This window comes from Lathamus discolor, chromosome 9 (genome assembly GCF_037157495.1).
Source record: "Lathamus discolor isolate bLatDis1 chromosome 9, bLatDis1.hap1, whole genome shotgun sequence".
NCBI lineage: Eukaryota > Metazoa > Chordata > Aves > Psittaciformes > Psittacidae > Lathamus > Lathamus discolor.
Genome location: NC_088892.1, coordinates 21,958,811 through 22,178,418, shown reverse-complemented (window position 1 = coordinate 22,178,418; position 219,608 = coordinate 21,958,811). Strand labels below are relative to the sequence as shown.

The window sequence follows — 219,608 nt, the reverse complement described above, 5'->3', positions numbered from 1 at the left end:
CAAACCAGGCTGGGGTTCTGTGATTTTGATGTGATTGAAATAAAAGCCTTTTTTCCCCACCTAAAACTTTGACCACCATCAGTGTATTCAAGCAGTGCACTGCACTTTCAACAAAATTGCTCCTCCGACATCCCCAAACAGCTATTTTCAGGATTTGCTCCTCAGTGACACCCATTTTCCTCGGGGAGAGGGCAGGAGCAGGCAGGAGCAGGCAGGAGCCTGGGGATTGGTTTTTCCATAGCTCCCTCTAGTGTGTACAGTCCAGAGTATGATTTAACACTCACATTGAACTTCATGCACCGAACTGATGCAGGCTAAAATAGATTGAGTAATAGAGCAGGCACTTAAAACTTCCAGGGAAAATGTAGGAATTCTCTTCTTTTGCACAGCACGGGTGCTGCACGCTCGGCTGCTGCATTCTGCATCCTCACAGTCTCATTTCCCTTGCTTCTGAATCAAAACTTAACTTAAAGGGTCAGGAAGACTCTTCTGTAATAGCAGCTCTGGCCTATTTTTCACCTATGATTTTTTCATTTATCCATCTCTTCCACAGGGACTGAGCTACCCATTAGAATAATAAGGTTATTTTCTGAGTCTAATATAAGAAAATAGATTAAAAAGTCTAAACTTTTCATTAGGTCTGAGAGAGAAGGAATTTCTCGGTCAAGGACAGCTGAGACACTCAAAACATTATTAATGGTAAATCTCCATCCCCACAGGCATAGGGAGCAGGCAACCTCCACAAGCAGAAGGCTGCCTGCAAACCGATGCGTAAGTAAAGAGCTCTTTTAGTGGTCTAAGTAGTCGCAGAGTCAAGGAGCTCGCATTTGCAAGCAGCCGTGAAGCAAGAGAATAGAAAAGCTATTAAACCCCAGAGAAAGTGATTTGCATTATATCACCTCAATTAAAGCCTAAATTGTCACGGATGTTAAACATCAAGGTTCTTAATTTCTCCCCTGTTGGTTCTGAATACCAAGCAGAATTGGCCCAGCACATCTGAATCCTTTCAATATCTCTTTTTTTCCCCTTGTAGTTTGGTTTGGTTTAAATCTTTGCATCTATTCGAAGGCCAAAAGCATGACTGTGCTGGGAAGTCAAGGGCTTCAAGTCAGTGATGTGAGAGCTCCCCCTCTCCACCGCCTGCAGCCATGAGGTCCTTTCCAACCCAAACCAGTCTACGATTCTATGACCCGTGACTATTCAGAACTTGCTTTAACAGCAAGACCTTAGGATCATGCCACAACTGTTAAGGGTGGCTGAGATGCTCAGATCGTCTCCACTGGCCCCCTGCACATGGTGGGCTCCCACTGTAGTTCAGCCGGTCGCACTTGCACTGAGTACCTCAACTTTGCCTGTCAAAAGCATCCCTGGCAGAGCAGTAGCCAACCTCTCTCTGGGGACAGCAGGGACTGGAGGGTGTCCTGCTTCCCTTGGTGGCTTGTTCCAGAAGGCAACCACCCCTGCTCAGAAACCTGGGTAGGAACCAGTAATGTAAACTTGACGGTTTCTTTCTTCTCCTTCTTGGCAGCCTGCTTGAGCTGCTTGTTCTAGTGACAGTAGTGATGCAATACTCTGAAACACACTGTACTTCCCTTTGCAGCATTAACAGCTGAGCGTACGGATACAGGGATTGTATTTATCCTCAAGGAGAGGCTGTTGTGCAGCCTGCAGAGGGTGACAGAATGACTCACCTTAAATCTGTGTGACATGCAGTGTGTGACAATGCAATGTGTGTGACACGCAGTGTGTGTGACACGTCAGGCAGACTCCAGCTAACATGCCTAAATGGAAAGAAGACCCCTGGGGTTTGTAAAGCTCTTGCTCTGCATCTGGGTCTCCACCAACAAGGAGACACATGTCTCCTACACTCACAGATCTCTTTGTTCTCTTGTCAGTTTGATGTCAAAAGAACCAGGGCCTCGACGGGGCTCTCCCAAGGGCGGCCGCCAGTTTCCGTGGCAGGACCCAGTTAAGGGTGTCCCTCTTTGAAGAGCAGGACCAGGAAGAAGATGGCCACCGTCAGCACGACGAGGAACACACAAAGCCTCCTGTGGGATGAGAGAGCGCTCAGGCAGAGCAGAGGCCAAACTGGACTCAGCTTTTTCCTACCACCCTCTTTAAACAGCCCGTGGCGACGGTGGATCTGTTGTATGTGTGTGCCTTCAGGGTTTGTTTCCAGCGTCACCCTTACAGATTGCTTCTGGTTTGCTCACAACAGATTCCAGCTAAGACTGTCTGAATGCACTGAATGCTATTACACGTTTCAGAAGATCCAGTTTGGCTGCAACTGATTTCCACTGATGAGAGGGAAGACCAAGAGGCTGCTGCAGGTGGTGGAGGAGGCTGAAGAGGAGGTGCTCAGTTATTCCCCACTTGCACCTTTGGGGCAGGAAAGGGCGACTCCGCTCCCAGCACTCATCCCAGTCATCCCAGTTTTCTGCCACGTGCCCGTCCTCACCGTCCCATTAAAGCACTTTTGGGCTCATCGGTGTTCAGGGGAGCTCACTGGGGCAGGCTCTGGCTGACAGTTGGCCTTTGTGCTGGATGTAACACATTCCCATGCGCCCGGGCCCTCCCCGGACATTTGAAGCTCTTTATTCCCTTGAGCTCTCCTCCACCTTTGGGAAGAGGAGGAAAACGAAGGAGCACAGCCATAAACTCTCTCTGGTTTGCAGAGCCTCGGCAGCCCCAGGAAGCAGCGCCGTGTTCTGCCACCCCAGAGCGCAGCAGCAGAGCAGCAGAACCGGCGCCGGGCTCCGGAGCAGCCCCGTGGCGGCGGTGACGGGAGCGGATTCCCCTGCCCGGAGCGCCCAAGGGGACTTGGATTTAGGTGCCTCTGGAAACGGCTGATTTGGGCTCAAATGGGAACTTCCCGAGCGGGGAGGCGCAGCTCAGGGTCCCCCTCGGCCTTCCTGCACCTTTACACCCAGCTTCCACCCCAGCCGTGTGCTTTGTTTAAACACCGACCTGCCCAAATCCCACCGAATCAGAAACTCGGGAGCTTGGCTTGGGGTGGGGCTGGAATTGCCAAGAGGAGTCACAAATCCCCGCGTGTTTTCCAACTTCCAGGGCGTTCAACACCGCTCAGGGCAGGAACTCCCACATGAAGATCCATCACCCTAAGCAGAACCAACCACTCTCAGGCTGAGCTCCACCACGCTGCTGTTCTTGTTGTGGTTGTTAGTAGCAGTATTTCATTACAGAAGGAATAGAATTACCTTGTCCTTCAGTTATTATCATTAGTAGTAGTATTATGCTGTGCTTTAGAGGTTAGTAGTAGTACTAGTATTCTGCTGCATACTAGTGTTGTATACGTTGTATATGTGTATATGTATGTTGTACTTTAAATATTATTACGCTGGCCTCTAGTTATTGTTATTAGTAGTATTCCATTGTACGTTTTGTATTGCTATTCGTATACTCCATCATACACTTATTTATTAGGAGTAGCATTCTTTTGTACTTCTTAAATGTTCTTTTCCTAACCCTCTGGGTTTCCCACTCTTCCCATTCTCCTCCCATCCCACCCACAGAATCTGAAAAAGGCCACGACACAGCAGCAGGAGGGGCACGTGCTGGCCAGGAGAAGTGGCCCCCACGGGGTGCCCTGTGCCCCACTCCAGGCAGCAGCTGGGATGTGCCGGATGCCTGCTCCATCTGGCCTGGCTCACAAGCCCAGGCTGCTGGTGTGCGCTGCGGCCCGGCTCTGAGCTCTGCAGCTGCGCAGGGACCAGCCTCAGTGCTCCCCAGGATTGAGGAGTCTCGTGCCCCACCTTGCCCAAGGGAGCAATGAGAAACTGTTTGGGGGCAGCCTGTGGGGCTCACGGAACAGCCCCTCCAGCCCAGAGGAGACCTGGGGCTGGCAGCATCCACCCCGTCCTGCCTTGCATCACTCTTCTGCCCCACAGGGCTCTTGGTCAGCCTGGAGCTGGCTGTCGGCTTCTCTCTGGTTGCTGCCGTCCTCCACGGCTCCCAGTATGAACTCAAGTTCTACCGCCTGCTGTGACGTGGCCTTCCTGAGCAGACCTGCACCAACCCTGCGTATGTGCTGGAAGTGTTTGCCCTATGGTCAGTGAGGGGCTGCTGCCCTTTTGATATCCCCTGCACCCCCAAATAAAGCAGCAGGACTGTGACATGCAAACCAGCTCCTCTTGGCTGGGGTGTCCCATGAACGGGGCGGCCTGCAGGAACCGGACAAAACGTGCCCGTGGCTTTGGAGAGCAGCCGCTGGCCCTGGAGAACTCCAGGCCGGGCAGTGGAGACCGCAGGACACTCACAACGCCAACCCAGTCACCAGCTCCTCCACCAGCCAGCGGCTGGCCAGGCTCTGAAAGCCCCGGGGGTGTAGCCAGTGTCCACCAGTGTCCAGCAACTCCAGTGCAGGCAGGTCCCTGCGGATGGGGCCAGCCCACAGCTTGCCTCACAGCACAGCAGCAAAGCGGATGGCCACGGTGGCGCAGTGTGGCACCACGGAACAGACCGGACCCGGCCCTTCGGCTGTGCTGACCACGGGCCAAGGGCGCAGGAGAGGAGCCAGGACCGGCCGAGGCCCGGCCTGGAGCAGAGGCAGCGCAGCCATGGCCGCGGACAGCAGCCGCCGGCTCCCCTCAGCCTCCAGCTCTGCAGCCCCCCCGCCCGTCCCGGCCCCTCAGGAGGCTCCAAGCCCCGCCCCCGCTCCTCCGCCCCCGCGCGCCAGCCAATCAGCTCGCGGCTTCCCCGCGCGGGGCACGCCGGCCGTTACAGCCGTGGCTCCGGCGCATGCGCAGCGGGGGCTGTGGCCCCGTCACCGGAACAGGAACGGGAGCTTGGCTTGGGGGGGCTGGAACTGCCCCGGGGAGTCGCAGGTGCCCGCGTGTTTCCCGGCCTCCAGGGCGGTCAGCCCCGCTCAGGGCAGGAGCTCCCGTACAGAGACCCACTGCTGCCGGCGGAAACTGGCGTGCGGAGGAAGGACTTCACGCCCAACCGGGCAGTAAGGCTGTCAGCAGGGGTGTTTATCCACCGATGGCGGCCCGGCACCACCCCACCGAAGCGGTGCGCGCCGCAGCCGCCCGTCCCCCACACATATATAGCATTGTGGTTACATATTCATGAGAGCTGCTATACATATTCATAACCTGTCCCCGCTTCGTATGATAATTAGTACCTCCATAAACTCCTCCCACTGCGCATGCGCAGTGCTTTTTGGTAGTGGTCGTCGAGGCTCGTGGGGATGAAGGTTAGCAGCTCCTCTTCGTCACCGCAAGTAACCCTTGGGTCTGGCGCAGGCTCAGTTGCTCCTTGGATGGTGTCCAAGCCGCAAAGCTGGCCTGCACCGGTTCTCCTCTGCGCCGGCTCAGTCTCCCCTTGGGCTGGCTGATCTTATCCCAAAGGGGCGAATGCAGCTAACTTCGCACAGGTGTTAAGTCCCGCGCTCCCTTAACCCTTAGGTTGCACCATCAATGCGACTAAGCTACATATCACTAATTACATTAACAATGCCAACTAATTACCCAACCAGCAACAAGCTTTAAATCTTAGGGCTCCCCTGTGTCAAAACAACCGCCCTCCGGCTGAGCTCCACCACCCAGAACTGCGAGAGCACCAGGATGCAGCAGCCCTGTTGCAGTTTTAGATTCCCTCCCACTGTTATTTCCCTCGCTGTTGTCGTTGCTGTTGAAGTCTTTGCTGTTATTGTTAGTATTAGATTGGAGGAGGAGGAGTATTATGTTGTGCTTTACTTAGTACTCGTATTCTGTTGTTATGAGCAGTGCTAGTATTCCACTGTACATTAGTAGGTAGTAGCGGTATTACTTTACTTTAGCTATTATTGTTATTACTATTACTAGTTGTATTCCAGTGACCTTCCATTATTATTAGTAGCATTCCATTCTATGTTATTTATAATTCTATTATTAGTATTTTTAGTATTGCATTGTACTTTATTAAACGGCTATTATTATCACCGTTATTACTATTAGTAGCAGCAGCATTCTGCTGCACTTCAGTTATGAAACCGTTCTCTCCCAACCATTTGTGTTTCCCACTCTTCCCATTCTCCTCCCATCCCTCCTGCCGGGCGCAGGGGCTGAGCGAGCGGCTCCGCGCTCCCCGGTGCCCAGCTGGGTTCAGCCCCGACCCGGCTCGGGCGCAGGTTCCCTCCTGCCTCCCGAGGGGCTCCCCACCAGAGGCTCAGGATCCAGAGCGCCTCTTCCCGGGGCAGCCAGAGGGAAATCCCCTGGGCCTCGGGCGCTGCCCATCCGCTCAGGAGCTGTCCCGCTGCGGTCTGATCCTGCCCGGCACAGACAGGGGCGGGCATGGCCAGGCTCCGGCATCAGGCGCATCCCATAGGACTGAGCAGGGCGAGAAATTCCTGGGCGAGGGGCCGAGCCTGGGGCTTTGTTGACAGCCCCGGGTTGATTGGATTGGACTGGATTGGCCGAGATGTTCCCTTTGGACCTGGGGGGACCTTGCCAGGGTTGAGTTTGGGGTCGCTGATGCTGCTGAGGGTGCTGCAGCCATTCCGACAGCTCCATTCATTAGCAATTAGGCAGGCCTTGTCTGGCATCTAGATTAATCCCACTTTTAATTATTTTGAAACTGTGTGAGATTTCTCAGGCATTAAAGATTATGAACGCACTTGCTGATTCCACAGCAATTATTCTAATGTAATGATGTCTATTAATACGCTTCCCAGCTTGCCGTGCCCAGAGGGGATATTCCCAGTTTCCCCCTGTGGAGCACACATCTCCTGCATGCTGCTACCCCCCTATCCACCTGCTTATATCACACAAAATAATACTTCCTATGTGCTTCACCTAATAACATTACAGAGCTGTTGCTGTTCCAAGCACCAGGCATCGACTGCAATGGGGGAAGAGAGGCCCCTTGAGGCTCCTGCTGTGAGGACGGCAGTGGAAACCCGGCTTCAAAAGGCAGGAGCATCCTTCCTTCCCTGGGAAACTGGCCTAAATCATTTGCCTCTATATCCCTTTTCATTACAGCTCTCATCATTCCCAAACTTCACTTACGAGAAAATATACTTGTCAGCGGCAAATTTGAAGCTGTGCCACTGGCCACCAAACATGTGCCATGCTGGGACCCTGGGCTCGAGTGAATGTTGTGCCAGCAATGGTTTGCAGCCCTTGATCCATGAATGCCCACCAGAAAAACCTCTGTACTTTATACAGTTTATATAGAGGTTTATATCAACTTGCAAGTGGAAACCTTATTGCAGTCATACAAAGAAGACACAAATTCCACAAGCTGGGAATACCAAGGGATGGCAGCCGTTCTGCAAATGAACACTCAGTCCCCTGCAAGTATTATAACTGCTTTGCATATATATTGTTTCAGCTCTTCATTGCTCCCCAAACGAGCAGCGATAGAACCTCACCTGCCTGGCCTAATGCAGCCTCACAGAGCTCAACCCCATGACAGCGTTCCTGGGGTAATCTGGCTGATGGATCCTCTGGAAGCTTAGACCCAAATTCGATTTCAGCTCTGAACGCGTCACTCGGTCTCTAGAGGCAGCAGAGCAGCAATATCAGCACGATGGCGTTGAGTTGACTCTGAACTCCAGGAACGGTTTAAAGGAGATTACACTCTTCCCTGATGAGCCTGGAACAGACATTGCTTGAGGAAATCCAGAACCGAATTCCATAGGGAAGCGCTCAGCTGTTGTGCCATTTGCTCAGGAAGGGTTTGTGCAGGCACAGAGCCTCCTGCATCCCACCTTTCCTGGGATCACAACTTGGTTTGTCATTGCTCCATCCACTTTGTCAATGAACTTTGCAACCTCTTTACATAGCATGGTGTTAGTAATGCTGTAACATGTGTTTGCTTCCAATTATGTTATTTTTGGGTAAAAAAACAACTAATGGACTTTTTGATGTCATCTTTCTAATTCACACATTATGCAAAGTGATCAGAGCCTGGATAAGATGTGACAGGTACTGGTGCAATTGCTGTTTCAGCAGTCACTGAGGGAAGGAGTAGGCAAGCTGATACATCTCCTCTCTTACATTTCAGCCAGGAATACCAGGTAATTGAGGCTCAGGGGGGACCTGATCGCTCCCTGCAACTGCCTGCCAGGAGGATGGAGCCAGGAGGGGCTGGGCTCTGCTCCCAAGAAACAAGGGATGGGACAAGAGGAACCGGCCTCAAGCTGCACCAGGGCAGGTTCAGATGGAGCTGAGGAACAATTCCTGCCCCAGAGGGTGCTCAGCATTGGAACAGGCTGCCCAGGGCAGGGCTGCAGGCACCGGCCCTGCAAGTGCTCACACACCGTGGGGACGAGGCCTCAGTGCCATGGGGCAGGGGTGGCCTTGGCAGGGCTGGGAACGGTTGGACTGGAGGAGCTGAAAGGGCTTTTCCACCCTGGTTGCTTCTATGATTCTATGTTGTCAGATAAGGAAATAATCACATGAAAATCACGAGTCTGTAGTTAAATTTTATTTATCAGTTCTATTGTTAAATTACACAATCAAAGTCAGTGGATCGGCCTGTAAATCTACACAATAAGACAGCATCTACAGTGGAAATCAGTAGAATCTGATATGGTTCTGACAAAATGGTATCCTTATATTTATACATCCCCTATATACAATAAACAGTATACACAAAGAAAATGCAACTAGTCTCTGTAAACCATGCACACCACAGCGTAAAACCAAAATGCACCTTCTGCAACAGGCCCTCCAGCTTGTTCATCCCGTTTACAGCAGTGCCTTTCCGTTTGAACAGCGATTTGTTTCCCCCCTTTGAAAACCAAAGTACAACCCAGACATCATATTGGCAACTGCAGTTCTCACCTAAGAAAAAAATTAAATAGAAATTGCTGTACATGAAGTTATTTCTCTTTTCCAAGCTGCTCACGCAGGGTATTGGTTTGCTGCTGCTTTGCTCTTCGCTTGCCCCCGGCAGCATCGCTGCCTCCCAGGTCACAACGCAACATCAGATATGAAACCGCTGCCAGATAACTGAGCCGTGGAGCCGTGAAGGTGTTTTTAAAGCCTTCTGCCTCATTTTATGCCCCCCCATCCCTCTTGGTGTATAGGATATTACAGGCAAAAGGCAATAGTGCAAGTGAGCCTTGTAAGCATCGTGTGCGTCGGGATGAGGAGTGCCCTGATGGGTGTCTCCATCCCCATGTGCCCGCACCGAGATAGCCAGTTAGTGCCAAGCTGAGGAGCTTTGCAGGCTACTACAGAACGTCTGAACTTGCTGAATGCAGAGCACAAGCCTCACAGAGGTTTTCTTCCTTGTGTTTTTTGCATAGAGATTTATAGGAGCCCCTCATACCTCCAGCCCCTTCTCCTCTCCCGCTCCGTCTTGGTGAGGCTGAAGGGCTGCGGGTCCAGCTCCAGCTCTGCACCCTGTGCCCCAAGCAAAGCCTGCTCAGGGGTAGGAAGCTGCTGCATCCCCGTGCAACCTTCTCACCCTCTCTGATTATGGCTATGGTAAAACTGGTTTCCATCATTTTTAGTCATCACTCGCCTCTCATCGCTAAGAAGGGCTTAAGAGCGTAGGGAGAAAAAGAAAAAGCCCTGTTCTTATCCGGTGTAGCAAAGATTTACTGGAAGTAAATCCTAATTCAAGTGTAAATCTACTTCCCTCATTGAGCAGTTCTCTTCGGAATATTGCTGGGATTGGAGAGGTTTATGACTTTTTAGAGACACTACACAAATAGCCGCAACATAATTTCATCTAGTTTATACCACCAATTATTAAGGAACGAGAAATTCAGCATTATGTATTCTAATGGGTAAGAAAGACTTGAAATGAGACACTGCCATAAGGTTCGAATTTGGAAGAGGCTTTATGAAACGAACATGAAAATATGCTGTAACTTTCCCAGAATGGTTAAAATCAAACTGCCCTGAAAGCTGCTGGGCACAGTGTCTTTAACATTGGCATTGAGTTCCAAAAAGCATGTATGTCTTCATTGTTATTAATAGGAGATAGACCAAGCTTAAAACTCTAAACAGCAGTAGGTAGAAAAAGTTTAAAATTCCCAATATTTATATAACTAGAGAAATTACTTCTATTCCTTTTAAAAGCCAATATTATACAGAAAACTAGTCAATATTTTCTCTAGACCATTACTGTCCCCTTCACTGTCCATTCATTAACTTGGTAAATATGAGAAGCAGTTGGTGCCCTTGAAAGCACATTATTCAAACAAATGAAGATAAAATCAAAGGGAACAGCTTTTGCTCATATACTGTATTGTGAGAGTATGCTAAATGCTCGCTATTAGGAAATGAGTTTGCTTTCCAGAGAGATTTCAGCCGAGCATCACACACATTTTTCCAGCATCCCATTTTGTACCCATAACTCACGTCAGGATTTCCTTTTCATTCCCTTTTCTTTTAAATAAACGTCCAAGCAACCATTTCCGATGAGCCTGCTTGGCTCCTGCCACCGAAACCTAAAAAGGACAGTTCAGTTACACACTAAGATCAAGTGTTCCACGTACAGTACAACAAAGGCAACTGCAAAGGCAACGTTTTTAACCTTCTTTTTTGCTTCAAACCCTCGAGAAGCATCACTGTCGTGTCCCACGTGCGGGCCGGGGTGGGTTCTGCTTCATTTCCAGTGCCTGGCGTGTGCCCCCCAACTACCGCCGCCACCGCTCCACATTCCCAATGTAGTCAGTGCTGGAGCTGTTCTCGCCCTGCTCCCTCAGGAGCGCTTGCTTGGCCCGCAGGATCTTGCGCTGCTCCTGGCGTTTCCGCCGCGCTTCCTGGTGCTCCTTCTGCCGCATGTACTGGTACCGCTGCAAAAACAGGTCTTTTGCATAGTCGTACAATTCCATGTCTAAAAAATTGAGAGCCTCGATGCGCCGCTGAGTCTGCTCGTCTATCTCCACGCTGGAGGCCCTTGTGCTATTGTACTGCGTGAACGGCGAGATGAAGTTCATGTTGAAAGTCTTCTCAAAGAGATACTGAGTCTTGCGCTGAAACTCCGTCAGGCCGAAGAAGGCCATGCGCTTCAGGTTCTCCTTGGCACTGTCCAGCAGAACCTTGTTTCTCTGCTCCTCGGGCATCACTGACAGGTTGTAGCATCCCACCAGGCTGAGGTCGGAGAGCATGCGGACCTGGCGGTTGTTCGCGAGGTTGTAAGGGCAATCCATGAACTCCTGCAGGGAGCAGCCCGACCAGTCGTCGCCTGTGTAGCAGCTGGGCAGCTCCTCGGTGGTGGGGGACCGGCCGTCGCACACGTGCAGGGACGCCTTCCACGTGGCTCCTCGCTGGACGTGGCGCCACTCGCTCAGGTACCGGGAGACCGGGTCACGCAGGATGGTGATGTAGTAGAAATTCCTGCCGCGGGGAGAGGAAAGCAGAGCGGTTATTCCCATGTGTCTCCAGCGCACAGGGCATTAACATTCAGAATCAGTAGAAACCTGGAGATGAACTTAAGAGGCTTGCAGGAGCCCTGCTGCAGTGTGCTCACCGCTGCAGGGGGAAGGATGGCAGAACAAACTGCCTGGGGGGAGTGGGAAGGGTTTACCTACCTGCACACATCTGTGCCTGCTTAAGGGGCTTTGCCTCTACAGAACAGAACCTGAGGGAGGTGAACCAGCTCCGTGCTGGGCTGCCCATGCTCCTGCCTATGCCTCAACTGATGCTCTCCCCAGACCTTAGGAAAATGATCCCAGGATATAAGCCCCAGCACAAGCAGGGCATGGATAGCTCTGCCCTGTTATTCTCCTTGTACAACAGAGCTGCGCTGACAAGTTTATGCAGTCTGCAAAAGGCTGCTCATGCTCCAGTGAGCAGCCGTGGGTCTCAGCAGCATGAGCCCCAGAGCAGCACTTGCACCCAGGAGGAAGACATTTCCTACAAGACATTTCCTTTTGCAGGCCAGAGAAATGGGATGTGCCCCAAAGCCCCAGCCCTCTTGCACTGAAATGAGGGTCTTGGAAAAGCCCTGGAAAATCCCATTTTACCCGCCTGCCTTCACCTGGCATAGGGACTGCACCAACGAGAGAGGAGAGATTAGTGGCTAACAGGATATTAAGGGATGTGTTATGGCATCTTGTTAGAGAAAACATTTCAAAGGGAAATGCTGGCTTTTGGAGCAACAGTAAAATGGCCCTTGCTGCTGCAGGGAAGCCCATCAGGCACTGCAGCTGGAAAAGCTGCAAGCTCAACCTTACAGCATTAAGAGATCCCTCTGCGTGGCACGTTAATATAAACCATCAAACACTGTATTGTCCACCACTGGGTGGGACTAAAGCCATACCCACTGAGCATCGTTTCTGCACCTCCTTTAATATGACCACGACCTCAGTGATGATGCTGGATATAATGATGGCAGGATACCAGCCATCTGCTCAATAAGCAAATTGTCCTGCCAGGAAAGGCCGATGAGGATCTCAGGAGCCCCGAGCCCCTAGGGTGGTACTGCCACATCCTTGGCGCTGTGTGAGGAGGAGAAGGGACATTCATTTGCTTTCCCGAGTGGCATCACAACCAGCCACCCTGCAGCCAGGCTTTTGTTCCCTCTCGTTTCCTTTAGCAGAAAAGCCACTAGATGTCAATGTTTTACAGAAAATTGTCTCTGGGTGGACTAAAAGGAGAATCACGAGCACCAAATGCATCCAGCAGCACAGGAGAAAGGGAGGCTGGAGAGCGGCCATTCCTCTTCCCATTTAGAGCATCCAAGCTCATAAATAATTAAACAAGTAGAAAGTACAATAAACTTGCAAGACCAAACAAAGCCAAGGAGCTCAGTACAGTGCCAGCAGCCGGACACAACGGCTCCTCCTGCTTGGAGAGCTTGGATACTGCAGTCAGCACTATCCTTGTCCCTGCGCCCACCCAGGCGCTGCTGCCACTGCATCCGCCTGGCTCCAAGGGCTTTGGCCACAGATCCATCCAGGAAACGGGAGCCAAAGCCCCGCCATGACCCACAGGAAGGTTCTTTTTCCCATAAGTGCCACTAAATGATTTCACATTGAGAACTGGGGTTGAGAGAGAGCAAGGACAAAGCTCGCTTTCACATCATACGTACGATTGGCAGCTGCCGACCTCACACTGTCCCTTGCAGAGATGGGAAGGGTTTTGCTTTGCCTCATCGCAGCAGTGTTGGAGAACCCAACCTGGCAAAGGGTTCCACAAGCACCATCACCCCAACCGGTTGTCCCTGGTCATGCTTGTGTAGCAGGCTCTTTTGATGCAGCAACGACACAGCCTCGTCGGGACCCCCAACATGGGGAAACAGAGCATCTCCAAAGCAAACCCAAGCCCCTTCTTGAACTCCTGCCAGGACTCCTCACCCTTGGATCTAGTTTATTGGGATACTGCACTAAAATAATGACCCAACCCTGAAGCTATAACAAGTTAATGCCATACAGCACCAAGCTCTATACTCACTACAGCAACTAACAGGTATCAACAAACCTCTGAAAACCAAGGAGACAAAAGCAAAGCTCTGCTTACCCCACAGCACCTGGTACAACCTGGCCCATCAGCAGTTTGGGGAGGCTGGGAGGGAAGTGGGATGCAGGCATGCGAACGCTGCTGGCTGAGGGAGAAGGCCAACCAGACCACAGGCTCTAAGGTCATCACAGAAATCAATGGGGACTTAATGCAAGAAGGGAAACAAATCCTGAGCCAAGATCGATACAGTGAGCATTTTATTATAGCTCAGACTCTTCAGCCACCGTGCCTTTGTGCACACCGGTCACAGGCAGTGACAAAGCGCCTCCCTTGGCTGCTGCTGTAAAAACTAAAGGATGACTAAAAACTTGTGTGCTGGCAGAAGGAACTGCGTGGTAATGGATCACCATCACCCCAGGTGGCCGGCGGCCTCAGCCAGGCAGAAATCTCCATCAGAGCCTGCCAGGGACGAAAGCTGTGGTCGAGGGAGAGGAGCCTGAGTAAAGATGCTCACTGGACCCTGCAGTGAGCACGGAGGTGCCTGGGCTCCCCGGAGCACCCCACGCTCAGGAAGCCAGGCCATCAGCAGAGATGCTTATGGGATGCCTCAGACTGGATGGAACCCAGATCCCAGGCACAGCTACAGACTGGGCAAAGAAGAGATTCAGAGCGGCCCTGCAGAGAAGGACTTGGGGGTGCTGGTCGATGAGAAAATGAACATGAGCCGGCTGCAGTGTGCGCTCGCAGCCCAGAAACCAACCGTATCCTGGGCTGCATCAAAAGGAGCGTGACCAGCAGGGCGAAGGAGGTGATCCTGCCCCTCTGCTCTGCTCTTGTGAGACCTCACCTGGAGCATTGTGTGCAGTTCTGGTGTCCTCAACATAAAAAGGACACGGAACTGCTGGAACAAGTCCAGAGGAGGCCACGAGGATGCTCAGGGGCTGGAGCACCTCCTGTATGAAGACAGGCTGAGGAAGTTGGGGCTGTTCAGCCTGGAGAAGAGAAGGCTGCGTGGAGACCTCAGAGCAGCCTTCCAGTACCTGAAGGGGGCCTATAGGGATGCTGGGGAGGGACTCTTCATCAGGGACTGCAGTGACAGGACAAGGGGTAACGGGTTCAAACTGAAACAGGGGAAGTTTAGATTGGATCTAAGGAGGAAATTCTTTCCTGTTAGGGTGCTGAGGCACTGGAATGGGTTGCCCAGGGAGGTTGTGAGTGCTCCATCCCTGGCAGTGTTCAAGGCCAGGTTGGATGAAGCCTTGTGTGGGATGGTTTAGTGTGAGGTGTCCTGCCCATGGCAGGGGGGTTGGAACTGGATGATCTTGAGGTCCTTTCCAACCCCAACAATTCTATGATTCTATGATTCAGAGTGGCTGGAGCACGGCTCCCTGCAAACAGGCTTGTGGCTGTGATTTATACCATGCCATTTCCCCCCACATGAATCCTGCTTTCAAGACATGACTTACAAAGAGATGGTTTCTCACTGCTGGGCCAGTCTCAGCTCTTTTGTGTCCACTTCTCCCCTTCTTCAGTCGCCCTGTTAAAATGCTACCAAAGAAGGAGCCATCCCTTTTGAGAACATCACCTTTTGGGTTTGCCCCAAGATGCTCTCATCCAAGTCAGAAATCAGGGTGGCTCCAGGAAAGCAGCCGCACTGCTCTGTGGTTATCTGAACTAAGCTTCAGAAAGTCACCAAAGCTTTAATGCATCATCCAGTCAGAGCTGTGCCAGTGATGGATTCGGCCATCGGCACTTAGAGCATCCTCCTGCTGCAACTGGGAGGAAGACTCAAAGCTTTGCAATTATTTTTAGCTCTGTAGCTAACAGCTTGTTCTTTCTGCTGTCTTAACAAGGGGGTGTTGAGCTCTTGCCCATGCCTTGAAGCTGGCGCTTCAGAGCCCGAAACATGTTTGCAGGTAGCACTCAAACTTGACTGTGAATCATCCCTCCAACTTAAAGAGCTGCACTTACCAGAAACACGGGTTCTCCAATAAAGTGCCTGTGAAGCAGAGAACAAAAGGAGCTCGGGGGCAGCTCAGAAAGCAGGCTGACCCTGGAGCCGTGCGAGCTGGTGTGACAAGCGCTCGCTTTGGTATCTCCCTGTGCGCAGCTATTCCCCGAGGAAGGTGTGAACCAAGCAGTCCCACAGCGCGGAGCCTGCTCCCCACGCTGCATCCTCCCATGCTGCTGCATCACCCGCTCCATTTATCGCCTCACTGCAAGGTTGCAGCCAGAGCGTTGCTGGAGCTGTGAATTATCTGTGCACGATCCATGACCACTGGGGAGCTCAGGAAAGGTCAGAAGCTCCCCTCAGATAACCACCAAACTAACGGCTCACGTCATCTGCTGGGGTGTGAGAGCTCCGCTCTCTTCATGCTTTCCCATGGCAGGGGGGAAAATCATCCAACTGGATGATCTTGAGGTCCTTTCCAACCCTGACTATGCTATGATTCTATTCTATGATGCTACTACCCATGGGTGGGAGACAGGAAATGGCAGGGACAGGCAGGGTGATGTGCTACAAGCTAGGGATGGAGAGAGGAGAGACGTCCTTGGCCTCCCTATAGCTGTGGCAATGCCAGCCCTCATACTGCATCCTCCTGGCCCACCAGCACCATCAGGAAAGCCGCGTTTCACCCAGCTCCCTCTGACTCACCCAGCACAGGCACCATCTCTGGGCTGGTGCTGCTGCCACGTGAGTGCCCCGCAGCTGGTCCCAGGGCATTTCATACCCAATGCGGTCATAAAGATGCTCTACCCTCTTCCTCCCGCACAAGCGGTGCTGCCCCGTGGCAGCATCCACAGACCTCACATGGGAGCAGCACGCACTGGGCTGGGGGGACAGCACAAGGCCCCTGCCTGACATTTTTGCCATGAGATGACTTTTGCTAAGATAAGATGGCTTTTGTTGAAAGGGACCAAGAAACGTGCGGCTGTCAGCGGCCGGACCTGCTTTCCCCTGCCCAGTGCCTCAGCCCAGAGAGGTCCCTTCTCTCCCTCCTGCTCAGCCCATAGAGGACCCATGAAGCAAACTGGAACCTCAAAGTCCTTTGTGCATTTCTCTGAGGGGTTTATTCACCCTGAGCCATCCGCTCGCTTTGAAGGGTAACTCCGTGGTCACACAGTGCATCCCTGCCAGCCCCGGCCCCGGGCCCGGCCCCCACTCGAAGCTTTTCTTCAAGTTCAATGATTTTTTTCTAAAAGCATCCTTGTAGCAAGCTTCTAAACCAGCACCATGAAGGAAAACAAAACACATGAACCGCAGTCGAAGGGAGGCAGTGTGAGACCCCAGGGCATGGCAGCACGGAGTAAAGGCAGAGACTTCAGAGCCCAGAGAAGCTGCCAGGAAGGGATGCGCAGCTACCCATGTGGGTGCTCAGGAGGCCCATTGGGTGCTGAAATGAGGGGACCTTGCTTAGGCACCAGAATGGGTCAGAACCTCTCAAGGTACAAACACATCTCATCCCAACCCAACTGCCCCGGCTGTGCAAAGCAGGACTGCAAAGCAGCAACAACCCTGAGCACGGCCAGGGATGGGGCAGCCACAGCTTCTCTGGGCAATCCCCCAGGCCTGAGAGCCATGGGCTGCATGCCGGTGGCAACGGGCTCAGCACGGAACTCTTGTCTGGTGGCTTTAACTCTTGTGTGTGCGCCCAGAGCGCCTTAACCCCCATGGAGGGGCTCCAAGCACTGGCTGTGGGGTTCAAACAGGTACCATTCCCTTGAACACCACAGCTGGGGCTGGCTTCAGCTCAGCACGGAGCCCCTTCGGTTCCCAGCTCCTGCTGAGGCCGAGCAGTATTGATCCCTGCCAGGGGACAGAGGCTGGAGGTCAGAGCCTGCCATGCCTTCAGCCTGGAAACCTGAGCCTGGCTTGATGGAGCTAGGAGGTAAGGAGCTGACAGCTGAGCATCCTCTCACCATCACATCCATTAGCGTATGGATCAGGAGGTGAGGGACTGAGGGACCTCTTCCCATCCCTACTGAGAAATGAGCTCTAGCAAGAAGGGCTTTTGAGGCTACAGGGGGTGAGAATCCTCCAGCACAGGAGCACCGCAGCCACTGGAACATCCCAACCTCCATCCCCAAACCAACCCGAATCAGAGCTTTGGGAAAACACAGGGATGTGACCTTCAGGGAACACACTGGAGCAGTCCTCCTCACACAGCAAAGTTAAGGCTACCCATTCAGCTGGCTTGTAGCTAGGTGAAGCCCATCCAGATGGCAAGCCTGGCTAGCATGGTCTGTGTCACAGACAGGCTTGGGCAGTGAATGGGAAGCAATTTTACGCAAGTGTCCCCATCTCTCTGGGTGGAAATGGGGAAATGTTTCCTATTCGGGGGGCTTCCCCCCTACCCCAGTCCATGGACTCTGGTACATTAACAGGGCAATTACATTACATTAACTCTGTGAAACCAAGTTATGCTCCCGGTGAAGATGGACATTTGGAAAGGAAGGTTCTCTCCGAGGAGGCAGGGGCAAAGGCACAGGTCAGATATGTACCACATCCAGCAGAAGAGCCAACAAAAGGAGCTGCACAGCTGCAGCAGAGATTCCGCATGGGATGCAAAGGATTAAGGATGGAGCTATGAAAAACTGAAAAGTAATCACAGGGTTGGTGCTTCAGCACCAGAACCAAGGCACCGGAACCAGCGAGCGGCACAAGGACTTCCTTGTGTTCCAAGGCTGTGTCCTTCCCACCCTGCCCGTAAACCACTCAGGCCACTGAATAAACCCCCACTGGGTTCATTTAGAATCATAGAATGGGTTGGTTAGAAAGGACCTTAAGATCATTGATTTCTAACCCCCTGCCACAGGCGGGGCGCTCATAAAGGAGCAGTCAGAGTCATTCTTTCAGAAGCTGAGCAATCTGTGGGGTTTTTGGGACTTCTCTCACAAGCTCATCGACCACAGGATGCTCTCCCTACACAACGGTCCCGTGCCCATGTCCTGGATCTCATCCCTTCCTCCTGCACCACTCCAGCACTGAACCGAACCTCTGCTGCAGGCAGGCTCCTGCATCCCACACTGCTCACGGAACGTCCCCGCTCTGTGTACTTTGACAGCAAAGCCATGGACAATCATGGAAGGTCGGGAACACGGAGGGCACGAATCGCATTTCTTGCTCTGCTCTTAGAACCCCCCTCCACACGGCTCTAAAGCTGCCCATGAGCTTTAACCTCAGGCGGAGGGTTCTCCCTGCCGATCCACCATGCCCACCGCATCCCTATGAGAAGCCAAACTCAGCTGCACCACACTGGGTGCTGGGAGGCCCCGCTCCCAGTAGCTGAGGTTAGATCCCATCAAGAGTGGCCCACTGAGAATATGATTTTCTAATACCACAAATTGTTCCTCCACGAGAAACACCCCTGCTGCCTCATTTGCTGGAGGCAGGCATCTGTTTGGAGATGGCTCAGAGAGTGGCAAAGTGCTCATTTAAATCCTGTGACTCACCCTGATTCTTAATGAACTTTGTCACCTAGAGACACAATTAAAAGGACAGGGATGAGCATCTTGTGGCAGCCTCTCCAGCCTCAACCCTGCACGCTTGGAAACCCCCCTGAAATGGGAATACATCTTCCCTGCCGAGAGCGGCTCCCGCAGCACAGCTCACAGAGAGGAGGCCAAAATATCTGGCAAGCTCAGTGATGCAGTGCTGGGAATCGAGTGCTTGCATCTCCTCCAGATCGGCCCCAGATGCTGCGCAGCAGTGATGTGTATGGCACCAGCAGCAGCTGAGAAGCATCACCCATGGGCTTCCCCCTGCCCCGGGCAGGGACCCCTTCCACTGGAGCAGCTTGCTCCAAGCCCCTGTGTCCAACCTGGCCTTGAGCACTGCCAGGGATGGGGCAGCCACAGCTTCTCTGGGCACCCTGTGCCAGCGCCTCAGCACCCTCACAGGGAAGAGCTCCTGCCTAATGTCTCATCTAAGTCATGCATTAGCTCCATACAAGGGCCTGGGAGAAGTATTTCAGAACTGTGAATTAAAGTCGTTGGCAAACGTAAATTTACATTTCCTCTAAGTAATCATTATGTTTTCACTTCCATCAGCACCCAATGAATCACAGAGATGTTTTGTCTAGAAACACTAATGGTGGGGGTAGGAAGCCAGCAGCCTACCCATAGTAACGGCAGCAGGAGAAAAGTGCCAGGGGAACCTATAAAAAGGAGCTGGATTGTTCAAGAATGGCAATTTCCCCAGCCCATCATTGCCCATGAAACAATCAAATAGGAAAGATGTGCAGAAAAAGCAGCATTTCTCAGGCACAGAGGATGGCAACGCTGCGATTCCGCAGCTCGAGGTACACGTTCATGTATGTGCAGGCAGGGCACAAGCACACAAAGATGATGGAAACAAGGCTTTAAACAAGTACCAACCCTGCAAGGCTCACACAGGCAGATGCTCCCAGCTACCCTCACACCCAAACTAATTGTCCACAGCAGTGCCTGCAGAGGGGAAAGCTGCCCTGCAGCTTCGCCAGAGTGGCATTAATTTCATAATTGCCTGTATTATTAAGATCTCTGCAGGATGCTCCTGCTCAAAACCAATTCAGCAGAACAGTGCCCTTTTCACTTACTGGGGTTTTTTTAGTGGTGCATAAAAAGAGAAGCAAGTTTCCATTTTTAGACTCAGCAAACAGAAGTGACTCAGCCCCTGAAGCCAGTTCCCAATCCGCCGCCTCCAGCCTGGAGTCTGGGATGGGAAGGGGTGGCAGTGCTGGGCAGAGGGGTCCGGACCCATCCCACCCACCCAGCCTGCTGGGACTAGGACTGAACTGCCCTTTGGAAACATCTGTCTCCCACCATAACCTACCCAGAGCAGCAAAGCTTCCCACTTCATTAGGATAGAGGTAGCCGGATGGAGGCTACTGAATGAGCTGCACACGGGAGGTAAAAGCCAAGGACAGGAGAGAGAAGGTGGCAGAGAAGCATAAGAGCACGTTAGGTTTCCATACTGCTAGATAATGAGCTGATGCTGGATTTGTGATGCTGGCCTCAGCAGCATGCAAGGTAATGGCTTTGAAAAGTCCTTTTCCTGCTAAAGGGCAATTATCCCCTAGCAAGACTGCTCTAAGGTCTCAGGGGAGACCCTATTAACAGTCTTCTAGTGCCTAAAGGGGGCCTGGAAAAAACCTGAAGAGGGGCTTTGGGCAAGGGCCTGTAGGGCCAGGCCAAGGGGAATGGCTTGAACCTGCCCGAGGGGAGACTGAGCTGAGCTCTTAGGCAGAAGCTCTTCCCTGTGAGGGTGCTGAGGCGCTGGCACAGGGTGCCCAGAGAAGCTGTGGCTGCCCCATCCCTGGCAGTGCTCAAGGCCAGGTTGGACACAGGGGCTTGGAGCAAGCTGCTCCAGTGGAAGGGGTCCTTGCCCGTGGCAGGGGTTGGAGCTGGAGGGGCTTTGGGGTCCCTTCCAACACAAACCAGGCTGGGGTTCCACGAAGCGTCTCCATCCTTGGCACAGGACAGCACCTCCCCTTTTGCAGAGCTCTTATGGATTCATTACAAAGCAGGGCAGACCTCCCAAAGCTCAAAGGAGGCCACTGCAGAAGAGCCGGTGAATAACCACAGGACGTTGCTATACATCAGATATTTACAGCAGTATTTACCCTAGCTAAACGCCATTGCAGGAATTGGTTTCAACTTGTAACTGATACTTCTGTGGCAGAGAAGAGAGAGGTTTGCAAAGCCTACACTCCATAAGCAGCGGTTTACAGAGAGGGAATAGTGGCAGTTTTTCATTTTCCAGAGTCCACTCACCCTTCCAAGAATCTTAATGCCTCATTGATTCATAATACAGTACATAAAGATTTCATTTTTCCCTGCACACAGTGATATATTATAGAGGCAATCTATTTTGCCACTGAAAAGTTTGCTTAGTAGAAAAATTTGGAGTTTTGACATTCAGGAAATTACAGTCATCTGTAAAGCACGATTGATATGCCAAGGCTAACATTTTCATTGCACTTATGGAGCCAGAATAACTATGCTAAAATATTTATTTTATATATATATATATATGTAAAATTAAAAAACCCAGGGTCCTGTTTATAAACCCATATATTTAGGGTTAAAGAAAAAAAGCTTTCTCCTTCTGCCCAAGTATATTTTAGCTATGGCTTAAATGAGCTGAGCCACGTACCCTTTGACCGGCCGAAAATGCTTTACTAATGCAATGAACCCAATCCTTCAGACAGGCTCCGCGTGCCCTGAGCACGCGAGCAGAGCCCACGAGCTGATGCACGGCCACGGGGAGCAGTGTGGAACAGCAACGTGGGGCTGGGGCTGCTGCACCCACCCTGCCCCATGCCCCTGGGGCTGGGGACCAGCAGCCACCCAAGGGGTGCGCAAGAAGCGGATTGCTGAACCCGGTGCACGTCACCGGCAAGTTCTGTTGTTACCAGGATGTAGAAGCACAGGGGTGAGGAGGGCTCCCGGCTCTGTGTGACGCACACATTTGTCTGTTGTATGAAGGCAGGAATGCGTGTTTAGGAGTTGATTTACTGCGCTTCATGAGCACTCCTTGCGATTTCCTAATGGCTGCTTGAACTGCAGGAACACCCCTCCCAGCTCCTTCACATAAGAAAGTGTGTTCTATTGAACATCCCACCTTGGTGCTGGAGAAATCAGATGATCAGCTCCAAGGGCTCTGCATCATGGAATTAACTCCAGAGAGGTCTTTCTGAAGTCACTTGTTACTATATCAGAGCTCAATCAATTCTCTTCCATAATACATAAAAGGAGGAGGTTTGGCTCACCTGAAAACATGTGATGTTAATTCCTTCACAAGCTTTCTGCAGATAATCTCCCATATGCAGGTTAATATATCCCACGATAGGCTGCACAAAAGTGCTTTCAGAAGCTGAGGCGAGGATATACAGCATACAAAAAAGGCACATTAATGCAACTTCTATTTTGCTTATCACAGTCATTGGGCACACAGAAACCCGAGGAAGATCCTTCCCAGGCTTGCTAAGAGTTTGTCAAAGGGAGGCAGCATCTGTTGAAAACGCCTTTGAGATGCAATGAATGAACTGATACTAAAACCTTCTCAGCGGCTGCTAAAAGAGGGACCGAGGAGCAGGCACCATATTTACAGCTGCAACTTGGTGCAATTTTCATTTCAAGCTTTCATTGATTTCATTCAGCACCATGAGACTGTATAATGAAGAAATCTGTATCAATTGAAAACACCAAGTGCGCTCCGGCCCCACCAGGGCACTTCAGTAATATCACGTAATGGTAGGGGATTCTCATTTAATTGAATTGGAAATGAAACACATTAGCTAAGAAAACTTAATCAGTGCAATAATATTAAAATGGGCCACTCAGACAAACTCTACTGATTAAGTCACTCGCAAACATTCCCGTAATCATCACTGAGACTCGTGGCGCTCATGATTTAAACTCGCTTTTCTACTCCAGGGAACAAAACTGCAATTCCAGAGCAGACAATCAGAGTATTTCAAACCCTCCCTCCCACATCACAACGCAGCCTCCTGGCAGAAGCACAGGACCTGGCCCTGTCACGACGTGCCTCGAGCTCTCCGGTACAAGAAGGTCTGCGTGGATGGGGGATGCCCGTAAATGTTTGATTTAGGGCAGGAGGCAGCTCAGAAAGCACTCACTGAAGTTTCTCAAGTGCTCGCTGCAGTTCCTCCACAGATCTCATCTTTAATCTTGACTGATGGCACACACTGATGCGCCGTAAAGCTGCGAGCTTCAAATGTCTCCCAGCAGACCAGGGCTTTAAAAACCTCATTCGCACGCAGTTGACATAACTGGATTTAAAGTGCTCACGGAATAGCACAGAGCATTCCCAATAAAACCCTGTAGATGCATTTGTTGTGTCAAAACTCAGCTGGGAGGGGGTTTACATCAGGTAAGCAAGCCAGGCTTTGCAAACATTAAAGATAGGCCAAACCTCCCGTTTCCCATGTCCAGTAGTGCCTCCTCATCCCAAAAGCATGGGTTACTTACTCCGAATTTGTTAGGTTGATGCCCTTAGAAAGCCACACTTATGGAAAAATGACACTTTCGCCTCTTACACAACCCTGAACCAATGCAGGGATGCATCCATTGCATTGAGCTTGGAGGACCATTTACACAGTCCAAGCATGTGATGTGCCAGAACCAGAACCAGAGACTGAGCTGCCAAAACCTCACTGCATGCTTTCCTGGGGGTGAGTGACGACGCACTCAGCACAGGTATCAGCTAGGACATAATATGTGTTTATGGATTTCAAGCCAAAGCTAACCTGCCACTGCCATAAGGAATCCAGGAGAGGCACCACCAGCCCAGCCCCAGCATGACCAACCTAAAGCAAAATTAACCACATTATATCCAGGGTTGTTCTCTGAGATTCACAGCTCCTTCCAAAGTCTCCCATTGCTCCATCACTGTAACCTCCTCCTCAGAATCAGGAATGACTCTAAAAAGAAGCAAAACTTTCCGATGAGCATCGAGAGATGCTTCAAAACATCATCGCTCCTATCTGTGAGCATCTCCTGAATGATTTTCAGGAGACACAGTTCTCCTCCTCCATGGCTTATTCTGGCTAAAAATGTGTGTGACATTTTAATTATCAAGTACAAATGTTACTGCAAGCAAGCAATGAAACAGATGGTGTCCTGAATTTTACAGTACAGCCACATTTTCCAGCTCAAATTTACAGTTCAGCGATCAGCAAGTCCTGCCTCTACCGCATCTCCCCATCCCATCGGAACCGCTGCAAGCTGCGCAGCTCTGGGAGGAGAAACGCAGTGCAAGTTATCCCCCAAGCAAACGCAGAGCGAACAAACCAGAGCTCAACTTACACACCCCAAAAGCAGGGCAGATACGAGGTAGGAAAGCACCAGCCTTGGAAAAAGGATGAAAGGTGGATGAGGAGGAACTGCCCGACTTGAGGGAGCAAAGAGGTGACCTTGCTCCATCTCAGCGAAGGATTTATCACTGTCTTCCCCAGCAAATCCCACTCTTATCAGCTATAACTCCCCAGATTTCCTCCTCTTCCCCTCTGGTACATTCGGCACTGTCGTGGTTTAACCCAGATGGTAGCTCGGCACCGGCAGCCACTCGCTCAGCTTCCCCCTTCCTTGAGCAGGATAGGGAGAGAATCAAAGGGGTGTAAACCCCTCAGGTTGATATAAGAACAGCTTAATAACTAAAGTACAATATGATACTACCAATAATAATGATAAAGGAAATAAGGGGAGAGAATATAAAACTAAAAGGGGAAAGGAAAACAGACACTGACCAGCCGTGATGCCCAATACAACTGCTCCGCACCCGCTGACTGATTCCCAGCCCGACCCGAGCAGCGATCGGTCCCTTCAGGGTGACTCAGCTGCAGCGGCATCCCTGGAGTTCCAGCAGTGAACATGGCGAGCTGTGGGCTGACATCCTGCTGTGCGTGGCCACGTCAGGCTGAGGAGCACACGGTGCCCCCAGTGAACAGGCTTCTGAGTTAACAGGCTATGGCCAAACTGAGCCGCGGGGAGCTTTGCTGATGCTCTGCTCCATTCATCTCCAGCACGGCAAAGGGGAGCCGCTGCCGGGGCTTACGGCATCAGTGCTGTAATTACTGCAAGGAAATGCTTTCTGGGAAGGTGTCCCAGAGTGTAATAGACTGAACGTTGCCTCTCACCGCTCGTAGTACTGAGTAATAACCCTCTCCTCCAGCGTCAGCACCAGGCTGGCTTCCAGCGAGGGCTGTGAGGACAGGCACCCCCTCATCGTGCCCCATGCGGGCGCAGTGCTGGTAACACCAGCTCAGCTCTCACGATTCACCCTTGTGCAGACACCCCTGGGATGTCACATCACAGAACCCCAGCCTGGTTTGGGCTGAAGGGACCTTAAAGCCCATCCAGTTCCAACCCCTGCCACGGGCAGGGACCCCTTCCACTGGAGCAGCTTGCTCCAAGCCCCTGTGTCCAACCTGGCCTCGAGCACTGCCAGGGATGGGGCAGCCACAGCTTCTCTGGGCACCCTGTGCCAGCGCCTCAGCACCCTCACAGGGAAGAGCTTCTTCTTCATGTCTAATCTAAATTTCCACTCTGGGAGCTTGAAGCCATTCCCCCTTGTCCAGTCATTGCCATATAGATGATCACATGTCACTACATGTCAAAGTATTCCTGCAAAGACAGACAAGGGAAGATGCTGCAAGGGCCAAGGCACAGCCCCTTTGGACCCCAAACTTTTCCCACTTTGCTTTGAAACGTGCCCAGGAGTCAAGCATCAGAGGTGGAGGGGCTGTCACCAGCTTGCAGACAACCAGTGATGCTTGGCTCGCCTTGCTGGCCAGACAAGCTTTTGCCACATGGGCTTTGGCTCTTGCATGCAGATTTGCTTGCTGTCACTCAATCCAGCGACACGCTGGCATCCAGAGGTGAAGATGGTGAGACCTATGGTGGTCCTCTGAGCCCACCCGGGGAACCTCCTCCTACAGGGAGCCAAACTGGGGGCTTGTAGAGCTGGCGGGGCCCAAGGGCAGAACTTGCCTTGGAGAGCATGGGTGCCTTCACAAACCCTTTCCAGGAAGCCCCTGAACACACAGGGCAGCCTACCTGGGTATTTGGATACCAGGGAGAGAAGCCAAAGCACCGGCCCGCTGCTGGGGTACGCAGCCTGGTTTGTGGCAGATCAATGCTCTCTCATTTGAGCTCAGCAAAGGGGTGCTCCAGAGCATGAAGTGCACTGCAGCGGCGCAGGCTCTGCTCTCAGTTACACCAGCAGCTGGATTGCTGCGATAAATAAGCCTGAAAATCAACTGAGTGACAGCAGCCGCCTCCTCAGTGTCCATCCCTGGAGGGGTTAATCTAAACCAATCTAATTCCTCTCCAGATTGCACGAAATCCAATCAAACCCAGGCAGCGGTGCCTCTTCCCATTGAGCGCATTAAGATACTATGCTCTACCCAATTTATCTGACCAATTCATTCCCATGAAATTACACTGGGTGTTGAACCTGAGCTTGATCTACTCTATTGTATCTGCAGGCTGAGCCATCCACCAAGGGGCCAGATTAACACACAGCCAAATGCCACCTGAGCAGGGTCTCCTGGCACCACATCCAAGCAGGGACGGGGACAGGAGCAGCGTGGGCTTCCAACAGCGGTGATCTGGGCTAGGGCTCGGGCACAGCAGCAGCATCTTTAGCTGCATCTCTGCCATCCTGTCATTAAAACAGCAGCACCCCCATCAATCATTTCAACATATTGAGACTGGGCGTCTCTTCCCATGACTTTCAGCAAAATGATACTGTCTCTGGACGCTTAAATGCATCCTGGTCTCATCACACCAATGGAGGAAGCATATTTTTTCTGTTTGTGTGAAAGATGATATTGGATGCATCATACACTGAAATCGGTTACTGGCTTCCTCTCTCAAATAAAGGGAAAGAAAGTCAGAGAATATAGATTTTAAAGATATATGTCTATATATGCATGCCCATTTTCTAACCTAGAATATTATTGAATTCTTCCATATATTCATGTGAGAACTGGAAAAGACACTAGGAGAGATGCTATCACTCACACTTTCCCAGAGCGAGGACCAGGGAGCTTTTCTTCTTAATAAAAGCTATGTGCTTAAATACTATCTGTCGAGTATGTAGTGTCTTCATTAGTACTGGCCAACAGAGGTCGGTTGTACAGCTCACATCCCTGCTATGTGCAATGGACTTGCCTGCAGGTCCAAACCAGTCAAGGCAAGACTGAGCAAGAGATACCTTATGGTTGTCAGGGCTTTGACTTTTTTATAGCTATTCAATGTATTTCAATTTCTGCAGTTTCTACAGGTCTGAGCATCCTCTACCAAAAATACATCCCCATCCAGGCCTTGGAGAGCTGGACCCAGGTGAGCCCTGTCTGAGCTACCTAAAGGTGCTGCAGAAATCCTCTGGTTTGCAGCTGATGCTAAATTAATCTAAACAGCTTTATATCTGAGTGATGTTACATCCCGCTTCTTGGAGAGACAGCTCTGCCACTAGAATTGCCTCTTCCTGCCTGCAGGAACTGTAAGTCCGCATCACCATTACCCAGTTATTTCAAAGGCATTATTTAGATAGCTCTATGGTAATGTGTACGTGCGCCAACCCCAGCCCTGTGGAATTTGCATAGCAGAAGTTTTTATCATGCTTCCTAAAGATTAATAATTTAAAGCAAGTTGTAACTGTGCTAAGATTTAGTCTTATGTTTTCATCACTGCTTTATATTCTCATAAATATCCAGCATTCCCAAGTATATGGGAATCTGAGCCGGTGTTCAGGAAGAAGAACTGCAACCAGTATATCTTCCATTTATAGAATCGACTCTAAGATCATATTCAAAGTGCTGCATTTACTGTCTGATTTTGAATACATAAAATCTACAGCCATTACAAATTCACCTTTCATTGCAAAGCTTTGTTCCTGTAGTGACATAACTGATCGCCAGATTAGAGCCCTAAGTACAGCGAGGCCATTTTTCATCTTCCCCATTCCCACAAACACAACTGGGAGAGACGGGTCACGCTCTCTATCAAAGTTGTGCTCACCACATAGCGATATTGCAACACGTCCCATTAGAGTTATGTCTGCTGAGACTGTGAGCACAGACTTGGCTGCAGGCACCTCCTAATGGAATTACATAATTGGAGGCATGTCATCTAAATCTGAACAAATTGGATTCCCTTGTCATGCACTATTGAATCAAAACGGAAAGAACATTCCATGCTGTTATCTATGGTAAACCAATGGCAGCAAATCCCGTGTCACTACTGCTTTGATAATGTGATGCTTCTTAATAATGGGGGAGGAAGAAAACCAAGAAAAGGAGAAAAGTTTCATGTGAGGTGTGCCAGAACCACGCTGCATGCAAAGCTGAGCTCACCTTGCGTTTCGGACTAGGAACTGTGTTAATGGTTTATGATGGCTGAGCTATGAAGATGATGTAACAGCACAAATACATGGGGCTCGGTGCCTGCAGCAGCCAGGGAAGTGGAGATGTCTTCAGACAGGCTCTTCCACCCGCCCTGCACGTAGAAGTGACACCCACCAACGTGTTCTCTCTGCTGCCAGTGCCTCCCTGCCCAGCCTGCGGTGGTTGGGCTGCATTAACATTCACATCCTGCAAGCAAATTCCCCAGCCCCTGCAATTCATAAGCATGCCCTGCTTTTCGTTTACAAGGATATCAACTTTAATTTGGAATTACTGCAGGAATCCTAACTAGGGAGCAATAACTTTGAGCTCACTGAACTGCACATTCAGGGCAGATTTTCACTCAGCGCTCGGCTCGACCTCCAGCTCTGCATGTATGAAAGAACAGAGGCATTAATTACATTAGGAGAATCACTAATCAGCCCAGTGCATCTTTACATTTCATCAGCTAAATGCTACTGCAAAATTAGAGGCTTTTTTTCCCCCCTTAATGCAGCTCTTCAAGCCTCATCAGGGTATTTCCATGTGCACACAGAATCACAGAATCCCGGCCTGGTTTTTAGCAGCCCCATCCCTGTTCACCCACACACCATTAAAACCAGTATTTCACCTCCAGATTGTATGAGGCATCCAGTGCATTCATTACCAGGCAGGCAACACACCTCTCCAGCGCACCCAGCAATTCACAAAACCCTACTCACCCACAAACAGAGAGCTTATGAAGCTCATTCTTGCACTCAGCCTCCTTTATAAGTATCAGCTTGTAATTAATACAACCCATTCATATCACTAATTAATGAACTGGAGCAAGGGCAAGGAGCTAGAAAAGCACTGGGTTTGGTAACTCTGAGATGCACTAACAAGAGCCAGCTGGGAAATGACAGCTCTCTTTGAGGTGCTTTTGCTGGTTTGATTTTCAAGCAAAAAAGCTCTTATGAATAGTTAAAGAAAAAATATTATAAGGATAGTGTGAAAAACCTCCTGTCCAGTGTCCCCGGTGTCCCCCATCCTTCTGACACTGTCAGCTTTACTGGACACGAAGGGGACCACATGGGAGAGGGATGGCACGTGCTTCAGTTAGTGCTCCTCTCTTTAAAACCAACTGGCAAGACATAACTCCCCCCGGAAGCAGGTCCTGCTGCTGACCATGGGGATGGTTTACCTGGAAAGGCTCCATGCACTGGTGTGATGCTCAGCTGGGAAAGGAAACCCTGGGACCTCATTTCCCCTTTCACAGCCAGGGCAGCCTTGGTGCATTCCCTTAGGTGCTACGCTGGTGGTGCCGCTCACTCAGTCCATAGTGATCCATAGCTGGAAGCACACCCGGAACCCAGACCTGAGCCGGGCTGGGGTGGGGATGTTACACAGCAATAACAGCTGGCTGGAATAATAAATTAGCACCTAATTAACAGGAGTGTTGGCTGCAAACCACTGAGTTAATGGAATAGAAAAAAGGAAGGCAAAGAGCTGCTGCTGTGAACCAGGGAGGGGGCTTTAGAAGCATCCTGCATCAAGGATGCCTCTTGGATATCAAGGGTTTAAAAGCTGAAGGAATAAAAGTGCTTTTCTGGGGGGAAATTTCCCCAGCCCTCACCCAAGGTCAGGCACGTGCTAGCAGCGCCAGCTGGTGACTGAAGCCCTAAGCTCCCTCTTAGGCAGAAGAAGGTGCTGTGGTGTCCTGACGTTACATGCCAAAGGACAAGGTAAGCATTTGGGATGCAGATAATACAGTCAGGACAAATATTTATTGGGTCAGTAGCTGCTGGTGAGAAAGAGAAGCTATAAAGAGGAGATAACAAGGAATAAGGCTGCCACAATGTGAAACTGCACTAATGACTTAACAGCTCTTTGCACCTCTCCATAAAAACCTCCTAAGGGAAAACTCTTAGTGCAGAGGAAACAGCAGTGTAAATCTCTCCGCTACATCTGACCCCCTCACGCTCAGCAGTTGCCAGACCAGCTCCCTCCTTGGCTTTCTACCCTGGTTTCGCCTCCCTTCTCCAAGCAAGCAAATGCTCTCCCCCAGCTCCACGGCAGGTTCCAATGGAGCAGGGCAGTAGGAGAGGATCCCCCATCACCACTCTTTAGTGAGCACTGCTCCATTAACACTACCCCAAACCCATGGGACCATGCAAGGCAAACACCGAATAAGGAGACACTAAGGACATGGTTCATGAGAGAAAAACCATTTAGCTGTCTTTAATTAATATTCCAAACTACGTCTAAGCCTTTAACACACAGCAGGATCCCGGTGAAAGATTTATGAGGTTGGTTCACCTTCTGCGAGTGCTGCCTTGGGTCATCGGCACAAAGGCAGCATCAGCCCAGGTACCACTGGCGCGCTGGAGAGCGAGGGGCAGGGGAACATCTGCACGCAGCTGCTGTGACCTGCTTCTGCAGTGACTTGAATGCCTACCTTGAGCAAGAAAACCCGCCCTCTAAAAACTGAAGGGAGAATTATAAATCAAGGCATGACAGCAAACAAGTGATTTGTGAAGTCGCGCTGTCGACTCCGTGCAAACAAGAGATTCATCAAATAATAAAATACTACTTTAACCGAAAACAAGCACAATTATTTCATAATTACGCCTGCTCCTGCCTTCGGAGGGCAGGAAACCTTCCTACCTCTGTGGAATCCTAATCAAGCCTCATCGAAGCCCTGTAAAGGCAAATCAATACCTGCTCTTGGCAGGACGAGTTAATACCAGAGCGCTCTTCTGCACGCCCGCCCGGCTGCCAGGCTGAGGGGGTAGGCACAGCTCTTCCTCAGTGCTCCACCCAAAGCACCCAGCAGCACTGTGGTACAGGTGACAGAGGATGCTGTGTCCCTGCGTGGCTGGAGCTGTGGTCACCGTGAGCTCTGCTCCTCTTTGTAAAGGACACAGGCATCCAGGCATTTAAAACCAGTAAATGCATTCATAGAACAGAACCCCAGCCTGGTTTGGGTTGGAAGGGACCTCAAAGCTCCTCCAGCTCCAACCCCTGCCACGGGCAGGGACCCCTTCCACTGGAGCAGCTTGCTCCAAGCCCCTGTGTCCAACCTGGCCTTGAGCACTGCCAGGGATGGGGCAGCCACAGCTTCTCTGGGCACCCTGTGCCAGTGCCTCAGCACCCTCACAGGGAAGAGCTTCTGCCTAAGAGCTCAGCTCAGTCTCCCCTTGGGCAGGTTCAAGCCATTGACTGGCTCCACACTTCCCCAGACCGTGATCTCCATCAATCAGGAGGCCGAGGCAGCACCACACAGCTGATTTTGGAGTTTAGCACCCCATATACAGAGAAATCAAAGCCACGGCTTTTTCCCCACTTCCCACTGCACTTGCAGAGCTGGTCCCCAGTTACTGTGGTCATCTGAGGTGCTGTGGGTCCCACATCACCCCCGGCGTGGATTGGTATGAGACCACTGACTCGCCCTGCCAGCAGTGGTGGGTCACTACTTCGCTAGAGGCTTTGGAGATGCCGTTTCAAATCCTAGCAGAGCACAGGCTTTCCTCTCTCCGCAGCAGGCTCCCGGCAGCCCCGTGCCATTCTGCACGCCTCTCCTTGCTTTTTCCCATCATTTGAGGGGTGCAAAACACAGCTGCCTGTCCGCAGAGGGCCTGGAGCAGGGACCAGACCACTGATGCTGGGAGAAGCAGGTTTTCCCTCACCCAGTTAGCACAGCCTTCACCTGTGCCAGTGTTTTACTAAGAAGATGGGGAGAGATTGCAGGCTATTAAGTATCCACAGGGCTCAGTGGTATTAAGATCCATTGCTGGAGTTGAGGGAAATGGCTGGGTAAACAGGCTCTTAGCCCGATGCCGCTGGCTCCATTAGCCAGTGCTGCTATCAGCAGGGAGCAGAGTGGAGAGCGATCCATATGGATGCTCTTAAGAGCCAGCTCTCAGTTCAGCAATGGGGCCACATCTCTGCCCCAGCAGCTGTGTGGGCAAAGCGGACGGTTGGGAAAGGCTCCCTGGGAAGAGGCTTTGCCATCAAAACCCCCTATCCCTTTCCTTCCCCAGCCCACTTCCCTCAGGGAGCAGACAAGGACAGGCACTTTGCATACTCAGAGGCTGGTTTCAGCTCTCTTTTATCCCCTTCCCTGCCATTCCTTGGGTTTTGTTCTGTTCTGGGATTTAAGTGAAAAAAACATTGGCACACACTCATCCTCAGCCTTTCTACTCTTCAAAGGGGGTTCAACAACACAGCCAGCACGGCTCCCTGCTACTTCTGGCTGAGGGATGCAGCAGACATCACCACACCATTTAGCATCTGTTGTGGACTTGGATTCAAACACTTCTTTGGCCGATCTGGCCATGAACTCCTATTATTCAAGAGAGGGAAACCTTCTAAGGAGTGTGGCAGAGCCCTGGTGAATTTGGTGACAAAGAGCCAAGCACCCCGGTGCAGAGCAGGTTAACCCATTGTGTGCTGTCTGCTGCCTCAAAGAAACCTCTCCATGATGCCCTGCACCCAGCCAGGGGGTCTGGATACAGCCCTGAACCCTGCTGGGGTGAGCAGAGGGGCCTCCCTGCAGGTACCTGCACCCTGTGGGCTCAGGGCTTGCTTCAGAAGATGCTCTGTGCATCCCTGGCTCTGTGGTGCTCCAGGAGCAGAAAGGCTGCCCCAGTGCAGCTCCACTGTGGTAAACAGAAACCTCCAGCCTCCTCCAGGTCAATGCATACAGAGATACCCATTCATTTCAAAACCAGATTGTGCCTGAGTCTACAGAGCAAAGGCAGCATCTTCCGCTTTCTGGGCATCTTCCTTGACTTTGCTTTGGAGAGCAACAGTTAAAGCAAGCTGGAGAGAAGGAAAGGCATGGAGTAAGCACGCGTCCAGCAAAGACGTCCCGTGCCAAGACCCTGCAGCAGATCCATGCCCTGCAAAACTGCATTCACACTGCAGGAAATGGTCTGATTTTAAGACACAGCTTCTTGTACTTCGCATACGGAGCTGCCTTGGTGCATCCAAAGACCAGACTTTGTATTCTTGCTGCTTTGGGCAACATATTTCTCAACAGCCAAAACACTCCTCCAAAGACTTTCTTTTCCCCAGCATCAAGTGCTCCTGACACTGTGGAAAGAGGCTGTGAGAATGGGAAATGCCACAGACATTCATCTTCAGCACGGCTCATCTTTCCTGTGGATTTGGCAATTGCCGCAAAGAACACAGGAAGGGCTCGACAGTAGGTGAGTGAAAAATGGGCTCTGACAGCCCTAATTGAGCCTGAAGTCCCATTTACTGCAATGATCTGGCGTAATTAAAACCTCACAACTGGAGAGCAGTGGTGAGCACCAGCCAGGATGGGTTCCCTGCGCTGCTCCAGGAAACACACGCTCACCAGGCTTTGGACTTGCAGCCAGAACCGCATGAGCCACATTGATGGGGTCATTGGAGAGGAGCAACTCGGGATTGCAGGCAAGGAGGGAGATGACCCCTCGTGTCCAGCAGCCACCCCCCATCACGGCAAGAGGGAGGGAAATCCCATCACAAACTCGTACCAAGCACAGGGTTCCAAACATTCCCTCTGCTTCCAGGACTCCTCCAGATGCAGTTTGCTGCCATGCCTGCCCCTTTGGGATACTCTCTCTGCTGCCACGCTAAGGCAGTAACAGCCCAGAGACTGTTTTGCCATTTTATTTCAAGCTTTTCCTGTTATCTCAGTATAAAGCAAAGGACAAACGTTCTTGCAAGCACTGATGGGAGCAGCTCTGCATGCTCAAGGGCTCTCCCAAACCTCTGCCCTGTGCCACGCCAGCCGCTAACGCACCACGTCCCCGCTACCCCAGCAGCTCCTCTGCAATTGCTCTCTCCTTATTAACGTAATTGGGATTTAATTCCAGCACACCATTTGCAAGCTTCACTTAGCCTGAGACAACTTCGGGGAACGCAATGGGAAACATCTTAGCTTCTGCTGCTAAAGAGCCACCAAGTAAACGTAATATTTGAATAAACACACACCAGTCAACAGGACAGGGTGTGGGATGCTCATCCAGCTGCAGTGTGATTGTAGGGAAATAAACGCCTCAATAAGCAAAGCACATTCTGTTCTGCACATAAACATAACAAACCCCAGCTCAATAAAAGCCTTACATCATTTGGAGTAAGACATAACTTGCCATTTATAAGCGCTTTTCAGGAACAACCCTCAAAGAGGAGATTTAACCGAGCTGAGCGCAGAGGGTGCTAATCAAACGCTCCACTGCTGTATCTTACTCGATAGGCAGGATGCCGGAGGGAGGAAAGGAATCATTACTTAATCATTAGTATTTTGGAAAGCCAACGTGTCCACAGTGGTGACTGCATTATATAGACTAGTATACTGATCCTCCCACCCTAAACCTAAAGCTGCGATGGATATAACACTCCATTCCGGCCTCCTTCCGAGCAGGGTTTTGTCTTGGGGTGTTGTTCCCCCCCCCCCCCCTTCTCCCCGTCAGCTGCTGAGAACTGGCCAAACCACCCAAACTTCCGCTAAATCACAGCGCAGCGGCGCATGAAACCCTTCCCTTCCGAGGGCAGCAAGGCGGCACCGCAGCGACGGTCAGCGCTGCAGCACCGCTCTTCCCAGGCACGTCACCTGTGCTGCAATCCCAAAATAGCCCAGCCCAAAATAGGTCCTCGAGGCAGGAGAGGGACCCGAGCTGCACACGCAGGCGTTTCCAACAGGTAACGCGAAGCCTCCTGCGTGCCCAGCCGGCAGGAACACCAACCCCAAACTGCTGGTTAATTCTGCAGCGCATATGGACCTTCCCGAGCCCTGCTGCGACGCTGATTTGAGCATCGAGGTGTGAGATGAGCATTTATGCACCGAGAAGCCCATCTGCTGCCAGAGAAGAGCCCGCAGCACTGCACATCTTGCCACCAGCCCATGCTGCGGTGGGGCCATGGCTGGACCTGGCACTGCTCCATGTGCGGCTGTGGCAGAGACTGGCCCACAGAAGAGGGCTCCGCCATGGTGAGGAACAGCAGAGCATCCCCAAGGTCCAACGCTCAGCTTAGGCTCAGTCCAGCTGTGGAACACCAGGACTCAGCTTTACCCCCCATTTAACCCATTAATTTAATGATTCTATCATTCTAAGCTTTCAGAAAAGGAAAACCAACTCATTTCTAATCCCATCTTCCACTGCACTCCCATCCTCATTTGCTTAGATATCGATGTTTGGGTTCATCAAGATACTACCAGTGATGCTTGCTGCCTCCCTCAGGGAAGGGACCACATCACCTTGGCCAACCCACACTGGCCTTTGCAAGGGCTCAATCCATGAAGGAATCGATTTCTCCTTCAGAAATCCCAACACAGGGACCTCCTCGATCGGGCACCTGCCCACTTCGCTGTATTTCCACTCTCTGCACATCGCCTCAGCTGATAAATGGGGGCATTAGGTCTTGGGACTTGCCCAGTGACAGTCTCCACATGCAACGCTTCCATCTTCAGAACAATCAAAGCTTTTCTACTGCAACATCCTTGCCAAAGACATCATGGTATAAATTACATCAAGGGAAGCTTCGTCTCTGGTTGCCCAGAGAGGTGCTGGATGCCCCATCCTGGAGACATTGCAGGCCAGGCTGGATGTGGTTCTGAGCAACCCGGGCTGGTGGAAGATGTCCCTGCTCATTGCAGGGTTGGACTGGATGACCTTTGAAGGTCCCTTCCAACCCAAACTGTTCTATGATTCTGACCAAGGACAATTGCAGTGGGTTCAGCTTCCCTGACGGCACCGAAGCATCAAATAGGGGTTTTAAACCCCCACCCCAATTCGAAGCCTCCCTAACACACAAACCAACGCATGCTTCTTTTGGGGTCTTTTTTGGCATCACCACCTAAGGGCAGCCCAAGCCAGAGAGGCAAGTTGAAAAGAAAGGAGCAGGTTTCCCATCCTCCAAGGGCCTGTGAAAGGATTTAAAAGGAAGTCGCGGTCTGTTAAAAAGCACCGAATTCTCAGGGATTCCACCCATTCCTGGGGCTCTCTGTGGGCTCTGCAAACACAGGAGAACCAGAAGCATCTCTGCCTGCCAGGTCTGCAAATCCTGACCTAGCCCATCATAGAATCCCAGCCTGGTTTGTGTTGGAAGGGACCTTAAAGCTCATCCAGTCCTAACCCCCTCCCAGGGGACACCTTCCACTGGAGCAGCTTGCTCCAAACCCTGGCCAACCATACTCAAACTGCCTAAGTCCAGCAGTGAATAAAGCACACGGCAATCCAGAAGACCCAAAAGGTTGAAATCTGGAGGAAAACATTAAACCCAGCACAAACTCTTCTCCCTCTGCTCTTTCCAACTACAGAATTCATTACATTCGCTGCTGCCTTGTTGATTTTCTGGCATAACCTTCGGGCCACTGGAACAGGCTGGTTTGCACAGCATTTGCTATTACCAAGAGACTGCAGTCTGCAGGCTTGCACACACAGTTTACTGCTCATACTCCTTTCCCTGGACAAACCCCCTTAAGCTTTACACAGAAAGCATTTGCAGCAAGCCTGCTTTGATGCTGTCTCTGCTGTGGGCACAGGATGATCTCTAACCCCTGCTCCCCAACCAGTGGCCCTTGGGAGGCTTCTGTTTTTTCCTAACTTGATTAAAAAAGGGGTGTCCAAAGCTGCAACCCCCCCCCAAAATCTCCTCCTGACCTAGGTTACAACTGCCCTTTGCCAAGCTTTCACGTTGTCCTTTAAGGTGCCAGCAGATGTTGATGGCAAAATATTCTCCTGGGATCACGCTCAAGCCTGTCCTCATAAATCACTGGCAAAGGATGCTTCTAAGTTTGCCCGGGAAGCATCTTGCCTCAAACAAATCCATATTTATAGGCTCCAGATATATTTTTCAGCTTGGGTTTATTTATTACAGCCAAGGCCAATAAAGCAAGGAAATTCAGCCCTACGCGTGCACTGGATTCAATGAGGAGAGAGGAATTTGCATCACTTTGAAGTATAATCTTGCACAGCAACAACTAATCTGGCCCTGATTATCTTCCTCTTTGCTTATCACTGCCTCTGCTGATGGGGAGATGGAACAGGACAGCACCGCATTAGCAGAGGGGAAGCCACGCCAGAGCTCAGATAATCTGGAGCTAGGGCAGGTATCCATGTGTTCGTTGTTAGTTAGGCTAACTAGGAGTTATCCTGTCTCATAAATACCTGGCCTTCCCCAGGCTGCTGGATCCTACAGCATTTTCCAGCCTCAGCGGAGTCCCCAGGGTGCTGGTTCCGCTGCCAAGCCATCAACTTTCTATCTATGAAACATCTGAAACGAGCTCGAACCTGGCGAGCGGCCACTTCGCGAGCCCACGGAATAACAAGCTCATTGTAAGTCCTTTTAGCATGGATTAATTGGTGCAGCGTGAAGAGGGCAGAACAACAAGCACCCCTCGGGAAGGCGGAAAGCTCATCGGATTTCGCTTGCTCCGGATACGGGGAGAGTAAAGACTTCCGTGCTACCCGAGCAGGCACAAGCTGTCCGTGAGCCTGGCTTCACATGTGCATCGCCCCGTTCCTCTGCTGCTATTTTAACGTTTCCTGCCATTCCAGGGGTTGTCTGGGAGAGGAAATGGATTTTAAAAGCATCTGGAAACGCTGCAGCTATCATCAAGGTAATTAAATGAAGGGAAAACAGCCCAAAGTGCATCCGTAAAGAAAGGAAACCAGAAACACAAAGTTCTGCTCCCGCTGGCGCTGGCCAAGCCCTGGGGCTCTGCATTCTCCATGTCCCTCATGTTAAAAAGGAGCATTAATAGTGCCTTAACGCACTGCAGGGTCACAGGGAAGAGGTTTAGTTAACATAAGGTCAGAGTGCTATCACCAAGAGATGTTTTAAATATTCGCATGGGGTTCTGGCTGTCACTAATCCATTGGGAATACCACTGGTGCCAAGTTAAACATCGGCATTCCGTTCTTCTGCAAACCCACCTCCTCCCTCTTGCTGTCTTTCAGCCTGGGTTTGGCCATGCGAGTACCTGGACTCAGGAGACCCATCCACTCAGCCCTGCCTAAACCTGGCAGAGGGTTGGGCCACACATCTCTGGATGCCCCAAAGACCCCAGGGTGTTGGTAGGAGCAGCCTACAGCATGCGTGATGCCACGTGTCAGAGAGGAGAAGGAGCTGCAATGAGAAACAGGATGAACATTTTGACATCCCCAGATGCATTCTCCCTGACAGTTCACCGGGCAAAGGACAGTCAAAGGATTGTGTTGTCTAATGGATCAATACTTTTCGGAGAGAATTCCATTAGCTGTGACACCTCTTCCTGATACAGGGATAACTGGAAGTCATTCAAGTCATCGGTCCCCAGGACAGTACCTGCATACTGATGGAGTGCTAATTGCATTGGGGACATTAAAAGGTCATAAATCAAACTGGTGTCTCCCTGGGCCTACAATAACTGGATTCATACACACAGGACTTTGAAATTTAAACTCCTGATCAAGCAGCGAACTACATTTATTAACATTTCTTCCACTGTGTTTCAACACCTCAGTCAAGTGGCTGAATTGTCCAAACGGGCTTAAAACTACAGTTAATCAATATTGAATGTGTTATTAAGCAGCATGTGGCCAGAAAACTGCCTGCTGCTTTGTGTCAGCCCATTCTTCTTCCAAAGACCAAATGATAGAAGCAGTCCCTTTATTCCAAGTAGGTGCCTGCAAAGACTCAGCACCAAACCTCAGCTGATTTTACACCTCTGACTGCCTTAACATTTCTCTGCTGGTAGCAACTAAAAGCCTTGCTGTAAACCACACAGACCTACAGAGCTTGTGGTGCCAGCAGGAGGGAGCTGCTGGTGGCCACCTTCCCATCCAGAAGGCATTGCTCCAGAACCAACATGTGCCATTCATAAACTAACTCAATAGAAAATGTACTTTTACTTTGCCCAGATGACAATTTGAGTAGTAAATGCAAGGAAAATAGAGGAGACAATCTTGAATGCTGAATGGGTCACATCGTGCAGGCTTGGGTGCTGCTCTGTAGTACAAAATCATCGACTCACAGACTGGTTTGGGTTGGAAGGGACCTTAGAACTCATCCAGTTCCATCCCCTGCCATGGGGGCAACCTTCCACTAGACCTGGTTGCTCCAAGCCCCATCGTGGGATAAATTAACATCATCATCAAAAAATTAGCCAAGTTAATGTCAAAGAATGTGAGTTTGGCAGTAATACATAGTCACAGTGAAACCAACCTTAGCTCTGAGTGCCAAAACTGTACTGCCACTTCAGAGGGAAACAGGGAGCAGTGGGAATAACCCTGTACTCTGATCACTCAGGCATTTTGCAGTCAGACTGTGACTTAGTGCTCTGCTCACCGACCAGGGACCACTAACAGAAGTGAGCTTTAAGCAAAGCCAGCCCACTGCAGTAAGCTGCTGTGATGCTCCGAGCAGGAGCAGCACCACCTTTCTGAGCAGGAGCATCACCACCTCTCTGAGCAGGAGCATCACCACCCCTCTGAGCAGGAGCATCACCACATCTCCGAGCAGGAGCATCACCACCTCTCTGAGCAGGAGCATCACCACCTCTCTGAGCAGGAGCACCACCACCTCTCTGAGCAGGAGCATCACCCCCCCTCAGAGCAGGAGCATCACCACCTCTCCGAGAAGGGTGCACCTATGCCTTCACTCACACAGCATCGAATGATGTCTGTGGGCAGGTGCACTGATGGACAACAAACAGTGATGGAGGAAGAACTTCTGCCCTTTGAAGTTATCTCTTAGTATGTCAAGAGGACAGGAAGAAAGTCAGGTCCCTAAGCAAGGCAGATGCAGTTTTGAAATAGAGCAAAAACTGGGCATAAGGCAGGTTTTTTAGGCTGCAAATTCTCGTTGCTCCCGTGCTTTGGAAAGACCCTCCTGCCGAACAAACAGCGAGTCCTGGTAATTGGCTTTTGCACAGCACCAGCTCCGCAGTCGCTCGCTCCCCTGTAGGGTGTCTGCATCGTCAGCAACCAGCGCTCACCCAGGACTATTTGTAACAGCAATCAGAGCAGGATGTACAAGGATTCACACTGCATGCTTGGCTGGCCCATTCGGGCTGAATCAGCTGTCATACGCTGTCTGTATCACAGATGAGTGCCTTCCCTTGCCTCTCACAGCAACCTCTTTTGCACTATGCCGAGCAGCAAATATGGCCCTAAATACAGCCCCATAAAGGTCCCCTGATCCTCATTTTGGCTTACAAATCCAAAGGAAAATGCCCACGCTGTGACGACAGCTCGTGCAGTTCACCCTGCTGCAGTCTGCTGAGCAGGACGGAATTAACTCTTCTGGGGTTACATCGATGAGGCCCTCAATGACATAGGCTAGTGGTGGACTTGGCACTCCTGGGGGAAAGGCTGGACTTGAGATGTCTGCGTTTCTTCGGCTCAGCCTCATTTGGTGAGCAAGGGGAGGACACAGAGGACACGAAGCCGGGAAGAGGAGCTGTGTCCGGAAAGGCAAACGCACAGAGCTGAGCCCAGCGCGTCCCCGAGCCTTTGAAAGCTCTTATCTGCACACTTAGGGCATGGTGCAGCCATGACAAGAGGAATGCAATGCATGGAAAGCCGACACTCCTGCCGCCATCCACAGGGGTGCCTGGGCACCCACTGGGGACCCTTCCCCATGGGGACATGCCATCGAGGACCCCACAGCCAACAAGCATTCCAACACACATACTCTGACCCAAAGAAACAAAACCCCCATTCTGATATATATAACTATATAGCTATATATAGCTATGTCTATATATATATATATATATATAGCTATGTCTAGATTATACTAAAGGCTCTGATAACCATTTTCCGCTGGCTGTTTTTATGCCAAATTCCAGGTAGCTTTTTTCCCCCCATCTCTTTGTCTTTTCACTTAAAGCAAACTCACGCAATCTAATCTATGAAATAACATAATTAACACTTTTACAAACGACTACATCTTGATGTCAATCTGTGCAACAACAACAACCCCCTACAAGAATACAGTTTGGGTATTCCCGAGCTATCCCTCCCCCTTTGTAATGGCCAGAGGAGGAAGCAGAGCATGAAATTATTATTTAAATGGGATCTAAACGTGCAGGTGTTCGTTTGAAAACTGATCAGATGGAGGGCGGAGAAGCAGCAGGTACACTTATTTAAGTGGCTCACTTCCAGCTTCTCTCTCTGTTTGGGAACTGCATCCTGTGGAAGCAAGCAGGCACAGCCTCTGTGCTGGAGGACACCTCCACACACACCTCATACACAGCGGGTAAGCACAGGTCAGGGTGGGCTTGAACGCACCTCTTCCTACCAGGACTTGATGATCTTAAAGGTCTTTTCCCACCTAGGTGATTCTATGATTCCATATCCAGGATGCACCGCACAAGGAGCATCGCTTGCAGTGGGGTCACTCAGCCGCTGTTGTCTTGCACTTCCTACCGCACACCCTGCACACTGGTATTCCACTGCCTTATCCCTCCCTGATCCCCAGATCCCATGAGATCAAAGCACCACCCAACATCGATGAGCTCCAAGACTCTAAGCTCACACGACACCTTCGGCATCTTTAGACCCATCAGCTTAAAGAGGAAGTGGTTGGGGTTTATTTGGGAGAGTTCTGCTGAGATGAGGCACTGCCTTATGAGGCTCATTACGATCCTGCCGCAGCAGTGACCTTCAGCACGCGGCAAAGGGAAGCAGGATTTAGTGTTCGTGTCAACAGCACAATGAAACAACTCCGAGGAAGGCCTGCTCAGCCCCAACTTTCATCCTGCTCAAGAGCCTGCAAATCCGCGCCAGCGAGAGGGAGTTGGCAGACAAAAATAGAAGGAAGCCTTCAGCCTTTTCATCCCAGGCTCCCGCGTTACGGAAGGAGTCATAAATAAGGCAACACAACGATTTGCTGGATAAAAAGCCCATTAGAGGAAGCAATTCTCAGCTTTTCATCCGGAGTTTTCCCGGCAGCAGCCGTTTGGATGCGATCGGTCTCTGCAGGGAACGGGCTTTTCGGAAACCCACACCGAGGCTGGCTTCCCAAAACCGGCTTCCATCTACGCTTGCAGAGAGGAGCACTTGTATAGGTGGATATCACCACTCTGGGGCTAATACCTTAGGCACCTGCATGGTTTCCGACAGCACAGAGTACCCCATGGCTCATTCATACCTGCCCCACAACCTTGTGAACAGCCTCTTGTACGGCAACATTCGGGAAGGGCAGGTCCAGACTGGCCCCCTTTGGATGCTGTAAGCTCATCCTCCCCTGGGACATAGAATCATAGAATAGTTAGGGTTGGAAAGGACCTCAAGATCATCCAGTTCCAACCCCCCTGCCATGGGCAGGGACACCTCACACTAAACCATCCCACCCAAGGCTTCATCCAACCTGGCCTTGAACACTGCCAGGGATGGAGCACTCACAACCTCCTTGGGCAACCCATTCCAGTGCCTCACCACCCTAACAGGAAAGAATTTCCTCCTTAGATCCAATCTAAACTTCCCCTGTTTAAGTTTTAACCCGTTACCCCTTGTCCTGTCATCCACAGTCCCATTTTATGTCCCCCTTCTTCCTTCAGCTACATCAACAGAACTTGTATCCAGCACTATGCACCCCTCAGACACACCTAAAACTGCAGCAGGGCCTTTAGTTCCTCCCTCATCAAACCGAACACATCCACATCGCCAGGAACACGCCAACAAGCGACCCGCAGCCGCGCTCCCCCAGAGACAAGGGAGAGCCACAACTTCAGACCCGCTCCACAGCTCAGCAGCCTCCGCTCCTGGCGAACACTGTGTGATGAGCCAAAGGGCATCCGAGAGCCCTTCCCAGCCCTCGCATGCCACACGTGTCACCTGGCTCTGCTGGAGGGGCCCAACTGTCAGTCATTTACTTTCCATGCGATTCAGCCAGCCTGCAATTAGAGGTTAGACCGACTTACTGGAAATCCCATAAGACCACCTATACCAACCGGAAAGTCACCCGCTTAGACTTCAAATTAGTACCCAAATTAATCAATCTTTACACAGTGATTTCACTAATTTGATGAATTACCATCAACACTGCCTTGTGGATAAACCCAGGCTTTGATACTTGACAACCATATTGCTTTGTTGCTTATTTTGCATGGAGCTGCTGCGAGGGCTGGAGCAGCTCTGCTCTGGAGCCAGGCTGGGCGAGCTGGGCTGGGGCAGCCTGGAGAACAGAAGGCTCCTGAAGGGGAGACCTGAGAGCAGCTCCAGTGCCTAAAGGGGCTGCAGGAGACCTGGAGAGGGGGACATCTTGCACCAGGACCAGAGTTATGGGAATGATGCTCTCGTCAGCCTTCAGCTCCTCCTGGATGGGGCGGAATGAGGCCAGCCTAGGAACGGTCTGCTGAGAAATGATGGTATTTTCTTCAGTTCCTCACTCAGGTAGGTCCGTTAATGACCGGATCATTCAGAGCTGAGCAGCAGAACAAGAAGAGGCAGGAGATGACAGCTTTTGCTCTCCTGTCAGCTTATGAATAAAAGTAAGATGTGAGAAGATGGAAATTGCTTGCTCATCTTGAAGGATGGGGTGACCAGAGCTCACCACGTCTGACCAGAACTGTGGGTATTTCATTTCCCTGTCAATGCTGAATGCAAGCAAAAATGTGCCAAGAAACTTGCTGGTTTTCCTACATATCACCTACCTTTGAGTTCCTTTAGTCAATTATCACCACATTCCAATACATTACTTCCTAGAATGCTTCTTTCAACCCAGCTGCAACGCAAGGCAAACTGTGATCAAAAATAAACCCTAGCAATTAGCTGCAAAGGTAACACGAGGGGTCCCAGGGCAGCAAGCGGTACCGAACAATCAGAGCCAACCTCCCTTTGGGGCGACAACCAGCACATGGAAACAGGACAAGAAAATGGAACATTGATCGGTTAAAGCCTCGGTGCTGCTTGGCAATGCAAATCACAGTTACAGTCAGGAACTTAACCACTTTCAATAGAAGACCAGTTCATTTGGGTGGATGATTAATGGCTGTTTACCTGGGGGGTGGTTGCACTGGGGGAAATCAAGCTGCAGCTCAATCCCTCTGCTGTGGCTCTGAGGGATGCACTCCACGTGCTGGGGAGCGGGATGTCCCATAGCACATCAAGGCCTACATCAGGTTTAGCAATCAGGAAGGATTTCTGAGCACGTGCCAAAGTCACAGCAGCAAAGCTGCACCCAAACAGTGACCCAAGCAGTGTTTTCCAATGATACAGTCTAAATCTCAAGTAGTTTTAAACGCTTGCCTTGGCTGTTTCTGCTTTCGCATGAGAATCTGCCACTGAAATGGCAAATAGTTCACTGATACCCACCCCAGCAAACAAACACTGCTGTGCTCGAGCAGCTGGTGACAACTGTGCAGCCGACAGGCTTCCCCGAGGACAGAAAGACGTCCAGAAGAGAAGCCTAATAGGCAAAGCAACATCTTTATCATCTCATCCGTGGTCCTTCATCCTAGAGCAAGACCCATCGGTCTTTTGACATCTTTAGTTCCACGCAAAACTGGACTTTGAACCTACGAGCCCCATTTCATAAACCTGCGATGCTGGCACATGCGTGAGGATGCCCATGCGTTCGGCAGGCTTGGCTTCGTGTTTCTGCCTGATGCATTTTCCTGCAGAGAGAGAAAAAGCCATCCATCCAAGGAGAGACCCAGGAAAAAACGCTTCTAAACGCAGGAAAGCTGACGGGCAGGCTCCAGGATTTTCCTCTAAATCAAGATTTGTTTTTGCATCTCATGTTTAAGGAGCCCAACCAATCTGAATCCTCACCCGGTCTGATGAACTCCGGTCTCTGGAGGCTGCTGGGCCAACGCACAGGAAGGTTTGGGATCACGGGGGGATCCCGCATCTCACCAGTAATTCCCACATGCACAGAGCCGCAAAGCAACTTGCAAGGCATTGCTGGTTTGACTCGTGTGCCCCCAGGCATCACCAAACAGGTCCTTGTCTTTGCACAAGGCTCCGAGTGCTTCTTTAGCAGACGTGACAATCCACTTAATGTTCCCTTTCAGTTTGATTAACGTGCTTTAATGCAATCCAATTAACAAAGTATTATGGTTTCTAACATCACAGCTTTTATATCCTTTTCTAACCAGGAAAAATCCATGCCATATGATACAGCCATTAGAAAGGAACAGATAGCTTTCCCTCTAAAGGCTCCCTATCGCCTGATCCAAAGCCAGATAGGGTCAGCAGAAAGCCATTTGCTGACTACAGCAGGTCACGGATCAGGCCCTAGAGAGTGAATTCTATAAACGCCCTTTCACGGGGGATGGCACATTACTGAAGTCCATGAATTATGTGGGGAGCAAAAAAGCCCAGCTCAGACCTGCAGTATTTACAGCACTGCCTCAGCCACAGAAAGCTTTCCTGGGAATCGGAGGCAGGGGAGCAGCGACTGCAAATGACTTTGTGAGAATTACGATCAGATGGATTAGCAGAGCATCACCAGGCCAAAGCTGTTCCGAAACATCAGACAAGGAGCACTTGAAAGCCAGCACGAAGTCTTTCCAGGATTAAGTCCTTCCACTGTTCTTCCTTTCAAGAGTAAAAACAAGGCAAGATGAATTCCTTGTCAAGCCCGCGAAGAACAGACTCCAGCACAGAAACAAACACAAATTGAATTTACTCTGGTGGCTCACATCAAGCCAGAACTAATGCAGTACTGACCTGCTCTTACTCTAGACTACATAACAAAGCAGCAAACAACACTGCAGGTGCTGCAAATTCACTTCTGTTAGCATCACCTGGGCAGCAAAGTTAGCCTGGGATAGAGGCTGCATTCAGTAGGCACCTATCCGTCAGTGGGAAGCAGGACAAATGCTGGAAGTTGGATGCTGAGGTGCCACGTGAGAGATGAACACCCATGTTCCTCCCTGCAGCCCTTTTGCAGTAGTCTGCACGTAGTCTGCTGCCCACTGGACCAGCCACACCATTGCTCTTACCAGTAACGCCCCTAAGACTCCACTAGTCAAGGTGAAGAGGCAGCGACCTGCCCTCTAAACCCACACTGCAGGCACTCGGTGCGCATTCTGAAAGCACACAAAGCTGCCAAGCTTTGAGGAGCGCAGCCCCCATAAGAAAGCCCCCACCCTCTGCCCATCAGATCAGGGCATTCGCCTCTCCTCGCTGCAGTTAGTTATCGTCAGCCACGTAACAGAATGGAAACCAGTGTGAAAAGCACAACGCACCAGTGAACACGGCCATTGTGAGAGCCGCAACGTGCCCATGGCATTGTGGACTTCAGATTGATGCTTACAAACTCATTTCTGCCAGCTTTAACCCCATCAGGCTGTCCCCAGGACCGCGGGTCACCCCCCTTCCTTAATGCAATCTTGGGAACCAAAGAGTTACTCCCACAACTTCTTCCCAACCACAGCCGCTTCCAATGGGAGCTGCACGATGCATCAAAGGGCAAAATAAATGAAACCCGCTTGGGCAAATAAGGGAGAGGTAAGACCAAGGGTGCACGTTAGTAAGAAGTTTCCCTCAGAACGCTTTTGAGGGAAAACTGGGGTTTTGACAAAGCTATTTGTCATGTAGGGCTTCTTTTCCTCAGGGAGCTGCTGCGGATCGGGAAGGTGAACACTTGAGACAGAAAGCTCGGAAAGCTTCCAGCCACGGTAAGAAGCGATGCTGCCATCTCCTAGAGCTGCCTCCTCCCTGCATTTCCCTCTTTCTAGACAAATGACCCTGGTTCGGAAGTCATTTCTCACCAGCCACTGCAGCAGCTGAGCACGAGGGGCCACACAGACACACTGGGAGAGCGATTCTGCTGGGACCCGAGGGGCAAACAGTGCAGGACTAAATACGCTCCTGTTTCAGTGCAAAGAGGATGCAAAACCTCGTTGCAGTTCCTAGCTTTTACTTCCTCCTCGATAAAAGCTAAGTTTTCCAGCAGGAAATGCACAATCATTTCCTACCTGCCCCAGCTATCGCTATCCTGGGATGCTAGAGGTGCTCATTTCTTCCCTTTCCTGAGCTGAAAATATCCAGTTGGAAACAGGGAGCACTCCAATAATAACTTTCATGTTGTTCTTACTCAACGTGCAACCCCCTGTCCCTCCTTGAGTAAGCACATCTGCTTGGGGAGCCAAGCTTGTAGGAGAAAATGGTCCATGAAAGAGAGAAAAGTCAGGACTAAAACCATTCAGCCTTGCACAAGAGCCCTGAGGATGTCTTCCCTTTTCCCACCCATCATTTATGCCCAACTGTTCCAATGGATGGGGCTTGGAGCAAGCTGCTCCAGTGGAAGGCATCCCTGGCTGTGGCAGGGGTTGGAGCTGGAGGAGCTTTGAGGTCCCTTCAACCCAAACCAGGCTGGGGTCCTGTGAGCACGTATTACTTATATTACCTGATGGCTCAGGAAGGGCTGGAGGGACAGATGAGTGCAAGGGAGACTGGAAACCATCAGCAGTAAGTATCTCCATGCCTTCTCTCCCCTTCACAAGCAGTTTGACATTTCCAGCTGAGCAGAGAAACACCAACTGTGCCCTAACCCACCCGTTTCAACCCATGCAGTCAAAGCCGGACCTTGCTTCAGAAGCGATGGTGGTGCAAATGCTCCAGAAGAGCTTCCTCGCAGCCAGGCAGAAGCCCTGCCTGATGAACTAACTAAATGCCTTGCTCAGTTGCTGATCAGCATTGCAAATAAGCACAGCCCGGGCTCCAGGAACCGCGAGGGACCCGCTCACACTTCATGCCTCTAAGCAAGCGTTATTTATAGCCTCACACTCAACCTCAATAAATGGGAATCAGATTAAAACCCCCTTAATAGTTCATATTTATTAGCAGTGCACGGAAGATCCTCATAAAAATAAGTTAATTACTTGGGTGCAAACCTGCACATTCACTTCTTTAAACGAGATTTTGGGTTCACTGCATATTAAATCATTTGGCTCTAGGATTACACATCATCTTGCTTCAAGCAAGTTCTCTTAAGACTCTCTTCTGCCCTTTCAGACAGCATGCATTAGGGCCATGAAGAGCACTCTCAACCCCATACCTTGGGCCTCATGATCTCGCTGGCGTGTGTTTCAGAGCTTCCCTAGCAGCGGTGCGTCTTTTGGTATAGACACGGTAAACGTTTGCCACCACATGACCCACGTTCCACAAGCAAGTTACTGTGCTCCAGCATTCTCCACCCGCATCCGGCTCTGAGGTGGCAGCACAAGAGGGACATGGAGCTGCTGGAGGGAATCCAGAGGAGGCCATGGAGATGCTGCGAGGGCTGGAGCAGCTCTGCTCTGGAGCCAGGCTGAGAGAGCTGGGCTGGGGCAGCCTGGACAAGAGAAGGCTCCTGAAGGGGAGACCTGAGAGCAGCTCCAGTGCCTAAAGGGGCTGCAGGGAACCTGGAGAGGGGCTTGGGACAAGGGCCTGTAGGGACAGGCCAAGGGGAATGGCTTGAACCTGCCCGAGGGGAGACTGAGCTGAGCTCTTAGGCAGAAGCTCTTCCCTGTGAGGGTGCTGAGGCGCTGGCACAGGGTGCCCAGAGAAGCTGTGGCTGCCCCATCCCTGGCAGTGCTCAAGGCCAGGTTGGACACAGGGGCTTGGAGCAAGCTGCTCCAGTGGAAGGGGTCCCTGCCCGGGACAGGGGCTGGAGGAGCTCTGAGGTCCCTTCAACACAAACTGTTCTATGATTCTATGGTTATGAATGGGGTCAGTCTGCTCCTTCACACAGGCAAGACCAACGTCGCGCCCAGTGTTCCAAAAATGAAACCCACACATGCAAAGTCCCTCTTCCAAAGATGTATTTTCTCTCCAGGAGTGTAAGAGCAGACGAACAGCCAGACAGCAAAGGCAGCTCTCATCCCCTGGCACTCTCTAGGGATGCTCCAGCGAAGAGCAGGGACCTGGAGTATCACTGGTACCTTGGCTGAGCCCTCGCTTCATGTGACAACAGCAGATACAAGGATCCATTGTTGGGAGGCTGAAACACAGCCCTGACTGCAAACATTTACATACGTTTCCCCACTTAGACAGGAGCTTGGGAAAAGACAAGACTATCGCAAACGCTACACTGTGAGCACAACAAATATAATCTGGTTACAACCGACTGCAGAGCTTATGATACCGCTGGCTATGGGGAGAGAGAGCAGCACTCTGAGAATTAATGTTCTTCCAGTCTATAGAGAAACAAATGAGTTTCTGGTGCTGAACAATTAGCACTCCTGTTAATTATGCGTGCGGGTTAGAAATAACACCAAGCATTTGGGACTGCTTCCATTTTGATTGTTTTCTTTCTGCACTGGATAACAAAAATATATTCAGACAGCTAAATAAATCCTTCATAACACTGATGGGACTTCTTGTTCACAGCAAGCAGTTATGCAAATTGCTAATTATGAGGCAGAGATAATCATAATCTAGCACATTTATGCAACCACATGTACAACAGGGATAGTTGAAGCAAGAGTTGCCTTACTGTCCTCAGTGCATTTGTTCAAGTCAGGCCGATGGGCTGGCTCACTGCACGGTGCCGCAGCCTGGTGCTGCAGCCCAGGAGCAGCCACAGGGGATGCAGGGAGGCCACGGAACAGAAGGTTTAATGTACTGGAAAATAACACAGTCACAGAATAAAAGGTCCGGGTACCCCTTAGGGAAATAAATGGGAGAGGGGTGTCAAAGCATCCCCACTGGATTGAAGTCATCCCTTGAAAGCCAAGTTCATGTAGGTGCTCAGCCACTTCTCCATGGTGGTAGGCTTCAAACCCTGGCCGACTGGGGCACGACAGGACCACTGGGTCAAGTCCCACCTGAAATCCTCACCCAATGTGTTTTGGACACCAGTGAAAGAGATGGCTGGCATTCCCAGTGTCCACTTTCTGGGATGAACTCCATGGGGTTAAAAGACTAAAAGCTACCCAAAATGATGATCCTCCTACCACTAACAAAGTAAAACATGTGAAATCTGAACTGCAATGCTCATCCTAAGCCTCATTTCATAAAAACTATCAGCTTTTTGACACTCTTTTGCTTTAGACACCAAACACTCACCACAAAAATAAGCCCAAAACCAGAGATAAGGAAGATTGCATCACAAACCTTCCTCACCCATAGCAGTTCCTGCTCATGTGGTCTCAGCCACCACAAAGAGCAGAAGAATCACAGCAAGTACAACCTCAATTCCTAGAGAAGAGCCATTAAACCCCCCCCATCAATGCCAACAGGTGATCCTCAGTGCTGTCAACGTTTGGCAGGTTCCTGAGTGCGTTATACTGTGTTTGACTGTAACATGGCACACCAAGTTCAGTGCTGCCCTGTCTGATGAGCATTTTGCAGCACTGATCCCTAATCCTTGGTGACAGAATGGAATAGACCATAGACTGATCGGCTCCAACTGCTGGCAGTTTCCTCACAGAAATGTGATGTAAAACCTCAGCTAGACCAATGATACAGATCTATGTACTTGCAATAAACATGGCCTTACCTTCAAGTAGGAATTTCCCAAAGAGTTGTGATGAAGAATGGAAAATGCCCAATATGCAGTATCCAGCCATTTCAAGCGTTGCCAAATCGTTGCAGGTAGAAAGCATTAGGAGAGAAACAGAAAGACACGGATTAGCATAACAAATGCAGTGTTTTCAACATGTATTTTCAGCCTTCTTAAGGGCACCCCCAGTTCAAGTAGGCACCAAGAATCCCCATCCCAGTGTTCTTGTACGGATGTGCTTGTATTTGAGGCTGGGCTCCATCACACACGCAAAGCTCCTACAACAGCAGACAAGGGACTGCAGACAAGACAAGGAAAAGCTCTGCAAAGCTTAGCCTGAAGGTCTTGGTCCCCCAGCCAAGAGAAAACAACCCCCCCTCCCAACAAAGACCCAGCAAGGGGACAGCTGTGATTCCTACCCTGCAGCGAACAACTTTCAATTCAGCCTTTGCTCTGCTTTTTAATAAGACTTCTATCTGCAGCTGGAAGGCGCATTTCCAATTCATTCTTTTTCCTTGTGGAAATCAAAACAAAGCCATAAGAACTTCATTTCAGCACCAGCCGGTTTGCTGCCCATATAAGTTTATGTGATCGAGCCTCCTGTAACTGTCATAAAAGAACTCTGTAAAACATGGGTTTGTAATACTTGAGCACAAATCTCAGCAGCTGAGCAGCTCCTCCAACCTCAGTGGGGAATTCTGCTTTCCATCTACCCCAGCCACTGCAAATTCCAGGGGGCTTTTTGCTCCTTGGGAGCGAGTCTCATCTGAGCAGGGAGAAGGATCTCCCTTTTCCCTAAGGAATCACCCTTAGGAAAGGACAGACTGGATGTCGCTACCCAGAAATTTGTATTTTTTGTGGTTGTCTTTTTGTAGGTTTTGTGTTGGTTTTTTAATCCTCCTCCTCCTTTCAAAATTAAGGAAAATAAGGGAAGTGATACTTCCAAGATAAAAGAAATATAGGACAGCATATTATTCCTTAAGGACAGTTCCTTACAGCATTCCCAACTCTTTACATTCAATTATGCACCAAACAACCTCAGTTCCTGGGCTGCTGTGAAATCAGAACCCGAGCTGTCGTAAAGAACACATCGATGAGTTCTGCTCCCTGCTTACTAGGAAAAGCTTGAAACGGGATTCTGACAGGCTTGGTACAAGCAAATAAAGAAACCCCAAGGTTGGCTCTGATCCTGCAAAGCACTTAAGCACATGCTTAGCTTTGCACAATCAATGGGACTTTGTGAGCTCCTAGAGAACTCCAAGCACACGAGAGATTTGTGGGATCGAAGCAGGGAAAAAACCTTAAGGTCTTAAGCCTTCCCCTAATGGCATTTCAGCTTCTCGAAAGCCTGGCTCCCGAGTTTTAATTTAAACACTGAGGACTGAGCTTAATGTGTTTGCATTCAAATATTTACTCAGCAGCTTTCAGAAAGGGGAAAAGGTCTTTGCGGAGCTCCAGTGGGCGAAGGGATCTAAGAGAGCAGCTATTGACCACCACCACCCGCCATGTCCCAGGGTGGGAGGCTGGAAGGGCAGGACATAGTGTAACAGACAACCCCCAAACTGCCATTTGCCTCTGTTTTCATTACGTTTCTCAGTGCCTTCAACATCGCTTCCACGCCTGTGCTGCTTCAAATCCGCATGGCTTAAAACGGGAAAAACCCTATGCAACTGCTATTGCGCTTCACCCCAACCCATCACAGCCTCAGCTTCAACCTTGAAAAGCAAAAGAACATCAGGAACCATCTGCATTTTAAAGCTTTTTGGGGAAGAAGTTTAAAAATGAAAAGGATTTTGCTCAAATGTCTACCAGACACTGAACAGCCCAATGAGGCTTCAACCAACCTGTTGGCTCATATCAGCTAAGAAGACAAAGCGACTATTAGCGAGATGTCAGAATTAGCTTAACATGGCTTTGTCTTAGTTTTTCCCCCTCATCAAATCATACACTTCTCAGAACTGACACGCTTCAGATGTGAATTCACTGGGTCAGCACCTCCCCAAGGGCCCCTGCAAGCGGATACCGACAACAGGAAAATCAATGCCGCACTCAGCACCACCACCTTCTTCCACTGCTTCTTGTTTCTAATGAGGCTGAATTGTCGATCAGGGGGAGCTGCCCAATGCCAGCGAACCGCCCAGCAGGATGGCAAAGGGAAAGGCAACACTCCTCTCCCACCCGAAGCAGCCATCATTCCACAATGGCTTTTCCCAAAGACCCAACAAGACATCTCAGTGGACCAAATGGAAGCTGATACAGCTCAAGAAAAACAAGGACACAGTGACTGCACAGAATGAAAGCGGGGGGAGAGGAAGAAAAACTGAACCACTGAATCAAAATAAAGGTTGTATTGTAAAGCAAGTTAAGTGCTTTCCAGCCAGTAATGAAGCAGACTAAACCTCTGGTAGCCCCTTCTTTTAAACCTGCTTATTTGCAACCAAACACCAGGTAGAGAAGACATTTGAGAGCCATTAACAATCTACATTTCGAATTATTCCTTCACAGAAGCTGTTAAACTATAAACACGCATTCTGCTAACGCTCGTGTGTCATGTTTGCCCCCAAATGTTGTTTTTACTGCTGGATTGCACTGATAAACACCAGCGGCTCCGATATTTCTTCCACTTGCTTTGAGAAGGAAGGCACATTTCCCCAGCAATGCATTCACCAGGGCACCAATCACATTTGTTAAAGTAAGTGGATTTGATGATGAGAACTGCTGAACAAATCTTCAGCAAATGGTGTTTATTGCCTATGTGAATGTTAACCATGCCACGCCAGCTGATATACAGGTCCTTAAAGCACTCAGCTCCCAGTATTTATAGGCATAGCTCTCCTGCTCCAGAACGGGAATTAGCTGAGCAGAGCCTGGCCATTTCCATCGCCTCCCGCCAGCCGCCACGATTTGCATTGCAGACATCCGAGCGCACCGTCCCTGTGAAACGCATTCCTGACTGAAGCTTTGCCAAGATTAAGGAGTCTTGTGCGCTGCAGCTGGTTTTCCTTAAGTGCCTCCTGACTACCTTAGAAAGGGACCTCTCAAAGCAGAAGGGTTAATTTCTGTCCGATGATGGTTAAGTGACGAGCGAGGTGTCCAAGCATGGGATGCCCATGTGCACATGTGGATTTTCCCCCAAAAGCAATTCCTGAAGGCCACTTGATTTGACTTCGAAGCTGGCGCTGCTGCAAGCAAAGAGTTACCACTGAACCATAGAATGGTTTGGGTTGGACCTTAAAGCTTCTCCAGCTCCAACCCCTGCCACGGGCAGGGACCCCTTCCACTGGAGCAGCTTGCTCCAAGCCCCTGTGTCCAACCTGGCCTTGAAAAGGCCCCTGTTACAAGGCCAGAGAGCATTTCCAATCTACCCCAGCCTCCAACTCCGTGCTGATGCTGATGCATGAGCACAGCCCACGCCAGCCTGCAGAAGCCACAGCAGTGTGCAATCCTCTGCCCGTGCAGCATAATGGCACCAGACAAAGGCAGCTGCAAGCACCCACCATAAGCAGTGTGACATTCCCATTTCAGAGGCAGGCTCCTCCAACACAGCCCATTTATTTTGCCATCTCCGCAGCCTCTGTGGAAAGCCACATCCTGGCACAGACCCTGAGGCTAAACAGCTCTGGAATCGCCCATCACTCTTGCTTTGGGCATGGGGCAGAGCTTGTGCTACAGAGCTTTCCCCTGCAAAATCAGCTTCTCCAGAAGCACAAACTGCATTTGACAAGGCAGGGGGGAAAAGAATATTCAGAGCAAATGTGAATATCAACAATTTAAGGTATTCACTGAAGACTGTTGCCTAAACTCATCTCTAATAGCCTGAATCCTTTCCACGTTGACCGATTTCTCCCAGCCAAGAGCCTGCGCTCGCAGCATCTTGAGAGCGCAGAGGAATTGTGCACGCAGTAAAGCAGAGCAAGTCAAGGACAAAGCCACAACCTCGCTGCTGATGTAGATTCCGCAAGATTCCTCGGGACAGTTTTTTCAGTCAAACTGATTAATGCTACTTTAATGTCCCATATTTTGTGTTTAATAACCCCGGCCTTGCTTCTGAAAGGAGGGAAGGGTTTTACGGTCCAGCATTTCACAGGCAGCTTTTGCAAAGGGTTACCACTAGATTGTGTCCATAATTTTTTATGCTCCAACCGCTTCCCTGGAACTGTGGTGGTTTGGGGCGAAGGAGGACAAAATGGGCTGCAAAAAGAAGAAACGCAAAAAAGCAAAGCAAAGCAGCATCCTTTGGCCAGGACTGCTACAAAGAATTACCTGAGCAGGTATTGCTATCAGAAGCTGTGGCTGCCCCATCCCTGGCAGTGCTCAAGGCCAGGTTGGACACAGGGGCTTGGAGCGAGCTGCTCCAGTGGAAGGGGTCCCTGCCCGTGGCAGGGGTTGGAGCTGGAGGAGCTTTAAAGTCCCCTCCAACCCAAACCAGGCTGGGATTCTGTGATCTTTCCTAACCCCTGTTAGACATCATATTCTTTTCCAACACTGGCTGTTATTTGCAGGAGGGTTATAGTCCTGGTTCAGCAGGTGGGTGCCTGACTGTGTACCAGCAGCTACACATCCAGGATTTGGGCATTCGCATGGCATCCTGCTGCTGCCTGCCCCACACGGAGCTCAACCGGAGCCCCGAGGTGAGGAAAGCCCACAATTCCTGCTGGGAATTGTCCTCATCAGCTCGTTTCTCACAAGCCTCCGAGCTAGCAGTTTGAACCCGCTGTAGCTGAGCAAACCTCAGCGGCGCAGAGAGGTGGGAGTGTTGATTTTACATGGATTTTTACTGACATTCCCTCCCGGACTGTGGCTCAGCATCAGCATTGAGCTCAATGACCCCGGGAGTGTAACCCCCAGTCCTTTCCCCTAGAGCTGGGTATCGTTAGCTTGCTGGCTGCAGCTTGTGTTGACACAAGCCAGGGTGGGAGCAGTTGGGATCATGCTGGCGACTTGACATTAGCTGGCCTGGAAAACGTGGAACCATTGGGTTTTCAAGGCAGGAAGCTCTGAAGTTTGAGGTCTGGTTTTTAGGGGCCCTTGCTTCCTCCTTAGAGGGCCAAGTGTAATTTCAGGTCTGCTTTGCTTGACCTTTCAGCTCGGAGAAAGGCAACCTTTATACATGATGCATGAGCAGAGTTCTTTGAAACCTGCAAGAAATGGTTTGTTCATTGAACACACAAACAAATTACTTGCTCTGGCCTGGAATTTAAGCTGACATTAAGTTCAGAGAACACCTATATTTAATTATGTATAAGGGCCAGAGAACAATTTATAACCTTAAAATGGTGTAATTAAAAGTGAAGCCCTTCCTATGGAAGGAATTTATCCTATAAAAGCCTAGCTCTTTGCTCCCTGGAAAAGCAAAGAGGCGTTAAGTAAAGCCAAGCATTTTTAGCACAACGGGTTTCTTGGTTGTGTTTTAGGACTGGCTTTGGGGCTCATCATAACCATCTGCAGGAGGCGGTGTGGAAGTGCAGCAGGAATTGGCTGTGTGCCTTGTGTGGGGTTTTTGCCCTAGGGAGCACCCATGGTCAGTACGTGGTGTATCTCCTGGGACAGCTCCTGCCTCCAGCTCCTCCAGGGAACCCAGGCAGGAGACTGACCCCGAATGTTTTCCTTCACTGTTCTTTGCATCCTGCTTTTATCAGTGCAAATCGTCTCAGGCTGGGATGGGCACTGACTGGGGGAGGAGAGGAACGGTTTCCTTTTGTCCTGTTTGAGGAGTTCAGAGGGATGGAGACTTCTGAAGTCATAGAACCCCGGCCTGGTTTGTGTTGGAAGGGACCTTAAAGCTCCAACCCCTGCCACGGGCAGGGACCCCTTCCACTGGAGCAGCTTGCTCCAAGCCCCTGTGTCCAACCTGGCCTTGAGCACTGCCAGGGATGGGGCAGCCACAGCTTCTCCGGGCAACCCCAGCTTTCTCAGCCTTCACCTTTATTTAAGGTTGCTCCTAGCCCTTGACTGAATTGAAATGATTTCTGCTCAAAAGGACCCACCCCCAATGAGACGTGAATGCAGGAAGAACGCTGCCAAGACACAGTTTACCTCAAAATTTCAGAGGAAGCTTTCCTGCTCTCTATGAGGCATCCCTTTTCCAGCATGGGGCTGCCAAGTCATCTGTGGAGGCAGCCTTGCAAGGAGCAGGCTGGGTTCTCCCTGTCACCATGCCAAAAAGCATAAGAAACACTTCTCCCACGAGTAACATTGAGTTGCTAAGCCCAGGTTTTGCCCGTGCTTTCCTAAAAGACACTGCTCAAACAAACTCCAAGTAAAGCACTAGAAAGTCACCAAACCATTGCCTGTAATTGCCGGTGATTTTGCTCAGCTCACACGTACAGAGCTTTTACCCCTTTTATTCAACACCACTGCAGAAGTCAGCTGGCAAGGGAAGATCTGGCCCATTGCTGGATTGATTTTTCATCACTGTTGGTAGCAAATGTTTTACAAGTTAAGTGCTCCGCTGAGATTTACACAGGTAACTTGTCTGCGCTCGGATGTTTCCTCCACTGGGAATGCCCCGTCCCTGGCAGTGCTCAAGGCCAGGCTGGAGGGGGCTTGGAGCAAGCTGCTCCAGTGGAAGGGATCCCTGCCCATGGCAGGGGTTGGAGCTGGATGAGCTTTAAGGTCCCTTCCAACCCAAACCAGTCTGGGGTTCCATGACTGAGACCTCACCTGGAGCATTGTGTGCAGTTCTGGTGTCCTCAGCATAAAAAGGACATGGAACTGCTGGAACAAGTCCAGAGGAGGCCACGAGGATGATCAGGGACTGGAGCACCTCCCGTATGAAGACAGGTTGAGGAAGTTGGGGCTGTTCAGCCTGGAGAAGAGAAGGCTGCGTGGAGACCTAATAGCAGCCTTCCAGTACCTGAAGGGGGCCTATAGGGATGCTGGGGAGGGACTCTTCATCAGGGACTGTAGTGACAGGACAAGGGGTAACGGGTTAAAACTGAAACAGGGGAAGTTTAGATTGGATCTAAGGAGGAAATTCTTTCCTGTTAGGGTGGTGAGGCACTGGAATGGGTTGCCCAGGGAGGTTGTGAGTGCTCCATCCCTGGCGGTGTTCAAGGCCAGGTTGGATGAAGCCTTGGGTGGGATGGTTTAGTGTGAGGTGTCCCTGCCCGTGGCAGGGGGGTTGGAACTGGGTGATCTTAAGGTCCTTTCCAACCCGAACTATTCTATGATTCTATGATTCTGTATCCCACTGCAGCACTCCCTTTGGATATTTTATTTAAGGAGCTGGTCCCTATAGCACCATGATGTGGGTGGTGGGACAACACCATGGGACAATGGTGTGCAATGGGGCAATGTGCCTCCCCACTGCACAGCAAGCCCCAACAGCTCCCACCCCTCATCCTTTGCATCACACAGCACAGAGCAACGCTGCGGCGCACGAGACGACTCTCACCCTGGCCAAAACCAGATGGGGATAAGGTCAACCGATTTTCCTTTCCTCTTTACACGTTTCCTGTGCTAAAATAACTGCTGAGGGCAGTTGGGCTCCTCTCCTCTGGCCAAGCTCATGGTCCTGTGGCTGGGCTACAGATGCCACTGCTGGCTGTTCCCCCCAAGCACTGGCCGGGCCCTCCTGCAGCGCTGCAGTCAGGTGTCCTGAACTGATGGGAAATGCATAATCAATAAATAAATCAAACCACGTTTCCTGACAGGTTTCCTCAACCTATTTACCTTTCCTTTCTCTTTAAGTGAGTATTTCCTGATCGGCTGTACAATAAATTACTTGCCATGACGTTAATTATGCATTACTGTTGCAATACATAGTCATTTATGTTGAGGACAGCAATATATCTCTGTGCTGAAGGTGCTGGCTGCTGCCTAGTCACCAAGAAAGATGCTGCTCTCTGGGCTGAACAAAACACTTCCCAGCCATTAAAGACATCAGTAGCTTGACGCTAACTTTGAGGAGACATGGGAAACAGCAGAAATGCATGGAACATCCTGATCAAATTCCTCTTCACTGAGGCATTTCAGAACCTATTTCCTTGTAGGAGCAACAGGGTTTGGCACTACTTGATCATCTGGGGTTAAAAGGGAGAGGATGAAGGAAAGTAAATGACAATCATACAGGAAACTCTATATTTCACTATCAATAGTTAATCTACTGTGTCACATTTCTTAGAGAACTAAATGAAATGCAGTAAGCGCCGTGTAAAATTCGAGCTAGGGAGCAAAATGATTTTTGCAGAGCAAATAACTACCTCATACTGACTGTTCTATGCCCTATTGAACAACCATCAGTTTATGAAAACAAAGTTTCACCAATAGTGGTAGAGATCCCCTTCCCAGGCAGGAAAGTCTTCAGAGATATACAGAGTTCCATATAACAAGCTGCTCTAGTGGAAGGTGTCCCTGACCGTGGCAGGGCTTGGAACTGGATGAGCTTTAAGGTCCCTTCCAACCCAAACCAGTGCAGGGTCTCTTTAGACCTGCCTCTCACCCACAGCGTTTTACCTTGGGCCATGGCGTTGGCTGGGAGGACTTGACGGAGCCACGAAAATGCCTTGCTTTCATCTAAAATAGAAACCTGTCCCCTCTCCATGACTCAACCTCACCTCTGGCGTAGGAGGAAGCTTCACTTGACTTACAGAAGAAGGGTTTCTGCCAGATGCAATCACAATCAGAAATCCTATTTTTAACACGTCAAGCGGAGCCAATTTGGGTTTTGAAGTTAAATCACGGCGGATCGCAATTAACTTCTATTAAATGAGTTGGGAACAAACACTTTATACAGCAATCAAGTATTCTCCTCTGCGGCCCTATTGCAGTCCCTCACCTCCAGAAACAACCAACAGCATCAGCACAACACACAGAGAGACACCAACTCTGCCCATGGGATGCTCCAAGACAGACAAAACCTTTGGTGTGGATTTCCCAGGGATAAGCAGAGTTTCAAACCCCCAAACGAGTGCCGTGAACCACTTTGGAAATGCTTCACGTAACCCGTGGCTAAGCAAGAAACCTGGATTGAAGAATTACTGACCCCCTCTTAAAGCTGTTTCACTGTGGGAAAACCACAACCTGAGCATCACTGGGTCTGAGGAGAAGCGCTACCTCTCAAAAGCATCAAGGCCATGAAAGCAAAGCAGGAAAATGAAGGATTTACAACGTTTCCTTGCAAGAAACCTCCATCAGGTGCAGGCCTCAGGGGAAGCAGCACAATGCCAGCACCAAGGGCCGTGGGTAGGCCACCATGTGCTAATGCCAGCCCTATTTTATACCTCTCCGGACAACCGCAGAGCACCCCAGTCCTCTGCTCTGCAGGGCGCAAGGCTGACATCGATGCCATCATTTTGAAGCCTCCCTTCATCCCTCTGCTCGAGCTACATCACAAAAGCCACCCGGTACCAACGTCCCCTCACCGCAGCCCTGCTGGGCTCCACTGCAGGGGTCTGCCTTGCCTGGGGGTGCCGTCTGTGAGCAGGGCGAGGGAAGGAGAAGGTTGTGTCAGCAGCTGCCCCTCCTGGGCTGACCATTACGTTTAAATGGTGTGATAAAAATCAGCAATGAATTATGCAGCATCACTTGGCGAGTCCGGCCCCAACAGCTCTCAAGAATCCTATTTTAAAGTTAAATTGAAGTCTGACCCTTTATCTCACAGCTTTAACAAACTACGCAAGCTACACGCTGTGCTCTCCCCTGCCTCGCCCTGCAGCAAGCTGGGGTACTCAAGGCCAGGTTGGATGGGGCTTGGAGCAAGCTGCTCTAGTGGAAGTTGTCCCTGCCCGTGGCAGGGGGTTGGAACTGGATGACCTTTAAGGTTCCTTCCAACCCAAACCCATGACTCTATAAATGCAAGACCCCCGTGATGCCAGCATCCAGCAATGCAGCACTGGAGATGCTGAGCTCAAATATCGCCTTCTGCAAGCTGAACCCATCACTGCTGCGGGATCATTTTCCATTCAGAAGCCTGTCAAAAGGACAAGCAAACAGCAAATGTGCAGAACAGGAACACCAGCCCCAGCCCCACCGCGGAGCTACAGCCTTAATGGAGCCACTCCAGACAGGAAAACCAGCACCAGGTACCTCTAACAAAAGGTTTTATATAGCACTAAAAGGCTGCGTGCTGCGAGCTGCATCAGCCTGCTCCACTCCAGGTCCTGGCTTCCTGTGCCTTGGCTGTGACGTAACCAAAATGGCCAATTTAATTAATTAAATTAAAACGCATTAAGCAGTCCAGCAGGAAGGCCGGGCTGCCTATTCCACTGCTCCTGAAGTACCAATTAGTACAGCGGGGGGAAAGAAAACAGCCATCATCATAGCCCCAGTGACTCGAAAAGAAAAGCCAGGGGAAAAAATAAGCACAAGCGATAGTGAAGCAGGATGTACAATGGTGGCCCAGGAAGAAACAGAACTAACACAGCCACCGTAGAGAAGGGACAAGAGCCTGCCTGCTCCCTGCTATCATCCAGCAGTGGCGAGAGGCGCGCTACACCCATCCACGGACAGTGCTGACAGCCAAGTCACAAAGCCCCAAAACAGCCGGTCTCTCCTTAATTCGAAGCCAAATTGCTTTGGTGTAACCAGGAATAGAACCCGGCCTGGGGAAGGGATCAGTTTCCTCATTAGGAAAATCTGTCTCTATGCCAACAGCATTTTTACGGAGGAGGTATCCCTAGAAATGCCAGGTACGGGAGCGCCTGCATTCGAGTTGGAGAACCCAAGCACCACCATCAAGCCTTCCATCTGGCCTGGTGACAGACGTGAAAGTAAACTACATCCTCGTCAACTGCACGTAGGAGGAAGTTCACTGTACCCACAGGAAACATCCTTCAAATTCAAGCCAATGCCTTGTACAAGCTATTTGTTCCTCTAGCTAAGGCAGCCTTTGGTGCTTCTGCAGGCATGGGGACAGACCTGCAGCCAGCCTGGAGCCAGCTAAAACCCACCAGAAGCCTGGGAGATTGTCTCCAAAGGAGAAAGTCTCTTCCCGAGCAATTTGTCCAATTCCTTTGAGCTCCCAGCAACAGAAGCTGACTTGTTCCCAACAGACACATCAGTGAGATATGCCTGTGGAAGGATGCCTGGTTGAAAGCAGGCCCCTGGCTTCATCCACAGCGCGTTGTGCAACCAGCACGTATGCCACACGCTGGTCCCTTCCCTCCCCAGACCTGCCTGCCCTGAAGCACAGGGCCAAGCGAGGTCCACCTTGATGCCACACACAGCTCGAGCCAGCCATCTGAGACAAGCTGTAGCATCCAGATCCAAGTAAGGCCTGATTCTGCAATGATGCCGAGTTATAACCAACCTCAACCAAGAGTGGCAAGAAGCTCCAGGGGACAGCAAAAGAGATCTCCCATGGAGAGCATCTTCCTGTGGGTCCCTTTCTGCAGCAGCCTTCCAAAGCCAACACAGTGCTCTGCTCTGCTCCTGAGCCTCCCAGGTTTCAGTAGGGCCACGGCAAGGCAGCGGCTGTGCTGCTTTTATTAAACTCACAACTTCCCTGCCATGCCCGGAGATGTAGACACTCAGAACCTGTTATTAGAACATTTATCTTCTGGTACGAGGTGTGTCATACATCTACCCCCAAGAGCCACAGGCGAGGGATGCGGGCACAGGGTTGGAATAGCTGCTGCTACTTTACTTGTGCAGATAAAAGCAGAGAGAGGATTGCAGGCACAGGATGCCAAGCAGATAGCTGAGAGGACTGATTTGGATCGACAGCTGTGGGTTCCTGCAGCCACAGGAGAGAGGTTAAGACAGGAAAACGTTCCCATAAAACATCAGTTTATTAGAGCCACCTCCACTGGTCCTCCCCCGTCCTTTCACAAGGAGAATAATAACCGGTTTCTCCATTATTTCCCTCTTTCCCATCCTGCACAGAGCAAGCACCACCACCAAGATCAAAAAGTTCTCACAAGAGATCACAAGCCTGATTCCTCTCCTGTGTCCCGCAGCCTTCTGAAGGAACCTGCAGAGCCATTATGAGTGCTGGCTCCCATCAATGGGCCTTTCATGTGCTAAAGCCTCTTATTGACACCACTTATTTATAGCAACTGCACAGCACCATTCACTCAAACACATCAGCCTTTGTGAATAAGAATGGACTTTGAAGCGGAGGTTTTGGTACACACCAGCCAGAAACAGAAGACAAGGTCTCTAAAGGTGAGGCTGTAACCGGTTATTGTCCCTCAGCTCCCTGCGACCTGACCTGCACCTCTGCTCCCCGAGCCTCCCTCTTTCCAGCCAATCTGAAGGGCACCAAAAGGCTGTGAGGACTTCGGGGTCTCCTGGCTTCAGCCAACTCCCCTTTAAATCACAGAACCCCAGCCTGGTTTGGGTTGGAAAGGACCTTAAAGCTCCTCCAGCTCCAACCCCTGCCACGGGCAGGGACCCCTTCCGCTGGAGCAGCTTGCTCCAAGCCCCTGTGTCCAACCTGGCCAACTGCTCCTTGTATTTCTTTTGATTTAGCACATTACAGGTACAAAACAGCCGCTACAGATCTCTGCCATCATGTGCAGTGTCTGCTGTCACCACTTGTATCATCATCATCATTCTATTTAATCAGCACCTCTCGTTGAGCCTCACTAGCAGAACAAGAACAGAACTGCTCACAGCCCTACTCCGAAGAGCAAACCAGCTGAGGGGAGAGAAGGAAAAGGTCACTAACCCCGTCCAGCTGCAGCAAACTCCTAAGTTACAAGAGTGCAAAGGTAAGCCAAAAGCATGGAGACAGTGTGAAAGCTTTAGTGACCATGAAGTGCCTGTGCTTCTCATTCCCGATCGCACGCTGGTCAAGTCAACTTTGAATTAAGCAGAAACCAATGGTGAAACTCCAAACCTGGATCTCCGAATGGCAGAAGGGCAAGATCAGTGCCAGGGAGACTGGGATGAACATGACTGCATCCAAGAGAGTGGCCTTTTCAAATGTCTCTGCATGCGAGCCCACACAGGACTGAAACAACCCAGTTCAGGGCCAGCTAAAAGCAGCTGAACTGGGGCTAACTTGGATTTAAGTAAGAAGAAAAGCAAGCCTCCAGGAATCAACATTGACATTCATGGGGCTTTATGACACAACTCACAATGTTTCATATTCTTAGAGCTTCAGCTTTTGGCATCCGGCTTTCCAGTTATAAAACATTTGGGTCTTTGTCATTCTGGAAGTGAGTAATAAGAACGAAACCAAAAATTCCATGTGATCGAAGCGCATCCAAAAAGCTCAAGATGCAAAAAGCTCCCTCATTCTTGTGACTTTAATGTTTCAGTCAAACCTGTTTCACAGGGAGAAGCTGCTCCCTGCGAGCTCAGGTCATGGCTGCTGCTACATGGAGCATCATACACACATTATTACTCATGCAGATCATAGTGCAACTTAAGCTTAAATTCTCCTAGAACTCAAACCTCTCCGAGAATAGTCCAAGAGCTCAATTAAATAAGAGGCTGAATTTCAACCTGGCCAAACCCACTAACAAAGGATCATCGGGTACCTCCCAACATGTTCCTGCAGCCCCAGCACTGAGCAGATCATAACCCGCAGGACAACGCTCCCACAGCTCTCCATGCTGCAGTTAACACCATCCAGATGTGCATGAGCACATTCGTGACTAGTATTATTGGGTCTACCTTATTTTGGCCATATTTTTCTGGACAATTGCTGGATCACAGTGAAATGGAAGCAAATTCTGCAGCAAAGAAACTGGAGCATTCTTTCCTTTAAAAACCTTTATCCTGCTATTTTGCTTCTGATAAAAGTACAGAAGCACAAGGGGGCAAAGAGCAGAGGCAACATGTGTGGACCGCAGGAGATGTCTGTCTGAGTGTCCAGGCACACAGACCCCAGCCTTGAACAGTGTCTGGCTGTAGCACTGAATCCGGATGAGCATCACTGATGCGACACAGGAAAACTTGATTAGGAGAAATCTTTGCACATAAATCAGCATAACGGCAACATTTAGAACCACTGCTTTGATCAGCCTGGTTCATTCTGTACCATGAGCTCAGCACCACCAGCTGCCTGCCCTAATTATGTCAAGAGCCGGTGCAGGCCAGGGAAGCGCTTCCTTCCCCATCTTCCCCATCCCATCTTCCCCATTTGGATGCCAGAGAGAGACTCTTCATCAGGGACTGCAGTGATAGGGCAAAGGGCGACAGGTTCACACCGAAACAGGGGAAGTTCAGGTTGGATGTAAGGCAGAAGCTCTTCCCTGTGAGGGTGCTGAGGCGCTGGCACAGGGTGCCCAGAGAAGCTGTGGCTGCCCCATCCCTGGCAGTGCTCAAGGCCAGGTTGGACACAGGGGCTTGGAGCAAGCTGCTCCAGTGGAAGGGGTCCCTGCCTGTGGCAGGGGTTGGAGCTGGAGGAGCTTTGAGGGCCCTCCAGAACAAACCATTCTAGGATGCTATGACCTCTCCTAACCCCTGTTAAACCATCATCTTCTTTTCTGTCACTGATACCCAGACACCCAACCTGGGCAGGGTGCCCATCTCGGTAGCAGGATGCCCAGCCCCTTTTCCCAAACAGCAAAATCCTGCATTTAGTTGGCCAGGAATACATTCTTTCTCTCCCCCTGCAGCACCACAATATGTGATAAAATGCTGTGCTTCAAAAAGAAGAAAGACCTCATTGCAAACAGCATGTTACTGGGAGCATCTTTGTCAGCACAGAGACCACAAGGTCACTCCCTGTCTGTGGGGAGGGCTTTCTACAGGAGCAGAGTAGGTCTGAGAGAACCTGGCAGTGCTCAAGGCCAGGTTGGATGAAGCCTTGGGTGGGATGGTTTAGTGTGAGGTGTCCCTGCCCATGGCAGGGGGTTGGAACTGGATGATCTTGAGGTCCTTTCCAACCCTAACTGTTCTATGATTCTATGATTCCATACTGTGCACTGAGGTGAGCAGCACCCTGGCAGCCAGCAGGAGGGGCAGCAGTGCGATGCAGCAGCTCTGATGGGCTTACCTGGCATGGAAAAAGTATAAATCCCCCCTTTAAACATTTCCTGAATTCTCCCTCCCACAAGCGAATTCACAGCCTGCAGGAAACAACCCACTTTGCTCAACGGCAAGTGCACAGTTCTGTGCTAATGCCCAATTCTGGGTCCGCAGGAGCATCACACTCCTGTGGGCAGGCATCGCAGGCGGCTGAAATCAATACCGCTTACCAATGAAGGGGAAAATACATCCAAAGCCTTTGAAGACTTCTAAGCTCATTGTAATGAAGCTTCCTGCTCTAATCTAGCCTGCGCACACAACAAACCCAGCCAGGCTTCTGCTTGCCAGTCCTGCATTTTAAATAATTCACGAAGAAATCAAAGGAGCTTATATCAGGGTGCACCGGGAACCGCCGCGGATGCGGTTTCGCCGCAGCGCTTCTCGAGCCTGTTGCTCCTGGTTCTGCAGGACAACCCCACCGTGTTCAGCTCTGAGCCCCTCACTACAGGAGAGACATTGAGGGGCTGGAGTGGGGCCAGAGAAGGGAATGGAGCTGGGGCAGGGCCTGGAGCCCAAGTGTGATGGGGAAGGGCTGAGGGACCTGGGGGGTTCAGATGGAGAAGAGAAGGCTCAGGGGGACCTGATGGCTCCCTACAAGTGCCTGACAGGAGGATGGAGCCAGGAGGGGCTGGGCTCTGCTCCCAAGGAACAAGGGATGGGACAAGAGGAACCGGCCTCAAGCTGCCCCAGGGCAGGTTCAGGTGGAGCTGAGGAACAATTCCTGCCCCAGAGGGTGCTCAGCATTGGAACAGGCTGCCCAGGGCAGGGCTGCAGGCACCGGCCCTGCAAGGGCTCACACACCGTGGGGACGAGGCCTCAGTGCCATGGGGCAGGGGCGGCCTTGGCAGGGCTGGGAGCGGTTGGACTGGAGGAGCTGGAAGGGCTTTTCCACCCTGGTTGATTCTACAACCCCATAAACATCCTGGGAGCAGCCCAGGGCAAAAGGCCACTCAGGAGGACATCCGAACCCCCCTGCTCCAGATGTCCTTTGCAGACTTCTCCCACTGAGATTTTATACAGCAGACTGATAAAAGAGCAGCCTCGGAATAACGGCACACAGTATTGGTGGATGGGCACACGCGTGGAAACGTGCAGGAATGGGAAGGAAGACCAAGAACCCCCTGAGGGAGAGGCAGCCTGACACAACAGTGAGAAGGCATCTTGGTGTGCGGTGTTTCCCTGGCTCTCTTACACTTCTGTGTTTCCACTCAAGCATACCCAGCCCAAGCTGTTGCTGCTGGCCACAGCATCGCTGCCCTCAGGGCTGAATTAGTGCTTCTCCTACAGCCAGCCCGGCTCTCGCCTTAAGGGCTGCCAGAGAGGGGGTGGAAGGAGGCTTCTTCATCAGCCACCCTCCCGGCATGGACGTGCAACCCTTGCATAATTCACTTTGAAGCTCCCTGGGCGCGAAGCAGCAACCAGCATGGAGCTGATGTGGCTCTGTCAATCTCCAGCCAACAGAGAGCACCTCTCAGCACGTCCCCGGTGGGTTTGTCAACATCAGAACTGCTTCACCCTCCTCAAAGCACGGGGCTTTTTGGAGGGGAAGAGGTAGCAACCCTTTCCCTGGGCCTGCTGGACATGCAGGGATGCCTGGCACACATCCGCTGCAGCATCATCTCTTGCACCTTTACGTTTTGCTTTCCCCTGACATGAGCTTACTGCTGGCAGGTAAAGCTCACCTCAGTTTTTCAAATGAACTGGGGGAAATCGTCCCCACCAGAGTTCATCCAGCTTGGAAGCAACTCTCTGGTGCCTTCTTCCACAGAAAGCACCCTGAGTGAACATGTGCATCAGCCACAAACACAGAGCTGCCTCTGCAGGGGCCCAGCTACCTGCAAACTCTCCCCTGGGCCTCCCAGTGCTCCCAGTCTTCAGCCCATGTGGAGAACTAAGTGCAGCCAAGAGGCATCGCTGCCCAGCACCAGCTACAGCCCAGAACAGCCCTAAAGGACAGCTAGCAGCTGTACTCCAGTACACCCTTCCCTTCCCTGGGAGCCACAGCACTTCTCGGCCCCAGCCTTTTAATCTGATGCTTGCCATTTGAGTGTTCTGCTAATTAAACAACCCATTGCCAAGCTGCTGTTGGGATGCTTCCCTCCCCACTGCAGCAGGGCAGCACTATGGAGCGATAACCAGCAGCCTGCCAGAGATAATAGCTTTGGGAATAAGATGGCACCAAACCCTCACGGCTTGGGGATTATGTTACACTTCAACTTGTCATCCATCAAACCCCAGAAACCGATCTCACTCACTGGAAGGAAAATCAATAGCTTTCTCTCTCAGCACCAGGGGATGTACTTTGTCTCCTTTCCTAGGGTCTTAATCAAGGGACATGATCCCAGATAACACATCAGTGATGGTTTCGCAGCAGCTAAGGACGTGGCACATCACATGTGGCCCCACTTCATCCCTGCTGGGAGGCCGAGGTTCAACCGAAGCATCAGACGAACCAACACAGGTCAAGCCACGCAGGGCACTGCCGGAAGGACAACGGCACGGTCTCCAGGAGCTGACGTGGAGACAGCACCAGGGACAACGTGGGTTCTGACTGAACGGCTGCCCAGCAGCATCCCTCTGCCAGCAGGTCTCCCTGCATGACACAGCTCTGCACCCGGGAGATGAGGTGCAGGAGCACTACAGCACCCAGGAGAGAGGGAGGGCAGGCTGGAGATGCAGAGCACTTCTTGGCAGGAAGAAAGCTCTCGTAACCTATCACTGAACACCCTGACGAGGCTAATTGCTACATTAGACATCTGAACAAACAACACTAATCACCACATTAAACAACTACAATTAATGCTGTGCCGACAAGCACAGCGCCACGCTGCACGCAACACCTCCGTCCTCAGCACTCTGTACAACCAACCCGAATCCAGGTCAGCACAGGGTCTGAGCTTGGTCCCACCGGCTCCAGGCATTCCCGCTAACCAAACCCATCACGGGGCCATTGCCCCTGACTGCCCATGAACAGAGCAATGGCACAGCATCATAGCACCACAGATTGGTTTGGGTTGGAAGGGACCTTAAAGCTCATCCAGCTCCAACCCCTGCCACAGGCAGGGACATCTTCCACTTGAGCAGGTTGCTCCCAACCCCATCCAACCTGGCATGCAGCAGCTGTGACTTTCTTTCCTTCTTTTAGCATACCTTTTTCACCTGCAAAGTGGGCAAAGATGTGTTGCCAAGTAGCATTTTACTCTTCAAACCCTTTGTATCTTGCTCTCCTATTCCAGAGTGGCCAAGGAATGCTCTTGGGAAGGGAAAGGGGTTTTAGCACTGTGGCAGATCCTGAGCTCCTGAAGGAAGCGCAGTGACAAGGGACAGCCAAGGACACAACAGCACTTCTGGTCCCGACACCACACACAGAGCTGGACCCTGCTCCCATACCACAGGGCGCCCGAGGCAGCTCACCCAGGGTGAGGCAGCTCACAGGGTGCCAGGGGCAGCTGAGCCTCTGGCTCAGCACTGCGTTTCATGTCACTTCTGTACAAACCCAGCACTTCTGCAGCGAGCCTGGGTTAAAAGAATAAATAAACCATTTCACTGTGTGCTGGATTTCACATAAGGGTTCAGCAGGGGGTTGATTTAGTAATAATTTCCCTGTCACAAGAGCAACACAAAGCACCAAAGGGTCTCACCCACAGCACTTCCAAGCAGTTGCTCCATACTAGAGCCTGTGGTAAGGCCCCTCGCTGGAAGAGCATCCCACATCAGGCAAGCAGACACACAACTCACTCTTACACTTTTCCCCTTTAAGCTTCTCTCCATAGCCTCACTGATTTGAGGTCTCTGGCCCTCTTACATCATGGTTTCCATGTGCTCAGATTGAAGGGCCTTGCATTAAAAGCAGCACCTCCACCTGAAGCATCTTTGCTCCACAGGCAGGACCTGCAGCCAGGATGGTGGGGGACAACCCCTGCTGCCACCCCCCTGCAGCAACGTGCCCAAATCCCACAGCCTGAGCACGCTGCCCGTTCCCTCCATCTCCCTACTGCCATCCACAGCATCTCCAAAAGCCCAGGTCCAAGCCTTTAGGCTTGGTCTTCGAACCATGCTGCCAAACAGCAAGGGGCAAGGGACACAGCACAGCTGGACTGCAGAGCTGCCAACTTCAGGCTTTTCTTCCCCCCAAAATCCATCCCCAGTTGACCAGTGCTGATCCCAATGGAGAAACAAGGCAGTAACTCTCCAGGAACAGATTATGGGGACCACGGGGTGCTGTTAGGACAAGGGGTCACCGAAAGCTCTACCTCGGAACACCCGTGTCCACCCTTGCGCTGCTGCTGCTGGATGCAGGCAGGAGCATGGGAGAAGTGGAAGAACCCCTGTGCTGGGGAAGGGCTCGATGCTCATTAGACTTGAGGCAGAGCTTGGCCCTGGCAGACGTCACCCAGCATGGTCTGGGCACAAGGGAGCACGGGCTGAGGCAGCACCATCTCATTAACAGGCTTAGTCAGAGCCTTGCAGCCTCGTCCCCAGCTGCCGGCTCCCACTGGATCCCTGTCTCTCGGATGGGAAAACACGGAAGCACATACTTATTTGCTCACCTGTACATTTCCAGGTGAGGAAGAGGAGGGTCACGCCAAGCCTGAAATGACACCGAGTCCCTGCTTGGGGCTGTCCACAGGGAGCAGGAGCCCATAAGAGAAGAACACTTCTTCAAGACCTCTCCACCACATCCAGAGCGATGTGCACATCAAGTCTGCTCACGTAGTCGTCATCGGGTACACGGGACTTCCAGTTAATTAGTTTCTAACGTTATTAATTACCTGTCTTGCAAGCATTTTACATCAATGTTTAATTTCATACACAAGAACCCAGCGCACGCCACTTCCCATGTTAACCAGGAGGACTGTTTTCAATGCCAGTCTCATTCTCGCAGCACAATACTAGTACAGACATGAGAAAAGCTCTGCTACATCCCATCATCCGGCACGCGGTTATCATCAAGCAGCACAAGAACCACATGCTGTTGCTTAATTAAGTCCCTGTAGCATAGGGGTCTATGGGGGGGGGGTTGTTTTGGTTTTCGGGAAGAAAGAGGCGCCCTGGGTGCTTGGCACCGCTCCTGTGGTGCTGAGCCCCTCCGCAGCCTCGCCAGGCAGCGGTTTGATTCCCCTCAGATGTCTGGATGGGGCTGTGCTCTCGCTGCCTTGCTTCCCGGTTTATTTTGGGAGGCTGAATATTGCACTTGGAGCACGTTTCACAAACTGCTGATGCTCCCCTTTGTCACGGGGCTGCGTGCTGCTTCCTCCATCGATTGCTCGCGCCGAGCCTGAGCGGAGGCAGGGAAGCAAGGAAGGGTGTGGGAAAACAACATGAGTTTAGCACGGCCTGGAAAATTAAAAGCTGCATCTCTCCACGGGGGCACTTGCACAGAGAAAATGCCCAGCCTCGTCTGCACACAGTGATAATGATGACAGCCACGGATGCTCTGAGTCACGGGCACTGCATCAGTGCGACCATGGATGAGCTGTGTCCCTTGTAGCCCCGGGAACCAAAGAAGCCATCCAGAAGCCCACATCATGAGCAGCCCACCTTGCACTCAGGGGGAACCAGCAACACTCAGCGGGGTCCCTGCCCTCACTGCACTGCACCTACACTCACAGAACCCCAGACTGGTTTGGGCTGGAAGGAACCTTAAGGCTCCTCCAGCTCCAGCCCCTGCCACGGGCAGGGACCCCTTCCACTGGAGCAGCTTGCTCCAAGCCCCTGTGTCCAACCTGGCCTTGAGCACTGCCAGGGATGGGGCAGCCACAGCTTCTCTGGGCACCCTGTGCCAGCGCCTCAGCACCCTCACAGGGAACAGCTTCTGCCTAAGAGCTCAGCTCAGTCTCCCCTCGGGCAGGTTCAAGCCATTCCCCTTGGCCTGCCCCTATAGACCCTTGTCCAAAAGCCCCAGTGCCGCACAATGGAAGCACCCGGAGGTTCCCCTGTGCTGGCTGCTAACTTCAGGCCAGCTGGGTGTTAGCTTTGCTAACGTGCATGGAAAACCCCCATGGCACTCCAGCCAAGGGCTCTCAGCTGCTTAAAACAGCTCTACAACTGGGTGAAGTAGAGAGAGTACTGGCACAACTTCGAGGATGAGGCGCTGTAGGAACCACGTTTCTATGGCAACGCGGTATCACAAAGCTATTGGGATGTTCATCAGGGGTTTCCAGTTCTCCTAAACCTGCTCAGTCCATAATTCCTGCTTATTCCAAGAGCACCCCTGTGATCCACACAGCCCTCTGCAAACTGTGCAGCAAACCCTTGCATTGGAAAAGCTCTGCTTGCCCCACCGGGGAGGGGACCCGCGCTCCAGCGTGCCAGGGGCTGCAGATGGAAGCGCAAGATCATGCTCTGTATCTCAGCTAAGGGAGTCGAGAAAATAGCAGCATGCCGCAATGCTCTGTGAAACTCCCACCGTGGCACACGGAACAATTTAAGCCTTAAAATAGACTGAGAACAAAAGGCTAAGATCATTAACAAAGAGAAGAAACAGACAGCAAAAAAGGTTCGCGAGCATAAATCAAGAGAAGAGAAGAAGAAACACTCACCAAATCAACACCACCATTCCTCGACAATTACCAGATGACAAAGCACAGCCATCTGCTAGAACAGGGGCCCAAGGAAGCATCAAGGCAAACGCAGCACTGCTTATGCAAGAGAAGTCTTTGTTTCAAGGAAGATGTGTGCTCTGCCACCCAAGTCCTGCTCCCTACACCCCAGAGTCACAACCTCCAACACAAACCAGTCTGGGCTTCTATAACACTGGGTTCCTTATGAACCCCAGACCTCCCCTAGGAGGAAGAGGTCCTTCCCCATCTCCCCAGGGAAAGGGGCTGCACACACTGACCCAGAAGAGTGACTAAAGATTAAGTCCCCGCTTCTCCAGTGCACAGAGTCCCTTCTCCAACCCCTCTTCTACCACCCTCCCCTTGCAAAGAGAGCAGACCGAACGCAGCCTTAGGGTCCATTCAGAGGCATCCCACTCAGTCCTCAGCACACTGGGTGACAGCAGCAATAAGGTCAGCCAGGAGCAACCACAGCCCTAATAAAATACACCCCTTTTCCCCCTTGCAGCATGTGAAGGTAACAGTGGAACTGCAGGCAGAGGGGAGGCAGGGATGTCGGCAGGTCTGAGAGGAGGATGTGCCACTGGTGGGCATCACCAGCATCTCTGGCATTGCCATAAAATCCAATGTTCTTAGCAACCAAGAATGTGCTTTCAGACCTTGCCTGTAACTCATCCTCCTTGGTTTAGGCTATGGTCTAGCCACACTTTCCTCTGAAGCACTGCAGTTGTGATCCTATTTAGCAATTCTTCCGTTCACTGCTGGGTGAGCATGGGGTGTCCCATTCACACCTTGATAACAGATAGAAAACAACTGAAAGATCCAGACATTAAACTACACACTGCTTGAGAAACTCCACAATGTTATGCTGCAAACTCCATGAGCTTCCAACTCCATCCAGACCACTTTGCTGGTTTATTTAGGGTGTACCTGGCTTCTTTCCCCAGCTAAGCCGCACTGGGCATGATGCTTTTGACTCCAGAAGCTATTCTCTGCTTCCCCCATCACGGAATGCCATTAGCCGTGGGACTGCATCCCAGAAACAGCCCCACTGCAGTAGCAGGGGTTAAAGTTAAGTCTAATGTAACATTGCACTTAAATATGCACGTGCAAACCCCCAGATCAATGCGGTATTTTAGGCACACGTATCACTGAGTCAGGCGCAAGTACTCCAGAGCCTAGATGTCCATTACTTATTTAAGGTATTAGTTTAAGACCGGTTATAAAAACCACCCCTGCCAACAAGCTGTCCTTTGCTAATAATCTTGCCAGAAGTGAAAAATCTGCAGTGCACTATAATTACATTTCCAGAGCTAGAGGAATCACCGTGCGAAGCAAGAGCGCACGAGATGCCATGGCAATGTGTCACCCCAAGAACACACTGCTGCCGGAGCGCAGAATGATGGAAAGATGTTGGCTCATTTTTAGCCTCTAGAGGTCACAGCCTCGCAGTTAAATCCCTGAAGTCAGACAAGCAGTCTCTATTTTTGCCCCAATACATCATTTATAAGACACTGCAATCTTTTAAACAGCCCAATTTAAGGTCTCAATTTTGGGGACATCAAAGAAACTTCTTCTGGCCTTCAGAGCTCTGGAGAACCCAGGGGGTTGAGTGCAGGAAGGGTATGTGCAGTAATGCCTCAGCTTCTGCACAGGTCCCATTTGCGACCCGCAGTGCTGATGTGACAGAATTGGGCAGAACTGCCAGAGCATGAAATTGGTTTAAAATGATGAAGATCTGTTTTATTTCTTCAAGATCAAACCACATCTGAGAACACCGACAGCAGTTTGTTGAATTCCCCTGGAATCTGATCCATACCGCTGTCTTTTCATCCCTTTGCTTTCCCATTCGGAAGCCAACTCTGACCTGCTCTATGCAACTACTATCTGTGAATTCTTCCCTTGATCAAGCGTCACCAGTGAGTTCTGGACATGAAGAGGCATTTCTTAATGCCTCCCTCCCAGCTCCTTCAGGCTGCAAAAGGTGGAAGCACACATGTACACCAGAGATGCTCCCACAGCCACTGGAACACAGGGCCACCCAGCAGCAGCCACTTGGGGCCATCTGAGCATGGCATGAGATGACCAAAGGCTGTGTGTCCTCCTATGGAGTGAGAGGGAAGAGGAGGATGCTCGGATGATGATGGACGCTGGGCTCTGCTGGCACCAGATGCTTTACTCAGGTGCTTGAGTGCCAGACCCATGGTGCCGTCCCATCTATACTTTGCACTGTCAGAACAGACTATACAAAATCATGTTCCAAGACCTTAAAAGGGCTTTACTCCAGACACCAAACAAGCCCTCTCTCTTCACACTATTCTTTCTTTTATAAATAGTTCTAACTCATTAATAACTTAAAAGCAGGTGACTCTTGGTGCGGTTCAATTACAGCTGCAGCATTTACTGTATTACCGCTATTTAGCACGCCTCCACCACGTATTATCTTGTAACCAGTTAACAGGCATCTCCACAGGGAGCAAAACCTTGACTTCTAAGCAAGCAAACTGTTTTCTGTCTAAATGAAAATGTTTTAATGGGAAAGCACTGCGGTGAGGTCTCTTTCTGGACACAGAAAAGCTGTGTCAGAAATGGAGAAGCCAAGCCCAGCCCAAAGCTGAACGTACAGAATGAGGTCCCCAATTTGCACCTAACATCAGTTAGGCAGTCAACCTCTTCTTTTCCCTCCCCTTTTGCTACAGCAACCACCTGCCCGCGTGGAAAGCCATCAATAGAAAAGCCAGGCTTTCAATAACACACTGAAGGACCTGTCCGAACACTTGCACCCATGTCCTGCTCTATCCCAATTTCTCTGGTGCCTGGAACAAACGTTAGAAACTCAGGCCTTAAAAGACTGCAGCACAGCATCTGCATAAGCATCAGCAAGATACCTTCACTGAGAAGCTACCTTTCCCCTGTCCTCATCCCTATGGTAGGTTGAGCGCATTCGGACAAGGCAGTGCAGGCTCTTCGAGGTGGCACCCACACCAGCGCCTACCCACCGGCATCCTTCCCAAACCCCAGCTCCACCACCAGCACTCGTCTTCACCTGGAAAACTGGATCTGGAGCAAGAAGGAACATTACTTACACTTAGCTGACAACCATCGCTCCTGCCATAATGTGACCACAGGCCAAAAAGAAAATGAAACAGCAGCAAACCCCAGCCTGCGTCACCCCACAGAAACCACAGAGGCAACGGCTTCAACTGGGCAAGTTATTAATAGCAGAGGACAGATTCAGCATCCTTTAAGGCGACTGAATTTTAAGCCTGGCAAAGCACAAATCACAGCCTTTCAAAAGCACAGAATCACAGACTGGTTTGTGTTGGCAAGCACCTTACAGTTCATCCAGTTCCGACCGCCTGCCACAGGCACGGACACCTTCCACTAGAGCAGGTTGCTCCAAGCCCGTGTCCAACCTGGGGACCCTCACAGGGAAGAACTTCTGCCTTATGTTTAACCCAAATCTCTGTCAGTTTATAGCCATCATACCTGCACTTCACACTGCCTTAATGAAAGGCATGTAAAGCTGCAGTTTGATACAGGATCTGATTAGGTGCTCACTGCAGCTGCTCCAGAAGTCAACGTACATATTACCACATTGAAGATGGGACCCTGCTCCTCCTGGGTCACAGAGCCTCGGGCTGGGTCTTCTGCTCGATTTTATTCCTCCAAGGCTGTGAAAGGGATCTGGAGGAGGGATATGCATCACCACCACTACCAACTCCCTCTTCGTTCCCAGCTCCCAAACAGTTTTCTAACTTCAAACAGATAAACTAGCAAATGTTCTCTCTGTACCTGTTAGCAAAGCTGACAAAGGTAGTTAAAGCAATTGGATCTCCAGGGCAAAAGGAACAGAACATTCCCCGCCTCCATCGTCTCTATAACCATGGCAATGCAAAACATCTCCATTGTATTAGCACGGAGATGCGAAATGATCCCTGTATCCACCTGCCAATGAACACTAACTCGAACAGAACCTTTAACAACTCCCCTCTCCACCTGATGGTCCATCCATCTCCCCAGTTTGGCTACCAGGATACAACATAAGACTACAGCCTGGCTGGTATTGATGTGTTCCAAATCCCCACCAAGAGCCCAGGCTGCAGTAAGGAGTCTTCGACTAGGAGCAAGCTTCATCCACCTCCTCGTCTTCAGCCTCTGCCTACTGCTGACATCTTGTTGACCCAATTTCTGATCCTGACCCATCAGCTCTAAGAAAACTTATAAAACCGTAAATGCCAGAATAACCCACAGCTGATACTGAAAATAAAGACACCTAAATCTGCACAAGATGTTCCCATTTACACGGCTTGAGCTGGCCTAGAAATATATCCATCTATTCTGCTGCATCCCTGTTTAATCAAAACGCAGTGCCCCATCTCAGCACCATGAAAAGCATACAGCAAAGCTGCACACTGTTTGCTTAAATCAGTCTGAAAGACCGCATTCAGCTCAAGCCTCTCAATGTCTGAGCTGGGCTGAGGGGCTGTTTCTTTGGGAGTTAGTGGTAGGGTTTTTGTTGATGTTTTTAAGAAAGTACACATTCGGACCTCTATTAATAGCCACATTCAGAAATGACCAATAGCTCTGAGGTGTTTTCTCTATGAAAAACATTCTGTATGCTGATACAAATAACCTTCCCAAACATGAATCATCTGCCTGCTACCACTTGGAGCCCAGCTGCTGCTATTTTTGCACACTCAGGTAAATCAGTGCTCATCACTGCAGCATCCCCAGAGCGTGAGCAGCAGCTCAGGGAGGGGATCCTGCCCCTCTGCTGCGCTCTGGGGAGAGCCCCCCTGCAGCCCTGATCCAGCTCTGGGGCAGCAGCACAAGAGGGACGTGGAGCTGCTGGAGCGAGGCCAGAGGAGGCCATGGGGATGCTGCGAGGGCTGGAGCAGCTCTGCTCTGGAGCCAGGCTGAGAGAGCTGGGCTGGGGCAGCCTGGACAAGAGAAGGCTCCTGAAGGGGAGACCTGAGAGCAGCTCCAGTGCCTAAAGGGGCTGCAGGAAACCTGGAGAGGGGCTTGGGACAAGGGCCTGTAGGGACAGGCCAAGGGAATGGCTTGAACCTGCCAGAGGGGAGACTGAGCTGAGCTCTTAGGCAGAAGCTCTTCCCTGTGCCCCTTCAACCCAAACCATGCTGGAATTGTCATACACGTACTTAAGAAGGCGAAATCTGGAAATCCACATCAGAATATATTTAGGGAACACTGCAACTGCCAATTCATCAAATTGTGCCTCAAACCCAACACATCACTCTGCTAAAAATTCCTCATTTATGTGCTTCTGCTCATTTGGAAAGACGATGCTATTGCTGGGATAACGCACTAATTAGGATTCCTGTGCTCGTTTCAGGCTGAGTTTCTCTTCAAAATCTGCCTCCAGTAAATGCTGAATCCATTGCTTTTGTTTAACTAAAACAGGCTTGCTTTTTTCCTTTTCCTTTGGTATGTTTTACAGCTCACATCTGAGTAAGAATTCCAGTTTAGAACTGAAAGAGCTCTTGCCAAGAACACATTCCTGTGACATTGCAATTTGATGGTTTGTTTTACTCTTTGTTTCCCCCCACTTGGATGTTTATTTGCAAATGATGAACCATCCCATACACGCACAGGACACGAGTGAGTGCTTTTCACCTATGCTTTGTCTGCGAGGGCTCAGCTACCATGAGCCAACCTGCGGCTTTAATGTATTTTAAACCAGTTGTATTTGCTGCATTATTGCTGCGGTTGCTGGATGACATCCAAGTGTACTAAGTTTAGCTACAAAACTGGCTCTTTTAAAATCATTTCCTTGTTAAGAAGCTGACTGCAGAGCCTCCGGCCACTGCTTGGCACTGCAAAGCAAGAAGCTGGGTGCTGTCAGTGCTGTGAGATGGAAGCAACCCAAAGGCCCACCCATGGCACATCCTCTCATGGGTGGCATGGAGCATCCCAGCTACAGCCAACACTCATGTTCTGAAAAGCCACAAGTCCTGCCCAGAGGACAAGTGTGAACAGACCCAATGCTTCCCTTGAATGCACCTCTTGGACAGACCCCCACACACTGCAGAGATGCTGATGGATGCATGCCCACACTGTGTGGGTACCTTAGGCTATTCCCCAAGATTTAACTGGATTCAAAGGAACCAATGATTTATGAAATAGCATGCAGCTGCATTAACAAAACCATACATTTTCTGTAATGAATTACTCAGTATTATATCTTAAGGTTTCTGATTTAAATTAGACTTCAAATACCTAAAGGGGCTGCAGGAAACCTGGAGAAGGGCTTGGGACAAGGGTCTGTAGGGCCAGGCCAAGGGGAATGGCTTGAACCTGCCCGAGGGGAGACTGAGCTGAGCTCTTAGGCAGAAGCTCTTCCCTGTGAGGGTGCTGAGGCGCTGGCACAGGGTGCCCAGAGAAGCTGTGGCTGCCCCATCCCTGGCAGTGCTCAAGGCCAGGTTGGACACAGGGGCTTGGAGCAAGCTGCTCCAGTGGAAGGGGTCCCTGCCCGTGGCAGGGGTTGGAGCTGGAGGAGCTTTAAGGTCCCTTCCAACACAAACCAGGCTGGGGTTCTGTGATGATATCCCAAAAACGCACCCCCCCTTCTCAGCTGTGACTCTGGCAGAAATGGAAAAGCTTTCAAGACTTCTCAGAGCTTCACATTTAAGGCCCTCTGCAACCAAACCCCTCAGTAGCCCGGCACCATCCCGGCAGAGCTGTAACACCACTCACTCCATGTGGGATGGTCTCCAGGCCTTAGAATATCACATTCCGTTCTCTGCCCTCAGAAGAAACACACCACAGAGGCTTCCTTGGCCTTTGGAGAGAAGCAGGTTTCTTCCACTCAGAAGAAACCAGCTTTCACGAGCACAGTTCTAACTACATTTAACTTTTATACAGATCATCCTCTACAAGGACAGCTGAACATTAGACTAATCCCAATTAGATTTGAGAGCAAGAATAATCTATCTATCTCCATAATTATTATGAGAACGTATTCAATTTGCTACTTTCATCTAACAGCAATTACAACTGTTTACCAGTTGTAAAGCACATCCTTTAGGAAGCCATGAGTCATATTTCATGCTAATCACTGTTTATTTGGTATTCTCTTCTGAAAATAAAGGGATCAGTTCACAAACCCTTAAACAGGAATGATAAGAGAAAAAAAACCCCACCCAAATGAAGCAGTGCATCGCAAAGATATAAAGGAAAAACCTAAGATCTTCCACACGCTGACTGGTTTTACAGAGCACCCATTGTGCAAATCTCTCCCTAGGACAAATGCTGACTGCAAAGAAGACTGTTCATGGCAACGCTTTGAAGCCGCTCAGCAAAAATTAGCAGCCCAGTGGTACTACAAAGAGCCCAACAACTCCCTTCAGGCAGACTGAAGTTTAGAAGAGGAAAGATTGCTGCAAAGAGACGAGATAGCCATGAACAGACCACTAATGAACACACCACGTCTCCGGCGCTACGGAACAAGCCTGTCTGCTCCTGCGTGGTAACGTTTGGGGTGATGGTTGTGCCCACACAGCAGAGGAATCCCCTCCTGCTTCCAACACCCCGAGGGCATGGCAGGATGATGGGAATCCTCTACATCCAGCACTTCTCCCACTCTCCTTCAGCCCCTCCAATAGCAAACTTCTGGGCAATATCCTTAATGCTAGAAAAATCCATAGGATTTTCCTATCCATAGAATCCTTAGGAGTTCAAACCAACAGACATGAACCTGAGTAATATAAACATAAATACATTAATATAAATATATATTATAATACATATTATATGTAAATATATAATAGATAATAATATATAACCCGAGTAGTATAAATATATATTAGCATCACTGATTAGGTATGAAGAGAAAGTGCACCCACAGGTTGTATGCCTCAAGGAGCAATGTGGTTGTCATCCCTAACCACCCACTATTGACCCACACCAATCAGGAAACCAATAGCTGCTGGAACAGCAGAGGCTTGCAGCCCCTGAAACAGCTCCATGCAGCAATTCATACACACGGAACAGGCTGAAGTCGAGCTCCAGCTGTTTGTATTGGCTAATCTAAAACCAACAGGAAGCAAATTCCAAATTAATCCAATTATTTGTGCTAAATTAAAACCCCTCACTAATCCTTCATAAATGGCTGGTTATTTTACAGAGGAAAGAAGCTGCGGGCTTCTCTAACAAGGTAATGCAAGCACAGGACCTTGTTGTGGCTGCCCCATCCCTGGCAGTGCTCAAGGCCAGGTTGGACACAGGGACTTGGAGCAAGCTGCTCCAGTGGAAGGGGTCCCTGCCCTGGCAGGGGTTGGAGCTGGAGGAGCTTTAAGGTCCCTCCCACCCCAAACCAGTCTGGGATTCTATGCAGTAGCTCCAACAGGAACCATACATCCAGACTGGGATATGAAATCCCATCCCTGGGGTCTAAGCATGCTGCTCATCCATCTTCCTTAGGCTATTTGTCCCCAGCTCCTCTCAACCACCCGTGTTTCCAGCCCAGGATGATGGGGCAGGAGAGTGGGAGCATTCCCACAGCCACTGCCCCTACTGCACTTGCTGTCCAGCCACACGGGCATCAGTCCCTGTGCTGCCATCTCAACAGGCTTCACAAGACACCCATTCACACCAGCACAACCCCCCCAGCAGCCACCGCCCAAGTCATTTTCCAAAGCACCAAAATAAACTCATTCATTGGAATATTTGACAGCATTTTCCCTGCAGAGGAGGAAGATGCTGGAGGCTTCTTCTGAAAGCAGCCTTATTCAGTGCTCAATTTGCTATTTACTTATTAGACGAGAGAGAAAGGAAACATCTACGTACAACAGCCCTCAAGTTGGGGTTGTTCAGATGGAGAAGAGAGGGCTCCAGGAAGAGCCTATTGCAGCCTTTCAGTTCTTAAAAGGAGCCTATAAGCAAGATGGGGAGGGACCTTTCAGCAGGGCCTGTTGTGACAGGATGAGGGGTGATGGATTTAAACTAAAAAAGGGAGATTCAGGCTGGATGTGAGGAAAAAATGCTTTACAAGGAGGGTGGTAAAACACTGACCCGGAAAGGTGGTGGATACCCTGGAGACACTGCAGGCCAGGCTGGATGTGTGGTTCTGAGCAACCTGGTTGAGTTGGAGATGTCCATGATCATCGCAGGGGGTTGGAACCGGATGAGCTTTGAAGGTCCCCTCCAACACCAACCATTCTGTGACTCTATGGTTCTGTGACACCAGGGATGGGTGAAAACCTGTAGTCAGAAGCCTCATCTTTTAATTTGCTTTCTCAAAGTCACTCGCCAGGCTGCAGCTCTCCCAGGCAAGCCTAGTGCCAAAGGAGCATCTCCTGTGGAAGGAAATAATTACAGCAGAAACCCACCTCATGGGGATTTTTATCCAAGAAGAGGTTTCACAAGGTAAACCAACAGGTTGTGTTAACAAGCCTATAACATACCTGGAGGTGTTGTTCTGATCACTGTAAGTGTGTTTGGAATTAAGAAATAGTCTTTCAGTTAATAAACCCACAGCCAAAAGCTGCCTGCAGGAAGAGCGACTCATAAAATGGTTATTGATCAAACCATGGCGGGGGGACAAACCTTTATCTTCTCATCATCAGTAAAGGCAGGTTTTGAGAGGTAATGGGGTAAATCCCAACTGTTAAAGCAAGACCTCAAAACCACCACCAAAGAGAGCCATTAGAAGACATCTGCGTTCATCCCTCTCTGAAAACATGCTTGCCACTGATATCAAGAATGAAGGCATTGGCTCCAACAGCTCATCTCCTCCATATATCTCAGGGCAGAAATCAAATACTTGGGGCATTCATAATGCAAGCTCTTTAAATCTCAAGGATTTCTTACTAAGCTGCACATCACACACTTCTAAAAAGCTGCTTTATTGGACAGGTTTAATAAACCTTCCATCAATAAATAAATGTAGTACATAAATAAATGTAGTAAATAAAAATAAAATAAAAAATAAATAAAATAATAAATAAAATAAAAATAAAATATAAAAAAATAAATGTAGTAAATAGCATGTAATACATCGAGAAGTCATAAAGTTCAAATAAGATAACCTGGAATTTAGTTTCCTGCACATGATAATGAAGCTCCAGAGTATTGGAAATCCCTGCTGCTGTGCAGAGAAATTGGGCAGCCACAGTGAGTGCTGGCCCTAAGTGCAGATGAGCACAAACAAGATGCAGGAATGCAAAGCCAGCATGTGCGGCCAGCTATTGTTTGCTGTGATTAGACACTAAACCGAGATGTAAAACAACATCCCAGAGTGTCAAATTAGGGAAAAAAGTCAAGAACAACATAAAGAGGATTTGAAAAAGTCTTAGAAACTCCTAAAAACGATGCAAATCAAAAGCAGATTCACTGTGGTATTCAAATGAGTTTTCTGCTCAGCTTCCCCCTGCACCCACTGTTGGACTGGCGAAGAGGAGGCTTGGTGGGGTTTGTGAGGTGCAGGCAGAGCCCCAGGCAGCACCCTTGGCTGCGGCTGCCTCCCGCACTCACCCTCAGCAGCATCCAAACCCAAGCCATGATACACAACTAAAGGGGTGATTACCTCACTGCCCTTAAGAACCGCCCGTTTCCTCCTCATTCTGCCCCTGGATGCTGTAGCAAGCTTGGGTCACCAAGCTGGAAACATCCCCATATACTGATCTCCATCCCAGGCAGCTGCGCGGCTTCATCCCGGCCCCTAGGACCAATCAAGCTCTATCCTGGAAATAATCAGGATTTCCTTCCCCAGAAGGCAGTGAACAACTGCTCGCTCTAATGAACATCCCAACCTCCCCGTTTCCAACCAAAACGTCTTCCTGGCCAGCTCACCCCCACAGCAATACGCTACCCATAAGCATTCAGCTTCAGGTTTGGAGCCTTGCTAGCGGATGATGCATCTGCTTCTCTGCAGATAAACACCAATGCTGAGGAGGCTCCAGACAGCACATTAATCCTTCTAAAGTCAGTCGTAATATAAGGTCATTAAACAAGGTTAAATTTAATAAACTCCATGTGGAAAGCTGGTGTAGGGGGTTCCCATGGACTGTCACATCTATCAGCACATCCGTGCATCAGGCTGCTTCCCAACACAGCTCTTCATTATCCCGTGATCGAGAGAAAGGAGCCGTCAAGCTCTGAAGCCAGAATCAAGAAGTGATGTGAAGAGATGTGCTCTCCCTCCTTCTCCCCTTCCATTCCACATAGCCCCTTCTGCAGGACAAGTGCTAGGGTGTCCAAGAAGCAGGACTTTATGCCACTGATTTCTAACACTTCAGCAAAGTATTTGCCCCGTGAGCTCCTGGTGAAGAGTCTAAGTGGAAGCCACAAGAACAGAGATGAAAACTCATTCTTTGTCGTGATAAAGACCAAACAAAGCAATGCCCACTTGTTTCATTTAACACGGGAAGCAGGAGACAGCACGATACCAGGCTCAAATGCAGCCCTCTGCGGAAATGTTACTCAGCTGAGGGCCTTTGCCCAGAGAAGCTGTGCCTGCCCCATCCCTGGCCATGTTCAAGGCCAGGCTGGCCACGCGTTTGGAACTGGATGAGCTTTAAGATCCAACACAAACCACTCCGTGGTTCTGTGACTTGGATACTTCTGCCTCATTTTGGAAAGAGGCTCCAAGACCTCCAGTCTGTGCCCCTGTCCCCTATTCACGGCTGTCCCTGCAACAGCTTGATCCTCCCATGCCCATTCCCCAGCGACACCATAGCTACATCTTTAGCCCACAGCTCTTTGAGCACCAAGGGTGGACAAACTGCATGTGAAGCAGCTCCTGATTTGCACTGGTTGAGCTGGTATCAGAGGGGAGATTCCAGACCATATGGAGCTGAAAAAGTGTCTGAAGCCTCAAAGGAAAAGACCCTGCCTCTCTTCACCCCTTTCATCTTTACTTCTGGTTGCTAAGGTTCCTGACAGGTAACTTTTGCTGTTTATCACCTTCAGAGGGCAAGAGCGTGCAGTACAGAAATGAGCCCAGACCCGAGCTCACCCAGGGAGCAAAGCCTCTCATCAGAGGCAGAAGCAACCTCCAGCAGGAAATCAGAGAAGACAGGGCTGAAGGATCTTGTGAGACCATTTGACCTGCTGATGCTTAAGCCTAGAGCAACACTTAGCCTTTCCCACCCAACTGTACCTCTCAATTGCTGACCCTTTCAGTCCTAGCTGTCAGCCTTTCCTTGTCTCTTAACCTCTCATCCATCAGCACTAACAACAGGTTTTTCTCGTAAGACATTCAATTCCAATACACTTGAAGGAGAGTCAAACCAGGAGGTATGGAAGCCTGGCTCTGTCATCAACCCAGTTCAAACCACAGCAAGACTCTGAGCTTACTTTACTGCCGCCACAAAACTTGGATGCACTCTTTTCCAGAGCATAAGTACTGGAACTCCAGACAAAAAGCATTGTGCAAGAGCTCCACACTATGCTCCTGAACCCAGCACCAGCATCCTCAATGAAATCCTGTTGGGATGGATGTGCCAGGGACAGACCCCACCATGACTGCAGAGCATCGCTCAAACACCACAAACGCACCTCTTGTTATCCCTGGGTTTGCCCCGGAAGCTGCGCATCACTGAAGGCGCAGCCTGCCTCTCCCACAGCAGGATTCAGGGAAGCACAGCTGGTTTCAGTACAAGGCCTCTTTAAAACACAAGCACTGTGATACTTGCTCAGGCCAAAGATCTCTCTAGCCCAGCATCCTAAGGTGAATTTGTCCAGTCTCTGAGCTCATATAAACTTTGAGCACCCATAATGATGAGAAGCCATCTGGAACCACCTTCCACAGGTTCGGCTGCGATGGAGTTTATGTTCTCCCTAGTAGCTGGCGCAGTGCTGTGCTTGGCTTCAATCTGGGAACAACACTGGTAACACATCAGGGGTTCAGTTGTTGTTTGGTAGCACTTACCCTGACCAAGGACTGTTCAGTCTCACGCTCTGCCAGTGACGAGGGGCACAAGAAGCTGGGATGGGGCAGAGACAGGACACCTGACCCACGCTATCCAAAGGGGTGTTCCATACCACAGCACATCCTGCCCAGTATAGAAACTGGGGGGAAGTCACCTGGAAGAGACTGATCACTACTTGGGCTGGGCATCGGTCAGCGGGTGCTGAGCAATTATATTGGACATCACTGCTGGTCAGTGTTTGTTTTCCCTTTCCCCTTTCAGTTTTATGTTCTCCCTCCTCGTTATCTCCCTTATTATTATTAGTAGTAGCAGTATTAGGCTGTACTTTAAACTGTCCTTATCTCAACCCATGGGTTTACATTCTTTTGCTTCTCTCCTCATCCCGCCTGGGTAGGGAAGAAGCAAGGAATGAGCAAGCAGCAGCTGGTGCTGAGTTACTGGCTGTGGTTAAACCACAACAGGTATCTCTCAGCCCAACCTGCAGCCACGGCGCAGATGGAACCACCATGAACATCCCCAAGGGGAGAAGGCAACAGGTCTCAAAGGCTTTCCATGGAAGAGATAATGCCAGAAGAGTTGCTCACAGTCTGGTGCTTCCACTGGAAAACACAAGGCTACTTCTTTGCGCACACAGTAAATACAGAGTGATTGGAACAAAGGTTTAAATAGGATTTTCCACTAATGACTTGGTCTTTACCATTTGCATTTTTCCATCTCTGCGGGATACTTCCTGGGAAGCATCGCATGATGGGTCTTACACAGCTGGGGCAAAGTCAGACCTCTGCTGAGCTCCTGGCACATTATGCTTTATATGGAAATATAAATATACCCAATTGACAGTTCTGTTTTTACATATATATATAGCACATTTAAAATAATATAGATTATACATCATTACAATTTTTATTATATATCCTATATTCTACAGAATACATTATATATTACATATATTACATATATTTATTTATATATATGTTTGTATTATATATTATATATATAACCTTTCACAAGATAGTATTTCGCTCTTATGCTTTTCCACAGCAGTTTGGAAGCCTTCACAGTAGTTATTCTTTCTCTTTTCCTTACAACAGAAAGTTTTCCTCAGCCTCCAGTAAATCCCTCTACACAGAACAACAGCAATAAAGGAAAATGCTTCATGGGCAAGGAAAAAAGAGCAGAGCACTACAGCAGCACTTTTATATTCTCTTAATCACAAAGAACTTCAGTATCAACAAGCTACAAACGTGAGAGAACTCATTTCACACTTTTCTTCCCTCCAAATTCAGCTCTGTCAATCTTTCAAATAGAAAAAAGGAGCGTTTTGCATTGGAAATGATGTCCACTGCTGCGCCTTGAAGCCTCGCGGAGCTTCACTGACATCCTCCAGCCAGCCCGACTGCAAAAACATCTTTAACACATGAAAACCCACACTACCCCATGAGCCTCACAGCCCCCCCCGCCTTTCAAGTTACATTCCCAGTAATTCAGAGACTTTTTAAATGACTTTTTAAGCACGAAGATCCAGCAGCTTCTTCCCGGCAGAAGGGCAACAAGGGAAACGATGCGCGAGCACCAACTCGCTGCCATGAATTGGGGTCCGATGGCAGCACGAGGAGAGCTGTGTGTGACCAATTAGTGCAGCCCCTTGTTCCCCGGGCAGGGAGGGAGGAAGCGGCGGCAGCGAGCACGTTGCAAAGCGGGATTGATGGCTCACTCGATTAAACACACCGCCGAGCCGCGGCAAGGGCTGCGCGGGGTGTTCTGCCAGGCGAAGGAAATGGGAACCCAGAATATCGTGCTACTTCAGATTTACTTCCACTATAACCCCTAGGAAACGTGCCCCTCCCGACACTGGCTGGGTTTTAACATCGGATGGATTTCTTTAATACTAACATGGAAGAGCTGCGCTCATGGAAACTAGATTTAAACTCGGGTATAGAATAATGTAATGAGGGGACAGAAAAGAAACCTGGAGAGGGGCTTGGGATAAGGGCCTGTAGGGACAGGCCAAGGGGAATGGCTTGAACCTGCCGGAGGGGAGACTGAGCTGAGCTCTTAGGCAGAAGCTCTTCCCTGTGAGGGTGCTGAGGCGCTGGCACAGGGTGCCCAGAGAAGCTGTGGCTGCCCCATCCCTGGCAGTGCTCAAGGCCAGGTTGGACACAGGGGCTTGGAGCAAGCTGCTCCAGTGGAAGGGGTCCCTGCCCGTGGCAGGGGTTGGGGCTGGAGGAGCTTTGAGGTCCCTTCCAACCTAAACCATTCTATAATCCCATCCTGAGCTACTTAAAAGTGGAAAGAGCAGCAGCATCCTCTCCTGCAATGAACATCTTGGGATATACTCTCCTCTTACAGGGAAAGGTGCTTAATGCAGGCCAAAATAGAGGGTTGAGAGTTTAAGGGGTGGAGATACTGGCATATCCCAGCTCTAGAGTCACACTGGTATGGGACTTATTTTACACAAATGCCTGGCATACTGAACAAAATGTCCATGTCTTTAGAAGGAAGCACCCTAAAATCACTTGATAAGCACAGTGGGTACCCCATGCACATCGTCCTGGAATAAGTCTCATTCATGAAGCATTCTCTTCAACCTTAAAGATGCACCCTTGCCACAGACACCTTCACTGTACACTGCTGCTGAAAATCACTGCTGACATCTATACTTGAACAGAAAATGCAATTTACAACTAATGCACTTCCAGATGAAAGAAATCTAGTTATCTTTTATGAAAGCAATTATTTAAGCTACCAGAAATAAAACAAAGCAGCAACATGTTTGACAACTGACATGCCCCAAAACAGATGAAAAAGAAAGCAGATAATACCTTTTTTCCCCCCATCAGCCTACGTTAAACAGGAGTAAGAGGAAGGGGAGGGAGAAAAGCCCCTATCTATATGGGCATAAATTAAACTGACACGTTCAATATCATCCGCATTAGGAGTACAGCGCTTTAACTGACAAACAATTCAAGCTATGAGAGTGCCCTTCCCACTTCCCTGGTGCTCCGAAAAGCACATTAATACCAGGACTGCAAAAAACCACTGCGACGTTCCCTATCCGGTAGCTTAGCAACTGTTTTTATTTCTTAAGGCTCGTCTGAGAAAGAGGGGCAAGAGGGGGATGAAGCAGCACAGGGGAAGCAAATGTCACGTTTAGCTTCTTCCCGAGTGGCTGACAAGAGGGGCTAAGGATACGCAGTCATCACAGCCAGGAAGGATGCCGTGCTCACGGAAGGGCTGGGAATTGGCAGGTAGCAATCCCAGCCCAGCAGCTCTGCTGCTTTCCCTGTCCTCGAAGGCATGGAGAAATCTCACCATGTCTAGAGCACAGCCAAAGTAGAACAAATGCATTATTTATCACTAGGAAAAAAAAAAAAGAGATTCTCTGAGACTCCTTCCTCCCTGTAACTCTCCAATTCTTTGGCCACATCAAAATTCCTCCTGCCTGCTTGAGAGGGAAAGAAAAGCCCAGCTAACAAAAGCCAGCCCAGGCCCAGCAAGGCTCTGCATCCTCAGCGCCGAGGGATGCCAGGCTTGCCGCCAGCACTGCAGCCTGCAACCACGCCGTCTCACTTCCAGAGTGATATATGTGGCTACCAGGACACTTCACCTGAACAGCCTTAATAAAGTACACGGGAATATTAACTAAGCTGTAAAAATCTATAAAAACTCTGCTTTACAAGAGATATTTACCTATGAATCAGCACTTGGGTTAATTCATTATTCAGGAAGGCTTGTTATTTACAGTGTATTACAGCTTTGTAAATTATTTATATGTGCTTGTCTCTGTCTGTGCATGATTTTTCCCTTAAGAGACAAGAAATGTTTATTATCTCCCACACAGGGAGGTTGTTTCAGTCAGAGGTAGGAAATTAAAGCATCTGATGCTCCGCTCCAGCTCTCTCTTCTCAGCTACATCCCGTTGTGCCATGGTGTACGGATGCAAACACAGTGAGCATGGGGATCCCAGGGAAGTCCACCCCATTGTCTGGGAGCCTTCAATTCAAAAAACACACCTTTTTTGCACCATGTAGGCGAGAATCCATGCCGACAGCAGCTACCCCAGGGCCACTGCAAGCTGCAGCTCTGGGAGGAAAATCAAGTTCAAGTTCTGTTTCATATGGAAATGCGAATACCCACTATCAAATCAATTCCGAACGGGGAACTTTTTGGCTGCTCATAAGTTAAGCAATATATATAATATATACAATATATATAATACATATAATGCCAGAGGGTGCTGAGGCGCTGGCACAGGGTGCCCAGAGAAGCTGTGGCTGCCCCATCCCTGGCAGTGCTCAAGGCCAGGTTGGACACAGGGGCTTGGAGCAAGCTGCTCCAGTGGAAGGGGTCCCTGCCCGTGGCAGGGGTTGGGGCTGGAGGAGCTCTGAGGTCCCTTCAACACAAACCAGGCTGGGGTTCTATGGTGCTAATTGTAGGTCAGGCTTTAAAGTCTGCTGCCTAACTGACAAGCATGTGAATTCTACGTAGCAGACACCAAGAAAACCATCAGAGGAGCCTGGTCTCCATCCCTGCAGGCAAAGAGCCGGACCATCAAACACACAAGCCCCTCAGTCATGTCTAGGGACAGTCATTTTGGGCACTTAGCATGAACCACAGAAACATTAAAGCTATCTTAGATCTAAATAATGTCAAAAGGAGCTCAGTGGATTTTTATGAGCATCCTAAAACTCAGCCAGGCACCCAGCACTGGGACCAATGCAGAGGAGTACTCTACAGTCCTCACATAGCTGGAACAAATAGGGCTTGGCACCCACGTCCCTTGAAAAGTGACTCCAGTGACCTCGCTGATCCCATCATTCTTTTGCTAAGGAAATCAGCAGAAACTAATGGTTAAACGCTTTTGTAAAGGCATCTAGCACACTAACAACTTTGCATCGATTAGAAACAAATAATTAAGCCCACGTTTCCGTATTAATGAAATTCCGACCTCCATGCAAATGCAGCTTGGTGCCCATCTAAGGCAAGCAGCTCATAGTAAACATGAGCCATGGCATTCGCCGTGTGCTAAGCCACATCGTGAGCTCAGGGTGCTCAGCAAGCGGAACAACAAATTTAGAGCAGGAATGCTAACAACCATAAACAGCATGTTTTAATACTCCTACCCATCGACAGAAGCGATTACAAATCAATAAATAACCAATAAAAGTGAATAAAACTTCACCTAACTTGGAAGTTTGAAAAAGACTGGTTTAGAACATCTCATGCGGATTTGAGGTGTCCCTGCCCATGGCAGGGGGTTGAAACTGGATGATCTTATAGCCCTTTCCAACCCAAACCATTCTGTGATTCGATGGTTTGAGTAATCACGAGAGACCTCAAATAAATAGAGTGAATGAGGGGGGAAAAACGGGATGGATCAGCTACAGTGCAAATAAAAGGTATCACAAAGGTACCATCAAGGTAGGAAACATCCAGGGAGGAGCAGCTGGAAGGATTGACGGGGCAGAGCAGACACAGAAAGGGCCACACAAAGATGCCCATGGGGCATCTCTAATGGTGATGGAGATCAAAGACCAAATTTGCTCAACCAAACTGCAGGAGGACCAGGACTTGGCAGCTCTCAGGAGCAAGAGGTGCCCCTTCAGACCTGTCACCAGCTCGCATCGGCCTCGCATCACCACTGCCTGCAAAGTGCCCATGTCAGGGTGCAATATTAAGCCATAAAAGGAAACGGCTGAAGCTCTGTTTAACTTGATTAAATATTAAGAAAGCTTTTATGTAAAGTCAGCATTAAATCATTAATCACATTACCAGCTTTTTGAATACTCTTGGCAATGTCAGGCTTAATGTCAAGCCACATCAACGTAGAGCTAGTCATCTTATTCCCACAGATGTTAAACCCAATTCTGACCTCAAAGTCACAGTTAGTTTCTTTTTCACATCCTACAGATTGTGAGAAGTGACTGAAACTGCTTAGAGATAGGATGAAAACATCATATTCTCCCTTTTGAATGAACTTAATGCATTTTCCTCCTGTATCAGCAACCACAACAGCCCAGAGATGGCCAGTTCTTCACTCTCACAACCAGAGTTCCTGTCTTTCAGTCTTAAAGAACATTGGTTTGTCGTCTTGCCCTTAGTAAAAGCTCAAAATGCAGTTTGTTTTTACACATTTTGGTGATGGTATCTCCATAACTGACTTGGCAAGATAATAAATTATTAATATAAGCTTGCTGTTCCCCCAGCTGCCCAAAAGTGAATTTATTAGAAATACTTTCAGCGGCCAAAAGCCTGCACTTAATCTGGGAAACAAATGTTCCAGTGGGGCTCCTCCATGAATGCAATAACTGCAAGTTTTAGTATATAAAATATAACGGGGAAATGTCTTTATTAAAGGTTTGGTGACAAAAGTCTTACATCATTCAAGCCAGTGACTTGGGCCACGAGGGTGATTTCTGCAGGCAGGAGCTCAGCAGATGCACCCTGCAGGGACGTACCATGCTAAACCCAGGCTTTTAAAACAGCTTCATCCTCTCACACTTAAAAGCTACCTGGATTTAGCTAAAGCGGGGGAACTTGCTTGGGTTTTCTTGCTTAAGAACAATGAAATCACAGAGCCATGGAATGGTTTGTGTTGGAATGGACCTGCCTAAGAGCTCAGCTCAGTCTCCCCTCGGGCAGGTTCAAGCCATTCCCCTTGGCCTGTCCCTACAGGCCCTTGTCCCAAGCGCCTCTCCAGGTTCCCTGCAGCCCCTTTAGGCACTGGAGCTGCTCTCAGGTCTCCCCTTCAGGAGCCTCCTCTTCTCCAGCTGCCCCAGCCCAGCTCTCTCAGATTTACTAACCCACTGCTCAGATTTAGAGCAGCGTGGCACAAACAGGCCATCCGTCCAAAGTACTCACGTTCTAAACTTGCTCATTAGCAGAGCGGTCCTATCACAAAGGACAGTATTTCCTGTGTGCATCTGATGCACTTCACATCATCGTATTTCAATAGAGCTTTGAAAATGCTGTTTTGTGCACAGTAATCGAATCCCAGATTTCCATTTGAGACAAAGTCACAAGGAAAACAACAGTAATTAATACATCAAGAACACCGCAAATCCTAACACACATAGAGATCTATACAACTTCATGTGTATGCACGGACACTGAGTATTTCCCAGCTAAGAGAGGAACACCAAACCTGATGCAACTCAGCCACTCTTCCATATTTTATGGCTGTCAGCCCACAAAAATCACTTTAATAAACAAAACCACAAAAAATCCCAAGATTCAGTCAATTATTTAAATTGGGGCTGCCGCTTGCTGATCTAAACCATGGCTAAACCCAGTGGCTTAAGTCAAGCCTATCGCAGGTAAGAGGCCTGATGCGAGCCTGCCCATCATCGCTGTGCTTTCCTCACCTGATCGGTTCTAAGCAAAAGGGGTGAAATCCTGACTCTGGAGGAGTCGGTGGGATTGTTGCCACGCTTTTCCTGCCCATTGCTCAAGGCTTGCCTGGGAAGCTGGCGACCCAGCCTCAAGCCATACCCAGATCCCAGCCAGCCCCTGGCATCACAATGAACGCAGCCCCTTGGCAAGGAGATGGTTTAAGCTAAAGATGTCACAGCCAGCCAGAGCCATTGCGGTGGATGAGGAAGAGGGGAAGCTGCCCACAGCTCCCTGTGGATGCACAAGGACCCCTCCGAACACAGAACCAACCGCACACCTCCTGCCTACCTCAAGCACCCGAAGTGAAGCTGTCCCCCAGACATTGCTGTGTGCCTGCTCACAACAACTCCAAAGCCTGGAGCCAGGCACCACAGCAGAGGGGGCTTTGTGCCAACTTCTTTGCTGCTTGTTAATGACATTCCTAAACGAAGGAGGGAACTAAAACAGCACTTTTCTTTCTGCCTTACCTCCCCTCACCTACCCCTCCATGTGTAACATCCCGTCCTCGTGGCTCCCTTGGGACCTGTTTTGGCTTTAAGCTCTGGGTGGGCTCTGCTTTCTCACTGTACCAGGAATGAACTGTCCTCGGAGCAGCCCTGGTTTCCCAGCTGTGTGTATTGATCGGGTATCTGCAGTGCAGAAGGCTCCGTAAGCAAACAGAGAGCGATGCCAGCTCTCCCCCCTACAATCTGGTCCTTATTAATTTAAAATTATTTGAAAACTCGAATGAAATATTGAATTAAACTGTAATTGCAGGGGTTGGGAAAGGTGGTGGCACTAAAGCTCTTAGGAAGCTGCTTCATCTACATGACATTCTGGCAGCATTTACTGCCAGCTATGCAATTTAAGCTGATAGCCAAAGGGAGAGAGACTCCAAAGCTGCGCATTCTGGAGCATCACCCCACATTGTAAAATAACCACGCAGGGCCAGGACACCCCAACACACCACCCTGAAGCCTCCCCTGTATCCTAAGACACTTCATATAAAGGAAGAAGCATGCCAACAGCAGCAAAAGCCAGTATGAAACCAAAACCTGCTCTCGGCTGGTTTCAGTGTGCCACCTCAGACTCAAAACGTGCCATGCTCCTGCTGTGCCCCTGGGGACACACTTTAGCGAGCATCTCTCCCTGAGGAACGGTGTTCCATAGCCACACTGTCCCAGCTCCACCGTTTTCCCTTTGCACTGAGTCCCCTCCAGGTTCACCACCCAGCCACGGTGGGGAAAGCAGTGGAGCAGAGGCAGCTTCAGCTGATGGAGAGAAATGCTCTTTAAGGCATGGTCTGAAGCAGTGTGGGCAGGCTCTGAGTTAGATCCATGTTCTCCTGCTCCTATTTCATATTCATCATCATCCAGCAGCAGCCACCAACGCGCTGCACCCCCTGCTCTCCTGGAGCTCAGCCGTGCACAGCTCCCTGCTGGCACATGGCATTTCCCATTGCTGGGCTGTGCTCGAACCCCTCTGCACCCCTCTGCTTCCCGGGCAATCCTTGGCAGAAGTTTTAGGACAGTTCTAAGGGAGCACGGCTGCAGGAACAGCCCCACAGCGTGGCCCTGCATCCCTTCTCCTGCTGCTCATCGCGGCTCCGCATCTCCAAGGGGTACCATGGCGTTAAAGATACCGCATCTATGTCTCATCCTGCACGTGCTGCGGCAAGAGTTAGTAACGTGACAGCAAATGTACCAGGTAGGACATCCAGCCCCTGTTTGGGAATGCAGAGCATTTCTGACCTCCCCAGCACCCATCTGCTGTTTCACATCAGCACAGACAACACCTAGCGCAGAACCCCAGAGCCTTCACACACCCACCGTCGGCTGTTCATATAAATAGACTTGCTTGCTCCAGAGACACTGCATCCCACAGCAGCTCCAAGGAACTCAATATCCTCCCACTGTGCCACCAGCCTCTCCCTCAGACACCCAGATACAGATCCCTCTGCCAGAATCCTTTAAAAACCCAATCCCACCGCTCCAGTGGAGCGGAGCGAGTTTTAAAGTCCGCAGATCCCACACCAGCCTCAAGTTTCAACCAGGATGCTCTGCCCACAGCTCCATCCTGGCATCTGCACTGCTAAAGCGGGACATGCGGCACAGGAGTCTGGCTGGTCCCACTTAACCACATCCCTAAATAAAGCCCCATCATCAACCAGCATCTCACCAGGACACGCGGTCCTGTCAAGCAGAGGGGCCAAGGAAGCACTGCTACAGGCTTGCCCTGCTCCCAGACCCCATCCCTGTGCACCCACCAAGAACTGACCCAAAGATGGGCACTGGGGCTCAACCCACTCAGGATCCCTGGTTGTGGGGACAAGGCTCATGCACGCTGTTACTCCACCATGAGCAAAATGGGTTGGCCACAACTTGGCTTTCATGCACGTCTCCCACAAACCCTGTGGCTCTTGGTTTATTCAGCCTCAAGGAACACAAAGACATTTGCCAAAGACACGGTAATCTCGAACAGCTAAATATACCGAACCCTGTGTCTCTTCTGGAAAAAGCAGATCCAGAATCCAAAGTAATCAATGTCTATCAAGCCCCCAAACAACAAGGGCTCCCCTCTCAGCCCCTAGCTCTCCATCAGCCTAAGAAGGATGCAGAAGACCTCACAGACAGGGATCTTTATTTATAGCCATAGATTAGCATAGAGGACTTCACTGCGCACCAAGTCCCCGTGAGACAGAGCCCGAGGCGACACCAGCCACAGACAGTTATTGATTACAAGTCAAAATGAAGAATGATTTGTTTTGAACCAAACAATTTTATTACAGTCTTTGCTACCAAGACACCGTGGCTCTGAAGACTGGCTTCAGTGAGCAAATCTCCAGGCTATCTGTCAAAGGCAATGCCAGCATATTATTCGATGGGGTTATTCAAGTGACCTTAAAGCAACTGTAAGGACCTCTGATATTTGTGGAGGTCAAAGAATGTCTTCATACATCCTGAAGACATATAGTAGATATACATCACCGTGTCAAAGGATGAAATATGGCTTTTTCCTTTTCTAACTAAAGTCTCTGAGATCATTTAGTCATCAAGAACATGGGAGCTTTTAGTGCAGCAATAGTGAGACACCAGGAACCTCACTGAAATGCTTGTGCTTTCCACACTCACAAAGGCATTACCCAACTTCATGGCAAACACCTTCCAGAGCCCAGTATCCTCTCAGCCTCCAAAGCCGGTTATTTCACTTGGGCAGGCAGTAACATCAGTTTCATCCCAGCAGCATTTCCCACAGCAGAGGGGCAGGTGAGCAGCCTTCATCCCTTCGCCCTCCCTTCATCCTCCCAAGGAACCAGCAAAGGGTGCAAGCATAACCTACCCCACAAAGGGCAACCGGCGCAGCTAACCTATCTTACAGCAGCACACGTGGCTACAATTACCTGGCAATTGGGTATTGAAACCAGACTACAATTAGAGCTCAGAGCTCTGACCTGCTGACTCCACACACAGGGCCTACAGCGACAAGGCTTTCTCGCTTAACATTCTCTTTATCAAGTTCTTCACTTGTGATCTTCACCCAAACTAATTTGATAATTCAATTCTTCTTCTTTGTTTGTTTCTCCCTAACATTGATTTTTGTTTCCTCACTCGTGACTGAGCATGTTTAAAAGAAACAAGAAAGATAAAATAACAATCCATCAGCCACCAGAAATACCCTATTGTTTCTGCAGCTCCCAACTGGTACATCCTCCTCCTCCAACCACCCGCCACAGAAAAGCAGATGGCATCATTCAAACCAAATTACAACAGATAAGAGCGTGTTAACTTTTTTTATGCCTTATGATGATCATCTTTATGATTTTGATTTGAAAGTGTGAAAACGATATCAGACCAGATCCAAGGTAGTATAAAGTGCATCACGGGAAAAGGATTAACAAGCATCCCTCTACTTCTACAGTGAATGCAGACTCCACTAAGGGTTTGGAAATGTACAGTCTTAATAGGACTGAGGTTGGCCATGGTCTGGGAAAAGAGATTCTCCTTCAGCAGCAAACATGGAGGACACATGGAATCAAGCACTCGGTAAGGGGGTACTGAATGCGTGTTAAAACACACATTTAGCTACAACTGTTTTTACCAGCACAGCAGCCAGCACTGTGCACAACAAACACATGGAGACTGTGGCACTTTCACCCCTTTAGGATGCTGACAGAGAGAGGCATGGGTGGGCACGGGAGGAAGGGATCAAGCGAGAAACCTCCCCAGTCCAGCCATGAAACTCATCCCTTCCTGAAGTCTCCTCATCTGTAACACCAACATCACCAAAGGCGTATTTGCGTGGCTGGGTGTACCTGGACCTCAGGTTGCAGATGTCCATCCCACTCCAGAAGCCATCGCATCGCCTGCTGCAGACCCTTGCTTGCAGCCCAACCGCGTCTCACACAACAAGAGACTGCAGCCTGGGAAGAAGGTGCTGTGGGCTCGTTTTTCCAGTAACGGGAAATCGGAGACAGGAAAAGACTCAAAGTCATTGCAAAGGCACATCTGAGAATGCAGCTCTGCGCAGAGATGTTACGATACACGGAAAGCAGCTGAACTCAGTTTCTGAGAGCTTTTTTTCCTCCTCCTAAAGGCTCTGTCTGCTGCTATCCTGGCAAAGCAATACCCTTGTCAGTCAGCGGCTAACCTTGTCAAGGGGAAGAAAAGGCTGGGAAGTGACAGGTTTGACAACCTGTCGGATGCCTGGTGCTCTGCTCTCCTCCTGATCTGATCACTATCAAACATTAAACCACTGTTCCTCCACACAGGAGTGCAACTCGATGCTTGCAAGCCTCAGCCAAGAAAGATAGCGAGGCTGGTGAGCTGCCAAGATCCTTGCTTTGTCCCTTCCTTGCATGTTCTAGACTCCCCTTTTATGATCCCATCATCGAACGTGTCACATCGGGAGCAATCCCACAGGGGTCCCGAATAGGTCACTGAAATTGCCATTGGTTTTCAGGAAAATGGGAACTCGAGGTGGGCGATGGAGCTGCAATGTCCGGAAGGAGCGATATGGGCGACAACGGCACAACCCAGCTTGTGAGGCAAATCCAACGCTTGGGCAAACCCCAGATAGACCAAATCTCCCCTATCCCCCCAGGAAAGCAAACCAGCCTGCTTCCATGCCACACGTACCGTGACCCCCAGCACACGGCACATCGTTCACCCAGCCTTCGGACACTCGCTGAAGGAGACCATCCAAACAGAAGGACTTTGTTTCTCTGCGTTCAAAAGGAGATAGAATATTTGAATTCATCCCTTCCCTCCGCACACAAAACCTCCCCTTTCCCTGAGCAGCTTTCAGGATTCCCAAGCAGCAGCACTGCCTGTAAAACCCTGCTCTTTGATTCCACCAACACTGCAAGAGTCGAAGGCTGAACAGACAGGAGCAAAAAGTATCTTGCAATTAGGAGCTTCATCTCAGCTAAGTGGAACTGGGGCTGTAGCGTGTATTTGAAGAGGCCATTTAGCCAAGAGCCGCCAAGGACAGACTCCGAGCAGCACTCACATTGTTCTTTCATAGTGTTCATATTTAACTTATGGCAAGATGGTCTCTTCGGAATAATTCCCAGTGGGCTTAAATCAAAACTTGCATCTGGTTAACTTGTTTCATGAAGGCCTTCTCAGCACCAGAAGCAAGATGCCTGCTGTAAAGCCCAGCTGCTTCTATCGGTGATGCCATCCAACAAGCAACTTGACCCGAGCAAACGGCAACGCGGGGGCTTCCTCGAGTCTGAAGAGGCTTCACAACCTTCTCTGTTAAAGGGAGCTGCAAACACAAAGCAGGCAAGAGAATACCCCCCCCAAAACCAGTCCTCAAGTTGTGCCATGCAAACAAGAGGGGGCTCGCACAGCACTCAAACTATGGTCCTGCCCTACCCACCTTAACAGACCTGATGTGGGGCAGCAGGTCAATCATTTGCTGTCTGTTCACAGAATCACAGAATCACAGAATCCCAAGGGTTGGAAGGGACCTCAAAAGATCATCTAGTCCAACCCCCCTGCAAGAGCAGGGTAACCTACAGTACATCACACAGGAACTTGTCCAGGCGGGCCTTGAATATCTCCAGTGTAGGAGACTCCACAACCCCCCTGGGCAACCTGTTCCAGTGCTCTGTCACTCTTACAGTAAAGAAGTTCTTCCTGATGTTAACGTGGAACTTCCTATGTTCCAGTTTACACCCATTGCCCCTTGTCCTATCACTGGATATCACTGAAAAAAGCCTAGCTCCATCATCCTGACACCTACCCTTCACATATTTGTAAACATTGATGAGGTCACCCCTCAGTCTCCTCTTTTGCAGACTAAAGAGACCCAGCTCCCTCAGCCTCTCCTCATAAGGGAGATGTTCCACTCCCTTAATCATCTTTGTGGCTCTGCGCTGGACTCCTTCAAGCAATTCCCTGTCCTTCTTGAACAGAGGGGCCCAGAACTGGACGCAATATTCCAGATGCGGCCTCACCAAGGCTGAGTAGAAGCAGTAGTGCCCCCAACCGCGTCTCACACAACAGTAGAAGCTACTGTGCCCCCAAAGCACCAAGGGGCTGGGCACAGGGCTGCAGCATCCGCAGGGCAGGTGGGAAGGCTGCTCTGCTCTCAGGCACTGGCAGGTAATGAGAAGTGATGGGTTCTGAAGCACAGCGACCTGTCGAGCCGGAGCGGTGGTGCTGCTGCATGACAGCACAGGACAGCACGGCTCGCTCTGCGGGGAGCTGTCAGCCTTTAGGTAAGACCAAACAATCTAACTCAAAATACCCGACAAGCTTTCAGGAGTACAGAAACCCTTTTGCAGGTCTTTGTAGCTTGTTTGCCTGAAAACTTGCCTGTTGGATTCCTCCTCTCCCCTCCTTTTTTCACCCTCAAACCGAACACAAGACTTCCAAACGCATTCATCTCTATCTGCCATTCCAGTACTTGGGATACTGCAACCCAGGACATCACTCACAGGCAGCAGGATGAAGCTGCCTCCTGCTCCTCCGCTCTGCAGTCTCTTCCCCACTGCTAATGCTGCACGGGGATGCACAGGGATCCCACACCACCCACGTGTCCACCCACTGCGTTTTGCTGGTTTGAATAGAGACAAAACAAGCTCGTGCAAAGTTCAAAATCCAGGTAAGGGTTTGGGGGAAAAACTGTAACAGTAAGATGGTTTTTCTCTTTAAAACCCCCAAATTTCACACCAAACATCACTTACGGATGCGCAGGACTGCTCCATTTCAGCAGACAGCTCACTGCTCACTTCGCCTTAAGGAACCTCCCTCTCTTTTTACATTCTAAGGAAAGGTTTCTTTTTAAACAAATAAAAACTAAAGCTTTTAAAGACTGATTTCCCTTTTCAAGGCAGTAAAGAAATAGATTCCTTTTAGCATGCTTCATGCTTGAAAAGGTTACAGTGGCCTTTCAAAATACCACACACTGTGCATTCTGTATAGCATTAATGACTTGGAGGATGCACTGATACTTTCTAGTACATCTTAACCTTTTAAAATTGGGCCTTCATTGTCTTACCTTAATAAGCAGTTTGTTCACCTTATGTCATTTTTGTCTTGCAAAGGCCACCCTGGCTGAAGACATACATTAGATGTAAAACCACTTGTCTTGCGTGCATAGTTTAGAGCGCGTAACAGCAAAGCAATGGCGTCGAATGAAATACGCTTATCCTCCCGTCCCATCATTTCTCTCTGCTGTGACTAAAGCTTCCCAATAATCCCAGATGAGCAGCTCCCTGGCTCTTCAAACCACAGGGCCAGAGGGCATCAGTAAAGGTGTAATGTTTTATTCACTGCACAGAAGTTGAGCGGCCAGTGCAAGCACACCGGCTCTGTGAGTACAGGGGAGGGCAGGAATCGATAAGAAATCAACAGTGATTAATGCTGTTTGACAATCTCCTACATTAATCATGTTTCCAGGCTCCTGAGAACACGAAGTGGAAAATCTATAGTCATAAAAGTGTAATTGGGAACACTCTCCCTCCTCGCACTGAGGTGAGGGAGAGGAAGTCTCACCCCCAGAAAAAGGTTTCATTATTAAATGTCTAATTCTAAGTGATGCACACGATATTGGAAGAAAACCTGGAGAGCATATGGAGCTCCCAGGCATCCCCCCTGCCTGCTGCAAGCGAGCCCTGCCAGCTTCCACAGCGCTGCCTTTGATCCCTCAACTTCACCATTAACAACCTGAATGGAATGCACAGAAACACACACCTAGAGAAGTTCAAATACACCCGTAACGAGTCAAGCACTCTTTCTACAGAACAAGCTACGAGGTGCCATGGAAAGCAATGATGTCTTCATTAGCTTATACAGTAAACATCCCTCTTGGAAAGCAGCCTTTATGATCCACCCAGGGCAATAAAGATGTCTTTGCAAATTGATGAGCCAAAATGCTTTAGAGGTATGGTTTCCTTCAGAGCTAGTGGGAAACAGAACCTCATACTCTCTAAAAGCATATGGGGGGGGGAAGAGATATTCACTGTTATCACAGCAAGTTCACACCTGTGACAAAATCAGGGTAAAGCACAAAGAGGGCTTTTAACCACATTAGGAATTTCTGCCCTGCACCGAGGTGCCCAGAGGGGAAGATGCAGTTGGCACAGTGTGAGCTGGAGACCCACCAATGCAGCTGCAGTGAGGGCCATGGGACCATGAGGTCAATGACAGCTTTCACCATTCATTTTGCTGAGTTATTGAATCCCAGATCCCAGCCTGGTTTGTGTTGAAGGGACCTTAAAGCTCCTCCAGCTCCAACCCCTGCCACGGGCAGGGACCCCTTCCACTGGAGCAGCTTGCTCCAAGCCCCTGTGTCCAACCTGGCCTTGAGCACTGCCAGGGATGGGGCAGCCACAGCTTCTCTGGGCACCCTGTGCCTGCGCCTCAGCACCCTCACAGGGAAGAGCTTCTGCCTAAGAGCTCAGCTCAGTCTCCAAAGGAGTGGGAAGGGAAGACAAAAGGAAAACAACAAGCATCTGATACACAAGAGAGGTGAAGCGAGATTCCCCTTGCACTAATCAGATATGATGCTGATGCTGACCAACCACATTATCCAGAAGAGCCGTTTCTGAGCAAGGACTGAGTTACCACAGCCTCAAAAATTCAATTTCCAGGTCTCAACCTGCACTCTTCAAATTGAATTTTATCCAAGGCCAGACCACTGCCAGCAGAGAAATACAAATGCCTCAAGTACACAGGAACAAGGAACAGATTCACCCGAACAGCTCTCCCCTGCTAGATCCGGAAGGCTCCTGTGCTCTCCGGTACCTTTCCTACCACACTCCACACGCACTGGATAAGCCCATCCAGTTTCGCAAGATGCATTGCTTAATTAATAACTTTGATGTTGGCAATTAAGGTGTGTCTGAAAGAAGATAATGAATATTTTTTCACATGAAAGCACCACCTTTTTTACTCTGGCAAACCTCTATGCAAACTCTAATTGATAGTTTGGGTTAATGCGGAATATTCCTGCCGCAATTACAGGGGTTTATTGCTCGATGGCACTGCACTTTGCACAAGAAATATTTTCGTTATCATAAATTCCTTTGGTAGCAGGGTGAGAATGGGAATAAGCATCAGCTTCTCCAGAGCTGGAATCTCAGCACTGCAGGTCTGCTTGTACCTGACACAGAGAAGGCACAAAGCAGATCTTTCTACGTGCAAGAGGGAGAAACTGAGGCAGAGCATGTACGTGATTCATCGTGTTTTGTTGAGGGGCTGAGGTTCAAACCCTCCCAAAAGTACCTTCAGACTACCCTTTGCTTGAGGGATCCCCAAGGAACAAGTTTGCCCATGTGGTGAGGGGATGCAGTGCTCACTGGGGTGCTGCTCAACCTGTCCCAGCTCCACCCCAAAGGCGAAGCAACATGCTTTTAGCTCCAGGATATGGACGGCTATTCCCTGGACTGGAAATGCTCCCTGACCCAGCTTTTACAGCTCCAGGAATGAGCCTGCGAGCAAGCAGAGCACTACTGACTTCCATCATGCCCAGCACACATCCTGGGGCCACCATGACCCCTGGCTGGCTCACGGTCTCCAAAGGCATCATTAATCCTGTCTCTGCAGTAGCCTGAGGTACATCACGAGCTACTGTCTCTGGCATGAGACATGAACTTTCCCTGCCCTTAGAAAAACACCATTTTCCAGACCAAACCTACAGCACACTTCACTTCCTCGCTCTCCCACAGCTGCAACACGGGGCCAGACCAGATTCCTATTTTATCCATGGTTCCTACATGTAAAATGGGAAAGCTGCTCTGCAGAACAGCAGGGTCTTGTGGGAAGCCAGCTCTTAAGCCAGAAGCCTGCCTAGGGTTCCTGACACTAACCCCTAGGCCCGCTTTCCAAGAGGGAACAAAGGACCACATGTTCCCACTGAGTCACTGGATAGGGATGCTGAGATATCCAATCACCATCACGGCCATCTGGCAGTGCCTCTTCTGAGGCTATTAATGATTTCCTACCATGCTCTCTGCCGTGATCAAACCACTTAATAACTAGGAAATGGCTTGCCCAGATCCAGTAGAATAGACCCAATAGAAGTTATTCAATTTGAGAAGATGTTTACTTAAGTTGAAGAGAATATACAAGAACATTCAGAGTCTTAGGGCTTAGATGTGGCATCAAACATTTCCCAGAGCCCCTTATGTGCTGCCCCCAAGCCCCATTCTTGAGTTAAAGCTCTTAACCTGCCCTCTGCATGTCCAGCACTGTACATTCATCACATCCCTGGCTTAGAAAGAGGATTTACTGCTCAACAGTTTGTGCTCTAATCACAGAATGGTTTGGGTTGGAAAGGACCTTAAGGCTCACCTAGTTCTAACCCACTGCTGTGGAAGGGGATGCTGAAGAAGCAAAGCACTTGCTCTGTCAAACACCAGCAGAGCTCCACGTTAACCTGCCCAGCCTAAGTGCTGTGAAGGAGCTTTAACTCGAGGTGCACAAAGCTGCGCAACAACTCAGACTCGCTCTAAAGTAACTCTCGGAGGAAAAGCCAAACTTCACTTTATTAGCACTTAAATAAATGTAATGCTATCTATAGCCGCAGCTCTAACTATAGCTGCAGCTGAGCAACCCTGCAGAGCTGCATTTTAAGACATTCTTTAACTAGAAACAATTTGCATCCAGCTGCGTAAGGTGCTGCTTCTCGCCAAGAACAGAAAGGCAATTTGCGCTTTTCCCCTCCTCATGCTGCTTAATTTCCTCTGAGGTTAAGAGGCTCACCTGGCCATTAACGTGATGATACCACTACGTTCGCAGAATGCCTGGAGACCACGACCATTTGAGCAGCTGTGCCACAAGTACAAGTTTCCATAGCTCTGTCCCAAACCTCTGCTCTGCACAATTAAAGGACCGTGACATAATCTCACTGTACTCCTGATGGCAAATAAGCCCATTACACATAGACCACAGCAACCCACATCACTCCAGGATCTCAGCCTTTGTAGCCTGTACCGAACGCAGCCAATGTCATGGAAAAGCGATGCGCCCACAGCCCACTGCCCATCCCGGGAATGGTGACTTCCTTTCCATGTTACACTTGCTGCAGCAGCAGCTCAGCTCTGATGTTTCCACAGTGAATTGGGCCCAAATTACTGAACAGTTTGTGAACAACTGCCCTTAAAATGTTAACAGCTGAAATGATGATAACAATAATTCCATCTGCAGTTATAACGGCCCCTCATTAGAGCCGCTTAATTAAATATTTTCCAAAACTATTCCCAAAAAAGACCCTGCTCTCTCAACTGGAAAAAGCAGAATCCAAAGCAGCCGCAAGGAAACGGTGGCTTCTTCCAGTTGAAGTATCTCCTCCGGCCAGCCACGAGGAGTGGCCTCACACACGTCCCTAACACGGCAGAATTTGCCGTCATTAATCCGTTCACTCAATAGGAAAAGATGCTGCAGGTCTTTGTGAGCAATATTCCCCTGGGAGCACTGTGCCATAAATTAGAAACGCTTAAATCTTTTACACTTGTTTAGCCTTTATGTTATCTCGCCACTCTGAGCACCAAATGCCTTTGTAAGATGAAGCAATAATTCAGCATTCTCCCACAACCGAGTCAAAAGAACAAATGTGCTTCCTTCAACATAAGCACAGCGGGATAAAGACAGAGATTTCTTTTATATCAATGCTTATGGCATAAGTAATGCTACAAGCACACGCTGTCCCACCTTCCCGGCTCCCTACCACCCTGCCTGCACCTTTGCGGAGCCACATCTAATCCTCTTAAACACAAGTAAGATGTAGAAAGAATTACCTTCCGCCCCATGCAAACAAGACTAAACAGATCTAATGCAACACATTGTCTTTTGTTACCTAAATAAGACTTATTGGCAAACCATGATTGGTTTACTCAACAGAAGCAGCTGCTTACAAGCAGAGAGTTGGCCTAGGAAAGCGAAGACTCACAATCTCACCATTCATTGCTAAAATCTTGAGGCCCATTGATGAAAATCAGACAGTTGCCAATAGACACGTATCAAAAGGCACTTCAGCCATGCCTTACAGCTTACACTGGGTTGCTGACTTCTGTCAAGCACAGAAGGGAGAAGATCAGGATTATTTTTCATACTTGTCCCCAAACATCTGCTTTCGGGGCTGAACAGGTCTGGAGTCTGACCTGGCGGATGCGCAGACAGCATCACACGCATTGAACTTTGCCGTGTCAATGCAGTTGGCAGTTTAACAGGGCCACGAGAGAACAGCTCTGCCTCCTGGACAGCAGCATCCCTGGCACACACTGCTGGCGTAGAACTACACCTTAGTGCTCCTGCAGCAAGATCCAGGCTCAGGTTGCTGGCAGGCTCCAGGATGACACATACACCCTTTCTTCCTTCTTTTAGCGGTGCACTGACTCGTGCCAGGGCATGCAATGAGCTGGAGAGATGGCTTAACATAAGGACGCAGCGGGAGTCTATGGAGAGCTAATACTGCTCAGGCTCCTGAGGAGAGGGAGGCACAGGCTGGGGGAGGAGAAAACTCCCTTGTTTGACTCAATCGGGGGATGCAATCCCTGGGCATTCTGTTTCTAAACCCGCACAATATAAGGGGGCAAACTCGAGTGAGAACTGCCCAAGTTCTGCACCTTCAGCAGCCCACACTTGTTCTTGGAAGAATTCACCCCGCTGTTCCTTTTTGGGGTGAACTCAGCCCAGCTGTACAGCACACAAGGTAGGTGCAGTCGTATTTCAGCACTGCAGATGCCAGAATCACGATGTCCTCCTGGGCAATTGATGACGTTCCTCATTCTTGCATTCCTCCAAGTCTTTGCAAAGCTGCTGTTAAAACCCATTTTTATGAATGAATGCTTTCCAAAGTGCTATAGATTGCAGCAGGCTTAAAGCATCCATTGAATCCTTGGATAAGCACTTGGAGGCAATATGCAAAGCGTACCATAATCCCTGAAGGGGATTACACCTTTACAGTCTGACTCAAAAGAAGTTTCCAACTTGATTACATACCACAAAAGGGTCCATCCTGCTCTACTAATCCGAGAGAAAAAAGAAATACACAACAGAGCAGCTCGGAGAGGTCTGAATGCATTTCTATCTCTTTTCCAAATATAAATTCAAAATATTTAGGGCTTTTCTGCCACTTCTGTGCGAATAAGCAATAGCCAACTGCAACTCTGCAAGTCCTAGCTGTATTATCTTGAATTCAAATTTCAAATTAAAGCTATTTTCATCCTCAAAAATTGCCAGAGCCCCAACATAAACTGCCCTGAAAGCACAAAAGCATCTGACTGGGAATTAGAGCGGACAGACATAAAGCCAAAGGCAAGAGGACCTTCGCTGTGGTTTTCTTTTGGCAAGGTGCATGTTAAAAGCCTTCACTGAAACAAGCACAGACGTCCTGAAGTGCAACAAGAAACACAGAACCATGAGCCAGAGATCGAAAACCGAGTCTGGGGTGACCTCCCTGCAGTCCTGCATCCAACAGCACAAGAGGGACGTGGAGCTGCTGGAGTGAGTCCAGAGGAGGCCATGGAGCTGCTGCGGGGGCTGGAGCAGCTCTGCTCTGGAGCCAGGCTGAGAGAGCTGGGCTGGTTCTAGTGGGAGGCATCCCTGGAAGTTTGGAGCTGGATGAGCTATAAGGTCCCTTCCAACACAAACCGTTCATGACTGTATGAAACGCACCCGGAGGCGCTGTCCAATGCATGCCACAAAGCTCACAGATATGGGAAGGGGTCCTGCAGGACTGCATGAGCCAGCAGCTGCTAACGCCTCTCCTGCATCCGAGGCACAAAGCCATGCACAAGCACTAACTGGATCTGAGCAGCGCTGCTTCTCCAGCAAACTCTGTCAAGGCAAACATCTGTCAGAACGTCTCAGTTGTTTAATCACATAAAATGTTTCCTCTTCATCTTTGGCACCTTCTCCCGAAATAGTCTATCGCAAGATGTCTCTGTCGCATGCTCTATCAGCATCACGCAAAAGAGAAGCTGTTTATAAATAAAGGAGGCACAGTTTGAGCCCGATACTAGATTTTCATGTGCTTGGTAGGAGCCAAACATACGTAACAGCAGAGTAATTGCAAATAAAGCACGAACATATGCATGGTCATGGGAAAGAACCCCCGAGCAACTCTGCAGCGCGCTTTAATTTCCTCAAACATTATCTTTCTAATGAACTGAGAGCATGATGGATGCTCACCTTCCTCTGCCCAGCCACGTCAGGACTGCTCCAACTGCTGCCTGCTGTTGACTGTTTCTGGCCACCTCAACATCAATCTTTTCAGAAGAACACTTATTCAATATTGATCTTAACAGCAGCAACAAAAAAGGATGCAGAAGGGAGAAACGCATCCCTCCAAATTACTACTGCAGCTCTTCACCTCCAACTCAAGAATATTTCTTTGAGAGATTATACATATTGAAGATCCTGCCAAGTAGCAATTGCATGAAGGTGTTACAGGGTAAACTAGCAGCAAAGCAGTGAACAATTCCCCTGCTCCTATGACTCCTATGCAGAGCTTGAGAAAGGAAACCACAGAAAAGCTCCATCTCGGTAGCACTGATAAAGGAAACAGCAGAAACACCCACTCCAAGTGGTGTCACTAACACACCATCAACCTCTTTGAGAAGTCGCCTCCTCCTTAAAACGAGAGAAGTTCCATCAGAGGTTGAAAGCGGGACATGGGGAGGAAGAGCCGGCTCCACACTGGGAGGTTGATTCGGTTTTCCAAGGAGCATCTCGCTGTTAAAGCCGCCTTCTCCCAGCTCCCACCCACCCCAACTGCTGCCACAGCCACCAGAAAGCAGCTCCAAAATAAGTGCAAAGCAAACTGATCCCAATATCTCCTTCCTCCTTTCTTAAAGCCCTCCTGGACTTCAGCAAACCGGTGGGAGGGAACAAGCAGAAGACCGAGTTCTCATTGTGTAGCCCTCGCCTTTCTCCCGGCTCTCTGCACAAGCTCCCTGCATCCTCTAAGGCAGAGAATTACTTGGGATTTTGTTCCTTGCAGCAATGCAGCACCTTAGTCCTTCAGGTCCATCACCACAACGCAGAGGCCATGCCTGCGACCCCCTGCCCACCCTGCGCTCCCCTTGCCTTGCACACACACCTCTCTCCCAGGCTCGCTGCGCCTGTCTCTCCAGCTGCCTCCCCATCTGTCTCCCCATCTTCCCTTCACCTCTATACACTCATCAAACACGCTCTTAACAAACCACTGGAGATCCTCGCAGCCAGGCTCTATCAAAGGTTTGCTCATTCTTCCTGCATCACATTTCAAGAACAGCCTTTCCTACCCAGCCACATGCAGCAGCTCCCAGCCAGGGGCCACTCGTCTCAAACTCAATTACAGCACATTCCTTGACCTTGACAAAGGCATCTTGCCCTGCTGATACCCACTCAGAATGCTGAGGAGAAAGGTCCTTCTCCTAGCCAGCAACTTCAGCTGTGCCTCCATCCATGTATGTCTCCATCCAGGTATTCCTTCATCCCTGCTTCTCTACCAAACCAGCTGTTCAGCTTCAGATTCAGAGCCCTTTCCATACTTTCCTGACTGCCATCGCCCAGTCCTGCTAGGAAGAGCTGACTCCCACCCCTAATCTACTCACAACATCCATAAACCAAGGAAGCCAATCATGCACAGAATCCCAGTCTGGTTTGGGCTGGAAGGAACCTTAAGGCTCATCCAGCTCCAACCCCTGCCCTGGGCAGGGACCCCTTCCACTGGAGCAGCTTGCTCCAAGCCCCATCCAACCTGGCCTTGAGCACTGCCAGGGATGTGATTCTTATGAGAGCCAACATCTGGGCTTTCTCCCATAGCAAGCCCCTCCATAGCATTAAATAAAAGCATGTCAAAGGCAGCTTCCCTCCTTACACAAGAACACTTGTAAGAGTGCTTTGAGGTGTCCACAGGCACCTCCATGTTGTACCCTTCCAAAAACAATGGGAAGAACAGCTGGATCCCAAGGCTCCACTGCTTTTTTAACAGTAAAATACACATGCTGGCATAGAAACCTGCAAGTCCCCATCCCAACAGCTAGCTTAGGATGCGGTGGGTGAGCCACATTCAACAGCAGTGACTGATCATGACCGCTTGCACACCGGGAACATCGGTGTCTGAATCAGCCCATGGGTCTGCTTAATTACAGTAGAAAGGCTCACGTATTATTCCTTTTCAAATGTAACTTTTCCCCTTTTGTAGGCTTTTTACCTTAAAACATTAGTATAAGCGGGTTAACATCCATGAAGAATAGGCAGTTTTATGGATGAGATTAGCTAACAAGCTTGGAAAGGTTTCATGTTTGACTATCAGCTGATCTGGACTCGCTCAGTCATTTACCTGGTCTCTGCTGCAAGACACTCATCCCCCACTGTGTGCAATTCCTTGGAATCTCTGTTTCTTTGTTTAAAGTCACACTTGAAGCACCCCTTAATTATCTGTGCTCTGGCAGAGGCTGCAGTCCCAACCTCTTCATGTTAATGGGAGAAACCCAGCACGCGCACCCATCACCTGCCGCTCGGTGCACTGAAATGAAAGCGAGCGGGTTAACTCCAGCCTGAAAGGCTGCTTTAACTCTAAATTTGAAAATAGAATCTGATGGTGCGTGATTAAACCTCAACTTCTGCAGTGAGGCAGCCATTACAGGAGCGAGAGTGCGTTTACTGTCGAGCAGCAGGAAGTTCCAGGAAATCTTCCTTAAGGAAAAGAAGCATCAAGGTTTAAAGCACTCGCAGTAAACCACTGTTTTGCTCTCCTTCCACAAACCTTCATGGTTTCCTTTGGAGTCCATACCTCACCAAAATTCACAAGCTGAAATGATGTTTTGACACGTTCCGGGGCTGAGGAACAGATTTGCAGATCACGAATCCAGCTTCACCTCCTCTTTCCACCACAGCTGACAGTCGAGAAGTAAATTATTCATTCCTTCTGGCCTCCGTGTATTCTATCAAATGCTACAGGGAGCAACCAACTTCAGCTCCTTCAACACCCAACTTAATGTTCTTTCACACTTTCATACAATTAAGTTCCATAGGAAAGAAAACATCCATCTAGCCAAGCTCAACCGCTTTGACCATACGTTGCCATCAGTTCAACCTTACCAAAACAGATCCACCACACGTGTATTCCGAGTGGCAGGATTATAAAATACACCACTGGATAAACAGTCCACAGTTCCTCGGCTGTGTACAAGGTTGTCTTCTGAACAAGGCTGGGGTCTGTGTTGAAGACAGGACATCTCTGGCTTTACTGTCAGTCTCCCCTCAGCCAAACAGCTCAAAGGACCCCAGGTTTTGGGTAACTGGTCAAAAAGGAAGTCATCAATTGGGACAGAAGTCATACACCAGCAAGCTACTGGTGTCTCCCGGTAAAGCAGAGCTGTTGGGGTGCCGACAAGCTCCTTCTGCACAACAGAACTCCAGGGAAAGGGTAAAGCAAAGACCAACAGCCCCCCCAGATTTTGATCACAGTCCCTGACAGGCAAATCATAAATAACTCTACCAAAGTCAATGGGCCTGTGGCAGAGAACATGATCCCTGTGGTGACACATCAAATCCATAAAACCTCTGAGTTCTGGGTACGGACTGGATGCTTCCTAACTATTAAAAGCACTTAAATGCAGCACCTGGGATACTGCCTTAGCCCTGCTGAAGTCAGCAACGACAGCAAGCTCCACAGCTCCTGCACCCCACAAGGACATCATCCAAGGGCAGGCAGTGTGAAGGCTTGAAGGACACCTCTTCCTCTCCAAACCTGAGCATCTCCTCCCCTTGTGCCTCTCCCAGGAACAGCATCTACCGGAGCCCCCCCGCGAGTCAGAGGCTGCTCCATGGTGCAGCTGCAAATGTGTTATTTATCCTGAGACCCAACCAACACAGCTGTGTGATCTGAAACATGACTCAGTCGAGTTAGCGCCTTACTGCAGGCAATCACATTTATTATAATAAATAGCTATAAATAAATAATGAGCTTGCTTCACAGGGACACGGGGAACCTGTCTAGACAATCACGGAGGTGATGTAGCCTGCACTGGAATGTCATACAATCATAGAACAGTTCGGGTTGGAAAGGACCTTAAGATCATCTAGTTCCAGCCCCAGATTTGAGCAATAAGTCTAGATTAAATTCCTCTTTAGTTTTTCTTTTAAAGCAAGGCAATGATTACACGCTTTGAAATACCAAAACCTGCTTCTCAGCATCACCAGCATACACCTCGCAAGTTAGGCTAGGAACACCTCGCTCTCTTGCGAGCCTTTACTTTAGCAGACCCTTTGAAAGATCAAGCAAACACTCCAGCCTGCATCAATTTCTCATGATTTCCTGCCACCTAAACCAAATTCTCTCGTTTGGAACAGGAAATGATACCGCTCCATCAATAGGCTGGCCTGCCCACAGCTCAACAGCACCCTGCCACCATCACCAGGGTCTCACAGCGATGCTCTGTGGAGGGGAGAACTCCTCATGGCCCCTTCGCTGGCATTTCAGTGCCTGCTTAATGAAGAAAAGCAATGGCCAAACTAATAGCTGGAGCATGTGACCTTAATGAATGAGCAGAGCTAGTGGAAAATGCCAGCTCTGCACTGTCACTGCCTGCTTTCAAGGACCCTCTGCCTGCGTCAGCAGTACAGACACGCTGCGCCCATTAACGTTTGCTCCGGGATAAGGACAGATGATGCAAGGGTGGCTTTAGCAACCTGGTACAAGAAGGGCAAGGCAGGAGACAAAGGAGTAACCTCCTGTGAATCGGTTTGTGGGGAAGGTCTTCCCTCTCCATAAATGCTCCTCTGATGACTCTGATGGACTCTAAGAGAAACCCATCAAGAACACAGCTGAGGTCAACTGGAAAGGAGCAAGCAGATGGCCTCCTGCCACCTCACCCGTCAGCAAAATCATCCACTTCAACTGCAGCGTGAAATACTTCCTCACGTCTTCTCCCTCCCTCTAGCTGCCTTCTTTCATCCATGAGCTGCATCCCTTCAGGTTACAAGACCCCTTTAGCACATAGCGGGGAAGAGCTAGGGAAGCAAACCAACCAAAATCAGACCAGTACGTCCCCCAATGCCTCCAAAATCCTAGAGGCAGCCACACCAAGCAATGCACCTCTGGGAATAACACAGGAAAACACAATTAGCATTCCATACAAACACCCCTTGCCCTCAAAGAGGCCTGCATCACAATCAATTCCAATCACAAACTTCATCAATACATCAGGAAAAGATCTCCGTTTGTTCCCTAAGCTGCCCTTCGAGGAAAACCCCAGCACTCTGAACATCCCAAGTAAATTCTCCAAGCAGCAGCTCTGCTCATGGTTGCACGATGGCCTTAAGGAGCTTGACCATGTCTTAGACATCAGCCTGCAGGACACATTCACCTGGGAATGGTTTCATCAGTCGGGTCCTAACGTGTGCTGTAAGTCCTATGCATCACAGATAGGAAAATCCACAATCCCGGCTGCTTGGTGCGAATTCTATTTTAGTTTCCATGGGTCACATTAGGGGATAACTCCATGGTTTTATGAAACATCCTGCAGTTTAGCAACAAAATTTATGCCTTTTTTCTAAGAAAGCACTTTTATTGTTACCACCACGTATACAGATGCTGTATTAAGCATGTTTTCGATGCCTGTAGTAAGTAAAACATGGATACCCGTAGTAAATAAAAAATGAAATCCCAATTAGGCTGCATTATTCCAGGGGACACGACGTTCCCAACTTCTGCTCCTACAGGACCACAGGCAGCCTTGCAATTTCAATCTGAATTCTCCCTCCAACTTCCCAGATCAAATGCCATCAGTATCCACCATGCACCGGGTTTCTAATGCTATTCAAACCTCTCCAGGTAGAGCCAGAGTTTATAAACTAATGCAGGGTAAAATAAATACATCAGCCAGTCTCGGTACAAACCTTCCTGCCTCTGATGAAGCCGAATTCCAGGGCTGTGCAGCACGCATATCAAAAGGGGGAAGCGGCAGGAAGGATGGATGCTCTCCCCGCACACGGCACAGCATATTTGCATCAATGTGACCTCCAAGTGACAACGTCTGGGAAGGATGAGACTCTCAGTTCTTAGGCAAAAGGGGCTTTGCTGTTCTTTTGTGCCTCCTTTCCGCTGCAGCCAGCTCCAGAGGTGCTTCCTGACCAGGCAGGGCGAGAGGATTTGGCTCTGACCTCCCTGGTTCAGGTACTAGGATGTCTTGAGGACAGATCCTCACACAGAGGGACCCAAGCTGTGCCCTCCAAGGCTCCTTGGATGCTCCAAGATATTTATAAATAAGTGCCCACAATACAAGTTGTGCTTTCCTGTTTTACGCTAACTACAGGCACCTATGAGAAGCAATCAATAGTAGTCTGTGCCAGACCCTAAGAACCCTAAAATATTAAGTGCAGGAACCATCACAGACAAGACATTCTGGCATTTACACAGGCTAAACTCCTATATCAAAAGCTATTTATACACTAACTGAGCAGAGCTGAAGCGTTCATCTGCTAACAGAATTGGCTGGGTGGTTTAAACAGGACCCAGGGCAAGAAGCTGCCAAAGGGTCTGAGCTCTTAGGCAGAAGAGTCCCCCGTGGCAGGGGTTGGGGCTGGAGGAGCTTTGAGGTCCCTTCCAACCCAAACCAGGCTGGGGTTCTATGCAGTTGGCAGAAGCATGGGCAGTTTTGCTGCCTGGTTTTACGTGCACCTCCACAGTGAGCCAGCTCCCAGTGCAAAGCAAATACATGAGTTGCACCTAAGCATCCATGCTTGGGGAATGTAAGTGCAGAGGGGGCATCCCAACCCACTGCAAAGAAGTTTTAACCTTGAAATCATCTTGATCGCACTCATCTTGCTGCAGTGTCAATGTCAGGCTGACCAGTTTGCCATGCCCATGGGCACACAAGAGAGCACAGAACAGCGCACCAGCCAAGGCAAGACCCTCCTCACCCACCCTGCTGGGAACCAGAGGAGGAAAGGCTCCTCTGACCACATCCCTACCACCCACAGCATCGTACCCCTACTGTGGTACCGGCACCAACCTTCCCCCTCGGCTGTGCACAGCACGAAGTCTTCACTAGTCACCATCAATGCCCTAATATACTGCTCCTTATATAGAGTTGAAGTGTGCATCATACATCTGACAGGCTTCACTTCAGCAGACAGCATCCGTTGTTGTAGTAGGTACAGCTCATAGTGAAGTACGAGGTACTTTCCCCATTAAATGAAAGCACAGTGGTCCAAATCTCTGCCTCCAATTCCACAGTGACATTCCCTCTCTCCTCCACCACGGGCATGATCTGATTGCCAATTAAAACGTGAAAGCAGAACGCAGTGCAATACTAAAGCAATTACACAGGAAAAAGTCATCAGAGCGGGATGGACAGAGTCTACTGGAAAAGTAAAATTAGTCCTTTAAAAGCAACGGTAAAAAACTGTAGGTACCAGATCTGATTTTAAGGAAATGGTGGCAATGATGCATGTGCTCATTCGAGATGCCAAAAGGAATTAGTTTAGAAGAAGATATTAAGAAAATACACTGAGAAAGCAATACTCTAGATCTGGTTTATGCACTAGCACTTCTATACACTGCTGCATTACAGAACGCTTCGGAGATCACAAAACGCTCTCCCATCCCCAAAACAAAGCCCAGCAAATTGCTAACGATGACAGCTAAAACAAGGCCCTGCACCAGCTCCAGTGCCTTCATCCTTGGCTTGCTCCTGGAGGCGTCTGGAGGGCACTGAAAGTGTCCACGTGGTCTCTGTGACCATGGCAGTGCTGGGGAATGGTTGGATTTGATGCTCTTAAAGGTCTTTTCCAAGCCAGTTGATTCTATGATATTATGAGCTGCCGGAGGCACGACAGCCAAGTCCAGACTCCCTCCTCAGGCAGTTCAGGCTCCCGGCAACCTCGCTGCTACGCTGCAGCTCCCAGAAAACTCTCATTTCAACACAAAATAGAAGTCCTCCAACATCAGCTCTTCTCAAAGCTTATCTTGCGCTCAGGAATGAAAGGACCATTCTAAACCAAAGGGGATGGAAGGGTTACACGATCTGTGTGTTCCACAGGCTTTAAACTGTTCCCATTTCTGGGCAGCTGGTAAGAAGAGGGGGTTCCTGACCTGAATTAGCTATAAATTCCTAGATGTTTCACAAAGCTTCACTGGTAAACTCAGCTATTGATCGGGGCACTGACACGCTCAAGTTTGCATAAACCTAGAATCCAGTATCTTCTCCAGGTATCAAGAAGAAAACCAATCCAAGGCCCAGCCTCAGCTATCCCAAATAATGTTCTTTCTTAAATGCACTATTAAATCATTGCTATTGAAATACTGGCAGTGAAGCACTTCCAGGTATCCTGCAGGTACCTCTAACACCAACCACTGCAGAAACAAATATGCTCAGACAATAAAGGCAGCTGAGGAGCTTTGGGATGTCCAACCACATGCACTCGTCCCTTAATCCATATCTTGTTCTGAGATTCCAGAGACACACAAATTTAACGGGATTTACCTGCTCACCCTCTAAATCCCAGGTTTACACATTCCACTCTGACAACCTCCACTCTGTGCTTAAAAACCTGTGACACAGAGTGCTACAGGAGCCTGAAGATGAACTCGCTTTCAACTCACAAGCTAAGATCAAGGAAACACACAGCCCTGCAGGGCATAAAGCCTTTGCTCAGCAAGCACAACCCAGCAAAACGCAGGTCACTCCATCCAGAGCAGTAATTTCCACCCCGGGAGGTGCAGCTCAAGTGCAGCACGTCACTCCCACTGGAGCAGACATGGGAGCGGGCAGCCAACTACAGCGAGCAGGCAGGTATTGCAGCGAAAACGTGGTGTTCTGGAAGCTAGGCAGGGGTACCAGCTTCTGCTGTGGGTAACGCAGGTGCCTGTAAGTGAAAATAGCTGCTAATACTTGTGTTATGCAGAGGTTGCTCTAATTATGAGCTATAGCTCTAGAGCTGAGGGTGCCTTCAATGAACCTGCAGGAACGTCTCCACTAACTAGAACACCAGTCTAAATCTTGACCAGACCAGCTCTTTGCTGTCCCAGGCAGGAGCAGGACCCAGGCTGGCAGCATATGGACTGTCCTGCTCGAGCTCCATCCATCGCTACCTCCACTTACGCCAAGTCCTTCCTCCAGCATCAGCCGGTCCCCTCCAAACTGCCTTTATATCTTGCTGCACAAAATGTCTTTTCCTTCGCTGGGAGGCTGGAGGAGCATCTCGCAGGAAGGATGACCAGATTTAACAACACATGGTTTTGAAGGTTGGTGTTAAATGTGACACTGTGGCTCCGAAGTAATTGTGACTAACCACTAAATCACCATGTGTAATGGATTCCTCTGAACATTTATAGCTAGCAGTTCCATTATGCCCTAATCTGGAAAACATCTAAATGGCTCTCTACAAAAATTAGAGGGGAACACAAACATCTTGTTTTTACCAAGATTTCAGAGATACTCCACTTAACCACAGTGACTTCTATAATACAACGTTTAGCACAGTTATTACAGTGATTCTATATACAGTGCAGTCATTTGCTATTTGATTTTTAAAGCTATGCTTCAAGACACCAACCCAGAGAGGATCTAGTCTATGTGAAAGGTGAAACAACCCAGAACAAACCTCTAGGACTTACTCAGTGCTGGAGCTGCAAGAAGAGAGCAGCATCAAGAGAGTTGAGCAGCACCAGGAGGCTGCCTGGCAGCTGCCTTTCCCTGCATCAGATGGTGAGACCCAAGTTGCCCCTGTGCTCTGCATGCTCATCCTGCACATTATTTGTGTTCTGCCTAGAAAAGAGAAGGCTCCTGAAGGGGAGACCTGAGAGCAGCTCCAGTGCCTAAAGGGGCTGCAGGAAACCTGGAGAGGGGCTTGGGACAAGGGCCTGTAGGGACAGGCCAAGGGGAATGGCTTGAACCTGCCCGAGGGGAGACTGAGCTGAGCTCTTAGGCAGAAGCTCTTCCCTTTGAAGGTTCAAGGCCAGGCTGGATGAGGCTTGGAGCAAGGTGCTCCAGTGTAAGGTGTCCCTGCCTGTGGCATGGATTGGAACTGGATGAGCTTTAAGGTCCCTTCAACCCAAACCAGTCTGGGATTCTGTGATTTGAATGGAAAACCCTCAGCCCATACTAAAGTGCTGTGCTGCAGAAGTGTCTGTCCACCCTTGTTCAGCTTCATCCTCTTCTAAATCCATGATTTCCAAACTCTGAAGGTCTGGGGGCAACACAGCCCCAGAGATAGAAGCATCACCTGATCTTGGCTGTCCTCTCATCTGGAAAACAGTGCCAGCTCGGTGGGGACAGAAGGGGGCCTTTATGCAATCAAACCCCACAATAAAAATAACACAGTTAGCTTAGCACGCCAAGCAGCAGAAGAGGGAAGGGTTACGGATTCATTCTGCTTTCCTGGAAAAAGCCTCAACTGTGGTTAAGTGGAGGACAAGTCGAAATTTTCCATTAGTGGGGGGGAGGGAAACAGCTTGTTTAAAGAGAGAGAGAGGAAAAAAAAACCCTCAGGTTCGGGCTCAAGTGCAGCAACAACCAATTTCACCACAAAATCTCTGCTAGCCACATCCTCACTATATTCCCAGCCCAAAGAGCAGCGGAGCTTGCAGAAAGGCTGCTCTTGTCTAACACGGAACACCTATAGAATATACAGACCAGTAAGAGAGTCGCAGTCTTCAGACAGGGGAGGGAACAGGCAGGCTCCTGCCGTTCCTCCCTGCGACTGCTGGAGGTGACCCTGAAGAGCTGATGGTGCTGCTGGAGTGATGGTCACTTGCTCTGGGCCAGGGACACAGGCGTCAGTCTGGACCAGGGACTCCAAACCCCTTCCTGAGCTGCAGTGTGCACTCCAACACCACGGCCAGGGATCAAAGCCAAGCCACGCAGTGAGGGACTGCAGCACATCCCAGCCCTGGTACCTGCATTAAAGTGAAGAAGGCTTCTGCTTTTGTTCTCAACAGAAAGGGGGGTTTCATCGCAGCTGCTCAAGTGAAGATGACAACTTGTACTGTAAAAGTGTGTTGTCCATATGAGCTAAAAAGCCTGTTTTGCTCCCCCCTTCTCCAAACATCCCAAACTGGCTCCCACTGGCTAGCACACTGCACATTTTAGGACCACTCACACCAGCACAGGTCATGCCCTTGGTACATGAAATGCTCTTCAGCATCTATACATCCTACCACAACCCACTTTCAAAAGACAGCGTGTCTCCCAAATCCTGTAACGGAGCCCAACACGAACTCCCATAAATACAAAAAGGCAATGACTTCTGGCAGCCCAGAACTGCAATTGCTGCCTTGGCATCACATCCCAGGCACCCACTTTCCCTCTCCATAGGAAACTAAGTCAGTTCCCTGCCGTAACCAAAGCGATTTGCCACAATGCAAGAGATGCAGCCTTCCAGTATCACAGCAGCCTTCCAGTACCTGAAGGGGGCCTATAGGGATGCTGGGGAGGGACTCTTCATCAGGGACTGTAGTGACAGGACAAGGGGTAATGGGTTAAAACTGAAACAGGAGAAGTTTAGATTGGATCTAAGGAGGAAATTCTTTCCTGTTAGGGTGCTGAGACACTGGAATGGGTTGCCCAGGGAGGTTGTGAGTGCTCCATCCCTGGCGGTGTTCAAGGCCAGGTTGGATGAAGCCTTGGGTGGGATGGTTTAGTGTGAGGTGTCCCTGCCCGTGGCAGGGGGTTGGAACTGGGTGATCTTGAGGTCCTTTCCAACCCTGACTATTCTATGGTTCTATGATTCTATGCAGCACTAGACAGGAAAAGCCATCTGCAAACGCTCACATGCCCAGTGACTTCTACCTGCTCTGCGCTTGGAGGGAGGAGATGAGGTTTCCACCCCAAAGCTCCCCTCATTAAGGAAACAGGTTCTAGGTAAGCTGAGAGGTGGGAGTCACAGGGAAGGAGTTCGGCAATGCCAAAGAGAGCAACCTGCTTCACAGCTTCTTTCAGTTTCTCTCAATGACCAGATTTCAGTTTGAGTACCCATCATCACCAGAAGCTAGATCTCGGGTTTAACCAACCTACCCTCGGTTGTAGGCAGCGAGTACTGGGATTCCAATATGTACTGAGACATACAAGCATCCTTTAAAGGATCTTTTGAGCACAGGAGTAAAGAGACCAGAATTCCGCTTATCTTGATAGAATGTTACACAGGACATCAAATATTTCTACTTTAAGGGAAGAACTAAATTAAGATCCTGTACTTCACACTCTTCCACAAATACACAGGTTTACTGCAGGAAGCAATTCGCCTTCATCACTTCAGGTGATATGTGAGCAAAAGCAGAAGCAAAACTGTCCTGCTAATTCCATGGCAGGAGAAGCAAAACCACCCTTTTAGCCAAGAAAGAAGAGAGATTGCCTGAGAAAGCCCGTATCTGCAGCTTCCAAAGCACAGATACTTTGCAACACTTAATACACAAGTTGTCATCCCCCTTAAACCTCAGTTTCCAGACCTGAGCTGTGTGTGGGAGAGCAGCAGGATGGGCTGAGCACCCGATCAAATCCTCAGTGAGTGCTGAGCTGCTGCAGCCAACAGAGAATCTGCTTATATAGTTTAGGAATAGCTGGATCCTTCCATAATCTGGGCTCTGAGAAGTTTTTATCTCACCATGAGCTCTGCTATTCCTAAATCCTTTCTGTGTGCTTGGTTTCTCCCTCTGTGCTGCCTGATACACTGACCAATTTTATAAAGGGGATTGTCCGACGGGAGGTCCGGATTCAGGTCAGATGGAGCCGGCCTTTTGGGTGCGCTTTCCCAACGCTGGTGGAAAAGACATCTAAACTCCTCTTTTTCCCTACATCCTCAAACCAAATCCACCCAGGAAACTCATTTGTCCCCACAGCCTTCTGCAGAGGCCTGGCTGTTATGCAGTCTGAAAGAGATGCTGCTTCTGGTTCCCCGGGTCCCCAACCCAAACCTGACACACGAGCCAGGGCAGACACTGTCACAGGGATGCATCCGCTTACCCAAAGCTGCTCTCTAGGTCTCTGGGTCCTGTAACAGGGAATCTCATTTTTGACCTGTCTCAGCAAGTCTCTAGCCCCTACACGCTCTGCTCGAGTTGGAGCGCACACAGCTACAGCACTGACTAGGTCCAGGTTGTACAGAAAGGAGAAGTAGAGCAGGGAAAACACGATCAAAAGCAAAGCCACATGAAATCCCAGCTCTGCACAGCAGGAAACTTCATACCACAGGCTACCAAAAGGTGCCCACGCCATCAGACTGACCCCTATTCTGCAAAGTGCTTTGCAGTACATTTAAACACCATAAGTATATGCTTAAGCAACAGATTTAAGTACTTTTGTTCATACAATAGAGTTCAGGCTTGACAAGACATCATTTGCGCACATCTTAAACCTAGCGATGGGCAACCCCTTTCCAATCCTTCCACAGAAATATCCGCCCTGTTCGCAGTTGTGCACCTCCAATTCAATGTCCCAATAAATACATTAAATATTTAGGGCAGATTTTCCCAAAAGCTGCATTGTACCAAACCTCAGGTCCAACGCACTTCTCCATGCTTGTAGACAAGGAATGTTGTTCACACAGGTACCCCTGCCCTGGCAAAAGCCCAGACCAAAGCACAGCTAGGAAAAGAGAAAGCGCCACAGGGAGATCATGCCAGCACTAAAGCCTTCTCTCTTACCAGGACTGACTCGCAGCACACAAGAGCTGAAGGAGTTAAAGCCTAATTTATGCCATTTATGTTTTTGCAAGTCACTCAGCTATCATCAGGCAGACACATCCTGTTATGTCTGACATTTCCTTGAGCACTTTTGTCTTGCTTCTCCATGCTACCACTGTACTGATTAGATTCAACACCCCCACAGAAAAACAAACAGCCCAGTGAGAGGCAGGAGCCACGCAGGCATCTTCATCATCCACACTTGGTGACATCAGTTCCAGGATGAGGAAAGCCTGACGCTCCTCTGGGAGCATCACATAGACAGATGCCTTCACCCACATCCAGCCCCATTTAAGTCCCCCCTGGGCAATGAGTACTGTGGGAGGATGACTCCAGCAGCATCTCCCCTGTCAGGATGAGTTAGCTGCTGCCAAAGAAGGGAAGAAGTCAGTTCCCCGGTACGTGTTTCTCCAGCAGGACACAAAAGCACATTCCCAATACCCTCCTTGGAACCCACAAGACAAAAACCAAACCAAAACCAGTTTCCAACTTCCGAATGGCTTGGGAATGCTCCAGGGAGCAGCTTTCCCACAGGCCAAAGGAAATGCTCTCCCCTCAGTTACCTTGAAAAAGCAACTCTCAAAAGCAGCTTCTCCGGCTTTGACCAAGGAAATGTTGTTTTCCTTAATAGACACGGGTTGGACACAAGGAAGCTGGAGAAAATCGGTCACTGCGAGTGCTCTGGTCACTTGATTTGGGCATTTACTGAAACAGTTCAAACAGCAGACTCCAGTGCTTTCCTATAACCCAACACAAAACGGAGCGAAGGAAGAACTGCTCATCCAGCAACTGGGAGCTCGAAAAAGCATCAAAACTTCACAGTCCTTTTGGTGACGGGAAATGAGGAGCGTTTGGTACAAGGATCTCATGAAAGGCAGAGCTGTCCTCATGCTTTCATGGAAACGTGCAAGATTATCTCCCTCATAGCTGTATATATTTAGTTATATCGCATCAGAAGTTTGGCTCCTTCAGAGCTGGATAAGCAGCTGCAAACCAAGGAGTAACATGGTTTGAGCCTCACCCCTAATGAATCTTATGATTTATAGGTCTCTAAAGACTAATGATTTTCTTTCCCCCAAGACTAAATAAATGGAGATTACACTCCAAGCTGTACATAAGCAATATTGTAAATGGATTCTCTCTTTAAAACTATGAGGAAGAAATCTGAGTCAGAGAAGAAAAATAAAGCTGGTCCTAATTGCCACTCATTAATAGACGTTTTCTTGTTATACACAGACACTCAGTACCCACTCAGAGATAATGTGAGTGGATGGAAACTCATGACAGCGAGTGCAGTGTTTACCAACAGACCTTCTATTCCATCGGAAAACATTCCACCCTGTTAAACACAGGTCCCACCCAGGGAAAATCCATTGAAGGAATCACACATCCCCTGTTTACATCAGCAGTATAAACTGAAACAGAACAAGAGATCCCTTTGGCTTCTCAGGCTCACATTAACACAGGCAAAATTAATCTTTCATTAATTTTACAGAGCGTTCACAGTAGAAATTAAATCATTTCTTCACGTCCAAGGAAAACTTTACTGTGTTAATTATTCATAAATACCAAAGTCTGCTTCTTATTGCTCATCACAAATGTGATTCGCTTCACTAACGCCTGAACAATTCGGCGCTACCCCGTGAGCCCCAGAACACAGCTTGCAACTGCCAGCATCAGCAAATCAATCACAAACAATGATCCCCGCTCCGTCCCAGCTGCCAAGGAAGATGAAGAGGAGGAAGGAGGCAGGAGAAGCACTGCCTCCCCATCCCTGTCACCGCACTGCCTTCATCCTCCCACGCGAAAACGCCATCCCTGCCCTCATCAGCTTTGCTTCCATCCATCAGGCAAGCAGCCCCGAACGGGGAGCAGGGAAATGGGCTCCCGAGGGAGGAAGGCAGCGGCTGGGGATGCTCCATCGCTTGGCTTCCCTGCAGGTTTACATCTGGGCAGACAGCTGCCCAGCGATGGGAATGCACCGGTTGAGAAGGGATCGGGGAATTAATCCTCACAAGTATGTAAGAAGCCTACAAGGGTAATTCCAGAAAGGCTGCTCTTCCACAGTAATCCCCAGAGAGTGAAACAAAGCCTGGTGCCATTTCTGCGGCTAAGTGGTTAAATAAGGAATTACCCAGTTTTGAGCCAGCCCAACGCTGCAGACCGGACATCACAGGGAGAGGAAGAGGGGACTGAAAAGTTGCTACAGTAATAAAAGATGCTCGAATCTGCTGCAGTTACAGACTTCAGTGCTGCTTCCTCAGGCATCCTAACACACAAACCGGGCCACATCCAAAAAAGAATTAACAAAATCAAAGTTGCCCAAATCACAAATACTTCTCCCCCACACACACTAGAGTCCAGCAATAAATCATCAGTAGGTCAGACACATTCTCTCCTCCTCACACTCCATCAGAGGTAGAGGGAGGACAGGGCACGCAGCCAGCCACCGCCGGGTCCCAGCCATGCTCCTGCCCTCGGCACAGCTCCCAGCAGCATCCTGAACCCAGCGGCACCCCCCGCAACCCATGTCCTCTCAGAAAGATCCATTCCCGCAGCCCGTTTTCAGCCACATATTAATTATTTCGCTTTCTAGCAAGTTACGGGAGCTAATTTGGGCTGAAGCCATAACAGAAACGCTGCCTTTATTATTACAGTTGTGGAGAAAGTAAATTAATGCAAAGGACTGCACACAGAGGCCTAATCCATTTGAGGTAAATCAATGCATTGCACATTTAAATCGCTCTGCTTTCCTTCAGAAAAGTACATTGAAGTGATTCATTAGGCACTGAACTGTTCACAAGAAACAGACCAATTCTCTCAGGCATGCCAGCGCATCCCTGCTAGTTAAGTTTAAAAAGCAATCAAATCTACTAATAAGTCCTTTTTGCCACCATTTACATCAGTAGAGAACACGATTCCTGGCAATTCAGGTTAAATAAATGAGGTACAAATTAACGTCAGTTAATACGCCTCGGAACTGATGCTCAACTTGTTCAACTTAAAAACCTGCCTTTCAACAAAAATAACTCACCTACTGGCAATGCCTGACTCCCGAGCATCTTTAATAACCTTTACTAAAGGTTATAAACCGACAAAGAGGGATCGCAAGGCGCAATCTGCGTCTATTTTGACGCAGTTAAAGCACCTATTTACAGTTTCATTTTAATACTTATAAATTCCCAGGAAAAAGATAGCAGAAAGGCATCTTTTGAAGAAGAAGTAATCACATCTCGGCTCAACAGCACCATGCCACAGCGCTCACATTCCCACTCTCTTCTTTAGAGAGGACCAGCGCTCGGGAATAAAGAGTGCAAGGGATAACGTCTGTTCCTCATTTCTTGCTCTACTGCGATCACTGGGATTTATTTTTGCAACAATTAACATCTCGCTACCCACGGGGAAAGAAATCTCCACATGCAAAGTAAAAGGCAGCAGGAAACACATACTTTTAAATAACCCAAAGTTCATTTGTGTTGTACTAAAGATTTAAAGGAGAACTGAAGAGACCTAATTTGGAAAGTGATTTTCTTAATTCCTTTAAGATGTGCTTTAAGAAGTCCAACACTTTATCTGCAAAAGCAGCGATATCAATTTAGAGAGCTTTACAAGTCCTACTGTCCACACTTAACCATGAGATGAAGTTCAGAACCAAGACTTTCAAGGTTAGGCCCTGTAAGGGAGTTAGCTGAAGGAACCACTTGTACCCATGAAGATAATCCCTTGCCCTTCCCCTCAACACCCCTATTTCGGCTCTCCAGGCTTGCCCACTGCTTCCAGCACCCCAAAACCAGAGCCAGCTCCAGTCCCACGAGGTGCCCTGCAGGGGCTGGTGTTGAACTTGCAGGTGATGTTCACTGCATCCCTTACCCTGCAGCAGCCATGGTACCCTCCCCACCCTGAGCATCCCCCCCGGCCACACTGGAGGACTCCATCCTTGGAAATGGTGTCCGCTCCACCAGCACATCCAGAGGGTTTAAACTGTCCAGCTCCTACCAAAGCCTTTATCATGCACCTCAAGCTCTGGAGTGCAGGGTGCAGCAGCTCTCCTGCCTACAAGGAATCCAGAGAGGGGCTTTTTATAAGGATACATAGGGACAGGCCAAGGGGAATGGCTTTAATCTGCCTGAAGGGAGACTGAGATGAGCTCTTAGGCAGAAGCTCTTCCCTGTGAGGGTGCTGAGGCGCTGGCACAGGGTGCCCAGAGAAGCTGTGGCTGCCCCATCCCTGGCAGTGCTCAAGGCCAGGTTGGATGTGGCTTGATGCTGGGGAGCACTGCTCAGCAGCAGCCAAAGCACTGTTGTGTTATCAGCACCTCTGCAGCTACCGATACAAAGCAGAGCACTATGAGGGCTGGCGGGGGAAAAACTAACTTCATCTCAGCAACACAGCAGATGAGATCTGCAGACGCAAATCCCACCACACTTCCAAAAGCATGAGGATTAACCCGTGTAGCCAACAGAGCCACACAGAGTAAATACTCCCAGTTTGCTGGGAAATGTCTTAATGCATCTTTTCTTCAGATTTTCATAAGGCTTAACTTGGAAGTGTTTCACTAACATGCGGGGACAAGACAAGAACACCCATGCATCGCCAGGGGCTTCTGTCCCATTACAACAACATGGTGCCAGCATCCGACCTCCCAAAAACCAGTAAGCACCATCCCTGGTCCCGATCCAACAGGCTTGTACCAGCAGCATAAGATTTCTTTCAGTCTCAGACCTCCTGGCTCCAGGGGCTGCTCTGCAAGCTCATTCGCCTCACAGCAAAGAGCATCTCTTTCCTTTAATGCTAGCCAGGAGACACCCCAAATACAGCCCGACCTTTACCCACAGCCAGCTCTCTCACCCAATAAGGTTAAAAGGCAAGACACCACTTGAGAACGCAGGTATCTGTATCTGCTCCCATATCTCATTACATTTTCCAGTCTAACCCCAAGGCCTTTTGCTTTTTGCCATGGTGCCATTGGATTTATTGCTATAGACAAGTTCAGTAGATACTCCCCATAATAATTAGTAGAGCCAAGTGAAACCTCAGTTCTGTGATGCTCTCACGCGCAATTCCTTTGGATGCTGCCTCTGTTCAGTGTGCCAAGAGCTTTGAGGCTTCCACAATCAATCAAGTGACCCAAGTCAGTCACTCATGACTAGGAAAAGGCACATTTCTCCTTTCTCACCGTCGATGCCAAGCAGCCCAGACAAACCTCTCCTTTCTGCCACCACCATCAGCACATTCCACCAACCTCCCAAGCAGCAAAGCCGGAGCAATCAATGCATAAACTATGCTGCACCTTCTCTTCTCCTAAGGCTTCTAGATACCCAGGGATGAGCAGCACTGGTGCAACAGCAGACAAGTAGGAACAGGGGCATACAGTATACTCAGATGGGCCCCAAGGAAGCAAAACCAACACACCCTTCTCCCCACACAGAGATTCATGCTCCTCTAGGAAACAAAGGACTAAAGGAGGAGAGGGAGAACTATTTAGCTGTTTCTTTAAAGAGCAAAAGCCACGACTACAAAGGAAAGCAAGTTTTGGGAACCTATATGGTTTCATATTTAGGAAAACATCACTAGGTTAAACCCAAAACAAGCATCACAACTGCTGTCCTGAGTGTTTCTACTGCTCCAGTGAAGGAATCTGCCCTTCAAGCCTGCAACTTCCAAAGAAAACAGAGACAGACCCAGACCAGTGATGGGATGAGGAGCACAAACTGGAGGATAAATGCTTCAAGCAACAGGGTTCTTCACAAGCATACCCTCCAGATCCTATCACAGTGATGCTCTGTACCTAGTGCGGAGCATCACGAGGTCCAGGCCAGGGGATTCTCCAGACTAACAAAGGCTCAACTGTCAAACAGAAGAGAAGGCCCCAGCTAACTAGCAATCTGACAAGTAGGCTCTCTATGCCACAGAAGGCAAACCCCTGCAAAGTACACAGACACAGGTACAAGCTTAAAAGCTTGCTGGCACAACCACCACTGATTTGGCTATTGCCAGACAAGGCTACATAGCCCCAAGCCAGTAACTACCGACTGCATTGTGGGGCTGACCAGCAACACACACAGCATGGTCCCCCCAAAACCCCACTGCTGGAACTGGGGCTGGCCCCGCTGGTCTCTACTCAGGCCTCCTCATCCCACACCTACTCCACTCAGAGCCCCTACATCCCACACCTGCTCTGGAAGCATCTATTCTCTGTCCACCTGTGCCTGGCTCTAGGAATAGGTTCTAATTAATTAGTTGTCAGCTGAATGTTGCTGAATCAGGATCACAAAATTAAAGTCAAGGTATGACAATGGGCAAGGAAGATTTGAAGAGCCACTGTTCTTAAATGAACTTCTCTCCCTGTACTTTTCAACAGTTAGAAGCTGCAGTTCAAATAACTGCTTGGCAAGACATTATTTGGAGAATAAGCAAGCTGTGTAATTAGGTTATTAAAAATATAACATCATTTTGACGCCTTTGAGACAGCAGATCTCTACCTAAGACAGAATAATCACAGCTTCCTCTCTCCTGGCTTCAATCCCAAGTCACAAGTCCCAGTGACCTCTCAGAAGCTGGCTTCGACAACATACATCATCTGCGGGACGAGGAAGCATTGCTCTGAACTCCTGGACAGGTACTCACAGCTCTTCTATTCTGACTCCGAAAAGCAGGTTTTGAGAGCGCACACCAAAAACCACAAAGCCGAAAGCTACAGACTGAAACCTCAGCTCTCCAAGCCGGGCGCTCCCTCCTGCCTAAGGTGGTGGGTTCAGGACAAGGAGTCTCCTGTTCTTTCAGACACAACTAAACCTGAGCACAGATGACCTGTCCCTGAGGAAGGAAAGAAATCCCTGCTCCACAGCTACAACTCTGCAGGCCAGGCCACCTCTGTGGGAAGAGAAAGAAGGATCACTTGAAGCCGCTCCGCAAAGAGAGCGCACATTATGCAATTCCCATTTCTGCTGACAAACAACATATTTATAGGACAGGTAAAATAAACACCGGAGCCTGCAAGGCTCAGCAGCCTGGAAACGGGAAGCTAATAGGCCCAAAGGGGGCTGCAATCATTTCCCCACGTTTGCAAATGGGATGTCACAAAAAGGAGACGAGGAAATCTTAAAGCAGTCGGGAAAACAAAAGAGCAGGAATCACAATAGCCAAGTCTCAAAGAGCGGCTGCTGGGCTACAGGCAGATAATGACGAGAACCATTTTTCTACTAGATGGCAGTGTGGTGTCACACTACATAAAAGGAATTCTAGAAAGAAATTGCTTTCTATTTCAAGTGAATCTGTGCTTAGACTTGACTTCAGATAGCATGATGTATCACAGTCCCCTCATTGTAAGGGGACCTGCCATTAGTCTAACGGTGCAGTAGGAGTGATATCCTAGTTTCTCATTTCCCAGCGAAGCAGTATGAAAAGACACTAAACCTCTGCTGCAGGGTACCTCTGCGTGCAACGCCGCGGACAAGTGGCTCGCTCTGCTCCAACTGAAGGCAGGCTGTAACGAAACGGCTCCAGGAGCAGAGCCAGCGGCTCCTGGCTGCCCAGGGAAAGGGCTTTAGGAAGGCAGCGGCAGCATTCAGGCAACCACCCAGCTACGGCCGGGTGAGGTTAGCGACTGCAAAAGCAAGGTGCAGGGATGCGGTGTCACTACAACCCCAAACGCAAACACAAAGTAAACAAGGTTAGGGCTGAAGGACAATGCGAATGTCGGCAGGGAATTCAGCCACAGGATTAACCTTTCCTTCGCAAGGTAAGCTAAACTTCAGGTGGAACAAGACGCAGCGGCTCGTGAACACTCCCCAAGAACAATGTTAACCCGCAGCACACCCGTGGAGCTCGGTACCTGCCGGAGATGGGGAAGCGCTGGGGGGGACGGCAGGGGTCCGGGGGGACCCTCGCCTCTGGATGAGCCGGACAAGAGCCACAGCGGGGCCCCCGAGCCACGGGGCTGCCAGGCCTGTCCGGTGTCACCGGGCTCTGTCACTCCGGTCTTTCCCCGCCGGCAGTGCCCGTGGGACATCGTTTAAAACTCTTCAGTCGCGCAGAGCAGGGGGTGTCCCAGCTCCCGGCGCCCCCGCTGCAGCCCGGCACCGGCGGGGCTCACGTCCCGCCCCGCACACCGCAGCATCACCCCCGCCACCACCGTGTCCATCCCCCGCCCCGCCGCAGGGCGAGCGGAGGGACGGTCCACGGCGGGGGGAAAGGCCCTGCTCCCCCCCCGCACGGCCTCACCTGGAGGGCCGGAGCCGCACCTCCTTCTTGCTGTCCACCACGGAGGGCACGCAGTTGGTGAGCTCGGTCCAGTCGGCGTGCAGCCCGCAGCTCCAGCCGGTGGAGAAGCGGGAGAAGAGCCATGTCTCCCGCTTGCCGGGCCGGTGGCAGGTACACTTCTTCTGCCCGGCGCGGCACTCGCAGGGCTGCTCCAGCTGGATGTTGCGGACCAAGTGCCGGCCGAACGTGGTGCCGCCCGTCTTCTGGATGTGCAGGAACACGATCAGGTCGTCCCCTTTGATGTTGAAGTCCACCCGCCGCAGCAAGTCTCCGGCGGAGAAATTGAAACGGGGAACAAACCGCGCCGGCGTCTCGTCCTCCGCCCGGTACGGGTCGGCGGCGGCGGCGGGGCTGAGAGCGCGGAGCCGCAGGAGCTGGCACTCGGTGCCCGGGCACACGTACTGCAGCACAATCACGGCGAAGAGGAAGAGCATCACCAGCGCCAGCAGCACCTTGTGGGACCGGTCCTCCATGCTCGCCGGCAGCGCCGCGCATCGCCGCCACCGCTCACAGCCGCCGCCGGTGACCGCCCCGGCCGCGCTCCGCCGCCATCGCCCCGCCGCCGCCGCCGCCGGCCCTTCCCGGCAGCCCCCGCGCCGGCACGCCCCGGACACGCCCACGGCGCCGGGACACGCCCACACCGGGGTTTTTCCGGTGTCGGTGGGGGAGCGGCACGTGGTGGGGGTGCGCTGGTGCGGGACCGGGGCCGCGCAGCCCCGCGCTCCATGCACCGGAGCCGGTTCTGCACAGCCGCGCGTTCCAGGGACTGGGACCGGGACTGGGACCGGGACCGGGACCGGGACCGGGACCGGGACCGTCTCTGCACAGTCCCACGTTCCAGCCATGGACCGGGACCGGCTCCGCAGAGTCCCGCGTTTATGAACCGGAACCGGCTCTACGGAGCCCCGTGCTCCAGCCATGGACCGGAACCAGCTTTGCAGAGCCCCGCGCTCCAGCCGCGGACTGGGACGGGGGTGCGGTGCTGAGCCACGCTCCAGCCATGGCACCGTCCGCGGTCACTGATGTCCTGTGCACCAAGCTGTGCTTTCCACACCTGCCAACACCCGGGTCTGGGGGGTTGAGTGTATCAGGTGTTTTTCCTGACACCCCAAGAGGTTTCAGTTCATTCGGGTGGCAAATGCATGGGGTGCATTGGGAGCAGCGTGGAAGCAGGGCAAGGGAGGTGATCCTCCTGCCTTGCCCAGCTGTGCTGGGGCTGCTTGTGGAGCACTGTGTCCTGTTCTGGGCTCCTCAGTACAAGACAAGACCAGGAACTACTGGAGAGGGTCCAGCGGAAGCCGTAGAGATGCTCAGGGGCCTGGAGCATCTCTCATGAGGAGAGATGGTGGGAGCTGGGCCTGGTTAGTGTGGAGCAGAGCAGACTGAGGGGATCCCATCCATGCAGATCAGTATCTCAAAGGTGGGTACCAGGAGGATGGTGCCAGACTCTTCTGCGGTGCCCAGCAACAGGATGAGGAGCAATGGCCATGAACGAAAACACCACGAGTTTCACCTCATCACGAGGAAGAACTTCTTTGCATTGAGTGTGTCAGAGCACTGGCACAGGCTGCTCAGGGGGATTGTGGAGTCTCCCTCTCTGGAGCCATCCCAAACCCACCATGGACACGTTCCTGTGCTCCCTGCTCTGGGTGGCCCTGCCTTGGCAGGGGTTGGACGGGATGATCTCGAGGTCCCTTCCAACCCTTATAATTCTATGATTCACATGTGCTGTCTCTGTCAGCATATTTCGAAACCCCTCTGCACAGTGCAAGTGTTCTGTAAATACTAATAGCGAGGGCTCTATGGGCTTATCTCTGATTAAAGTCATTTGTATATTTATATGCAAATTACATTTAGCCCTCCAGCTCCTGGCGTGTTGTCAATGAGGCCTGGCACACCAGTGTCACACTGGTGCTCACCCCGCTGTGCTCGCCATGTGCCACCCAGCAAGAGCACAGCAAGAGAGCCAGGGTTTTGCCTTCTTCCCTTTGGGAGCAACTGATGCTGTGACAGTTGGTGCCTGGGAGAGATGCAGCCTTGCAAGTGACTTTAGAAAAGCAAATTAGAGGTTTCTGACTAAAGGAGGCTTTCAGCCATCCCTGGTGTCATAGAATCACAGAATGGTTTGGGTTGGAAGGAAGCTTCAAAGCTCATCTGGTCCAACCCCCTGCAATAAGCAGGGACATCTTCAACCAGACCAGGTTGTCCAGAAACACATCCAGCCTGGCCTTGAATGTCTCCAGGAATGGCACATCCACCACCTCTCTGGGCAGCCTGTGCCAGTGTTTTACCACCCTCGCTGTAAAGGAGTTTTTCCTATGATCCAGCCTGAATCATAGAATCAATTAGGTTGAAAAAGACCTTTAAGATCAAATCTCCGTCTTTTAGTTTAAACCCATCACCCCTTGTCCTGTCACAACAGGCCCTGCTGAAAAGTCTCTCCCCATCTTTCTTATAGGTCCCTTTAAAGCATTGAAAGGCCACAGTAAGGTCTCCCCAGAGTCTTCTGTTCTCCAGCTGAACAGCCCCAACTCCCTCAGCCTTTCCTCCCAGCAGAGGTGCTCCAGCCCCCTGATCACTTTTGTTACCCTTCTCCGGACCCTCTCCAACAGATCCATGTCTTTCCGGTACTGAGGATCCCAAGCCGGACACAGTGCTCCAGGTTGTGTCCTTCTGGCTTTCCGAGTAAAGCAGCAGGAGTTGGGGTTTGGCTGCCCCCGCTTTAACTGATGCACTCAATGGTGCGCTAAGCTGCAGACATCCCACAGGCGTGCTGCATCCTGCCATGGGCCATTCCACCCCGAGCTGTATTGTCTGACATGCACAGCGGACAGCGAAGAGAATCATTTGAAAACACTTTTCTAGACCTTCATCCATCATAAAAGAAGGGGAAAAGAATAAAGACTTAGCTTCTTTCTCCTCCTCTCACTGTAAGTAATTTCACCAGGTACATGCTGTGTTGGGAGGAGATATCTTTACGGCTTTCATCCTTGAGCAGCATATCCTGTCTTTCCTAGGTTTTTTTTAGGGTTGTCTCTAATATTTGGTAAACATTTACTCTCCCAATAATAGGCAGTTTTATCACAGAGATTCTAGGCATGAGAGCTACCGAGTTAATTTGCCTCTGTTTATATCCGTAGCTCCAAAATGAATGGATTGCACCATTTAATGAAAATGCTGTGTTCTGAAATTCGAGCCTTAAAATTATAAAGATGTTTCTGTGCTTTATACCCATCACTTTCCCACAGTTGTTGATATAAAAAAAAAAAAATAGAGATGTTTGCCTCCAGCGTTATTTATTTTACATTATGAAATGACAAAGATGTGTGCTGGGTTAAAACCGATCCTGAATGCTAATACACGGGAATTAAAAGGAGAAAATAACGATGGCCTAATGTCTACACTAAATTAATATATACTATAAAAGACATGATGCATACTGGGTTGGTGTTCCCAGCAGAGCCATTATTTTGGAATGGGCTAAACAATGATCATCCTTTCACTGATGAGTGATGGGCTCCAGTCTGCTGCCTTCTCACCCGCAGTATGTAAATAACGCTCCCTGGCTTTCATCCAGGGACACAAAACATTTGCTCAGGCACTAAAGAAATGAAAGTCGCCTCGAATGAGATGAAAGTGGGACAGAACAGAGCTGTTAAGGTTTTACAGCATGGACAAGTTTTGGTGGCTGGCACTGCAGCTGGTTTGGGTTAAGATGTTGAGCGAAACCACTGAGTAAAGCCAGTGCAACGAAACCTCTGCCTTCCTCCCAGCACAGAGTATCCCCCACACCCCAAACACGCAGTCCCTATTCCACAGCACCCTTCTGCGCTGACACAGGGGATGAGCACATTGGTATAAATCACTGCTCCTCTTCCACCTAGCAGCATCCCCTCCCACCAGCTGGCCCCTTCTGCAGCTGCGCCCCCAGCACAGCATCTCCGGTCCCAGCCCCTTCTGTTGCTGTGGATGTGACAGCAGGGTCCAGCTGAGCTGGTGCAGGTTCTCATCTTGGGCTGACTCTGCTTATTTTCACACTGAAACATTCAGAAAGGCCGGGGTTTGTGTGCACCAGGTATTTGCCCAGAGGCAGATCAATACAATGCCTGGTGCTTCGGACCCTAAATTGAGCTTTGCAGCTTTAGGAAACTATTGTTAGCTCTTCGTGCAGGACTGATCCTCACATCCCTGTATGTTTTCTGAATACCTTTGTTTCCACAGCAGCTGAATTTGACCTCTGCATTTGACTGGCAAATGGTGACTGCTTAGCCCTATCAAAGAGATAACACACATCAGCTTGGAGGTAAGCGGGCTGTCAGTGTGTAAAACTGAGCTTTGTAAGGCATTAACGCCTCCAGCTCACTGAAAGGGTTGAGGTTTCTTGTCATTTCAACCAGAGCAAGCTCTCAGTGTCTGCTGCGCTGCAGAGCACCGGCAGGGGCAAAGGAGTGGGCTGTAGCAGCCCTGGCCAGGACTGGGCTAGCCCTGACTGCTGCTGGGAGGATGAGATCTTCTTTAAATGAGAGGGGAAACCATATTTGCACAATAGCACAATTAGAATAACTTGATTAAAAGAAATGCAAATGAGCCATTACCTTTGCTGTATCTCCTCGCAGTGTGATTCTTCTTATAGTACTTGTGCAGGAAGGGGGAGAAGATAAATAACTACAGAAAAGCCTCCTGACTTGTGAAAATAGCATATTCATTACAAGAGTGAACACAACTGCCACCAGCCCAACTGCTGCAGCTTGCTTTTATGGAGTTGTCTCTCGGCTGAATGGGTTTGTGGCCAGAGCATTCAAAACCACACTTCCCATTGTGGGTCCCCAAAGCGATGGAGCTGCTGCTCCAGCCTTGTCCTCCCATGTTCCAGAAGGACCTCACTGTACCACTTCCATAAGACATGTGCAAACCCAGGGCTTTGATAGTTCCCTGAGGAAACAGGGCTTAGAAACTGAGTGTAAAAGCATAGAGGAATGGGCTGGTCACTGCACGGGAGGAGAAGCAGGACTGAGAGCAAAAGACCAAAGAACTGCTATGATGGGAGAGGGGCAGAAGCTCTGCGAGCACCTCACAGAATAAGACCCTTCACTAGAGAAAGGGTATGCAAATGAGCAAAGGCATGGAGCAGCAGGGTGATGAGTAAAACTAATTAGAAAATGAGGCTTGATTATTCATGGACTTGACATATCAGAGAGCAGCTAATCAAAGGAATTATATAAGTTTGCATATTCTTTGTAATGTGGGCATCAAAGCCTTGCCTCTTGTCACTATGGCATCACTGCCGCCCATTCCTAACACCAAGCGCACTTGGTAGGAGCATAAAGTCTCACCCTGGATAACATAAAGGAGAGCCTGAGATGTCCGAAAGCACCTCTGTGTTTTTCCAGCTATTGAACTGATGGAGTGATCTTGCCTTCCTGAATATGACATTGCCCAAAGCTCTTTGTGTGTGTGATAAACTGGGCAACATTTCAAAGCTTGAGCCAAATACCTGGAAACTCAAGGGATCTGCTGCAAGATAATCCATTCCGGTTTCATTTTGCTGCTGACTGATAGCTAAATAAACTTCATAGAAATCACATATGGGATGATGGACTGGGTGGGAGGCACTTGCTCAGTACTTGTATGGTGCAAGAAGCTTTCAGAAGCACCTCCTTCCTAACACGTGGCATCAGAAACCAGCCTGTTCATTGCAGCAAATCTTGGATGCTCACCATCAGTTGGAGCCAGACAAAAGGCAGGCTTGCTTTCAGATTACAAGGTATCCGCAGCATTCCCATTTCACACAAAGAGCTCAATCCTGTGAAAGGTTTTCTAGGAGGACCCAGTGTGGGGCTGGCATCTGGATGCGTACCAAGCTCCTGGGCAATAATCAGAGATAAATGATACTGTCCCATCACCACTGATTCTTATCCCAGCATGAAATTGGCTGAGAAACTGCTGAAACATCAAATTCCCTTTTGATGAGGACAGTCTGGGACAACTCCAGGGAACAGCATCCATGGGGATGAAAGGGCCCTTTCAAGTATGCCCCTGAATCACTGGGAAAAGCAAGAAGTTGAGACTGCTCCTGCCCCTGTTTGCTTGTCTGAATAATTACAGTGATGGGTATATTAATGCCATCTGGCATTAGATCCACACGGCAACCAGGCATTGAAAGAGCTTAGTGGTGAGGTGTGTGAAGCACCCTTTTGGAGGGGCTTATGAGCAGATTAAGAGGAATTAGAAAGGGTGTGAGCCAGCAAAGCGCAGGTCTGTGGGCCATATGGTCCAAGGTACTTTTTGTGTCCGCTTCCAAGATGTCCAACGCAAACCTGGTATATCTGACCTACTTTAGAACAAAGCCTGCAGCGTTTGCCCAGTTACAGGTAGGTAAAAAGCTAAGTTCGGTAACATAGAGTGGTCTTCAGCAGTGGTTTCACACTGGAGAAGGGCTGTTAAATGAGTAGGACAAATATTTTTTTGCATCTTCCTAAAACCAAGAGGAAAATAATGTTTCCTGTAGTCCTGTGTGGATCAAACAGTGGGATTTCATCCAAAGACACTCAAAGAATCTGAGAGGTGAAATCTGCCCTTCACAGTGAACTTATTCCAGTTTAATTACACTGGGTTTTAAATAGATTTTGTTAAACTGGTCCCATCCTTTTGCCTGGACCCTCTTCAATCCTAGAGCAGTTAATATCGATTTAACTTACTTTGGTGTCCTCCTGTGTACACAGTGCCTCTTGGATGCTGTATAAATATTTGCTTATTTAAATAGATGCCGAATTCAGGCAGCAGAGTCTTGTGGGATTCACCTGTGCGAGAGGGGATCAGATGCAGGAGAAAACCCAGAACATCACACAAAAAGGTCTTAAATTTCCACAGATGAGTTTCTGCAATTACCTCGTTTTATAAAATGAATGAAAAGAAATGAAGATGAAGCAAAAAGAAACATAATAATAGCAATAATAATAGTAATAATAATAATAACAATAATAATAATAAGAGAAGCTCTGAGAGCAGCTTCTTCCCACTGCCTCCTGAGCACAGGGGCTGATGGATCCTCAGGGAGCGATCTTGCCATCCAGTGAAACAGCATTTACACCCCTTCACCATGAGTAAAAGAAGAACAGGGCAGTATGATTTTATATCTCCTCATCCTAAATTCTAGCCGTGGGGTGACTTGGTGTGGGGGCCAGGGCTGGGGGCCAGCCCAGCATTTGCATTACCATTTGCACAGGCTGCTCGTTGAATCCCAGCTTAGTGGGAGATGCTGCCAGTCCTGCATGTGCCTTAGCTGCCACTTCGCCAGATTAAAATAGTAGCAGCTATTTTAATCCGCTGCTGGAATACAGCTGAAGAAATTCCTTGCAATCCCTTTCTTCTCTTCCCAGCTGACACCGAGCTGCGTGGCAGGGAGTGCACATGCACTTCACGTTTCCTGTCTGGATCCATCCTTGCCTTGAACAAGAGAGGTGGATTTAGGGATACCCACACTGTGATGAGAGCATCGCTTCGGCCAGGAAGGGCTGAGCAGCATGGACTGGCCTCACTGTTGTCCGAGCCTCCTGCTCACTGCTTTAGAGTAGGTTTAGGATGCTGCAGAAGCCTGGAAGGGATGGCTGGGGACCAGCAGCAGCCCCACCACAGCCTCAGTTTCTCCTCACCCATCTAATGGGTGGATTTGGGTACCAGAGAGGGACTCTTTATCAGGGACTATAGCAGGGGTGATGGGTTTTTAAACTGAAACAGGGGAAATTCAGGTTAGATATAAGGCAGAAGCTCTTCCCTGTGAGGGTGCTGAGGCGCTGGCACAGGGTGCCCAGAGAAGCTGTGGCTGCCCCATCCCTGGCAGTGCTCAAGGCCAGGTTGGACACAGGGGCTTGGAGCAAGCTGCTCCAGGGGAAGGGGTCCCTGCCCGTGGCAGGGGTTGGAACTGGAGGAGCTTTAAATTCCCTTCCAACCCAAACCAGGATGGGATTCTATGATCTGATGCTAGCGCGAGCTCTTCGTCCTCCAGCTAAGGGCTGTGCAGCGCAACATTTGCTGTTTAGAAGGTAAAATCCAGTCCAACACTGCTTAAACAAGAGAACCTACAGATCATCCCTTTTGTGTCTTGAACCTTTGTTAACTGCTAATGGATCTCATCAGAAAACAAGTGGGTAGAGGAGGGAGGGTTAATGCTTCTGTTCCTGCCCCGGCACGGGTGGCAGGGTCCACTGCTGTGGTCTGTACACTCTTGTACCTAGATGTGGCACATCCACCAGATTACCCTCTCTTTGCACAGGTCATTTTTACTGCAGCAATGACAGCTGGTTTAATGCACAGGGCTGATTGCACTCCTTTTCCTGCTCATCTTCCCCTGTTAAAGATAAGCAGCACATAACAATATGGTCCTACACATTAAGGACACCTCTCAGCATCAAAATTCAGCAGATCTCCTATAGGGAAATGCATCCTCCAACTGCATAGAGCTTTTATGGACTTGCCTCGGTCCCAAGTGATACAGCAGTGATAAATTCCTGCAGTTGTGTCTGAAAACACTCTGGAACAAACATTTCAAACACTCTCCCAACCTGCCTGACTGATGCCTGATTGCATTTTTAGAGGGCTGGCCCTTGGCAGCTTCAGGCTTAGGGTCCAGCCTTAGAGACAGAGCTCCCAAAGCAGAGTCTGCTGCAGCCATCCCTATGGGGAACCCTGATGCAGGACAGGTTCTGCTTGAACCTGTCTGGGATTTAACCCAGGGTTACTCACCCTGCCTCACCAAAAAGCACTTCCCAACACATTACACATCTTCGGGAACAATCCACCATCACTCTCCAATAACTAAAAGCTTAAAGCACTGTTGGGTTATAAACGGTCATGTCTTAGCTTGCAGTCCTTATCTATCAAAAGGTCTCTTGGCCAAGGAGACACTCTCTACTTGCCACGGGCTGTTGGATGAGCTCCATGGGTTTATATGAGCTGAGGAGTTCCAGGAGCAACCTCTAACTCTGCATTTGAGAGACTCTGGCTAAGTTAACCTGCCGGAGACCAGGGACTGCCAATGGGAGGCTGTGACACTGTGCAGAACACCAACAACCACAGGAAAAAGAACTTAGGGAAAAAACAAATACTGTTTTCTTTCATGCAAAGAATCAAACTTTAAATGATCCCATCTGTCACTTTCAGCTGCACCCTGTTCCGTTGGCTGCATTCTGCTCATTAAGATACATTTCAAGCCAGCAGATCATTTTTACCTGCAGGGCTTTGATGAAATGTACTGCTTGGGACTACAAAACTCCTCCACTTTTGACAGCCACCAAAGAGGAATAAGTGTATGTCGCTTATGTTGCTTTGCAACTGCATGGAATGACTTTGACCTTCCAAAAGGGAAAAACACCACATTCAAATTCCTCCTCCTTTCCCCCATGGGATTAGGAGCTGGCCAAGCCCCTCCAATAAAAGTTTCCCATTCAACCTTGCATTGTAAACCCCTCTTTTCTTTAGTGCTCCCTCTCTGCAAAGCTTCCCCAGCAAACCTCCAGCCTTTTCCAGACAAGGGCTGGAGAGCTTCTACATTGTGCAAATGGTTCAGATATCCTTGGTTCTTCCCTGAAAAGACATTAAAGCAATGTGTTGGATCCCTTGCCCCATAACCCAACACAGCTGTACACCGGGCGCTTTGCGTACGGCTCCCCATGCTTTCAGCCCAAATGACTTATAAGTCATTACTTACTGTAAGCGTAATTATGCATTGGAGTGGTTTCATGAGGGATGTGATAAATCATCCACTGCTCAGTCTTTAAATCAAGGCTGGGGGTTTCCAGTGGGGTCCTGCTCTGTGTCTGGAGCACACAGAGGCTCTCAGCGCGTTTACAGGAGGGGATATAATGGCACAGTCATGGTCAGCCATGGCATTGAGGAATTAGGGGATGGGCGGGATGGCCTTTGTCATGCAGGATGTAGGATTAGTTGGACTTAATGGTCTGGTTTGGCCTTTACATGTATGAATAGGGAAAAGAGGAAAACAAACCGAAACAGAACAAAGGTCCCTATTCTAGCCAGCATGTTTCCACCTCCTGACAGTGGAGCCGGAGAGACTGCAGACAGTTGGGGCTGGAAATGCGTGGTAGGGAGAACCAAGCACCCCTGTGCAGTGCCCCCTGCACCCAGAGCCCCCCAAACCACCTCTTGCCAGCAAATCCAGGAGCCCAAACCCACAGGGATTTGCTGACGTCCCACAAGGAAGAGCAGACGTGAGGACACGCACCGCATTCAATTGATTTTCACTCCCCCCCCTGCCTTGAGGTCATTTTAGGTGTTCCAGAACTAGAAATCTAATGCTTTTTTTTTCCTCTATTCCTAAATTGAGCTAATTAAAAAATTATTTCTGGTGGACATTATCTTATTGCATAATTAGAGGAGCTTAAAGTGCAGTGCTTTGGTTGGTACCAATCCCTTTTGCTTCAATCGTGTTTCATTAATGGAACAGAGCTTAGATAGGTGCTTATAAGCTAAGAGTTAACTATCTGTTCTCAAAGCACTCAATTGTCCCTTGCAACTGTACCTGCTCTAAGCCTGTAGGCATTATAATACAATAATAGTGATTACACCCGTGATCCACATGGGCATTTCAGGGACTATAAGCACCTCTTGTAGAGACCAGTGCAGAACGACTCCACACAGGAAACACAAAGGATCCTCTTTGCAAAATCCAAACTCTACCCACCAACTGGCTGATACCATCAGCTTAACCATGGGTTATTACGTTATGAATGACTCCCAGGTCTTTATTAAGTCCCCAAAACCTTTGGATAGACTGCACTGGTATTGCTCTGCCATACGTTTTAAAGGGATTACTGTTAATTAATTGAACTCTTCTGCATACCTAAAACTCGGCTAAACCCTCTATTGTGCTCCCTGCCGTCACTGCAGGCGTGTTGGCCTTCCCAACTCCCGTGCAAAGAGAAATGGATTAAAACCATCTACTCAGATATAAAATCACCTAAGAAATAAGTTGGTTTTCAACACCTCCCACAGCACCCTGTGAGGGGGAGCTGCCTGGGGTTATCCATCCCACCGGGAGTCAGCTTCCCTCTGGGATACAGGCCCCGTGCTTTCCAAGGACACTAAATTCCCTGAAAGTGTAAATAAAACCGAAAACCCACAATTTGCCTGCTCCTGGGGCTGAGGTACCCAAACCAGCCAACGTAAATCACTTGCAACATTTATGATCTACTGACACGTTTCCCTCCTAAAACAGGAGCCTGACACACATAAATCCTCACAAATGCTTCTCTGGAGAGGAGCCGAGCAGCTGAGGTTGTGCTGGCCCTTCCTGTGACCCACACTGAGCAGGGGGGGGCACGAGGGATGCTGCCAAAACAGCATCTCACTGCCAGCCCTCTGCTGTGCAATGGGGAGACCCCCCCTGCAGCCCTGATCCAGCTCTGGGGCAGCAGCACAGGAGGGACGTGGAGCTGCTGGAGCGAGGCCAGAGGAGGCCATGGGGATGCTGCGAGGGCTGGAGCAGCTCTGCTCTGGAGCCAGGCTGAGCTTTGGGTGTGCTGTACCCACCATATGGCTCACTGCCTTGGTGAGAGCTCCACGTCCCTGCAGGACCTGTGCCAGCACCTCGCCACCTTCACAGTAAAGAACTTCTTCCTTATCTCCAACCTGAGCTTCCCCCGTTTCAGTTTGAACCCATCACCCCCTGTCCTATCACTACAGTCCCTGATGGAGAGCCCCTCTCCAGCATCCTTGTAGCCCCCTTCAGACCCTGGAAGCTGCTCTGAGGTCTCCACGCAGCTTCTCTTCTCCAGGCTGAATAGCTCTAAACAATAATTCATGTCCAGAGGATTCAGTAACTCTGCACAAGGGGGTTCCTAGCAGCCCTCTCTGGGGTTACTTTGCGCACTGGCTGATTCACAGGCCCATCAGCCAAAGCCTTGCAGGGCAGGCAGCCCAAGCCCCTGAACTTCTCCATATCCCTCCTCTGCAATTTCTCCAGTTAAACTGGGATGAGCCAGACCTGGTAGCACAGGTCTAGGTCTTGCTCTGTGCTTTCCCACATACATCCCACTCCCCTGGAGCCAGCCCCAGGCCACCTCTGAAGCTGACACAGGGATCTTCCACACATCTCTGACAGCATCACTATGGCACCCAGTGGGCAGAAAAGAGGAGCCTTTCTATTATGATTTATCCCATTCACCGAGTTACCTGAAAGCTGCAGAAGTGCCTTTAATGTAGGCATTAAAGCAGCAACACTGGCAGTTGCTCAGCAGATGTTCATGATTTGGTGGCATCCAGCTATGTCCTAGAGCTTTTGCAGCCTCCAGCCTGAGCAAAGTCCTCCATCTCCACTTAACTGCTTGCTTTACATGGCAAAACAGCTCTCCCTAACAGTCCTGCGGCACACCAAACAGTCTTGCTGTTGGGCCTCAAATTTCTGTGTGATTGGTAATCAGTGCATCAGCCATCAGAAGTGGGTTATTAAAATATCTGCCATGATGAACAATGCAAAATAAATGCCGATAAATTGTATTACTCCGGGTCATTTAGTTTCAAGTGCAGCAACCTCTGTGTGTTTTTTTTTTTTGCCTCTTAGGCAACATGCAGCATGAAACAGCACAAATAAATACAGATGTAGAGAACATTAGATACACTTTGTAGGAGCAAATTATGCACGTTCCCATTTCATTCTGGTTATACCCAAATTAGATGGTTTTCCTCCATTATCTCACTGGATACACTAAAAGCCAGTGATTTATGAGAGAAACCGGTGTGAATGCCATTATAATTGATTAACCTAAGAGAATGGTGACCTACTTATAGATATACAAATATGATTATAATTGTGCAGTAAGTAATTGAATGTTCTGCAGGACTTCTTTATAATGTGACTATAATGCATAAAACTAAGAGGGACAGAAAAGGTTTCCACCCTGTGCAATGCGCGGGGGTTTTAGGAGAGGTTCTGAGTGCTTCCTGCTCCTGTGGAGGTGAATAGGTGTTGAGACCCTGCAGAATCAACCCCCTCCTGAACAGCAGCATTTCCCATAAATAGCCTATCTATTACTTAGATAAATAACTTGGAAGAAAGGTTCCAGTGTACTTTGTGGCTGGGATAGCTTTCAACACACTGAGCAGAGACCATCGCCTGTGGATTCTGCGTGTAGCTCCCTCCCAGTTCCCCACTGCTGGAGCATCTTCTCAAGGTCTGCCTTTGGGTCAAGAAAGAGGGAGAGGCAGGTCCTGATCAGAAGCTGCGCAGCTGTAAAATGGGGCTATGGGTCCATATCTCTAAACCACCGCCCCTTTTGCAGTGGGACTCAGCACCACTGCAGTGGGTTTGGGAACCTTCTGAACCTCGGGTCTCTACCAGCTGTGACAGAGTCCACCACTGCTGCTATGTCTGCTAATGGGTGCGAGTGTGTCATAGTCACCAGCAGGACACAACAAAGAACAAGCGCATCTCACTGCATGCAGTAGTTTGCAATCCACACACAGAACAGGGAGCAACAGATGGAGACAGTCCCCAGGCACTGGTAGCTCATGGGTTCGAGCCCACAGACGTTACCTTGACCAGGCGTTTGGCTCTAACCATACAATCCCTAGGTGATGCTTCTTGCTAATTCAGTCTCCCAGCCTGCATCCTGCTGGACCATGTACCAGCATCACCCAGCCCACAGCTGCGTGGAGGCTCTCACAGCATTATTATTTGTCAGATTTTCCTGTATCTTTTGTTGCCAGTCACTTCCTCCGACTTAATTTGTCCGAACTCCTCTGCATAGACACGGGCAGAGCTAACCTCTGACCATGGCACACACTCGCTCTCTGCAGAACAGTATCCCAGATTCCCAATTTGAATGGCTAAATATATTGAAGCCCAGTGATGAATTATTTAAAATCTCTACAATTTTCAATGCTGCACACTGAATTAGAGACTTGAATGCACCTCTGCAATCATGAGCCTATAGCTCCATCACAGAAAAGCATCCATTTAAACCCCCTGGGATAAAGGAGCTGTTACAATTCCCTGGACTGGAAACCCTGGAGATGATGAGGGAGCCAGGACTTGCTAGGATGGGATTGAGTTAATTAGCACTGCGTCTGAGGAGAGCCGTAACAGCCTAATGAAACAAATAGAATTAAAGCAGTCTAAAATGACTCCAGTGGATTGATGAGCACTGTGGAACAGTCAGGATTATACCCATGTGTGCCGGGTGATGCATTCATCGTGCATTGCTCACACTGGGGGAGATGGATGAGGAAGAGGGTGCTGGTAGGGTCATTGCAGCCCTGCGAGAGCTTTCTGGTGCGACACATGCTTGGGGCAGAAAGGTGGAAACCGTTTGCTTGCCACAGCACAACTGGCTCAGTGTCAGCCCTTCCTATGGAGAGACAAAGAAGCCACCACCCCCTAAATCCTCATGTGGAGCGAGGTCCAGCACACTCAGGTCCTGCAGAAGCCGCAGTCAGGGATGCAGTGTTGCACCAGGAATGCCTGGCTCCCCAAGGATAACCCTGCCCTCAGCTCCTGCAGTCTAAGGGCATCCCACTGCTGGTGAGGGGCCCTAGAAGGGCTTGGGGAACTTCCTCTGCATCATGCCCCAGCCTCTTGTCAAGCACATGCTGGCGATGGCCTTGCTCTGTACTGCGGCAGAGTAGCACATCCACTCAGCTGCAAAGCCACAGGCATCTCGGGTACATCCCAGAGAACAGGATGCATCCCACCTCCTGGGGAGTTACCTCTAAGCTAGGCATGAAAGTGGCTGGAGGAAAATGGCCACGTTTGACTTCTGCACCCATCCTTCCCAGTGCTGACTGCTGCTGAGGAATGACTGACAGGCTCTGCTTCTTCAGTGTGTTTTGCATTCTTTTCCATATTCAGTTGTGTCAAAGAGTAATACGCTGGCCCCAGCAATGCTGCGTTTGAGAGAGGTGCTGGCTTTTGCAGAGGGAATAGTTCAGGGTAGTTTTACAGTCAGCATAAAATCACTGCCGCTGCCTGTATGGATAGCTCTGTTATCGTGCCTGGGACCAATAAAGAAAGCATAAGGAAGAAGAGGGAAAGCCACAAGTTAAACCCATACTTTACAGCGAGAAGACTCTTCCTTTTCATTTTTAAGCTTCTGAAATTTTAGCTTCCACCAACATGAATCAGGAAAGGATAAAACAGAGCTGCCAAGTTGCACTCTTTTGAAGCAGATGACTCCCAGCTTGGCCAACTATTCTGACTGCCAAACATAATACACACTAAAACGACAAAGCCCAGCAACAAAAAAAGACCACATACTGTCTTCAGTCCATATACAGCCCTATGTCTATCTCTGCCACAGGGAACTGGAGCTGTGCCCAGCAGTTGTATCTAACCCTGAGCATTGCCTATCTACCAAAAACTAGAGAGAACTGCTGGGGACAGATAGCAGCTATTAGCGGAGCTAGTGGAGTGATACCCACAGCTTTGCTTCAACAAGAAGAGCATAAATAAACCCAGCCTGGCTTTCTCCATAGCTGAACTCCTCATCACTGCTGCTAAAGCATTTCTGTCATGGCTTTGCCCAGCCCACTATTGCTCAAAGAGAAAGAAATAATCCCAACCCACACAAGCACCATAGAAAAACCATTGCTCCAACACCAAGACATACCTCTTTCTACAGTGCTTTTCCTTGCCCCTATCAGCAGCAGCCAAGCAAACTCCCAACCTCTGGCTGTCCCTTTATTTCAGAACCTCTTCTCCTTCCATTTTCACTCTGCAAGTGCAGGGATAAGCCTGCTTATATGAACTGTGGGGCCAAGTGAATCCCTATAGGTAGCATCTGTGCTCCTCTCATTCTCTTCATAGGGATCAGCTGCCTTTCCTTCCTAAGCACTGCTTGCAGTGAAGACAGTCCTGCAGTGAAATATTCCCAGCTTGAAGCCTATTGCAGAGGTTAAAAATGACTTGCTTCCAGTTGGATGCAAAGCTTCCTAATTACCCGCCAGCATTGGGGTGGCAAGTTTGCCACATGAATAATTGCGTGTCCACGGAAGTGTTCCACTGGCAGGGTTATTAGCAAGAAAACAGGAATTCGGTTGGAAAGCATTAATAAACCTGGAAGACAACAGCTATTATGGTGATTGATCCACTATCTGAGCGTGCACAGCTCATGCAGGGTGGAGGAGCAGAGGTTAGTGCACAGGGAGGGGGTGCTGAGGGCTGGGAAGGAAGGCAGGTCAAAGATGAAATCTGGTGCTGTCAGGTTTAAAAGTGCTTAAAAACCCCACACATCTTCTCCAAAGCAAAATTAGATGATTTTAGTAGCCTGCAGCATTTTTCACTTGGGCTGTTGCTTCCTTTCTTTTATTAAACACGGGCAATGGAAGCAGAAGAGGTTTGTGTGTGTCACAGGTTCATTCCCCAGAACCAGCGATGCTGCAGGCGCCCCGAGGAACAGACCCAAATCTACACCTCCTGAGGAGAGTGCTAAAATCACCAAATCCCTTCAAGGGCTGAAAGAAGGATTAAGGAGCGCTGCCCACCATAATGTCAGGAATTTCTGGCACTGGGGCTGCTGCAGTGCCCTCTTGCCCATGAGTGGCTGCGCACTGGGAGCATCGCTCCTTTCTGCTTGTGTGCATCAAGGGTTGTCCTTTGGCATTCACTGAAGGAAGCTTTCAGTCTGTCTGGATAACGATCCTGGTAAGGTAAGGAAAGGAGGAGGTGAACCCAAGCTGGCTCCTCTGGCATGTTAGGAGCGTGCACATTTGAAGAATCATGCTCTTCTGCAGCTCCCATTGCCTCCTTGGAAACATCCCTTTTGCACTGCCTTTGCAAGTGCTGAATGCAAGACCTATGGCCATGGAGGAGACAGAGCACTAGGAATGCAGGTGCCTCCAGGCAAGACAACCACCAGGACTGGGTGCAGTCTGTGATGTACCCCAAGTTGTTCACATCACAGCATTATGGTTCATGCCAACTGCACTGTAGGGTGTTGAGTTCATTGCAGTATTTTTCCTTCCAAAAGGAAACTAAAACAAACTCTCGCCAGTTTATTATTTCAGCTAATTGTAGGAATCAACAGTATTTCATCCAAACCATTTTAGGAAAATAATTGGAGGATGTTCGCAAAACCCAAGCAACCATTTTTCTCCTGCCAGGGTAGCAGATGCAAACATAAAGAGTAACATGTCCATACATCTCCAATCTCAACTTCTTACGAAACAAAATAAAAGCAATCTGGTTGTGAACTGATCCAGAGCAAATACAATATTTCAGAACACTCCACATTTGCTTGGTGGGGCTGATTTATGTGATGCAATTTAAAGACCAGTATGCAAATATGGAGGGGAAGACTATTTCCCCTTCACACTTTCTTACCTTGCAGACCTTGTTTTTGTTCTGCACGCAAGCGAGGAGCCCTTGGCCTACGCAGCAGCCGCCTTTGAAGGGTGAGCAGTTGACAGGTTTCTATGGCACTTCTGAAAAGGTTTGTTTCACAAGGCAGAGGTTCCCTTCGTCACATACAACACTTTGCCATTTATTGTGTGATCCCTGAGATCATCGCATGGCGGTCTTCAAAGTAAGGATTGACAAAAAGCATCCCTTCGATTTGCAGATGCTATCTCTGTTCCAGGTTTACAAATGGAAAGAGAAGGAGGAAGAGGGCAGTACCTTTCTCAGGGAAGCTCCATGCATAGGCTGAATCCCAGTGCTGGCAGCCCCCGTGCCACCGCCAAGCCCAGCGCAGCAGAATGGGAGCATCCCGTGCGCTACCCTCTCCTTTGCCGCACATCACCTTAGCGGCAGCGAGCTCATTGTGTTTCAGGTTTCCACCGCCTCTTTCCTGAGGAAGTGTTGCTCCGGCCACTGTTTCTGTTCTGGGTTTAGATTCCATAGTTCGTTTCCAAGATTTAGTGGCTTTCCAGCAGGCAGAACACCACCTCGGGTTCATGGCACTGCACTCCTGCTTAGAGGTAATTGCCAAAGTAAATCAGAAACTAGGGGAGGCCTGAGAAAAATTGGAAATCACACGCTTAGAAGTGAAATTATGAAAAGAAAAGGAGAGGAAAGAGATATCAAAAGGAAAGTTGTCATTTTTGGGAAGGAGGCCATTGAAGGATTTCCGAAACCAGTTCAGTCCCAGTTCTCAGTTTGCCTCGTTAAACCCTGATCCATCATTTTGCAGTGAGCCTAAGCATCCATCCCGCAGGGACCCGCAGGCTTTCCGAGCTAAATCCTCCAGTCCTCCATTCCGGGCTGCAGCCGGGAGTGCTCCAGGTGCCTGCCTGCTCCAGAAGGATGCTGCTGCTTGCTGCCATGGACGGAAGCGCTTCCGAATCCTTCCCCAGCTTTACCCCATCCCACTCCCTGTTTCCTGGCAGAACCCAAGCCGTGTGCTGCTCGAAGGCTACCCGTGACCAGAACAGTGCTTTACACCCAGGTGCTCTCAGTATTTGGAGTGCAGGGGCCCCATAGCAACACAGGGAAATACAAGATATCCCCCAGGCTGGGGTTTGTCTAAATTATGCCTCCTAGGAACGGGGGATGTCAGCAACAAGAATTAAACCATAAATCTAATGGGGGTTTTGCTGCTTTCACCCTCTTCCCAGAAACTGCATTTGTGCCAGTGGTGTGAGGAGTGCTCCCAGGGCAGGGCTGCATCCCAGGACCCGCACTGCCCTGATACCTGGATTTCACAAGCAAGGCGAAACAGCCACTTTGTGAATGAATGGGAGCTCTTACAGCAATGCCAATAAGCAGAGACACTAATTAATATCTGCTTCAATTAAATTCATTTACAACTCAAACTGCTAACCACCGCTCTTCTTCCCCTGCATCTGTGTAATGCAATACTGGCTGTTTCCCTTGGCTCTGTGAAGAATCTGGCTGCTCCCTGGGCAGTGACCTGTAATGTGTAAAGCTGATTTACTGCACTGGTGCGTGGGCCGGGATTCCCAGGATGTTGGAGGCCTTTTCTGCAGTGAAACACTCTTGACATGGAGGTGAAATGAACTGCACCGTGTTGCATCCATAAGCAGTTTTCAGTTAGCACTGAAGCCTGTCTCCAGAATCAAAGTTCAGGTATTCACAGCCTGAGGGTTGTCGGGGTTGAGCATGGCTTGAGCTGGGCCCTTTATTTTCTGCACGCTGACTTTTCTGCCATCTTTATTTACCTTCTTTATTACTCCCTTAATGAGACTTGGTCTGGGATGTGCGTACGCCTTGTTCTTGTGCTATAAGCAGCGTGCCCCCACCAGAACACAGCCGCAACTTGATGGCTTGGATTTGCAAAGGCGCTTATGGAAGTCGTGTTACCAGGGGGGAAAAGCCCCTTCTTTTTCATGGCTGAGTGGCCTGTTCTGCTCCAGATGAAAATGGGGCTGTTTCCGTAATGTCACACTGCCCTGTGCTGAACAAGCCGCCCCAGATGCTATTTTAGCTCTGTGTGGCCAGACTTTATCAGATTTAGTCTATCTAGAGGGAGTCACATCACAAAGAAATAACTTGAGCAGCACATTGGAGTGCTTGAAAAGCAAATTCTTTGGTGAGTATTCCTGCTTTCTTCTCCTCTTTATTTATGGGGCCATTAATGAATGAACCTGGGCTAGAAGTGAAATGGTGACACCCTCACCATGACTCCCCTCCAGGATGTTTTCCTTGGAGTCCCTTTTCCCTCTTGCCCTCTAGAGCCTCCATGCGCTGCAACAGGCTCCAAGTTGCTGTTGTCAGCCCAGGAGGGTGGCCAGGAGATGAGCTCCTTGCGAGGCAGGGAGACTTTATTCAGTGCCCTCCCTGAAGGACAACAGTTCTGCCACCCGTCCTTGCCCCTAAAGCTCTCTCACTGTGGGTCCGCCAGAACTGGATCTGGTTGTGGATAGGAAGGACGGTGATGCCCTCTTGGATGGGTCAGCATAGGCACTGCCTTTCCCTGCAGTGTTGCTTCTCTCATTGCCATGGTGCCGCAAACAGGACAAATGCCAGAGCTCTTTGGCCATTTTCCTCTAGGAGAAGTAAAGTTTTGATGATTAACCTTTATAAATTACACCAGCAATGCTCTAAATAACAAATAGTTCCTGGCCAGGTCTAGCCCTCTGAGCTATTATTCTCCAGCATGATATGCTGAGCCCCCATCTGCATTTATTTTCCATACTGTATTCAAGTCCTCTTATGTCATTGAGATAAGCAGTCAGGAGATATGTGTTTTCCAAAATGATGTCCTCATTCATCATTTCTTCCTCACTGCTCAGCCTGATTACATTTAATTCAAGAAGAAAGAAGCCTTGCCTGGGCCCACTGAGCATATAAGGTTAAAAAAGCAATACAAATGAAGCAACGGCTTCCTGGAGAAATGGCTACAGAGCACAGAATAACAGCATCCCTTATCAGCACCGGGGCTCTGTACTCTGCCTCTCATTTCCAGAGAAAACTCAGAGCACAAATGACCCATTCATCAAGATCAGCAGGTACAACTCTGCTTTAAACACATACGCACAACAGCAACCCCCCTCCCGGTTAATAGGGGATGAGCTTTGAGCATTAATTTCATCGGCTATTAACGCAAAGCTTAATTACGAATAGAGACAAGGGAGTGAGAGCTTAGTGCAGCCTGAGCCCTTTCCAGTGGCACTTGGCTTAGGGAGAGTCACCTTTTGTTTCTACAAGTTTCTGTGTCGCAGTGTTTGGCTGCTCCAGGATGCAGCGGGGTGAAATAATGCCAGGATGTGTTTATGCACAACGTGAGCAGAGGCTTTCCGAGCCCGGTGAAGGATTCCTCCTGACTTTGCACACTCACCCTCCCCGTGGCTGCCTGGGATGCAGCCTCCGGATGCATGGAGCCTCCCAAACGAGCAGAGGGGAGAGGCAGCCCTCACCAGAAATGCTTGCTCATCTTCTGCAGGGATGCAGCCACTGTGAGCTGCTCTTCGCCAGCCTATGCAGAACGGTGCAGACGGAGCCAGCTCTGAGCCAGGGAGCTCTGCCCTGGCTCCACTGCTTGTGCCCGCATTGCTCAATGGCAAAGACAATGCAGTCGGGAAGACCTATGGGGTGCAGGCAGGGCTCAGCTCAGCATGGGAATCCACGCATGATGCCACTGGGAATGGGCATTGCGGATCCTGGCTGGTGCACGGCTCCTATGGAGGTGGCAGCAACAAACCCCCCTAGCCCACTCCTCTGGACAAGCTGTGCTGGCTGCTGCAGAGCCAGGCTGGCACCGGTGCGTTTGCAGGAGGAATTTCCCACTAGGAATAGCAGTTTGTGTATTTGCTGTAATCAGACTTCAAAGAAATGCTGAAGGAGCCAAGGAAATGAAACACATACTGAGGCAGCCAAACAGGAAAATAAACACCGGCAAAAGGAGCCAGGGCCTCCGACCAAATGAACTCAGACCAAAACTCTGTATTTAACATGAAAATCAGAAGGGTCTCAAAGAGCTGGGTGGCTTCCAGTACGTCCACAGGGCAGCAGACCCACAGCCCCAAGCTTTGCACTGCAGCCACAGCACCAGCTCTTCCCGTCCCTCACATGTATGTTTTGATCGACACTGATTTGGAGAGACCACTGTGACTCAGTCTGCATTAAATCCAAACTATCGTAGACTCCTAAAATGGTTTGGGTTGGAAGGGACCTTAAAGCCCCTCCAGCTCCAACCCCTGCCACAGGCAGGGACCCCTTCCCCTGGAGCAGCTTGCTCCAAGCCCCTGTGTCCAACCTGGCCTTGAGCACTGCCAGGGATGGGGCAGCCACAGCTTCTCTGGGCAACCTGTGAATGGCATCCTTCCATACCAACATTCCAGTTACAGGAGGCATCCCACCATGTCTCCATGATGCCAGTAGGATCATGACCCTGCTGAAGTTCAATAAAGCCGTTTGTGGAATAGCACAAACCAACAAGTAGGTTGATATTCTAAAGCCATCCCTTTGCCTCTTGGAAGAAGAGACAGTCCCTTTCCTTGTGAAACCTGCTGCTGAGCCTGCCTTGAGAGATCCTCCTTGCAATTAAAACTGAGAGCATTTGCAGCGACAGCAAAGGATCCATACATCAGCACCTCAGCATCCTCATAGTGAATAGTCATAATATAAGTGGTCGTGGGCTGAATGGAAGACTAAGATTGCACATTGGAAGATTTTTATAGCAGAGCCATGTCCAGGAGCAAGAAAACAGTGAGATACCAGCGAGTCACCCAAGGGGGCTTTTTGTAGCAAGCGAGCAGTTACTGGGGATGCAGCCAGCGCACAGACTGGTGCCTTCTGGCACAGACACACGATGCACTTTCTAGAGTCCCAGAAAAGCAAATGGAGCTGGAAAAGCAGCAGCCCATGACCTGTCTCTCCCAGAGGCTGTCCGGGCCCATCAAGGCCATATTGAACCTGCCCTTGCAGAGGAACCCCCAACACATGGGTGAGGGTGCATGGCCCTGCACGACAGGCTGGGACAGCAAGGGAGGGAATGGGTATTATCCCTTTGAAGTTACAAAAGCAGGCAAAATGTAATTATAATCACCCAAACTGGAGTTCTGCCAGGACATCAGGGCTAATGGTCTTGCTCTTGCAAGAAGTGCCATGGGATTTCTCTAATGATCGCAAGTGGTCAGGACCTCGGTTTCACATCTCATTTGGAAGATAATGAAGAAGTCTCCCATTTATTTTTGTTCTGAAGGGAGGTAAGGACAAATTGACTGTGTCAAAGGGCACGGGGACTTAGAAATGTAGATTCTTTTGCTTGAGATGTGACTGGGAGCTCTGGCTGTCGGGAGGGCGGCGGAGGGGGAGCGAGGAGCGAGGAGGGAGCGCGTGTGGTTTCATAGGACTCCTGTTAGTGCTCCAGCTTATTCTGCCTGTGCTGTGACTCCAGTGACATTGCTGAAAGGAAGGTGAATCTTTTTTCGTGTGAGTTATTCCCGCTGTAAAACGTATTTGGAGGGAATGAGTTTATAAAGCTATCTCTGAGATAATTGGCAAGGATACTCCACTCTCCCATGAAGGTTATGAGTGGGTTACGAGAGGGTCTTCAGTTAAAACTCAAAGCAATAAGGAATTAATAGATCTTGCAGTGTCAGTCCCAAGGCAGAGGATCGTGATAAACTGGAAACAGGCACAGGCTCTCTTTAAGTTATGGGGGGGGGAGAGAGACATCGGCCCCCTGGGAGTTACACAGATTCAGACAGACACCTCTGCCGAACACAAGCGCTGTGATTGCCAATAAAAGTTCACTGCAATTGGAGAGGACAGATATTGCCTTATCCTCGGAGGAGCAAGTGTGGCACCTCCAGAGACTGTGCCTGTTGCTTGCATGGAATAGGGAGCTCTGCCCCAGGAAGCTGCACCAGCAGCATAGGCAAGTGCTGCCTGTTCGAGTGAAAGCTGCTGTGCGCAAAGACAAGGATTCCCCTCTTTCCAGCCATGATTATGTCTGTATCTAGACCCTTTGCACAGCTGCGTCACCCCTCTTTTTCTGCCAGGAGCATAAGGAAAAGTGAACACACCCTAGGAAACTGTAGGGATCGGTTTGGACAAGAGGAGGAATTGGCAAGGGCTGCTCTGGAAGGTCATTACGTGGGTATTGGCTGTTGTATAGATGGAGCTGCCGGAGTGGAGAAAGAACTGGCTGTGATATTGATGAGAACGAGTAGTTAAACGAACGCAGTTTGGGTTGCGAAATATAGACTGCCATTGGGATCAGTCCTGGAATCAGTTTAATTAATTTGTATGATCAATAACCTGGAAGGATGAAGGCACAGACCAGCAATGCAATCTGTTCATGGTACAAAACAGTCACGGAGGAGCTGTCAACACAAGGGGCAAAACTCTCCAGGTTGGACCTCGAGGAGGGAAGTGCATGCAAAAAGCATGGGGCAGGGACTGAGCAGTGAGGATTAGACACCCCAGGGTCTGGCATGGCAGCTGGGAAACCACCCCATGGGTCTTTGTGAGATGGGACAGGGCATGGCATTGGCAAAGGAGGAGGAGGGAGGACTGAGATTAGACTCATTGGGTCTAAGAACAGCCTTCAGGTGAGTGGGGACACAATGTAAGCTGAAAGCACTGGTGGCAGGGCTGCCTGTGACTACACCACGCTGTTGAGGAGCTGCAGGAGAGCCCTTTGGGGAAGGGTTGATGCTCGTTAGGTTAATTTCCCAAAAGACTTTGGGCACAACTGGTCAAACACGGTACCTCTCGTTGTTCCTCCGTTAGCATTCCGGGGGAAGAAACGTGGCTTCCCCTCGCTCTGGAGGGCACATCTCTCCTGGCAGCATGAGCCCCGCAGGGCTGGAAGTCCGCTCCAGAGCTGAGATGCACCAGCCAAGCTGTGCAGTGATGGCAAAGGGGGGGTCTCACAAACACCGTCCCAATTGCTGGGGCTGGCAGCAAGGGGCAACACTGCAGCCATCAGTGGGGGACATGAGCGTGGCTCCTATCTCTGGAGCAAAGGAAAGGGAGAGAGCATACGGGAAGGTAAAGGACAGAAATGCTGGTCCCTGGGGGAGAGAGGCTGAGAATTCCCTCGTGTTTGCTGATCTGAGAACCTTGTCAGAGGCTTTCAGTTCTCTGGGAGCACAGAAAGGAAGAGGCAGATGCTGAGATAATTACTACCCTGGCAAAGAACTTATTCTTGTATCCAGAAGGAGAGTAACGGCCTCACAGCTGTCTCCAGGATGGAGTGAAAGCATTTTCTCCATGGTACATTGCAATGGCAATTAATTTTCTTGATAAGCTTAAACTAACCTCTATTTTAAAAAGGAAGATAACTTGTTGTACGAAGCATCTTCTAACCTGGCATTTACCAAGGACAATGGAATAAGCATTTGAAATGCAATTAAGGTACCTTCCCAGGGCCTTTGTAAGATGCTGCAGATCCTGAGGCCCCTCTTGCTGAGTGAGGATGACTCCGTGCTTCTCCTTCCACAGCACGTTTGGAAGTGCTCAGGCCTCTCAAGCCCAGCCCTCGGGGCCAAACCTTGGCACAGGCTCTCTGAAACAAGAAGCTGCTTCTCCTGGAGGGTTGAGCAGAGGGTTGGACCGTTTTCCTGCATAGCAGACGTGTGAAGCAGGTCGAGTTCTTGCCTTCCAAATGGAATTCATCGGGAAGCCTTCCTGAAGAGTTCCAGTCTTTCGGCAGGTGATGAGAAAATGTTAAATTCTGAGAGCTCTCCCCTTGACCCCGGTGCTCTCCTCCAGCTTTAACAAAAGACATTTTCCCTGCATTAACTTTCCTGAAGTGCCTTGAAAAGGAAGAATGCCATAGAAATGCTCAATAGCATGCTATTATACTAAATAATCCCTTTATCTTAATGGAAACAATATTTGGACCATTTTAAAGAATGCATTCTAGCTTTTTCATCAACAAAACCTTTGTAATAATACTCAAGTAATTATTGCCAGGAACACGACAATATCTCATTCTAAATTACAATAGAGGAGGCAGGACGGAGCTGAAAGGTGCAGTCCATGGAAAAGCTATCACCTCAGTCCTGCTGGTGCTTTCCTTTGGAAGCATTTGGTCAGGATTTAGCACACAACTGTGACCAGCTCCAAAGTAAAAGAAAGCATCTCCAGAAGAGGTGGAACCCTTTGGGTCCTACCCTATGCACATAGCAATTAAGCTGTTGAAGGAAAGCTTTTCCCAGAATCATCCATTGGAAAGGACTTTACCCAGGGTCTTCTACTCCCTTTCTTTACTCCTACAAGTGGAAATACGCTCATGCCAGAAGGAAATCTGATACAGGGGACACAGAGCAGGGCTGCCTTACCTGTGGGCACGTGTCCAGCCTGCAGCTGGGTCCTGAGGGCCCCGAGATGAAAAAACCTCTGCACTTAGGCACTCACATCGCACTGCTGGGAAGACCCATCCAGTGACCATGAGGTGCTTGGGCAGAGCCACTCTGGGCTGCACAGGCTGAGTGTGCACTCAGCAGTGCAACGTGTGCCAATGCAGTGATGCTGTTCCCAGGGCAGGGGCTGGGCTTTCACCAAGAGCTGAGCAGCAGATAGAATCATGGAACAGTCTGGGTTGGAAGGGACCTCAAAAACCCCTGCCCCGGGCAGGGACCCCTTCCACTGGAGCAGCTTGCTCCAAGCCCCTGTGTCCAACCTGGCCTTGAGCACTGCCAGGGATGGGGCAGCCACAGCTTCTCTGGGCACCCTGTGCCAGCGCCTCAGCACCCTCACAGGGAAGAGCTTCTGCCTAAGAGCTCAGCTCAGTCTCCCCTCGGGCAGGTTCAAGCCATTCTCCTTGGCCTGTCCCTACAGGCCCTTGTCCCAAGCCCCTCTCCAGGTTTCCTGCAGCCCCTTTGGGCACTGGAGCTGCTCTAAGGTCTCCCCTTAAGGAGCCTTCCTAGCACAGGGTGTGCTAGCAAGGAGGGAGCCAGCCCTGCCCGGTGTGCTTCGTGTGCAACAGCACTGGAATACACCGAGACAAATTCCATCAAGTATCTCAGAAAACCCATCAAGGCTGAGGGTTTTCCTAAACAATGTGCCAGAGTTAACAGCAGAAGGAGAAAGTTTTTAAGAGCCACAATCTCAGCTTGTAAAAGTCAGCCTCCATCCAGGGAGTGGGAGCAGAAGGGAAGGGAATCACACAGGTTATCCCAGCTGCAACCACTGGCCCTGAAAGCATCATTTAATTGAATGCTTTCCTGCCTTCATGTCTTTGACATGTAGCACACACAGCAACATGATAAAATACCTCCAGTCCCACCTAATTGTTTTGTGGGATGACCTGTCAAAGCATAATTAGATCATTCCATGCTTCGTTGTTACAGGGAAGCTTTGTGATCCCTGAATGTCAAGCTGTCATGGAGATAACCTCACCTTTGAAATAACAGTGCGTTAAAATCGGGGGGGGATTTATTACTGGCAATGTTCTTTACAGGCTGGTAGTGCCGAAGCACTGCAAGGCAATGGCAAGCCAAAGCTCCAGGACTCAGTAATGACAATATGCAGCAATAATTACAAACATGCAGGAAAATGGGGCCTGATAATGCAGTCTGTGTAGAAGTCAGCAGCACTGCAGAGGGCTTCCAAAGCCCTTGTGGAGCCCCATAGCATGCCCTGACCTCTCTGCTTTACTATTTGAACTCCTGCACTGGTTTCAGTTGCTCCAGCATGATATCTTGGGGCTTCAGGTCTCTACAAAACTATATGGCTGGATTTTAGATGAACACAGATAGTCTGTATAAGACTGCTTACCAGAGGGAAATAGCCTACAGTATCACTAGGCAAAGAGACCTACGGGAGAAGGAATTGTTTTAGATAAGTAACTCCTGCAAAAGTGTAAGGTGGGCCTGGGATGAGCTGATAAGAGAAAACAAATTGTATAAACACAGATGTTTTAACAGACAAAACCATCGAGCAGTCAAATCAGTCACAGAAGCGACCGGAGGGCTATCAAACACGCTGTGAGATGCAAAGCAGGGTAGGCTGATGTCCACAGGGGCAACCCGGCCACCCCATCCCACTGCCCAGGTAACCTGCTAACCTGCCTGTGACCCTCTGCCTGCTCTGTGGCGCTGCTGCTGTCATCCATGGTGCATAGCTGTGTCCATTGGGATGCTCAGCAGCCTGGGGACTGGGTACCCTGCATCCCACTTTGGCCACAGACATTAGGAGGAGTCCTGGGATGCATCTTTGAAGGAACCCAACCTGGTGATGAAGATCTTTGGTGATGGAGACCCTGCAGCCATTGCAAGGGGTTTTTGCCCTGACTGTCAACAATTTGCAACCTGTTTTCCACCTGGATTTACCTATTTTAGAGATGGAAGAACTACGCTGAACCACCCAGCTGCCTCCCTCCAGCACAGTCATCAACTGGGATTCAAAGTACTCCTTAACCTTCGGTCTGGTACATGAAACGAGGCAACTCTCACTAGCTCCGGGGGGCCGGTTCTCAGTGTTGATCATTCCCATATCTCTATTCCTACATTTTGCAACTTTTTCTCCATACTTTCTGAAATGTGGACACCAGAAACGAGCCCAGCACCCCGCAGCCGTGCACCAATGCCAAACCCAGAGGTAATACAACCTCCCTACTCCTACTGCCTGCTATACTTAGCCATACACGCAGGGAATCTTACTGGTCTTTCAGCTGCAACCACGAGTGGGAAGTCACATGCATGTGGTTTTCCACCATCCCTTTCCTGAGTTTCTTCTTCCTGAGAGTCTCCTTCTCCACAAGCCTGACCTACATTCTTTGTTTCTAAATGCTTGACCTTGTATTTGCATGCCTTGAAATGCATGTTTGTCTGCTTGCCCTTGGCTTAGCTAGCTGCCCAGGTTGTGTATCAGAGTCTCTCTCCTTGTTTACCACATTTCCAATCTTCAAATCACTTGGGAACCTTATCAGTACTTTCAGAATATTATTTTCCATACTGTAGATAAAAATACTGCAAAAAAAGAGGGAAGCATAGGAGCAAGAGCTGATCTGTCAGAAAAGACATTAGATAAACAGCTTTCATTTTGGACATTGGCTGGCCACTATTTCAACCATTTAATGTGTGCCCTAAGAATGAAACATCATTCTTGATCAATAGCAAAAACTCGCAAAATCATAAATGCTTACAGATGTCTACATATCCAAGGTCAATACTATTGCTTTTATTGACCCCATGTGTAATCTAATAAGAAAGCAACACCATGTTAATATTCTCACAGCCCTGCATTGACTGATATGAATTATCTCATCTTCCTTCAGCACTTCACTCACCAGAATGTGCCCTTTTATAACTTGAGCCAACGTCACGACCCGGTCCTGTCACTCACCTTCCCCGAGCACTTGACGGATGAGGGCTCTTTTCTCCAGGCTCTTGGAATTGCCCCTGATTTATAAGATCAGTGATTTCTGTTCAGCCTCATGAATCAGGGCACCTTTTGAGAAAACAGCAAAATTCAAGTCGTTTTAGGACATCCTTGGGTCTTGAATGCTTCCAGGGATGGCGCGTCCACCACCACCCTGGACAGCCTATGCCAGTGTTTTACCACCCTCATTGTGAGGAATTTCTTCCTCACATCCAGCCTGAATCTTCCTCTTTTAGTTTAAACCCATCACCCCTCATCCTGTCACAACAGGCCCTGCTAAAATGTCTCCCCCCATCTTTGTTACTCAGTTCAGGGAGGGTCTCAGGTGAGGTTAAACCACGACAGCCTCATTTTTAATAGGGAAGGTAAAGGGCTGTGAAGTCTCTAACACTTGGAGCTTCTACTATGAGATGTCAAGTAGTAGCTATGGCCTTTGTCAAGCTCAAGAAATGTGATTTAATGCAACACAGTGGGGGGACCCTCCTCTCCTTAGGATTTCTAGACCAAGCTATCAGCCAAATCTCATTGAATGCAAAGCCTCACCCAGCTGTTGAAGAGGGCTTCCAGGCAGTCTGCATCCACTCACGCTGTTGTTACACTCCTCATACATTGCATTCCTTCTGAACTGCTGCTCTCAAGGGGTCAGTGGTTTCGTTTCTGACGCTTCTAGGGTACACGACCGACCAGATGATCAGCAGCTGGTGCTTCTCTTGCCCTTTGCACATGGCACAATAAGGCTACGACTTTGTGCCACGTTTTTCAGCCGGGAAGTTATTGGTATTTATAGCAGTGATATAGCAAATCATTTGGACATGGAAAAGAGACAGGAAATCAATTAGCATCAATACATGTCTCCAGACTGTTAACTTGCTCGTGCAAATACAAATGACATTCCCTCTCAACACCTCATGGTGCTCAGGAAGGGAACAGACCCCGACATCCTCCACAGGGATTTGGAAAACAGGAGGGAACACAGATGGAAACTTCTGGAAGAAAACAGGAAGTTCTTTGCGCACAAGCAGTGTGATGGCCTCACTAAGCAGAACTAACAAAGCACCAGCAGCATAACAACAGAGCACCAACACTAAAACTAAGCCATAAAAGAAGCATTACTAATTCACATGGCCAGCATGGCTTTTTTGCCCTTCTGCTCTGGCAGGGATGCATACAGTGGGCAAGATGCAACATCCTGCTTGCGCCTTCTAAGCCCACTGCAACCAGACATCCTGTGCCCCCTGTCCTACACTAAGCCTCCTTGTCTGATCCAGGAAAGGCAAAATTTCCTGTCCCCAGGAACCCAGAACCACAAGCCAAATTTCTCCTATGGCCAGGGGAGGGCCTCTTGCCATCATGCTGCATGTCGTATGTATGACACAGGTATGATCATCTCTGCTACACAGCAAAGCAGTGCTTGATATCCAGATACTCCAGCAGGCTTTTTGGTAGGCAATATTCCAGTCTGGAGGAGGAGGAAGGTGAGATATACTGGTTGTCTCCATGCAGATAAATCTGGGATTTCTAGAAGCTGTAAAGCTCTGCAGCTAAGCTCAGGGAGCTGCACAAAGCAAACCTCCAAGGAGCTGTGTGGTGTGATATGATATGAAACCAGTTCTTTTTGAATACCATCTAAGAGTGAGAGCATTCCCACTGGAGCTACACATAGATGAAGCAACTGATCCATACAGGAGGGAGAAGCACAACAGAGCAAGCAAACAACACCTCTGCACTATGATACCCACAGATGTAGGGGGCCTATAGGGATGCTGGGGAGGGACTCTTCGTCAGGGACTGTAGTGACAGGATAAGGGGTAATGGGTTCAAATTTAAACAGGGGAAGTTTAGATTGGATCTAAGGAGGAAATTCTTTCCTGTTAGGGTGCTGAGGCACTGCAATGGGTTGCCCAGGGAGGTTGTGAGTGCTCCATCCCTGGCAGTGTTCAAGGGCAGGTTGGATGAAGCCTTGTGTGGGATGGTTTAGTGTGAGGTGCCCCTGCCCATGGCAGGGGGGTTGGAACTGGATGATCTTGAGGTCCTTTCCAACCCTAACTGTTCTATGATTCTATGATTCTATGTCACTGGGATGTGCCAGCACCCTATGTCCTGCTGGACATCCCAGCATCTTGAGCTGGAAGGAGGATGAACAGTGCAAACGGAGCGCATGACCATGGGCAATCATCTTTATGGGGGGACCCAGCATGTGTTGAGAGTAATCAGCATCTGCAGCAATTCAGGTTTCACCTTCCAGCCCAGGCTTTTCTCCTTGACAAGTCCCTCCCTACTTCCCCAAGGCGCTGTCCCTTGTGAGCACAATCCCTCTCCTTAGGTGAGGCACCTCATAGCCCCCATGGGAAAGCCCGTACTTACACATCCACACTACATCCTTCTTCATCTGGGAGCCAAGACAGAGCTTGGCAGGAGTCTTGGCAGCATGCAGGCACACGCTGCCACGCTCCGAGCTGCCGGGCTTTCCCCAGGGATAGATGCATCCCACAGGAGCTGAGTCACGACGCAGACACGTTCACGTCTGTCGACTCCCGCCTTGGCTCTTGCTCTCTGAAGCTAAAACAAGCCCTTGCTGAATCCTAATCCTACTCGATCCCCCCCTTCCTAGATGCAGGCAGTGGCAGAGAGCCACACTGTTTGGTCTGGAGCAGGAAGAGGGCAGAGTCCCAGCAGGAATATGACTGTGCATCCAGTGGGTGTGCAGGGGCTGCTCTGCACACACCAAGGAGCTCCGGGAGGGATGGGATTCCCCCTTTGCCTGAGTTTCTTCAAGCCACATTGCTCCTGGCATCCCCACCGAGTGCTGGGGCTTGTACCCAACCTGCTCCCACTTCCCTCCCTGCAGGCACTGACCCACACACCTCAGACAGGCTGAACTTCAGAGGCCTCTCAAAACACAGTTCATCGTGTCTCAAGCTGGCCGTCCCCAAACCAATGGCCTTCTATACATATATATATATACACACACATATATATATTATATATATAAATGTTTTAAAAGAGCTTCCTGCAAACACCTGAGGAATTCTCTGGTCCAGGACCAAGATGCTCCTGACGGATACCTTCCTACACCAAATCCCTGCAGCCCCAGTTCGAACCAAGCATCTCAGCATCCCCAGCATTTGGTGATTCACCAGCCTGAGCACACACTAGGCAATTCTGCATACGTCTACTGTTCCTGTCGTCTGTCTCCTTGTGTATAGACAGAGAGAGAGGGAGCAGAGATCTCTGACAGTGGGCAGATTAATAATACATTTATTATCTCCATGCATCATGAGGAAGAGGAAGAGCCATAATTCAAGAGCCTCCCTGAGAGTTTTGTAAATGCTTCACGATAGGAGACGAGAGCAGGGAAGGAGCTTTTGTGCTTCGACTCCTTAAAGCTAGTGCCACTCAGTATTTTAATGTAACATTTAAAAGGCGCTCAAAGAACTGCATGTACCATAAATACAAAGTGAAGATATTAAACCAGTCAATACAACCAGGGCGCCATTTTTCACGAGCTCTCAGGATCAGGAGATAGCAGCAGAATGTGGGTCTCTGTGGCACTGGTGGCTCCTCAATATCTTCAAGAAAGAGCTTTTTGAGTACCCGTAAGGGGTCCGAATTGGAGCGCATCTCCATAGGGAAACCACCTTGGTGCTGGGACCAGGGAAGGTCTGGTTCCTCTGCACTGCCCTTCTCATGGAGATGCATCTGCTCAGCAAGTGAAACTCGTGCTTTGTTTAAGGCAAAGCGCTAGGTCTGAATAGGCGAGGCAGAAATCTGATAACCCAGAAGGAGCTGGCATTATTTCAGAGCTTGCAGGCAGGAGCGTGGCAACACCTTCCCAGAGGGGTTTCTGTTCCCATCTCCTCTTTACCTCTCATCTTTCTAAAGTTTCCCAGTGCCCGGATGAACAGGATGAGGCAGGAAGAGCGCTCACTGCATTTCTTGTCCACTCAAACACTGGCATTCCCATTTAGGAAAGGAAATCATCAGTTTAAAAGCCTGTTTCTCACAGACCTTTTTCTTTGCACATTCACCTACTTTCAAGCAAAGGGAAGATGAGGTTTTCTGATAGTGGCTTTGCTTTACATACCTGACAGGTAGGTACAAACCAGGGCGATAATGAAGGCATGTTGGTGTATATTAATCAGAAACACGCACAGAAAAGCCCAGGCTGAGACTGGTAATTTATGTCTCTTTCTTCACTGTTCTTTTGAAACCTCAGGAAGAGAAAAATGTAGAGAAATCAGGATAAAAGTTACTATTGAATGTCAGCATTCCAGAGAGCAGACCTGAGCAGTTCCTGCTTTCCCTAGGGCTGCACAAACTGGAGCAAAACCAGCAAAACAGGGACAAACCCCAGGATAAGCTATGGAGACAGGGATGAGCTGGGAAACGCTGAGCTTCTGGCTTGGCTGAGAAGTCCCCAAGCTAACCTGGCCAAGAAATTGCCTTTCAAATGCACAGTTTGGCCCAGAGGTTGAGGAAAGCAGCATGGAGAACACTCTTGACTTCCCTAATGGCAGTACTGAGCTCAGCCCATAGGCACTGCCAGCCGAAGAACTAGCATCACCTTTCTTTTTCAAACTACTGATGACAATGACAGCACGGGGTGATGATTTCGTACCAACAGGCAGCATATGCCATCCCCATAACTTACTCATGACAACCCCTGCAGTACATGTGACCTCATGGGATAACCTGCCAGGGATGGGGCAGCCACAGCTTCTCTGGGCACCCTGTGCCAGCGCCTCAGCACCCTCACAGGAAGAGCTTGTGCCTTATCTCCGACCTGAACTTCTCCAGGCTGAGCAGCCCCAATGTTCCCAGCCTGCCTCCATACGGGAGCTGCTCCAGCCCTCAATCATCCTTTTGGCCTCCTCTGGACTTGCTCCAACAGCTCCATGTCCTTCTTATGTTGAGGACATCAGAATTGCACACAGTGCTGCAAGTGGGGTCTCACGACCACTTGCCACATGCCATAGCAGATAACCAGATACCATAAGGATGGCAAAAGACAATCTTAAAGCCACTGAATTTAGATAAAAAGGTAAGTCATAGTTTTCAACCTGCCTACATTATTCAGAACTCTCACGGTCGTAACATAGCATTCTGTAGCCTCATATATGCTTATGGTAGATACTGGTATGTCATGATGTGAGTCAGTAGAGCTGCCATTCCACTGGCGTTTCAATTATAAAACTCCTTTGCGGAGATTAATAACACAGCTCATGCTTTAAGCCAAGAAGCAATTTTTCCCCTCTTCAAAATTTCATTAAAGTCTGCTGATAGAGGAAGAAGCACAGGGACTTTTTTGTAGTTTCAGAAACTACTCCCATATTCTCTCACTACAGAGAAATTTTTGCTCCTAGCAATTAGTTCTTAGCTGGGACTGGTCCTTCCTCATCTTTAACATTTCAAAGAAGACACAGATCCTACATAACCCAAATACCACTGCGGGGAGTCTGTGCAGCAGCAGTGATTATCCCACTGTAGCAATGGCCACAGTCCGTATAGCAGAGCTGTAGGTATTATATCCAATATTGACCATACCTCTTGCTGGATATAGCCAATTCCAAGTGAAATTACACGTTAAGCCTTAATTCTGCCTGTGTGTTTATAGGCATGAGCTGCACTGTGGAGCTGGATGGGTCTAAGATGCTACGCCTAAGCACATCAGACCACTGCATTCCCTGCCTGTTTTCCATCAAAATAATGGTTGCAGACTATGAGCAAAGTATGTTGCTACACCACCTCACATCAGTCCATTATGCCAACCAAGCGTTGCTGTGATTTACTACCCACAGCGTGCTCAAAACGGTGGAAAGAAAACATCATTTGTGAGAAAGAGATCTTTCTAGCAAGTCATGGAGCACTGACTGAGGCCATGGTCGGGAAGCACTTCCCAGCCTCTGTCCCCACCAGACCTTCTTCCCAAAGCTTTCTCCCTGCACAGGCCGCGCTGGTACGGGGCCAGCTCCACACAGGATAACCCCGGTCCAGCAAGCAAGCAAGCAGGGACTGGGTTAGCAGCCTGGTCTCATCTAATGCATTCCCAGCGCTGGTTTAACCTCTCACTCTAAAGAGATTTCGCTATTGTGTGATGCCCTTTACAGAAGCTACCAACCTCAGGGAGATGCCACCAGCATGATTTCCAAACTGCTGCCCTGCACTGAAGAGCTGGTGTGTTTTAAAGACACCCCTGCGCCTCTTCTAAGCCAAATTTATCAGGCGGATTTGGAATATTGCCCCCATTTTTATTCCCTCCCCCTCCCCAACATCTCTGTGTTCCCTCCCTCTGAGTCTTTTCCCTGGCTTCAGTGAGCCAAGCAGCAGGACTGCAGAAACCATCATATTTACCTGAAGAGACATTGAACCATAGCATTATAGGATTTCCATCCATAAGCATTCAGTTCTCAATTTCAGCATGTTTTGCCTTGCTCTGCCTCAATGGTCAATGGAAGGATTCCACAAGACCTTGATAGGATGAAAAAGAAACTTGTTAACATAACAACAGCATCTCAGGGAATTCATTTTGAACCACGAGGGCTTTCTGCTCCTTCCAAGCTGCCTCAGCAGCTTAGTCCTGAGTGCTGCTGGCAAAGACCACATCACATTCTCCTAGCAGAGTCCCAGAGGAAGGGTCCAGAGCCATCTGTAAATCAGAGATTCACATTATTAGGTGAAAAGACGGCTGCATACACACAAAATTACCGCTTCTGTTATTAACAGAGATCTACAAAACACAGCGTAAGGTCAAAGGCAGAGATAAAACGCCAGACCCTTTATAACATAGACAAGCGTGGGGATGGTAGCCAGTGTCTTTCCTGTGAAGACAAAAATCTGAGAATAAGGAATTCCATCCTAGAGCCGTCACCCACAGCCCTCACTTCTGACATTTACCCAAGTTTTAAGCAACACGGCCACAGGCAAAGGCTGCTCAACCCCAAGACCACAAACACTCTTCTTTGTTTGATGGGAAGCCTAAAGCTGAGAGCCAACAGATCCATCATGGTTTCATAGAATCATAGAACAGTTTGGGTTGGAAAGGACCTCAAGATCATCCAGTTCCAACCCCCCTGCCATGGGCAGGGACACCTCACATTAAACCATCCCACCCAAGGCTTCATCCAACCTGGCCTTGAACACCGCCAGGGATGGAGCACTCACAGCCTCCCTGGGCAACCCATTCCAGTGCCTCAGCACCCTAACAGGAAAGAATTTCCTCCTTAGATCCAATCTAAACTTCCCCTGTTTCAGTTTGAACCCGTTACCCCTTGTCACGGCTCGGCAGTGCCACTCATGGCCAGCCTGGCTCTGCTGCCTGTGCAGTGCAATCCAGCCCAGCTTTAGCAAAGGCAAAGCAGCGTTTTCAAGTCACAACCTGAGTGTACTTTAAGAAGTACAGTAGCTAGTTGTTTGCCTAATTAAACTACTAAATTACGCTGCAAAACAAACATTTGGAAGTTGCAAGCAAGACAAAGCCATGAATACTAAGAACTCCCCAACTTAGCGTGATTGATTACACAAACAAACCATACGTATTGCAGAAGTGTTATGAAAAAGCATCACTTCCATCAGATTTTAAGCGAGCAGTTGCAGAGTGGGAAGGGGAAAATTAATTAATTACACCCTGAAACATTTCACTGATTGAATCCGTGACCCCAGCACTTGTAAGGGCATCAAATGATAGATTAGCGCTGAGCGGAGTATCGCAAATGGTATTTGCGCTGGGAAGGTCATTATATGAGATGTCAGGTCATGTAAATCATAGGAAACAAATAGAAACATCCATCAGAAAATGCAGGTCGTCACTACAGGCAGCAGAGAGGAGTTAAATTATTATGCAAAATATTTTTGACTATTAAAGTACAAAGAGGTGACACAAAATTGTCCTTTAAGTGAACATAAACTACAAGCACTCTGACAGGGGGTTTTGCTGTAGATGTTTCATCTCTTCAGGGTACCATGTCTGCAAATGGCACACAGAAAACAAAGGAGAGCGGGAAGAGGGGGGGGAAAATCCAATATTTGGCTCTTCAGATCTTTTCTGTTATTCAGGAGAGAACTTTCTTTCCACACGTGAATAATCAATGCAAGAGAGGAAGGCATAGACTGTAATTACTGTATGCAAGTCATTCGTTACAGATCCTGTCTGCTCGCAGGGAACAGAAGCAAGTGCTGCTGCTTGACAAGCAATTGGATTTCTTTTTTAGGGAGATGCACTGAACAGTTTGGCAGAAATCTGTGGGCGCCCAGGAAGAGGAAACCAAGCAGCAGGAGATACTGAACCAAATGGCCAGGCAGGAACTCGCTCACCGGTTCCCAGCACCATGCATGCCTCCAGGAGATGGACCAGCATCTGCTGGAGTTCATTTCCTTGCTTATTAACCTAAACCCTTGGTTGGCCTTCTTATTTCTTCTTCATTTGCTCAGTGAAGCCCAGTTCATACCTGTTAACAGGATAGATAAGAGGAGTTTTGGTTTGTCCAAAGCAAAGTCTTTCTTTAGAAACAAATCCTTTCTTCACAGCATCTAAGCACACAAACCATATCGTTGTGATAGTTTTGAAGCGTTGTAAATTACGACCAAAGTATAATTTCCCCACATTGAATACAAATACAAACATCTTTTTCACTTTTGAAAAGCTCAGCAGCACAGTATTTAAAGGACACCATTTTAGAGCAATATTATGAGGAAGACCAGTGGGTCAGAATGGAGTTTCAGGACCCTTCAATCTGATTTTCTTGGTTGGGCTTACAAAAGATAAAGTTCGATCTGGTGGGTCATGTTTTGAGATGAAACACAGGCATTTGGTGCTGAAACCCCTCAAAAACACACCTACATCCTCCAGACCGCTTTGGAAAATCACAGCGCATCTTCCTGAGTGATGCAGGTTGCTTCCAACAGCCACAGGTTAATGTCTAATGAGTCACATCCCCTTTTAGTCTTGTTCCATCTCTCACTATTGTAAATCACTTTAATCTCATTTTATGAACACCGCATAAGAAGGCAGGCACTGAAAATTACAAATAATAGCCCGAAGTGTGATTTGTGAATAGCAAATGCAATATCCCTTCCATTACGTGGAAGTTGTTTGCGTGATGAAAAGGAAGAACTGGACCTTACAACGAAGCAGAATAAAGCAGATTTATTGAACCTTTTACCATCTTAAAAAATGTTTACAGTGTTACTAATGTAAGATTGATTGATAGCAACCATACGGTTCTATTGCCGCTCTGTGGTGAGATACATGAGTATGCTCCTAACTTTCCTTCGAATCATAGAATCATGGAATGGTTTGGGTTGGAAAGGACCTTAAGATCATCCAGTTCCACCCCCCTGCCATGGGCAGGGACACCTCACACTAAACCATCCCACCCAAGGCTTCATCCAACCTGGCCTTGAACACTGGAGGGATGGAGCATTTACCACTTCTCTGGGCAACCTTCCTTATCTCCAACCTGAACTTCCCCTGTTTCAGTCTGAACCCATCACCCCCTGCCCTATCACTGCAGTCCCTGATGAAGAGCCCCTCTCCAGCATCCCTGTAGCCCCTGTTCAGACACTGGAAGCTGCTCTGAGGTCTCCACGCAGTTTGTCTTCTCCAGGCTGAACAGCCCCAACTGCCTTGGGTAGCAAGCTGTGAGTGCCCGACCACTGCCAATCTCAGTACATTCAGTGCTGCCAGTATAAATTGCCGAGTCTTTTTGCCACCAGATAATGGAGTAGAATTCCAGTAAAATAAACACTATTCCAGCCCTAAAGGAAACTGCATCTGCTGGCGATGCCTTTTTTTACTGAGGCACAAAAGGGGGTTGTGACAAGGAGCTAAACACAGTTGTTAGAGATGCAGGGAGCGTTTCTTGAGTTCACCCAGAGACAAAGAAGGAAAACACTGTGGGATCCAGTTCCTCCTGGCTGTGTGTTTGGGAAGTGTTGTGACTACAGCTACGGCAGGGAGCCTGGAGTTAGCACCTGGGAAGGCCCCTGGCCTGGTGAGCAGTGAGCCCAGCACCGGCATGTAAAAGATGCTCTTGCAGAAATGCTGACAAAGGAGGAAAGTCAGGATGGTACCATAGAGATGGAAGAGAAAAGGGGTGGGATTAACATCAGCTTCTGTGCCATTTTGCATCAGGAAAGGCTCTTGACCTTGTTAGAGATGCTGACCTTGAATGACCATGACTTGATAAGTGCAGCTGAGTGGGAAAAACATTTCCAGCCTCAGAACAAGGGTAGGGTGGTGGAGGTCTTGGTACAAGCTGGGTTATTTGCCTTGCCAGACCTGCATCTGCACCTCCTGGCACAGCACCACCACTGGGAGCACTGGGGCAACATCTAGGATTAAGTCTCCGTGGATGTGTTTCTGGGAAGCAGTGCCTGGAAGCGGGGAGCCAGTGCAGCCCAGGGTCCCCCCCAGCTCTCCCCAGCACCCCGTGGCTGAGTGCTGGCACAGACATCCCTGCACACCTGCAGTGCACGGCTTAGAGAGATGACACCAACCCATGGGGGCTGAAGGGTCTTGATGCTATGACATGGTGAGGCTTAATATAGAATTCCAGAGGAGCTCACCTGGTGACACCTTTATCTTGAAAGCAGCAGCAGCCGGTGTGTGCTATTTTCAGCTTTGCAGGCTTGTTTTGTGCATCTCCCCCGCTGTTTCTCAAGTCAAAGCCCCAGACAAGTTCATCCCTAAGGGGAAAACCAGCGATGCCTCATGTGAGCACAGAGAAATGTGCCTAGAGCAGGGAAGGAGCTGGTGTGTCCCAACACATTCCCAGCTGGGAGACAGGACCTCCAGCACCTTACCTGGTCCAGCTACCCTCACCCCTTTGGACAGGCAGGGGTTATCCCTCTCTGTGATGGAGACAACACCAAGCTCGGTGCTGGAGCATCCTGCCCTATGCCTGCTCTTCTCACCTCAGACATGCAATAGTGATAAAGCTATCATCGTATTATTTTAAACACAGGAGGCTTATGAGACTAAATCAGACCTGAAATTACCGCTGTGGTTTCGCAATCAGCCTGAGCCCTGCTGAAGAGCTGTCGTGGCTTCTGGTTGAAATTCCCATTTTAAAACCACCTTTGTGGTTCCCCCATGCAAGCAGCTCAGTTTGTAGCTACACACCACGAGGCAGCGTGGCCTGCCAAGCCAGCAGAGGCTCTTTCCCTTTAATGACAGCCATCTGCAGGTTCCTATAACTTACCAATGTTCCCAGCTCTGATTTATGGAGGGTGCTTAGCTTTACGGTATAATCTTTACCATTTTACGGGGTTCCCTTTTTCTCAGTTAAATGTTGTTTTCTGAATAATTCCAAGCTGCCAGGAGGTTTACAGGGAAAACTGAAATGAATCTCTCCTTGCTTTTATTTACTCCTATTTGAGTACTGTGTTTCTGCATCCATTTTGGAGATTTACGGCGGTATTAAGGTTCCTTCCCTCATCCTCATTTTATAGATTTCTGCTGCAATCATTTTGAAAGCCAGAAAGCTGACGGGAAAATTAGGAAACGAGATAGCAGGTTCCTATTCCCTCCAGTGCCCTGACGAGGAAAAGGAGAAGAAAAAGAAACTGAAGGCACAATACATAACTCTCTATATCCCGGAATCCCCTCCCAAATGCTGGTACCTCTTTCAGGCATCCCACCGCATCCCAACCTGCCAGCACAGCTCTGACCTCGGGAATGCTGGTCTGTTCAGTGGCTGGGAGAGGCTCCGGTGATCCGAGTGGCAAGTACACAGGTTAACTGTTAATCTAATTTTACGTGACTGTATGGACCCAACTTAAGCCTTTCCAATCAAAACAAGCATGCTGAGACTTGCAAAGGTGCTGCTTATCTAGTGATGAGCAAGGGCTGCTCATCCCGTGAGAGCTTGTACCACCTCCTGCCAGTGACAACCTCAGCCAGAGCACAGGCAATATCCATCCAGGTGCAGATTTCTGCTCCGTTGTAGGTGTTAGCTGATGCAGGCAAAACAAAAATGCTGGAAACGATCCCAGGTTACTAAGTTGTCCATTTCTTCTGCTTTCTTCCCATCTTGGATTACAACGATGGGTATTTTACGTAGTTTATCCCGCTCCTGTTTCCAGTGATGCGTTGCCTGGGGAAGGGGTTTTGCTTGCTCATTTTACCCCAGATAAGGCTGATTTTCCACCTGCCTCTGAAATCTGACTCACCCATTTTGTGTGATGCATTAGCCCTGATTCAGGCTGAGAACAGGTATTTCCATTTCAGCAGAGAGAACACCCATTCTATCATTCCTGCGCTTTATGGAAACACCTGTGAAACAAAGCAGCCCAGCACAGCAAAATGCTGAATTGCCCAGGAATTGGAATGCTAAAATTGCTTCCTCGAAAAAACCCATTCCCATTCAGCCCAGGGAGATAGAAGGAGATTTAAAGTATCATTTTGTTTTCAGGGACTAAACCTCTATACAGCATGAAATATGACTTTATGTTAATACATGATCTGATATACAAATAAAAACAAGCCCAACTTTTTACTGTGCATGTTCTTTATGTCTGTGGGGTTTTATATCTTAAAATGGATGCTTGAAACTCATTTAAATTAGAAATTACTCTCACAGAGTGACTTGCACTTTGATTTGACACCTGATGTTCTGACAGGCAACAGGGGATTTTCTAATGCTGTAAGTACATGGGGTATAAAATCTAAGGATGAAAAGGGAGGGGGAAATGCAAGAGAAATAGAACAATGGCAAAGTGAAGAAAGACCAAACGGGCTCTGGCTGCAGCATGGGGTGCAGCTGTCCCAGGGAGCCAGCCAGCTGGGCAGCAGGCAAGGAGACCAGGCAGATGTCTGGCTTCTGCTGCTGGCTTTGATGGCACTGACGCGTTCCCACCGAGCATCCTGATCCAATGGAATCAGCATTTTCCAACAGAAAGGGGCTCGTAAAATTATTCTGCTGGAAAATCAGTCACCCGTTCCACTTGGGATTGGAGAATACCCTGACTTAGAAGGGATAAGGCTCAGAAAGTGCAGCTCCCTGCTCCTCTAACACTAAGAGTGCTCCTTGGATTCTGACAGGCTTGGTGCCGTGGGGAGCCTGTTCCAGGTAACCACCCTCATGTCTAATCTGGCCCTCCCTGATGCAGCTTCATTCCATTTCCTTGTGCCCTACCACTGCTCACCAGACAGATCAGCAGCTCTCCCTCCACTGCCCACCTTTAGGAAGGAGTAGACTGCAATGAAGTCCCCCTCAGCCTTCTCTTCTCCAAGCTGAACAAACCAACCAACCTCAGCCACTCCACCTAAGCCTTACCCTCGAGGCCTTTCACCATCTTGGTTCTCCTGCTCTGGACAGACCCTAAGCTGAGCATTGCGCTTCAAAATAAATCCATAAATAAATAAGCAAGCCGACTTCCCTCTTGCATTCAAACAATGCTCATCCCTGTCCCCCTCCACAACACTCAAGAGACTGCAGACCTCTACTCTTTCCCCTTCAGTCATGCTCTTTCCAAGCAAAAGCCCTAAATATATTGAGCTTTCCTATCACAGAGGTTAGTAGCTGTGTATAATGAGATTTGCTGTTGTCCTCATACCTTCTCCTCTTTCGGCAATAGGCAACCAGACCTTCATGGAGGATTGGATGTGCACAGTGATGCTCCTCATTCTTGGAGCCTTCCTCCATCCTCCCTGGAGCCATGAGGATGGTGCCAGCATTTGGAGGGGAGAAGCCACACAGCTGCATTTTCTTTCTTAAGGATAATTGCTAATTCAAAGCCCATCATTCTTTATATGCAGTTGGACCTGGTCTAACAAGGGCATTAATTTGCACTTATCAGCACTGAGCTTTACCTGCTCATTCCTATCACCCAGGCACTTACTTCTCTAAGCTCCTAAAGCCTCTGCTTTGGGTCTGGCTTCACCGGGCAAATCTGTGTCACCATCTCACCACTCACTTCTTGTGTCCAGCTCATTTCTGAACATGCTGGCAGTGTCTAGCAGGTACCTGCAGGATTTCTACTCTAATTTCTGCCCACAGTACAAACTGGCACAGGGCTTTATTCCTGCTCCTGGTTTCCTACCAGTTACCAGCCCTTAGAAGATTAATCTTGTGAAAGCCTGGTCCCATTAAGGCTTTTTGGTGATTCTTTTCAGTCCTTCAGCCCTGCTGGCTTGCTTTCTGGTGCATTTGCATACTTCTGGTAAGCATTAAATGAGCAATCTCTGCTTGTAGGTAGTGTTGAGGCAACTTTTCTTCTTTCCAATTTCGTCTTAATCTGCTCCCTCATTCTTCTCCAGCTTAATTTAAAATGAAATAGAGCTGTGGTAGGATGCGTTCTTTTTCATAGGGATGCTGAATTTGCTAACAGTCGCTACTAGAGCAGCTCATCAGCACTTACACCTTGAATGAGGTCCTCAGGAATCAGTCAAGAGCTGCTTCTCCTCACCTGGGCTCTCTAAAGAGTCTCAAAAAGAAAAGGTCACTTAAGGTCTTTCAAAACCGTGACCCCACACGACACAACCAACTTTTATGCTGAAAACTGAATCATAGAATCATGGAATAGTTACAGTTGGAAAGGACCTTCAGATCAACCGGTTCCCCTTATCAGCACAGGGACACTTGCTTTGCATGAACTCTGGAAGTCTGTAGGGCTTAAAAGACTCAAAAGCTGTGGCAGGAGGAAGCTGGAAGGGGGTTTCAAATCTACCTTGGCAAACCCAAACCCTCACCACAGCAGGGAGGGTGCAGGACTGTCCTGAGGGTGAGGGTGCAGCATCCATGTCCCAACTGGTGCTGCTCCGTATTGACCCGTTTGGAATGAGAATTGATTTTCCTAGAATCACACTGTTAATCCTTCAGGATCACCAAGCAGTTGTGTGCTCCTCAGCAAAGCTGGAGCTTTCTCCACCTCATGTTTGGCTGTGTCCGGAGGTCCTACGAGCAAGCCAGGAGAGATGGGTAAGGGGCTGCCTGCACAGGGAAGCAGGCAATGGAATACTGTACAAATCCTTTCTAGTAAATCAGATTTAATACTTTTATGCTATTACAAGCTCCACTGAAAACAGTGCAAAAACTCTTAGTAAATCTGTCCCCTAGGTGCCTTATGTCTGTATTTATTCTGTCTTCTGAAATTCATTCATTTACCAAGCTCAGTTTTTGCTTCTGGGTGTTAGTTTTTATCCAACATGATTTAATTTTGTACTGGGGATTGGGTTTAAAGCTTGCACTATGCTATCTAAATAAGTTCATTAAATGCTCTAAGTTTCTCTGGTTACAAGTATAAATTCATCAGCATGGAAATAATGACATCTTAAACCTATTAAATTTAAAATATCTCTATGCTCAACCCCAGAGCTCAGACATGCCAGCCAATGATAATCAAATGCCACCCAACCACTCAAAAATTCCAGGGAAGAGAAAATGAGCTGGTTTGAGGATGCCTGCAAGGCAAATCAGGCTGTCAAAATCCTATCATTCTTGGGAGGAATTTACATAGCTCATATTAAACTCAGCAGAGCGACTGGAAACCTGGAGTAATTAAATGCTGGGAGGAGGTGGATGCTGGATAAGCTTTAGCCAGGTGGCCCCTGCCAAAGAAAGAGGTGCGGAAAGGTCCCCAGCAGGAACTGGGGTGCCCTGGGGACTGGAGAAGTACCAAGCTGGGCTCCTGAGAAGGGCAAGAAACTGCTTGTCAGGGGATGGATGGATGGATGGATGGATGGATGGATGGAAGGACGGATGGATGGATGGACGGATGGATGGACGGACGGATGGATGGGTGGATGGACGGACGGATGGATGGATGGACGGATGGGTGGATGGGTGGATGGATAGATGGATGGATGGGTGGATGGGTAGATGGACGGACAGGCAAGGGAGGAAGGCAGAAATCTCTCTTGCTTGGGGATAGCCCCTTGGCTTCCCACTTGAGCATGCTGCTTCCTCCCTGTGCACAGGCTCATGGGGCTATACTTCCTCCTGTTCTGCTGCCTCGCAGCAAGGCTCTCTGCATACACATTTCTCCCAGATTTCACCCTATTTCCATAAAGAGGACTGGAAGGTGCCCCCAAACCTGCCTATTTGCTCCTTGCTCCATGGCAGGTAGCTCTGGCTTTGGCCTGCCATGGCCCAGAAGTAGCTGAGCCCAAGGGGAGCCTGAACTTCTCCTGTTTCGGTTTGAACCCATCACCTCTTGTCCTATCATTACAGTCCCCGAAATCATCCCCAGTCCCCAGCCCGAGAGCTGCAGGTGCTTTTCAAAGGCAATGCCTTGTTTCACACTCTTCTGCAGACAGACTGTCACTGCACCAAGTGTAGGGGACCTTAATCCTCCTCTTATTGACATGACATATCCTAATAGCTTCTTTGGATACCTATCAAGTCACTGTGTACTTAGAAAGCTTTAATCTGTAGATTATTTACTCAATAGACTGTAACGGCTTCGCATAATAGCCCGTAACAGCTTCCAGCAGTTATGGCCTATTGTGTCACAGGGGTTTGTGTTGATTTTTCTCCTCCTAAATCTAACACAAAGCATCTAAGATAATACACACTATTGTGCTGGCCTAACAAGTGCCTAATTTCTCACTTTGTTCTTTGCTGTTTGGGGTTTTTTACTTTAAAAAAGTCAATATCTAAAGTAGTGTCTGTGTTCCTGAAACAGCAAGAAATAAAATAGAAACCCCTCTCCTCCACTGACTGGAGAACTGGATAGCATCTACCAGTGTAAGGGCTGTGTTGCACCGTGAGTTTTAATAAAGAGGGAGAACAGTATATTCAAGACCTCAAGAGCCAGGTTTAAGATGGGTTCTGGGTACCTCATGTCTAGAAGATGTTGTGTAAATGATGCTAGCTGGGGCGGATGTAGACAAAAAGAGCTAATTTGGACATAATTTAGGCTTGTTACAGCAATTACAGTCCTGCCAGATCATCACAATACTGGCCATGCTCTGGTTAAATGGATAAAGAAAAGGGAACCATGTGGCTGCCGTTTCTTAAAGGCATTTTTAATTTTCATTAAGATGTTCAGCATTTGAAGGACATTTCCCACCAGGTGAAAACAGCTTTAATTCTGAGCCTAACTGCTCCAAATTGATGTGATTCCATTTAAAACCGAGCTAATTAATTAGAACCACTTGACAATGCCCCTTTAATGTTTAACCAAAGAGAACACTGTACTCCAGCTGAGCTGCTAACTGTTTATGCCTTATTATTAGCAGGCTTCCCAAAGCTTGGAAGAAAGGATTTTGGTGCAAGCTCTCACCCCATCTTTTAATTACACCTAAGCAACTCAGCTCATTATAATGCTACTACAAACTTTGCTCACAAGAGCATCCTGCAGCATGCATTTAGCAGGTACCAACGACACCTATTCCCACACACATACTCACGTGTCTCTCTCTGTTTTCAAGTGGAAATTCCTCAGCTGAAGATCTCAGAAAGTCACCCCGCTCCGTTTCTGGCACAGCGAGCACTTCAGAATTAATTGCAAACATGCAATAAATACACTGTGAAGATATGCATTAAACCCAAGTTGTAATTAAGCAATATGGAGATTTGCACCCAGTAATCACTCAGGGAACTTGCAAGTAGCTGGGGATGTTGGTGTGGGGAAAGGGTGCGAGTGGCTCTGTTGTGGGGTGTTTCACTTTATGATCCCCATTATTTCCAACCCCCAGTGTGCACCAGAGACCAGCACATGCTGCAAGCTGGCTGGGCACTGTGGGTTTCTGCCTCCCCATCCTGCTCCAGTATCACCCCATGCCCATACATCCCAGCAGCTCTCTCCCAAGGGCTCCCGAGGAGGGGATGGAGCCCTTCAGACCACATTTCTATGTCTCTCTGGCTGCAAGGGTGAGATATAAGTACCTCAATGCTAGACAAGGGGGGGGGGGTGGACTTTGAGCATCTCCCATGGTGTTTTTCCATGATAACAGATCCTTCCCAACTTGCAGATGGCCAGGCACGAGGAGCAGAAATAACATCCCATTCATTCTCCAGGCACATCAGACCGGGCCTCCCTTCTCCCTTCAACCCAGGGGCTGGGATGAGAGTTTGCCTGTGCTTGAGGAGCCATTTGTCAGACCGTAAACTACATCTTGCCATGTGCTGGCCTTACTCTCTTTACTGGGTGCGTGGTTTAACTCAGCCGGTAGCTCAGCACCAGCAACCCCTTGCTCACCCCCCGAGCGGGATGGGGACAGAATCAAAGGAATGTAAAGCCCATGGGTTGAGATAAGAACATTTTAATAACTAAAAGAAAAATATAGTGATAATAGAAAGAATGCCAATAATGATAATAATAATCATCATCATCATCAGAAACAAGAGAAAAAATGTGCTCATAAAACACCAGTGATGCCCAATACAATTGCTCAGCACCCACTGACCAATGCCCAGCCCAACCCAAACAGCAACTGGTCCCTTTCAGGTAACTCCCCCCAGTTTCTACACTGGGCAGGATGTGCTGTCATATGGAATATCCCTTTGGATAGTGTGGGTCAGGTGTCCTGTCTCTGCCCCCTCCCAGCTTCTTGTGCCCCCCTCACTGGCAGAACATGAGAGACTGAACAGACCTTGATCAGGGTAAGTGCTGCTGAGCAACACCTAAACCATCAGTGTGTTACCAGCATCGTTCTCACTGAAGCCAAACACAGCCCTGCACCAGCTACTAGGAAGGAGAACAAGAACTGCTACAGCTGATACCAGGACACTGGGCTTGATTTCATGCCTGAAAAAAAAAGCCCATTGTGAAGTCCTGGTGGAGGGATTCGGCACGAAAATATTGGCTGAGCAAGGAAAATCATTAATGCCAGCTCAGGAGTTCTAATTGCCCCTAATGAATTAGAAGCTAAAATAGTCTGGCCCAATTATTAGCAACCACCATACCCATAAGAGCTTTGCATGGCAGCATGGAGGGAAGGTTGCATGCAAGGAACAGCCCTCACCCCTCTCCCTTTCCCTGTTGCTTTTCTATACAACTCCATTAGGATTTATACTGTCAATGTGGGATTATTCCTTATACTGCTATTTCTTGTTCAAATGTATAGAAATTAATTTTCTGGACATAATTTCAGTACCTCTGGGACATTAGCAGGCTGGAAGTAAAAATAGAACATCATTACAGTGTCAGGTAATGCGGATGAGTGTGACTAATAACCTGAGTGTCATTGATTTAATAATCTAATAACGTCTCTGCACACTCAGCGCTCAGACTCACCGATCGCAGATAAAGATTTAAACCTGGCTGCAGCCGCGGATTAGAATCAGCACCTCGGCTTTAGGGATCAGAACCAATGATAAGCAACCCGTGGCTGGTATCCAAGACATTACAGCAGGGAAAGGAGCTGGCTGGTAGCTGCAGCTCGTGCCGCAAAGGAGGCAGGTTTTCCATTCCCTGGGGTGACGGTAGCAGCAGGTCACAGCTCCCCATCAGAGACATTGCTCAACCTGAAAGAGAAACACTCACCAGCTAGCACAGGTCTGGCAGCTTTCAAATAGCCACTGGCCCACCAACAGCTTGGTCTGTGGCGGTCTAAAACACAGAAGGAAAAGAGTATTAAAGTCAATTACAACGCCAGCCTGAAAAGGTCCGATCCACAGCCTCAAAACAGGAGGGAGAGCGAAGGGAATGGGTTTGAATCGGGATAAATCTTCTGACTCAGGATAATCTGGGTTATTCATTCGGAGAAAACGAAAGCCAGGCTGGACAAGAGCCATGGGCAGCATGATCTAGTGAGAGGTGTCCTTGCTTCTGGCAGGGGGTTGGAACTGGATGAGCTTTCCAACCCTAACCATTGTATGATTCTAAAAGCTGCCACAACAGCCCAGAACAGCAGAAAGCTGCAGGAAAGGTCTCTTTCCCGTTCAAACATCCCTTCAGCCAGGCCCATCTTCACCTCCACTGCCCAGAGCGCAGCCTCCTTCGAGCAGGGAAGCTGGGTCCAGCCCCTCTCATACTGCCTTTGGATGGGTGGTAAAGGTGTTGCTTCCCTGTGGCGCACCCAGGACCAGCCGGGAGATGGATCACCCACCGGGTATGAACCCACACAGGGATGCCTGCTAATGAGATGTGACGCCAGGTTTATTATGGTTTGGTTGGAATGGGGACTATTGATCTTCTCAAACTGCCTGTGTAAATCCCATTCCCTGGCAGGAAATGCCAGGCTTGACCGGTTTGGGCTCTGTGTGCTTTAATATCAGTGCAGCAAAATTTGCCTGTACCTGGGGCTGTGCTGACACCATGGGGGGCAAATAAATACACTTTAGGCAGAACCTTTTACTGTGGGAGCTTCAAGCCCCTTCCAAGGGGGTGTTCCTGCAAATAACTCACCTTATTTTTCAGGCCATGCTCTGAAGGCCACATCAGTCTCCTCCAGCACCACTTCATCTCCAGAATATTTGCTTGTTTCCAGTTAACTTCACCCAGATAACAGGAAAACTCCCCAGGGAGTTACCATAGAAACACCTTATGGAGACAAGGCGACATTAGGGCAGTAGAGCCCATAGATACTGTTAAGATTAAGAGAGATTTAGCTCCTGCTCTCTAAGTATCATTCCCCTGGAATGGAGCAAAAATAGGAGTTCAAATAGAAGATGTCCTGCGTGGTTGGTGATGGAGCGACTGCTGATAGCTCCATCCCCCTGGGGAGATTCACTACCAAAGAGCAGTGGAAAAGCCTTTCCAGGTGTCCTCTCTGGACATTTCCAACCTCAGTGAAGCTCTGCTGAATCTCAATAGGACATATGAGTCCCATCCGCAAAAGGGGGTTTAAATTGCTCCCAGATCTTTTTCAATGCCTGGTGACATTGATAACCCTTTAAGCAAAGCAGTGTCCTTCTGCATAATGGCCTGAGAAGGATAGAATTAAAGGCAAGAAAGAAATATAACAAGAAGTCAAGGAGCTACCTACCATTAGCAGCTATTTGAGCGTCAGGCAGTCTCGTTTCAGGTGATTTACCAGCACTTTTGTCCAAGCCATCCATTCAAGAAAACACTATTATGAAAATAAATGTCGTTAGAAGCACTTTTTAATATAGAAAATATCCTTTTTTTGCTGTTCAACAGTGTACTCAACTCCACATTTTATTAAACCTTGTTACATTTCTGAGAGTTCAACCAGAAAGCCCCAGTAATCACAAACTGGTGTCCTGGCCTTCTGCATGAGCCAAGTTTTGGGGACAGTTACTCTGCTTTCTCCTATTTGACGCTCATACACACAGATAGTGAGGATCATTGGAAATGAATTATCCTTAACTGTAAACCAGAAGGGGATTCATCAACTATATTGATTTTTCATGAGTCTGTGTAGCTCCTTTGGCATTTAGTCATTGAAATAAAACCACTGTTTCGTTTCTGTGAACCAGCTTTTAGTTGCAGTTTTATTTCCCCTAACAGCAAGCTTTCCTTTGCGCTATTTGCGCTCATGTGCATCATCAGCCTGGATCTGCAGGTGTATTTTCTCTCACAGCCAACAGGGTGGTTAATTAGCACATACTCCATGAGGCAAAGGTGGAGCTGACGGGGGAGCCTAAAGCAAACAGGATTACATCAGGGATGGATGTGTGCCTGCTCAAGAGCTCAAGGATGGACAGCACTTAGCAGGCAGCTAAAAAAACATGCAACCTCCAAAATCTCCCAAGGCAAGCAAAGAGCCAGTTTGTGCACAACAAACACCGGAAGGAAATCTGAAAGGAAGAAAAAGGAAAAGAAAAACCCAGTAATTTTAGAGGAAAGGCACGTCCTATAGCCCAAAATCCACGTTTTGCTCATCTTGAAAGCCAAGAGGTTGGCTGGGCAGGGTGGGATCTGTTGGTGGTTTACAAGTACCTTTATCTTAATTGCATTTGTGGGGTTATTTGATTTGACCTTGAGATAATGGATGTCTGCTTTCTGTGTGCATTGCTGATGGGTGCGAAGGACACCCAGAGTCAGGAATGGGCTGTACCGATGAGCAAGGCTGTGGAAGATGTTCTTAATGCCAAAACTAGCTGAGGTGTTAAATCTCCTAAAGAAACAGGAAAAATTCTGCATCTAACAACTTCTTCTATAAACTTGTAGCCAGAGAAGATGATACAGATTTGTGTGGTTTATGAGCACCAGGCAGAGGCTTCATAAAAGGAAGAATAACGCCGTTAAAATAAATGTAAAATACCATTGGAAGCACAACTTTTAACTTTCTTTTTTTCTAATCCTGGGGCTTCTAGAACTAGTTAGAATAGAATAATCTCAGAGCCTATTGCTTTCCACTGTAACTACACACACAGAAATTAATGCTTCTAGAAACTAGCACTTCCCTGAACGACAAAACCATAATTGATCACCGACCAGCTTCATCATCTGAGCAAACAGCCGAATCACTCAGCTGCTCCAGGTTCATTACTTGGCGTGCTAATGCCCTATGCAATAACCACAACAGATGAAATATGGAATGACTCTAACCACAAATCATTACTAATTGGTAATCCCCAGCATAGCAAGATTCAGGGAAGAAACACTACTTTGGGTTAGCTTCCTGCAAAGTTATCCCTGGACACCCCTCCAGGTCTGCATCCTCCCCACCACAGAGGAGCAGGAGCTTAGAGCTGCCCTGGCTGCAACCCGCTCAGCCCTTGGACTGCTCTTCCCATCCGTCCCATCTCATGCATCCAGAGTTTTAGCATTCCGTGCTATATTCCGTTATTTCAGTTTTGTGAACTTCTTTGCAAAATTTTATCTTGGTTCTATTTCCCCGTGGATTATTTATCCCTAAATTCCATGTTGATCCATGATAATTGTCTGCAACATGATGCAGCTAAACTCTCTTCTACATTGCCCGGATCACACAGATTATTATGCAAAACATACCTTAAATAAAGCTTGCGTTATTCTATTTGATCCATTTACAGGTTATCTCGTTCCTACCTTAGTTTTCTGATTGCATGCAGAAGAGCCTGAGAATTTAATAAGCTGTTGCCAGTTTGCTGCTGCAGCTCTCCCACACAGAATCCCTGCCATATACATCATGTAATGATTCTGAGGATGCGACTGTTGCATCAGTGACCCACGAGGGCTTGTTGAGCAACATGGCACATTTGCAACCCTCTGTATCTTCTATAAAGTAGGGGCTCCCCAAACCTGCTCTGAGCACTTTGTGCCTCCCATCTGAGCTGTTATTTACTTTCCAACTGGCTGTAAATTAACACGTTATTAATCAAACAGCATTTAAGCCTAGTCAAGAAATCAGTGTTCTGTCAAAACTATAGCATGGCTTGTATGAAACCCTTCTGGCTTTGCTCATGAGCAGGAGTGGATCTTTTTACTACCTTAGATATACTCGAAGGCTAATGAAGACAAAGCCCAAGGAAAGCACATGCAAAAGGACAAATGTTTTCTTCCACACATTAGCTATAAAAATGCAGCTTACATAGTGCAGTGTTCCAGGCACCAATGAAGTCAAATTACCAGCAGAGTTAATCTTGGTGTAAAGTGTCTTAATGTTAACAATATAAAGAGCCAAATTAGCCACCCATGTGTGTTGGACAGGATGTAGGAGGCTGGCGCAGTAGGGCGGTAGTAATTCTCCCATTCTCACTGCAAGGTAAAAGCCTCACATTAGTGCTCATTCAGAAACTGCTGACAAAACTTCATCTCTTCCCTGCTCCCCTTATCCCTCACCCAGGAAAAAAGAGAAGGGGGTGGCTGTGCTTTGAAGTGGAGACTTTTACCAGCAGTGGATGGGATTGACTCTTCTAGCACAAAGGGTCCTGGTTCTGCAGGGGCACAGTCCTGCCAGCACAGCTCAGGGAAGGTACATGGGACCCTAGGTCTGACATGTCTGTATTGCCCAAGTAACCCCCTAACCCCTATGGTCCATGGCTTTCTCTCTTTTTCTTATTAAAGTATATATTTCCTTATGGTAGTTTGGGGGCATTTTTTGTTTGATTTGGGCTTTTTGTTTGGTTTTGGGTTTTTTCCCATGTTACCCATTTGACTGTGTTCCCACACATGGACACTGAACACCATCCCCTCTAAGCTGTTAGATGTAAAGTGCACAAATACAGAGGCTGCTGGCTCAGCGCTGTAGATTTGATATAGCAACCGTTTCCTGTAAGAAACATCAGCAGACCAGGTCAGGAATGATCTTTAGCAGTGCACGTCCTTTGATTAAGTTTTTTCCTTGACAGGACATAGGAAGAGCCCCTGCTGCCCCTGCAGCAGTCCCAGCCCAGGGCAGAGGGCTCAGCACAAGACATCCTAAAGAAACTGATATTCCAAGAGGCAGGAAATCTTCTGGAAACTGCTGTTATCTCTTCATTTACAGAAGCAGCTGATGCTGATCCTTTGCCATGTGATAACTGCCTGTCCTGAGGGTCTCCAGACCTGGGGACTTAAGCTGCATCCGCAGCCCACAGGAGCCATCATGCTGGTTAATGGAGTTGTCCCCATCAAGACTCTCACTTAGTGAAGTGACAAGGATCACATAGATCTCTATTCTCCACTGCCAGGACCAATTCTTGCTGGTTTTGGAAAAACACAAAGTGAAAATCCATGGTTAATGCAGTTCAGGAGACTGGGGACTCCCCCCACCTTCTGAATTAGAATAATACCAAATCATAGAATGTTTTGGATTTAGATGAGCCTGGATTTATGGATGCTCATCAACCCTTAATACAGGCATGAGACCTCATGTTTGACTGATCTCAGCTCTAGGCTGATTAAGTGTTTAGGATGGCCACCAGAATCCCAGGATCTTTATCCTCGTAAACCTGTTGGATTTAATAGTGACAACTTCTACTGGAGAAATTAGGCAAGTCAATTTTATAGCGAAAGCAAGTCAAATCTGCTATAATTGATTCAAATTAACACACCCACAAGCTCCTGAAGCCTCTCATCGGAGAGTGTCACGTCGGGGATGCCTACAGAAACATCCAAATAGGAGATGTTACAAAGAACCTTAACATTAGTCTTAATAACCAAAAATAACCTTCACAAAAAGCAGGCTCCATTTCAGAAACCCAGATGTTATCTTCCTGCAAAACTTTATGATTAACATGGTCAACAAAGCAAAACACTTTCCTGGAAATCTGATTCTTTAACGTTATTTTTAACTGCTCATCATTAAGCCTCTACGGAGATTTACTGGAATGCATCCCATGCTACATATGGTCTACGATAGGAAAGGATACCTCTGGAACTATGAATAGCACGATGCCACTCAGGAAATGAGAAAGGATGCTGATTTGCAGTTACAACCTTCACGTGTGCCTTGCTGATTTTTTTCCTTTAGGAAAGCAGTGTCCAGCATGGATATTTAACATGGCCAAGTATTTGTGAGAGAAAACTGCAAGGCAAGAGGTCTAAAGCCAAAAAAACTTGTATAACAAGAAAATTACTATTTAGGTGCAGAAAAAAATCCCATTTTGAGGTTAGAATATGAACACGGTCCAATCACTTCAGCTCTTTGTTTCATGCACTGGACAAGGCTGCTGGAAATAGAGGCCAGGAAGTGATTTTGAAGCATTAGGTAGTGGAATGGGCTCATGGAACATTGCTGGAGCCCAATCCAGCTTTTCTGAGCTTGTTAAATAGTTAATTGTACAGAGAGGGAGAACAACCAGAGAAATGTTGCTAGATGCAGAGGATATTATTGCAGCCTAAATACTGCATGTTAGTTACCCTGATTCAATCCTGGGCAAAGCTGGGGCAGATCTTGCCTGCAGCACAGCACGGACGTTTGGCACTGCGAGAACATTCCTTTGGGTTTGATGTTTATGCGAGAAATTTACCTCTAATACAACAAAAATGGCCCCATTTGCAACTATCCAAAAAAGATTTGGCTTCGTTTGGTGATTAAACCCTGCCAGACATACGGAGAGGCAGTAAGACAGGAATGGAACTGGATGCTGAGCGTCCAGAGAACCCAGTGACTGGTGAGAAACAGGGAGACTTTGCCAGCTGAAAAAGCCCCGCAGCCACACACCAATGTCACCAGCCTTCGCTGCACTGGAAGAAACAGGCTATTTGAGCAGAGATGCACGTGAGAAAAAACATGCTGGTGTGTTGAGGCTCTGCTCTGAGCCAGCCCTGCCTCAGCCACCACTTCTCCTCCCCATCCTGAGGCAGAAACCAGTGGTTCAGCAAAAGCAGGAGGATGCTCCCACCTCCCACCGTAAGTATCTGTGTGCTGACACCCCAGGCAGCCCCGGAGGAGGCAGGCTTCCTCAGGCTGGGTGAACTGAGGCTGCTCTGGAGATGCTTTGCATTAGATGGAGACTCTGCCAGTGCCAAACACCCACCGGCATGGCAGGACTGGGCAGCAGACATGCGTGACACCCGAGGGAGGCTGAGCAGAAAGTGGCACATCTTCTACAGGCTCTCTTCAGACGTAAACAGCACTTGTATAAGTGATGCTAAATGATACCACCCTCCCTCCACCCCTCACTCCCAGTTGCCTACTTACATTAGCATTTGCCAGCTGCCAAGCTCTTTCTCAGTTCCAATGAGATCTCCTGGATTTTCTCTGCTTTCAGTGAACTGCAGGGATCCTCCTGACACTGGAACTGCCAAATCAACCTGGGCTTTGTCTATACACACACTGCACACCCTTCTCCTTCCTAACTTGAACCCATGCGGCCCCCAGCACAGCTACAACACCCTCCCCAGCAGGACGCAGGACACAGCCAGCCTCCTCAGGACTGTCTCCTAACAGAGAGCTGGGGCTCTTTATAGCAGAAACAGCTCTCAGAGACCCTGCGAGCTCACATCACTTACAGTGATGTGTACAGACTTCACGTCTTCAAGCGCTGCCTAAAACAGAGATGAAAACAAGTCACCTCCTTCTGCTTTATGAGAATGGCCAGGCTGGCTCAGATCACAAGTCCCTCTAGCCTAATACCATGCCTCTAACACCAAATAGTTGTGGGTATCTATAAAAAAGATTAGGAACAGGACAAACACACAACAATAATTGCCTGGGGTGCTTTGGTGGGGCCCAGTAGTCCGGGTTTAGAGACTTTCTGAGCCAGATGCAGTCTCCTGGTGAGCAATAGCCCCCACTGCATCACTCTGCCATAAACTCATCTAATTGGGTTTTGCACCATTTAAGCTTTTGGGCACCAGAGCCTCCCATGGCAATGAGTGCCACAGCTGAACAACACGTTGGGAGAGGAAATATCTCCCTCACTTGTGCTGACAAGGTCTCGAGATGCATCTCAGTTCACTCTCTTCTGCAAAAGCCCCATGCACTCAGTCCAGGCACCACTCGTCTTGCTGGTCTCCAAGCCTCAAAGAAAGGCCAGCCATGGGGTCTCACCCATATCTACCAGCCCCAGCACCACTTTTTAATGGAAAAGAGAATCATTAGAGGGCAGAATGAGATCTGGACTCCAATGTGGCTCATAATAAATATGAAGGACTAATAACTGGGCATGGCTGAAGTTTTACCTTCTCGTGGGCCCCACATCTCAGCAGCAGCATCTGGACAAGACTTTAGACATCTGCTTTACCTGAACATACTGGAGCCGCTCTGGTCTTTGGATCAAAAAACTACCCAAAAAGTAGCCATATAGGTGCGAGATGTATGTAGGCACGTAGATGTAGGCACGTAGATAGATGTAGGCACATAAATAGATGTAGGCACGTAGATGTAGGCACGCAGATGCAGGCACGCAGATGCACGCACATAGACATCTCTCCGTTCCACTCATGAGGCTTTTTAAAGCCATTTTCTCCTAAAGCCCAATTTAGCAACCGCAGCAGGGACTTGGTGGTTTTATGCAAATCCTGAAATTTACAGAAGTGCTGAGCTGAGCCGGGATTCCAAGTGAAGGCTTCCTTGCTGTCCCTGCTGCCATTAAAACACCAAGCGGGGCTATACTGGTAGAGGCTGAAACTTCCAAAGTGTCAAAATTGAATCCTGATGAACTGGGGATGGAGCGAGCGTAGCAGAAGTCGGAGCATTCACCCGGGACTTAACAAATCAGATTTAGATAATAAAGCCATTGCTAGTGAATGCCACAACCCTTGTGCTCCGCTGGAGTTCGCATTCTCTGCCAAAAGTTTGGGGCTCGATAAACTAATATTTTCTGATGAGAAATTGTTTTGCTGAAGGTTTCTGACTGGCTCTCCCTATCGTGCAGCAGCCAGATGTGGGATCACAGCCTTGGCCAGATAACACATTTCTGCACTGTGACACTCAGCCTGGGCCAGGCTGCAGGAGTTAATTTACTGTAAGTTACTGATAGTGTCACCGATGGTTTATCATTCCCAGGATTGTACATCTTTGGTCTGATTTCAAATGGTAACAGCCTGGATCTCATTTTTAATTGCAGGTTAAGGATAGCTGCCTGGTTATTTTTATAGGCAAAAATATTGGTGTGCCAATCAGGTCCTAAACCATCACTCAGCCAGATCGTATCGAGGAGCAGCTAAGATGCCATGCATGTTACTGTCACAAGCATCACTGCTAATAACCATGTACTCCATGAGATAGAATTTTTAGCAAGTTGTGTTTGAAAAACAGATTGCATTTCTGATATGCCCTGCCAATGACATATTTAATAGAGCTGCACTGGCTCTAATGTCGTTTTTTTGCATCCTTTCAGGGATAGAATAGATATATCACCATCATTAGCAAATGTGGAGACCGCAGGCACTTGATGAAATGAGTTGGGAATCACAGGCTAAGTACTGGTAACCACTGGGTCTGTCACACTATTGCTGGAAGAATCATGGAGTTGCAGACTCATGGAATCCCAGACTGGTTTGTGTTGAAGGGATCTTAAAGCTCATCCAGTTCCAACCCCTGCCACAGGCAGGCACCCCCTCCCCTGGAGCAGCTTGCTCCAAGCCCCTGTGTCCAACCTGGCCTTGAGCACTGCCAGGGATGGGGCAGCCACAGCTTCTCTGGGCAACCTGTGAATGGCATCCTTCCATACCTTCCATAACCTTCCAGTTACAGGAGGCATCCCACCATGTCTCCATGATGCCAGTAGGATCATGACCATGCTGAAGTTCAATAAAGCCATTTGTGGAATAGCACAAACCAACAAGTAGGTGGAGATTCTAAAGCCATCCCTTTGCCTCTTGGAGGAAGAGACAGTCCCTTTCCTTGTGAAACCTGCTGCTGAGCCTGCCTTGAGAGATCCTCCTTGCAATTAAAACTGAGAGCATTTGCAGCGACAGCAAAGGATCCATACATCATTTCCAGATGAATGGTGCTGTGCCTCACTCCTGGCCCCGTGCTGCTGGTTCGTGAGAGACTTGGTGCTTACCTTCATCCCCAGTCTCGGGCCACAAGCCTCTAAGTGACATTTGCAAGTGAGACCGAGTCTTAAAAATGAAATTAAAATGTCTAAGTTCTTTCCCAAGCATTAACCTTACACCTCAGTTTTTCCATTCTCAGCATGTGTATTTTTACCTTTTAGTCTGATATTGCCTTTAAAACACCACAGCCAACATTTCGATAGATAAATAATTCAAAGCAAAGAGAATAGATGCTCTCTGGGAGTACCCAGCTGTTCAGCTCTCTGGCAGGACTGGGGGTAGTTGAGGGCTGTGTGTAGACCTGATTGCCCATTAAAAAGACCCATTTCCAATGCTGCAATCAAAGCTCTCTGGAGAATTAAGCATTGTGCCCACGTGGAATATGTCGGTTATTTGCCAGCAGAGGAAACACTGTAAGAAGTGAATGAGTTTTACTCTGTTCAGTGACATTACTAATGATTCATGCAGGATTATGGGTAACAAACCTTTAAAATAAGAGGTTGAGTTGTACACTACATTATACATCTGAATTTCATGGTATATTAGTGACAGTGATTGGTAATACAATATGATGGGAAATTGCTAACATCAGAAAGAAGTTAATACGGTGCACTGCAATTTCTCAACGAGACCCAGACTTTTCCTAGTGCCACCCATAATCTGCTCATTATGGTCTGGCAAGAGCAATCCCTCTTGTGGAGTGAGGGGCAGCAGCACTCTGACAGCTGGTCATAAATTCCAATCGAAGATATGCAATCCAAAATGTTCCCGTTTCCATGGATCGTTACCCAATTGTATCTCCTCTAAGAAGCAGGTGATTTTTTCACATCCTGTGACAGTTTGTTTCTGCCAGTATTTTCTCTCTGCAGATAAATCTGATGCCAGCTTGTGTCTTACAGCATTTCTTCCTCTTCTTGTTCTATTAAAGCGGCTGATACAGTCTACACACATGTTAACTAAACACCAGTTAATGGAGTGTAACTAGGAAGGATTGGTATATTTACCCAAAAAAGTATTTCTAAGTCATTAAAATAAGTGTAAAAATGTCTCACATAAAGCATTAAAATTACAAATGTGACCACAGATTTATGCTTACAGACTCTGGCAAATCCCACGGCCGCACATGTCTCCTCTGTCACTCCTGGTCCAAACAGTCTAAGCAAATGTTTAAACACTTTACTTGACAGTTACCTGGAATATGATGTAGGTGCTTTACAAAGGCAGTAAATATCCATCTGACCGTGCCCATTTCTAGAAGATTTGGTGTTTCCTGGAGGAAGAGCCCATGTGGGTAGAGGAGTGTCCTGGAGTGGTGGCCCTGAAGACAAAACCCCACATAGCCGTACAGCACATGTACCAAGAGCATCACCTTTACAAGGAACTTGTATGGGGAGTCATTCCCAGGACAAAGTGGGAACAACAGTCTCTATGCCTTGTCCATACGCACACCAAACCCAGGTTTGCTGACATTCATCTCTTCTCTTCTGTCTGCATTGCTAGAGGTGGTCACGTGCAAATGTTTCTAGCTATTCTGAGGTTATTTCTGAGCCAAACTATCAGTGTGCTCCATGTTTAACAGCAAGAATGGCTTGTTTTTACATTCGCTCATCACTGACACTCACCTACTGACCAGTAGCAGAAATCTCTGCTCTTATGTTGCCCTGTGGAGCTGAAGGATTGAACAAAACGTCACTTATAAGCATCACTACCATCAAAAGCCTCAGTGCTTGTACGTGTCAGACCTGCCTAGGAGCACAGGGCTGATCAAGTAAGATACTGAGGTCAATGGGTCAGGCTGAAGCAAAGTCACCCTTGAGCAGTCACCTATTCCTCCGTGTATCTGCTCTTCTTCTACCACTGGTCTGTGCTGTGCATCCATATGCCAATGGATAAAATATCTCCCAGAACTGTTCATGCAAAGTCTCAAACACGAAGGAGTCTTCATCTCTCCTAGAGGCCCCAGTGATACCTCGAGATAGATAGAAGACAGAAGAATTACGCATCCCACCACTGATACAGCTCAGCTCCCATGCGAAAGCAATGGGTTTAAAGGCTGCATTGTTTTGTTGAATCCTGCTTTTGCTTGAGATGCTCTTGGAGGGAAGACCAAAACACTGTATGGCAAGTCCTTTGGAAACCATAGCTGAGACCCCACCGGTGGGTAGGACAGGAACTGGATGGTAATTATGACAAGTGAATGGAAGACAGTATCTCCCTCCAGCATTGAATTCAAGCCCTGACCTTTTCCAACATAATGACTAACTCAACCTTTCCATAATAATGTGTGTGATATTTGGAGAGTATAACATATGTGTCATTTTAATTAATTGAACAGAAATAGATTCACAGAAGAAAAATGAACTAACCAATCAGCAATCACCTTTCTACCTATTTGATGTCAGGATAATTAGTTTATTCTCCTAATCTCTTGACCCCTCTAGAAACCACAACCTTGCTGCCCTCCTTGAGAACAGCAGCTCGTTTGAATAGTGCCATAATTGTGCTCTGGGTGCATTATCATCTAGTTTCATTTTTATTAAGGTAATCTTCTCCCTTATTATTATGCCTCTCTCTAAAAGGCTGATCCAAACCCTGGCAAAGACTTGCAGGGCTTTGCTCAATAACATCAGTGTACTTTGGATCAAGACCATGGCCAGCAGAATCCTTCCTCCTGGAAGATGGGGTGGGTTTGTTAGCTGGAGGATCAGCACTAATTTTATTGCTGTTCTGTCTGCAGACAACAATATTCAGACATGTGTCTTGACATTGGCAGTTGCAGACTGTTACCATCTAGCAAATGCTTAAACAAGATCGCAATTTGTTCCAGAATGATAAACCGACCCTACAAAGTGAATTACACTGTGAAAAATAAATGTAGAATACTGTGTAGATGCACAAATGATTATTTCATTATCTGGCCAATGTATGAACGACAGATACAAATTGTTCCAATCATAGGAGGATGAAAGAGTAATGAACAAAGGGTTCTTGAATGAGCACAGGAAGAAAATAATGAATTGCGACTTAAATGAAATCAGGAGTCAATGGACTGGATCACAGACTGCCCTTCAGACATAAGAATTCAGCATCAGTTAAACACTGTCATTTGGACAAACGTCCTTTAAGAGGAAGGAATCTAAATGGGTCAGAGAAAGAGACAAACACGATGAGCCTGGCCACTGGCTTGCTTTAGCAAGCTGGGCTGGAGCATTCCCATTCCTGCTGCTTTGCTAATTCACACAGTGATCTACTACACAGCAGCAGCTTGCACTCTGCACAGCTAACAGGCCATTTGCACTTCTGCCTTTTCCCCATTTTAACCTTGCTCTTCCCTCTACTACTCAGTTACTTTGAGGCAACATCTGACTAGATCTCTTACACAGGATTTGTGCACTGAGTGAAGACCAAGACCCCAAAGGCTTCTGGGAAAGAGTCAGTTATTAGAAGTAACGTATGTGGCAAAAGCTCTCATTTTCTTTTGTTAGAAAACTTTCTGCAATAGATGGATTTATCTTCTTTTCTTCTGTTTCATACCAATAAACCAAGAATAAGCCAAGAATCTCTAAGAAACATGTCACGTTTCATGTATCCGATCTATCCATCACATTGCACAGCATCTTGTTAGCTCCGCACTGAAGCTGCGTTCCTCTCACGAGCACAGGACATCTGACCGGTTTAGCTCATTGTACAGAATTCCTTTATACTTTATGAAGACATCTTAGAAACCAGCAGAAACTGGTTGGTTTCACAGGCAGGGCTCGAAAAGTCTCATAAACCAGCTCTCTCCTACTGCTGTTCTATTCCCCAGCATCTGCCCTCCTGCCCCTTATACAACTGCAAGCACAAAAGCAAGAGGCAGCCCCTTCAAGCCTTATGCGCCTCAGCCAAGGACATGGTGCTCTGGGCTGGGCATCCTGGAGGGAAAGGTCATCCTGCATCGCCTTGTGCTCAATAGCCTCAAGACATTTGAAAACAAGAAAGTCCCAAGTCCAGCAAGTGTTTGCACCATCAAAAGCCACAGAGTGATGGCAACAAAGTGAAAAGCAGGGGGAAATCAGGCTTTGCTTGCCTTGTGGACAAAAATAAGTATTTATAGGAGAAAAAATAAAGGAGAAAGGTGGCATCTCTGTTCTGTGAGTGACCAAAAGACCGCCTGCTTCTGCCTAATTCAGTGACCTCTTCTGCAAAGGTTTCTTCCATGCAAGGTCAAAGTAAACTTCATGTGCCTGCTCTGTATGTATGAGACAACATCCACAGAACACTATCCACTGCTATATATATATATATTTGCAGCCTGTCCGGGCAGAATCAGACCATAACCAGCTGTACCACTTCCAGCCCCTCAGTCTTCCTCTCATCAGATTTATGCTTCATCAGATCCTGATGAGCCCGTTAGCAAATTTCCCTGCAATTCCATCAGGGTGCCCTATCAGGGATGCTGAAACAGGTCGAGACAATCAGCCTACCACACCGCAAGCAGCCTGCAGAGCTATAGGGTACCACTAACGTATATGGAGAGAGCAGGTGCAAAATACCTTCTCAGGATTTTTCCTGGGCATTCAATCCAGGAAAGGCTTTCCCTCATTGACTCAGAGGAACAGAATTCTCCTTGTCTGATGAGGACTGCAAACCCCAGACTATTTTGGTTGCTCTGCAAGCCTGTTGCAGGGCTGAAACTGCGCTGTGGCTCCATAGAGTAGGAGGCAGTGCCGAGGACGGGCTCTCCTTTCCTGCTGTACCTGCCTCCCCAGAAGTGCTTTCAGGCACAGCCACCTCCATAGGCCACCTGTAGCTCTGCTCCTGACAAGACTGTCAAAACAAGGGGACCCCAGCAGTTTGATGAACATCCCCCTGTTGAGCTGCTCAGCAGGAAACCTCAGCATTAGACCTAAAACCAGGCTGATCCAATGCATTCAGTTATCACTGGCTTGCTGTCAGCTGATTTGAGGTCTCATCTATGGCATAACATGATTTGATCCTTTAAGTCTCCTCCAAACCAGTCGGGTGTCAGCAGTTCGTTCAGTGAGATGGCAGTTCAAGCATCCGGCTCTAAAGAGCCACCCAGCCACCACCTTAAACCTGAAAGCAAAGTGAAAACATCCCCTGGTGTGTGCTGCAGAGAGCCCTGCTTCTGTCCCACAGTCAGATCACTGCCTGCAAAGCCCACAGCACCCTGCCTGGGTGATGGGAAAGGCCCAGGAGAAACACCAGCATGTGGAAGAGGAAAAGATGCTCCCAGCTCTCACTGCCCTGGCTCCAGTCCTTGCCACCCAGTTTGATAATAATCAGCAGAGCTTTGGTCTCAAAGAGGCTTCAAAGGCTTCAGTCAGGCTGAGCACTGCTTCAGGATGAAAACAGTGAGCGACAGTGGCAGCACCAGTTTTTACACGGGAGAACAAACTGCGTTAGATGATTTTGGATGGTCAGTCTTGAGCTGTGATCTGGAACAGGCTCTGAACACAACCGAGACAACCCGGGCACATTGCGTTAATAGGTGGGAGCCCTGAGACAAGGCGAGAGCCCTGCTCCTTGCCCGCAGCGCTGCTGCTGTCAGCTGCCTGCAGGGAGCCCTGGCCCTGCAGTGCAGAGGCAGATCTGCCTTGCTGGCATTCCCACACAGCAGCGCTCATCCTCCAGAGCATCACAGCCCCGAGGTGCTGCAGCGGCTCTCCATAGGCAAACCAAGGTGCAAATCAGAAGATACAGCCTGTGCTAACAGGGGTGCCCCCCAGCCTCAGCTCTCTGCTCCGGAGGCCGAGTCCTGCGTCCCCAGCAGAATAACCATGTCACCGGAGGATGTCAGCACAGTTAGCACTGCCGACAGCAGCAGCAAATGCTTAACGTGGGCTTAACAGCCAGTGCTCAGCTCAGTCCTGACCAGGACTGAGCCCACGCTCTGTCAGCTGCACCACTTTTGTGATCCTGGTATTTGGATGATGCCAGGAGAGGGACCATCACCTACATAAGTGCTGTGAGCTGCTCACTCACCCTGCAAGGTGGAAGCTGCTTGCCCAGCCGGGCTCTCACTTGAGCTGTATCCAACGTGCGTCCCTGGTGGCGAGCGGTGCCATCCTGCTGCAGTGCTGGGCTCTGCTGCTGTGGTCTGAAACAGAAGGACAGGTCAGAGCATCGCTGGCAGCATACCCCCACCAAGGTGCTGCTGCCACATCTCTCCCTGGCCCCAGGCATCATCACTGCTGGAAAACCTGGGGAAGTTCTGAGTGACACCAGCACCGCCCGGCCCAGAGCCCACTTCTTGTGCTGCTCAGACCGGGGAGCTGAGAGCGAACTGATCAAAACTGAGTGTCACAGCCAGACACTCAATCTGTGCCACCAGCCCCTCTGCTGGCCAAATACCCTTGTGTATGGTGCTCATCAGCTTGAGAAACACCTCAACAGGCGGGAGCTGCTTGCCAAAGGACTGGTCATTCATCATCCCCTCCATCCTTATGGATTTTGAAAATAACCACGAATCCTTCCTTGCTTTGCTAACAGTGAGGGAGTGCTGTAACAGCAGCAAGGAGATAGGGTAGGTTGCGAGGCTTTGCAGGAAGGAGGGGGGTGAGCAACAGCAGCCAGCCTCTTCACTGAGAGTAACCCACACCAGGAAAAAACCCTGGAAAACAGCGCACTACACATCACCCAAAGGTAAACCAGTGCACACAGCAGGGAACGCAGCATCACTTCTGCTGGGTGATGAAGGATGTAAGCACCTGCGATGGGGGAGGTTTGCAGGTTGTGCCCTATGGATGTGCTGGGTACCACAGGGCTCTGGGGGTACCACAGGGCTCTCTTGTGGCTGTGCCTTTGCTGCTCTGGGTTTGCTCCATCCTTGCCTCACCGTGCAAAGCTGCACAAGTAAATGAATGCGCCTACACAATCCAGGCAGAGCATTTGTCTCTGTAGCTGGCACAGAGGCTTCCACACCTCGGTGATATGCTGTATCCCTTTGGATTCGCTCTGAACGCTCCACATGCTCCCTTCAGTGTTTGTAGACTCCGAGGCAGATGCATTGGGTTGATTGTAACGTAACTCTCATAATTACCTGTACGTGGTAATGTTCTCAGTGCAAACAGATGAAGCAGACTTGGAGGCGCAGACTTTGCTGTGCTAAGCCACGGCTTCCCACAGCTCCATGTGGTTATAGAGCATGGTGCCCCATCCTGAGGAGACCTCAGACCAGCTTCCAATACCTAAAGGGGCTAAGAAGAAAGGTGGAGAGGGTTTTTTTACAAGCGCATGTAGAGACAGGACTGGGAGGAATGTCCAGAACATCCCAGAGAAGCTGTGGCTGCCCCATCCCTGGCAGTGCTCGAGGCCAGGTTGGACACAGGGGCTTGGAGCAAGCTGCTCCAGTGGAAGGGGTCCCTGCCCATGGCAGGGGTTGGAGCTGGAGGAGCTTTCAGGTCCCTTCCAACCCAAACCAGACTGGGATCCTATGATTCCAGGTTAATATGTGATAAACAGGAGCTTCAATTACCCCATTGTACACCACAGGAAAAAAGCCTGGGCAGAAGTGGCACAACTTCACCAAATTCATTGCTGAATTCCTCGCCATTGCTTGGCTTGCAGTGTTACATCTGATTAACTATTGCGCTCAACTGAGCTGGTTACAAAACACTTGCAGGAGATTTTAAAGTCTCATAAGAAGGAGAAAATCAAACTGAATAAGAAAACCAAACTGAACCTGCACCACTCACAGTACTCAGTGAGGAGCCCAGGCGTAGCCTTCATCATCTGCAGGGCTGGTAATGCAGAAATCAGAGATGTTCAGAGTGGGCTTTCAGCACTTGACTCCTACACCTTTGTTTTTCCCTTTCTTATCCTTACACATTAACACTTTTGTGTTATGGAATATTTATGAGGCACACCGCATGCTTAATGGATTTCCTCCTTTATTTGCAGCTAGCCTGCATTACCACGAGCCTCACAGTATTCGATATCAAATCCATCAAGGATTCCTGGGCTTAATATCACCACCGCTTTAAATGAGAAAGGAAATCTGTAAATCAAACTTGCACAAACAAAAGCTGTGTGGGATCAGCACAAGCAGCTCGACAGCATCCTTCACATTAAAAGCATCTGGAAGTGAACTCCTGTTAGTTGAACTGGTACTGAAGCTGTGAATTCCAAAGTAACTCTCTGCCTTAAACCATAGTCATAGCTCCCCACAACAGATACCAACACAGTGTCCTGCAACCTGGGGACACATAAGCAAGGCGAGATGTCAGATGGGTTCCAGCTGGCCTTGGCACTCCAGTGGTACCCAAACCACTCCTATTTACATACCCTCACGGGAGTAAGAAATCAGCTGAAGACCAGGCATATGTTATGGTATATTTGCTTAGACCTCATTTGCTGGGCATGAGTTGCTTGGCCTTGTGCTGTCAGCACAATTAGATGCAGATGAATACTCGCCATTCCTCATCCCTGTCATGTCTTAGTGCACCAGTAAACCTCCGAGCACGTGTGTAGTGTGAGGGGTTGTGACACTGGAGCAACATGGATCATCGTCAGCAAGGGAATGTTCTGCCCAATGTGATTGATCAGCTATTGCTGCCGACTGACACCATCTCCCAGAGTTCTCTGATGTGTTTGTGTTTATAGAAGTCATTCCTCCCTATCAGCATTTCCTCATCATCATCTACATACACATGTACAAAAGTTAACCCTGAGTACTAATGAAAGCAGCAAATCTTGCTCCTAATGAGACCACTGCAGCCCCACATAAATCAGTTTGATCGTGTGAAGTAACAGCACAACATTTAGTGCCATTTAGCTGCAAGACGTGCACTGAAAATAAATATGAAGGTGCAAAGACAAGCTGATGCTTCACAGAATGGATATTAAACATTAAAACCAGGAGGTGCTACTTTCCTGAAAGACCCTTAGAAGCCTTCAAGGCCAGACCTTCTTGGGTACACACCAATGCAGATCCAATGGGATCAGCAGAACACATCAAGTTTTCCCCACAGAGGATGTGATTCTGGCTACTTACTCTCTGTTAATGGTGAGTATCCCTGAGCTGGTGTTAGGGAAGGAACCTCAGCACCAGCCCCTGCGTGCATTCACTTTTCCAACTGCTGGAAGCAAAGTCTCAGCAACAGTAGCAGCAAGTTTGAGCTCCTCATATTTCTTCTGCTGTCAGGCCCTGTTTCAGCAAGGGATCTCAGGACAAGCCTAACTTCCAGCTACAGCTCTCTCCCTTTGAAGATAATGGGGTCATCAGACACTCAAAAGTCAGATGGTTTTCTTCTTTTGGTAAAAAGGGTCCTTAATACCTCTGAGTTTAAAGGCAAATCTTGCAATATTTGTATTCACCATCATGCAAAAGGCAGAAGTTGCACGTTGAGGAGTGGAAGGTAATTTCCCCTTCTGTGCTCAGCAACAAACAGCGCCGTAGGCTTTCCAACAGCCAATCCATTTTGGTACTTCGCTGACAAGGTTAAAGCAGTCAGAAACACATTGTGCCACCCTTGGAACAGGGGGGTTTTTGCTCCTATGTAGCTAATGCCTGCCAAGAGGTTAGTTTAAAGATAATCTATGATAATCTATGTTTGTAACGGGTGGCAGAGTCCCCGGGTGGGAAGCAGAAGGAATTCAAACATGGGCTAAATTCTATTTGTCCAGCATTTGATTTCCATTGAAATAAACGTATAAACCAAATCAAAGTGAAGCTGATGGTGCAGGAGCGGAGCTGGTGGATGGCACATCGCTCCCAGGGTGTGTTCAGGAGGGAAATAGGGATTAAGAGAGTGTCACAGGCTGGAGACAAACTACCCTGGGACAGCTTCACTCTCTTCTGTAAATCCTGAGTGCACAACTGGCCAAAATGGGGTGACATCAACTCCAAAAGCACATCCCAGATAACCCTAGTTCGGCATCCCCTGGGTGCCTGCAGGTCCTCTCGGCAGAGCTAACGCTGTCTGCTGTGACAGTGCTGGAGAGTGGTACCCGCCGTCTGACTGAATGCAGATGGGAGTCTGAGATAAACTACAAAGGAAACACGATGTCTAAATCTGTACATGAAAAGAAGAAAGCAGAAATAAAGAGACTGATCTGTGCTACAGCGTTTCTGCTTAAAAATAGGAAAGGTTGCTGCAAAATCACAGAACCCCAGACTGGTTGGGTTAGAAGGGACCTCAAAGCCCCTCCAGCTCCAACCCCTGCCCCGGGCAGGGACCCCTTCCACTGGAGCAGCTTGCTCCAAGCCCCTGTGTCCAACCTGGCCTTGAGCACTGCCAGGGATGGGGCAGCCACAGCTTCTCTGGGCACCCTGTGCCAGCGCCTCAGCACCCTCACAGGGAAGAGCTTCTGCCTAAGAGCTCAGCTCAGTCTCCCCTCGGGCAGGTTCAAGCCATTCCCCTTGGCCTGTCCCTACAGGCCCTTGTCCCAAGCCCCTCTCCAGGTTCCCTGCAGCCCCTTTAGGCACTGGAGCTGCTCTCAGGTCTCCCCTTCAGGAGCCTTCTCTTCTCCAGGCTGCCCCAGCCCAGCTCTCCCAGCCTGGCTCCAGAGCAGAGCTGCTCCAGCCCTCGCAGCATCCCCATGGCCTCCTCTGGCCTCGCTCCAGCAGCTCCACGTCCCTCTTGTGCTGCTCCCCAGAGCCGGATCAGGACTGCAGGGGGGGTCTCCGCAGAGGCAAGCAGACGGGGACAATCTCCCCCCTCAACCTCAGACCCAAGGTGAGTTAAGGAGCCCTTAGGAAAGCAGCAGGGCTCAGAAGCACCACCCAGGACTGGCCCTGCCCCTGTGTAAGGAAAACGCACGCCAGGTTCTGACAAAAAGCAGCTCCAGCAGAAGGTATCTCAGCAGGATGGGCTGCCCAGCACTGAGCACTCCCCTGCCAGCGCCTTTGCTGCCGCATCCAGCGCTTGGCTCCGGCCAAGCTGCAGCACCCCATCTGCACAGCGCAGATAATGCTCCCATGGCTGCTCGCCCAGGGCTTTATCTCGAGGCTCAGGGCAGTTCAAACCAACCTCCCACATTGCGACCCTCCACTGAGCCAGCCCCTTGCAGTGATGATGGGTGCATCATCACCCCAAGGAGCAGGTACCACCAGCGGCACGTGGACCAGTCGCAACCTGTCCCAGTCCCCACCAAACCTGCACCAGGGCACTGCTGCTGCACGTGGGCAGGCTGGATACGGCACAAATCCGCACTGGAAGCATTCATCTCCTGGAGAAAACAACACCGGGAATCTCACAGCTTCCTGAGCCCCTCTGGGGAGCCCGGCTCACGCGCCTGGGCACATCTTGCACGTTCAGCCCAGCTTTTGTGTTGCGTTATTGAATCTTCCCCAAACCGTCACCTTTTGAAACAAGATTATTCCCCCTCCTGCCCCTTTGTAAATTAAACAACGGTGGTGTTGGAAACGGGTGGACTCAAAGCTGAAAACGTGGTCACTTGGAGGTCACCTTTGCACCAAACAGCAGCCTTGGTAGAGGTTGAAATGCCTGGCCCCTTTTTGGCAGCTTGTAGTAATTAGCTCATACGGGGCAGTACCCTTGCACAGCCCATGTGTAACTTCATAGTTACACATAGAATGATTCGGGTTGGAAAGGACCTTAAGAGCATCCAGTTCCAACTGCCTGCACCAAGGGGTAAAGAAGAGGGAAAGCAAGCCCCAGAAAAGTCCTACATCAGCACAGATCCCAGGGCAAAGCAGAGCATGGCTGGTGCTGCACCTCCCTGGGCAACTTCCCCACAAAGATGCTCTTGGAAAGGAGAAAATCACATCCAAAGGGACAATGCTAAGGAAATCCTGCCCAAGAGGACACCACAACCCACCCCACACCTTAAGCTCACTGCTCTGCTCACCACAGGCCTTGCACAGGCAGCGCTGCAGTATCCCAACCATCTTCCATCCACGCTGCTCTCAGCTCCAGTGCAGCATCTCCTGGAAGCCTCCAGAATCCATGCACTGGGCCTGCCTCCTTGGCTTCAGGACTGATGCTGCACCTGAAAGCACAATTTAAGTGCAGGTCACAAAACCATATCCAGAACCAGCGACTACAACGCTGAATTTGGGCTGATTTGCTTGGAATTCAGCAGGTCCACACCAGCAGGTTTTGCTGGTGGCTGAGGCAGGCCCCCCTCCGGCACTTTCAGATGACTTTGTGACAGTTATCTTCCCTTCCTACTATTTGCTTTACGCTTGGAGAAAAAGAAGTTCTCTCCGGAGTGCTTTGAACATTAAAATTTATGCCATGCATGCTGCTTGCTTCAAATCCTTTCAAATATCGGAAACGTGGGGACCTTGGAACAGCGCCCGGGATCCTGCCTTTTTGGATAAAAGCTCCAGATAACTGACACTTCCAATTATGGTTTCTCCCTGAAGAGGTCATCTCTGCTTGGGCTGCAGAGCAGAGCAGGGGGGGGACGGATGGGAAGGTCCTGAATTCCACAAGAGGGGAAGAAAATCTGCCTGGTTGCTAACGAAGGGCAACGCACTCCTTGTGTGACCCAGTTCTGCCTCGCTTTGGGGAGGTTCTACCTGAGAATCCTTCAGACTACTTAAATATTAAACTGGTTAATAATGCATCAGAGGCAAAGCTCACCCAGGGGCTCGCTGCATGGGAATGCTTGTGGATAGCCTCGTTTGTTGGTGCTGTGGGGAGGGAACATGACCAGCCTGATTCCTTGCTTTACACCCACCATGCACACCTTCATGCCAAGGGGGAATGGCTTTGACCTGTCAAAGGGGAGATTAAGATGAGAACTTAGGCAGAAGCTCTTCAGTCTGGGATGCTGTCGTGTCCCAAACCTCTTCTGGCTGATTCCTATGGATGTTGAACAGCACTGTCCAGATCAGGGGGCAGAAGTGCGCTCAACTGTTCACCTGGTCCCCATTGCACCCACCTGCACGCTTACTTTCTAAGAACCTTTATGTATTCCTACAACCTCTGCTGTTGCCATCACCTCCCAAGGTTTAACTTCCCCGGGTAAAGAGCAGGGCACTGCTGAGCTCAGGAACAAGGGCTTAGGAATTTTCTGTGTGGCTTCGCCTGGCATTGACATCAGATGAAATACTTACCCAGGCTGGTTTCGGTTTACTATATTTTTTACTCGACTGCCACTTAGTGGCAATGTAAAGTAATAGCTTGGAGAAACGCGCCCGCAAGCCCACAACCCCGCAAATCAATCCGGTATTTTACTGCCTCTCCCCAGAGGTGTGGGGCAGGTGAATTGCTCAAAACTTGAGTTTTCACTTAACACATTTTCCACAGATTGCGAAGAACAGAAGAACATCACCAAATCCCCTCTCCTTAGAAAAAGCATTAGAAACATCAAGGCCATAATGAAGACTATATCCATCTTATGGTGCATTTCGTTCAGAAGAAGGCGGTTGGTGTTCACAGGCACACCACCCTCCTAGTAAGGAACTGCCTAAGAGCTCATCTCCGTCTCCCCTCGGGCAGGTTCAAGCCATTCCCCTTGGCCTGTCCCTACAGGCCCTTGTCCCAAGCCCCTCTCCAGGTTCCCTGCAGCCCCTTTAGGCACTGGAGCTGCTCTCAGGTCTCCCCTTCAGGAGCCTTCTCTTCTCCAGGCTGCCCCAGCCCAGCTCTCTCAGCCTGGCTCCAGAGCAGAGCTGCTCCAGCCCTCGCAGCATCCCCATGGCCTCCTCTGGCCTCGCTCCAGTATCTCGTACCTATTCCCACATCTCAGGGGAGTTCCCAGCATGAGGACACATCCAAGCTCCCGCTCGCCTGCAGCGCTGTGGCTGCTCTTCTGAAGCAAAACGGTGGGGATTTAGGTTTCGGCTGAAGCCTCAACATTTCCTGGGGAACTTGTGAAAATAAATCACGGCACCGTGGTTTTACAGGGGGCAAGAACAGCCTCGCAGTAATTATCACACCAGGGCACTATTTTAAGAAGTCAAGTGAGATTTGCAAGAGAGGGAGCTTGCACACTTCCCGGGCTCAAAGCCTGGCATCCCTAAGACGCAGCAACGTTCATTCGCGTGAGTTTCATCCCTATCTCCATAATTGCACCAGAGATACCAAAAAAGAACATTTCTTTTTTTGTGTTCTCCATGGAGGAGGAAGAAAAGGGGCTGAAATTACAAATTACAGCACACTGGAGTCTTCCCATTGCAAATGCTTCAAGTTGCTCTTTTTCCTTTTCTAACCGGCATCGATTAGTGTCAAGACAAGTTTCTTGGTGTGAAATAGAGGTAAGGCCTCGTAGCCAGAGCCCGAACTCAAAGTGGCAGTCACATTATATTCAAACCTCAATTTCACCTCTACTCACAGCTCCTGCAGTAGTTGTCTTGCAAAGTCACCTGAAGGGCTTTCCTGCATCCAGTAAGCATCACTGCTCACCGACATCCCTAGCACACTGACCTGGCACACATTTGAGCCCCAGCAGTGGCTCTTGTAATACATATTGCTCTTTGTTCTCACATCCAGCGAGTAAGAAACACCTTAACTCCATTTTGTTCTCATTTGGAGACCTCATCATATCGGGACCAAGTTGCAGCTCTGCAATGCCCTGCATAGCTTAAAACTTCATCCTGGGGAGTGGAGGAGAAGCACCACCAGCCTATGTGCAGAGATGTTCTTGGACCTCTAGATCCTGTTGTCAGCATATACAGGGGCTCCGTGTCTTGCCCATGAGGACCACAGCAGCACCCCGACACAGCAAGCTCAGAAATAGAATCATACAATCAATCATAGAACTACAGTCTGGTTTGTGTTGGAAGGGACCTCAAAGCTGCTCCAGCTCCAACCCCTGCCCATGGGCAGGGACCCCTTCCACTGGAGCAGCTTGCCCCAAGCCCCTGTGTCCAACCTGGCCTTGAGCACTGCCAGGGATGGGGCAGCCACTGCTTCTCTGGGCAGCATTTTCCAGTGTTCACCACCCCTCATACTGAAGAATATTTTTCCTAACATCTCATCTAAATAGGTCAAAAGAAGCCAGGTTTTGTGCTATGGGTTTCCTTGTTATGAATTTTAATGGTACCTCAAATTAGTTCAGCTGCTGCAATCATTTGAACAGCTCTACCTGTGCGGGCATTCAGAGGAAATGTTTGCTTTTCAGATGTCTGCACTTTAAGCAGTGCTGCGGGAATCCAACTTTTCAAAGCTTGAGCCTGCCTTGGCATTTAGATCCCTTTTCATCCGCTTTCTCAATTGTCTCCTTGTGGAAACATTTTGCCAACCCTGTGAATGATGAAGGGCTCAGGAGCACGGGCCAAGAGACAACCTGGAGCATTTTGCCGTGGGTCCAACCCCAGCAAGAGCAGCGGGACCGTAAGCAGGGTGACGTCGTGCTGTTGCCATTTCTAATGGGAAACAATACCAAAGATGCAGGGAGATCCTCACAGCTTCCATGACTATGCTGGACTCATTTCCAACATATTTTACTCAATTTGACCCATAAGAAAGACTCAGATGGGGTGTTTTGCTTGTGCAGTTGGACACGGTTCCACAACCTAAGAGAAAGCTGGGTAACTAATGGTTTTGTTAACTATTACATGCATTATGTCAGGTCCAGGAAGAGCCATCTTTAACAGACAGCTGCACCAGCAGGTAGAAGCATAGAATCATAGAATAGTTAGGGTTGGAAAGGACCTCAAGATCATCCAGTTCCAACCCCCTGCCATGGGCAGGGACACCTCACACTAAACGCTCCTTGACAAAAAAGAGATGGTGGTAATAACACGGAATCAAGAAACAGGAATGCACACAGTCAAAATAAATCACCCAAGTGCGATAAAACACAAGAAAATTGTGGTGGAGATTCCAAAGCCCAGCATTTAAGGCACAACTATTATGGTTATTGGGGGATCTAAAGATACTTCCCTTTCTTTGGGAAGATACTTCAAAACACCCACTGGTGGCCATTGCTTGCCTGTACGCACTGAGGAGCAGAGGCGATGTGAAGGCACTTGCAATGTCCATTTCATGCTCCCAAAACAAAGTTCAAGGCGCTTTGTAGGTGAGAGGGATTCCCCTCCCCAGCATCCCAGAGCGATGAGCTTGGCACTTTTCCCTTTGAGATGATATTTTAGGGCAAAAGGGATAACTGCATTGTTGTAACAAGAGCAGGGCTCAGATTCAGCCCCACCGGCCTGGCCTTGCCCAGGGCAAGTAATTCTTTTGACAGGTGAATAAAATATCATTAGTTTCTCCCCTGACATCAATCATCAACGTGAAGGCTGGGCGAGTAACCTCTCCAGACAGTCCTGGGGACTGCATTAGCCCCTGCTTTCTAAAGAAGCAGAGAGGGGCCGAGCCCAGAGGCTGCCTTTCTATCTAAATGCATGGGAGGCAGACAGCTAAAACCTCTCCCCACCTTTGACTTTTTTCCCTAAGTGTTAGAAGCTGACAACAGCATAGAAATGGAGATTTCACGTTGTCACTCCGGCCTTGCCCAGCTATTTGTGGCCAGGTAGCCCAAGCTAGGCTATATATTGTATCAGGGCATTGCTGAGAGCAGCGGCATAAGTGAAGGAGGGAGAATGACAAATCTGACGCTTTTTGTCTAAAGGTCACACACTTGATGCTTCTTTCGCATTTGTGTGAGTTAATTTACTTTAAAAAAAAAGAAAGAAAAAATCTTCACAACAAAGAAAAATGAACAGAAATCTGTCCCTGAGACTGCCGTGGCCGTGAACTTCCAAAGCTATTGTAGTTTCAATAGAAGAATAGGAGACACTGCCATCCAAAATGCCATTGATATTGTAACAGATCATTGCCTAAATAGACCATAACAGCCCCCATTTCAATGGTTACTGAGAAACGAGTTAACCCCTTCCCATCTGAGCGCCTGCACAATCTCTGCGTGACACATCAAAGGAGACACAGCAGATAGGGAGAATTTCACACCCTTTTTCTGCCTCTGTCAGCTCCTCTGAGCTTCCCCGTCCCTTCCCTTTTCCACACCGCATCAGAGCTAGCCGCAGGGGCAAATCCCTTTAAGCACAGGCAGAAAACCTGGGGTTAGCCCATTGTCTCACTCCCTGCCTCCCAAACCACCCAGGAGAAGGCAGAGCCTTCCCCAAAGGTCTTGGACTCAGTGGCAGCTTAAGCGCCAACGCTTAGCAAAAAGTATATATATATATTTATATATATAGTGCATATATATAGTGCATATATATATGATTATATATAATCATAGAATCAACTAGGTTGGAAAAGACCTTTTAAGATCACATCCAATATATATGCAATTTGAGTTCCCAATGGACCAAACACCAAATCCTTTCAACTCTAAAAGGGCTTTGGATCATAAATAAAACAAAACAGAAAAACCCAATAATACTTTTATGATCTAGACCCAGGGAGGCTACTGCAGTAGACCCCCCCCTTAAGCCCCTTTTTGAGGTCGCATCTTTAGGCTGTTCTTAAACACTTTGCCATGTCCCACTGCTGGAACCTCCTGAAATATTAAGCTAAATATCTTTCAGAATGCGTCATGCCTCCCTGTCACCTTGATTTACTGATCCTGGGGAGACAAAGACTGAAAGCAGGTTTCTTTGGAAAAAAGACCTATTTCCGTAATGCTCCACATTAATTGAATCTCACTTCTACAGTTCTTCACTAATTGAATCTGGGACCACGTTTGCTGGTACGTAGCACAGGGTAGATGCCAGTCTAACTGGTGCTGGTTACATAAAGCATCCTTCCACCTTTCCTGCACCATGCTCTGGGAAAAACACTGCTCTAGATTTGTGACACGGTTTCATTCCTTCTTAGTACATAGAGCTGCTGCCTATATATTGGGTGCAAATAAATACGAATCTAAATATTAATTTCCCCTAATTTCCACTTTATTCAGTTGTTCATCTTGTGTTTCTGCAGGCTCTTTTTGTCTACTAAATTCTACCGTGTTATAGAACGAACCCCAGACTGGTTTGGGTTGGAAGGGACCTTAAAACTCATCCAGTCCCAACCTCTTGCCATGGACAGGGACACCTTCCACTAGAGCAGGTTGCTCAAACACCCCCAAGTCCTTCTCCAGGACTCCTCCTCATACTCCAGCTGTTCCATGAGTTTAAAACCTTGTTCCAGTTCTGCAGCCTCTTCTTTAGGGGAATATCAGTAAGTAAAGGCGGGCAGGGATGCTCTTGGTGCTTGGCATGGACAAGTGCATATTCCAACGCGCTTCACTGCTAAGGTCTGAGCAAGGTTAAGAAGACACCAACTAGGCTATTATTTCCTTCTCACTTCTGGGCAGAAGGTGGCTATATTCTCATTTCAATCCCTTTATTTATGAGCCTTAATGGCTTTTTCAGAAGATTCAGAGGCAAACAGCCATAACAGCCCCCTCTCTGCAAACAAAAAGGCAACTGATTCAGAGAGTTGCCACAAAATGCCTCCTATAACCCCCTGTCCGGTTTCATGGAGGCCTTGAGAGAGCCCAGTACAATGAGAAATAAAGCTACACTTTGCAGGGCTTCAGTGGCAATTTCCTCCCCATATGTTTCTCAAGACACTCTCTTAATTTAGTTTGCCTATAATGAATTCTGTCATTATTCCAAACATCCATTCTCATGACCTAGTCTTATAGCATATCACCACCAAGTATCTTTTTTTGGCTATACAATCTCCCTGGGGAACTGAAAATTGTCTCCGTCTGCAGCACAACTATGCTGGGGAGCAGCCTGGAAAACAGATCCGAGATTATTCCTTTCTGTGTCAGTCATTTAAGCCTCTTTGTGTTAAAGTTGACATTTGTCTCGATGCTGTCTCAATAGGCCGAGCTGGCTGGGTTTCATTCAGCGCTTTGAGCCAGGGGGAGAACTCTGCCTCTTGTTTTACTTTCAGGCCATTATTGTGCTGAAGCGTGAAGGGAGGGAGCTGAATAACCACAACCAGGTGAGGCAGGGAGAGGCTTTTCTGTCTCTGCTCCCAGCTTGTGAGAGCTGAGCTCTTTTGGATGCCTTTCAAAGCCGGGAGAAGCCAAAAGCAATAATCCCCACCATGGGAGCAGGCAGGAAGGAAGGGTATCTGGTGTTGGCCAGCGATGTCCCAGTGCAGGGAAGCGCATTCCCGCATGGTGACATCGCGGAGAGCCAGGACGGCCTCAGTGGGACCAGAAACACTGACTTTGGGAAAGGTCCAAGCTCCACACCCACCTTGACTGGAGCTGCAGAGGAGCAGGGCAGCGAGGGAAGCTCTAAGTCTAAGCTCAGGGTAAGGGGTCTTTTCATTAGCCGCTGCCTGCCCCTGTGAGCAATCTGGAGGTGTCAGATGTAGGCTTTCTGGCAAACCACAACCGGTTTCGTTCCCTTCTCCTCCCCACCCCTTGCTTTCATTTAAGCAGCCTTACAAAAAGGAGCTATTATTTCCTCCTGACCTTCACACGCTGCAGGCTGGCTGGCAGCAGCTGGGTGCCAACGGGAAGCGCAGGGGCATCCTTTGTGCAGGGATGGGATATGAAGCTCCTGCCGCTCACGGCCTTCATGCTTTCATACACCTATCTTCAGCACCGAGCCAAGAAGGTGGCATTTTCCTTATGCATCCCAAAAATGCCCTCTCTGAAGTGCAACCACAGCTTCTCAGAGGTTCCTAGGAGCAGGAAAAACACATGCATATTGTTGGAGACAAACAAGATCAACAGTTACTACACACACACACACTCTCATCACGGTGGTACATTTTCCCTGTAGGAACCATAAGGGCAAACAACATCAGGACGTTTGGTCCAAGCTGATAACCTAAGCAGCCCTGTGCCTACTCTGGCCCATGTGGGTCTTTGGGGGTAACCCGGAGCCTTCACTCAGCATCGCTTCTGGTTACACCACAGATCCCAAGTCCTTGGAGATTCTCATTCAGCTCGCTCTCAGCTCCTGTTGTCTTTCCAGAGTTTGAGCTCTCTGGGACAAAGCACCCATGGCCTCGCTGCGTGTTTGCACTGTGCACCCACCCCGTGAGCAGGCACGGAACACCGCCATCCATGAGCACCCCAGCCGGGACCTCCTCATCACAATCACAACGGGTTTGGACATGGTTGTGGTAGAAACAGTGATTTCTGTTCTCAGGTCCCAGTTTGGACCAATGCATGAAAGAAAAGCTTTCCCAGCCAACATTAGCTGGCAGAGCAGGTTCGTAATCAGCCAGGACAGATGGGAACACACAATGCCTTGAACCCAATCAAGAAAACATCCCAGGAATGCCTATTACTGTGAACCTTTAGAGGGGTAAAATGGTAACTCAAATCAGAGCAAGATGATTGATTCCAACCTAGGAGTAAAGCACAAATCAAACCAAGTCCTATCCAGGAAAAAAAAAGACGGTTTGATCTGAAGCAAGGCCTGAAAGGAGATGAATTCAAATCTTTCCCACTTCCAAGATGAATGAATACAATGCAAATCTGGATGCCCAGGCATGGAGAAAGCTGCATTGGTAAGCCCCGTTTGGATATCTGACAAAACAAAATGAGGGGTTGCACTGAAATTACTGTGGGCATCACCTTCCTCCTCAAAAGCATCCTTTGCTTTCCCTGCTTTACCTGTAAACCACGTTTTCCCCCAGGTGTACCACTGCAGTGGTACATAAGAGCCAGCCCTTTTGGAAGGGCTTGGGCAGCGGCTCTCATGTGAGAGGTCACCTCCTCCTCTTACCATTTCCATGCAGAATTATACTCGCATGTGTCAGTCTGCATTTGGGTTTATAAAACAGGCATGCAACACATCTAGAAGAAAAATTGCACCTGTCAAATGCCCTACCCCACAAAATAAACCTGTGCAATTTCACTTTGCACCTAGTAAATACCCAAAGCGCGCTCCAGAGCGGCCCCTTCCAGTATTCAAATCTGTTTCCATTAATATTAGAAGTTAGGAGGGTTTGGAAGAAAAGGAAGGGATTGATTAAAAGCAGATGGGATTCATTATCTTGCTAATCACAACCCTGCAAGGGTTTTTACAAAGAGAAAGAAAGAAAAAGCAGCATCAAGAAAAGGTCACTCTAGTACTTTTCAAATAAAACATTAGGAAAAGAACACTTCCAAGGATTTACTCCCCTCTCCTGAGACAATCTGCTTGTTTCACATCCCCGCTCAGCCGCGCTGGGAAAATGTCTTTGTGATACAGACATCACTCGCACGTTTTGTGCTGGGATTGCAAACCTTTGCTGAACGTCTGAGAGCAAACCTGTTGAAAGGGTCATTTCCACGTCCCACAGGCTCCGGTGGCACCGCTCTACCTCCCAGGCTCTGCTTTTTCCTAAAGGGAAGTCACAAATGAGCAAATAAAGCAAACAAGCCCAAAGAGAAGCAGAACAAATCAGCCGTTTCTTAGCCGGAACCTGCATAGTGGGAAAACCCAAGGATGGGTTATGTTCAAGCTGGCTGGCTGCAGTTCACCCACTACAGTCTTCTTGAGAGGATTTTCACTCTTGGTATCTGATCCTGCTCCCATTACTCCGTGAAAATGTTGTTGTTATCCATCCATAGCACTGGGAGAGGGCGATAGGCCTGTAACAAGCACCTTGGCACATACTCATGTTACACAGTCCCCAGATTCGAACGGGTCATGTCCAGCTCTGCTTCAGGACAGCAGGTCAGGATGCCGTTCATGAGGAGGTGGCTTGCGAAGGAAAACCCCAGTGGTAGTTTTCACCTGCAGGAGCACAACCGTTTGCTTGTTCCCAACCTCCGGCTTTTCAAAACCCACCAGTCTTTAACTAAAACTACCCACAAAGTGTGCTAAACCAAACCTGTGCTGCTCCTGCTCACCTCATGCCTCTGGGCAACCAGGGTACGGGATGCTGGTCCCCCCCCCAAGGCAGCCGCATCTTGGGGTGGGCTCAGCGAAGACAGGATGCAAAATCCAGTTAGGATCTGCTCAGCCTCTTGGAATGAGAGGCACCAGGAAACCACCAGCAGTTGTCACTGACAATAGAATTTATTCTTTTCCTATGGTATTTTGTTTAAATAGGAAGCGGTTTTACAACATGTGGCCAAAACGTTCCACGAGTAGACATGGTGCTACACAAGCCAGAAGAGCTCTGCGCTGCTGAGATTCTGTGGTCTTTGGGCTGAGATTCCTGGCTATTTATATGATCATTCATTTTTTAAACCACAGTGACTCAAGATGCCCTGAATGGCAGCAGATTCATTGTTAATGCTCTTCCTGTGCCTCCTCACAAAGTACTAAATAGCTCAGAGATGACAGAGTCCCAGATGCGCCTCAGCACCGCTCCTGCTCCCCGCCTGGGTATGGACAGCACATCTATGCTGATATTTAGACTTGACCTGAGGTTTTCCTTCAACTATCCCCAGCTTCTCTTGCTGTCATTTTCTTACCCTCACATCAGTCCTGTTGAGAGGTGAGGATCTTGCCTGCAACACATTTCATTTTCAACACGAGGTGAAAAAGCGTGAAATGGAAAGAGGGAAAGATAGATGTAGGTCTTGTTTGCAGGCACACGTACAAGAGAAACAAGCAGACCTGTGAGCAGTTAAATTGAGTTAAAAAACCAGTTTCCTGCAGCTTTTGCCTGCGGGTTTTCTGAAAGCAGCTGATGGAGGTTGAGATTCCCATCACAGCCTTCTCCCCCCAGCGACCAGAGTCCCTCACCACCACCCTGTTACTTGTTTGTAGGAGATTTAGAGAAGCCTAATTCCTATGGGATACTGACCCACACGTCAAACAGGTCTGGAATCAGGCAACTGGGTCAAAAGCTTTTCCTTCTTTTACCTAAGCACCATTTCCTTACGAAACCAAGTGAAAACTCCAAGGCCTCGGAGCACGTTTCTTGGGCACGTGAGGAAGCAGCACGCTGTATCCCCATGGAGCTGCTGGTAGAGTGTGCCACCCAGGCTGCACAAGCTTTGGGCCCCCATTCCACGGCATAGAGATAAACCAGAGCAAAGCTGGGGCAGCATGAGAGACACTGGGAAGAAAATACAACATTCCCTCAAGGAGCTCAGCAACAGTAAGAGCTCTTGTTTCCAACATCCGCGTGATGCACGAAATCTGCTCCCCAGCCCAACCGTGCTCGCACCAGGGCATTGCAGGCAAGGGCTCACCATTCCCACGAGCTCCTGTTTGCCCATTATCTTGCCTGCAAGCCCAAGTCTCAGCTGTATTTGTGAGAGAAGCGCTGGAAAGCCTGCATTTCTGGTTAGCATTCTCAAGTAAAAAGATCCCAGATAAAAGGAAGGAATACGGTCCTAGCGCTGACACTGAGAAAGATAAAGGGCGGCCTGGAGTCCTCCGGGGCTCTAAGGTACCTGGTTAAATAAGACACCCCACCCTGCGTGCTGAGAACCAAGCGGGCTACGTGGTGACCGCCCGTCGGCGAGCTCAGCCCAACCCCGGCCAAGAGAGACCACCACACCCAGGAGCAGCAGAGCCCTCAGGAAACACGGTTCTCCTGTGCATAGAGTTCTGCTTTAATAAGCTTGGTTCAGCTCCGTTATTCATTTCCTTGACCTGCAAGCAGTGCTGCTGGGGCAATCTCCTGTTCGCCCAAAGCCACCAGCCAAAAGCTCTCCCTTCCCCTCCATGTGTGTGGATGTATTTAAAGAAGGAAAAAAAACAACCCCAGCACATACCACAAGATGTCTTTCTCTTTAACTTCATAGCCAGCATCCTGCACAGCTCTTTTGGGAAAGCACAAGGAAATACCTTGCTCTCAAACGAGGCTGAGATGAGCTCTTAGGCAGAAGCTCTTCCCTGTGAGGGTGCTGAGGCGCTGGCACAGGGTGCCCAGAGAAGCTGTGGCTGCCCCATCCCTGGCAGTGCTCAAGGCCAGGTTGGACACAGGGGCTTGGAGCAAGCTGCTCCAGTGGAAGGGGTCCCTGCCCGTGGCAGGGGTTGGGGCTGGAGGAGCTTTAGGCTCCCTTCCAACCCAAACCAGGCTGGGATTGTATGATACTCCTCATACCTTTGCCACTGGAACCCATTTCCATCCTTCCCCAGCTGAACACCGTGGGCTGCCAGAGTCACACAACATGCTGTCATCCTTTGGTGAAGCCAAAATCCCAGTCACCTGCGTAGAGGTAAGGGAAAGGCAAAACATCCCAGTAACTCTCTCAGTCTGGCTGGTCTTTGGGCTGGGGCAGATACTCAAGCTCAGTCAGCTCCTTGATGGGCCCAGCTGCAAACCTTCCTATGCGTTAGTCTTTCTTCCTTACCCAGCTCACTTGGCTGGATTTGGACTAGATCTTTAAACAAGTCTTTTGGGCTAGGACCAGATTTGGCAAAACTTCAGCCAAAAGGACAACTTCTCATAGGAAAGCCTCCTTGCCAGGACAGGTCACAGGGGGAGGAGGGAGATCTATTCATTGCCCACAGTGGGGCCATTGAAATTGAACCAAAGGGGCTTCCCTGGCTGGAAAATCACTGCCAGCCAAAAAACAAAGCTAAACATATTCCTTGCAATATTCCTTATATTTTGGCTTTTTTAAACATGATGATTTTGGGACCATGGGGGAGGTTTCCTGGCTGCTCTCCTTGCGGGCTCTAGCTCTGGAAATCCATCTGCATCACTGCTGCACATGTAGCACAACATAACTGCGTTATCCTCACCCAGGGAGAGCATCCCGAGCCCCCAGCGCACAGAGCAAAGGAGCGGCCATGGGAACTTCCAGCAGCTCCCTGAGCCCTGGGAGAGCAGCTTTGCAGGAAAGGGCTCCAGCTGAGCACACAAGACTTTCCCCAAGACAAAATGCCTTTCTTATGTCTATGGTTTATTCCCTCCCTCACTGAGTTGATGGGAAACCATTTGCAAAACCAGAAATATCCCCTATGGAAAAGTCTGACAGGATTCAAAAAGAGTGGAACAGCTGCATTCTTTAAAAGTCACTGGAGTGGAATTTGATGGAAGGTAAGATCTTCTCCACAGTGTTTTCTAATGCCTTCAAGAATTCAGTGGCAGAGATCTAATTTTCTGTTAAGTTCCATGAGGAGGTTATAAACAAAATCCATTGAGATAAACCCCACTGTTCAGTGCCGTATGCTTAAGATTTCTTTCTTTCTTCCTTCCTAGATAATTAAACCTTCACCTCAACACCGAACTGGAAAGATTAAGCTGTAATTTTGAGATAGAGCTCACACACTGAAAGACAGATTCATGTCTCCAGCATACTCTGAAACGCACTCTTAGGTATTAATTCTGTTATGAAAGCACTAACATCAGCCCCCAGCCTTAGATGGAGCTGGCTCTGCACTTACAACAGAGTTCATAATGCTGACAGATGAGCAGGCTGCAGCGCAGCTTCTCCAGGGGAACAGCATCAGGAGCCTCCAGACCTGCTCCAGCTCCTCTGCTTGGAAACTCTACATAGAGGGGTGGGAGGGATGGGGGTGGATGTCGTTGAGCAGCAAATGGACATGATCCTTCAACACAAAATCATGTCCATAACAAAGACAACAAAGACTTCTTACAGTCGGAGAACGATGCAGTTCTACACCCTTTCAGAATAGCACAAATGTAATACATCACTAAAAATCCTAAACCCCACTGCGCTACTACTCCTGAACAGTGCTGCAAGGAGGCACAATTTAGGATCCTATAAGTTTCTAAGTCTTTGTTTGAATATATCATGGAATCACAGAACGGTTTGGGTTGGAAAGAACCTTAAGGTCATCCAGTCCCAACCCCCTGCCATGGGCATTTCTTTTAACTTCTAAAGACTGCCTGTGCCTGCAAACATACCCTACAGCAGAAACCACTCACGCCACTGACAAAGCGATGCAGAAGTTACTGTCACGATGCACGCTACCATTCTCATAGTCTGTCTCCAACTGATGGTTGAGTTGGAAAGACCATGGTGAGGATCATCAGCCTGTGGCTCAGTGAAGTCCTGGGAGCTCCACTGCAACAGGCTGCAAACACCGCTGACCTCCCCGGGCTGCCACCATGTGCTTTGATGTGCTGAGATGGCTCAAGAGCCACTGGCAGCAGCGCAGGTGGGTGAATGCATAAATGCACAGCGCCTGGCCCTGGCTGGGAAATACATTACTGGGAATCATCTGAGTTCAGTGGGAAGCTTTGGGTCAGACCTTTGGGAGAGCTCCTAACCTGCCCTTCCAAATGAAGTCACCACATTGCCCTGCAGCCTCCGAGGCAAGTCTCATCCAGAGATGATGAGTAACATGCAACGAAAGGAAGTCCAGGCTGGCATGTGAGGGCCAGCTGAATGCTCACACAGTCTAAACTGCAAACAGGACCATCTCACTGTTCCTTACCTAGCAGATGGACATCACTTGGAGTGACTGGTGCAATCGCAACATTTGGATACTGGCACCCCAAGTTCATGCATACACATAACTGACTCCTTCAATAAAGCTGAAGACTTTGACACACTCCTATACCCTCCTTCTACAATCACTTTTGCTTACAGTAGTCTCTAGGATTATGCCCATACATATGCTTCCTAATTCATCCATTAAGGACGTTACAGATGCTGCTGCTTTATTTCCATTGCCTTAATGATAAAGGCTGCACTGCTTGAGGCCTGGCTTTTGCACAGGGAATATAATTGGTTTGAGATCACATGAATCTAATGAGATTTCTTTCCTGAGCGCGCAGTAAAAATGCACATTTCCTGACCACCTCACAGTCCCCAATACAGATGTTCTGGCTCTCTCAACATGTCACATTACCCAGCTCTGCAGGAATACCAAGGAGTGAACTGCGTTTTAGGTTAGTCAAATGGGGCAGGGGCAGCAAATATCCGTGCTTTACAGTGGCAGATTCTTTTGGTTCTTATGACAATTGGTAATCCATCAGAAATGCAACACATCACGCTGGTGGGTCCAGTGGTGCAGTAAAGCAGGGGGTTAACGGGAGGGGGGAGTCCTGCAGTAACACTTCTAGCTCGAAGCAATCCGAGTTCTTTGCTGCAGATAAGGTTTTATGTCTGCTCCTCCAAGGCGAGGAACAGAGACAGAGAAGTGACTTGCCAAAGATCATACAAAGTATATCTCATACAAAACAAGGCATGAAACCAAGAACTGCTGATTGACAGCACTGGAATGGCCCAAACAACACACTCAGGCCAAGTCCTCCTTCCGGGAAGCTCCACTGAGCACAAATGCCTCATTTTCCAAGAGCAGCTCTGCTCCAAGCCGTGCGTCTCCCGAGCAGGAAAAGCAGCCAGCTCCCTTCTCCATGGAAACTTGAACACCCAAAGCGGTGGGAGCTGCTCCCCACAACCAAACACACACTTACATGCAGAGGGAAGCCTTTTGCAAGCCGGCGGCTGCATCCTGAAGCCTCCCGTATCAATAGTTTTTAGAGGTTGCAGTAGGAACACTGACCTTGCTGTCCAGGGGCAGGTTTATCACGACCATTTCTGCAACGCCAACACTGATAACGTAGCCAAGCAGCTTGGAAAGTCACACGGATACTTCTGAGATACAAACATAGCACGAATAACACCGCTGTTGATCACTGGATCTATTGGCAGCCACACACCAGTGCCTTGTACAGACACCCCAAGCAACCGAAGGGAGCTCTGGATGGAAAACAAGCCAGGGTCAGCCCTGGAAGGACACAAGCTGGGGATGGCAAACCCTTGTAGAGGAGCATATCCCTCACTGACCCCCTGGGAAAACAGGAACCCTGCTTTACTTGAATGCTTCTCAAGGGAAACTTCAAGGCAGGGTACAAACAATGATGCATTTGTCCCAGTGAAGCCTCAGGGCTGGCACCAAGCAGCCCCAGTGGTTTGTCCCTACTTTGCTCAGCACCTCAGGGCTGTGTGGGTCCCTGGAGGACCTGCTCTGGAATGGATGCTGTTCATGCTTCCAGGGATACGGCTGTGCGGCAGATCCACTCCAAGCATCCCTCCTGTTTTATTGACTTTATATTTGGTGTAGGGTTAAAAGAGCACACAAATAGCAGCAAAGTACTTCTGTCCCTTATAAAGCAGCTCAGAGTACGAGGAGCAAGTGACAGTTTAGGAAGACTCACAGGTTTGCAATTCCTCCGTTTTTGGCATCTTTTCAGACATTCAGTGCCAGCTGCCATACCCAAGGAACCAGGCAACCACCACTCAAGATGCTCTTTCCACAGCTTTCCATTTGGCTTCAGTGTTAATGATCCCAGTATGCACAGCAGGGTGGGAAACTGGGACACAGAGAATGGGTGCAAGACTCTTATCAGAAATGGCAACAGGGAACAGCCTGAGTGCAGAGCCAAGAGGTGCTCCTGATGTCTCTGGTATTCAGGTTCCTCTTTAAGATGTCAGCGACCTGGCCGCACTCATGCTTGTCCAACTCGCCTGCAGCAGCAGCAAAGACTATTGCTTGCTGTGTGCTCAGCCAGCGCCGGTTTCATTGGAAAGGACCTTAAAGCTCCTCCTGTTCCAACCTCTGCCATGGGCAGGGACCCCTTCCACTGGAGCAGCTTGCTCCAAGCCCCTGTGTCCAACCTGGCCTTGAGCACTGCCAGGGATGGGGCAGCCACAGCTTCTCTGGGCACCCTGTGCCAGCGCCTCAGCACCCTCACAGGGAAGAGCTTGTGCCTAAGAGCTCAGCTCAGTCTCCCCTCGGGCAGGTTCAAGCCATTTCCCTTGGCCTGTCCCTACAGGTCCTTGTCCAAAGCCCCTCTCCAGGTTTCATGTCAGCCTCTTTCTGGATGCTCACCAAGCCCTACCCAGCAGGATGCTCTTGGAGCAGGCAGCAGGGTCAGGGTGCCCAGTGAGCCCCTTGCCCACAGCCCTGCCCAAGCTCACTCCCCGTAGCTAAGTTGGCAATGCCATCTAGTGCACAGAGGCAGAAATAGCACAGTGTCCTCCGTGGGCAGGCCTGCACGGCACCAGATGTGCACTCCAGATGTGCCCTCAGCAGGGCAGTGGGGATGGTGATGGCCCCATTGCCCTCACCACACTTGCAGCCTTTGCGCCCCACATCCATACAAGCTGATACATGCCCTGCCCTGGATTTTTCCCACCCAGAAAGAGCCTGGCTTTATCCAGAAATCCCTGCTTGCCTTGAGAAGAAGGGGAAACTCCCGTTTCCACCAAGGCTTCCACTTGAATTGCTCCAGCTTCATCAGCCTGTGCTCTTTACAGCCAATACAGCTCCACATTTTGGCTCTCTGGCGTCACTCGAATGCAAAACATCTCCCACAGAAACGTTTTCTTCGTGCAAGGCAAACACCCAGTAACGAGAAACACTTCTCTTCGACACGAACAAAGGGTGAGGTTTCTCCAGACAAAGGAACCAAAAGGTTTCCTTTCATTGCGAGCGTCCTCTGACGCAGACCAAGATCTTTTGCGTTTTGGGTTGGGTCTATTTTTCCTGAGCTCCTACTTTGTCCAAAAACACATCCAGGCCGATCAGAATCTTCTTCTTGTGCAACTTTTCTGTAATTTCACCACTGATTTCAAACATTTTGTTGTTGTTGTTGCTAAATGGAAATCATTTGGCTTTAAAAATATATTTTTAACCCCAAAAATATGTCGTTCTCCAAGAATGTGTGACCTCTACGAGTGAAGTATTTTAACAGCTATTGAAAACAGATCTCTTGTTAAGAAAACGAGTTATGAACTTACTGTTTTGTTGAAAACCAGATCCATTCCTAACTCTGGAAGTTGCCGTTGGTTTTCATCCGGATTTAAAAGAGACGACTTTTTGTTCTTAAAGCTTTCCGTTTTTCCCTCATACCTTTAACAAAACACTCAAGAAGATCCCATTCCTCATGACAAACTCCTTGCCTTACAAGCATTTCATACATTTAACAGGCACAAAAAGTCAGAGGATGGGGTGGAAACTGGTCTACCTGAGCTCAGTTTAGAAATAAAGGTTAAAAGATAGACCAGGTCCACCCCACTAACTACTAGGTTATGGGTCTAAGAGCCAGGTTGGCTCCACGCTGTAATAGTGAATTAGCAGAAGGATGTGGAGGTAAAGCAAAGGGGTATTTCATGGTGGCTGCTGCTGTGCTCGAAGGGTTAAACTCACCTTGGCCATGCAAGCAGCAGCAAAGTCTCTCTGTAGATGAAGCTGAAGCGATCAGGGCTGGATGAAGCAAGACCCAAAGCAGGCTCAATCCGACTGCTGCTGGAGTCAGCGGGAGCTGCTCTGCAGGCTTGGAGCTAAGTCAGGGTTTAAGTAGGAAGTGGAAGGATAAAAGCTTGTGGGATCAGGCCTTAAACCAACAGCTCCTGACTCGGTACAGCCTTGGAGAATGTCTAAAATAACCAATATCGTTACAGGCCCACATGTTACAATAAATGAAAATCAATAATGTTAATAGACATTAATTCATACTAATAGAATCACTGCTCCAAAAGCAGAGTTAATAAGCCCAGCTAGACCACTACCACAGTCTACGTATTTAAAAGATCCAAAGCATTTAAATATTGACCACATTCCTTTGAAATTAATAGTATTTCCTTTGGATTACGCATTGATCTCGGCTGAGCTGAGCTTGACATCTGGAGCAGTTAAAATAGCAACCTGAACAGCCACAGTCTGCCACTAATTTTGAAAGGAAAAGCAAACACAGCCCAGTTTTAGCTCATGTGCTCTCATTAAAACCACTCCCTTGTCTCAGAGCCGGGCCCAGAAGAGGAGAGCTGTGAATCCACCATCCACAGATTCACTGAGCAAGGTTAAGCCCCGGGGCTGCTTACATGGGTCCCCGAAATCCCCATCTTCCTGGAGGAAGGGCACCTTCCGATCCCCACTCCCATGGCGGAGACATCGTTTCATTGCCTACTTGCACAGTAAGGAGCTTGGGTTCGTTACGGCCAGGGCTGCTCCTGTGCTCAGCTCTGTGCTGTGGTCCTGCTCCTCCCCAGGATGCGCAGCCTCCGCACAACCTTCATCCCTGCATCTCCTGGGAAGCCTCCTGCAGTGCCTCACCCAACACACATGCATGTGGCACTGGGGCTGGAGGGGTTTGGGTGATGGTGGGGTTTCTCCTTTAATGCTTGTGAAAACCAAAGGATGCAATCCATTGCTTCCGTCATCCATTGAGACAGGACTAATACACAGGTTTGGTCACGGTTTCACACAAGCTTTCCATGCTCCTCACCATTGTACAGGTTTAGCAACTCCTCCCAGCTGGGGTTCCTGCTTCTTTAACGCTCTGCAAGTGAGCAGCAAGGGCATGAAACAGAGGAAAGGAGCAAATCACCCTTTGCAATGCAACATTACAAATCTTAACAGAGGAGATTTTCCTTTCCAGAAGCTTCAAATTAGTTTCTGCTTCCTGTGATCACCTGAGGCTGCAGTGCAAAACCCATGGACAAACGTGGCTGCTCGGCTCTCAGCTGCAGCTCCCTCCCATCCGAGCTGCAAATGAAAAGCTCTCACCCCAGCAGGGATCAGACAAGGTGGGAAGAAGCACACACGGGGTGAGCATGGCTCTGCTGGGAGCGTGGTTAGCGAGGGCCTCTGCACTGCCTGTTCCAAAGGTGGCCAACGAGAGGAAATGCTGCAGCCCCACTGCCTTTGGATGGGAATTGTGCCACGTCACAGAGAAAACCAGCATGGGAGCATGGGCCAAATGATGCGAGCACCAGCCCCTCACAAGAGAGAAGCTGCTAATACAGATCTGCACTTAATGTACTTCAAATAACAGGGGAATGAAAGGACAAGAAGCGAATAGGTGGCAGAGATGCAGCTCAAGTGCTGCCCATCTCACATCTCCCTTTCATTTCTAACCCGTTGCCTGTCAGCCGCATTGTACTGGGAGCTCTTGGATGAGCCACAAACTCCCCCATGCCCAGCCTGCCCCAGTGTGCTGCAGCACACCTCCCAGGAAGGCACTTTGTACCCCTTTCTAACCACCAGTTGGCAGTTAAACATGCACCCACCCTCGCACCCCTCCACCACAAGCTCCCTGGGGACTCATCCCCATCCCTGTGTCAGCACAAGGCTCCCGACAGCTCCTCCTGCCCTTTATCTGTGCAAAGCACATCCCTCCCCATGTCCTCCATAGCGGCTTTCTCCAGGCGGGCAGCAGTGAGCAGGGGTGTCTGACAACAGACAATGTCTTGCACTAGGAAGCCAAATGTCAGCGTTACATCGCATGGAACACACAGGGAATAGAACACACCTAATTTATCTGGCTCATTATTTTCAGACAGCTAAGCTCCGGAAGACCTCGATCAAAGACAACAGCTTCTTTGTCATAGGAACTCTCTTGGCCTCTGGCTAGCTCAGAGCCCTTTGCTCTCCAACACTGATCCCCAACTGTTCCTGCTCAAACCTGACAGTTCCACCACAACTTTGGAGCTGCAAATCCTCACTGAACACTGAAGTGGTTTTGACTGCACAACCAACCAAAAGAGCTCCACAACGAATGAACAGTGATGATGCATTTTCATTTTTTTCCCAAATTTGGGTTATTTTTTTCCTGTGGGAAAAGCAAAAGTAGCAAATCCATCACACGCCAGCTAGAGTCCCCACTTGCCCTAGGACATGGGGGCACTGGAGCCTATCCCAGTTTATCTCCTTGTCTTATTCTCTGAGACATTCTACCTGAAGCATCCTCATGACAGCAGCGTGGCCTATGCGAGTACCTGGGAAATTCAGAGCAAACAACAAAACATTTAGGACTGTTGAAGTGAGAGCCACTTTTCCTCTTACTCCACTATCCCATGCATGCATCAGGATGCCCAGCTCAGCTCCTCATCTGCAAACAGGGCCACTCAGCCCAACATTAGAGGGTGGTGTGAAAACACACGCATCGAAAGCTGCCTCCAGAACCCTGCCAGACAGGGTTAGATTTATTTAGGACTGTACATACCAGCTCTGATACAAACAGACACTCTAACAGGGACGCAGACGAATGCAGCCATAAAAAGAGGAATAAAGGAAGGCTTTTGGTTAAACCAGAATAGTTTTCCTACTGCAGCAACGCAGTTGCTGTGTATCTGTGATGTTGCCTCCATCTAAAAGCCCCTGGAAACGTAGATGCACCCCCTGTTAACGTCAGTGAAATGCCTCCTGT

At 49.1% G+C, this 219,608-nt stretch overlaps 1 protein-coding gene and 1 long non-coding RNA gene across 2 annotated transcripts; both read right to left on the bottom strand.

Annotated features, from left to right (window-relative positions):
• Positions 1 to 8,415: 8,415 nt before the first annotated feature.
• On the bottom strand, positions 8,416 to 129,356 carry HS6ST2 (heparan sulfate 6-O-sulfotransferase 2). The gene is made up of 2 exons (XM_065689620.1): positions 128,751 to 129,356; positions 8,416 to 11,300 (listed from the first exon to the last, which is right to left on the bottom strand). Exons 1-2 carry the CDS (start codon positions 129,260 to 129,262, stop codon positions 10,598 to 10,600), a joined length of 1,215 nt encoding a protein of 404 aa, XP_065545692.1. The 5' UTR covers positions 129,263 to 129,356; the 3' UTR covers positions 8,416 to 10,597.
• A 35,939-nt stretch (positions 129,357 to 165,295) lies between these two features.
• Positions 165,296 to 171,202, bottom strand: LOC136019596 (uncharacterized). The gene is made up of 3 exons (XR_010614969.1): positions 171,091 to 171,202; positions 168,100 to 168,219; positions 165,296 to 165,980 (listed from the first exon to the last, which is right to left on the bottom strand). It is a non-coding gene; the product is annotated as an uncharacterized LOC136019596 (long non-coding RNA).
• Between the last annotated feature and the right edge of the window lie 48,406 nt (positions 171,203 to 219,608).

Bases quoted from the DNA above. Each gene is read 5' to 3' on its own strand.
- HS6ST2 (XM_065689620.1), bottom strand. From the start codon at position 129,262: ATGGAGGACCGGTCCCACAAGGTGCTGCTGGCGCTGGTGATGCTCTTC. The intron at 11,301-128,750 runs GTGAGGCCGTGC...TCCCCGCGGCAG, and splicing joins GTGCGGCTCCGGCCCTCCAG to GAATTTCTACTACATCACCA.